The sequence below is a fragment of the Siniperca chuatsi genome, linkage group LG17 (assembly GCF_020085105.1).
Source record: "Siniperca chuatsi isolate FFG_IHB_CAS linkage group LG17, ASM2008510v1, whole genome shotgun sequence".
NCBI classification, from domain to species: domain Eukaryota; kingdom Metazoa; phylum Chordata; class Actinopteri; order Centrarchiformes; family Sinipercidae; genus Siniperca; species Siniperca chuatsi.
In genome coordinates this window covers 8790414-9031469 of record NC_058058.1, presented here as the reverse complement: position 1 = coordinate 9031469, position 241056 = coordinate 8790414, and the positions used below count along the sequence as shown (strand labels likewise).

Below are 241056 nucleotides of genomic sequence, written 5' to 3'. Positions count from 1 at the left end.
CTGGCTCCTCGTGGCGAAATCTGTTCACAAGCACAACCCACCTCCAACAACTCTGTTCATTTTTCAGCCAAGTCTCCGTCAATGGTAAACCCATAATGACGATCAACACATCGGAATCAAACTTGTTGGAAGAGCTTGAGTCAGTCAATCCAGGCGTGATTTTAGTGCACCAGTATCTAAATCACTATTTTCTTGTATTTCTTTAATGTACTTCATAAGTTCTCCTTTCAGAATCTTTTCCAGTGATTCACTGTAACTTCAATGGTCACTACTATCTTGAGTATGTAATACTGTAAAGACTACCAACATTGATACAAGGCACTAATTCCTACAAAATGCTACTTTTCGTTCATATTATTACAAGTAATTGGCAGCTCACAGTGCCTTGTTTGGCCCATATTTTACAATGGAGAGAAGTCTAGCTAGTGTTAGCTCTCTTTATGGGTCCAGTTGTGATGATAGTAAATGACCAGACTTTTAAAACTCACAGCAGCGAGTTTAGGGGTACCTGTATGCATTACGCCTTTTTACATTACCCCTTGTTATGAACCACAGCACAGAGTGATTGAATGAACAGATGGGACTACGCAAAGGCTAACATCAGCCACCAAGCTGGTTAAGTGCCTGTGTGGCCATTGGAATTGAGGTGATAATACAAACTATTTTTAGTGCCTTCCCACACCAATATTGCACTAATCAAATAACTAGTACTGACAGGTAAGTCGGTACAGAAAATTCAGTGCAGACAATGAAATAAAACTTAAATATCTAAGAAGTAAATATGTATAATAAAACAAACACCAATAATACATATAATGATTTCTTAGCATACATTACTTTTAATTTAAGGTTGACTTCAGTCAACTACAGTTTCAACAAAATCCAGCTAGAGACCAATATGTAAAAGACAATATTATCATTCAAATGCCTTATTTCAACCCCCCCTGCCTTCCAAAGGTTTAGGAATCCACAAAACCAAGGTAGTAAAGTAAATATTTTAAAGTTAAAATTGGTAGACATATGCATGCCATCTCGAATATGGACACATACTGAACAGCTCACTTGATAAATATATCATTCAAAATGGCCACAGCCTAAAAATATGACTCTGTGAATCATTTATGGGTTAACAATCAAAGTTGTTCTCCAGGCATGAGGCAGCACGACGGGACTCAAAACCTCAGACAACTGCCTCGGTGAGCAGCTGATAGAGAAGAGAGGGAACATAAAAAGAAAAGCTTTACAAAATATCTTTTGCTTCAGCCAGACTGAAGAAAGTTTTTTACTCCCTGTGACCTGGTGTCTCATGATCCGAGACATCTGAAGTACCAGTTACACAAATCATAGCCAAATATCACCTCAAATTGATGTCATTTTATATATAACAGAGTAGAGTATATAATGAGTATATAATGTCAAGTAGAAAGAGCTTTAATACTGTAGTAGTTATACTGTATTTTTCTGTAGAAAGCAAAACTGTTTTTTATTGGTTTGATTTGAGTATTGGGTTGCAAAAGTTTGACTAAGTATATGTGCAAAATTCCATGTCAAATGCAGGATTAGCTTCACATTAAGTAGCAAGACCTGGAGCGTTTGTGATTAAGACATCCTCAAAGATCTTCACACTGAACTCAGTGTAAAAGGGAGAGCAAGAGAGCGGAGAAAAGGGTGAAGGCGGCATGCTCAAGCAGGCAGAAGCAGAGAGGTGAGCGTGAACCATAGCGCTGTGCTAATATTTTCTTTCAACCCATTAATCTCTTGCTGGCCAAGCTGCAAAAACAGGGCCTGGACGAGAAGGGGGCTGTAATCACACAGACTAAGCTTGCCAGTGGCTGACTGATCGTCCCTGGCCTCCTATCCGCTCCATGAAATCCAGAGTTAAATTCACGCATGCCAGCCTCAGCCCCAACAAACACAACAGCACATGACGGCAAAGACACAAATGCTTACCTTCAATGTTTCCAGTGGTCGAACGGAACGGAATACATTTACTCAAGTACTTGTACTTTACTTGAGTATTTCCATTTTATGCTACTTTATACTTCTACTGCACTACATTTTAGAGGGAAATATTGTACTTTTTACTTAAAGTCCTGCCTACAGTACGCACATATTAACACATCAATAATAACGACCCAAAAATATAATAATACAACACTGACAGAGGTCATTCGGCACAACAAGTATTTTTACTTTTGATACTTTAAGTACATTTTGCTGATAATACTTAAGTAACATTTTCAATGCAGAAGTAATGGAATATTTTTATAGTGTGGTATTGCCAATTTTATGAAAGGAAATAATTTGAATACTCCTTCCACCACTGATGGTTTCCACCACTGTTTCCACCACTGTTTCTCACCAAAGCACATTCTTAAGGTCTAACAAGCATCTTAAAGCATCATGAAACAATTGTTACATCATATTACTGCCTCCAGCTGTCAGTCAGTGAAATAGCTTGAAACATTTGGCAGAAATATGTATCACATTGCCACATCCTCGTGTGTGCATATACGTCCAAAGGGGACCCACTCATAAAAACATTGCTCCATTGCGCTACTAGTGGTCAAAAACTCCACAGTGTACCTTTATTTATAGGATCGTGCCAGTGTGTTTACAAGTTTTTGCTCCTTAAAACGTACAGCCCCTGAAAATGTTGTTTTTGCTGACCTCCAGTGGTTTAATATCTCACCTTGCTGCAGTTATGTACAGGTGTACTCCAGGACCTCATGATATCACAGTTGGGTATGGTTAAAGGTGTAACAGGTGAAACAGGATTGAAGCTTTCAACCAGAGAGGGCAGCAAAATTTTGCTCTTCAGCCTGGTGTTAAGTTACTCTTTAACTACAAATCATATAATCTTTAGATTTTTTCTGACCATTTTCAAATGCATGTCAGATATTTTTACATTTTTGGATATATAAAGTATCTGGTATGGTATGGACATTGCAACTTGTTTAAATTGTGCAATCAATCCACCACAGTGAACATTAAGTATGCATTAATTTTTGTCAGTGTTTCTTTATCATTGGTTGGTAATGCAGTTTAAGTTCAAATCGATTTAAAAGGTTCCCACTGCATTACCATGCAATGATAATGAGACTGACAAATATTAATGCAGATTTTTATTGTGATAGATTACACAACTCAAACAAGTTTCACAGTCGTGCTAATAGATTTTTGTACGATACAAAGATGAATGGAAACCAATGACTGTCTACACTACATAGCTAAAAGTATGTGGACACACAAACAAAATGTTGTGAACCATAAGCATTAAATATGCTGCTACTTTCCACTATTCTGGGAAAGCTAACCCTTTCCACAAGACTTTGGGACCTGGCTGCAGGGATTTGCTTCAATTCAGCCGCAAGAGCATTAGTGAGGTCAGTCACTGATGTTGGGCGATAAGGCCAAACACACCACACTCAAAAAACAATTGCTTTATGGATACTTTGCACACAGGTGTATTGTCATGTTGAAACAGGAAAAAGCCCAGCACACTGTTGTCTAAAATATAATTGTTTGCTGTGGCATTACAATTTCCCTTAATTGTAGCTATGGGGGCAATCCCAAACAGTGAAAAACAGCCCAAGATAAAAAGCATGAAGACAGGGTTTTCCACATACTATTGTCCATATAGTTTGTGTTACCTGTATATTTTCCTTGGAGTACATGGGCTAAAACTTGCCAAACCTCTACAATGGTCCTTTAAATGACTGCTATACACATACTAATAGTTACATCACACTCAGAAAGTATTGCAATCTGAGGTTCACTTCCCCTCAGTTCAAATGCTAACCATGTGCACACACAGTATATGTTCCTTTTGATAACCCATAACGCCTTAATAGATTGCTTCAGGCAGGACTGTATATGGCATAGACTGTATATGGCAGGAGCCCACCACTGTGGATTATAGATCAATTAGCGGGGGGAGGAGTAAATGGAAAGGCACTGCAAAAAGCAAAAGAAGAGGATGACCTGCAGAAAGAAGAGGAGGAAGAGGAAGAGCGTAGGAGGGTTGGATTGATGGGTGGACAGTGGTGAAATCGCCCACGGAGCCACTTTGTTGAGATAACAGAGTAGTATCAGTACAGGGGTATGATGGGAGGGGAATCACTATCTCTTCCTGAATGCTGGGGGCATGCATGTGTGTTTCTGAATGTGTGTGCGTATAGATACACGTACCTTGGAAACCACAGCGAAACACATGCAAGCACCACTGACACGACACACAATAATTTCTTCTTTCCATACCCCTCCCCCCCAACACACACATCCACCAGTCATGGGCTTCAAAGTCCTGAAGCTAACAGGATAGGACTACCACGGTTAGTTAAGTAGAGACATGATCCATGTCCTGATCACAGAGGAGGACAGGAGGTGAAGGGGGTTGGTGAAAGGTGGAGGTGAGGGGGGTTGTGGTAAAAGGAGGCAGTTGCAGGAGAGAGGAGAAAGAGGAGGTGAAGATTTCACATGGAATTGACAGAGACAAAAGGAAGGAAATCAAGAGGGAGAGATGGAAAACGGGAAGGGAGAGGAAACGACAGCATGTCTTTGGAGAGGTGCTGGTCCCTTTTGAAGAGGACGAGGGTGCTGCTCAATCACAGCAAACTTCAAAGGCTCTTCATTAAAGCCTTGCCTGGAGACGGGAGTGGGAGCCCTCTCTCCCCTCCATCCTCATCCTTCCTTTCTTCACCGTCTGTCTCACTCACTCTCTCTTTCTTCCTTGTCTCCACTCAGCCATTAAAAACAGCAGGTAGAAAAGCGAGTGAAAGAGAAGAAGAGCAAGGAGGAGACAAAAGGGCACAAAGGGAGAAAGATCAACCATGCAGGCAACAGAAAGCCACGTCTGTTGAGTCGAACGAGCAATGTCTTTTCTTAGAATCTATCTTCTTTTGTTGTTGCTCAAGCTCAATCAGCGATGTTGTCTTGCTCTTCTTCTTTATGGCTTGAATGGTTGAGTCAGAGACGGATGAAAAGGTGTGCACAGGCTTGAGTGAAGAATCAGAATAGAAATGAGAGTCGAATGCTTCACAGTGTTTGGAGCCCGCCGCAGCAGGGTGATGTGTCACATAACTTATCAGCTGTCACATGAAAATGTGGTGTTCCAAAAAAGTCAATCTCAAAAGTCTCTCCCAAATTCTGACTCTGTGGTAAATTAATAATCACCTGTTTTGGATTTGATTTTGCATACATGACCAGCTTGAAATGATAATATGAAATGTGTTTGGTGCTGCTGATACATTTGATCACTACTTTCAGATGTGCACTGAACACATCAGGTCCAATCAATGTCACGATGTAATATACACCATGCTGAGGAAAAATTCAGGGAGCAGCACAGCTGATCATTAGCAGGATGAAGACTACACATACAGTGCAGGAAGTGAATCAAAGAAAAAAGAAAGTGTCATTTTGCTCTGATTTGACGTGCAAACGTGGACATCTGTCAGGCGGAATAACAAAAAAACAAGTTTCCTTTGCAGACAGAGACCCTGTCTGTCACAAATGATGAAAATGCATCCATAACCATGATGGAAGCAGTGACAGAGAGATGTAAAAGCACAGACAAAATCTAATGAGAGAATGATATAGCTGAATTGCCAGGAGCCAATTTGTGCATCACTGCTTGAATGTTTGATCAGATTCAAGCGCTTGTTGTCAGCTCCACTAATCAGAAGTACAGTAAAGCTGGCATCAAAGCTGTTGTCAACATATAATATTGATGTAATGCATTACAGTTGCTTCAGGTAAGAATTTTGATTAAAAGATATTATCAGCTTTATATACAGAACTTTTCAGTAGTTCAGGCAGGCACAGAAGTTGTTTTATAGTCACATCCTTCGTTTACCATCTAATCAAATATGAGTTCAACATACAGTATCTCTAATATTAGGTAGTCCATATAAAAACAAATATTTCGCAATAATTCTGTCTGCATATTCCAGTGCTGAGCACTGCATCATTGCTGCTACAACACTACCTTGATTTAGCAAATTTAACTGCCTCCACCACCTATTAGCATTCAGATGTGAATGTGAATTTTGAGTGTTTCTTTCAATATGTCATCATTTTCATCAGATGTTGTGTATCTCAGGCTCTGCCAAGGAGTTTGTGAGCTCAGGGCCTTGTTGTACCTTGGCACAGCGGTACTTTGAGCTAAATGCTAATGTCAGCATGCTAACATTCTCACCATGAGAATGTTAACGTGCTAATGGTTAGCACGATTCATGTTCACCAAATGAAAATTTTGACCCGATGATGGCACTAGATGAAATGCCAAGGGATCACCAAAGTTCTAAAAAGTTTTTTGAGCTGGAGGGCATGAATGTCTGTACTAAATTTCCTGAAAATCCATCCAATTGTTGTCAAGACATTTCAGTCAAAACCACAAATGTGAGCCTTATGGTGGCGCTAGAGGGAAAGTCAGGGGAATGCCAAGTCAGTGGGGTTCATCCTCTAGCCAAAAACTAAATTTCATGGCAATAGACTAAAGTAATGGACAGAAGGTGGTAGATAGAAAGATTGCCATCCCTAGAACTATGCTAGAGTGTCACAGGTTTGCAAGTGTTTGGCTTATGATGTGTGTGACATGGGAGGGTCATCAACTGATTAAGCTCACCTGGGCCCTTAGGCTATAAAAGGTTACATCCACTCTGCATCACTGTCTTTTGTTTTGCACCTTCAACAACTCCCCAGCTCATTAACCACACATCCATGCCCTGCTTTCATTGCTAACAGGGCTGACACACTCCATTGTTTGATTTGTGTTAACCTTAAGTTTTAATAAATTACTCTTGTTTTAAGTAAATTTCCTATGTGTACTCCCTCCTTATCACATTCCCAGAGCCAGTTTGTGACAAGTGCGAAAGCAAAAAGACACTTTTTGGGCCATAGCATATTCTGAACGAGTCCACTAACAAGGGTTGGTTGCTGTGCTGGCTGACGGAGAAGCAGAGAGTGCAGTGAACACTCTGGTGCGAAGAAAACCACTCCACTTCCACAGACTGAACTAAACCCAAATCTAGCTGATGCAGCTGCCGCTCATCAGGTGGTAGTCCATATCTGAACGTGACGTCAGATGCTGTGATTTGAATGCCTGAGATATGAAAGACCTTTAGAGAGCACAGCATCTCTGAGGACCGGCAGCACCACAGGTTCTCTGCTGCTTTTAAGCACAGGAAGGACTGGACACATCATTAACAGTTGGGGGAGCCCCAGCTGTTAATGATCTGTCCAGTCTGTCCTCACTGAAAACATCCTTGCCTCACAGAAGTGGCTTTAGCAGATTAATGTGACGGGACTTCTCCCGAGCCCAGCTGCCACCAACTGCTGTCGTCAGGACGGTTTCTCCACATCACTACAAATAAGTGATTTACATAGTTATTTAAGCATTAGCAAATATTAAGTGTGGCTACTACACTAGCGTACATCATCCCCTGCATTTCTCCGTTCAGATTTGACTTCAAAGACACATCCCCTTCCTTGCCCCCTGGTTTTAACATCCTGGAAAGATGATTTATTTGAAGATATGAGGCTTTCATCATACAGTGCTGCAATGATTATGAGAACAAAGGCAGCAGTGCAAAGCCAGGTCTTCGAAAAGGTCTGCCGGAGTTCAGCAGCTGAAAAGTATCCCTTTTCTGTGATGAATATATAATCAAACAATAAAAAAGATGGGATCAACATGTTGTGACTTTGCTGAACATTCTCATTGACATGTATGTGTTTTATTATAAGTGAATCATGCATCTTCCAACATCAAAACTTAACTTTTCCTCTTAAGCCTTGATCTTTACGGGAACAGTATGGATGTGTCTGAAATCATTCAGTATTCACTGTACTGCATACTACACAGAATACTCAATGTAGTGAAAAGTGAATGAGTGCAGATGCAGTCTATGTTACAGGGCATTAACACTACTAAAAACCATAATTCAAACCATCACCAAAATAAGTATTCCAGTCCCAGAAAATGGAGAGTTCCCACGGGCTCTGAGCACAAATCCATATGACTTTTCCTCCCCGTAGCTTCAGATCTAATTAGTCTATAATGGTTATAAATGTTCCCATCACAGGCACTCTAATCAAAAACAAAACTTCCATTTTCCCTCAATGGACCTCCAATGAGCAGGCTGTATTTAAATGAAACAATATCATGTTGCAGGCTATAGCGGTGAAGTCTAGCAATGAGAAGTGTATGTGTGTGTGTGTTGGTGTGTGTTCATATGAGGGTGCAAGGGGAATGAAATGATTTCCACATCCTATCAAGAGGAAGCAAGGTGGCACATTGACATTCATTATCAGACTGCGTTTAATCAAGAAACTCTGTGATTAAGTGGCAAAGTGAGCAGCTTGTCATTTCTCTAAATTGAGTTTGTCATGTAAGTGGAAGGTTATATTAGCCATTTCTAAATTGTACCAGTCACTGTTTTGTAACATGCATTATCCCACCAGCACCAATTCTAGAGTTGTACAGCAATCACCTTTTGTTTCTGGTGGTTTCTTAGAGTGCATACTTTTAGCCGTGCTAGCAGCGTGACTCTAGGGATGGAAGTGTTGGTCTGTTGGTTGGTCCACCACTTTAGTCCAGAGTGAAATATCTCAACAACTATTCAATTGATTACCATGTAATTTGGTACAGACATTCATGGTCCCCAGAGAATGGAGCCTACTCATTTTGGTGATCCCCTGACTTTTCCTCTAGCGCCACCATGAGGTTGACATTTTTGGGTTTTAATGAACTATCTCAACAACTATTGGATGGTAGAAGATAAATCCTACAGACGTTTGTGATCCCCTAACTTTTCATCTAGTGCTTCCAGCATGTAAAAACTTTCACTTATCCAGTGACATATATCAATATCTATTGGTACAAAATGTGTACAGACATTCATGTATTACTATAGTCATATCTCAATGACTTGGTGATGACCTGGCTTTTCCTAAATGCCACCATGACGATGATCTTTGTGGTTTTGAGTGAAATGTCTCGACAGGTACTGGATGGATTGCCATGACATTAAAGAAACATTAATTAGCAAATGTTAGCATGCTTCCACGCTAAACTAAGATGGTGAATACGATAAACAGTATGCCTGCTATACATCAGCATGTTAGCTTTGTCATTGTGAGCATGTTAGCATGCTGACATTAGCATTTAGCTCAAAGCACTGCTGTGCCTAAATGCAGCCTCACAGAGCTGTTAGCATGGCTGTTCATTTTGATTTGCAGTGTCTTAGATATTTGAGATGATTAGAGATTATATGTCCTCATTTGTATGCTCTGTAAGTTTGTGGTAAATGGTCCAAGAGCTCAGTATTTGTTGGGAGCTTTCCCACATTCAACAACGTAGGCGTAGAAATTGTTGAAAATGATACTTCTGCTTTGATTGAATAACCAAGTAGAACATGTTTTGTCAGAGCTAGCGAGTGGCCATCCTTTGGAGTGAAACATACTATTATGTGCTCTAATATGCTCTGTATGCTCACCTTGATAAATTAAATAAACTCATTACTTCTAACCAAAAGGCTGATTCAATGTCTGGAGTCAACTAAATATGAGGTTATCAAAATAAATCAGTGCAATAATGAATTTTTGTGTGTTATGGGTGAAATCAGCTTTAAAAAAACTTTAATACATAAAAAGAGGGCATGAGGCCAATTTTGAGAGCTCACATACCATCCTGTTCCTTCAATCCTTTATCTGTCCTGTTAAATTACACTGACCTACATAAAAGTGGACCAAAAATTGGATGAAACTGAATCAAGATGTAATTCTGCTCTTTGAAAAGTGTGCTTATTAAAGAAGATTAAGGTGTCTGTGTTCTAGTACAAATAGAGAGAATAGAGAGAGACATCTATTATTAGTAGTCTGTCTTGTGTAAAGACCTTTAACAGAGGCCTGAATTCATCACCACATATACAGTTTTTATAAACAAAAGTAAGGGAGGAGTCTCAAACACAGTTGTTTCATGGCTTTTGATTAATTTCTGCATTATGTTAGCTTTTGTTTTGCTAATAGAGTGCTGGAAAACAACTTTCCTTATCATCAGTATGTGTTAGTAGTAGTCATTACATTCTTCTTCCATCCCAAGTGGGCTGTTCTTTATGCAGCAGTGATGGCTTACTTGCTTAATGTTTGAAACAAACTCGACAACCAACTTACAATAGCAGCCAGGCGTTGCACTCCTAACCTGGACCAGCTCTGTTTCACTTTCAACTTTCAACCAAGGAATTAAAATTGTTCAAATTCCCCGGTGGATCATCCAAAGTAAGCAAAATTGTTGCATAATTAGTTTATGCTTCCCTGCCTAATGTAAAAAGCATCATTAAGCTTTAAAACCTCAAGACCCAAATTACCTTTTTTATATATGACTCAGAGCTTTTAAAATGTGGAATGATAATAAAGTAGATGGAGATTAAGCCCACACAAAATTGGTACAAATTCAACACATTGTAGCAGTTTTCTTCACAACATTTAGACATGATTTACCTCCTAAGCATCTTTGAGCACTAAAACCTCTGATCCTAAGAACTACTCAGCTGAGCTCACCTCCCTCACAGGGGTGAATTACACTACACTCTGAGACTGCTCAGCTCTTAGGAAAGCTGAGGAAATACTATTCATGCAGTTATCTCCTCTGTCCTCTTTGACCAGTCAAACCGTAAATCCAGTAGGGCATTCAACAGAACGGTTAGTTTGACACACGGCAGGACAGAGACAGGGGTTGCTAATGCCAAGTGTCTTTACAGCAGAGACAACCAAATATTAAATATATTAATATATAACCAATATTGTTTTGTCTGATCAATTTTGTCCTGTCCCATGTGGATTCCTTCACTCACTTCTGATCCCATCTGTCCCAAGTAATTATTTTCCATGCTAAATAGGCCTTCTGTCCAAAAAAACCTGTGTTAAGTTTTACATTCATTCGCCAGCTTTGAAATGTTAACGTGATAATTGGACCTCCCTAACCTGTACCAGTCAAATTTGTGGAAACAGACCTATTTACAGTAACTGTTTTGACAGTAACTGTTTGAGGCACTGTGCTGAAATGGCTACAACATATAAAATAACTGTCAGATCATACAAATTCCCCTCGACCTTCTCCACTCCAGAGGTTTGGTTTTCTCCTCTGGTTCCAGTGACACAATAAAATGGCACTCCTGCTTCTATACAGTGTCAGCATGTGCTGCACAAACATTGAATATTATCTATGTTTGAAATAGACCTGCATTCATGTGAATTTATGCTTCTGGTCTTATCTAGCTTTTGTAGTTTTAGCAAGCTAGCAGCAGAGCCAGCTCTATGGATGGCAATGTCGGTCCACCACTTTTGTTTCAGACGGATATGTCTCAACAGCTGTTGGATGGATTGCCATGAAATTTTGTACAGACATTCCTGGTTCCCAGAGGACGAATCCTACTGACTTTGGTGATCCCCTGACTTTTCCTCTAGTGCCAGCATGAGATTGACATTTGATTTGTCTAATACTTTATGACCAAATACCTGCAAAACTAATGACATTTCCATCATCCTCAGCTGTACTTTGTGTTTAGTGCTAGTTAGCAAATTTTAGCATGCTAGCACACTAAACTAAGATGGTTAACATGGTTGACATTATATCTGCCAAACCTCAGCATGTTAGCGTTGTCATTGTGAACATGTTAGCATGTGAATGCGAGCATTTAGCTCAAAGCCCTGATGTGCCTAAGTATGGCCACACAGAGCTGCTAGCATGGCTGCAGACTTTTTATTAATTTCTTCGTCAGGGAATTATTGGGTTTTACACACATTATACTGTGGTGTGTGATGTTCCCTCTCCACCACTAGATGCAGATACATATAGCTTACTGTGACTCATACAGGAACTTAAATTTTAGGTTTTTTGTTTCCAGTCTACTTTTAATGTGCCTGGTGTCTGTTTTGATACATATAGATATCAGTTTATTACACTTCAATACTTCAGTTAGTGCAATAAGAGTCAGAGAAATTGCTTAGTTTGAAGCTGAAAAGCACCGTCCAGAAGTGGCTGCAGCTGGTAGAGTTGAGACTGAGGTTTGTGGCAACGACAACTATGACCAACGCCAGGCAAGAATATAGACTTGAGGTTGGAGCTTGGACTAAGACTTGAGCTTCATCATACTATAATTATCACAGTTTTATTTGCTTGGGCATGCGCATTGGCCTGATGCAGTGCAGTGTTGTGTCTGCTTGCTATGCTGCTGTACTCTGTGTTTGGGTCAGTGAGGTGCTACGTGTCCACCCTAGTCAGGCCCAGGCTTAGTCTCCAGCCATGAGCTCTTATGAGGCCTGACAGCCTGTTTACCTTGGACGTCATTTCCTTGACGTTTCTGCATGGTTTGGCACTGACTGCCAGTTGATGGCCGGCAGCTTTATTGAATTAGCTCTGCAGCTACAAAGGCAGAAAACGGGGGAAAAAAAGAGCCAAAGGGAAAGACAGAAAATGAGCAAAAGAGTGAAAGAAGGTTATAAAGTAGTCTAAAAGCCATCCACCTTTATCTTTGACTAAGTGTTGTTTACATTTATGTCCTCTCTCCTGACATAAACACATACTGACCACATTAACCTAAACCAAACACAAACAGCATATAAATCCTGGTTGCACTTTGACACAAACTGGAAGCTAAAAGGGCAAACACATGCAACATAGCTGCACAGAGTGGAACAGACGGATTGGGAAATGTTGGTTACTGCATCAGCTTCAATATACTGTAAATGGCTTCTCCTATTGGTTCCCTGCTGCACCACCCCCCTGAATGGGTCCTATCCTGGTGGGATGTCTTGTACAAACTGCCTCTGGGCAAATATCACATACCATATTAGAACATACTGACCCGATTCCTTAGAAAAGAGCAGAAAGAGGAGTATTCACTTAAAACAACATATCGAGGACCAGAGGTAACTTTATTCTGTCCCCAATGATCCACTTTCCTCAGGTTAAATGCAAGAGGAGACAAAATGCATGCACATGGACAGCATCAGTTTGACACGCTAACACACTCATGTAGACACACACACTTTTAGAATATGCACTGAGTTCCTCTCCTCCTTTCTCATCTTCAAAAAGAACATCACAAGGTGGTTTTTGCACACATAAAGGCTTTTTTGAGTATGAATAACCCCATTGTGATGAAGTAGCCTGTAAGATCACGAGTCAGTATGGATCAAATATCAAAAAAGAGCAGATATTTTATGCGTTACCTTTTCTTAACAAGCAGCACTGTAACTCTTGAGAGGCAAACACATTGACTTTATCAGCGCATTAGGGTACAAGCCCTGATGTGTTTTATGTGATAACTCTGAATAAATAAACCAGTTAATGGGAATTAACATGCCCCCTTGAGACTTTTGTCAGAGCTTCATGTCAGCCTCACTGGTTTCACATTCCAGTCATAGCACCACTCAAGATGTGCAATCCTGTGCGAGATTAATCCCCACCGTTACTCTAATCTCCCTCTGTAACAGGGTGAGATTAGGGCACTAAAATGATATGGTGGAGCACATTACCACATAAAGATTACTCATCTGCACACTGATAATCCCCTTAGACTTTAAGTAATGTTAAGAGAGTGAATGTGCTGCAGAGTATTAAAGGCAGCTCTATATTTGAAATATTCTGTCTTCTATTTATAGACGCAGAGATACCCTTTTTTGAGGGCAGCTTTGCTAAGGGGTATTTTTGGCTTTAGGGTAATCATAGTAAGAAAGGCTTACCTTTGAATAATTAGCCAAATGAGCACTTTGTTGGAGACGTTTTTAAAGTAGTTAATGAGCTGTAAAGCAAGGCTTCTGCTCTCAACTTTTTAGACAAAAAAACTTGGTAATAGATCCTAGTAGAAATCTTTGCTCAAATTTAATTTATAATTAAATAGAAAACAAATGAACATAAAGCCACAAACCCTCTACAGGGAACTACAGGGGGAACCTACTAGCACCTCTAAATCTTCCAAATTAACTAATGTTGTATCTTGTTTGTTTAATCCGTTTTTTTTTTTTTTTTTACTTTGGACAGAGCCAAGCTAGCTGTTTAACCCTGTTTCCAGTCTGTATGCTAAGCTAAGCTAAACCTGGCTTCAGCTATATTTAACTCACACACGAGAGTGATATCGATCCTCTCATCTCTCAGCAAGAATAATGTGAAGTGAATAAGTGAATAAGCGTATTTCCCAAAATGTTTAACTGTTTCAAGTATTTTCCAGATAGTGAAGAACCGATTACAGAAATGCTTGAAGGGTACATCTACTCTGAATCACATTAGAGTGTAAAACTACTGAGTTGAAATTTTGCTACTGCCAATTTCAATTCAGATTAATCTGTTGATCCATTTATCATTAAAGTAAGTTAATTTAAGAAAATAGTCAAAAAAGCTGATCACAATTTCCTAGAGCCCATGGTGACATCTTAAAAATGCTTGTTTTGTCTAACCAACAGTTCAAAATCCAAAGACATTAAGTTTACAATTATCTAAGACAGACAAAAGCAGCAAACCCTCATATTTGAGAAGCTGCTTCGAATGAATGTGTAGCATTTTTCCTTGATAAATGACTTAATCCACTGTGCAAAGTGTTAATTTTTAATGAATTTTCACCCGGATTTCAGTGATTGCCACAATCAACAGATCAGGGAGGAAAAAACAAGTGTGATTTTAAAACAAGACGGCAGAAGCAGTTAGATATTAGGCCACAATGTTTATTCAGTAGTGTTGTTTCTACTTATAGGTACAATACTGTCAGCTTTTGTAAGACTAAAAAAAAGTTACCATTACAGTCATCCATGCTCACAGAATGCCAGTCAAGTCGTTTACACCCCTCCTTTGTGTACACCCGCCACATGCTCACCTTGAGCAAGTACATTTCCAAATGGTAGGCACTTTGAAGGTTTAAAACATTTGTGAATATACATTTATATATATTTATATATCTTTTCATATACTAATAAGCAATTGGACTCAAAGGTCAGGTCTCTAATAGAGTGAGAGAAAAAAAACTAAAAGTGAAGAAAAAGCGAATGAGAAAACAACATGATGTGGCCATGGTGGAGGGTGTGGGTATGAGAGGATGGTGGGAGTGGAAATACTGTGAGTCTTTGGGTTTTTCAGTATAGTTCAGTACCTTAAGTCTATGACAAGAACGGACAAGAGAGATGGGGAATAGAGGATGGAAGTGGACAACAAAAGGATCACAGACAGATTAAAAGATGGGGAACATGAGGGATGGAGAGGTAGAGGGCTGAACAGCTTCATGTGGGTGGTGGTAGGAGTTTAGACGATGTGACAGCATCTACTTCACACTACTGTACAGCTGAAAAAGGCAACTTCACAAACCTGCCGGACAAAACACACGTGTCTCTTTAGAGCAAGTTAATGTAGACGTAATGCTAAAAAAAAAAAAAAAAAAAAAAAAAGGAGAGAGACAATAACTTGTTGTTGTCATGTGACCGTAACCTATGTTTTCCTTTGATGTAGCTACGTGGCTATTTTTCATCAGCCATTTTGTGGCCTTTTAAACTCATTTGGGGATGCAAAATGGCATCAAAACAAACACCGTGGGTAGGTTTTAAACCTGGTAAACAACCTCATCTCTCAACAGAAGCTCTTTTGAAATGCCTGTGCTGACCACTAAAAAAACATGAATAGCCCTCAACGTGAGTGTCTTGTCAAAGCCTATTCAGACATAACACTGAAGTCTTACATTTTCTTGCAGCCTTATTTATCAGTCCCTCTGAGAGAAACTAGGTTTCTAGAGGGGGGTTCTGGTGGTTTTTGCTGCCGAGGTATGTGCTCTGCATGTGGGGATTCGGCCCTGACCTCGTGTGTTTGTGACCAAACAGTAGCAGGCCTTCAGTGAGCAGATCTTTGGACCTAAAGCGTCAACACTGGGACATGGACAATAACTACCCGGGTGGCTCCATACAGCTGAAAAGAGTGTGTGTGTGTGTGTGTGTGTGTGTGTGTGTGTGTGTGTGTGTGTGTCGGGGGAGTGAGGGAGGAGATGTAAGGGTGAAAGGATGCTAGCAGACTTTGGGTGCAGTCAGTAAACTCAAGGGAGACATTGGGGAAGAAGGTGGCTATGGGCCAAAAACACCACAAGCCACAGAGAAGAAACTTCACCCCAAAATACTCTACATACATGCAAACCTGCATGATAGCCGTGGGAAGCAAAAGCAGTGAATGTGCAATGTGAACAAGAATGCATTAAAATAGAAAAGAAGTTCAGCGAGACATAAAACAGAAGTGAGATTTGTGATCTTTCTTAAGCCCTGACACACTTATTTTTATCTTTTAAAGACCTGGTATGAAAATAAAACGCTGTCGAAAAGAAAAAAGAAGGCTACACTGAGAAGAGAACAAACAAATAAACAAGACATAATGAAGCGCTCACTTTTGACTAAAAAACAGATGTGAGAGCAAATAATAAACATTGTAACCTGAAGGGAGAACATTTACATTGACCGTTAACAGCGTTAATATGAAGACCAAAGAGCTTCATCAAAACTACGAAGGCATTTTTTTTAACATCAGAGAAAAGATAAATTAATGTAATACACTTTTAGAGATCAACATCAGACATGCTAGGACAAAATAAAAAGAAAAAAATGAAAGTAGGATTGATACAGAATAATTATATTCAATTATTTCCACTTTTAAATTTTTTTCCTTTACAAATAACATACCGCTACAGTTAAAAGTAGTCAGCGACTAAAAACAGCTCCTTTGACAGAAGACAGATGCGATTAGTTTCCTCACCTTTACAGACTTTTTTTTCATCTTTTTCAAATAATACACAAAATGTTTAAATACACTGAGATTTGCCATAAAATGAGAAATGCTCGGTTTTCATTTTTTTAAAAAAAGAAGAAAGAAAAGGTCTTAATTACAATACACTATGCAAAAGCTTTCCTTTATGCTATTTTTCCTTAATCAACTTGAAAACATTTTGTTGTTGTTTCATGTTGTGTTTGAACAGGTTTTGCTGTTGTCATGGACTGTGTTTTTGACAGTCACTCAAAATTTGTCGTTCTGATGATGGGAGGGAGGGGTTTTATGCATAAAACTCCTTGGTTGGGGCCTTCTGATAGGCTGCACTGGAGGGTTTCCTCTCTCCCAGGTCATAGCTGCCCTCATCCTTCTTCCTCATGCGGTAGACCAGGAGGAGGATGAGGAAGATGGCGAACAGGAAGCCAATCACGCCACCTGCGATAACAGCTGAGAGAGGCAGAGATAGAAGGGGAAGGTAACTATCAATGCTCAGAAAGTCAAATCAATGTCTACTGTGTGTCCTCATGGAGAATGAGACCTTAAACTTGTCCCAAAGAAAGCACTTCTCCTGAACTGAGCCGCCTCCTTTTAGTATAAGATGAATTGTCTTCTGTCTTGTGCAATCAATTATGACACATTTAATTTTAGCAACTGCATCTGCTATTGTTGCAACAAATTTCAATACTACTGCAATTCCCCAGCAAATGATCAAAAATGAGGGCTTACATGTGGTGAAACCAAGTGGCAACCATAACAGCTCAATGTTGAAACCAATGCAGTTACTTCATGTCAATGGGAAAACCCTCAAATTTGTCGTCTCAAGAGATACAAAGTCAATCATTTTCTGTGGTTCATTTCACATCTGTGTCTTGTTGGTGAGTTTAAAAGTTAGTGTTCCATTTAGGGAATATTAAGGCTCTGATGGTTGATTGGTACACAGAGCCGTGTTGTCCCAAGCGTGGTTGATTCGACATGGTCTGTATTCCAATCAGTGTCTGCCGACTGGGGCTTAAGAGGAAGAAGCTGATGGTATTGGTTCCATAGCTTAACAGTCCAATGGGGACAAACAAACAACAACCAGTCCAGCATGGCTTGAATTAAATCCTATTTCTATTCCTGAACTGGCTGATAAATCTAATCGCAACATTTAATTATTGACAGCGACACAGACAAACCCCCAGCCAAAATGTCCTGCATTTCTGATGAGTTCTTCTGGTTGGATGATTATAAAAAAAACTTTTGGGAATGGAATCAATTTTGTAGTTGATTTTATTTATAGAGTTTGTGCTAAAAGGATAAAGTTAGCATTGTAATGTTGGCCAAAGCCATTAGGTGGGCATGTTTTCAAGTTTTTCCTGCAGTAGCCTAACATTTCGCCACCTAACGATATGCCATCTGTCCTCCACGTTCTTTTGTTGTTGTTTGATTGCTACATATTGTGTCAAATGTGTTATAGAGGACATAATAAGGCAGAAGAAAGTACATCAAGATAGACCCTAGCCCTGATTCAGGATTGTATACTATCACGGCCCTGTATGGCTATCACCAGGAACATTGACATCTTAGTCACAGATTCGCTCATAAAATATGTCAAGGGAAGATTTTTGAAAATATAAACTCACTCGATGGAAGGAAATCTTTGTTAGAATTTTCAGCATTCTTCTTTTTGCAAATTTTATGAGTGGATCTGCGACTAAAATGTCCAGGAGATATCCATGCCGGACTGTATACTACATATCACAGTCCTGAATAAGGGCTAGACCGACCCCAGTGAGACAGAGGCAGACATATTGAAGGTTAAACTTTATGTTAAGGACACATTGTAAACCAATAGGCCAACAGTGGTGTAACATCAAGGGAATTCTGAATAAAATCCGCCCAGGCTTTATTAAGAAATGCCCCCCCTCCAGCTTTGACCCTGACTCTCCTCACTAATGCTCCTAACTCGCCACATGGGCTTATTTCACTCTCCCTCCCAATTATGCCTGTATGAGGTTCTTTATAGCTTCCTAATCTGTTTAAGGTCTCTACTGGTGCTACAATCTGCCCTCTGCTCCACTTTAGATTTCCACATGTTGACTGGCACCATGGCCCCACGGGTAAAGATCATGGCACACACCCAGATGCCAAGCTCCAAGAAGCTGTAACACAATGCAGAGCGAATAAATGAAAATTTGATTATGGGCAATTATTTTTATAGAAGTCAATGTGACCCAGGTGTAGCATATATATATATTTACATTATTTATTTTCTATCCTTATTCAAAGACTTTTTACTGGCAATACAATGTTTTTCTATCACAATCCTAGAACAATATCTAAAAGATGAAATGAGACTATCAATCGGTGAGAGATGTTAGCTGAGTTCTTGTCTAAGTGAGGCTGTCCTGATTTGTCCTTGCTGATGTTGTTTCTGCATATTGCCAATACCAGATGGATATCACAACAAAGTAAACGTGAGATGCCAATCAATGTTTGCCTCAGACACGCGGGGAAAAAGAGACGGCATTAGAGAGTGCAGTGATTTCGAGTCCGATAATTTCCTTTCCACCCTCTTTCATGTATTCAAAGCGAGCAACACACACTTGAAACACCCACAATGCTGTGAACTCTACAAGGTCCCACAGAGAGACGCAGATGGAGTTTGTTAAAAGTCATTATTTTGAGAAGTGGATCAGGGAAAATATTTCCAAGATTTGCAAGACTTAGCTGTTTACCAGAAATATGCTGACATGTTGTAACATATAAGAATTTTAAAAACATTATACAGCAAATTAAATAAACATTTATTGGTGGAGGATCAAACTGAAAGGCTACTGTCATCACGGGCTGAAATTTTATCAGAATAGTTCCACATTTTGGGAAATACGCTTTCTTGTTGAGAGTTAGATGAGAAGACTGATACCACTCTCTGTATGATAAATACGAAGCTGAGAACATTAGCTTAGCTTAGCATAAAGACTGGAAACAGGGGAAACAACAAGCCTTTCTCTGTCCAAAGGTAATAAAATTTGCCTAGCAGCACCTCTAAAGCTCACTAATTAACATGGTATACCTCGGTTGTTTAATCTGTACATAAACCAAAGTTGTAGTTTTACAGGGGGTTTTGTGCTGGATGGCCCAGGTGCAGTGACTTCCTGGAGTCTTGTCAGCACATGATCCCTGGTAAAACCACAACATATTTTACACTGTACGGATTAAACAACCGAGATATAATGTGTTAATTACTGAGTTTTAGAGGTGCTGGTAGGCAGATTTTGTTACCTTCAGATAGAGCCAGGCTAACTGTTTCCCCCTGTTTCCAGTCTTTTTTGTAATCCAAGCTAACTGACTGCTGGCTGTAGCTTCATGTGTACCACACAGACAGAGTGGTATCAATCTTCTCATTTAACTCTTGGAAAGAGAGCCAATAAGCGCATTTCCCAAAATGTGGAACTATTCCTTTAAGATAGCCCTCATCATATTTGCGCTCAGCTTTACAGAAAACAGATCTGAGCATTGTCTCGATCAATCTCCAAATATAAAAAAATACCTAATTTAGAACACAAACTGCAGTCAAAATAATAGGAGATACTGTATATGTTTCTCTGTCTATTTAAATAATGTGGTATGATATCTATTGCAGCATATGACACACACCTGCCAACACCTCTGTCCTCTGAAATAGGTTTTCAGTGCGGACTTCAATGGCCTCCTGGGGTGAGCCGGGGGCACTAGTCGTACTGGTCATCTGGTTCCTCTGCATGTCCTCTGTAACTGGCACTGGTGCCTGCATGAGGAGAAGAAAGACAGGAGGGGGAAGAGAAGAGATTAAGGTCACTTTACTGACAGCTGACTTTCACATTCTGCCCTCCAATATTCCTTGTCTGCGTATTTAGAGGACTTGGGTTCATTTGGTTGTTCTGGCATAATCCTTAAATTCCTCCCTGGTGCAATCATGACTGTTAATATTTAAGAAATAGCTTGACATTTTTGGAAATACACTTACTTTCTTGCCAAGCGTTAAATGAGAAGATTGATACCACTCTCATATCTGTCTGTCTAATAGGAAATTACAGCCAGCAGCCGGTTAGTTTAGCTTAGTATAAAGACTGGAAATGGGCAAACAGCTAGCCTGGCTCTGTCCAAAGGTAACAAAATCTGCATACCAGTACCTCTAAAGCTCACTAATTAACACGTTACATATTGTTTGTTTAATCTGTACAAAAACTGATTAAAAATTTACAATTTGTGGTTTTACAGGGGGACTACTTGGCCGGGTGCATTGATTTCCTGGAGTCTTCATCACTGTGAGGTTATCAGGCAACCAGCTGAGACCTCAGGAAGTCACTGCACCAGGAAATAGCCCCACAACAAACAAGTTATAAACAACCGAGATATAATGTGTTAATTAGTGAGCTTTAGAGGTGCTAGTAGGTGGATTTTGTTACCTTTTGACAGAGCCAGGCTAGCTGTTTCCAGTCTTTATGCTCAACTAAGCTAACCAGCAGCTGGCTATAGCTTCATATTACATTTGTTTATTACAGACATGCGACGGGTATCAATCTACTAATCTAACTCTTGGCAAGAAAGTAAATAAGTATATTTCCAAAAATGCTTAACTATTCCTTCAACGAAAAAGTGAGGATTTTACTGGTCCACTTAGCAAGAAGGTCTAGTCAAAGGAGCAGGATGGGGACCAAAATGGAACCTGGCCAGTGAAACCTATAGAGGCAGGCCAGAGAAGAAAATGGAACAAATCCAGATTGCCCAAAAAGATTAGTGCAAGGCTAAAGAAAAGTAGGCAATAAAAACAGAGCCAGTGACCCCAAGGTTTTTCCGGGAGTCTAGGACAAGAAGCAAAGTATCTGGAATGGATCCAGACCCATATAGCCTATGCTTTTTCCGATAACACTAGAGAAGGGTGCAAAGGACCAAAATGGAACTCAGCCAGTGCATTTGGCTAAGGGAGTAGTGAAAGAGGCAAGAGGGAAAAAAATGGAATAGGGCCAGGTAGGGTTGGCTTAGGGGGTTGAGACCTTGACGACTAATCCTAAACAGATGTAGTATCCAGTACAATACAGTAACAGTGCAACACAGAAGTGAGATCTAGGATGGTTCCAGAATATGTGATTATATCCCGGAGAGATGTAATCCTCCATAATTTGCAATGGAGCGAAAACATTGAGAATTGACGTGAGCACTTGATCTTTATCCTGAAAGCAACCTCACGGCTCCTGGTATTACAGGGGATGATGACATTCTGGGTCAGCTAAAGACATACTGAGGTACTGTGTCACTCTCTGTTGAGTCAGGATAGTTACAAATGAGTCACCATGATTATAAATGACATTAAGGTGCATGATATCATAATATAACATACCTGGTGACACTAAAGCACATGGAAAGAGTTTTACACTAGAAGAAATGTAGAAAATGTTTTTGGATGTGATATATTAATAGTTTCATATACTTTTAGTAGTTAAATATACTTTAACAATTGTGATTGTGTGCTTTTAAGATAAAGACAATTTTATTTTTCAACTGTAAAATGTCCTGCCCAGTAAATTTCTTGGTCACAACAACACACAACTCTTCTACTACTATAGCTAACATCACAACAGCATATCTTGGCAAACTAGAAAGTAAGCTGACTGTCCCATGGGCAAGTAATTTAACGTTACCTGACACACAAATCATGGCTGGAATAGTGTTGTGTGTTGAGTTTATTTCCCATTTACAGAGCCAGGTCTGTGTACAAACACCAGATTTATTTTCAGCGCACACACTGAACGGACAGCTAGCGGACCGTGAGGAGATATTCACTGGATTTGACAAAAAGTCGTGATGTGGATTAGAATCGCATACCCCTTTAAGTGAACTTAATCAAAAATGTCTGTTATGGGTTATGCAAAGAAAATTAATATTTGCTGTTTTATCATAATCAGACTTTTTAAACTCTTAAATATCAAAATTAGCCTAAAAAAAATCCTGTATTGGTCGGGCTATACTTCTTACCTCGGTTCTGAGTGGTTTCCTGGGTGTGCTGTCCCTGGCCTTTTCTCTGACCGTGGCTGTCTCCACCCTGGGGGTGAAATCTTTGGTGGAGTCCTGGGTGGGTTCTGCTGCATTGGGCTCAATATAAACCATACTGACAGTCACTGTTTCCTCCAACACTTCTTCACCTCCACCTGGGGGAAAGAGAGTGACAGATGAATAATGTCTCTCCATTAAAGGGGCAAATGTTTGCTCGGTAAATCTAGAAGTATAGCACATGTATAGGGACAATACTTCACTAAATGTAAAAATGCAGTAAAAATATAAAGATTATGTTGTGTGTATGTGCAAATAGTTTGTATGGGCATGCATGTTATCAATATTTTATGTCCACAGTCATATAGTTTGTCTTACTTAACTTCACACTCTGTGGATTTAATTGTAATGTATTATTTACAGCCTGAATCTCATATAGAATAAAGAGTGCTAGAGCAGAGTAATAGGGCATACATACAGTATTGGAAGGGCTATTGATCATAGTCCTGTCTCCTTTCACCTAACATGACCTTCTCTCACTGCAGTTATACAACTCTCTCAGTTACTTTTGACAAAGGTATGAGCATTGTAAAGGTGCTTAAAGCAAGTAGAGCAGAGGAGCTAATAAAAAAAAAGACATGTAAAATTTGCACAGATGCCTACGGCAGTCTGGGTGACATAGCAATCTCAATTAAAATCGAGTGAGAGAAGCAGTGAAAGAAAGAATAGACAAAGACAGGAAGAGAAAAGAGAGAAAAAGAGAGAGGAGGGAGGAAGCGATGGCACAACTTTAGTCTGCCAGTGTTCTTAAAATTTACCTGCAGCAAACTTAAAAATGAATGTCATCACACCTCTGGGTAATTGTCTGCTGAGCTTGCAAGTGTGTGTGTGTGTGTGTTTTTACCCAAGCCTGTGATTGTATGTGTGTGTAAATGTGTCTTACCTGAGCCAGACCCTGAGTTAAAGTCATCATCATCTTCAGGGTAGTAACCTCCTGAGCCTGTGTCATCTAGGTACAAGTCATCAGCCTCAGAGGAAGTCTTTGCTGCTTCTGCTATCTGCAAAACAGCAAGATAACAAGTTGTTGAGGACTTATGTCAGTTTTATTACACATCTCTATTTAGAGAAGTCCATGTAAAAGTTTTCATTCTGCACCACACCACTGTTTCCACACACCATTCCACATTCACAGTTTTAGTACTCTACCATCGTCAGCTAAATAATGAATCAGAAAGTCTAGTGGCTAAGTTTTTATTTGAGCCTTTAAATCATTAATCACAACCTCTTTGCTTTGAGACGACCACTTCAGTTGGTGATTATTTCTTTAATTGGCAAACATAAAATCCTCTTGGGTAGCAAATCATATCATTAGTACATTTTAAATAGCACAAATCTTTGCTAAATTTGCCATTCTGAAACCTCTATGTGCAGTCAAGACAGTCTAAATAACAATCTGTCTCTAGTATCTGCTATAAAGTAAGAATTAGTGCACAGTGCAGACACAAACCTTCAGCTGAGTGTATGCCTAAGAGATAGCTAGTATCAACAGATCACCCTGTGTTTTACATCTGAGCTATTATTTCAAACAAGATTAAGAGTCGGTTCTGTGAGGGTGTACTTAGGCACAGCGGTGCTTGGAGCTAAGGTAGGAGGTAGGAAGGTTTAATGTTTACCATGTTCACCATGTTAGTTTAGCATGATCATGTTGGTAATTAGCAATAAACCAAAGTACAGGTGAGGCTGATGGGAATTAGTTTGTAGGTATTTGGTCATGAACGACATACAATTTTTCTGCAGAAAATGTAATGGCAATCCATTCTGTAGTTGTTGAGATGTTTCACTTAAAAACACAAATGTCAACCAGCTGGTGGCACTAAAGAAAAAGTCACCAAATTCATTAGAAAACATTGTGTGGGAAACATGAATGTCTGTACAAACATTTGTGTCAATCTATCCAGTAGAGGTTGAGATATTTCACTGGATAAATGTAAACTTTGACCTGCTGGTGGCACTAGATGAAAAAGCCACCAAAGTCATTAGCATTCAAACTCTGGGGACCATGAATGACTGTATTTGACTGAATTTTCATGTCAATAATTGTTGAGATATTTCAGTCTGGACCAAAGCTGTGGACAACTGCCATCCCTAGAGCCACACTACTAGAGTAGCTAAAAAGAAGCCCCCATTTTATGACTTAAATAAAGCACAGGTGACTGTCAAATAAGAATGCAAAGCCCCTCCCACAGCATCGCTGTCTAGACAACAAGCCTGAGTGGTGGGAGTGGTGGGAATGGTTGTGATCCGGCTTAATGGAGTAACTGGCTGAAAAGACCACAGTTTAACAGTGCCAGTAACAGTTTGTTTAAAAAGCACCTCCTCACATGGTGTATATGTTGAGATTTTAATGAGATATAAGATAAGAAAATTTAATTTTTGCTCTAAGTGGCTTGCAAGTGTGTTTGGTAAATGTCACAATTTATGTGTTGTGTGTGACTGGAATAGCTATAAACGAATCCATGGCAACATTCATTCAACTCCTTTTCACCAATCTGTGGTCAGCTGTACTGCCCCTTCTATACTGATAGTCCTGCTTTAGAAAAAAAAAAGAGAGTACAAAAGAGAGAATCCACAATATATCATCCCTGTGTGCGTTTGTGTCTATTGCACCCATTAAGCTGGTTGCTACAGTTCCAGGTCTGCTCTGAGGATGTTGTACTGATAAACCCGGAGCTGAATGAAGTTGAATTAGAGGGAATAATCAATTGGCTTGGCAGAAAATAAGTCTTTTTGTTAATGGCAAAGAATAGGGATGCTGCGAGGAAGCTAAGAACATGGGCAAAGAGAAATGATCTCATTACCTCATTAAATAATGTAAACTGTTTTATGTGGGTCAACATATGTTTTATATTATTTATTTTATTTAAAAGGGAGCATGTACAGTTTAAAACATAAATGTCACCATTTGATGCAAACAAATAAATATCACAATAACATATTAGTTATATTAGCTATATAAAGTTATACAAAAAGGAACACACAAGACACGCAATACAATGCTATACACAATAGCACATCGCAAATGTATGCTTGTTAAATAAAAGCAAGCCATGAAGACCATAAGACAGAATTCAAGGTCAGTGAGTACAGAGCAGAGCAGCTTTTAACAGACTTGATAAGTTGGTTTTGAAAGCGCTGATAGAGCTGCAGCTCTTCACATCGTCAGCCATAGCTTTTGTATTTTATCACGTTTTATGTATCTTATGTCTTAAGTGTGTGTCTTCTGTGTTTCACCTGTCTACAATTTCCCCTGGGCCCAATAAAGTTTAAAGGTTTAAGTTAAAAAAAGGTCAGAAAATCTAATAAAATTCCCATCACAATTTCCCAGAGATCAAACTAGCATCTTCAGGGTGCAAATCCTCACATTTGTGAAGCTGGAACAAGTACGTTTTTTGCTAATTTTGCTTGATAAATGACTTCAATAATGAATTGATTATCCAAGTTGGTGCAGATTAATTTTCTGTTCAATTAATCCATGAACTAACAAATCATTTTAGCACTAAAAGCAAGAATAGAGAAAATGTCTTTTTTCAGTTACATCCCTGCTGCATCTCAGCATTTCATTTTACACTCAGTATTCTGATGTGAGTGTGTTCAGTATAGTGCTTTTTTAAGTCATTGTATATGCGTATGTGTGTTTGTGTGGAGTCATGAAAGAGAGGCCTGGCACTTTCCATAACAAAGAAACAGGGAGTACACACAGCTTACAACAGTGTGAAAGAGAAATAAGACAGACAGAGGCGAGATGAAACAGAACAATACGTATCTCCATCTCTCCTCTCTCAACTGGCTCTGACTTTTGGAAGAAAGGCCTTTCACCGCTTAGCCGCCTGATCAAAGAGAGAATTTGTTCAAAGCAACTTTATCTTAACCTTTCTTGCCTTCTTCTGCTCCAAACACAACCCCCCTCTACTGCAACAGCCTGGCAAACCAATTAATCGGTCTTTATGCATTGTCAATATGAGCACAATGAACCAAAAGGAGGAAGGCCACAGATCAAATGGTGACAAAGGGCACTAATGAGATAGAGGCCACACACACATGCATGCATGAGTGGACATGTTTTACAAATGTATGCAAGCATTCATTGATTAGGCTATACATACACACAAGCAATTGAGCATATAAAATGACACCCCAAAGACATGCATGGAATGTGTGAAGCACAAGAGCTAAAGTATAAACAATGAAGCTTAAACTCCCCTTATTAAACATAGGTTTCAAAGACATTGTAATTATAATGTAACACTTACACCTGACTTGTTGAATGAATAAATGGATGAATAATATGCATAGTGATGCACAAGCAGGTAGCTAATTAAAGTTTTATTTTTTCTTTCTTTAACCAGGGAGCCATTAAGATACAATATAAGGGCTACAACTAACAATTTCATTATCGATTAATGTAGTGATTATTTTCTCTACATTATTTGGTGTATAGAATGAAATAATGAAAAATGGCCATCACAAGCTCCCAGAGTGATAAGCTCTTAAAATGTCTTCAACCTATAGTTCAAAACCCAAAGATATTCAGTTTACTATCACAGAAGATTAAGAAAACCAGAAAATATTCACATTATATGAGTTTTTGTATACAAAAGATGATTCATCAATAAAAGTAGTTCCTTATTAATTAGCTCCGTACAATATCTCTTTTTGCTTTTGATGCAAAGTCAATTTGAAACATTTCAAATGCAAAATCCATTCAAGTGCATTGTATTTATGTTTATACAGGGTTTACTGCATTTGTTGTCTTAGTACCAGTACACTCAATGACAATAAAATTGAATCTAAAAATTACAATCAGCCTACATCAAATTCTGATGAAAAGCACAACTCTCTGAGGCAGGCAAGAAAACCTCTTGACTTTCGAAAACATCACCAAAAAATACCTTGTATCTATTGGGCAGCAAGACAAAAAAGCAGGACAGTATTAAACATAGAAAATATAAATGTTATTTGCTGTCTTGCTGAGAATTAGATAAATATGAAGGTGCAGCTATCAGCTGGTTAGCTTAAGTTAGCATAAAGACTGAAAACATTATTATTTCCTTTAACAATGATAATAAGGCCAAAAATCCAACCAAGAGTTATGGTACCTTTCAGATGAGCACTCAGGTAAACAAGTGTACAGAGGCCCTGTTTTTTTCAGACTTGGAGGTACACAAGTCAGATGACTCATCCGTAATCTTCATGTTTCAACAGTTTAAACAAAGTGTTTATGGATTAGAGAGGTTCAACTGTACAAGCTACGCTGCAACACCAAATCTGTACAGATCTGAGAGGAGGAAATGGTTTGTTTGACCTTGATAAACTTCACTGACTTTATCTGATACACAGTGACAAGAACAAACTAGCAAGCATGTGTACACAATATAAACTTGATAAAGCTGGCTTTCTCTATCACTAACACACACATGCGTGGGCATGACACAGTACCCCGATAAACTTTGCTCTCTTTATCACTCCAGTGACATTTACAGGTAGTCTCTGCTTCCAGCCCTTATCACAGACTCTGAGCTGGACCAGACATCAATCCGCCGACAAGTAAGGCAAAGTGGACGGCGAAAACCAGCAGAAGTCCCATTTTTAATACAGTTGCTTCACTATGGCATGGCTGCTCTAGTCTAAGGAGCAATTATCTGAAAAAATCCTGCAGTGTTACTGAATAGATTCAGGGCAGGAAAGGCTTGTAAAACGGATCCAGTTGGAAATATCTAATTTAGCAACTTATCATTTCTTTTTGGCTATGAATGTTAGGTCTCCCATGACGGAGAACAATTTCTGAGTCCCATTTATTATAGAGCAAAAGTCTACTGACTCATCTCTCCAACACCAACTCTGTGCTCTTTTCCTCCCTATCTATGTCCTCATTCACTAAATGTGAAAGCTAATGTGATATTAAAGTTTTGTGAACCCCTGAAAATAAAAACTTTAAGACCTGCAGTAATTTAGTATTGAATTTTAAGTAGTAAACCATTTTTATAGAAGCCACCAATAAATGTAATATAACTACTGTAGTGAAGGGATCCTTAAAGTTTTCTGAAGGCTTACGGAGTTGATAGTAAGCATTGTTGTATTTAGTTGGTGAGGAGGGTATGCTGTTGAGTCTGGGGGCACACATTCTCAAGGAGACATGTCGCCTTCGTGTGCAGCAACACAGAAAAAAATAAGTAAGAAAGAAAACCAAGGGTCACAAATAAGACACCACATAGAAATCTACCTCATGCATACTCATAAACAAACACTTGTGTGCTTTCTTCATCACACACACAAGCCTAAACACACACAGAGAACTTTTTAAGACTTATTAACTCCACTTGGTGTAAATAGTAATATCCGTCAAGGTGCTGCAGTGTCCAGCAAAACTGGTAGATCAGTTTGTAATGAGAACGCCATATTTCTACCTTTTACCTGGCAATCATCACAACAAAAAATAAAATGATTATCACCGGGATAACTTTCCAGAGTTGCAAAATCTGGTTTCATAGTATTAAAAACAGTTTGGCGTCTGATGAACATTCAAATTCATGGATCTACTAATTAAACTGGACTTTTTGGATCATATTTCATCGTGTCATCAGTACTTGACACAACAGGCCTGCACTAATGCAGCTCTCAGCACCTTTTTTTTTAACGCAGTGCTTTTTATAGGCTTCAATGCCCAGCTTAAACGGTCACATCACTGATTTTTTAACCTTTAAAGCAAGACAATGTAACTTATGACAAATGAAGGAAGAGTAATTCATACAAAATAAAACAAACCCTTACTTGTTTCAATACACTCAGTGGTTTTGCTGCTACAGCCTTACTTGGTCTGGTATGACCAGAAGCTTATGGTGGATAATGTTAGCAAACTTTAGATTTGATACTGCTGTTTTACTGACATAACTAAGTCAGTTCTCTGACTTCTCTTCTTGTGCAACTGTTACACTATGTCTTAGCATTTCCTTTATTATTCTGTAATTGTCACTTGTGGCCACAGAGGCAGCTGTTCAGCAAAAGTTACATAGACTCGATTTTTAACAGACTAATCGATTTTTCGATATTCAATTTGACCCCCTACATCATCAAAACATCTTTTGGAGATCAAACGTGGAGTTCCTGACTCTTAGACTTTATTTAAAATTTTTACTCTAGTTGCAGTCGGCTTGTTGGAACTATCCAAGTCTTTTCATCATTAGGGTGAACAACTGGTAAAACCTTCCCATGCACAGTCACACTCAAGGACACATATGGGTATTTGCATACACACAGATACACAAAGACTCATTTGGACACCTTAACAAGCAGACCCTATGTAGTCTGACCAAGCTTAGAGACAGTGAAAGGGAAAGAGATAGAGGGGCCGACACAGAGAGACCAAGTGAAAGTAAGCAAGAAGCAGGGCGAGCTGCCATAATGAGCTAGTAGCTAGCGATGTAGCTCGGCCTGCTAATAAACTAATAAGCCATCGGGAGGGCAGCTTCCACGCTGTCTGTCTGTGTCTCCCTGTCACTCTGTCTGTCTGTTTGACCTGTAGACCCGGAGAAGACATGAAGAGCTGCAGACCAAGACAGGACAAAACATACATGACAGAGAAGAGGCAGAGAAGGAGGGACTGAGGAGAGGAGAGTGTGAGATAAAAGAGAGAGTGGGGGTGGACAAAAAGGGGGAGAGGATGAGAAAAGAGAGAGGGAAGGAGGGGGAAATAACCCACTGCTGCAGACAATCCTGTAGCCTGGAGGTTACTCTGCTAAAAGCCCGTCAAAATCACCATGTCCATGCCTAGCGGGGCTTGAAAGGCACTGGGTCTGTATGTGCTTACAGTATGTGTGTAATATTTGATATTTGCAGTTCTCCCTCCATTCTATAAGAGATGGGTGGAGGGGATGAGGGGATACATATGGAGGTCATCTGAACTAACCCTCGGCTCCTGACTTCCTACTGTTGACACACCGCTCTCACTCCTAACACAACACATATTTGCTCAACTCCAAGTCAGGCCAGGGGAAATAGTGTTCCTCAAAGGAATGCAGACACACACACTTGAACATCTGTGTGTCTACGAAAGCACCCATGGGACACACATATGTGCCAACACAGACACACACACAAACCCCTTATCCAGCTCTCACATCTCAGAAGGCGTGAGACGAATACACAGACACACATCAACACCAACTTCAGAGAGAGGAAAAAGGGGAAAACAAGTGCACGGGGGCTGGCAGACAGACAGCGTCTCAGATCCTCCTTCATTGGTCTGCTGCTGTCTCTGGTTCTTAACTATTTCCTTAAGTCCACCTCAGAACTGCAAGGAGCTTAGAAAGAGCCACAAAAGAGAAAAACAACATCCCTCTCTATTTTCAAAGGATGTTACTTACTGTATATAAGGCATTGTGTTTTACAACTTTTTGGTAGATACGCTTATTCGCCTCCCTGTCGAGAGTTAGATGAGAAGATGGATATACCACTCTCATATCTGTGCGTTAAATATGAAGCTACAGCCAGGAGATGCTTAGCTTAGCATGGTGATTGAAAGCAGGGGAAAACAGCTAGCGTATCTAATCAGCACTTATAAAACTAATTTATTAACACATTATACAGTATCTCAATCCGTACAAAAACCGAAGTGTAAAAACGACAAGTTGCAGTTTTATAGCGGGTTATGCGCTGGACTTTCAGTCTTTATGCTGAGTTAAGCTAACCGTCTCCAGACTGCAGCTTCACATTCAAAGGAAAAGTTTGACATTTAGGAAATACGCCTATTTGCTTTCTTGTCAAGAGTTAGATAAGAAGATTAATACCACTCTCATATTTGTCCGTTAAATATGATGCCAGTTAGCTTAGCTTAGCTTAGCATGGGGAGACAGCTATCCTGGCTCTGTCTAAGGGTTAAAAAATCCACCTACCAACACCTCCAAAGCTTATTAACACATTACATCTCGTTTGTTGGAAACACTTTAAGTCCCCCTATCTAGCATTTATAAGCAGTACATAAACATTTAGTAAATGGTTTATAACACATAATGTAGTTATAAGCAGCCATAAGTGTTTATTAATTTGTTAACAACTACAACTCCTCCTGTGGGCACCCATAAGTGGAGGCTGGTGGATAAACAGATAATGAATGATAATATACTGTAGTAAAACACAGTAATGGTATAAAATTTGTATATAAGTTATGATTGTTGACAAATACTGTACATTATTAAACACTTAAAATGCCCATAGGGTATACCTGCCTACAGCTACATTATAATGTGTTATAAATCAATTATAAAATGTTTACATAGAGCTTATAAATGCTAAATACGGGGGCTTAAAGTAAAGTGTTACCTGTTTGTTTAATCTGTACAAAAATCAAAGTGTAAAAATGAGAAGTTGCGGTTCTATGGGAGGTTATGTGCCGAACTGTTTCTTTGCCCCTGCTCCCAGTCTGTATGCTACGCTAAGCTATCCATCTCTAAAAGCCAGTAAAAATATTGTGACATAACTAAATGTGTTTCTGTTTTATATCACTGTAAATTTAATATATTTGGGTTTTTGACGGTTCATCAGACAAAACAAGCAATTTGAAGATGTTACTAAATAATGAATTGATACTCAACACGAAACATGTTAGGCCCTAGTTTACTACAGTCATTTCTGGTGGCACGCTTGAGGCTCTCTTTGCCTCTTAATTTTTTCAGGTGTATTAACTTTCATAATGTCAAGGTTTTTCATATGCATACTGTGATAGCCTTACTCTGTGGAGTGTATTGTCTGCTTTGTTCTGTCCTGAGAAAGAAATCAGTTCTCATTATCACAACAAGGCAAACAAGTATCTGCATCTAGGGGAGAACTCAATAATATGTGAAAGGGAGGGAAGAGACAGAGACAGAGAAAGAGCCTGTTAATCTCTAATTAACAAAGTAAAAGGTGGCAGATTGGCCTGCTAGCTTTCACTTTATCTGTTCTACTTGACCTGCCACAGATCCATCCCCAAGGTCAATGCAGCGACACAGTCTAGCATGCAGAAACTGTGCTCTGCCCTGTTTCACTCTGCTGTCGACAAACCAAACTCCCTCCACAAGCCCACTTCCTTCTTCCTCCCACTGCCTCCTTCTTGACCTGTACAACAGACAGGACACTCAAAAACAGCAGAAAAGAGGAGGGGATATGGGCTGGGAGGGGCATTAGGGCTGTCCTCCAACTCCACTGGAGGGACAAGAAAGAAAGAAATTGGACAGAGAGAGGCATAGTGTAGCAAAGTGGGGATATACTGTAGAGTTGCAAAGTGGGCTGGTTCTGAATATATTTGTCCCCACTCTGAATTTGTATTAAATTTTTTCTCTTAATAATATCACGTTCCTCAACAGAGAAAAACAGGAGTCTCTAAGATAATGTACTGATCCTATAGGTTTATGTTATTGCGACCAGTTTTAATTGTTTTAACTTCTCCTTGTCCGTTTTTATATATACAGGCTTGTACCTTGTTTTTTTGTCAGAGAGCCAGATATTTTCGAATGCAGTTGTTCACCTTTTGTGATGATGATTCAACTGGGAGAGTATCACGCCCATTCAAGCAGTCGAAATGTTCCAACTGTGAGTCACGTTACATTGCCTACGTGACAAATGACTTTAAAGTCTTGTTAATTTTCTGCATTGACAATATCAGATGACTTGCAGTTGGAGCACTTTCAAGGCGTGGAAGAAAATATCTTGTCCTTTGATAAAAAAAGACAGAAGACTGTGTACCTAAAAATGTAAAGTAAGTCAACTACAGTACAACTACCATTTAGAATAAGAAATATTTTGCCACCAGCAGCTGGTTTCAGTTGAACATTCTGTTGCTAGTAGAAACCACTACTGGCACAGTTCCACAACAGTTAAACAGACATTGTTACATCCATTTTTATCTACTCCCATTATCTGCAGGTACTCTTTTTATAATAGCTGTAATTGTTTATTTGAGACGTGTTAATTTAGTTTTTCTGCGTTCAGTTTAATGCTTACCAAGCTAGCCATTATACTAACTGTCTGAGGCTAATGTGTTGCAAATAAAAGTAAATTACTGTTGGGCTAACTGTACTGTATGTATTTTACTCTTTTTTTCCACAGCTTCACAAATCCTTCCAGCAAAAACTTCGACCATTATTATACTGTAAGTGTGTTTAGCTCGCTGCAGAAGAAGAACCGTTCCAATCAACAAGGAAAAATTTCTGTGTGCACAACATCAATGGTAGGCTGAAACTAAAGATTGAGGCTCATTAGTGTAACATTTAGAGCGATCTACCATACCAAACAGACAAAAAACACATTTTCTCAGGAGCAAAGTTGAAATAATAAAAATTGATGGGCATAATATAAAAATGTAGTGTTATTAAATTATCTTGCTCACTCCTGTGTTTTTATGTTGAGGATATCATTTAGGGAAAACCCTGAAATGGGATTTTAAAGTGGTTAAAAAAAAAAACTTCCTCCCACTTTGCTACTCTACTGTGATCGGGGGAGGAGAGGAAGGGAACAAGAGCCTCTTAATGTTTGGAGAAGTGGACAGTAGGAGAGGAGTGACAGAAGAAGATGAGTCTGGGAGGGTTTGATGGCTATACAGGGCGACAAATTGGCTTCCCTGAATTCATGATGCATCACCCATCAACAGAGCAGACAGCTGCTGCCTTCATGGAAGAAGTATGAATAACAGCTGGATCCGCGATGGTGTTGTTATTAGAGACAGAAAAAAACAGGACAGGACATCCAAACATTCAATTTGTCCCACCATCACCTGCTGATAACTGAAGAAACTGGCAGCAAAATAGACAGAAAAAAGGTCTCTGTGTGTCATGTATGTGGGCGATGAGCATTGTTTGGACAATGTAAATAGGAAGAACAGGACGTAACACCCACCTACAGGACTGTAGGAGAAGATGTCCAAACTGTAACTCTAACAGGCCAAAAAGGTTAGGGTGTGTGTATGTGTGTGTGTGTGTGTGTGTGTGTGTGTGTGTGTGTGTGTCTGCCTTTGTGCTCTTTGAACCCACTCTAACTTTTATTGCCCTCCCAGGGATCATAATAAGGAACTAATTGATAGTCTTTGAGCCGCGGGCTGAGGAGAGGGGGAGTTCCTGCAGGAAGTGAACACAAATCAAACTCTCTCTGAGCCCTTAAGGTCTGGAGCTACTCCAGCTGAGTTGTGGTGGGTAACAGTTGCTGTGTGCATGTGTGTGTGCGTGTGCATGTGTGTGTGTGGGTGGGAGAGAGAGACAGACAAAGAGCGGAGAGAGGAAATGCGAACGAGAGATAAAGAGAGAGATTCTCTGGATGTCGCCTCCTCACTTAACCACATGAACTTCCATTTTTGACCCAATAACTGAAGAAAGTTCAAATAATGCATTTCAGCTATATATGATAAGAGACATGTCAATATCCTACCTATCTTAAACCTGTAAATAACTTGCAGTTATTCCTCTTGGGAGTGTAAAAAACGTTTAATGACTCACAGATTTACAAAAACTAAATCTAAGACAACACGTAAAGTCAACACAACAGCTTTACATAAATTTGTGACAAGATGATATCTCCGAGATATATTTATTTCAGAGGCTCAACACTGTACAATACGCTATGGAAATTTCATTCCACCCTCTCGACTCTTCATTTTCTCCCTGCTCCTAAAGGGTTAGATCACGTTGCCTCGGTAGGTGAAAGGCCCCCCTTCAACAACCTGAGCACAAGCTGAGCATGTGGGTGCGTTCGGCTCAGATTCATATCGTCTCCTATTCCAAAACAAACGGCCGTCTGACATAGAAAGGCATACGCCACATTCCACAGGGTTTAAGCCCCTCCATAAGGGGGTTGGCAGGAGCAGGAGAGGTTTCCAGCTCAAACATCCAGGGGTATCTGCACAATACTCTGCTGTGTGCAACTTGTGGCCTTCTTAAAACTGAAGGTGGACCACTATTAGAGATGTGCACAATTAAAAAGACAAGTCTAGTAAAAGCCTGATAGCCTGATATAGCTTATTCCTCTGTACCAGAGCTCCATTGTTGACCAAAAACTATTACAAACATATAAGTGAACCACACAGTTGCACTGGGTGACTTGTTCTTTCATTACAATAAACATGTAGTTTATTTTGAGCCAGTCCCATATACACCATCCTGCTACCATAAATACTCACAAGCGCACCACATGTGTTTTTATCCGCAGCTGAAAACAGTCCCCAACAAAAACACTGTTTACTTCTTTTTGAGTAATGTTTGCTAAAACCTACAGTGCCCAGCTGGAAAGCCTTTTTTAAGAAAAAAATTATATATTCTTGAGCAGTTTTTAAAAGGTTTAAACATCTCAGGTCACTGATAAACACAGACAAGAGGAAGTCAGAAAGTATTGAGAGACAGACTAACACATTTCTGGTTTTGGTCAGAAAAAAGTCAACTCTCAGTAATAGATCAGCTTATTAACTTCTTTTGGCTAAAATGTTCCCAAACACTTGCTCAGCGTTACTCATTCATCAGAAACAGAGCAGTGTGGGCTTCCCGTAGGAATCTTTTCTTTTACTTCCTGTCAAATGCAAGTCCAATAATAACTTGTGTTTTTTGCCAACTCCTGAGAAAAATCATCTGGGTCTCTTGACTTGCTAGATGTTTGAATGTCTTCACCAGCAACTAAGTTACTTGGGATCCCTACTGTTTTGCACCAAGCAGGTGACGTGCGGTCAGCTTGCATGCTGGAAGCTGCAGTTTTATATCATGGGTCAGTGAGTGCTGCTGTGAATGCAAATGACCTCATAATCAATTGAATTAACTACATAAAATAGGAATTCTCAGCCACAACACTTCTCTTTTTCAATTTTACAAATATCAAGATAGCTATTCGAGATAAATTCTGAGTATTAAACTTTAGGCTAGAAGACTTTCACATGGGCTCGAGAATGCAGGTGAAAAGATGAGTTCCTCTGACACTGCCCTGCACAGTTATTAAGAAGATGAGACCAGCCTTTTACAGGTGCATTAGCACAACTTTATGTCCCCATAAAGATTTCAGTAAACAGTCTAAGACTGCAGAGCTTTTTGCGAATGTTGCTGCTCAACGGACGTGTCGGCTGACTGGCTCAGGCCTGTTACTGCTGAGCAAATACATCTACTTTGTAAAATACATGACAGATCAGCTACCTCTTCACTGCACAACTAGAGCATTTTCTGCCCACAGAGAGAGCATCAAGAACTAAAACTGGTGGCTGTTGGAGGGGTTTTTGGTTGATGGACGGGGTAGGAACTAAAATGATGAACCATCCACATAATTTTTTTAATCCATGCTAGCATCATGGGTCCAAGCTAACAAACATGGGTAAAAACAGAGAGCTTGAGAGGGGCTTAAGGAGTCATCTCTACCTATATATTACTGTAACTCATCCCATGTAAACAGTGCATATGGGTAGAATCGTAGCCCTACATACCATAACGTGCTGCTTTTGAACCAGCACCACATGCTACTCTGTTTTTTCCTTCCAACAGACCAGTATGACACAGCATGGAGTGGCTATGATTTCCTCCCTTGCATTATTGCTTCCCAACAGGAAGAAAGTCAATTTCATGGTTTCCAAGAAAAACAGACACATGCTGACAGACCACTGACAGGCAAGAGTGAACAATGGTACCAGCCTCACTTTCACCCCTACCTGTCCAGTTGTTTAGAGGCTAATGTAGATAACAATGGAATATGCAACCACCACCAACATTGAGAAAATTAATAAAAAAACAAAACAAACGGTCTAACATTCTTATTTCATTGCAACTTTCTATTTAGATGTCTCTGAGTGCGGCAGTGTAAGAATATGGATTTTCTCACATGCTGCAACACATTACAACTGATTTACTTCATTTTAGACCACTAAATATTTCACCACTCTAATTAAAGGCTGTCTGATCCTGTCAAGTGGCTCTCTGGAGGCCCTGATCACATTTAATGTAAAGTTAATGTAAACCTTCTCACTGTGAAATTTCTCCTTCAGCGCTGCCAGAACTCATAAAGACGGGAACAATGTGGAGCTCATGTGGCTTCAACATGGCCCTATTTAGAGAATACCTCAGTGCTGTGGTATCCAGCCTCATGGACCGTAACTGGCTTTCTTTCTGCCTTCTGCACAAGGAGCTCTGCAGATTCCCAGGCCTAGCGAGCTCTGCTGCTCCCTTTGACGAATCCCGCCCTCTTTCTCGCCTCCCTGCTTGCCTGTCCACCGGTTGGGAATTGGGGAAATTCCTCAGCTCCGTTAAACGGCTTCTGATACGGACGGGAAAGCCTAGATTCTTTGTCAGCTGTGAAACTCTAGACACTGGGAAATGGGCTTCACCTTCCAGTCATCTCTGGTGCTGAGGAGGGGGGAAACAGAAAGATTTGCTGCAGCAAGGCAACTTTTTTCCCCCTCCAGACAAGAAAGAAATATGAAGCTTAAGAGAAAAGCTCAGCAGTGTAGAGAAGTGTAGAGAGATTTAAGTGTGTTATATAAAACAGGTTTCATATTCTGTATCTCAAAGACTCAAATAACCCGAAAGCACTAAGGCGCAGCATGGGAACAATCTGGAGTTTCTCCATTTAGCTGGAAGTGATAGCACGGCTGATATCATGAATACCACATATCAAAGGCTCAAACCACTCGCAGGGACTCAAAATGGAGTTAAGCAATGTACACAGAAATGTGAGCAGCTGTATGAATAAGAGACAGCGCTTGTTTAACACTAGAACCGCCAGGAGTCGCTGTATACCTAAAACCGCCTACGGGTCAAATTTATCCGCTATTAGAATGCATTGATTATTGATTATTTCTGCTACACGTTGCTCAAACACACTTTGCGCAGACATTCAGATTAACCATTTAGTCAATATAAAGTCAAAACATGGTAATGGTAATGCTCATCACAATTTCCTAAAGCCCAAGTTGACGTCTTCAAATTGTACATTTTGTCTGTTCAAAACTGAATAACAATCAGTTTCAGGCTGCAACTAAAGAATATTTTTAGCATTGATTAAATCGACAGATTATTTTTTCGATTTAATTGATTAATCATGTAATTTATGAAATGTCAAAAAATGTGAGAAAATCACAAATTCCCAGAGCCAAAGATGACATCATGTCTTTGTTTTATGTCATTGGACAAAACAGAGAACAACACCAAATCTTCGTATTCGAGAAGCATGAACCAGATAATTTGTCTTTTTCACTATTTTTGTTTGCAAAATGACTGAGATGATGAATCAATTATCACATTAGTCGCTGATTATTTTTCTGTCAATCGACTAATTGCTTCAGCTGGAATATAGGTTACTTTCACATGAGGCAGCTGTGGCTTAGAGGTAGAGCGGAAGATCCTCTAATCGGAAGATCAGCGGTTCGATCCCGGCTTTCCTCAGTCCACATGTGGAAGTGTGGACGAATGAGTTAATTTCTTTGTACTGTCGAGCAGTTGACACCTGCCAATGGAGTGAGTGACATGAAAACTAGAAAGGTGCTATTTCAAGTATAGTCCATTTATGACAAATAAAAACTATAACTAGGTAATGTTTTCATGGAACATATTTGAAAAAAATGTTTCCTATATTTTAATTAGAAATAATAACTTTTATGGCCATCCATTTAAGTTTACAATGACTTTAATGGCCCAAGGGAACCTGTGTTGGTATGATGGTGATTCTTCAAAGCAGCTCACAGACTGAGGGATGAAGAAAAACAAGCTAACAACAAAAAGAGAGGACGTTTGAAAGCCCCAGGTAAAGGCAATTACAGCTGACACACTGAGACAGAATTTCCATAGACATCATCAGTTTCAGCCTTTAATTAATAGACACCTCAGGCTCTCATGACAACCTTTAGCTGGACTAAAGAGGTCCTCTGTTTCTTTCTCTCTCATATTCCACCAAATCATGGCTGAAAATGACTAAGCCTGCAGTGCCCACTTAACCTGGAGAGAACATTAGCATTGTGAGAGAGGCTTATTCTCTCAGAAAGGTCTGTGACCCTCCTCCATTCACTCACTCTTAATATAACATGAAACTGATCGGGCATCTGGCCCTCTATCGGTGCAGAATTCTCATTTCCCTCTTGGCCCCAAAACAGCAGATTTTCAGTCCTTCACCTGCATCACATTAATACTCACATAGTTTAACTTTTAGCCCACAGGTGCACACTATACGAGACCCTGGCCTTTCGTCTATGCAAGAGCAGGAAATTAATAGTTATGCTGCTAACTTAGCAGGTATTCTCCAAGGAGCTGCAGTGTACAGTATATTAGAGAAAGGAGAATATAGAGCCTGTACAACAGCCCCCGTCGCTGCCTGTGCAAGAGTTCTCAACTTTCAATCCTATGTAATACTCAGCTCAGGAATGTGTGCATTTACATCCACCTTTATTTAAATGCATGTGTTATCTACCTCTCTGCGCCAACAGGCTTCCTGCTCCCTTGATGCAAGCGAATGGGGTTTGGTTGTGCAGCGTGTGGCCCAGAACTGAAGCTCTGCTGTGTTCAGCTGGTGTCAGCAGCTGCCAGACAGACAGACAGACCAACAGAGTCTGGTTTAAAAGCTGGGAAGGAGGAATACTTACAGAGGGTGCCAAGACCATCTGTAAGGGAGTGCAGGAGAAAAAACAGGTCTCTCTTTATCTCATGTCCTTGGACCAGTCTGCTAAGAGGACAGGGGGTGGGTGGATGGATGGAAAATCTTTGTACAATTATTTGTGGAAGCTTGACCTCAAGCTTATGGTACAGTATACTGTGTATACTGTTGGAGTCATGTTAGATTTTCTTTATCAGGGAAAATAGTACAATAACAAGTAGTCAATTAATGGATTAGTCAATTGACAGATAATTAAATCGGCAACCATTTTAATAATTGAGTGATCATTTAAGACATTTATCCATCTCCATCTCCTCAAATGTGGAGATTTTCTGCTTTTTTTTTGCTGTTTTATATCGTAAATTAAATACCTTTCAGTTTTGGACTGTTGGTCAGAAAAAAAACTAGCAATTTAAAGACGTCACATTGAACTCTGGGAAGTTGTAAGGGACATTTTTCACAATTTTCAGACATTTTATTGACTAAACGATTAGTCAGTTAATCAAAAAACAATTGACAGATTGATCAATAACAAATATGTCCATTAGTTGCCGCCCTCGTTCAGGAGTATTTTAATAACCTTGCTGATTTTTGCTTTGGCTTTGGCTAACATTTGAGTGCAACACCTTGCAGTAAATGTTAGGATGCAGAAATACCAGGAGCGTCATTTATATACATTGTGTTTGCACCAGACAGTCATTTCTCCTGCAAAAATTGGAATATATTCAAAGAAAGTTGACAAGTAAACGTGCATACCTCTACAGTAAGTTTGACCCATGTATACAAACACTTCAGACACAGTGGGAGTATTTAAATAAAGAAAGCCATATTCAAAAGTTCACAAATTTCAGTCCATATCAAATTTCACAGCATAAAAAGCCAATGAAATCTGTCTAAAAGAAATATTGCAGCACTGTAGTCACTGCAATCTGCTGCAGATTGGGGGGACTGCTATCTGTGTCTGATGAGGAAGTCTCCAATTATAGAAGCCAGACGCTTGTGTCCTTGGAGCCCCACCTGTGACACTGATGCTTTGCTGGTACACAAATCTGTACTTGGCATTTGACTTTGATACCTGACCACTTCCTCTTCATTTCTGGAAATGTTCAGCTCTCCAAGCTGGCAACTACTGCTGCTGTAACATGCTGCAAAAATTATCCACCAGAACCATCAACACCAAATATAATGCATTCTGCCTCAACCTCTGAAACAACTGTCTTTGTTTCACACTCAGTTTATTTTTTTGGATTTGTGGTCTGACTATTTACCACAAGACTTTTTTTTGCCAACAAACAACTGAATGATTTATATTTATATTCGTGTATCATATATTAAAAATGGCTGTTTTATTAACCATTTCTAGGTAACTGTGGGGAGGTAAAAAGGCTGGAAACCAGGCTCCTGTATATGCGGAACATTCCAAGTTCAGTGATCACGTGGATTGACAGATGAATGGAATTATATTTTATCTGCATTAGAAAACACATTCCTAAATAAATACAGTCACCATTATTCAGCAACAGTAAAGACTTCAAAAGCTTCATGGGGCTCCCAGCTGAGCTCTATCATGCTGTTTGTTATATAAACCTCTGCTGTGCATGCATACACCTGTGCCACAGGCAAACACACATTCTCAGTACAGTGCCTTGGGTACATAAACACACACAACTCAAATATTATCTATCTCTCTCTCTCTCTCTCTCTCTCTCAATGTAAGTGTTAACACATGAGCTGCCACATGTTCATGAACACACAAACTATAGACTATGTTGCTTTGACCTGTGCATCAACCTGTCTTCATACAGTATGCACATACACAGCCATCTCTCTTTCTCTCTCTCTCTCTCTCTCACACACACACACACACACAGTTCCTCCATCAGGTTGTCAGTGTGTCAGTCAGTGCTCTGGAAAGGGATGAATGCAGTCTTTCAAGCCACTGCAAGCCTGCAATATCAACCATTCCTGCACTAACACAGGTGCTGCTGCTGCTGGACAAGTCAATTGACATGAATATTTGTTTGTGTGCACATGCAAATATAGTAGATATATGAGTGTGTGTGTGTGTGTGTGGTAATCTTTCTATACTCTATACTATACAATCACCTGAGAGGCAGATGGATTCAGTCAGAGCCCCATGTTCTGCACCGCTGACTGCACTTTGTCAACAAAGTACACACACTACTGGAATGTGTTTTGTTTGAACCCTATTACTATAATTAGGCTTTGCATGTGTGTGTGATGCCTGTGCATGCTTTGTACTTGCACTCTGTTCTTGAACTGAACAGTTGTTCAAGTATTGCTAAATGTCATGTACATTACATGCTGAATACTGCATACACCAAATGTCTTTGTGCTCTTGAGTTCAATCTGATGAAATATACACCGTGGTACATCAGACATTCTGTCCTCAGTCTCCTATTAGCGGTTCTACCTCTGGCATGCACATAATGTCTAACATAAAGGGGGACTGCTAAGTGTTTTAAACTCAGTGCCCTTAATCTTTGAAACAATGGCATGCACATAGTTTCTAGCTCAAGCAGGGGTCAATGTAATTAATCACTGATCATGTGCTCCAGACTAAGAGCTAAGCTAATCAACTTGTCTTATAACAATCAAGGTGCAGGGTCAATTCACTTTCAGCTCAGTCAAATGAAAATGTAAATTAAAAACAATTCATTCCATACAAGAGAGGCCAATTAGTCAATCATTTGTCAGGAAATTGAACTTTTTTTCCAGTTAAATAAAGATAACTTTTTTTTTCTAACAGTAGATTGGTTGTCTGTGGTTTCTGTTACTGTATTAGTGGTTGCAGCCAGCTACACAATCCTCAGTGCTCCGTGTCACAAAACACATCTCTTACACCTCACACAGTCTGGTTCTCTGTCACTTTGTCAATGGAAGGGCATGGTTTCCATCAACCCTGCCTTTTAAAAGCTTGTGTGTTTCACTGGTGTTATAAATATCCACAAGGGTGTGATTGTGTGTTTAGCATTTGTGCACGCATGTGTCTGTGCTCACATACTGCATTTACATGCACAAGAAAGTGTTTGTGTGCATGCGTTTGCTTGATGGATTAACTACGTAACTAGTTTAAAATTTTATAGTCCGGCTTTTCCCCCCATTTTTGCGTCTCTTGGTCCATGTATGTGTGTCTCTAACCAATCTGTTGCCAAAAAAAGAAAAGAAAAACCCTGAGCTCTTCATTGCCAGACCATTAACACCCAAACATGAAAGCTCACTCGAGGACTGTAGGGGTCAATGTTTGCCCCATGTCTTCCTTACCACATAAAATACAACAGATTTAGAGGATAGATTGGAGAAGGAGGAGGAAGTATGGTGGCCCTGAAAGCTCAACGCACTGCAACTTGAGAAAACACAAACAAATGAAGAAAACATCTTTATCAATTTGACAACACACACACACACACAGAGCATTTAAAGGAAAAAAAGAGAAAGAAAAGACAACCAAATACAGAAACATGCAGCTAGCCACACAGAAGACAACGGAAATGAGTTACAAAACCAGGAGACACTAAAAAGTGATGAACCTGGACACACATTCAATTTAATTTTATTTATATAGCACCAATTCATAACAGAAGTTATCTCATTACACTTTTCCTATAGAGCAGGTCTAGACTGTACTCTTTATAATATTATTTACAGAGACCCAACAAATCCCACCATGAGCAAACATTTGGCGACAGTGGCAAGAAAAAAGGGAGAAGAACATGGGACACGATATTTGTTGCCATGGTTTGTGGCTAAGGAAGTTACTGAAGTCGACTATCCGTCAGAGGTGTTGGAAAATGAGAAAACGATGTAGATATTTTTTTAGTTTTAAGATTCTGATTGCACAACTCATATTATTGCAGATATTTGCTGTTAACCTAGCCATCCAATTCAAATAATGGTACATATCTGAATCATGCAACCAATTATTGTTACCTCATTTCCATCAAGTGAACTGAATTGTTCTGTAACTGATTTCTGTTGAGTATGTGCAACTTGCAGCAGTTCTGTATTTGGAAGTGTTTTCTCACATTCCTGCGTTTTTTTCTAAATGCATGTGTTGTCAAATCGATGATGTTTTCTTCATTTGCTTGTGTGTTGTCTATTTGTATGTGTTACAATGAGTTGATCTCTCAGAGCCACTATAGGAAGGAGAATGTGAAAGACAAGCCGAGAGTCCGAAGTCTTAGTTAAATTTGGTTATTTTATTTAACTTGAATTTTTTTGCCTGTTTCCAGTTACAATCTGGTCTTGTCCATTTAACTAATGCATTTTAGATGACATGAATAGATGGTTGGATTATAAACATGTAACTAGAAGAGTGGAAATCCAGATAACCAAAGTGTACGATCAAATACACCATATTTTCATACCTGTTAATACATACGGCCATTAATGAACTTATCAGTGTGCAGAAAAAAATATGATGTGCCACATTCCTCCATTTACAACGCCAATGTCTCACTGCTGCCAGCTCTGACAAATAGGCCTTTATCACCTGAGATGAAAGCCAGAGGGGAGAGAGAAGCAGATGGGGCAGAGGCATGCGAGGAGGCGAAAGGGGGGGGGGGATTTCACTGCTTTGTTGGCTGATCTGGTTCAATCCTTGTGGTGCAGCAATTGAATTCCCATCCAAGCCTTTTCCTTAAGAGGATTTGGATTCAAGGGAGTCAGCAGGCCACACGACTACTGTGTGAGGGGAGGAACCCGTGATGGGATGATGGGAGTGATGGAGGAGAAAGTCATAGGTGCAGAAAAAAAAGAAAGAGGAGGATTGGGAAATTGCAGAAAAATAAATAAGCAATGTATATCAACCAGGATGGTAAAAAAAAAAGCAAAGGTCAAGGATAAATTCTGCTCGAGTCGAGTCGAGGCAAACATGTTATCACTTTGAGCAGGGGCAATGTGTTAGCTATCTAAAGACAGAAGGAAGGCAAAGATGGTGAGAAGGGTTAATGATAGACGTCACACACATTTTATCTCAGATAAAAGAGAGGTAACAGTTTAAGGACTGAATAAACAGAAGGAATAAATAGGCATAGGAAGGATGAGATGATAGGAGAGGAGTGGCAGGTGGTGATCTCTGATCCCATTATTCAGGGCTAATCCTGACAAGCAGTGAGCGTGTTTGTATGTGTGGTGGTGTACATCTGTGTGTGTGTGTGTGTGTGTGGGGGGGGGGTTTTGTTGTTCACTGATGCATCAGGTCTACCTGTGGCCAGATTTGAGGAAAAAGGGAGTGTGAGATCTGTTCAAATGGGGCAAGAGTTCATTAACAAAATGTGTTAAACAGCACGTGCAGAAATTGTACATATTTTAATTTAATTTAGAACAAAGCTGTGTAGCACTTTAAAGACAATTCACGTGCATATAATACAACGAAAAGAGAAGGATCTCAATTAAATAAGCGCATGAAAATTGAACAAGAAAATTAACAGTTATGACAGGCCAATGTGGTGATTGTATAATTAAATGTTAAAACCTTCATTATAGCCATCTATTCAGTGAGACAAATTAGCGATTTAATCAAACAAATACTGTGAATCTTGACAAGTTTGGCTATCATTTTTGTACAGTATACAGTTTTCTTATGTTTTAACAAGCTATTTATTTGTCATTGCTTACTACTTTTTTCTCTTGTGTCTGTCTGCTCTCCATCTCACCCTTACTCACAAAACAACAGACTTCTGACAGCTCGCTACTTGTCAGATGAAACAGTGCCTGTCTCAGCTTGCATACACAAAATAATAAAACTCAGGTGTAAACTTCTCAGAGTTTGAGAAACAGCAGGTACAGTGTGATTGGGTGGGTCTGACGCTCAGTTCAGAGAGTTGGCAGGCCTCAGTGCGAGTCCTGTCATCTACAGTACAGTATGCACAGGGTGTATTAATAGCCAGCTAGCCAGTATGTCTGGGACACAATGTGTTTGTGTAACAAAATGTACAAAGAATGATTCATAAACACACTGGTGAAATTAGAGCTCTTGCATTTTTATGTTTATATGAATAATAATCACAGAATTACGGTCTTAATTAAGCCCCAGACCATCGCAGGTCAAACATCACTAGATAAAGAGGCAAGGCCATGGGTGAGTCGAGTATTTTTATCAGCTGGTATGCTAACAAAGTAATCGTTGTTTAACTTGGTTAAAATCATAAAGGTTTCAATGCCTAATAGTGAGTGCTGTAGTGGATGCCAATTTATCTTAGAATATGGAAAGTAAACCATAGGAGCCTTTTTTCAGAAAGACTGATGACAGAATTGCTGAATGAGAGATTGCGTTGATTAACAGAAGCTAGTGGAACCGGGGCTAGCCCAGACGTGACGTCAGGACTTCGGCTCTCTGTACAATGAGACCTAAATGAAAAGCAGGTCGTAGATCAACTCAGTTTAATACTGGCTCATAACTTAAGCACAACACAAAAGCAAAGTGTGTATTATTGCTTTAATGATCAAATGAGAACTTCTGTCATCAGTGCATTGTTATGTTTGAAGAGGGTTTTATCTTCTGGCTCTAATCCAGTCTGGGCCACCATGTCACATGATAATGTCGGATGACTGCAGATGTAGATGTGCAGGTCTTCATTAGTGTCATTCTAAGATGTTGAGCCTTAGACACTGTAATCCCCTTTATTTAAACCAAAGCCAAAATGTGATGTCAACCACTGACACATTATCACAAACATTTAAAAATCTTAGGTATTCTCTAAAGTGCTGCTATTAAAAGTCAGGAGCTAACTTTGTTCATTTTCAAGTTTACATGTCAGACAACAGACTATGAACTCTTTATTTATTGATGTGTTAAAAACAGGCTGTGAGTCCAGTGGGGTGACACTCTGAATATAAGCAGTGTTGTAATGTCTTGACACATGCTACAATAATAGTGCAATGGCCTTAAAATTGTTTGGTTACTCTCTATAATCCTGAAACAACAGGCATGCAGACCTCAAGACTCAAGCTATGATTATCTTATTTAATGGTCTCATTAACCATTTTAGCCTTTAGAAATTTAGCCTCCGATATGATTTTTGAAGTCAGAGTTAGGGGTGCTTATAATTGAGCTTTTCCATGGCAGGACATCTCTCTCCAAAGATGGGCAAGTTGAAAATCACGACAAATGAAAGGGCATGTCTCGGTGGGCTCCGGTGTGAACAGTGACTAGATACAACGTGGGCTAAGCATGACTCATGTAATTGCACATTAATGACACTGTCTAATTATGGGTGCGTGAGCTGAGCTGCGTGCCAGACTCAGCGTAGGGTCCACAACCACACAGGTTTTTTAATCTCTCGTCTCCATCAGTACGAAAACTTAAAGCTAAAATATCTTCAAAATGTTTTCTTGGCACTATTACTGGTGTATAGGTTTAATTCCTGCAGTAAATTTTAAGTACTGTAAGGCCCACCAACATAGAACTTATGAACAAATACAGAAGTTGATTATTGCACTAACAATGTGCACGTATACACCTGCTGAACCTTGTAAAACCAGGATTAGCTTAAACAATATAGTCATAGACACTGAATTTGTAGCTAAAGCACTGATGGTATAGTCATACTAATGAAGCTCTAGCAGTCAGGAAGACTAGACTTCTGCATGCTTAGGCGTAGTAATTCTCATACCATTCTGCCATTCACTCCTCTGCATGCTCACTTATATTTCCTGCTGTCATTATCTGGGGCTGTCAAATCGGGACATCAGCTGTTCCATCAGCTGGTTTCATCTATCCAATAGCACAGTGACACAGCTTCATCTTCAACCTATTCCTACTACCGTCTGTTTAAAGATGATTCTCTCTCTGCTTTCAGCATGTTCATGCAACGGCTGCGCGCCCCTTCACCTCCCCATTTCCGCCCCCGCCTTCGCAGATCCATCAGCTCATCATGCCATCTACCTCTTCAGCCATCAGCCTCAGCAGAATCATCAGCCACCACCACCAGTGTCTGGACTCCACGGGGGGATTTATTCTGCCGCTGTTCAGGGCAGACGCCCTCCACCACCAAAATCTCCCTGTGGAGTCTAAGTGCCAAAGACTCAAGATTAACATCTCACATCATCTGTTTAAATAAACACCATCTTTACTTTATACACTCCTCTCCTGATTGAAATGTACCTATATGTATATCCTGATGTCCCACTTTGGAGAAGAACTTCAGATTTCAGACAGAGTGGAAAGCATGAAGCCACAGACCACTTCTCCACTGTAACACGGTTACCTGTGTGGATTAACAGTGTTGAAGAGTCACCTAAGGTTCACATGGCAGGTGCTGAAGATTAGCCTGCTGTGGCTAGAGAACATTTCAGACCTCGTAGCAGTGTAGTCCAAACTAAATCGAACTTGGCGTGCAAACACCAGAATACTCACTGCAACACAAGGTCTGTTAATTTAATGGTGTCAATACCAGTTTAACTTGCTTGCGGGTTACAGTAGGAGCAGACACGATTAGCTGATTAATCAAGTAGTCGTTCTACAGAAAAATTATGTGTAACAATTTTGATAATTGATTTCATTTTACAAGCAAAAATGCCAAACGTTTGCTGACTCCAGCTCCTCAAATGTGATGATTTTCTGCTTTTCTTTGTCCTATTGTAGGAAAGTCTATTGTGTTCTGTTTTCAATGTTCTTATTGTTGTCAAGCCCCCTTTACAATTGTGAGTTTTCTGATTTTGGTCCTAGCGCACTTGCCTCCATAAGGCAGGATCCGTTGCCAGTCCGTGCATTTTGTAGAGTAGTGCAAAGTCAGACTCCTTTACCTATTAAAATAAGGTAGGGCAGGCTTTGGGATTCCATTTGAGGTAGTGATTAGGAGCTCCATCATGTTGTTGTATCCTGCAGCGTAAATCGTGGGTCAGGTCAAGTTTGACTGGGTTACACATATGGTCTAGGCAGAGGAACTTGCTGAGACAGAGTCCGGTCAAGAGCATTTTGTTGTCTATCAGACGGAGCAGTGTAGCGCTCTGGTGTTGGAGGTTGAGCCTGAGGCAGGTTGGTGGCAGCAGGATGTACACACATTGTAAATTGAATATCCTTTTGGTTTGGACCTTTAAATTGGAAAAAAACTAGATGTCCCCTTGGATGAGCAGCCCTCATTTCAAGTTTTTCAAGAGAAGAAATGAACACACACTAAAAATAGTACAACTCGTGTTGACCAGTTAAAGGTTGTGGTGTTACTGGGGTTGGTGAATAAGAAGTTCGACTGCACATGCTGCAGCGATCCAGGCAAAACCGTAGCACTTCCTTTAGTTCATAAACTAAACTGGTGACATTTCACCAGTGTGAAATAACAAATGTGATTTTGTTTGGAGAATACAGTCTTAGGGATCAAATATCAATCACACAAAGAGGAAGCCATTGTAATGTGTGTCTCTCGGTGTATGAGTGATGTTTGACAGAAACACCACAGCTCCGTCCGCTCAGTTCCTGTGCTTGTTGAAACAAACTGCTCCGCAACAAAAAGAAAAATGCTTCCATGTTTTACATATGCAGGCCAGCTGCTTAATGCTAGATGCATTCTTCTCTTATCAACCAAACAACAAAGAGCCCACAAGTATGCAAAAAAATATGAGTAAACAACTCCCATCATTCTGGACGTTATCCCCCAGGGCGCATTACATGTTACAGTTCAGCTTTGATTAGGCCCTAACTGGAAGGACTCTTCTGATGATTGTCTGCTTTTTAATATTCTGTTAAATAAAATTGAAGCAAAATTGCAGCAAAATCATTTTGTCTTGGTTTATTTTGGATATTTTGTGTGACTATTAAAAAAAAAAAAAGTGTTATAGCCTCTGGCTCATATTTGGAAACGATGAGGCGAAATTCTTATTCATGTTCCATCCTATGTAAATAATTGAATTCTGGCAACCAAAATAGGTCCAGTACTTGAACCACAGCTAGGGTGTATTTTCAAACTTTAATGACTTTGTAGAAGAATAAGCTGGGACTTTGAAAGAGTGCCAATTTATCAAGACAGAAAAAACACTTTCAGCTGAGAACACGCAATTAGCAAGAGCCCAATCTTCCCCATCCTTTGGATGCAGGACAGAGATCACTAACAAAACTCTTGCAGCTAAAAATGGCTTTTAATGTGTCTGCCAAACCTCTGCTCCCTCCCTCACTACATAGCCTTTCCCAATTATTTCCCTGTGCTGTAATTCTGCAAGAATGTGTGGTTTCTAAAGACTGCAGTCTGGCTTTCCTGAAAGGTCCAGAAACAACACATGATGCGGGATGGCTGGCGCTCCACCCTGGGCTCCAGGTTTTACTTTACTGATGGGCTGAGGATGCTGGGGTCTCAAGAGAGGCATAGTATTTGTAAGAAAATCAAAAGACAAGTTAAGAGACAGCATTTGCTCAGCTCTTACGGGAACCTTTGAAAACAATAAGAGATGAAGCAGTACGCTCATATCGATGTTATACACATGCGAAAAACAAAAGATATGCTGTGAAAGCTGGGGGACAGAGGTTGTGGTGGTACATCCCACACTAAAGAGGAGCCACTATCAAAAACCCACCAGGCAACAGATGTTCCCAGCTGCTTTTGCACTGCAGGTCTAACAAAACTTGCCATAAAGCCTCCTGTGGTCACCAACTCACACATAGCGAAGTGTAACCACACTAAACAAAAGCAGAGGCTGCAACAGTAAGCAATCATCTTCAAAAAGGCATCTTTAATCAACTCTTCAGAGCTGTGTGTTGATGCAGTGAATGTGAAGGCAGCTCTGTCTGCCACACAGATGTCACGAGTGTCACTGTAAAAGCGGGACGCCACAATGTCACTCCAAACTGACTATAAAAAATGAGTCTCTAAAGCAGGAGAGAGCTGAAGTAACCACGGTTACGTACGAGAAAATTCAGCAAATTGTATATTGCTATCATCTTATGACAAAACTACATCTTATAACTGTCATTTTGGCTCTTCAAGCTTTGGTCCTGGCGTGTAAAACAGACCTTTTTCTCATTGACAATGAAACTACAGTGATCAGAACATTTAGACCTTAAGTTAAATAAGTATTCCAGCAATTTATTATTCCACTACCAAAAAGTTGGAAGGACTCACAAGACAAAGATTTAAAAAAGAACAGTCAAGTCGAATCAACTGAGGCAGAGATATTTTGGGTTGTCTTCCCATAATGCAACTAAATAGCATTCTTTTGTTAGACTTGCCCTGCCTGCAAACCCCCATTTCTTTCTCCATGCCCCTAGTTTGTAGCACAGACTTTCCAAGCCCAAACCGAGATATTTTTTCAGGCTCGACAAAGCTCCTCCAGAGCCACAGCAGACATTATACAACTATTTTCTCTTCTGATAAATTCTCTCCATGAGTAATACACTGATTTTGATGTAATAAGTCAGTGGAAGTTTGGCTGGATTTAACACTGTGACAAGAAACTTCACTAAAACTGATAGAATCACAGAAAACTATTTTGATAAATGTTCCATCGTTTAAGTCATTTTTCAAGCAAAAATTCCAAACATTACCTAGTTTCAGCCCCTCAATCATGTGAATTTGCTGGTTTCTTGTGACTGTCTCTGTGACAGTAATTTTTGTGATAGTTGTTTAGGTTTTTGGACTGTTAGTTGGACAAATAAGCTGGACTAGCAGGCAACGTAAAAATGTCACCTTGGACTTGAGGTCCAACAAACATGTTGGATGGATTTCCTTGCTCATAAAACATTTGGAAAGCAGAAACACCACGTCCTGTGTGTTCTTCCATTTTCGCATTTAAGTTAGCTAAACAGGGATGCACTCATAAAAACATTGCTCCATAGTGCTACTAGTGGTAAAAACTCCAACCTTTAAGTTTGGCTGAGTTCAACAATGACACTGAGAAAACGAAGAAAGTTGTTCCTGTATTTGCGTAAAAACTGTTTCAAGGGTTAATTGAGCAGAACTACTGGTTATAAGAGACGATTGCTTAAGTTAGCCAAAATGTTATGATGTTATGTTCTGAGAATCCTTAATTCTCTTTACATCCACTACTTAATTATTTGTGATGAATCTGAAAAGCTCTACAGAGACTGCTGGAAAGCCAGGAGGTTCCAGCGTCTGCTGGCTGCCTGGACAGAAAGGATGTCCTGCTGAGTCTGGAGGGTAGCAGCAGTCATGCAGCCATCCCACTCACCCACCCATCACTTGATTAAACAAATTATCGTCATCAAAGTAATCAAGCTTTGCACCCTGCCTGCCCGCTTCCATTATACCATGAAAACTGGTTTAAGCATAGCATGGAAACGATACAGATTATAAGTGAGTGAAGCTATGACCTTGGCTGATGTCACTGTCAAAAGGGCTTATTTTTTGGGGGGTGGAAGTAAAATGGAGAGAGCTGGAGAGAAAGGGTGAAAGCAAGAAACAGACCAAGAGAGACACAGAGCGTCAATGAGGACAGCGTAAAAGCTGGTTTACGTCCTCAAATTTCCGTATGTTTTTTATTTGACACAATTAATGTGTTTAAAATCTTTGAGAATATTCAGTTTCAAATTTCCAAACCCAGAGCACGGTAAAGCCTGCAACCTAAACAGTCAACCATGCAAAAACAGATTTTACAGTAAAGAGATGAAAGGGTCAACCATGTACCTGACTGTGTACGTGACGCATTCTGACTGGCAGCCTCTGTTTGTTTAGGGACCTCTCCCTGAAATTTTCCACCCATCAAGAGGGCTATGTGGTCGCGCCCGAAAGGAGAGCGCCAGCAATGAGCGTGTCAGTGGTATTTGCATTTAAAATCAAAATGGATTCCATCTGACACGGTTTCTCTGGTCTAAAGCCTCTCTGGGCTGAATAATAAACCCAATCCCTCAGTGTAATAGAGGAGTGACTGCTGGGGTGCTGAATGTAACATGGTGCTCTGCTGAAAGGGTTTACAGTCACTGTTGAGAACACAGATGGCTGTTAACAGAATGCATTAGTAAAGATTAACTCGCCTGGTAGAATCACCACATTAGTGCCTCTGATCATGTTAACAACCACGGCAGTGAGACAGAGTGTGGTATGATAAAGCTTGCAACTTGACTTAGGGCTGCGCAGTTAATTATGTATGTCAAGTTTACTTTCAGAAAAAAAATTTCTGAGAATATTGGAAATATCAAAATGTCATACAATGTAGAATATCCACTGGAGTTGCTCTAAAACAATCGATTAATCAAGAAAATAATTGGCAGATTAATTGATAACGAAAATAATCATTAGTTGCAGCCCTAAAGACAACCTGTAAGAAAAATAACCAAGACTGATAATCATCATTCCATGAAAAGCTGGGGAATCTTTGCTTATATACATGCCACTCTGTTTTGTTTAGTTGTCCTAACTTTTTTTTGTGTGTGCAGAGGATGAGGTTAAAGGACTGTTGAAAACCTCCATAATATTTATATCCGGAGGAAAAAAAGAGCCAGAGCAGAAGAGAACAAAAGGAATAGAAACAACATTAAGGCTATAGAGTTTCTGGCTCCATTCATAGAGCACAGGAGGAGCTATGTTCACTGGTTTTACTTTTTTACACTGCAAATCATTTTAGGGGGAAAATGAATGTACATTTTTTCAGATTACAGACTATAAATTAGTTTCAGACTTGCTGTAAAAAGGCCCCCAGTTTGATCCTCAGTAGCAAATGAAACTCCACTCCAAGTATTTTTTTCTTTTAATTTCGTGACCATGTCCGTTTATATATTTGCCCCCCTTTTTCACCACTGTTAGCTCATTCAGTCTTACAGTGTGAGTCACTGTCTGGACTGGTTTGATGATGTGGTCACAGTTTAGACTTTCAAACATCGGATGTCTGCCACAACTGTACACAGGAACATCTGGATACAGATCTAGGGTCTTGACATCACGGCTCCTCCAAATCAAAATAAGGAAATTAAGCAAACCTCAGCAAAGTCAGCACTCACCATTGCCTTTGAAAGTGGGATTAAAAATTAGGATATGAAAATATTACTGAATATGGAGTGTTGGAGACAGATGCACAGTTTTCTAAGCTTGGAAAAAACTAGCTTATTATTAAATTACAGGTTATGTCCTCATAAGGAAATTTATAAAAACTGGAAGCATTCAGGAGTTTACTGAGACTACCCACGTGGAGACAGATGGAAAGACATCTACTTCCTGTTTTTTTTTTGTGAGCCATTACAATGACGAACACATCTCAATAATGAATATTCATGAGCGCTCAATTGGAGCCTTTAAAGTCACTGCTTTTCACTAAAATGAGATGAGTTTACACACCAGCGTGCATTTAGAGGAAGAAGTGCTATGAGCTATGTGGGGGGTTCACTAATGAATTCCCCTCTCCAGCTCATCAGCTTCCCAAATACCCTCTGGAGTCTCAAAGGTTTCTCGTGAAAACAGTTCTAAATTAAGTGTCTGCATGGAGTATAATTTGCAGTTGGTGATACACCCTGCATAGAAAGCATGATTTACACGCTTTAGCTCACTTAGTGCTGTTTTGACTCAAGATGGAGGAAATAATGGAAACACCAGACAAGAAGTACATTTTTTCTGCTTGGAGGATTGCCAGTGCAGATATCAATTTGGCGCCTTTTAGAGACAATAACGGGCGCTCGTAAATATGAGTGAGCACAGATGTGTTAAATGTGCTGTGCAGATTTCCACAGCAATGTTGGGAGTTAGATGGAAAAATCTAGCTGACGTCATGGCTTCAAATATCTGCCATTTTTTTGGATAGTATACAGATGGAACATATTTGGCCCTAAGATCATTGTCTGTTCAGCAGAACAAAGTCAACCAAGAAAGTTTCACAAGCAGCATTTAATTTCACTTTATCCTTTAACAAGCCGCCCAACAAAACCTGAACTGGCCACAATCTACACTAATGATATTTAATACAGCTTTAAAAAGGGAAAATGTGTTTGTTCTTAGTAAATTAATCTGCAACCGTTTTGAGAACCAATAAATTGTTTTAGTAATTTTTCCAGCAATACCAAACATCTGCTTCTCAAATGTGAGGATTTGCTGTTTTTGTCTTATATAAGACAAAAAAAGAAATTCAAAAATCTCAAATTATGTGCATTTTTCATTATTTTCTGGCATTTTACAGACCACACAATCGACTAATTAAGAAAATGATCTGTTAATTAATTGAGCTGCAACCCTACTTTACATAACATGACTGACAAAAGAAAAGAAATCCTATAAAAGTTACACCAGATTGTCCACATTGTGTTGAACCAGTTTAGTGGGATTTTTATGATTAAAAGTGATGTGTGTAAGTCAAAGCTATTCTTTTCCATGAGTACAGACACTTTTGAGTATAGACTTGTATTCAAATCATAATAATTTTCACCTCTCAACACACTCATTTTGGCATTAGTGTATTCTCAAAATTGCCAAATAGAAAAGGCGATAACAGTTCTTTTTAAAATCACATTAAGAAAAAAGTGAAAGCACAAAGTTACTTTCACAGTAACTAGAAAGTGAACAGTATGGGCAGATTCCTTAAACTCTCACAAACAGTTACCAAAGCATACCAGTCCAGTTGTCACATACCAAATACCATTAGTAGCACTACGTTTACCACATGGGTTTGTCTCTGTCATTTCACCCCCTGCCAAGTTAGACTCTTTTCACACCTCATACAGCAAAGATCTAGACAGGTCCTGCCTGGCTTGGGAAAATCTGAACACCAAAAGGGAGGCAGGGCTCACACTCTTCCCCCACTCCCTTTTCCTCATCTTCCTCTTCTTTTCCTCCTACCGACTGAAACTGGAAGGCAGGAGGCAGTAAAAAAAAAAAAAAAAAAAAAAAAAAAAACCACACACAAGAGAAAGAAAGGAAGAAAACAGACGTCCTGACACAGGGTTTTCCCCATTTCTCTTTGTCACAACCCCAATCCCCTCCACCACAAGTCCTGCCAAGGAAGTTTCCATTTGCTAAGCTAATTAAATAGAAGAAAAGGGGGAAGAAAGAGAGAGAGAGAGAGTACAGTTCCAGGTCTACTATGTCTAAATATTTTCATCCAGATTGCCATAAGCACATGCAGAGGCTTTTGTTGTCCACTGTTGCAGCCTCTGATAGTCTGCAAGCTCAGGTGGCTGTGGCCCAACATAAACCAGTGCTGCTGTTGCCGGTTTTGCTGCAGCCACATCTCCCTAATGTGTTTTGCCTATGCCTTGGTGGCTGTGATGACAGTGTATTTTAAACATGTGGCTATAAACTCGCACACACATATCCAGAGGGACATAAAAAGGCACGGATGTCCAAACCAGCACACACAAACACATGCACAGTCAACAGAGTTTGACTATTTGTGAGTCTTTACTAGTATGCCCAAGTCCCTGCCAAAGTAAGAGCCTTATCCAACTCGTCAACAACAGAGAGGAGGAGAGAGGAAAGCAGCTCCTTTCAAACAGGCATACGTCCTGCAGATGTTAGCAAAGCACTCACATCTTAAGGGTAGGGAAAGAAAAAAAAAGTGGTGTAAAAAAAAAAAAGAAATATATTCTTTCCCTTCAGTCCTTCAGCTGTCTGAGAGGGAAATATAATGCCACTGTTCTCAGTCTAATCCAAGACACTGTGGTAATGACAGGCAGCATCTTGACCATGCTGGCAGAGTGATGTGGCAAGAGGGGGGCAATGTAGAGGGGGATAGAGAAAAACAACACGGGGAGGCAAAAGACCATGTGTGCGAATGTGTGTTTATCTTCTTCTGTGTGTGTGCCTGCATGGTGACAAAACAGGAGTTCATGCGTGGACACAGATGATTCAAGGGAAAAAAGGGGGGGTGGTGGTTGCTGTTGTGCTTTCAGTGGTCCAGCAGCCCCTGCCTCCTGCCTTCTGTAGAGTCCATTAGTGATTGCATAATGCTTGGCAGACATAGACTGAGTGAATGCACCCCCTGAAGGGTCGGACACCAGCAAGGAGGTAGGTTGCTCTGCAGAGCAAGAGACTCTCTCTGTTCCCATGTGTGTCAGTGGCGGATTCATTAGAAAAATAAAAATAAAACGGTGGCTTTTTCACTGTCAGACAAAACACAAGCAGTTGCATGCAGGGGGGCGGCTTGTGTCTTCAGTTTGAGGAATTCTAGGTTAATGCAAAATAAAAGAGCATCATTAAATATACAGCAGGAGAAGCCGCAGTCACAGCATCTGGCCTCTGCTTCTATGTGGCACTACATCCTTTCATTGCTCTGCTCCAGCATTACCTTTTATACCTTAATTTTTATTACATTCTTTATTTGGTCATTTTCCTTGCATATCATTCCTTACTGCCCTTCTCCCTTTATATTTCCTCCTCTTGCATACAGAAAGATGGAAAAGAGTGTAAATATTTTGTCCATCAACTGCAGACAGACATTTTACTTATTCATCATGAAGTACATTGGAAATGAAGTGCTTAAGATGAAGCATATCGCTTTTACCATTGGAGAATGAAGAGAAAATTTCCAATGAACACACCTCATTCAGGCTCTGAAAGCCTTGTGCTGTGCAACAAAACGAGTGAAGCGTTGCATTCATTTCAGTAGCCTTGGAGAGGGTGTGAGAAGGATTAACAAACATTAAAAGCAGTTGAAAATAAAATGCTTTTGGATTTATATAGACTTCATATTAATCTACACAAAAGGAAATAGTAGTGGGTTATTTGTTCTCGGTGCATCTAGGAGTAAATTATGCGTTTGTGTGTGTTTTATAAGTATTTGTCTGGTAAAATGCAGTAGACAACTGAAGTTGAGAGGAAGGTCAGCTTTTGCGTCTGTGCTGTTCATTTCATTACCATCAAATCAGCAGATATAAAACAAGCCATAAAATTAAACTTGAAAACCAATGTGGGACCTAGATAATACATCCATCACAATACACAGCCTGCACCTTTTCCCATCACTTGAAAAGCCATCAAAGGCTTCAAGTTGAAGTCTTTTATTTGGTGTCTTGGCCTTTTTACTCTTGAAATAATATAAGGGATTTTATTTATTTATTTATTTATTTTGGACTATTTGAGGGTAGTTTATCATAGCGATCCTACCTCACTTGCCCTTTTGAGAAAAGACTAAGACAGTTTTCACCCTGCATCATCTTCATGAATGCCCAGAAAGAAAATAAACAGATATGTGAAATCTTCCTTTTGTTAGCTCCAAAATGCCTTGAACTTGAAGAGAGACATTCCATGTCATAATGAGTCTCTCCTCCTCTCTGCCTCACTCTTCTGCCACACTCCAGTTTTCCTCTGAAGTGATTCTTTTGAGTCCAGCATCAGAGTGCGAGACAGCACTCAGAACCCCCCTGTAAATCACAGATGTAAAGGGAGGTGAACAACACCCACGCTTCCCACCAAAACATGACATAAATTACAGACCACAACATCTGGTGAGTGGCGTGCACCGAAAAACACAACGGGGCAGGCTTAGCATATACAGCCTAGCTCAGCCCAGCCAAACTCTTCCTGCTCATTCACAAACATTCTTGGAAGCAGAGGAGTTGAAAACATGAAAAAACAGTTTGAGAGAAGAGTTTCAGAGGAGAGCAGACCATTACAGTTCCACATTCACTATGTTGACCTCATCTAATGAGAGATTCCTTTAACTGGAGGCATCAACGTGCAGAAAGACCTCACATGTTGCATTACTGCCAAAGCATTACTAGCTAAGTAAGCTGGTAAGCAGGCAAGCCAACAAAAAATAGCAGTACGGAACATAAACAGTCTCTAGACAAAAGCACAACCATTTAATATGACTGTATAGGACTGTGAGTGACAAAAATAATTTGTTTTTCAAAGCCAGAGGCGGTGATTTTTATCTTAAAGTTTTCAAAAGCCGCTGAGAGTTATACTGTACCTCTGTGATGTGATGGGGTAATTAAAACGCAGACAGATGTGCCTAAAGCAAGTTAGCAACTGCTTGTCAACACCAGTGCCAATACTGAGAATCAATGTCATGTGTCAAATTCCAGTGAGGCCTTCAGGGGACGCAGATATAGGGGAAGCAGATATTGATCAGGTTAAAGTGTGTGTGTGTATGATTTGTCTGTGTAAAGTCATCTGGATGATGATAGTCAAGCATGCCAATCTTTCCATATTCTTGTAATATATTTTGCTAAAATAAGGTGGATTTAAGACCATGGGACATTATTCTCCAAGTGACCAGGAAAATATCATATACACTGCAACCCAAACGTAATAAATGCTACCTTGGTGGAACTTTTTAAATTGTTGTGGACACTGTGTCATAAAAGTGTTTGTTCCGCTCTAATGGCAAGTTTTAGGGCGTAATTTGTGGTAGTGTAGTACTGTACTCTTGGTGTATATCGAGCTATTGTATATACAGCATTAAGTTAAAGTTCAATAAAAAAAACCAAAGTATTGTGTACAGATACACAGCCCTGGTGTAAAAAAAAAAAAAAAAAAAGAGATCATAGAAAACATGTAAAAAATGTACTCTGAGGGTGATCTCATGCAAAACAATGAGTCATTAAAACAACAGTGTCTGAATCAGCTAATTGGACAAGCGGCTCTAACAGAGGAGGAGGCACTGTGCCAAGCGACAAGTCACAACCCACAGAGAAACAACAGGAGGGGACAATAATGACAGGGGCTGCACATGAAAGTGCCAAAATCTGTCATTCCTACAACCCGGCTAATTTGCAGGGCGATGCACACTCAGTCAGGAGGCACGATGCTGACTTGAACCTGCAACTGGATCAAGGAAACAACAGGGATGAACAACAATATATGGGTTTAAAACTTGACCGTTACTGATGATAAAAAGGGGAAAAAGAAAATTGAGAATTAAAGTTAGGATATTGCTCAGGTTATTCATTTAAATGTCACAACCATTAAATGATTGTCACCAAAAGGAAGAACACAGAGATTTATCTGTCTAGTAAGCTGGATGGCTACAATAACGATGGCATTTACTCAATAATGCATCTATTTCAGTGAGCATGGACCTGCACAGCTGTCATAGGGATACACATTATAACAACAAAACGCTGTAATACAGCTCAAATACTGGAATAGAGGCAATCTGTGTTCCTGTGTTATGATAATATCCTTCATTTCAGATGTCATATAGTCTGTAACATTCCCATTCCATGTGATATTTCTAAAGCATTCCTCTAAAGTGTGTCTTTACTGGTTATGCAATTACTTCATAGCTTTGAAAGAGATATTTACGCAACAAATACAAGCATGCTGAATAAACTTCATCCATATAGGTCCCTTTTAAGTATTACTGTTACAAAAAAAAAAAAAATGAAGCTCAAGCACATTGACATCTGCAGGCTCTATATGAGCTTGCCATGCATATTTCAGTATCTTATTATATATGAAGAAATTTGCTGTGGGCTAAGTCTTGTGCAAAGTGGCAGCAATAGGCCTGCCTGCTTAGTTGTCAGACAGAGATTCAATGGACGAACAGTCTGCCTCTTTGGCAAACTACAAATGAAACGTTTCTCATCTCATTTCCCATCATATTACCGCAGTGTTTTGCACGAAATCAGAAAAAAAACACACACACGTGGAGATCAGCAAATGCTCCGAAGATTTTCACAAACAAACTGCAAAAAAGCAGCGAGTGGTCTCGCACAGCTATCACCGCGTTCTAAGTTTGCTTTGCAAAAACTTACCGTTTCCCCGGAGAGGAAGACGGTCAGCCCGAGGGTCAAAATTATCCACACGTTCCTCATTATTCCTCTTTATTAATTAAAAACGCGTTGTTACGAGCGCAATGTTAAATCTTTCCACCCTTCTTCGTCTTCCTCCCACTCGCTTTCCTTGCACCCTTCGCTCCAACTCCTGCCGCTTCTCTCTCACAGGAGTGGGATCCCACCGGATACGTGTTGCGTTTTGGTTTATCCTCCCCCCCTCTCTTTCCAGACACTTCTTTTTTTTCTTTTTTCTCTATGTAAATCTGACAAAATATATACAAATAAGTACGGTTTCACTGCAAAATCCTTCGCGCGCCTTGTGTCAGTGAAATCCGCACGAGACACCTAGTTCGCTCTCCTCTCTCCCTCAGCGCTCACTTGAAATAACGAGGACAAAGTAGGCACGAGCACGACCGACGCTCTGCTGAGTGCGTGCGCTCCTTTCGGCCATGTCACCGCGAGACAGAGAGAGAACTTGCGACAAAGTAGCCGAAAAGGAAGCCAAAAATAACACAGCAATCATAACAAATCAATTATGTTGTCTATTGACGCACAGCAACTCCTTATAGGAGTTATAATTGATTATTCTTTTTTCCCCCTACTAGATTGGTCGGATAACAGACTGCGAGGAAAAGTCTCCGCTAATTGAGCCATTTATCTCCACGTCTAGATAATGATCATTATTTGCACCCTAATGAGGATTCCACAATTTCATTCACTGGCTTTCACTAACAATCAAGTCTCATGTTTATTATGCAGCGATGATATTGTGAACACGTCTGATTAGTTGTTCATTGCTGCTGTATTTTAGCATGTACTTAGATAAATGCACTACTCTTTATATATGAATAAAGCACATAATATCTGCTTGAACCTGTTTGAAATACACTAAAGATTGAATATAAAAACTGAAAGGAGTTACATCAGTTTTATGACTAGAAAGCCCCCAGTCACACTGACTTCAGTCATTTATGGGCAAAGTCTCCCCCTGCTGGTATAAATGAATAACTCTCCCCATAATCTACAGACTATCACCTCATTAAAAAAGGTGCTTTATATTCAGGCCTGTGCTTACAGGATTAATTTTTTTCTGAACATTTTGTTTTCTGTCTGTAAACCCTGATTTGCGAGTTTGTGCCTTCAGTCAAATGTTTGCACATTTCCACCATAGGTGTCATTGACAATGGGGACGCTGGGGACATGTCCCCACCACTTTTGAAATTATCAATTTTGTCCCCATCCCTCTATAAAAGCCCCCCCCCAAAAAAAGACATATTTTGGTTAATCAGAATCAAAATTTCTGATATAAAACAAATCCTAATACTGCCTTTATACTGACCTGCTACACTTACTTGCTGGGACAATTCCTATAGGAGATGAACCCAACACACATTTTATTTACTTGCCATACTGATCTGTAGAGATAATATCAAGAAAATCCTTACTTGTCCCACTTTCTGCGGAATAAAGTCCTGGGTAAATTTGTTTTCCCCCCCACACACCATAATTACTCTGACCTCATACCGATGCCCCCATTACATTGCCTAAAATTGAAGACTGTTTAAAAAAAATGTTTTCATCTGAGCCCTTATGTCCCCACCGCTTTTAAACACAAAGTGACGCCCTTGGTTTCCACCCTCTGCACACCTTAAATCGCTGTTCCAGGGTTTCTACAGAATCATAGGTTAGATGTTGAAGTGTTTTAAGTAAATGATTAGGTCATTTTAACTGGTTCTGTAAAACCATTAGCAAGCTAGAATCTCTATCAGCCCCAAAGAAACGATTAGTCAGAAGTTAAATGTCCTACCCTCCCTCTTGCGAATCCCCTGTTTTCTTTTTAAATTTCTGTGTACAAAATTACTAAAAGTCTGTTAGGGTGCACACACAGACCCCTTCATGCTTAACAGTTTGTAAAATAAACCTGCAAGCACAGACCTGAATGTACAAACTTTCAAGTTTACAGGTACAAACTTAAATGTACAAATGAACAAAACTAAGATTACAGGTACAAAACTCCATTTTCAAGCATGATCACTTTACTTAACCTTTACCATTAGATATAAATAAGCTTGCAGTGCACTTTAATTAGCTTTAAAACATGTGCAACCAATGCATGATTTGAGAGGCAATTTTGTAATTATTCAATTAATTTAAAAAAAGGTGTTTTTTTTCCCCACATAGCAGCCTTCAAATGGTCCACTGATGACAAGCTTGCCAGCACAATCTTCCACCTTGCTGTCAAATTTCCACGTCACTAAAATCCATTCAGAACAGCATTTTCCCAGAACCTTTAAAAAACCACTAATCCCACCCGATAACAGTCTGCCCTTTGTGCACAGTAAACCCTACAACTCTCCTGATCACAAGTACTGCCAAGCTAAATTCCTTAGGCACTATTTTAGCCAGATATATTGCAAATCAGTTCTGCAGATACAAGGTGACTTCCTTCAAATACAGAGGCCAAAAACCTTTCGATGTGTGTAACACAGACTGAGGTATAGAGGTACTTGTGCATTGGTGGTGCTATTGAAAAATCTTACATCTATCCATAATGATTTGGCTGAAATGTGAATATACTCTACTTGCCTTGGTGCTAGACATAAGTATATGTTGTAATATATGCAAACGCTAATTAAATTGCTGAATTCGACCACACGATATCACACCCTTGACTTGGTTTAACCAATCAACCTTTAACACTGGGATGGGAAGAGATGTTATTCACAGCCAAATTATAAAGCTTTACTAATTAGTGCCACTGCTGGATCTCTCATTTAGAAAAAGAAAAACTTTCAGGAATTTTGAAATCATTAAATCATTCTGACAACTGATTAACAAGAATACTTCTGTGCAGTGAATCATTATTGTGCAGCTTTTATGTGGAGATTTCGCTGGTATTCACTGTTCATTAACTTTAATTTAAAAGAAAAATAATTCCAGCTTTTTAAACGGTACTTTAAATAACTTTAAAACACAGTTTGGCTTGTGCTTTTTCACAGCAAAGAGGGAGTGCAAACAATGGATAATGACACTCACTGATTTTGTTACTTTCCTCACAGCTCACTATTCTAATGTTCTGAAATCCAGCATTTATGTTTCAGGGACAAAATCAGGTGGTAACATCGGGTAAAAGAATGGTCTACTGAGAGTGTACTGGAATTATATCCTAATGTATTTACTGATGAAGAGAAGAGTAATATATTTTCTTTTCGACAGGTAACTCTTCCACCTCCGATGATTGGAGACAATCCAACTAGAAGTCACACAATTTTAAATACACAAAGATATCCATAAGAAGTCTGGCTCTGCCCAAAGGTAACACAATCCACCTACTAGCACTTCTAAAGCTCACTACACACGTTATATCTTGTTTGTTAAATCCATACAAAAATCGAATGGGGATTACGTGCAGGAGTTTTCTTAGCCCTGACCAGTAACTGGAGTTTCCGCTGGTCACCTGGCAACTGGTCCTGGCCAAGAGGTAGTCTGGCACAAAGGCCCCCGTAAAACAGCAAATTGTCATTTTTACACTTTGGTTTTTGTACTGATTAAATAAACAAGATATAATGTGATAATTATTGAGCTGTAGAGGTGTTGGTAGGCAGATTTTGTTACCTTTGGAGAGAGCCAGGCTAACTGTTGTCAGTCTTTATGCTAAGCTAAGCTAACTGGATTTTCACCTAATTCTCGGCAAGAAAGGGAATAAGAGTATTTCCAAAAACATTGAACTGTGTCTTTAAGGCGGTAGTTAACATTATGGGCAGCCTTTTCCGGTAATTTACACTGACTACAGATGTTGTCTTCCACAGCCAGTGTAGCACCTCTTTGATTATTCAGTCAGGCCAGCGAAAAGGACCTGTTAACTGATAAGGCAGGTTTCACTGTCAAGTATCTGACTGCTTGCCTGGTACAAGGGAGGAGACAAAGAAGTGAAAGTAGCCATCAGGGGACGAAGACAAGACAGCAGAAGAAGAGGGGAGAAAGTAACAGGTCCCATTGGATCTGGACAATACTCTTTGTCCTCATCAAAGTGTTCATCCTCTGTGACCTTAATGGAAACAAACAGCAGAAAAACTAAGTGATACCAGCCAGATTTGGACAAAACAGGGGAGTGCTTGACTTAATCGTTTTGGGTGTGGATTGGGTGTAAATTTAAACCAAGAGCACTTAAAAAATTTTAAACTAATTTTAAATATATCCTGTGACCCATCCCCCATCCTAATGCACAAGCTTCCCAGGACTCCTCCTTCTTCTCCTCCTCAGAGGGCTTAACTCTACTCCTGGTGTCCCAGATTACGCAGCCAATTAGGGCGAAGGCAAAGCCCCTTCTGCTACCAATCCTGGCTAGAGAGTGGTGTGTGTGTGTGTGTGTGTGTGTGTGTGTGTGTCAGCCTGTTGTGAGACAGCACAAGGACACAAAATGATTCAGTGGTCTTCATGATTTAAATAAAAAAAAAAAAAAGGTGAACACTGATCGGGATGACAAACTCTGTGTGAAGACTGTATAATTTGATTTCCCAAATACATATTATCCAATGTGAATTATGCATGCAGTGTGCTAGACTTCCTTCATTTTCATATGTGAATTGAATACCTTTCAGACACTATAGAAAGTGCAGACCTTCAAAATTGTTATTATTATATTTTATTCAACAGCACCACCAGCTGGTAAATAAGACACTGATTTAAATTCAGAAGCAATACAGTATAATGTGTGTGATGACCGTCCAGGGAGGTGCTTTTGAAAATGAGCCACACATGAGCAAAGAAGAACAAAAATCTGTTGTCTTTCCTCTCTGTTTTTGACCCTGTTGGCTGTGCTGAGGAATGCATTTGTAAATCATGCGATATCTGTGTTACGCCAATGAAAATGCACACTCACACTCAAAACATTCTGCCACTTTCACACATACAAGTCATTCAGTGTTTGAGGTCACTGCCTCTATGGTGGCTGCAGAGTTTCTAGTGTTTATGTGGGTGGTGCTGCCATATCTGGCAAGGCCTGTCGACTTAGGACCCATGAAGGATGACCTGCTACCTCGAACGTGGACGACAGGATGCTCCTCACTGTTGTTATTAACATCACTCCCTGGTTCATGGTCGCTATCCTCATCTCTGTTGTTTTTCTGTTCTCCACACGGTATCAGGGTACTGCGGCTGAACTGTCTCAATGGCTTGCCAAGAATCCCAAAGCTGATGTAATAAATAAATTAAGAGAGAGAGAACGTGGGGTAAGATGGATTAATTTTTGTTTGTTTTTCACAACCCAAGTCCTTTTTTCTATGCTATCTTGGTACAAAAACACACGTGAAATAAAAGTGTAAGTCTATGAATCATTTTATCCTTTCAGTTGATTAAAGATCTGGTTAGATGGCAATAAAGATTCCCATTACATATGAAATCTGAGATTATTCAGTTAAAACCAGACAGAGCGTTCTTTAATACAATATGACCACTGGGGACACTGATAAAAGAGAGTGGGTGTAGAGTGTAGAGTGGGTATTACTGCCCAGCATAATCACAATAATGTTCAGTTTTTCCATTCTAGTTACCAATTTCTAAGAGGTTGAAACAAAAAAGGCAGGAGAAACCAGAAAAAAAAACAAAAACAAAAGCACCCCAGTTTAATACAGCTAAATGTACTTTAAACTAATTATTAGCAACATTCAAATATATCATTAAAGCTTCACTATATTTTTACATTAACACAGCATCAAATGACTTCCTGTAATGCAACAAGGGTCACTGTAGTACCCGACCCACTGAAAATTACCACCTCACTCTGCAGTTCAATGGAGCTTTAAGCTTATGGTTTTGGTTTTTCAACCACACATAGATGGTAGATGGCATGGCATTCTTATGGCTCTTACCAACCCCCCTTACCTATATAATAAAACCATAGGCAACCCTTTCCACCAATCAAGTCCTGACCAGCAAGTGGCTGGTGAAGAAAGTCAACCATCTTAGGAGTTAGTGGACCTAACCAGAACTAAAATGCCAAAATCATGACACCAACAAGGTGCTCATGTGACTCCGTGCCTGCTGGATGACTAAATGGAGAACTAACAAGTTAGCCATAAGCACTTGAGAAGCTAACAGTTTATCCGTGGTATATTAAGGGAGTTTGTTTTGGAATATGTCTGCCCCCCTAGTGGTCACAAGTCACTTTAAGTCCATGACAATTTGTCTGACATCATCATACACATAGCAGTAACTGTTATTTTGGGTATGGCAGTAGTGAAACAGATACATCATACCCTTGATCAAAACAAATTCCACCCTCCTGAGTGTTGATTTACACCACCTGACACTGGCCAGCTGCTGGTTGAGCTCCTCCATCAGGGCCTTGGTGTCACAGTGCTCGACCTGCAGTGGGCTCTGCCTCCTGGCCCGGCTGCTGAGGAACAGATGGGGTGACCGTTCTCTGGGTGTGGGCAGCAGACACACCATCAGTGGGGATCGCTGATTAACTATACTGCTGAGGGCCGGATGCCTGTGGGACGTTCTGGGGAAAAAGTCAGATCAAGGAGCAGGGACAAAGAATTTAATGAATTTGTTGTGTACAAACACCCTAGGGAAAGATGACGGGGGACAAATGAAAGGAAAAACCTGAATAAAAGAGCGGAGAAACATATCAAATGCAGATGCTTCCGTGCACCAGGGCTCACTGAATGGTTTGGTAAGTTTGAAAATGATGTGAATAAAATGCTACAGCCTTTACAGTCACCAGATCTCAACCCAGTTTCATACCAATTCACTTCAAATCTATTTAGTGATGTCTGTGACTGTCTCTGCTATATGTCCTTTTGTTATGTCTGGATATGTTTGTTTTTCTTTCTTTCTTTCTTTCTTTCTTTCTTTCTTTCTTTCTTTCTTTCTTCTGCTGTACTCAGGTCTCTCTTGCAAAAGAGATCTTGATCTCAATGAGATTACCTGATTAAATAAAGGTTGTATATATAAATGAGGGAATATCTTGTGGAGGAATGGTGTTCATCTCTCCAATAGAATTCCACAGACTTGGCGAGGAGCACTGAAGCTGTTCTGGAGACTTGTGGTGACCTGGTGGTTTTTCCTTTAATTTATCACCCATCTGTATATTGGAGGAAACACAGCGGGCAACAAATGTGTACAAAATTTTCTCCAATACATTATACTTATTATACTTTTAGGAATTAAGAGAACAAACGTATGAACTTTCACTGCACACATCTTTTACACCATTAATTAAACCAAATATGATAATACTAAAGGTCTGTCTATACCGTATAGCAGTTCATTCACGCACAGACAACAGCTGTATAAGCATTTTGAAAAGGAGACATTCCTCACATATTCCATTTTGTCATACATACCTATAGTACCCATGGTGGAAACTTAAACAAATATCCAGAACTAATTAATCAGGAAAGATTCTACGGTAGCCAACTTCTCAAGATCCAGGTGCTATTCCAGAACAAATAACAAAAAATATATAGTCTGATAGATTTTTTTTTATCACAGTGTTTTGCACAACAGCTGGAAGTGGTGCTAAAGCTAGTCCAAATCATGTTGTGTACATCCACCCTCAGGAAGAGAGCAAGCTTCTAGCCCAGCATTTGATTGTTTGCTCTCAACCTGACAGCAGGATAGAGCACTGGGCCTCTTGACAGCTTATACAACTGTCAATCTTGTGTCAGACACAGCAACACAACATAAAACAGGCTGTCAGACAGACCCCTCCTATCGGACAAAGCTATGAATCTGTCGACATCAATCATATTCCAGTTAGAGGTCCGACATGACATCCATCAAACACAGACAACTTTATTGCTGGAGCTATTAAGTTATTTACTCTATAATACATCAATCAGGGCCAGACTGGTTAAACATATTGATGGTTAAACAACAGCTATTAGTTAAAGTGGCTATAATCAAGATTTCTAAATTAACAATGGATCACACAACTACTTCCACATTAAAGTCGTCGCTGGTAGTGATGAACCCTGTACTGTATGAAATAGTATGGCAGGGTAACAGAATCACAGAAAGCAGTGTTTCTGTTGGTTAATGCCTGGTTTATCAACTCAGAATTAGATTTTTTGAATTTGTTATTGAATTAAGTTTTTAATGATAATAAATGAGAGGCAAAGCAAATATTCACAAAAGTTGATGAAAATGTGACTGCCTCCAAAGGCTGACCAATGCTGAAACTTTACTATCTCCAGAGGGCCATTATACTGTATATTGTAGCTTACCCTCTCGAACTGGCCTGTGGGGGCAATCAAAAATGTATAGGATAAGTTCACAGAGATATGAACCTAAACAGTAGTGAAATACGAGGCATAACATGCTGTTACTTTTCGTCAATCAAAAATGATTCTACTCTAAATACATGTACAGTGATAGTGATGGTATCACATGCCACCTCAACCAAACCTTTACTTCACTTTAACGTACCTGTGCTTGAATGTGCTAATACATCCCGTCTCCTGGAGGTCAGCTTCTCCCGTCTTTGCTAAACCATTAACAGAAGCGAAGGTGATTCCTGAGTCTCTGTCAGTCCTGTTCTTCACTGCCGTGTTGAAGGTGTCAGAGTACAAAAGACGCCCCACCTCCTCTTGGATGTCCCTCAGGTCCTTCCTGCCAAACGTCACCCAGGACACATAGCAGAAGAAGCTGTACAAGCACTAGAAACGGAGGGTGAGGGGGAAAAAGGGAGAGAAGTGAGTGAAGAGTGTCACCTGGGGTTCTTTACACACAAATCCATTATTTCCTTAATTCATTTGATTCGTCTGTGTTTTTAAAAGGTCATAACAGCTATTTCTGTCCAAAAAAGGTCACATACAGAGCAGAAAAATAAGCTGCTGCTGTTAGCGTGATATTTCACCCCCTGTCCACCCACCTGGCTGAAAACTGGAGGGAGCCTGTCAAAGCAAAGCACCTGTGTTGAATCAACATCTCCTACCATTAACTAATTCATTAAGGCCACCAGGCATAACCAGCACTCAATGTCGTTCTGTTCTGCTCACTACCGTCTGTATTCACAGATGGTGAACTGGCCTTCACTCTGTGCAGATGAGGCAATACAGTTTTGAATGTTTCAACATGCTTTGCAAGGAAAGACATTTCATGTCAGTTACAAATCAAATTGATCAAATTTTAAAAAATGGGGGGATTTGTGAGGGGACAGATTAGCATCATTAACCAGTTCCTAAGATTCATAATAACCTTAAAAACATTTTAATTGGAGCGGTCCATTTGCAGTTAAGTTGATTAGTACGTCTGTCGCACATTGTAGGATTCTTATTGCACCTACCGCATGTAGCAGCCATTCTGTACTGTTTGACGACATCTGGCCCCTGGAAAAACACATAAAAGCTTGGTCTTTCTTCAAGAGGGACTTGAGAACAAAGAGCAACATTTAAAGTCAGATCTGAGATACAAACACACAACCAGTGTACATGAAACCATGCCTATATTTGATCAAATATAGGTCAGAAAATTTAAGAAACAAAGGCAATCATAGAAAGAATTGCAGGAGTCATAAAAACATCCAGTAATAAAGCTTTAAAATAAAATAAAAATAAAGTAGATAAAGTAGAAACTAGTGTGAGACCTTGTTTGCAGTTCAATTCAATCAAAAAGGTGCATAGTACCTGAATCCAGTCCTAGTGCTTACATATAGGTATCTAAGGTTACGGAAAGGATAGGTTCACATTTCTTCAAGTCTGTTTTAAAGCAATACTCAAATGCACATATGTACATTGAAATTTTGGTTGCTGTAGTTTTTCGTCCTGTCCATACTGACCCTAAAGATATTCCTCCTTAATGTGATTCCAATGGATGTGATGGGGAACAAAATCCACAGTCCTCGTTTGGTATAGCATAGTATGGTATAATATGAGGCTTCAGCAGTCTGAGTTAGCCAAATAAAGCGTGTATCTATAAAACTCTCTTTAATACCAAAGTCCTTCTTTTTGTTACTGTCCCTCCACTGCATCATGACAAGGAAACACTTCACGGGGAAGCACAAAGCAGAATTTTGGTACTAAAAAGACTTACTTCGGACGATACCTACTTGATTTGTCTACCTCAGGCTGCTGAAGCCTCCTATTAGCTTCAACTAAACTTTAGAATGCATTTTTGCACAGAAAAAAGGCTTTTTTATTTTGTCCCCCATTTCTTACATTGGATAATGACGGGATCTCTTCATAGTCAGTATGGACAGGAGGAACAATTACAACAGCCAAAAACACTATGAATGTCATTATGGATGTGTCGTATCAAGATAATTTTTTTTTTTAAATGTGAACCTATCCTGTAAGTGATTATTGTATCACTTACAACTGTGTACTATAATGACAACATTTAACATTTAATGTAAGACATGTGACAGCAGAGCTTATTATGTGAATATCAGTTAATAAGAAAGTTCATACAACTTTGCAAAACAGAGAGCAATGATGCACAATGAATATTTGTTCAACTAGTAAAAATGTGAGTGTTTGTGCCTTACCCCATTCAGATGATCATAAAACTTCAAAGCATACATATCATAAAAATTTCCCTGAATTCCCAAAATGAACCTAATATATATATATATTTTTTAAATCCTGCCCTTATTTAGGATTTCCTACATAAATGTAATGTTTTTCAGTGGCTTTCTCAGAGTCTCTTGGGAAGACATTCACTACTGCTATCCAATGGTACCCAGGAGGTATTTTGAAAAGGTATGATGAGTGATGCATCCTGGTAACTATACAACTGAGTGAAAATATTGTAGGAGGAATAGCACATTCTCTGTCTGCCACCTGTTCTGAATCTGAACAAATACTCACTTGTGATATGACGTGTGTTGATGCTGTTCTATCTCCAGGTCCATGATTAGGCTGAAGTAGCAGACAGCCAGCTTCTTTTGAGCCATCTCCTTTTTGGCCAAAGCCTCCGCCATCATCTGGTGCTCTGTGATGATGTCTACACTGGCAGGTTTGTTAGAAAGGGAGTGAGGGTGTAGAAATACAGGACAGAGAAGAGAGAAAAGGGGATCGAAAAAGACAAAAATGTAAAGAAATAGAGTCACAGACATTGGTAGATAAAGAAAGGGGAAGAAACACAGAAAATAACTGAGATAAAAAATACCACAACATTAAAATAAAGGCAAAAATCCCCAGTCTGTAAGATACATGATAGCAATATATAGTATAATAGACAACACTCTTCCATTCTTAGCATACTTACGCCATTAAAGGCTTAGGTTTATTCTCCAGAGACTTGTATTCAAAGAAACAAGACAGGTACAGGAGAAGCGTAGTCAGGACTTCATCAAGCTCTTTACTCCTGGACAACGACAAGCAATTGGTATCAGTGTATGACTTATCTTGTCATACAATGTACAACAATGGGAACTGTATGTATGTATAAAGATGTTGTATTCCTTACTTCAATACAGCCAAGAAACAGAATGGAATGGGAAGTGAATAATTCTCCTGTAGCAAACTGACAGCCACCTCTAAAACACAGAGAGCTTTGTAAGAACAGGGTCAAAGGTCATCTAGCACTCACTACGTATAGAAATATCATTCAATCATTCTCTGGCTAAATGCTATCACCATTACCAAAGACCAATGTTTAGTTTATTTTCTCTTTCATATGAAGATCTATCATTCATGGACTGATCTTAATTTTGGAAAAGCAATCACTAGGAAATGGTGTGCATAGTGGGATAAGCCGTGAAGACAAATCTAGAAATGTATTAATTTGGTTGCCCAAAAACCTCAATCTTTGTCCGGTCACTCTAGGGATACCAATGCAAGTAAGTAATGGAGCAAATAATCACAAATGCAAATCTGAGCAATCCCTGATTCCTGTATATTCACACATAGCAAACTCCTATCTGTTCAGCAATTACCAATGCTACAGGAAACAGAGAGGAGCAGCTGACTTAAGTCATGCGGCATTATTGTTATGAGTTCAACAACATATTGACACTTGCGTTTAACATCATCAGTGGTGATGCGGTCCCCTCGCCTCTTCATCACTGAGGACCTGTAAGCATTTAGATGAGCAGGGCTCAGGCTCTTTCTAATGCTTTGGTGCCCTCTATGGTTCAACGTACAGATCTCAGCCAACCTGGAGAAACAGCAATGATCAACATATGCAGGTTAGTTGTGTGTATGTGTAGTTCAGAACATCATGTGCAATTACAAAAAGAGGTGATTATAGGGCTACATTTACTCTGCCCTTCGACTAATCATAAACACGGTTGAATAACGTGAACAGAACTTTTGAAAGCTGCTTGGTGACCCAGGCCTACCACTCTGACCGCTGCTGAAGATCGTTGAAATTGACATTGGTTTGCCTCCTTTTCCTTAAAACACCCTCCTCTGCTGGACTAGAACTAGAGAAAAGGGAATATGTTTACAATATTATAGTTTAACAACGTCTCACGACTGCTAGCAGATGCAGTATGCTAGTAATTTGGCCCAGCTAGCCTCACCTGACAAACTCCACTGTTCGAGCTTCTTCATTCCACACCCAGCTACCTGAAGGCGGTACACTGACCTGAAAGGTATTCCTTTAATGTCAGCCAGACCATTTAAATGTGTAATTTGGGGAAAAAATGTAAATATGTATTATTATCGTAACTTAAAAGATACTTTTTAAACGGTTAAGTTAAAATTGCAGCACAAATACCGGTAATAATAGTTATTGGTAAAATTGTAACGATATCGAACGTTTTTATCGTCACATAACGTCTTCAAAACTTATAAAATTCATCTGTCTCAATGTGGAAACGTACGTTTCTCGGCTCCTCGGGATATTTCTGCATTTCTGTGAACAAAACTTGTTAAAAACTTTACAGGTTAGCTCTTGCTCCTTCCTCCTTGCCGTTTGCTAATGTTAGGCACTGTATCCAGGCAACAGCCAATGGGAAAGAAGCTGGCTCCATGACGCATTAGTACATGACGCTTTTAAATTGCATCTGCATACAAGCGTCGTTCTATTAAATCTTCTGTTTGGGTTCCTGGAGACCCCAGGTCCTCTTTGTCTATAACTATACTTAGACATTATGTGTGCTTTTTGTAGAAGGTTTCGTGAAACTTTTGTTCATGTTTTGGGACTGCACCTGCGATTAAATATTTTCTATATAGACTGATAACATTCTTCAAAGTAAAGTACATCTGTTGACTTTTGAGATTAACTTGTATGGTTTGGAGTAGGCAAGGGTGAATTCAAAATGTCTTTTATATATCTGCTTTTGATTTTTAGAAAGTACACCATATCCATACCAGCATATTCTCAAAACAAAAAACCAAATTGGATTCAATTAATGTCACTTTTAGTATTTCTTAAAAACCTAAAACTGTATTGTAAGGCCATAAAAATTGTGTGTGTGTGTGTGTGTGTGTGTGTAAAAAGATAGTTACTTTCCTCTTTTTTTAAAAGATTTCCTTACTTTTATGTCTGATTTTATAACTTACATCCTGTTTTATGTGTGTCTTTGTTGTAAATTCCATTTTCTCAATTAAGTATTATTTAAAGAAATTGTTATATTAATATATAAAAAGTGCCTATTTGCAATTGTTAATATTGCCAGTAATACACAACAGCCACAATAAAGCCACAGACATCTTGTTACAAAACATGTTTTATGTTGACAAGCATTCAAAACTTTATATGTTACAGTTCTTGACATTTTAATTCCATGCACCTTCACTTCCCACCAAAATAGAACTTTATCAAAAAGATTGCCTAGGACTAGTGTTTGCAGTAAAATGCCCAATATCTGCTTTTCTAAGCTCTCTAAACTTACAAGTTAGTTTTTAAATGCTCTTTTGAGTGATGAGGTGTACATTTTCAGTCAGGTAGTCCAGCCCCCAGCCTCGTTGTCTGTCTGTCAGGGCATCCACCGACTGCAGCAGCTCAATATCACAGCTGTTACCTGAGGAAAAGAAATGCACCATAAAAACCTCAAATGAATCTCAGCCTCCATAGTCCATATCTAACAGGTATCCAAGTATCACTTCCTACAGTATCATAGTGCTGTTCATATTTTGGTTAATTTATAGGCCTACGGTTTATAATTAAGTACAGAAACACACTCAACCATGATTGTTCTTAACAGCACTCACCAAACAGGCTGTGTACTTGTTCATTAGGCACAAAAAAGGGAGGACCTGAAACACAAATACAGTCACAATTATCTGTTGTTGTGTATGACTCTCTATGCAGTGCCTGGTGTTTTATACACAATATGGACAGTTACCTGTATATAATTCAGGATTGTACAACAAAGTGTCCAAGAGGTATCTGCAGTCTTTGGCCATGAGAGATGTTATGAGAGCAGCATACCTGTGGTATTGTGAGAGAGAATATAGTAAGACAACATGGAGCATATGTATGGTTTTATTCCAAAATGTTAACAAACTGTGATATCTAATAAATGACCTGATGTTCATTTCTTAGAATGATTAAAATGATACATTACAATTGTGGAGGAAAGAGGATTTAATTTAATTTTAGGAAAGAGGATTTAATTTAATTTTAGGAAGATTATGTGTCGTGTATTTCAAATGATAAACTTTTTTTTTTTTAATAAAACATCTGCTATGTTGAGTCTAAACAAAGAATATCAAATCTCAATGGAGTGTTCAGTCTCATCTTACTTTTCTCTGTCTCTTGGGTTGATGGCCACTAGAGATCCTCTGTCCCAAATTGCCCCAAACTGACCATCAATGGAACTGTGAAATGGAAAAACAGAGTTTCTGGTAAACATTTACCTGTGCAAGTAATTAAACATCTTTAATAGGATAAAAAGATATACATTTTACTTACCTGGAGAAGTTATACAGGTCACATTGATATAGGGAGATATTTCTCTTTGAGCCCTGTGGAACAAAGACAATGTGGATTAACTGTTTTGTCCATATCTGTGTAAATAATGTTTTTCTTTAACTGTCTTTACCTGTCAGGGCAATGCTACTGTTCATACATGTGGGTCCCATCTAATTCCTGCATTAACTGGACCAAAACCTCCTGTATGCTTTTATTTTTGTCAAAGTTACATTATCGTTGTGTTGTAATGCAGTGCAGACTTTTGTCAATCTATCAGAATCAGAAATACTTTATTGATCCCAGAGGGGAAACTCTTTCTGCTCTTCGAACTCATTTCCCATGCAATGATAATGTAACTTTGACAACAATAAAAGAAGATATGATGTACAGCGTGATGACGTTTTAAGACAAGGGACTAGGATCCTCACAGGATGCTTTGCAGAGCTGTAATGAAGTCCATTCCTCCCTTACAATGTTTCATAGTAATACTGTTTTTCTTTAAACCTTTGAACCAAATTGATTAGTTAATTAAATGTATTTAATTATTAATTTATTCTCTTGACATTTGTTTTAGTTTTAACTAATGTAAGGCATACAGGATTTGTATATACATTTTATTTGTAAATACATTTGTGATACATAGGCTAAAACATGAAAAAACACTGGTATGGTCCTTTGTGTAGCTAGGCAGACAGAAATATGACAAAGCATTGTTTTTGTTCAATTGGCTGTTCATTTTTGATGAACGATCACAGTTAGCAGTACTCTGATAAATACATTGCTTTTCCTGTGATGGTTTCACAATAAAAGCCACCCCCCATGTTTCATCATTTGCATGCTTTTAATGTGAAGCTGTGGCAGTAGCAAACGTTTGGTTTGCATTAGCAGTAACTTAATACAGCTCTGATACGGCTGTAGAAGGGTGAACAGAAAACAGTGAGGCTGAATGCTGGATTCCATGCTGCATCATTTCCCGTGAATCCCTTGTGTGTATCTGAATCCAGCACAGGAATGGCGGACTCCGCCAATAACAATAAAAACGAATATACAGAGAGGTATATACAGAATGTAAATACATTAAACTGCTATTTTTGAAAATTGCCAACCATAAATAGTATAACTTTAAGGCTTAACAAATATGTACAATGCATTTGCTACACATAAAACATTTGCATAACTTGAATGTGTTTCAGTGGTCTTTTGAATAAATGTAAAGCATAGGTATGACATTCATCCAGATGTTATGAGTAAAAATATGAAAAGCAAGTTGATTCCTCACTGTTTACACACACATGTATAGTTCACTTACCTTGTAAACCTTTGCTCCAGGTATTGCAGGAACAGGCTCCACACTGTAGGTCATGCTGTTCTCCTCAAAGAACTGTTTTATAGCCTTTTCAGATATCTCCACCCCAACCACTGAATGGCCCATGTCTGCTAGCCTGGGATTCACACAGGAAGTAGAAAGAATTTAGGAGCACCCCATAATATAGGGTGTCCATACATTTTAATAGGAACTGTCATTTTTTAGCAGAAACGATAACTGAAAATGTCAACACCAAACTTGATCTTCCTTATTGGAAATAGTAGGCTTTTTCATACCACTTCATATCTACAGCTTTCCCACAGAGAGGGAAGAAGAAGCGAACTCCTGTCCGTCCGGCAACAACTTTATCAATATTGTTCTCCAGCATCCTGTCCAAAAAAACAAAACACTATTAATGGCAAAACATCAGACGTTCCTGCATATGCATTTTTAATAGTTAGGATTACATCATCACTCACTTTAAACTTCTTAACTCTATGAAAACACTTAAAAACATGTAATCTCTGAATGAGGCGCCGATGTTATGACTGAATTAGCCTAGTAGATAGTCTTTATGTGCCTTGTAAACAAGTAATTTGTATGGGATCACAGGAGCGATAATGCGCATTTACAGTCAACGTAATCTTGTTAAATCAAACATGCATTTTCAAGACTTTTGTTTTTCCTTTTTCACCCCAAGGAGGTAGATACAAGTGGGGCTTTTACTTGTGTACATGAGGCTGATGGAAGCCAGTTCTGTCCTCCTGCCAGCGTTCCTCCCATTCTCCGAGTGCCATGACCCGATCCGCCTGCAGTGCCAGCATGCTGGTTATGTTTGCCTGACCCCAACTACTGGGAGGATAACAAAGAGCAGAGAGAAAACAAATAATGGAGAAAATAGCATTCATATCAGTGTCTGGAGACACATGTGAAACAGCTGCACAGTGAATGTATGTGAGAGAGCTATGATGTGATTACAAAACCATGATTCTTATTTACCCAAGAGCATTTGACTCTATTGGTAAATAATTACAGAATAACCAGCTGTAGCCAGAACAGACGGCACTGAGGTTAAAGGTTGTGTACGTGTATACAGAGTATGCCCTTTAATGTGCACATACATTGCAAAAGTGGAAAATTGCAGCTTTTAGCCCGCATGATTTTTTATTCAGGAATAACTGATCCAGCTTCTTGAAATAAAAGCATTGTTTGTCACTTGAGTAACCAAACTCTGACGTCAGGGGGAAATGACGAAACTGCTTCCATAACATGAGAAGCCGTTTCTAATGTAAATAATTTAGATCTTACCAATAAATAATTAAATCAATTAAATATTTCAGACTATGACCAGAAGCAGTATATTTGTAATACATAACAATTTCTTAACAAAGTCCACGCTTACCTAGCAGCAGCCTGCCATAAAACCAAACATAGTACTTTTAAGAGAAAATCTGAATCCCGCATGTTTGCCAATTCACTTCTAACCAATTCTAACCAAGAGCGTACCTTTCCTGAATGAAGACTGCTAATATTTGTTCAGCAACACACCAGCGACAGCGTTGATCGTGCAACCGTTTCAATCTATCAATACGCGTCAATGCTAAGGAGATGTATTGGCCTGAGTTCAGTCTGTCAGGTTATACATTTGTCTCACTACTAGTGGTTGGTGTGACAACCGTGGCGAAAGTGGCAGGACGTTTAAGAAAGCATCGCCTGACAGGTGTAACCCGGGGATTAAAAGTAACCATCACCCGGTTTTACTTCTGGTTTGGGAGGAGCCTGATGCTGCATTCATTTACGTGGGAAATACCAGTATCCTCCTTAACAACATTACCTTAACTTTTAAATGGTTCCCTATGGGCCTAAATATGATTGTAAGCATACTGATCACCAGTAAAGAAAAAAACGTTCCCTACTGCTAAATAGGATAAATAACCATGTCTTTTATTTGCTATGTTCTTCACTGTGGGGACTACCAATGATCCGTGAAGGGGTTTTATGGGTTTCCGAGCCAAATTACTGGGCTAATTTGATTTCAGACTCTACAGAACAGTGCATTATCTTTTCCACACAAGGCTGTTGTTGTCACCACACATTGCCACTTGTTACCTTGGCTGCATTATTTAAATTTACTTGGTTAGTTAGCCTATAACTAGGCCTATATCTCTTCATATTAGGCTACTGGTAACATAATTCCTAGTCAAATCTTGTTAAAGATGCATAATGTGCTATAGACCTAAGAATCATCTAGTGTGAGTTATGATCATGTCCAAATTAAACTGGACTTCCAAACTAAATTCTGGAGGATAGTAACCTTGTTAGAGCTTGAGAGTTCATTCTTGAGCTTGGGAACAGTAGTGTTATTAAAAAGAAAATCTTAACTCAAGGTCCATTTACTGGATTTTATTTTTTTTGGGAGCTTTCCACCGCACCTCACGGTCTTCCTTGATAGGTATGGTTACCTTATGGGTAATGGTATCTCTGTTGTAGTGCTGTAATTTGAAACACTCAACAATGAATAGACTGATTGATAGTCAATTAGCAGAAAATTAATCATCAACTATTTTGATTATCGATTGAAGTTTTTTTTCCTAGAAAAAAATGCCAAACATTCATTGATTCCAGCCTGTTAAATGTGAAAGCTCTATTTTGACAATCTTATCCTTAGCTTTAATAATAATAATAACAATATTAGCCTAATAATAATAATGTATATATCCCTAATTTCAGTTGTCATTCAAAACGTTTTATTTATTTATTTTTATTTTTTACAATTATGGCATTTCGATTCTTAATACGTTTTTCCCCCTTTCCGTTTTCTGTAAAAACATGCTGAAACCACATTCAGACTGTGACAGCTGTCTAATCCTCAGAAAGCCTCTGCACTGTTGCTCAGTGATTAGTCTCGCTTGCCCAGCCTGCCTCTCTCCACACTTGATTCGGTTTAGCGCTGCGCTGGGGCCAGGAGACAGATCCAGAGATAAGATATTCTTCCAAAGCAAGACAAAGGAGTTGTCCCGACACAGAGCGGCGCAAGAGTCTCAGAAATGCCGGTTTCACTGTTGGAATAAGGCGCCCTGTCACTCTCAGCTCTGTTTCCCGTGATATTATCATGTTGTACGCCATTAAACGTGCAAAGGCATGGTAATTAGGCACTGATGTAGCATTTAGAAGACACTCGCTGCATCAACACAATATATAAAGTAGCCTAAGTATAAAAATACCGCTGCTAGTGGTGTATTTCAAAACAACCTACCATTCTTAACTTCTAATTGGCTCTTTGGGCCTCCCCATGCAGATACTTACTACAGGAAGCGCGTTTGTGTTTGTCTGTTGTCAAAACAATGAAGCCTATTACTTAATTGTACTTTAATTTTGAATAATAATGCGTTACATAGCCCACTGTCATCACTATCGGCCTATAGCCGACAACTCTTGTCTTACAGAATTCAACTGCTAAAACATCAAAATCCTCCTATGGTGTCCCTCATACGAAATCAGCATCATAATGGTGGCCCAGTGTTTACAGTGATGTAGGCTATTTGAAACCACACTTTCCACAAAGGTGACAAGATTGTTATCTGCATCCACAATAACCAGTAGACTACATATAAAGGAGCCTTGAGAAATGTGACGCCCCTCCATGTCGGTTTAATTCCTGTGCGTAATTTGGTGTTTCCAAAGCGCCCCATTTGCGCGGGGTCGCATCCAGATGTGTGTGTTTTTCTTTACGGTGAGACGAAGACGTCGAGGAGCCTCTGAACCAATCACTACCGCCCGGGGGCGGGTCGTGTGTGGACTGTTGTGGATATGGAAAATGGACAATTTAACACGCAAATTCATCATTCATATCCCGACTGGGAGACCTGCTTGCACGCTGAATTGACTCGCAAATGCCCGGCCGTGGTGTGAAAAGGAAAATTACCAGAGAGGGGAAGAGCGCGGTTCGTCACCCGGTAAGGGCGAGCTCTCTGTCGGGGAGAAGTCGGAGCGCAGCGGGGATTGTAGGCTACTGGGTGATTCCTGCTGTCTATGTTTAGAGGATGTGTTCATCATAGATGCATTTGAGTAATAACGTATAAACTGATGTTTCTGCTGAGATTACAGGTTACATTTTCTGTATTCAGAGTTAGAGAGCATCCCTCAATTGGCTCATATGGATCTTATTCTCTGGTCTAAAGGAATCAATCACCATTGCAAGCTCGTGCTTATAACAATACAACAAAACGCGTAATTGTGCCCTGACATATGGTAGCGGCACAGACTGCGATTGTACAATTAGGAATATGTTTCTGTGAGTGCGTTTTTCCACCTTTAGACAGCCTTAACCTACTGTCGGGTCCTGATGTATTGTTTGCACGGCGCTCAGCAGCGCACCTTTGTCACGCTGCTCAGATGTTGAGATTAGAATCACAAGTGTTGGAAGCAGCCCTCACGATCATACAAAGAAGCAAAACTAGAAGATCTTTTGTTATATTGTAGCTATTGTATAGAGATAAAATAATACCAGAAGGTCACTATAACCTAAACTCACTAAGTGCAACAGGGGCACTTTAGTTCACCACTTGATTAGCATGAGACTACCAGCATTTAGCGTATTTGACAGACGCAGCCTGTTTCAGTGGCTAAATCTGGGTGTTGGAGCAGCAGGCAGTGATGATGTGCGGTCCATGGTGCTCTTACTGAGAGAGGTGCATGCTGGATAATAAAGGAGAACCCGACATAACAGCGAGTGAGAAATCTGGGAAATCTGGAGGACAGACACGAGGGGGCGGCGGGACACTCCGCCTCAGATTATTTTTCCGGACGCACCCGGACGGTGCGTATGTTTGCGCCTTGTCAGTCTTGTAACTTACTCATATTGTAGGGCACGTAAATCGAGAGCGGGGTCGCCCCGTGAGGAGAAGTTGGTGTTTTGAGCCTATACAGCTGGTGTCATCGGCGTACTGAGCTGTAGCAGCGCCGCTAGAACAGGACGCTCAACAGTTCAGTGCGCAACTGTACTGATTCTGCTTCAGGGGGACTGGAGAGTCTGAGCCTCCCAGCTCAGAACTGGATGAACTGCTGCCACCTGGAACGGATCTCAGTATCATTCTGTGACAGGTAGGCTGAATAGGTGGCATGTTTTGACAGTGAGACTGCCGCGTGTTAGACTAAGTAGCGTTCAAATACAGTAGCTGTGTCACAGAGTGACTGATGCATGTATGGACTTAAAAGATTAATTGTAATTACAATGCTATTGTAGATGATTATGTTTTCTCTGGGTCCTTTCTAAGCTTTACGTCAACTATCTGAGCTTTGACAAAATCTTCAGCACACGTTTAGATCTTTTGGCAGATGATCTGCTTCTCCCACTGGACAGATGGGCTGTGGGTTGCACATTACTCTGCCACTATCCAAGAATATTAAATAATGTTGCCACTAGTTCTGCTGTCATACTGTTTCTGAGTGCAAAATAATGGGAAGTAACATCAGAATCATATTAATCTTAAAGTACACTGAATGTAAAGTCTTAATATGCTTTGCAGACATATTTACTGATGAATATAGTGGCAGAAGTGACAGTAAAGGCATTTGGGGAACAGTAGACTATGCATATCATACACTATGACATGACCTCCCTTTAAAGTCAGGCAGCCCAACAAAATTAGATTCAATTCTGAAAATATAAAGTATTTATTGAGAGCTGTAGGGAATTTCCATTTACTTGAATGCTATTTTGAAACACCTTAGTTTCACACTTAAAAGAAATACCCCACAGGGCTGTATCTTCTTAATGCAGTCCAAATAAAAATGCTTTGTTCTGGCTTCTGTTTGTCTTTGATGCTTCCCTTGCATTTAAGATACAGTGGCTAATAGCTGAGGAAAGAGCAGAAAATTACCTGCTTAGTACTAAGTGCTCCATGTATTAATGAATCCCAAAGAAACAAACAAGACTGTCCAAGTTCATTGCAGCAATTAATTACAACTCACTTTTTGATGAAAAAGACGGCGACTTCAATGAGCCCAAATAAAGAGCTGTCATTATCATGGATGCGCAGAAAAGGCCCTCTGGGGAGGGTGGATCCTGACGACAAGCTGTACAGGGATTTCATCTGATTTATGAAATGACTTTATTGTAATGGCAACCCCCTTGCCTTAATGGGATTTTGCATTCATGATGGTTCTGTAATACCCTCCCTGGTGATTAAGAGAAGTGCAAATCATGTCTTGTCGAAGCAGTGGCCAATAAAGACAAAATATTTATATTCCAGAGGTGGTGGGCATTTCCATAATCAAGGCATTCATTAGAGGGGTTGTGAATATCAGTGTGCAACCTTTAAAAGCTATTAACCCTGATGGGTCACTGTGCATAGTGATCACCTATTCCCATGCACTATTTTACTTTGCTTGTGTAAAAATATGTAATATTAATAACATTGGAGAGTAAAAGGATGGCATTAAAAATAAAAGAGGAACAGCTTTAAAATCAATTTATTTTCCTCACATAGATCCTTAATCTTTTCTGCAAAAAACTATTATACACTCTACTAATTAAACTCCGTCTGGAATGTTCCTTATGCCAGGGTCAGATCGTATATATCTTCCCTGCGTTGTCAAGGTCAGATTGTTTATAGGCCGTTCTGATCTGAGTTCTGCTATAGGAATGCCTCGAGGCCGAAGCTGCAGAGATAAGATGAGTTGCAGGTAGGATGCACTGTGAGCAGGACCAGTTAATAAGGCAGATGGATTTCATTACATGCCGTTTCTGCTGTGTTTCAGGTGCACAGCCAGGCACCCTGAACACAGAACAGTGCACTTGCTGTGTCAGTGTCCTCAGTAGGCGTTTCCACTCTATATGCTGGGAGCTGTGTGCCAGTGTTACCTATGATCTTGGTCTCTGTGTGATACAGCCTGATCCACACCTTTTCTGTCCGTTTTCTGGGACTGTAAACAGCTTTACTAAATTCAGAGTGCGAGCTTGAACCTCCTAATAACTGTTCCTACCCATGTTGTTCATTCTGTTAATTAGCCCTTGTGGCGTTGGAGTGCAGCATATTGTTGAGACATAATTAATCAACTCGGCTTGTAATTATGCTGGGTTTGGAATGTGAGCGCGGTTGGGAGGCTGGTTGCGTTGCAGGCCGTTCAGCTTGAGGTAAACATCTTATTAGCTGTGTCAGAGTCCCTCAGCCCACACGGCGCAAGTACGGTTTTATTAAGGTGGAGAAGAACGTCCTGTTATCCATATTATGAAAATAGCCTTGTAAAAGAACCAGCGCTTGATTAAGTTTATGGCCATTATGGTTCAGAGGTGGTCGAGCTAATGGAAAAATACTCCGGTAGCTGCGCGTAGACAGCAAGAGAGACAATTTTTTTTACAGTAAAAAGCCATTTGTTCAGCAAAGACCAAAATGCACATATGCGTGTGTGTGTGTGTGTGCTTATATTTGCATATGGTGTGTGGGAGTGTAAAGAGCACCTCAATTTCAAAGGGCAACTAGTAGGTGAGGACAGAAAATAGAACATGGATCACAAACTGGTTGTAAGCCTTTAATGCAGGTCAGTCAGGGGAGACAGCACGATTATTTTTCACCGCAGCAGGTTTTTCTTGGGCTCGCCACAGACTGGCTGGTACGACTACAGACAAACAGACAAACCTCACACACTCCGTGACTCCTGCTCAGGTTGTACACAGTCAGAAAGAGATAGAAATGCAACCCCACTATTATGCAGCCATTCACATTCACGACAATAAAAACAAACAGAGTTATTGAGCACATACACAAATTCCTGGCTAGACCAGCCCCTCTGGTCACTAAAACAGGTAGGTTTATTTTTTCCTAATATTTGCTTTTTTCTTGTGATATAGATCATTTTATATCTTCAGGCCCTTAAAGTTATTATCCTTAATATCTTCATGAAATCATACCCCATTTTTGATACTATTTCTATATAATAGATTTCTTTGTAAGTGGCGGAGTCCGCCATTACCACACTGGATTCAAGTAGCCTTCATATGCATGAGGGATTCACAGGAAACAATGCAGCATGTAATCCAGCGTAATTTTATCTCATTGATAACAGCTACATTATTTACTGTTCACTCTCTTTACACCGAATCAGAGTTGTATTCATTTACTGGTAATGCAAACCCAACAAACTACTTTCCAGATGGGTATGATGGGAAAAGGCAGATTATTGCATGACTTCTTTATTAAAACAATGTGAGTTTGTTTGGCTGCACTGTAAACAGATACACCAGTTAATCTTCTTTTGTATTTCTGACAATGTAGCAGCTCAATGTGTGTTTACTGCTTCCATAATTCTGGGACCTGTAGTATTAAAGTGCACTTGGTGTTACCATGGTAACCACTAGTGTTGCCAAATCAACCAGGACTGAAAGCTTAGGGATTACAACTTTAAACCATTCCCAAATATAACAATCTGAGAAGGAAAAACTACTCTTTGGTCAAACTGGCCTCCATTCGGTGACATATGAAACCTGTATTGAGGGGTCACAAGTAGACGGAGCTCCATTTTAAGGGGTCACAAGTGAAAAAGATTTGGAACCACTGCAATAACACAAACAACGTAGTGCGGCTATCTTGTGGTCCCCGGTCACGCTGTCACATCTCTCAGGCCCGTAATGACAGAGTCCGGGGTTTAATTTTAGCTCGACCGAGTGTTTCACCTCACCACAAGATTTGTGTTTTCTTCAGAACACTTTATTTTGCTGAACTAATATGTCGCCAGCTTTAGGTCAGCAAAAACACACATGCCAGATGTGTGTTTAAGTATAGTTTAGACACACAGGCACATACAGCCGCAAAAAGTCACTAAAAGTCACTAAAAGGCCTGCTGTCACTAAACACTGGCATTTGTACAGTGCAATCACCCAGTCAGTGTCAATGTATGGTAGGCTTCCATCAATCAGGTGGATTGTCTTTACAAGCTAACCATATCATTTGGGAAGGAATGGAAATCTCATTTTACCAGGCATTTGGCCCATCCAGTGTCAATTTACAACCTGCTCTATGTCACTATCCAAATCATTTCAGACATAATAATGCTGCTGCTGCTTCTCTTACAGTGGCAATGACTCCGCTACCCAGAGAATGACTGTTATGGTAGTGGATTTCATTTTGAGCGTTTACAGTGTCAGTTGTGCTTAGCAATGGTGCTGTGGCCAGAAAACAGCAAATTGAACAAATAAGGGAAAAGCCAATCTGTTCTCTAAAAGGCAGAAATCTCTTTATAAAAAATATCCCATTTGGTGGAAGAAAAACACAAATTGACAACTACTGAATTTTCTGCAGAAGGCCATCATCGGTGACATCCATTTCAGAGTATGTCAGTTTTCATTTTCTATCAAAGCCTGCATAACCACAGTTGAATAAGCTGCGGTGTAGACACAATTCAAGGGAGACAGATGGGAAGAAAAAAATCAATTCCATTTCCCTGAATGACTTAATAGTGTAGTTCTGTGGAAAACCGCAGCAGGTAGAAACAGTTGAAGGAAGTCCTGAGGCCTCAGTAGGAGAGTACCTCAAAACTGTAGCATTTTAGAGAGTTAAGGTAAGGTGAGCAAACAACTTGAGAGGTACTTTCATTGCAGTAAGGATATGGAACATTGTGAAGAAAAGCTGGTTTGTGCTGCTCTGATGTTACATGATCCATCTGACACTTTATATTAGCTGGTTTTAATGCAGTGTGCATTATTACATTTTCTTCACTTTGCAGTGTTGACACAATTTCATTGCTTACTCAGTACACTCTAAATGAACCTTCCTAGAAGTTTCTTTGCACTCAAGGCGAGTGAATGATCAAAGAACTGTTGGCATTGCAGAGTGTATTCCTCATGTTTGTGATTAAGTGTTTTGTGCCCCTTGCTTCATCCCACCTCCCCCAGCCCCTTTTTGAGGATGAAGCAGGAATAATTGAAAAAGGAAAGCCATGCAAAAATGGTATTGTTTCTACGTGAAACCCTCCAGTCAGCTTAGATAGGATAGGAAAAGGAGGTGAAAGGAGAGGAGAAAATAGAAGGAAGGAAGGCAGGACTAGTAGGAATTGAGGGAAGAAGGTGTAGATGGCAAACAAATGACGAGGGGTGGAACTGTAGGGCTCTGAATTCTGCTCTCACCTTTCCTTGAACCCTGTCCTTCCACCTTCAGGCCCCTCTATTCAATGAGCCTTGTGGCTTTTTCCAGTGCAAGTCACCCAACCATGATGATCCATCATTGATCCATGACAGAGAGACTTCTCTCACCACTTAAAGCCACTTACGTGTGTACGTGTTCATCCATACGTGTGTGTCTTCTTGCTGATTTGCAGCTCTAAGGATGTTGTCAGCCCCAGTCAGGTCCAGCCATGCCCCACTGGCTTACATTCGTCACTATTGCTCCTAGTTAGTGGCCACACACTTGCTGTTTGTCCTTGCACACAAAAGTAGGATGGTAGGGATGAACATAACAGTGTTCAACAGAGGCTTTGACACACCTAGAGCTGTCAGGCAGTAAGACGAGGGAATGTTTTTTTTTGTTGTTAGTTATTTAAATATGGGTAGTTTGATGCCCTAATATCCTGTAATATTATCTTTAATTATTATGTTTAATTAACATATTATCCTTCATCCTTCTCTAAACCTGTAATACCCCATTACCTCAGATATTTCTCCTCATATTGTAGTTTTGAAATCAGTTCAAATTTGAGCTTTGAGCTGGTATTATTTGATAAGTTAAACTGAATAAAGAGTGTCAAGTGAAGGCTTTTTTAAATAATCGTGTCTTACTGTGAAATGGCAGTTTAAGCATGGGAACGGAAACTCCTATTGTTGATCCAACAGTAATAGAGAGACCTCAGTGCACTTAAATCAATGTAAATATCCTCAGTAGACTGGTATTTTTGCAAAGCAATGGTTGTCCAATGGCATTAGATTAGATAAGGCAACGGAATAAATTATTCATGCCCATCATCATTACCATTATCATAATGATACCCTCCATCACTTTTCTATTACACCTTCTTGCCATCACTATCAATTATCCCCACAACCACAAATCACTGGGACAGAGCTCAAACAGATCTCTGCTTTGGTGGCAGGGGATGTAAAGCACGAAAAAAAATAAAGAAAGGAAAATCAATGCCTTAACTAAAGGAGCAAGTGAATTATTGATGAGGAGTATGTAATGGGATCCCAAGTGTCTATTTCTCCCCAACTTGGACTGCTTGCTGCCCAGGCTGCTACAGTTGTAGCCAGAGAAGTAGAAACAAGGAAGGTGCCAAAAACCATCCATGAACATCTCCACAGGCAGATTAGCTAACCTGAATTATATGGTGCAGTTTCGATGATACTACTGGCTGTGGTGTTCACACACTGTGCCCATGATGCTTCTGCTACAGTCAAGCTAGTCAAGTTCAATGTCTGTCACCTTTTCAAAAAATCAAAACAAAACATGTATTCGAAAGCCACCCACGTAGCCTAACCCTAAACACTGTAGAGTTAACGTTGCTCCATTCATTTGTGGTTCCTCCGCTGCCTCATGTGAGTAACAAGCTAACGTTACTATAAGGCAGTTGCATTTTATGAAGTCATCAAACAGTCCTACCTTTATTCATGATTTTTCCATCTATGGTTTCAAATCCAAAATGCTTCCTCACATTACTTCTCAAATGATTTGGTTTCAGGGTTATTCGTACAGCACAGCTCGCTATTTTTCTCCGCTTTGCATTAGCAAAGAGAACAACAATAAATCATAGTGACCCCCAGTTGGAGAGCACACAGACACAGCACAAAAAGTGACAGCCCTATTAAGTACATGCATGTAGTGCTGCAAGCTTTTCTTTGCTGATTAGTCTGTGTATTCTTTTTTGATTAACCTGGATTGCTATCGATTCATCAAACAAAAAGTGAAAATGACATGAAGGTAAAGGTGATAGATTTCTTGTTTTGTCCGACCAACAGTCGATAACGCAAATATATATCATTTGCAACCATTTAAACACAGAAAATCCTCATATTTGAGGAGCTGAAATGTCAAACTTCAATTCAACACAGTACACACTTTTTGTGTTTCCATACGCATACAGACACTGCCATTATACAAAGCTCTTAGCATATCTATAGACACACACCAATGTATATGTAACACAGGTAGAGCACAAATCTGTTGCTGCTGTGTCATAACTCTGCATTTTAACTTAGTTGTAGGTTTTAATTCTGATTTGTGGATTGAGAAAATTGTAGGAAGCTCAAGTTTACGAATCCCATTGAAAAACAGTTATAGTAGATAAACTGAGAATGCACGGTTGGTCAAGCTAAAACAACACTGTTTTTTCACATTTCTCCAAAGCTAAGGTTTTCACACATAAATCCTTATTCCTTCTATCCTTTGGAGGTGGAGAAATCAGAGGATGTATTGTTTACCCACATCACCGGTGTGCTGTTTGTTTTATTGCAAGCAGAGAAGGCAGGCATCACTTCTGCTTGGCTGGAGAAGAGGCAGAAATCGGGAATGTGAATGAGAGGTAGAGAGAGAGCGGCCAGGTGAGACCTGAAAGCTGCCTTTGTGTGGCAGCTGGCAGTATGAACACTGCCTTTCACTGTGAGGTGTTCTCCACACGCACACACACAAGTATACTGTACATGTTGGGGAATTATGGGGGATGTTTGGCAAAAATATGAGGCTGAAAAACCGTTGCAAGTTTGCAAATGTAACAAAAAAGCCTTCACTCAGTCTGTCCAAGGTGAACGGACGTTTCAGAACCATAAAGTTGCTCTGTTTTCCAGATGCTAAACGCTCTCTCATTTTCTCCTCCACTGCACCTCAACTGTATCTGACTCAGTTTAACTGGAGCTTGAAGAGCATGATAATATCTGCTCCAGGTTTAACATGCTATCGCAAAAGAGGTTCCAGGAGTCAGTACACACACATCACAGCACATATGACCCTGTAAAGATCCATCTTTTTCGCAAGAATGAGGAAACCAGACATGGATGGAGACAGAGAGAGGGTGGACTTCATGAAGAGACAGTTTTGATTTGTGGCTAATCAGGGATGGATGCCTTTTTGAGAGTGCACTGAGTTGTACTTTTCTCAATTTTCTCTTCATGAGCTCGAGCAGAAGAGGGATTTTAACAGTTTAAAATCCTCTGATGCCTGTGAAACATTACCCAGCTGTGCTACTTTATTGCTATTTGATTATATGTGTATTAAATGTGATTGGCATTGCAGATTACATATGTCTGTCCAAAATGAAAAGGAAATTAAAGCTTATACCCACTGGACTATCAATGGTGTTAGTTATGGCACCTCTTGAGACAGCAGTTTCACGACTAATCCCAGAGTATGTCTCCGTGTTGGTTGCAGAATGGCAACCCTGTCTGTGTACTGATCTGTATTCTTGTTTGTTTACTTCTCCCCAGGAGGGGCCCTGCAGACAGCAGTCGCGCCAGGAACCATGAGGCAGCAAGCTTGGCCTGAGAGAGCGGAGAAATCACCCTTTATCACTCTCAACCAGGCTGGGCAATGGAAGAAATGCACACAGAAGCAGCAGCAGCACATGCCACAGCAGAGACAGGCTAACACACACATCTGAGAGTACAGTGGAGAGCAAATGGGGATGGCAAAAAGAGACTGAGAGAAGGCAGTCAGTTACTCAGATTGTGTCATTCTAAATGGCAAAGTGGACTGGGCCACACACAGAGGCAGTGATGTCCTTGTTAACACATTGTCCTCCGTTAGAAGCTCCTTGTTAGAAATCACAAATCAGTCCCCCGCCCCTGTGAGGCTACAGAGCTGAGGGGCAGAGGAGAAGAAAAACAGAGAGCGAGAGAGAGACAGAGCGGAAAAAAGAGACTGTGACAGGCCCCCATGCAGGCGCGTAAGAAGTATGTTCTGCTGGGCTTGTGTGCGTGCTGCTGGCTGGTCCTCTTTTACTGTGGTGGAGGAGTCCAGCTACGTCTGCTCCGGCTGCTGACACGGCAGCGGGGTGAAGTGGTGCGCCCCTGGCCCAACTGGACTGACCGGGCCTTTCTGCCCCGCTATGCCCATCTGGATGAGCTCCAGACGGACCCCGGGACGGCTGAGTCGCCCCGCCAGCGCCGTCAGGCATGGTCCGCCATTTATAAGGACAGTCGCTGCCGCATGGAGACCTGTTTTGACTTCTCGCGGTGTCGCCGCAGAGGAAGGGAAGGGTTCAGGGTGTATATATATCCATCAGAGAAAAATGATCGTGTGTCAGAGAGCTACAGGAAGATCCTGACGTCTATAGGTGAGTCACGGTACTACACATCAGACCCCCGTGAAGCATGTCTGTTCGTGCTTGGGATAGACACCTTAGATAGGGACCAGCTATCAGGACAGTTTGTGCCCAATGTGGATGAACGTATCCGTGGTTACCCGCTGTGGAATGACGGGCGGAACCACCTGATCTTCAACCTGTACTCAGGCACCTGGCCTAACTACACAGAGGACCTGGGCTTCAACATCGGCCAGGCCATCTTAGCCAAAGCCAGCCTCAACACAGAACATTTCAGGCCAGGATTTGATGTCTCCATCCCGCTGTTCTCAAAGGATCACCCGCAAAAGGGTGGAGAGCGGGGCTGGCTGGTGAGGAACACCATACCGCCACGAAGAAAGTACCTGCTGATGTTCAAAGGGAAGCGTTATCTGACGGGCATCGGCTCAGACACCAGAAACGCTCTTCATCACATCCACAATGGAAAGGACATTGTGTCGCTGACGACGTGCCGCCACGGGAAGGACTGGGAGAAGCACAAAGACGCCCGCTGTGACCACGACAACCTGGAATATGAGAGGTAAGACAGGGGTCACATGGCCAGTGGGGAGGGCAGTAATGAGGTGATGTTAAAATGAGAAGTGAGGTGTGAGTCAGTGTGGTGCTACAGGGATTTATTGGAAACAGTGTCAAGTATCATTTTTTTATTAGGAAATACACAGTGGTATTGTTCCGTTTGCCTTCTTATTTGAACTTTACATGCTGTTTTATTGGTCTTTTTAGATGTCACTGATTTTCTACAAGCAGTGTCAGTGGTAGCTTTTTGGTCCCACTGGTTAGTTTTATTCTCTTTTATGGCTGCACAATTTTTTGACTGTTTAGGTTTATGATGTTTGGCAGTTGCTTTCAAGATCAAAGATTTTAGACACAGACTCAAGTCTCTCACTATTTACAGCAATTCTCTTATTCGTATTAGTACTGTTAAAAGTACATTTAAACAGTGGTTGTAATGTGCTTGTGATAACTGGCCTTGAGCTCCTCTATTAGTCAGAGTGTAAATGAATCTTACTGTATGATAGGCAAACAAATTAGAGCATTCAACAAAAAGTGTGAAAAAATAAGTGCACATGCAGTTTTTTCCATTTTGTATTTGGGTGTTTAGACAAAGAAATAAGCATTGCTACAGCTAATTAATTATAACTGAAACCACACTGTGTAATGAGCCAAAGCAAAGGTCACCACAAAGAGTGGGTTTGTGAAATCTGTCTGATTACCTCAGTGAAAAAAACACTGCTGGGTGAAAGGTGTAAATGATTATTATTATTATTTTTAATCAGTCTGTCCATTTTTTATAAAGGTTTTTTTCGCTGTTGTTGTTGCATGGTAGATAAGCTTCCCATTTCCACTTTAATTTGAATTATAGTTTGGAGTTTACTGATTAGATGGTGGGTGGAGTGGATAAAAGACATTGGGAAATGAGATTCCAGCAACATCCGCAATACTTAAAGTAATGATTTATTATTTAAACCAATTAATTTCAGCATATGACGTTTGCCGGGGTTTGAAAACAGTTTGTACAAAGCCATGATACTATTATGCAATATATATTTCCACTTCAGCCCTATGTGCTGTACAGGCCTTTTCACAGAGTGGTTTTCAAGTATGTGAGCAGTATTAATAATGAAAAGCTTTAGGAAACACACCCATCTGCCAACAATACACGTTGCAGCAGCAGCTTGATAAACAGGTCTCATCGCACGAGTACTCTTCTCCTACTGGCTTATTGGAGCTCAGACAGTGATTTAAAAACAGATGGAAATAGATGCATGTACTCAAAACACACCATAGGAACTTTTTGTAAAATTGTCATTCATATGCTCTGGGAATTAATATAAGAGGTAAAAAGGGCATCTATTGTTATCTAATTGCAATAGTATACATTTTTTATTTGTTTTGTAAAAGTGGTGTGGTGTAAACTCTGACACTGCCTCAAATGTTTTGGATTTAGCAGCCGAGTGTTGTTGTCTGTGAGCTGATAAACTTGAAGATAGGCAGACCCTGAATGTTGAGGGTCGAGGTCCTGTACGCTTGGTGGGGTGGAGAAGGATGAAGGAGAAGGACTACCGCAGTTTAGTTTTATGCAAAGTCATTATCTTCTATTATTCTACACAGTAGCAATTACATAGTTGATATAGAGGAACCATACCGCTCTATAACACAGCCCCTCTGTTTCACTTCTACTTGCTTAACTTACACTTTGCAATAAAAGTCTCTGAAGCTGAAGTGCTGACAGAGCTCCTCATTATAAAGTCTGTGCCTGTCCATTCATACACAGATACCAAGAGCAGGACAGTCTGATGGTGCAGAACATTCGTTGACAGGAGAAGATGAATTTCAGTGAAAGAAAGAACATAGAAAGAATGTGAATGAGGAGTTAGAGCCACACCAAACTGTCTATTAAATTTTGCCTAACATGGTAGACTCCTCTGCAGTGTATGGAGACTAGAACAAAACCACAAAGCAAAATTCACAAGAACTATCAATACTGTCATTATTCCATTATTAGACAATGAATAGACAAAGGTAATTTAAGTGTTCAGAATTTTGGGGGAACTAATCCCTTGTCTGATTCATACTTTGACAAACAGAAACAGAATAAACTTAAGTCAAAAGCAGACCACCAGAACACCAGAACATGGCACAGCTAAGTTCGATAAGTTCCATATGTCCTTGTGAATAAGGTGGTGTTGAAAGCTTGGTGATGTCGTAACTTCTCTCAGGTCTAGTTAGTGAACTACTCAAACTGTTGACATACTAGCCAACCAAGAACATGGTAGTGCTACTCAATCACAAAAAAACTCTTTTGTGGAGTACACTCCAGGAGAGGAGGTTTAAATTAAAACATTTACACCGCCCCTGCAAGCTAACTAAAATGTAAGTATCTTAATTTAATCAATTAAGTGAACACTCAGCAGTAGGGCTGTAGCTCAGAATTATTTTCATTATCAGTTCATTTGCGGATTATTTTGTCAATTAATTGTTAAGTCCATTAAAGGTCAGAATATAATGAAAAATATCCATCTCGAGGTGATGACTTCAAACAGCTTTTTCTGTTGTTTTTTTCCTTTTGTCTGACCAACAATCCAAAAACCCATAGATATTAGTTTAGTATAATGTACAAGGGAAAACAGCAAAAGCTGAAAACATCAAATGTCTTGCATTTTTGCTTGAAAAGTGACTTAAACGATTAATGGATACATAAACTAATTGATTAATTGTCATCATTTCATGTCACAGGCATCAAAAGAACTTGTGTTTATAATTGAAATGAAAACTAGAAATTTTGTTAAATTTACTTTAAATTAAAGAAAGTAAAGAAAGTCCTGTTCAATGTTTTACAGTGTACTATTTTTTAACTGCATCATTCTGCATCACTGAAGTGTTTCTCCTTAAGTTGGACTGACTGAACGTTTCTGTCATAAGAGAAGCCAACTGCTAAACCCCAATTTAAATCTAAGCCCCTGGGAGGTGAAGGTTGTTTTCAGGTGCTATCAAATGAATGCTCAAAGCAAATCTTTTAAACTATACAGTATGACTTTTCAAATATCATTTACCCCGGGATCAGCAGTTAGGTGGTAATTCTGATCCAAGCACACTCCTAGCTGCTGTTGCCTATAACTAGGCTTGTTTACATTGGGCCAAGCAGCAAAGGGATGGAGCTGCTCAGCAGTCTATGAATGAGCTCATTTATTCCACACAGCCCACTACTCAGACACCTGGGTGGGCAGGGTGTGTGTGGGGAGGGGAGGATAGTGGGGGAGGTCCCATGTGGTAATTTGTGGTAGATTTGGATATGGCAACGGCTCTGAGGGTGTCAGGGTGTGAATGGGGGAGGCAATGTGAGAGACAGCTGCCGTTTGTAAGAAAAATACAAAAAGCTGGATTCCCCCTTTTTGTATGAAGTCTCTTTTTCTGGAAACAGCCTTGGAGAGAGAGGTGTAAAAGAGGGATGTAGGGCAAAAGGAAGGGAGGGAAGGTGAGGGATCCATCTCTCTTTTTGCATCCTTTGAATCTTCCTTTGAGGAGAGAAGAAGGAGATTTCAGAGGGGATAGCATGATAACCGTGGATCCAAATGAACGAAAGGAAAAAGAAAAGTGGACAATAAGCAAACTGCATGAGCAAAGTTTCTGTCTGAAAACCAAGTTCAAGCCAGTTAGAGACACACCCTCGTCTCTCCATCTGTCTGCTCTTCTGTCATATTCTCCTTCTTGATTATGTCTTTCCTTCAATGTCTCTATGCTTTTTCTTTCACTCTTCTCTCTTCCATTTTTGCCAAAAATCCTGCACCTGAAAAGTGTTACATACGAAATAATAGCCCATGACACCAAGCGAGCATGTGTCTTTGTGTGTGAGACTTTCACTGTTATATATGCATGAGACTGTGTGTGTGTGTGTGTGTCTGTGTGTCTGTGTGTCATGCACAATGAGACTCTTAGAAGGTGGCACCAGGTTAATGAGCACATGCATCTGTTACACCAGCAGATTAGCCCGGAGGGACCTGGACAGCAACCAATGGACAAAGGGCACGAAGAGGAGGAGGAAGTAGGGGGAGTGGGATGCAGACGGACAGATCAATAGACCATCATAACATAATTTTTCTGCACAAATTAACAACAGAACATCCTACCCCCCTTCTTGAACGAATCACAAAATTAATCGGACTATAATGCGGTTGCCTCCAAGGATAACTGTTTTTATTGTTTTTTACACTGAACATAATAATATTAATAATTTAGTTTGATTGCGTTTATAATAATAGAGTTAGGGTCATCGCAAACTCGTTCTTCTACACCCCTTTTACAGGAGACACTGTAACGTTGCAGCATTGTGTGAAAATACACAGCTCCCTCAGTCATTTTCGGCCTGCAACTAATAATTATTAATTATTATCAATTAATCTGTTGATAATTTCTCCAATTAATCAATTAATTTATTAAACGGCATATTGGGTTTTAGACTTAATTAATTAAGTCCAAAACCCAATATGCCAGTTACAATGATATCGAACAGAAAAAAGCAGCAAATCCTCACTTTGGAGAAGGATTTTAACTAAGAAATTACTTAAACAATTAATCTACAGTCAAAATAGATTCCGAATCATTTTCTGAAGGTCGACTAAGCGTTTCAGCATTAATTCATTTCAATGAGGCTGCTGAGTTGATGCATTAGGGGTGCTAATGCAGAAGACTCTGGCAAGAAAAACGCCGGCAAAAAAGTTTTTGCTTTTGCCGCAACACAATGCAACGTCGTCCAGCAAGTATTCGGCAATGTTCAACCCAGGATGGTAGGAAGACACGCATTTACCCATTTAGACTGGCCGCGAGTGCAGGTGTAAACCGCATCACTGTGAATGTCATTGCTAAAGACAGCAGTGTAAAGCTGTCCTACTCTCTTAAACTATTTATGTGACATATGTTTTTGTGCTGGACTGCTGAATAGTGGCATAATACACATTCTTTTGGCTTTATGAAATACCTCCATGGTTGTTAGCAAAATAGTTTTAAAAACGGATTAAGTTTAAATACCTTTGTCCCCACCATTTCTATTAACATAATTTTACTCTTTTAAAGTATGCAATGATTGGTAAATGGTACCCAAAAATTCCATTAAAATCTGCCATAGGGAAAAGAAATCTGAATAGGAACAGAAGGTGCCTGGAAATACTTTTCTGGTCTACTGAATTGGTGTGTAAGTCTGAGTGTGTGTGTGTGCATGGATTATGGATGATAGGAGAGAAAACCGAACGAAGTAGCAAAGAGACAAGTTGGAGGTAGGACACAGTGATACCCAAGGCAATAAGAGCAGCAAGACAGAAAAGAAGGAAAGGAGAATGTCATGTGATAGAGATTACAAAAAATGGGAATAAAGACCAAGGGATACCGCAGGCAACTTAAGGAAAAGGCGAGAATGAGACGGGGCAGGAGGGAGGGTGACAAAGTGAGAGAGAAAGACAGAGCAGAGAAAAGGGGAATTGGAAGAGAGGGGATACTTGAAGCGAGGGAGAAGCTGTGCTGCAGCCTAATGGCCTAGTTTCCCTTGCTTTAGAGAATTCTCTAAGAAAGGGAAGAGAAACGTGCATTGTATAGTGAATGTAAATGAGCAAGAGTGTTAAAAACAGAGAGGGGAGGAAGAAAGAGAGGGATATTTAGGAGATACAAAGGTATGCCAGAAAACAAAGTTCTCAGGTTTCTTTCAGTCTAACCAAGAACCAAATGTTGGTGTTTGTGAAGGGGAACCGGGGTTGAACAGAGACAGACAGGATGGGAGGGAGAGATTGAGGTGACGGGGAGGATGTGTCATGGCAAAACGCCCCACCTCTCTTTTTATCTTAAATGGCTTTGGCCTCAGGGTATAAGGGCTGGTGTTGGAAACCGATGGGTCATTATTCATGACCCTCCTTGAACGAACTCAAGGTTGTTGAAAGAGAAAGAGTGAGCAATCAGACTTTAAAACCTGGGTAACAGTTCAGGATTGGTGCAGCATACTAATCAGACAAAACACAACTGAAGGACTGCATGAGAGAACGATTTAATAGTATGTATTTGCTACAGTGAAAGTTGGAAGGAAATACTTTAGAAATGCTCTCATGAATATGTAATTTGAACAGGACTTTTATGCTGTAAATGCTGTCCTATGAAGGATTTCAATGTGGTACGTGAAAACTCAATCAGCATTGGGAAGGAAAGCAGTGTCATTGTTATCAGCTGGGAGACATAAAAAGGCCTCCCATTGTTTTGCAGTTACTACTTCTGTACATGCACTATTTGAAATAATATGTGGGTGTGTACATGCACAGTTGTGCATGTGTTTGTCTGGATCTGTAAACGCTGTATGAGAGTGTGTGCGATTTGAGATTTTGGCAGACCAAATAAGAGGTGCCGCAGCCCACTGTAATTAGGGCCTGTGAAATTGTACCTCTGAAGATGCTGTGGTCTGAGTGTGTGTACGGTGTGTGTGTGTGTGTGTGTGGTTTGTGTGGCCCGTCTCTGCTGTCTCTGTTTAGAATACTTGGAAATGAGAAGCAGCCTTGCGATTCTCTGGCACTTGTATACTTTATCCTCCGTTCTTTTCCTCCTCTCCAGCTCGCATCTTTCTAATCCCATACATCAGTCTTCCTCCCTCACTGTGCTTTTGTGAAGTCTGGTCAAATGTATTTCATATATAAGTCACAGTGTGCAACAAAGATTGTACTGAAGGCTTGAAATTAACTTGCTTTCTCACTTTGGTTTTTCTTTAAAGCTGCTATAATCAATATTTTTATATTAACATTGGGTCAAATGACAGCGTGTAACGTGAAAGTTGTTGCTCATGGTGATGAATTCACAGAGAATTATCACCCAACTCTGCAGTTCCCCTCAGCTCTATGTAAAATTTTAGCATCTTTCAGCTCATTGTTTTGGTTTTTACGGCCTGCAACTTTAATGTTTTGGTTTACTCTCACCGCTCTCATAAGTGTTGTATTCAGTCGCAGCATGGGGTTCTTTTCAACCAAAAAAATCTGGTTTAAAATTTTAAAAAGGTTATTTTTCTGGTCATGTTTTGTCGTCTACCATGCCTATCACCTGGTAACTTATAAGAGAAAACGTATCATTGATTGTTAATTGAATCTGCTACTTACTCACTAGTTGAAAGTGCATTTAAAAACAATTAATTTTCATCGGTTGAAACCAATACATATTTGATGTCAGTCACAGTGGATCTCAAAGGGTTAAATATTGTCACAGGAGTTAAGGGAATATAACTGAATCTTTATTAATGGCAATGAGCTTGATTTCTGAGTAAATTTGTATCAGTTTATTACATCTAGACATCAGTTTTATGTTGCTAAGCAATTTTATGTTTATTTCTGCAAGATATCATAACATATACTTCTGTTTGATTTTCATGAATTCTGGTGGACAGATAATACTTGGGCCAAGGAATCATTTGTTCGGTTTTGGGTCTGACCTAATCTGAAATTCCAGAGTTTGCATGATTATTTTTTTTAGCCGCAACTATGAGAGAGGGAGACACTCTATCTCAAATCCAAAAGGCATGTTTTCAAGGTCACAAAATCAGTTTAACTTCACTTCAACTGATGGGAATGATGTCTTTGGCTGCAACATTGACTTGGAAGGGTGCTCACTGTTGGCGGGGTTTGCGCTCTCTGAGTCTTCTACTGCAGCTCCCCAGAGTGCTCATCTGAAAGGCAGAAAAAACACAGCTTTCATTCCTTAGTCTTACGAAAATGAAATGTATTCTTGGTCAAACACAAGCCAGTCACAATCTGCTCGTCATTTCACATTAAATGTTTGCGGTCAAGTCTTCACCCCCTCATTGTTCTCTCAACCGCTGCTCACTGTTTGAAAATGTGAGTCATATTGGTAGCCTCCCACTTCCTAAATATTCTATTTCAGTTTGAGATTCTCGTCAGTCTAAAAGTCACAAAATATGATATAATTTATCTGTCTAGTCTGAGGGCATTCCATGTGACAAAAGCTTGTTGTTTACAAGTCACTGGCAAACCAGTGGCACTGGAACCACACCACCACATAAGGCAATCAAGGTCTCAAAAGCTTTGTGCTGAAAACGTCAACAATGTTTTTCATACAGTAACAAGGTCAGAAAATGTAACATGACAAAATGCCTGGTAGACATATCTGCCACAACCAGGTTTTACCTACATTAACTTTAGTCCCTGCATTAAAAACAACTGCAAACATAACTGCTGCGATAGACACAATGTGGCATGGGTGCACGCATACATGCACATGTAAGGATTTTGCAGCGTACAATAATAATTCGTTCTCTGTCTCTAACTCACATTTCTTAGCATGTATCCTCTGCACAACCCCATAACTTTTTCTTCCAGCAACGTGTCCTCCTCCTCTTTCACTTTTTTTATACTTTACTGTACAAAGTCCTCCTACAGTTGACTGCAAGCCTCCTACCATATTTCTGAGCTCCGGTATGCATAATTTATCAGCAGACCCTGCTTCTCCATGAAGGTGAACTTTTTTGACAGCACAGCTGTCTGTAGTGTTACACACAATTGTCTCGCACGCCATTGTGTTAGTTTCATGCACATGAATGCGCATATGCATGCTCCCAAACACTGACGAACAGTCTCTTTGCTCTCACTTGCTAATCTATGCATTCCTGCTCTGACACCATGTTTCCCCCCCACCGCTCACCCTTCATGCATGTTTTGATGAGCCGGACAGAATGCGAAAGGTTAGGAGAGTAAAGGTCTTACAGTATATGAGCCTTAGAGTGTCAAACAAGGTTTCATCTAATCCACTCCGTAAGAGGTTACAAATCTGGAGTCTTGACCACCGGCTGCGCTCAAGCATGTTGTCCTCTATAAGCAACCCTTATAGCTGTTCACCTGCACTTCTGATTCAGTCCCTACACTGTGTATTGATGGATTGATTTCTTAACCATGAAATTGTAACAATTTCCAATAAGGCACCTTTTATAAAGGATTTATTAATGTTACATAAATCATTTTCAAAAGCTTTCTAGATCGGTTATTAGCTATTAATAATAACAATGTTTTAGGTTTCCAGTTTGTGAAAATGCCTTTGACTGATTAGACCATTCCACCCTTTACAGAGAATCTGGGAAAAAAATATGTTTATTAACAACATTTATAAATGCATTATTACCAAATGGAACAGATAAACACCGGCCAAAAGGATTTTGTTGGTGTTGTTGGCAATCCATTAATAAATGCTTAATGCAATAGTTTGACATTTTGGGAATACCAAACTACTTCTTGGCTTTGAGCAGTTGCCGGACTACCAGTGGAGACTCCAGGAAGTTACCGGCACATAACCCCCCCGTAAAACAGCAAAGTGTTTTTTTTACACTTCGTTTTTTGTACAGATTAAAAAAACAAGATCTAACATGTTAATTAGTGAGCTTTAGAAGTGATGGTAGGTGGATTTCGTTACTGTTGGACAGAGCCAGGCTAGCTGTTTCCAGTTGTTGTACTAAGCTAAGCTAACCTGCTGCTGCATAGTTCCCAAAATGTAGAACTATTCCTTTAAAAGAACATGATTGTGAACAATCTGCCTAACCCACTTTTCTCTTTTTAATTGCTCATAACTGACCTATAAATCATTAATAAATTATTTATTTAACATTAACAAAAAGCCATTAGTTATAACTTATAAGCCCTTTATAAAGGGTGCCTTATTAGATTGTGGTACCCATATAATCAAACAAAAATGCTATCCTCTATTCTACCTCTGTGAAAAAACTAGACCCAACAATTTCTACAACTAATGCTTACATGCTAGTCATCATTTTGTAAGAATGCATACCATTTGTTAATGCATGGTATTTAATTCTGGGATGAAACATTTGATTTGTCAGTAGAGGCCACAGACCAGCCTTTATTTCTGAGGTCTTTCTATTGTAAAAATCATAAAATGTAGTCATATTGTGCAGCTGATACAGTCCAGCTGCTTCAAAGGAGATCACCTTACCTGTAATCCTCTGTCTGTTTGACCTTGCTGTGTTCACTTATTACAGACATATGTGAAAACAGTGATCATTTTCAAATACATCTATTTTGGACTTATCGTCTCAGGGAATTTGGAAGCAATTGTAGTTCACAGGTCACACAGGTACAAACCATGGCTAGTGAAAAATCCTGTCAGGCATAACCTCAATTTATTTCAAAGGATTTCAAGTTCAATTTAATCCAGGTAGACTATATAAGTGGTGCTGTGTGGTCACAGTAGGGGCTCTGCGTCTCACTGATAATGTGGGAGATTAGGCTCAAAGTTATGACAGTAGTTATGGCAGTATGTGTGAGTATTACGTTTTTCACTAGAAGTAGTGCAGAGTGGAAGGCTAACCAAAGCCAAATGTAATAACATGCAGGACAAGGCATTGATGATAGCTTGGAGATTGAAACATTTGCCTGTTTGCAAATTATAGCTGCATTTTTGCACAATTGATCATTTTGGGGATCAAATAAAATACAGAAACCATCTTAACATATGTAAATATAACTTTTGTGTTCAGAGTTTTTGCAGAAAAGAATAACCAGTCTAAAACCCTGTGAGCCTAAATCTGTTTCTTCTCTAGATAGTGCTTGATTCTGACTGATTAGTGCATACAGTAGTTGTTGCGATAGTTCGAATCTGGTTTGTGAGGTTATGAGGGAGCAAATTCCGAAATGATGTCTGCAACCTGACCCAGCCTGAGGGGCTTGACATATTTGGGTCGGATATGTTTTTAATATGCCATCAACCTGCCAGGGACTGCAGATGAAAATTAGCCTGTATGGCTAAATCTGATGGACCCAAGTGCTCATGGTAATTAATGTGCATTTCCCCTTTTAAAATTAAATAAACAAACATAAACATTTGAGTACATTTCCACAGGAATACTGTGGGTTTATGGAGAAAACAGATAAAGGAGTACTTTTAATAGTTGTCAGTTTATCGGGGTCTGGATGTTCTGTTTTTTTCTGGAAGATTTAGAGAACATTTTGCAAACCTGGTTTTTGTCATTGTGTTCTTGTCAAGTCAATTTTGATGGTTGATTGTTATGATTGTTTTTTGATGTAAACAATATTGGCTTCAGGCTTCTGGCTGGCTTTCAGCTTGAACAATTTGTTAGCAGTTAGTTGGGCCAGACTCAAGGCCCCACCCTCTGGTGTTGAAATCGGGGGGACTGCATATGACAGTTTTTGTAACTTTCCAAAACTGACCGACTCCCACCGACTGCGATTGGCCAGGTGTGCAGAAGATGCCAATTTCTCTCTCTCTAATTTCTCAACAATTGTTCAGCCATTCTGTCTGCCTGACTGGGTGTCTGAGGTTTGGATAAGGTTCCACTGTACTATTTGCAGACTGCAAGGGAATAACCAAGCCTGAGATCATTTGCCGATGCTGCCACTGCTTAGTGAGTAACATGAGTTTCACTCTGGTAAAGCATGCGTTTTTCACTCGCAGCTCCTCATTTTTCAATAACCTCAGCTCATGCTTTGTTTTCTCTTTTAAACTCCAGTATGTATATCGAGTGGGCGGCTACAGTCTGTCAGGTGAATATCAGGTTTCTTAAGGAAAGCCGTTTAGCCCTGGAGGTCCCTCACTAGTGTGGGTGTCCACTTAATGGGTGCCCATTCAGCACCCTAATGGGCCCTTTATCAACCCCGGCTAACACCACAGCGATCATAGTAGGAAAAGCCTCTGGCGACCTTGCTTGCTTTTGTCCAGGCCAACTGGAGCGTTAAAGCTTTGACAATGACAATGCAGTTGGGAGAGAGAAAGAGAGAGACATGGAGGGAGACATTTCTCATTCCTTATGCAGCTAAGGAGCTTAACCTCCGCTGAGTGGCCTGGATTTCACTTGTTTACTGGTTTTTGATCGCATCTATTTGACCTTTGACCTCACCACCACATGCTGTGAGAGTCTATGGTTTAGTGATCACAGAGGCGAAGAAGATGACAGATTAGTGATAAATTTGTATATTGGTTTCCTGATGTTTGAGGAATTCTGTGATATCAAGGGAGAAACAATAATGAATTTAGGGGAAAAGCGGAAGGCACATTTGTTTATGGCTAATTAACTTTTAAAAATATGCTTTAAAAGAGCGCTCAACCTTACCAGAAAGAAAGATATGCAGAAACTGTTAGGATTTAGAAGTTCAAACCATTAATGTGGAGAAGAAGCCAGCAGCCAAATCATTACTTACATACACACAGCATTCAAACCAGATTTTGCCTCAATTAGGCTGTCCCAAACACATTCTAAAGATTTTTTTCAAGCACTTCCTCACAGGACCTCTAAATTAATAGAGATATATGGCGTAAAATTAGGTCAGAAAATATTGTGTAGTGTGAGTTTGCAATAAGATGAAAAGGCATTTTAATAACGGCTTCTTTTTCTCTCTCTTTGATGTAGAGTGAAGCGCTCCTATTGGCCAGTCTTGAGATGAATGACTGATACATAGTGATAATCCCAACTGCTGGAGGGTTCAAATGACTCGCTAATATATGCTGCACTATCAGCATTAAAATTATCTATGTATCCCATTTTTTAATCACGCTGTGGGGTATTGAGGTTAAACTGGGATTTAACTGAGAGTGCGTCTAAGCAACCACTAGTATTTGTAATGCAAACTATTTCATAGCCATCCATGTATATTGCTTAAATATTTCACTCACACATCATCCTTTATTGGAGTATTTGTAGCACATAAATGTGTGTGTGGTCCTTATCTATATTTCTATTAGGAATGTCCCAATCTATTTTGTCTAGTTCATAGTGTACTTCTTCAGAATCTGTTTGAACTGAAAGCTCACGTACAGGCTGTCCTCTGCTTTCTCACATTTGAGCAAATAGTTCAGTTCCACTTCATTGTCACTTTAGGTGTTTGAAATGGCATTAGTCGTGGATAACAGATTGTTCAGAGATGTTGTTGGAACCTGACCTGTCTTTGCTCCCATTTTCTGAGGAGTACTTATCGTACTTCTTATTCTGGCATTAAAGGAGTACACTGGGTACTTTAAATTAATAAGTAAGCAGCCTGGAAAGGGCACCTGTTGTGGAGCACACAGTTTCTCTTAACCTTTTCACTTGTGCAATGTCAGAGAGGTTTTGAAATCTGACCTACTGTACTCCTGCTGTTGTGCTGTTTAGCCAATACCTCTTTGTTCAACACTGTTGTTTAGAGAAAGGGTGAAAACCACTGCCTAAACTGAACAGCTTGAGCCTGCCTCACCTGTTTTCTTATTTTGCAATGTAGTACACTCATCACGAGTTGGAAAGTGCGTACATGAGTATGTGTTTGTGTGCGTTACTGGTGCCAAGCCCAACAGAAGACAATACAGTATGTGTGCCCCAGATAAGGGCTTTTATTCAGCTACCTAGCAAATGAAGAATATGTATAAGATCATGAATTACTCATGAGTTCTGGTGTTGAACTCTTATTTAATGATAGCCGTGCTGGGACCGCTCTGTACCTCTCGCCTGTCTCCCCCCCTCGTCACCTTTGATGAATGAGAAACAAGTGGAGAGAGAAAGAGAGTGAGAGTGAAAACTTCTCCTTAGTTGCTCTCAAAATGTCTTTAGCGCTGTAGTCGGAAACTGCACCATAGACACAAACCCTAAAAGCCACAGTTGCACTTCAGAGTGTATGATGTATGGCCACTTCCTTGTCAGATGGCCTACTACACTGAACACTCACCTACAGCACACTACAAAGCAGCCTTCCTCCAAATGGCACTGTGCCGAATATACACACTTTGTCAGGTCTGCGTGCCATGTGAAAAATGGGCTTTATGTTGCCTCCGCCGGCTCAACCTAAGTCTCCTCTCTAGATTAAAACCTCGGCACACTGAGCTCCTTCACACTACAACAGGCCCTGGCTCATTGCAATCTGCCGCTCATTTCAGTCCTCATTTCCTTTACATTATACACACCATTAAGCATATTAAGTTTAATGCCTGCCACTGCGCTGCCCCATGCTCTTAATGATATAGCCATCTGTGTGCATCTCCATTCCTCAGCACGCAGGTGCGTCAGGGCAGGTTAGAGAAAAAAATGCATAGTCAAATGCAGGGATCTGTCTAAAATATAACATCATTTAAAAGATTCAATTAAATGAACAAAGCCATGCTAGCGGCCTTGTGAGGTACAGCAGTGCTTTGAGCTAAATGCTAACATCAGTTAACATGCTCAAAATGACAATGCTAACACACTGATGTTTAGCAGGAATAATGTTTAACATGCTTGCCATCTTAGTTTAGTATGTGAGCATGCTAACATTTGTTAATTAACACTAAACACAAAGTACAGTCAAGGCTGATGGGAAGGTCATTCGTTTTGCAGATTTTGATCAAATTAAAATTGCGGTTGCGCTAGTTAAGGATCATCAAATTTTTTACAAGTCCTGTGGTGACCCGCTGAGTGGTTTGGTGTATATCATATAACCACAATGTCTGTGGTTTGACTCAGGGCAGGGACCTTTGTTGCATGCCATTCCCCTTCTCTCTCCCTCCCTGCATTTCCAGTATCTCTACTGTCACTATCAAATAAAGGCTAAAGGTCTGAACCAAATTTCACGGCAATCCATTCAATAATTGACAAGACATTTCACTGGTGTTGCTAGATAAATGTCAGGTTATCAACAAAGTCATTAGGATACATCGTCTGGGAACCATGAATGTTGGTACCAAAGTTTGTTCTAATCCATCCAGTAGATGTTGAGATATTTCACTGGCTAAATGGAAACTTTGACCTACCAGTGGCACAAGATAAAAAGTCAGGGGATCATCAAAGCCACTAGGATTCATCCTCTGAATGTCTGAATTTCATGGCTATCTATAGAGCTTTTGAGCTATTTCTGTCTAGACCAAAGTTGTGGACCGACCGACCGACAGACCAAAATTGCTGTTCCTAGAGCCACACCGCTAAAAGTGAAACCTAATTAAAATTCTATATTATCAAAGTCAAAGCGTTTTATTGTCATATGCACAGTTAAAAACAGGTTTCCCTGTAAAATGAAATTATTCCTTTGCCTTCCACTCTGAGTGTGGTTTACAAGGGAAACACAAGATATAAAGAAATAAATATAATAAATAAACAAGGAACACTATGTACAGTATACAGTATGCACCATACAGGAAGCTCACCATACAGCTTCCTATATGGTGAGGTGGGTTAGGGTGGTGGCAGTGGATTAGATCTGTTGATCCGTCTGATGGCCTGAGGATAAAAGCTGTCCCTCATCCTTGAGGTCCTGCATTTCCACTTCTGTACTTCCTGCCAGAGGGCATAAGTGTATGTATTCCTCCTTACACTCCACCACTTTTCTTGGAGTTGGTCATCTTTAGCCTGGTGTATTTATTGCCCGCTGTGATATATTTATACCATCACTACTATTAGCTTGCTGTTGGCATCTACTATAATGACCTCTAACAGTCCGGTAGTGGCATATAGTGTCACTCCCAACCCAGTGCCAAGCACCAGATTACACACATACATACCCCTCATATGCTGTTACACACTCTTTCTCTCTTTCCTTTCTTCGCTGCTGCTCTTTCTTCCACTTGGTCGTTCTCTCAACACAAGATGCATGTAGTCTCACACGCCCCTGCTCATGTTTCTCACTGTGTGCCCAGCCAGCAGTGCCCTGCTCGCTTAGCCCTGCTTCTGTGTTTCCAGCTGTCCCCTGGTTATCACTCTCTCTGTCCCTCTGTCCACTGGCTGCCAGTAACCAAAGCACTCTGTCTCTGTCTCTGTGTAGTGACCTTCCCTCTCTTACTGTAAGAGGAGTCTACACATACTTCCCTCCTTTCTATCTCTTCGTTGTCTTGCCTTCCGCTCTGTCTTTCTGTTTTATATCCTTTAGGAAAAGGGATTTACTATTTCTGCCTCTTTTACTTTTATTCTAGAATTTATTCTTTTGCTCTACTGCTGTCTGTCATTCTGCTGCTCCCCGTCCCCCTTGCCTGCCCGTAAGGGTGTAATGTGATCAGGTGCAGTGTGTGTGAACCATCGTGGTTATATTCACTTCAAAAAGTAGATTATGTCTGTGTCCTCTCCCTTTTTCTTCTCTTTTCCTCATGTAATTTCCTCTCCTCAATCCCTCCATTGCTGGAGGAATAGCAGGGGTCAAGTGGTGAAAGCAGTATTCAGATCTTTTACCTAAGTAAAAGTACCAATACCACAAAGTATTAGTAAAGTAAAAGTTCTGCATTCAAAATCCTACTTAGTAAAAGTACAGCAGAATCATCATCAGAATAATCACTTGTTCTGCAGAAAAATGTCCATTGTAACTGATATGCTATTATGTATGACATTTTTAGATTATTAACACTGATACATTAATGCAGAAGTTGCCTTTTACTGTTGTAGCTGGTCGAGGTTGAGCAGACACTTAGGTAGTTTAGTTCAGTGATTCCCACCCTAGTGGTCAGTGCCTCTCCAGAGGGTCATAAGAGTGTTTTGAGTGTCGTGGTTTTGGGTTTGTGTTTAGTTGATTTCCCTTTTTATTTTGAAATACTCTCCTTCCCTCATGCGTCTGGTAGCATTGCTTCCTGTCGTTGATTGCGTAGATTGTTTTCACCTGTGTGTGTGTGTGTGTGTGTGTGTGTGTGTGTGTGTGTGTGTGTGTGTGTGTGCGTGCGCATGTACCCCCCAATGTTCTGTGTGTTATCATCACGCCTGGATTTTATTTTGTTGGGCTCCTATAATTTTTTTGTCTTGGTCTTTTTTGGATTACTTACCTGGGTTTCTTAGCTGCTCTAAGTTATGTTGCCTTTTAAGTAAGTACTAAACTCATCTTTTGTTTCTTCAACCTGCCTGCCTAGAGTCTTGCATTTGGGTCCTCTTGTGAACTGAACATGACAGTGAGATGATTAATGGGAGAGGAAAGACAAAAATAAAGTTCTGCTACACACCACATTTATATTCATTTTTTTGGACTTCTCTCTAATCTTTACTTTCTGTGAAATATTGAATAATTTTACTTCTTGGTGCCTTGAATAGTTCGTTAATGAAACCTCCTGATGGGACTTCACTCTTTGGATCTGAAAAAACTCTGATATCTGAAATGTGATAAGGGGCCCTAACTAGACTGCTTTTTTTTTATTTATTTTTTTTAAATAAAGGGTCACAAGCCAAATAGGTTGGAAACCACTGGTTTAATCTTTAACAGTATATTGTATTTTATAATCATAGTACATGCTATGTAAAATCTTAATCTGTAAAGTACCTCAGAATTTTACTGAAGTACAATACTTGATTAAATGTATTTAGTTATTAGTAGTTTTGGGGTCATACAAACCTTGTTCACCAAACCAACCAGCTATACATACACATGTAATTGACAAACACGTGCAGTCGCAAATCCAAGTATTATCCACTCTTCTCTTTCATGATTGAAAGGGGGGAATTTAGGAAAAACGTTATATATATATATATATATAAAATGTGGATGATATAAAAGCATTTCAGACAGTTTAGCTACACAAAAGCGGTTGCTGCAAGATGTTTTCTCATATTTTTTATGTCCAGTGCATTACGCTCCCTTTACCCATACCCACCCAGCCTCTGCTCACTTACTATGCGTGCATGCACACACACACACACACACACACACACACACACACACAACACACACACACACACAACACACACACTCTCTGTCACACTCCATCATGGCCTCTAATAGGGTAAAGGCTGATGGAGCAGCCAGGCCTGTTCAGTAGACAGTGGTAGAGTGAATCTATATTCAGTCTCTGCACTTCTTCCTCCTCCTCTGGAGCCTGATGAACTCAAGGGAATCCATGGAGCCAATAAATGTACTGTGATCTATTGAGGCACCCTCCTTTGAATGCAATCCATACTCCACGGGGCATGGACTGTTTTCTGCATAGGCTGAGTGTCTGTATGTGGTCATTTTTTTTTATTTCCGTGTCTTTGTGTGTCCGGTGGTGAACAAGGTCTAGTGTTTTAGTGCACGTGTGCATGCATTAGCAGCCCTGTGTGTAACAGAGAGCCACTAAGTGAAAGCGACAGAGAGAAAAGGAGAGAATGGATTAGGTTTTCTCAATGTTGGAGCTATCTGGTTACTACAGTGTGACTGCAACAGATGAGCAAGATGGAGTAACAACGTTAGTGTCCCATAAAATGCAACTTCCCATGAGAGTGCCTTCACTGCCACATCGCCTCTTAGGTTAATGCAATGATTAAACATGTGGGACTTTATTGATCCCTGTAGAGAAATTCTCCTCAATCAGGTCAGGAAGAGCTACAGGACAGGTGTCGAATCTGGTTGGATTCAGTGTCTTACTGAGTGACACTTCAGCATGGGGACAGCAGTGATCACTACATCACTCTTAAATTTATCCAAAACTGCATTTAGTAAGCATTACTGCTTGTGGTTTGGAACTATTACTATTATTATTCTCCTGTTTTTTTTTCTCCTTTAAGTATAAAATACTTTGCAAAGCACATGATCAAAGACAGCTTCTACAGGTGGGTGGTGTAGATGTGTTTTAATTGGACACTTTAATTTCCTTATTAAGTTCAAAAACACAGTATCCACCTTATGATCCCCAACAACAAGGAAAGACCCTGCTGCAATATTTTGTCTTAACTTCCTGTCTACACTGGAACTGAGAATGTATCATGTTGTGTAGTTGGCATCTGATGCTTGTGACCACCTTCTGCCAGCATTTTAGAAAATATTTGACCTATTTCACAATACAGAAGTTATGAGTGGCCATTCAAAACGTGCTAATACAATATGACCTTAATTTTTGTGATCCAAGTTTTTGTGACGCAACCGAACCTTTTCCACACCTCTCTGTATAAGGTTTAATAAATCAAAACACAAGAAGTCCAGTTTTCCATGACATGTACTTATTGTGTAGCAAGAGGATTATTGCGGATTATGTTATGACTGAAAAACTACACAATGCATATATAGTTGGGTGAAACTAGACCAAGCAAAACTTTTCTAATTTAGTGATTGTTTGTGAAGATGACAAATGACATAACTAAAAACATGCATTGTTGTTCAGTTCAGCATCAGTGCTCTTGTAATGTATCATTAGAGAAACATCAAGCTACTACTATGACACACAGTAAGTTAACGCCCAAGGTAACTTTGCACCAAAGATTGCATTTTTAATCAGATACCTGTGGTAGATGTGGTAGTCAGGCCATATGATCTCATAAATTTAGACGTGTTTTAGCAAGTTTGACAAATTTGTAGTAGGTTATGGGAACTGTAGCTGGAGATAGCGACTGAAAGTTAAGAGACAAAAGCAGAAGTGGAACAAACTTAAAATTGGCGAGCTGCATAAGGTCAATACAGATAGGTGACAAATTAATGAAAAAAAAAACAACAAAGTGTCTTAAGGTGTTGGCCACAGCAAGCCCCCAGAACAGCTTTGATTGTCTTCAGGAACTCTAATGGAGTGATGAACAGCATTCTTCCAAAACATATTCCCTCATTTGGTGTCTCGATGATGGTGATGGAGAGCCCTGTCTAACATGTCGGTACAAAATTTCCCAAAGCTGTTCAACTAGGCTGAGATGTGATGACTGTGAACGCCATAGCATATGATACACATCTTTTTTTATACTCAACAAACCGTTCAATGATTTAATCCAGAATTAAAGGCTTACAATGGTTATCAGGCAGGCAGTAGTCAACACCAGGGAAGCAGTCCAACTCAGGCAAACAAGTCAGATGGAACAGGCAACAAACAGAATCCGAAAAGACGAACTGGCACTGATCAAAAGAAACACAGACTTAAATACACTCAACTTAAAGGCAAGGTAAGCAATCAAAGACAGGAAGCAAAACTACAAGACACATGAGGGAAGGAGAATATTTCAAAATAAAACAGGAAACATCGATAGAAAACATGAAACTAAGGAAAACCAAAACTAAGAAGCAGAGCAGGACATGACAACAATGGCATTCTTTTTTCCCCACCATTTTCCCCATTCATTTGTCACCTGTTAACAGACTGAGTTGTACAGTAACCTTTTTGAGGTGTTATTTCCTGGTTTCATGGAGTTCCCCTTGTGGCTGTGAGGTGAGAGACAGTGAGTAGTGAGTGCAATGTCAACTCTCACCCCAGTTGCAATGGAATAACAATTAAAATAGAAATTATACCAAGACTAAATTTAAATCCTGTGTAGTAGATTATCTAGCTTGAGCAATTTTAATGTCTGTGGAAGTCAGCCGAGGACTTCTTATTCTGAAACGATGACAAGAAAAACTGTAACGCTTGTTTAAGACAAATTGGAAACTAGAAAGGAGATGAGCCTGCTTGGCACAAACCTAAAGATAAGTTGTCTCTGGTGATGTCCAAACCATTGAGGGCACATTCTTGTGTATTTCAAGATGTTATACTTTATTAAACTGCAGGCCAGTACAGTGGTGTGCTGGCAGCTCAGCCAAAAAATAGCAATATCATCCTGAGAGGCTTTTGGTCACAGTTATGACCAAAATGGCAGGATTTCAAAGGAATTTAGGCTGCAATTGAAAATTGCATTTGATTTAGTGTGCGTGTGGGCTACTTGACCGTGGGTGTACAATGGTGCTATTAGCCACTGGTAGCCTCTTAATTCATTAAGCCTATAATCAGGCCTTCATTTGTATTGAAGTGGTTTTGCTCAGTGATTATCGGCTGGAAACCTGCCATCCTGGTTTGTGATCACCCTATTTGATTGGAGATATCACTGGTGGGATTTGAAAGTGAAAGAGAGAACCACAGAGAGAAAGCATGCCCGAGGCAAAGACAAACTATTAGTTTGTTACTGTCTCTCTCTCTTTGTCTTTTCCTTCCCTCTGTTCCTTCATCCCTCCCTCTTTCCATTTCTCCTTCTTTCTTTTACGGTAATGCTCCATTGATCTATGCTGGGAAAAGATATTGCTAATTCACTGAACCCTGCAGAGCCTCTGCTCTGCCTTGGGCTGATTACACTAGTTCATCCCTAATGTTCCCTTTCTCTCTGCTTCCCTCAGCTCTAACCAGCGTCCCAACCGGACATGTTTAACCCTTCAGCCTTCTAGTGCTGCAGGGTGGCTGCCGGCTAATGGTGAGGCAGACTCGTCTCTGCAGCAAGTGGTGCTAATGATGACAGCGCCAGAGTACAAGTGCCAAGTGAACTGAGTTGGTAAAAGTGATTTGATGAGCAGCACTTTTAGCAGTGTGTGTGCATTGTGAAAGTTGTAGGGAAAACTTCTGCAGCACTTTCAAAAAACTCTCAGAAATGATAAAGTACAGACAAATTTAACGATGACTCCGAACTTCTGCTTTTTTCCCCCCTCCTCATTCTTTGAAGCTTTCATCCAGGGAATCATATAAGTGTATAAATATCAAATGAGGTCTGGGTTCAATCATGAAGCTGCTCATTAAATCATAGGTAGCTCTTGATTAGAATCTGTTAGCTGCAACAAAGCTGTGATTGATGCAGCAAATCGTAAAAATGCACAGAAATGGAGAATGGAGGTTATTATTGCCAAGTCAATCCGATGCTAGCAGCTCACAGGCAAATGGAAAAAGAGCCAACTAGACAACAACTAGAGGTGAGAGGAACAGTAACAACAAAAAAGTAATATACTGCATAGATAAAATAAAGGATATAATGAATGTCCAGGGGGAAAAAAACATAATTTTGAAGTCAAATATTAGTTTTCTGGTCTGTCTGTATGTGTATGTATTTTTCTGCAATGAGTTCTCTTTATCTCTGTCTGTCACAAACACACACACCGACACACACACAGCCCTTAGATCCATGAAGCTCCCTCACCCTCTCAGATGTCTCCTGTCCCTTGGTCTCTCACTGCAACATAATGTTGGAACCACTGGCACTCCACCATTAAAATTCATTCATTTGTGGGATTTTAACTGAACTTTTATTAGGAGACTGCATAGTCTTTTGTTCTGTAAACAAAGAAGCACCATTGAACTCAGTATCCCAGAATCCCCAGAGGCATGAACTCCTCCCATGGGGCCAGCTTTCAGTTACCATTGGTCTGACCTGTGACCTGGGATGTCACCAATAAAGGGGATCAGCAGTCATTGTTCTTAATCTTTCTCCTGGAATCCTTGACTGCAGCAGACAGCTGTGGCTGTCTCCCTCTCAGTGTATGACCTGCTAACAGCAGACACACAGCAGTATTGAAAACTCTTTCTTACAGCTGCGATGCGAGGACCTGCGTAAGATTTCTGCAACAGTAGTTAGCTCCAACGGCAACTACACAAAGTCTGCCAGCTAACATTAAGAAGCAACTAAGGAAGTTAGCGCCGAGCTAACTGTAAGGAGAACAACTTCCTCCTTCTGCACAGACAGACTGCACAGCATGGACTTTCCTTCAATCGGGACCAACATTCTTCTCTGCCTTCCTGCCATTATGAATTTCCTTTCTTTGTCTAGTCATGCTCAACCCAGCTGCCATTATGAGTTAGATTTCTTTTGCTTGATCCCATCTTGGACCCAAGTAGCTATTTTGGACACACATACACACACACACACACACCCTTTGTGCTATAGTTTAGTGCATTAGTGATAGTTTAGTGTATTACATGAGACTCAATCAATTGTTCAATCATTTCTCTTCCTTAAGAAGAGTGGTGTCCAAGGACTTTATTAATTAAAGTTATTGTTTATGATTATCTTTGATAATTTAATTGCACCTACACAGTTTGGTGCCCCCTCCTATTGTAAATCCCAACAATAAGGATGCTCATTTCTACGTTCATTCATCATCTGAATCCCAGGTGGGGCAACCTCTGAAGCACAGTGGCTACAGATAAACTAAACCCATTAGAATTGTGCTTGTGGTAACGTTGCTAAGGGCAAAGACTGGACAGAGAAAAAAAGTAGTTGAATGCTGGTTTTCAGCTATTTATTGAAAAAGCTTTTTTAAAAATCAAAAAATAAAGGAAGCGATTCTGTAGACCTTAAAGCCGTGGGTACCATCTGTTTGGTTTGTATTGATATTTGCTTTGAAGAAAAATGAAAAATTGTGCACACAAAGTAGTGGGGGTAGAAATAAATCAAAATTGAGGAAATTATATATTTTCTGCCAGAATTGTTCAATGTAAGGCACAAGGTCTATCTTGTGTGCATCATTGTTGTAAATTATGGCCTGAAAATTCTCCAGCTACCCTCATGCTCTGTAAAACATCTTATTTCACAAACTCCAAAGAGAAATAAAAACTACTTTGGCAGTTTAAGATGTTTGAGAAATAGTTCAACATTTTGGGAAATAGACGTCTGTGGGCATCTTAGCACAAAGACAGGGGAAACAGCTAGGTAACAAAGGTAAAGTAACAAAATCCACCTACCAGCACTTCTAAAGCTCACTAATTAACACGTTATAACTTGTTTGTTTAATCCGTACAAAAATTTAAGTGTAACGCCAGATTTTGTTACCTTTGGGCAGAGGCAGGCTGTTTCCCCCTGTGTCTATGTTTTATGCCATGCTAACCTGTTGCTGGAGGTATCTTTATATTTAACGTACAGACATGAAAGTGGTATCAATCTCCTAATCTAACTCAAGAAAGTACATAAGCATATTTCCCAAAATGTCCAAAACATATTCCTAAAACAAAAACTTTGATTTAACATAAAACATCAGAATATTTCATTGTTTTCACAATATACAACATAAGTAGACCAAACAGAGCAATTGGCAAACTATTTCATCGTCATGACCTTGCTCCAAGTAAACCTCCAACTCGCCAATGCTTTTGATGTGAGTTCCTGTTTGATGTTGTTGAAGAGATATTTACATGTCTTTCAAAAGCAGGAAATTCTCTTTGATGGAGCTATTAAAGGGAAAAGCTGTAGTGTTCTGTGAAGTGGTCGGTGTGTGGTTGGACCTTGTCTTTCTCTGTCCCCCTCCAGAGAAATATTTAGGTGTGTGTGTAGCTGGGTGGCGAGGTCGGAGAATGGTGTTTATGGTCCTACTGAGGCATGACATTTTAAAAATGCTCCATGCAAATCTCTTTTCCTCTCTGTCTGTCTTTCCTCTTCTCTTTCATTCAGTATTCTCAAGTGTCACATACTGTATCTTTCTCTCCTCCCCTCTCCTCTCATCCTCTTTTTTGCATCATCCTGCACCTGAAAATGTTAATTTACATGGCTTTAAATATGCACATAGCGAGCTAGGTGTCAATCACCATTTTGTTTTCATTACATGTTCCTTATCTAGCCTCTCCAGATGTGCGAGAGGGATGAGAAACTGGGGAGTCAGGAAGTAATCGTGCTGCTTTTGGCTACAGTCTAGTGTCTTCCAGTGAGCGCTCCGCAGAGGCTGCGGTAGTTCTGCTCTTGTTTTCCGACCAAATGAAAACTCTGATTGGCTCGAGGGCTGTTCCCCGCATGCCAGTCGCCTGACTTAATTAACCACTAATCTCTCAGCTGTCAGCTTCTGAGGTGGGAGCTGGAGTGACTTCAATCTCCCGCTCTTCTCTGTACTTTTTCCCAAGAGCTTTAGGGTCCCTGTAGAGAGCACCCCAACCCAGCCCGCCCTGCTCAAACCAGACAACGCTGACATCAAATACCCAGCGTCATCCCGCTTCGACAGCCAGCAGACGTCAGCCACCCACAGGAAATTGAAAGCTGGGTTTGGAGAGAGTGAAAAGGCACTGTAATTTTTCGCTAACGTAAAAAAAATATAATAATGCAAGACAAGTCACCCCTGCCAGGAGGGAGTGGTTGATGGACAGCTGGAGAAGAATGTAATGAATTTCTCTCCGATGGAATGATGGAGGGGGGAGGAGGGACATTGATGTCAGCGTTTGTTACAGAGTCAAGATAGTTAGTCTACATGTCACCCAAAATCTGAATCCTTGACTTTCTGGTTTCTCTACTTCATGTCGCAGATGTGTAACAGATATGTGTTTTTTTCCGGAAAGGTTTCTGTTTTTTTAGATTTTCCACTAACTAAAAAATGAATAATGCTTTTTGCTAGCTAAATGGAGGCACACCACTATGTATACATGTTGCTATCAGGCAAAAACAATGTTGGTCGAGATTCTGTTCTACTATGTTTGCCTTCAAAATGACAATGGATGCACTCAACATTCTTTGGTCTCCACTTCAACCTCAACTTTCAACTTTAACTTCTTTGTCCCTGAAGGGAAATTTGTGAAACAGAGAACACAAACACAGACTTAAACATAAGATGCTGTACATAAAACATACTAAAATACATAAAACATGTAATAGAAATATGTTAAACATTTGTTAAAAACCACCTACTCAAGCTGACATAAAACAATGTACTTCAAGTGACAGCGTAACATAAAACCTGAAGCACATCCAGCCATCATCATCTAACTCATCAGTGGTTTAAATGACTTTGCCATCACCACCCACTGATTTTATATGAAAGAAAAATCATGAGCATTTAACAGTTTGATGGTGTGAGAGATAAAAGAATTTCTCACAGTGTCAGACCAAGCCTTTGGTAGTCTGAGTCTCTGTTCAGAGGGGAAGAACTCAAACAGTCCATACAGATGATGGAAAGGACACTCTGTGTTGTGAATGAGCAGGGAAATTTTTCTTCTTTCTACTATGGAGTTTAAAAGAATCAGTCAGACTTGGTTGAATTGGGCGTTAACAAATCCCTGCCTGTCATTTAAAAAAGTTAAAGAATAATTCCACATTACAATTTAGGTCTTGTTTTTGTCATGCTTGTCAATTCAATCGGTTATGATAGAATTGTGCTCCCCAAAGTGATTGCTGAGATCAAGACCCAAATAGCTTAAACTGGAATTAATCCTTCAAACTTTGTATGGGCTTGAATTGACCGAATCCTTGGCTGTATCAGTATTGCTTAGAACTTCTATTCCTGTGTGCACTGACATGATTGAGCAGCTGTAACAAAAGAGTTTCCCCTCGGGGATCAATAAAGTATTTCTGATTCTGATTCTGATGGGGGTTTGCCCTGTATATGACTGAATCACTGACGTATAAGGCTAGTTTGAATATAATGCGTCAGAATTTCACTCAAAATGATAATTAAAGCAGTATTAATAAAAAAATGTTGCCGCTTGGGGCAGCAGAATAAGCTGCAAGCACAACGTGGACGTATTCTCACCTTTTATAAAGTTGTCATGGGTAATGTGTTAGCAAACAGTTGCCTATTTACATATGCAGCCGACATGGAGCAACATTAGCATAAATTTGGAGTCGTGTTTCTGGCTACCTGACGAATGTAAGTCCATTACTCTTCCTTTTAGCTCTGTTTTTGGTCTCTACCAACTCCTGAGGGAAATATCTGGCTCTTTAGCTGCTAAATGCTCCACTATGTTCTCCAGCTAGTTGCTTTGACTCTCAACCATTTGGTGCTGGGTAGATAGCGTTCAGTGCGTTTGGTAATGCATTTTCAGCTGAAAACAGCAGCCTGCTACTGCTTGAAATGATGCTGATGAGAGCAGTGAGATTAGACCTAAATGTTTAAATTGCGGGCTTGTAAAATCAAAACAATGAATGGAAAGATGGTAAAACGCTCTGTGGATCTGAGGGAAACTGCAGAGTTGGGTGATACTTCTTTGTAGATTTCACATTACACATTATTTAATCCATTGTTAATATGAAAAATATTGATTAAGTGCAGCTTTAATGTCTTTTCCAGTCACATCTTTTCCTCGTTAAGACTTAGGTCTAAACGAGGAAAAGACTGCATTTCAAAATGTCATGTTTCAGTTACAGTCACAATCCAGGCTAAAACAGTAATAAGGTGCTGCTGTGCTTGTTTCAGTTGCTACAGCATGTAAACTAATTATTCGCTTACATGGCCTGTTTGAAACTGGGGTCACTGTGACAGGAGGACGCCTTTCAGATTATACCGCAGACTGGCGGTCATCAGCACTTGCACTGATTTGAGGAGGTCACATTGAGAGTAAAACATTCCCACGACTTTTATTTATTGTACACAGCAATGACTTGCTTTGTTTCCAGTGCAAACTTTATCTGCATCAGTTAATTACATGCGATTGCTTCCTTTTTAAAATTCCTTGGTTGACTTTTTTGTGTACATTTCATCACCAACTTTGATCTTAGCATTCATATCAGTCATCTAGCTTCAGGCAAATTCACTAGGAATGCACTGAAACATATTTGCATATTTGTTGGATATGCCCTTTTATGTATGCTTGTACATTACTTCTGCACCTCTATGAGCCCATTAGACAAGTTCAGGAAGAATGTTAGCTCCAATATGTTGCTCTAATTAGATGCAATGTGTCATTTTGAATGTGCTCGGCGGGGATCAGTATAAGGACTTTTGTAGTGCGGCCACACATGCTGTACAAGTCTTGTTGTTATAATTACTAGATACCACTCTCCCCAAGGGCCCACTGCCACTGCTTTAATTCCTCACTCCGCCTCCTTTATCCCCTCTTCCTCAGTCCTATCCTTGATATTCTCTCCTCATAGCCAAACACCTTCACATGCTTCCTCCTTCTTTACTTCCTCTATCTATTCTACTTTTAAACCCCCACCAATGCTCCTCATTTCTCCTTTATTCCCTATCTCCTTCCCTTCCTTCATGCTCGTCTCCTCCTTCCTTCTGGATACTCTGTTATCTGAGATGGCCGCTGGCTCATCTGTGGCCCAATTAGGCATAAACAAACATTTGGACGTGTCCCTTCTGAGCCCCTCCCCTGTTGCTCTATTCTTTTCCTTCCATTTTTCTCCTCACACAAGGACAACACAGAAAGTGTTTCTTTCTCCATTATAATCTGTGTTCTCAGTGACCCTGACTGACTGACAAAAAAAGCACTATAGAAATAAAATTAGACAGTTGAAAGAGTCAACAAAAAACATGCTGTTTTACATAGGAGGAGAGTTTTGGCAGAGAAGGAATAAAGTAGGAGACAGAGGGATTAAAGGGGTGAGAGAGATTTATCAGCAGAAACTGTGTCTCAGGAGCAGATGGAAACTGATGCCTCATAGGTCTTTCTTTTTTTCTTCTTCTGGGGTGTTTTATACACTATAGTTATATAAACCACTTCTTTTGTCTTCAGTAAGATAACTCTGGAAGTTATGTGTGTTTGTGTAATTTGTGTTCTTATGTCCCGGTGGGGACTTTAACCTGATTGCTCACTAACCCTTGTCGACTTGTGTCTCTACCCATGGGGACAAAAGTTTTTGGTTAAGACTTGGTTTTAAGGTACAGGTTACAATTAAGTTAAGGTCAGGGTGATGGTAAAGGTTAAGGTTAGGCACTTAATTGTGATGGTTAAGGTTAGGGTAATGGGCTAGGGAAAGCATTATGTCATTGACTGTCCCCCACGGAGATAGTGAAACAAGCATGTTTGTGTGTGTTTGTGCTTACCTGTGCTACATTTATTGTATATTTGTCAGACGCCTTTAAAATTTAAATGAGACTAGTGTTATTCTATATTTTTCTTATTATCAGCAAGTCCCATGAAAAGACCAAAACCAACAATGTGTTAGTCTGTGTCTCAATACTTGCCCAGCCTGTTTGTGCTACTCAGCCCCAAGCCTATTCAGTCCTACTGAAGCAAAGATCTTAAAAGTAATTTGCTTAAACAGCTGGGCACTGTAGTTTTTAGCAAACATTACTCAAACAGGAAAGCAAATAGTGCAGTTTGGGGGACTATTTTCAGCTGCAGATTAATACACATTTGGTGCTCTAGTGAGTTTTATGGCAGCAAAACAATGTATGTGGGATTCAAAGGATTCAAATGTTCATTTACAGAAGTAAAATGTGTAGTGAAATACAAAGTGGTGTGTTAAAAGACTATTGTGAAATATAAGAATTTGAACAAAGAAAAATAAATGATAAAAGTTTTTTAAAAGCATGAATATATGCATATATATAACCAGTGGCTGTACAACAATGTAGGTCTATGGCACAGAGACATCATTGCTTATTGACAATAAGTAAAAATACAAATTCTAACATTATAACATTATAAAGAGACATGTTAACAAACATGTCTCCAGAGGAGATCAGGCAAGCCACTTTTTTCATTTTCATTTTCATTTCGTTTTTTTCATTTAAATCTTTCTTTAAAATGCATTATTTTAGAAATGCATTCTCTTGAATTGTTTTTTTCTGTGTTTTAGAGCAATTAAGTTTTAACCTTATTTGTTACTGTATTATTTTAAATTATTTAAATTTTTTTATTCAGCATTGATCTGGTATTTCTTTGTTTTTATGTCTTTGTAAAGCACTTTATAACTTGTTTTTGCAAAGTGCTAAATATTTTTATATTATTATTATTATTATTATTATTATTATCATTATCATTATCATTATCATTATTATTATCTCTATGTAATGTCTTAAACCCAAATTACAAAAAAGATTTCTCACTTTCCTCTATGGTGGTATCTATTCATGCGTTCCATTACATTGAAAAATCATTTAAATATTCAACAGCAACTTCAATTTCCAGAAACAATGCCCTTGTTAATTTGTTAATTCACAGAACTCACTGTTAATTTCTTAATTTAAAGTTAACAGTGAGGGACTATTTAGGGACTATTTCTTTGGTAAAATGTATTTCCACTGAAAACGAATTACATTGAGGACTGTGTGTTATCCTGAGTAACCAGAAGATTGTTTCTGGAAAGATATGTCGCTGTTGAATTTTTTAAATGTAACTTTCCAAAGCTTTGTGCAGCACAAATGAAAGTCTTTTCACCTACACCGTATTGGGGTGGAGGAAGAAATCTCTGAAACGAACTTCAAACCACCCTTTTTTCTGTCTTACTCTTTGACAATGAGGATAGCAGGGTAAACAGAGGAAGATCACTAGATAACACTTCTGATGAACTGTGTGTGTGTTCGTGCTTAGATATAACCAGGAAGTTGTTGGACAAGCCTGCTGTGGTCTCACTTCACCTTGATCCAGAGATAGTCAGAACAGGTTGGAGAGAAAGAGGTAGAGAAAGTCAGCAGAGTTAGTCGGTGGAATATCCTCACTGCAATGTTTATATATCACCTGAGAGCAGTTTATGAAGTCTGATAATGATTCAACTCTGTGTGTTGCTGTAATTTAGGTAGTTTCACCGCAGTGAACTGAGACTGAGACACTGAATCACTGTGTTTTGTCTGTGTGTGTGTGTTTGTTTATCTCTGAGTGTATTCTGATTTATATTTGCTGCTTCTGCATGCATTTATATGTGTGTTTAGATGTATATAAGCTTGTGTGGGGGTGTATTTATGTGTATATTAAGGCACAAACACACACACACACACACACTCCCAACCCCTCGCTCCCCTAGAGGTGCAGTGTAGATGATTGTGTCACAGCAGGAACAGGCTCTCTCTCAGCTCCATGTCTAATTAACTTTACGCCTCATTTTGTGTGTGTTTGTGTAGCGCCGTGTGTGTGGGCTCGGCTGCGCATTGTGGCTTTTGCCAGTGCTAAAAATGAGAGCGAATTATTTAAAATGAATGTGAAATATTTAAAAGGAGATTGGCCGGCTATTGCCGCAGAAGGTGGGAGGCAGAGGATTCAGCAGAAAAGGAGCGACTGTGAGTGTGGACCACTCTTTCTTGGCTATACCAGATGTGTGCCTTGTTTTTAAAGAATAATTCAGGCTTATTACAACCCTAACCCTTATTTTAGTAGTGATGGCCATCATTCCTATTGATAATGGTAACATTGTATTTAAAAAGAACACAAGGTTCAAGGACCGAATATTGTCCAAAACAGATGTGGACGCTTACGCTGTTCTGTTACTACGTTGGTTGCTATCACATGTCCAAAATCTGGTACTTCATTGATGTGATGAAAACTGTGCAAGTTACATTCACTGACAAAGACCTTGGGATATAGTTAAAAGCTCAGGAAACAGCTATGAACCTTGCATTCACAATATTTTATTGGTGTGATCTAGGAACGTGGTGACATTTCTAAAATAAAGTCAGACGGTGAAAGAGCAGACAGGCAATCAGACAGATTGGGGAAAAAAGATGACAGATTATCTAATCTATGGTAGGTCAAAGTTGAACCAGAAACTGTGATGTCTGGTAATTTTTCTTACTCCACCAGACTTCTCAGCAATTTACTTGGTGAGTACAATGTTACTAAGACCAATAGAATCATTGGCCAAACTACAAAAATAAGGTCCAAGTTGTAATAAACTGGAATGATCCTTTAATACCTGACTGTGTGTGTGTATGTCAAGACTGCACTAAATGTGATCTTAAGGTCACAGCTAAACTGTCAGACAGGGACAGATGTTTGAGGGACGACGACGATAACGAGAAGGGCGTGTCAATGTGTTAATTGCGGTGAGTGTGTGTATCTGTGAGTGTGTGCACATTTGTGGTAGTACAAGTGGGAGGTCTGTCGATAGAGGGATCACGCTGAGTGGGATTATATCCTCACTATTACTTACTGAGACACACACACACACAAACATACACAGGCTTTATATTAACAACAGCAAACTTGGTGGGGTTCAGTCATTCTATAGGGCCTCCTGGTGTCACTGGTGTATTTACTCATTAATCACGTGTCACGTGACAAATCCTGTGTCTGCAACACAACACCCCGTTCAGGAATACACACACAGCTTGCTCGTCCTGATAAGACACACACACTCATGGACACACAGAAGTAACAGACAGATACATAGAAATACACATTTAGGAAGACAAACACATGATTGTACACACACAAATAGATACACATTAGATTATAAATAGAGACAGACACACTCACCTGCATGCACTTGTACACACACATACACAAATATATGCATTATGCAATACATTCAGTTCAATTTTATTTATATAGCGCCAAATCATAACAGTTAGCTTCAAAATAAACACAAAAAAGAAACAGACAGAAAAACACATGATTTTTTAATTATTTTAGTATGCATACTATGCTCACAAGCTCACACAGACGCCTGCGTATTCATATGCACCGCACTCCTCTTGCTCAAGGGCTGTTGGATCAATAAAAGCAAGATTCAATCACTTTTAACTTCTAGTCGATGCTTAATCTTTCTGTTTTCTGCATCAGATGTCTGTTGCTGCGGCAGCTGTGCGGCAGCGTTACAGCTCGACGTGCTCGCTGTACACTGATGTCCTTTAGCTTCGTCTCAGGAAAATAACACATTAAGACAGAGTCAGTCATAGCTGAATGCATTCTCATCCACCCACACTGCGCAGTTTAGTGTTTACCAGCGCTTTATGTGTATTATCATTATTAATATTGTTTTAATTGCATGTGTTTCTGAAATAACAAAGTGTGTTGCAAACATAAATTGATTATATAGAGGGTAAAACAGCTAGCCTGGCTCTGTCCAAACAAAACAAAATCTGCCTACCAGCACTTCTATAGCTCACTAACTAACTAACTCACTCACGAACCCCATTTCCCATAAGTCCTTAGGCTTTTGTATGGATTAAACAAACAAGATATAACATGTTAACTGCTTTAGAGGTGCTGGTATGCAGCTTGTTTGTAACCTTTGGACAGAGCCAGGCAAGCTGTATCCCCCTGTTTCCAGTCTTTATGCTAAGCTACGCCGCTGGCTGTAGCCTCTCTGACATGAGAGTGGTGGCAAGAAAGCAAAACAGTTCGTTTGCCAAATTTTCAAAATGATTCCTTCAATAAAAATACATAAGTCTTAGAAACCACATATTATCTTGTTTACCTATTATGTAACTTCATCACCCCCTTGCTAATCTTGTCCTTAACAATACCTATAAAGTAAACCCATGTGGTCTTAATAAACAATAATCAAGTCAACATAAAATAGATTTTTCTGTTGTGGAAACCAAAGTGTTACTTACCTGCGTGTTACTAAAGTGCACAGCTATTTAGCCACATTATTTTTCCAGGTTGAAATGACTGTCGGCACTCTCCACCCACTCTGTGCTGTTTCAGCTTATAATGACATGACTGATGTGTGTGGACTAGCAGGCATGGGGCTCCAGCCAGTCAGATGCTGTCAATTGTGCAGAAATCAGCTAAACTAGAAATGAATGCGGGCGTCTTCGTCTCTTAGGGTTATCTGGTTTACTGATTAGTTTAATCTGTCGAGATTTTGAGAAAATCTGCTGACTACACAGCAATAACATGCCATTACTTACATGGAGCAAGTCATTTTTTGAAGTAAATGAATTGTTTGTATGTACTGTTATGCTCATTAGTTCTTTTTAATGCTGTATGAACCTGCATTTGTCACAAAAGCTGTCACTGCTGCCACTATTACAGACTGCTGTGAACCCTGCTAAGTCAGAGCCCCCCACATAACAAATTCTCATTTAACCCCTGCTGTTATATCATCAAGTTGTCAAACATTGCATTGAAAACAAAAACTTACTATTAAAGAAGAAGCTGACTGGAAAGAAATCAGATGCTGTCTGGTTGACAGCTGGCGCTTGTGGAAAACACTGATAATTTATTCTGTTAGTGGCTGCATTTCACAGGCCTTTTCTGACAGGAATACAGCTGTACGACAAATTCTGCAGTATTCTGCCGCTAAAGTGAAAATCCAACCTAAAATAGAGGAGTTTTAACAATAAAACAAGCATATGATTCATTACAATGATCATGGCTGGGAAACGTAAAATGAGCCCTTATTCCTGTACAATGGTCCCAAATAATGTAATAGAATCAGCAGAGCAGCTCTCCACTGATAGCATAATCAAGCCTTTTTTGTGTTTATAAATTGAGGCAGAATTGTCAGAGATCACAGGAATAATATGACAGGGGTTAATCCCCTGTCAGAATGGATTTTTTTTTTCTCTGTAGGAATTATGTAGAGCCGGTGTTGTTGTTTGTTGTTTAGCTTGTTTACCAGCAACCATCCAGCCTGCCAGCCAGCGGTCTCTCAATGGAATGTTCTGGAGAGTTACTGGAGCGAGGCCAGTCTCTCCACACTGCACCCACTGTCTCCTCATCTCATTGCACTGAGAGCTACACAAGCTGAGGATGGCATGGCCAATAAGGAAGCCTGAGAGAGTGTGTGTGTGTGTGAATATGTGTGTGAGAGTGTGTTGGACTCCTGAAGTGTCCGCGCTTGTTTAACCGTAGCTGTTTCAGAACCACTAGTCATAAGATTGCGATTGCTTTGCATGCGTGTAATTGTGTTCACCAGGGGAGAAAGAGGTACTGGGGTTTTTAAGTAAAAGCAGCAATTCTCCACTGTAAAAATACTCTATTACAAGTCCTGCATTGAAATTGCCACTTGAGTAACGAACACGACTCCAAATGAATGATAATGTGAATGCTTTGTAACTGCTGGAAGTTCACCATATCAATTTGTAAAGTGATATGTCAATGTTGTGTTCACAACTTGTTTCTGCTGCCCTCAAGTGGCAAAAAAAAAAGTTATTGCAGGTTTAAAGTATCAAAAGTAAAAGTACTCAAGGCAAAGGTTCCCAGCTGGACTTGAAATGGGGACGTTGTGGTTCATGGTCTGTGCCTTAAAAGGAAAAATCACTCTTTGGTATAATCCATGTCCACACTAAAGCCATAAACTGTGATCAGGCGTCACAGGTAGACATCACTTTGTTTTAAGGGGTCACGTGTTAAAAATGTTCGCAGCCACTGCCTTCAAAAGTAGTTGAAGTGAAATGTTAAAATATTTATGAATCCATAGAAGAGAAATTGTTTGTCAGAGGTAACTAGATAAGCAGTGAGTGTTGTTGTTTTTGGCAAAATGTGAATTCCTGAGTATCTGGCGAGGACTGGCTGACACTGTCTGAGCCTGCAGTGGCAGAGTGCTGATGTTTTGTATGAAGAGAGGCTTTGAGTGCAGGTGAAAATGATGCCCTGCAGTTTGGGAGCACAAATTGTTGCAGTGTGACATGAGAAAATACTTCTTTTTTTCCCCAAATCAGCTCTTGTGTTTGACCGCTAGTGAAAAATACCATTTATTTTACAACTACACAGCTTATCCATGTCAGGGATGAGCCATATGAGCCTTCAGCAAGATGAAACAGAAATATATACAAACCCAAAAGGCAGAAAAGGGTTAATTTCCTAAATGCTATGCACAAAATATATTTAGATCCAAAATCGACTGCTTGACATCAATGTTCATTTTAAAATTTTTGCTGTTGTTTTTTTTATCAAATCTCATTTTGAAATGTATTATTTATTTATTCAAATTTATCAAAGTCAAACTCAACTTTTCTGAAAAAGTATGTGTTTGAAAAAAGTTTGTGTAAGTTTATATGTGACATTATAAAAATCATTTTCTGAAGGTAATAAGTGCATCCTATTGCACTTATTCAGAAATTATACACCTGTGTTGTTGCTATTCTCAGAGGTCCTGAGGTGGAAATGGCAGCATATGGTTGTGTTAGCACCAGGCTCAGTGTATGTCCAGGGAACTGACCTTTTGCTGTCCTCCAGGAGACAACATGCTCGGACAAAACTTCAAAGGCTGAGTGAGTTGTGTCGCACCAGGGAGCTGGTTAACATTTGCTAACCTTTGCTGTTTCTCATGGAGTGTGCTGATGCTAAAACTGTTTCTTGAGGAGAAAATCTACTATTAAACAAAATTTACATTACTCCTGTAATCACATTGTAGCTCTATTCAGGAGAGGTTTTGCTCTCTATACAGGGACAGACACACACAGAAGGCTGAAGCTAGACCCTGGAGCAAAGGTTCAGTCAGGTGGCAGAAGGTGACCCTAACTTGAAAGTGATATGACTGGAAATAGTATACATATCAAACCTTTCATGCGTTATCTGTGTGGACACATTTGGGACTGTATGAAAATGACTGGGGGTAGGTGAAAGCAGAAAGGGTATTACTTAGAGCAGTGGTTCCCAACTTTTTTGGCTTTTGATGCATTCAAATAAAGCAACGTCTACTTGAGACCCATCATCAATGGTTATGATTAAATCAGCCAAAAAGTAATTATCTAGATAGTTTTCAAGACCTAAAGAGGAAACATTTGAGGTAATAAATCCAGTAATTAAGAAGAAAAAAGCAAAGATTAGATGAATTTAAAATGACTATGGTTCCCCTCCTGGGTTTCCTATGCTGTTACTTGTCTTGTGATCCCTCAGATTTATCCTTATCTCTTTGGGGGCCCCGACCTCCAGATAGGGATCCACTAACTTAGGGGTAGGACTTAATTTTTCATATCCACCAAGATGTATATTTGATTTCAGCCAGGAGTTAGCTTAGCTTAGCATAAAGACTGGAAACAGGGGAAAACAGTCAGCCTGCACCCTACCAGCACCTCTAAAGCTCACTAATTAACATGTTCATGTATCTTATTTGTTAAATCTGTACAAAAACCAAAGTGTAAATATGACAAATTGAGATATGTGCAGGAGTGTTTTTTTATTTAAATGTTTTTTAACCTCATAAAAACTGTAACTTGGACTGAGCCAGACTAGCTGTTCCCCCTTCTTCCAGACTTTATGCTAAGCTAAGCTAACTATCTCTGGCTCCAGCTTCAAATTTATTGCACAGACATGAGAGTGGTATTGATCTTCTCATCTAACTCTTGGAAAGCAATAAGCATATTTCTCAAAATGTCTAATGTCTCACTATTCCTTTAAAATATCTGCGGTTGTCATTAGAATCTCTCTCAGTGGAAGAAACACACACATGCACAAATTACACATGCACATACACAGGGAAGACAATACATCTAAAGCACATTCACAAAGATGTGATAGGAATTCCAGACGAATGCTCGACATTCCATAAATGCCTTCCATGGAATGTGTGTGTGTGTGTGTGTGTGTGTGTGTGTGTGTGTGTGTGTGTGTGTGTGTTTGTTTGTGGGGAGGCTGGTGATATATGGTTGGGTCATTGCAAAACAAGTGAGGTCACAGAGTTGGACTGTGTGTCCAGCTCAATTGAGGTCATATGCTTCTTAGTTTACTTTATAACGTGTGTGTGTATTGTGTGGTCAGGCTGTTTTGAGCTTGTGTGTTTTGTTGCGATCTAGATAAGCTGGTGACTCCGTATGAGTCAGAAGTCGATAGGGATTGTGCCTGGAAGCAGTAAAACTGTCTGAGTGGGCATGAATGCCATTGGACACGTGCACATACCTGTCACTGTTGCCTTCCAGCACACACACACACACACACACACACACACACACACAAAAAGCAACTGGCTCCACTGACATGACCTCTTGTGTCTGTTATTTATCTGAGCAATCTGTGTTTATGCAGATGTCACACACACAGTCACACAGACTCCACATGTCCATGCTCACATGCACATGTACACACACACTTATACACACACACACACACACACACACACACACACACACACACACACACACACACACACACACACACACACACACAGGGATTTCAGCGCTTCTTGCCCTCTCTCCAGGAATGCCTAAATTTCATTGAATGTATGAAGATAAACCGTAACCTTTCCAGATTAAATGCATCACTGAATTTACTGCATTTACTGACAATAATCTTCTTCAGTGGTTCTCAACCTGGGGTCGCGACCCCCACAATGGGTCACAAGATAAATCAGTAGGGTCACGATACACATACCAGGATAGGAAAGCAGAAAAAAAATGTAATCCTACTAAAAAAATTTCACACCGTTCCTCTAATCTTTGCTTTTCTATCTTGTGAATTACTGCTTATTTCACCTCTTCAGGCCTCTAAAACTTATACCAACAATACAGAGGGGAAAATCAGTCTTTGATTGACAAATGCATGCGAAGACAGAACAATGTGCATCATTAGATGGCTTCTACACTGTGTGAACCACATACACTCAAATACACACATCCACAATACCAATCAGAGTAATCAAAAAGCTTGCTGGTCAGCGAGCTCTCCTCACCTCACAGTGAGCCACTCCTTAAAGGCCATGGCCTCCTTCATCCCCTGAAGACCGCAGGTAATCACCTCCTAACCTGCTGTGTGGGTCTGAAAACACACACATGGACCCATGTTCATGCTCACATAAGCTCTATTTTTAATTTGTACTCTTCTTAACATTGCAAGAGTCTCATATAAACTGAACACGATCACGGGCAAATGTTAAAGAAAGAGCCGGCGGATGGCTGTCACAATTCAGGTACGTGGCAAAAGGCAAGAAGATCCAAATGCAGAAACTTATGCAGAGCAGGTTGAATTAAAGACTTTATTTCACTGGAATATATGGTCAATGAACAGGCTTATAGTTGACTACTTGGTGTCTGTCAGAATTAGGGAAATTATTCCAGAAGGGGAAAGCAGGAAGGCAGGTGATGAGAATACAGGTTTCAGGATTAAGGATTCAGGAGTCAGGATAGAACGCTATGGCACCGAAGCAACATAGAAGATCTGGCCAGTGGAAGTAGGAAAGTGGCTGGTATACAGTATATACACTGGAGCTAAATGAGGGGCAGATGTGCAGGGAGGGACAAAGTCAGTTGATGGGCTGAGGCTGGTGGACAAATAAGGTAATGCCACGTTCATGTCAAATCAGAGTTATCATTATTACCTGTTTCCGACTTGTGAATTGCATTCACACGGATTTTTATGAAAGTTCTGATATGTCTAACTTGCCGCTTAATAATACAAAGTGTCAGAAAAACCAAACAAATATGTAAGTGAATATATAGGTGTTAAATCTTTTATAATTGCCAGTGTCGTTCCAGTGTTTGTTGTTTATGTGCCTGTTTATACAAAATGGTGGAATACAGAGATTTTTTTGTATATTAATTGCAACAACAGTATACAGTGACAATTAATATAAACTACATACTGTATATTATTAGTTAGTTAGTATGGAATTAGGGCACAGCAGTGATCTGGAAAGTTAAATAATAAATAAAGGGATCAGGGGGAAAGAGAAAGTCTGAGGCTGAAGAGGGAGAAAGTGTCGTTACAACACTTTAAATGTTGGCCTTCATATCAATTGAATTTTTGTGTTTGTTTCTATGGATATAGAGCAAATACAGCAGCTTGCAGGAGTTGGCCTTTTTTAGATCTATATTTTATGATGTTTCTGCATCATTATGCTTGTTGGCAAGTTTCTGGACCAATAAGAGAGAGTGGAGCAATGTGTGGTATGTGTAGTTTTTAGTCTTGTAACCAAAACATACTGTAATTTTGCATTCTGAATGCAAAACAAACATGCGCATGAAAAATATAAAAGAGATTATTTTCTGGCAACAGGAGTTATCACCACTGTTGTTACAAAGAATTAAAAGTTGCCACATTTGGTCTTTACACACACCTACACAATACAAAAGGAATTTTCTTTTAAACTGTAGCACTGCAGTGTTGTAACTGCTGAACATATTCCTTCCACATGTATTTGTGACCTAAATAAACACCCATGGATTTTCTTTGGGAAATATTGCCGCTGTCCTTAGAGCATGAAGAATTAGTGTTTGAAATACAAACTGCTAGGAGCTGCAAGGGCTGCGCCACAAAGAAAAATATAATCCACCACACTAGAAAAAAAGAATTCCACTGTTGCCTCACACTGAGGTTCTTATGTAGATTACTTGCGTATTTTAAGGATTTAATCAGGGGCCGACAACGCTGCAGTGTCTTGTTTTTTTCCGTCCACAGTAGCGTCTAGCTCACTAATCTGTAAAATCAGTCACTACACTGGAATATACAGGTAGAGACAAAACAAGTGTGAACTCAAACACACACACACACAAGCACAAACACAGATATGCAGATGCACCAATCTCTTTGCCCACACGTATTCCTGTTCATGTGCGACTCCCCAGGGTGGTGTCAGGGTCCTGACTGATGAAAACACCGCAGCGGTGGCAGTGTCAATGCCATAAAACAAAAGCTGCAGTGTAGATGAGCTGCCAGCCGTACCTCCAGTGATGGATTTCACCGCGAGCACATTTGCTGCTGAAAACAGATCATTTAGTCTCCCTACCGCTCTTTCTTCCTCCCTCCATGCTCTCTTAATTCTTCCACTTCTACCTTGTTCTATTACTTCCTCTATCACAAAGTGCTTTATTTGTCTTTTGTATTTGCCATCCTCCTGTTGCTGAACTGTGATTTTTCCCTATACCTCCTGTCTTCACACTTTTTGTTAAATTCTCTGTGCCCTTCAGCCATCTTCAAAGTTGAATGACTCATGTTTATGACCCTAACCAAGGAACACATCTGTTCTCTGCCTATCCCATGCTGTGTGTTTCACTGTTGTTGGTCTTCTCTCCTCTCTGCTCCACTTGTCTGCACACGTCTGCAGCGGACCCGCCTCAGACTGTCTTTTGTCCATTCAATATCCTTCGCAGGTGAAAGGGTCACCGCAAGCTCCAATATCCTCTAAACCCTTTCTGAAATGAGGGCTGTGTGTATCTAGCGAATATCTTCCACAGGTGAAAACTGTCAGGCAGAAAATTGTCAGATTTGTGATTCATTTGAAATATGTTTCTTGTGTGGCTTTAATATCAATTTTAGCTGGGGAAGGTCATTTAAAGTTTTCACAATCCTAGAATAGTTACAGACTGTGTTGTTATTTTACGCTTTTATATCCAAACTTCATGCTTGTGCATTAGTCAGACAGATTGCTTAATAATAACAGTGCACATCGACAGATCGGTGTTAAGCCAGGCTTGATCATGACTCAAAGTTTTTCGATGGTCTTCGGTGCAGAATGCAGCTCTCTGAAATATGCAAAACCCTCTAAACCGTGTGACTATTAATAGAAGATGAAATATCAGGGAGACAGATTATGTTCACAGCAGGGAGTCTCAGCAGAGAATTTTCCTCAACTATCTTTAGTAGTCCCACTCAACAATGCATAGCATACCCCCCCCCCACACACACACACACACATACACACACAACAATCTGGGTTAATATCATGCAATTACAGTGCATATGTTTCATTTTGGTGTTTTGCAAGCAGGCGATAATGGAAAATGAATACGAAAGACATGTGTAGTTAGGTGTCCATCCATGCTAAATCCTCCATATACTGTATGTACAAACAAATGTATAACATTCTTCCTTTTAATGAGAAATATCTTTACAGTCCTACAGAGTGCCTTCATAGCAGTGCAAAATAAAACAATTATAAAATGAGGAAACAAAAATATAAAAAATAAAGAAAACAAATAAATGTGATTAAAGAAGATTGCTTCGACCTTAAAGCTATAGTTCGACATTTTGGTAGTTATGCTTATTTGCTTTCATGCCATGTATTTGATTAACAGGTTGATACCACTCTCATGTCTGTAAGATAAATATAAAGCTATAGCGAGCTGTGTCCAAAGGTTACAAAACCTGCCCACCGCACCTCTCAAGCTTAGTAATGCGGAGCATTATGTGCATGACTCCAAGAAATAGCCCCACACATAACCCTCCGTAAAACCACCAGTGTGTTACAACATCTCTTTGTGCTAAGCTAAGCTAACCAGCTGCTGGTTGTAGCTTTTTATTTATCCTAAAGACATGAGAGTGGTATCGATCTTCTCATATAACTCTTGGCAAGAAAGCAAATGAGCGTAGTGTTGTTTTGGCCAGCGCAACAGGCTATGAACACAACACTGACATATTATCACCAGTTTATATGGTGAACATGTTAGCTTATTTACACATTCAGTGTTTCTGGCCATCTGATGAATGTAAGTTCAATATTCACTCTTCTTTTAGCTGTCTCTTTTAGCTTCATTCAGGAGTTGCTGGCTCTTTAGCTGCTAAATGCTCCACTGTGTTCACCAGCTATTAGTTCGCTTTGCCTGTCTGTCATTGTGTGCTGTGCAGGTAGCATATAGTGGCATAGAGAGTAAACCAAAACAGTAGCTGAAAGATGCTCTAGTGCTCCATAGAGCATAGTGCTCTCTGTGGGTTCATCACTAAGAGTGATCCCTTTCACATAGTCATTTGATCCACTTTTAATATCAAAAATTTGATTAGAGCAGCTTTAAACATGTTTTTTTACAGTGTATTTGCAATGGATTTAAATAATCATCTCACATTTCTAGTTTGCAGGAGGAAAGTTCCTGAACAAAACACACAGCCCTGTGGAAAATGAAAACTCACCTACCAGTGAAAGACATTCAATCATAAGTTTAGTCAAGCCACTTGGAAGAGTCAGTCCCACTTATTTGACCATGGAGGTTTATGATAAATGGGCAGACTTTATGAATAGCGGCTCTATTTAGAGATGGCTCCATAAAACAAGCAGCCGTCCACTGTTTTATGTTTCATCATAAAACCTAAGGTCAGTGCCGTTTGAAGTCCCAAAATGAGATTCATTCTCTAGTTTTGCAGGGTGGCAGTTAATCTCTTGTGACATAATGTTCATTAAGGTAGAAAATAAGTAGGACTAGTGTTTAACCTGAGTCTGGAAACTTTTGTGGTTGAGTTGGTTGTTTTAACATTACATATGTACTTTACATGGCCTATATGTTAACAGAAGAGCTATTGTGGGCTCTGTGAGGACATGAAAGGAGACTTTTATATATATGACTGATGCCCCCCCACACTAATGATCCTATAGTCTCTGCAAACTTTCCCTCTCACTTTTTCTCTCGTTTGACTTCAAAAGGAGCCACAACATGACAGCCATACCTATTGTAGCCCCACCTGTGTATGGGCGTTTCAGCCACAGCTATTAGTACAGCTGCTCGTCTATATGTGGCAATATTTGTTCAGAACTAATATAGCTTTAATGATACCATGTTCTCAAAAGCAGCCCTATTGTCACTGATGCAATGTCTGTTGTTGTCGGTTTGACTTAAAGGCCCATAGATGGTCCAGAAATGACAGTGGCGCAATTGATGGGATTTGTCTACCTCTGTGTGTGCGTGTGTGTGTGTGTCTCTGTGTGTGTGTCACTGAATGTGTGTGTTTTGTTGTTAATAGACTACCCAGTGAGCTGCCAGTTGGCTTGTCTCATCACAAGGACCGAAATCTGGCCATTCTCAGTCAGGCAAGAAATAAACAAAACATTTGTTGGCACTTTCCTGCGGTTAAACAATTAAAGGCAGACAATGACACATGAACACACACTCTGTTCATCTCTCTCTCTCTCTCTCTCTCTCTCATATATACATACACATGTGCAGGCTCACAAATGCAGCATTTTCGACCATCCGTACGCGTTATTTTCTGCAGTAGACAAATCATAAGGGGGAGAAAACTGTCATTGATGTGTAAATTCACTATAAATAATTCCTCTCTCGTCTCACCCAAAAGACCGTCTTGACGCATTTGCTGCTCCTGCTTTCAGCTTATGCCCATCTCTCTTTCCCTCCCTCCTGTATCCATCCCTCCCAGCATCATTACTTATGATGCACAGTAATGAAATACTCTCATTTTGAGTGTTTTCTGAGACCCTCCATCATCCATCCTACCTCCCTCACTCCGCAATGGCATATTGGATAAAGTATTCCGCCATAATGGAAAATGAAAGCAGGGTTGTGGCCTACGCACTTGCGCGGTGTGAAAAACAGGAGAAGTGGAAGAGTCCTCGCCTTGCTTGGCTCTATATTTATAGGCAGAAAACCTGATTTCAGATCAGTCACGCTAGACTTGCAACAGACACCTACTTCACGCCGGGGGAGGCGGGCAGGCAGACAGACAGTGAGCTTTTTCTAGTTCTTTCTTTCAATTCTCTCTTGCAAAAAGTGCATGCTGTGTTTCATTTTTTGTCTCTATATACCTTTCTCTCTCTGTTTCTGTGTTCTTATTTACCTCTTACTCTATTGATATTCCCCACCAAACACGGAGAGTGTGCACTTTCTTCACACTGCAAAAATGTTATCAAGTCATTTTGTCTACTGTCTATTATTTTCTTGAGACAAATGAAAAACAAAAATCTGTCAGTGTGATGAAACCATTTGACCCTGAGAATTTTGTAGAATCACGAGTAATTTTTTGATCGTAGTGCAGCAATTTCCCTTAGTTTGTCTTCTTTTATGATACTGACGCTCATTTTTATTTCATTTATGAAATAAGATTGCTTCATACTCAACATTCACTTTTCGGGCGACTCCTACAACGGCAAAAACAAAAGTAAGTGAGCGACAACTTATTTTTGTACCATTCTCATATATGTCCATTAAATAAGAAGCTACAGCCAGTAGCCTGTTAGCTTAGCTTAGCATAAAGACTGGAAACAGCCCTCTAAAGCTCACTAATTAACATGTTATATCTTGCTTGATTAATCCATAAAAAAAGCACCAAGCTAAACTAACCGGCTTCTAGCTGTAGCTTCATATATACTGTACAGATATGATTTGTGGTATCAATTTTCTCATCTAACTCTCTGCATGGAAGCAAATAAGTATATTTCCCTAAATGTCTAAAATGTTTAAAACTATATTTTGACACAGGGTCCCTCTTCAAAATTCTAGATTAAATAATAATACAGGACTGGCCTTAATTCATATTGTACTTAAAGGTGTAATGTCTCCAAGAAATGTGCAATTAATAAAATTACCAAGAATCAGTTGACATGCAGTGAGACTGTGGCTTTTGGGGCCTTAGGGATCTGGGCCCCGAGGCAGTTGCACTTTGCCCAACTGCTAATCCATGCGGGTTTTTTTGCAGTGCATCACGTTGAGTCAGCTACGGCTACTGTCTTGGCAAACATGAAAAGATAATTTACCGAAACACTTGATGAAGAATCAAGTTGTACAACCTCTTTTGATCCTTTCCAGTCAGTCTAATCTTTATTTGTTACATGTTACACAGATGCCCACAATCCTTCAAATCAAACCCAGCTCTATCCGCTGTCCCTTTTCCAAGTTCTCAGCTCTCTCAGCAGCTATGTTGAGATCTTTTTTCCATCTTTCTCCTCCTCGTTTCCGTCTTGTCATACGGAGGCAAGAGGGCCGCTGACTTCATGGTTGTGTTTCTGTGCTGCTGTGCTTTTAGCCTAATGGACAGACAGCTGTGCTCCCATTTCTATATATAACTAAGAACTCCACATGATGAAGTCTGTCACACCCTCTCTCTGGCTACTACATGTAGCTGACCCCTGTGTTAATACCCAAGGAATATTGTATGAATGACTATGTGTGCTCATATGGGTTTGTAGTGATAATGCCTAAATACCCACATTTAATCTGCAGTCTTTTTTACTCATGTTTCAGGGGCTTTTTGTTAATGACCTGCACTTTTTTGCTGTTTTTTATTTAATCGTTTTTAGCCAAACATGAAAAATGTGGTTTTATGTAGAAATAAAGCTACATTAAATAGATTTAGTGAAAAGCACTTTGATAAGCCTAGCTGGAACTACTTAAAATACGGTATTTAATGTAGCTTTAATCTCTGTAAAACCACAATTTTGTTTAAATGGATGCAAGACACACAAAAACCCTTTTTAATCTCTGAATTTTCAGCAGATTGTCCTTTACTGTCAAGGAAAAATGGCAGAAAACTGTGACATAGTTATCTCTTCTCTGAAACATTTATAGTATCCTTCGATTCAGTGTCATATACAGGCAGTGAAGTGGAAGTGGAAGTGAAGAAACACACAATCTGAATCTTGTTATGGCACTTTCACTCTTTCTGCCCCTCATTTTGTGTAATGATATGAACACAATTAAGGATACAAATCCCCCTTTTATTTTTCTTATATTTACATGCTCTGTATTTGTGTGTATTTGTGTTTGTGTGTGCGAGTGCTGGATTGAGGTATAAGTAACAGCGTTAAGGGATCAGCTGGTGGTGGGGTCATATCCTTTCAGATTAGAGAGCTTAGTCCTCCCGTCTCTGTGTAATTAACGAGAGACGGAGGGAAAGAAACAGATAAAGACAAAGAGGCAAAGAGGAGAGTAAGTATGCATGGAGAGTGGTATTAAAAGAAACCAGCGCCTGCACACACACAGGAACACACTCAGCAGAGGAGGGATTGTGTGTAATGACAGGGTGCCTGGTGGTCAGTATATTTGTGTGCATGATGAGCGTGTGTGCATCAGAGCACTGAGTCCAGAACCAACAACAGATAGGATATAAAAGGCTTGGACTGGATATGTGGTTTGTCTAGCAGAGTTCAGGACCTCAGTAATGTCAACAGGGATAATAACTGCAGGATGGCAGTTATGCAGCCGCATGAAGCCTTAAATGCAGCACAGACACAAAAATCTATCCCAAAAATGCTAAACTATATTAGTTTTAGAAATATACATACGTTTTTTTTAGCAAAATATGGCAAACTTTTTACTTAATCAGCATTTAATGTTGTCTTAACACAAACAGTTGTACAATATAGTAGCGTATAACTTGTTTTAACAACACACAAACACATTGTGTTATAATGAGAAAAGTTTCTTGCTTTTATGACTGATTTTGTGTAATAATGAGAAAATTTTGTGATATAACAAAATAAAGCGATATGAGATTATAACGAGGAAAAGTTTCTCTTTAAAACAGAATAACTATGTAAGTCAAGGCAAGTGCATTTGTAAAGCACCATTCAACAACAAGGAAATTGAGTGCTTTACATAAGACATAAAAGACCTTAGGACAAGATATAACAGAAACATGAGGAAATATATAAAGACACATAAATAGGATTTAAGAGGGAAAAAATGGAAGATAAAAATAAGAAAATATAATAAGTCAAGTCAGTTTTATTTATATAGCCCAATATCACAGATCACAATTTTCCTCAAGGGCCTTTACAATCTGTACAGCATACAGCACCCTAATAAAACAGGAGAATAACAATTACAGCACAGCTACAGTACAGTGCACGGGTACAGTACAGATATGGATGAACAGTCCCAAATTGAATCTACTAAAAGCCTGTGGCAAACAGAAAAGTCTTAAGGCTCGATTATCTTATATCCAGTAATCATGAGAAAAATATGCCATCATAACATTAAAAGGATCTTTTGGAAACAAGACATTTTTCTCGCTGAAACGAGAAACTGAGTCGCATGCTGGGGCAGCAGGTTGAGGGTAGCGGACGCTAACAGACTCAACAAACTGATCTGTAAGGCCAGTGACATTGTGAGGGTGGAGCTGGACTCTCCGGCGGTGGTGTCAGAGAGGAGGATGCTGGCCAAACTAGATGCCATCTTGGACAGTGTCTCCCACCCACTCCATGACATGCTGGTCAAACAAAGGAGTACCTTCAGCAAAAGACTCCTCCCCCAAAAAGCACCACAGAGCGCCACAGGAAGTCATTCCTGCATTTTATACTTATATCCACTTTGTATTTAATTTATCTTACCTGTATTATAGTGTATTATATTTTGGTTTGCTTAGTACTTCTATTCCTTCTATTCTCAAGTGTGCATTGACGTGATAGTGAGCAGCTGTAACAAAAGAGTTTCCCCGGGGGGATCAATAAAGTATTTCTGATTCTCATTTTCTTTGTCATGATGGCAGCAATACCCTGCCATGGTACAAGAACTTGATTTAGTTAGATGATAGCACAGCATGTAGACCTGGTTGGTAAATTGTGAAAGTAAAACATTTCAAGTGTATTGTGACAAAAGATGAGCCTCAGCTCTGGTAGCACGTGTGCATCAGGTGATTCTGGTGCTGTTTATGCTGTGAAGGGTGTTGATTAGTGTTAATTTAAAAGGTGAAAATGTGAGTTGACGCCAGTGTAAACAACACTATTAACTGATTGATGCTATACCAGAGAGTCACACTGGGAGGGAGGTTGCTGCATTAACGTAGTCCTGTCTGCTTACTAAAAGCCACATGCCATGTGCAATTGCATTTTCTTTGCTGATGAATGATTTTCCCTCAATGATAGATTTATAGGTTATAAAACAAACCAAAAAAATGTAAGTGTTTTTATGGCACAGGGGTCAAATAACTTAGAAATCAGGATGTCATTCTTTAAAATAGGTTATAAAAGGAAAATATAAACAGATTTATTATTATAACAGAAGAGGTTAATTGTCACTCCTGAAGAAACAGTGACTCATCAGTGTCACATAGGGAAAACAATTGCATTCAAATGCAAAAGGAGAAAAAAAAATCACTTCTTTTTAGCTCAGCACTCAAGCCCTCAACAGTAATGACTCTTGGTAACTGAGGAAGACAACGCTACGTGGCAGAAAATCCATTAGTGAGTCTGCTGCTAGATAGCAAAGAGACTCAGAGGAATGGTGGCTTTTGATACTGCGAGGCCGACTGCACTGGAGGCATCAGAGAAAACTGGCTTGTCTTTTTTTCTGCGAGAGTTTGAGAAGGCTGGTAAAAGATAGCCCCCATGTCTGCCGAGGTGTGTGTGTGTGTGTGTTTGGGTCATGACTGTAAGTGCGAGGGACAGAGGGAAGAAGGGGGTTGAGATTTGGGGATTGGACCAGTGTCGCCTGTCACGATACCAGAATGTTGGCAGAAATACCAGTAAGTTTCAGTCCCTGGCCAAAAATTGCATTTTTGTACTGCTTCCGTTTATCTGCCTTTTGAAGTCTCCTTTTACCTTCAAATATAAATGTCTAGCATCTTTTATTTTTCAAGATAAGCAGGGATGTTTGAAAATGAAGAAACGTATGATGTGAATCATTGCTGTCATTTTTTTCTAAATTATTTTTGGGTCACATTATATGCCTTAGATATATGAGCATAGACAGTAGAGAGCTGAAAGGAAATTAGGGGAGAGAAAGATTGGGAATCACATGCAACAAAGGTCCCCAACTGGACTCAAAGCAGGGACGTTGTATGGTCAGCACCTTAAAGTAAAGTAAATTATTCAATATTTCTACATAACATTAATTATTCATGACTAAATTAGTAATGATAAAAGTTAAGAAAACATCTTTAGGTATTTTTTATAAAGAGTTTGTCACAAAAAAGCTACACCCAGTTCAAACCAGTCAGACGAGCACAGACAAAAACACAAACACAGAAATCTCTCACAAAAAACCAAACCTCTTCTAAAGTCGGATCCCATCACTCACAACAAGGAGCTCGAAAGTTAAGAGATCATATGTTTTAAGGGCCTTTCAACTTCTAAGCAACCAAGGCACCCCACAATCAAGATTTTTAATAGATATGTATGTGTTGAAATTTATTTAACTTAAAAACTCCAGTTAGAAAATACATATATTAGAATTATGAAGGTGTTTAAAAGTAATAGCTCATTACTGAAGAGTAATCCAACAAATGAAGGCAATATGTAAGGTCTGTAGTGTAACTGACAGCAGTTACAGGCTTACAGCAGCATCAAAACTAATGAAAAACACAAGGTTCTGGTGGGATGGATAGGGTTCAACATTTGATACCATTTCAATTAGACTGCAGACAATCAAATTGAAATGTCTTGCGGTAGTTGTGTTACTTTTCCTGACTGTCAAATCTTTGCTGGATCTGTAAGCAGAATAGCTCCTTGTTTCTTTCTAAATATAAATTCCATTTACCAGTTTAGCTGCACTAGGATTCAGTTCAAGATGTGTGTAACTGTTCAGTATTTCAGAATTTGATGCTGGCTCCTGTGAATACCACACTGCAGCGCTTATAAGTTTACTTTAAATAATAACGTGTAACATTATTCTACACCCTCTTTACATGTTATTTCAGCTTTGTGAAGGAATTTAGTGTGTAATTTTGTGATAGTTACACATAGAGACGAAGAGAGTGAGAGAATAGAAGAAGGATAAGAAGGAGTGATTGAAGGAGATGGTTTATCTGTCCGTCTGCCATTAGGAGAGTCGGTGAGGGTGGGAGGTAACTGTGTGTGTGTGTGTCCTTACACTTACATAAAACTGCTGCAGGATAGGATTTAACATCTGGATACACCTTCTCTTTCTCTTGTTGACTTGTCTCACAAACACACACAAATACAAGCAAAACACCAGTCCATTTTTTTCTTGACATGGAGATTATTCAAATGAGAGGAAAGATGAAGACAGAAGGGATGATGAAAAGGAGAAAGAGGGGGGAAAAGTGAAGATTATGGGCAGTATTGCTTCCATGAGACATCACCGAGACATCCTCCACACAAAAATGAGCATTAACACTCGTCTCTCCCTCCCCCTTTCGGTTTCTCTCTCTCTCTCTGTTCAATGTAAGTGGATACTAGAAGACCTCATTCCTTTGCACACTGAAACCTGAACTGTCTATGTAACCTCCTGCCATTTACTCCGTCTCTCTTTTCTATGTCTCTGCATTTTTTTTTTCCTTTTCCTTTCCATACCCTCTAATCTTTACAATTTGGTGTTCACATTTTTCACTTGTCTCATTCTTTAAATTTTATTTCTTAGTGCCATATTGTCCAAATAATGCCTTTCTTACAATAAATTACAGCAATAATATGTTTTTTTGTCTTTTTGACCCTCCTGCTTCTGCCTTTGTCTGATGACATGTTTAGTGTGAGTTGTAGCCCAGCACCTGACCCATTGCCTGCAGACAGAGCTGTAGTTTTGTGACTTTCTGTCCTCCAACCCTCCCTTCCTCCTGAGTCCCAGAGACTGCAGCAGCTGGCTATACACACATTTCTCTCCCTCAATGTCTTTCTCTTATCCCTTTTCTGTCCTTTTTCTCCCTCCATTTTTCATTCTCTCATCTTCTTCTGCTCTCTTTAATATAATCTCTATAATAATCTCTTTGTCCTCCCTCCACCTCACTCTATGTCACACATCCTGAATCCCTCGCACTGTTTGTTCAGTGGAAACATTCATATCAACAGTGAAACAGTCCTATAGTCAGTTCATATATAGTACAGGTCTTTTATTTTGTAGCTGAGGAGAGACATGAGGTCACAGTATGCACATAATGTTGCCTGTTACAGTAGACATACAGTATCATATTACTAACTCATTGTAAATTGCTCTGGATTACGTTATCAGTCAAATACCAGTAATGCAAAAATGAAAACAATTAAATAGAGCGAAGTAGTCCATAGGCGCCATCATTCCAAAACTATTAGTCAGTGTCATATGAAGCTTTTAGCATAAGAATCACTTTCCCATGTATTATAGTTTTTTCCTGTGTGTGATTATTGGATGAAAAGCATTGACATAAATGAAAACTATGTAATGAAATAATAATACATTTTATTTATACGGTGGTTTAGGTACGTAAAAAAAACAACAACAGAAATCAAAAACACAATACAAGTGCAGAATATTGTGAGACTTTACCAAGATTGGTGCAGTTGTTGTTGTCCAGGGGGATGGGGTGGCTATAGAGAAGGCTGTGTTATCCCAGGTCCGGTGCTTGGTTCTGGGTAGAGGGGATAGGAGGCTGGCATGTAGGAATGGAGCCTGCAGGAAGGACTGTGGCAGTGGAGAACTTTGGTGAGGTAGAAGGGGACCTGGTTATGGAGGGGTGATGCGGTCACCAGAGTGGAAGTGAGTGAGCAGGACGGTGGATAATATATACTACAGTAGTCAAGTCAGGATGCGATGAAGGCCTGGATCAGAGTTTGAGCAGCAGAGAAGGACACAGCAGTTTTTGTGGTGTGGTTTGCATAGTGTTTGAATGACAGATGGCTTTCTTACCACCTGATTTGTTTTTGGCAACTGACAAGGAAACAGCAACAAATATTAATGCTGGTATGGTTTCAGCCAAAAAGAGTTCTCCATGTATTAAAAGAAATGTTACATGAGAGGCCTTTTAATATACAAATGTAACAGCTGTAAAATATGACTATAGCTGAAGTAATACTCTTATATATTTTTTGGGAGCTTTTTTGCCTTTATTCGAAAGTGGCCAGTGGAGAGATGACATGAAATGTGGGGAGAGAAAGGTCCCTGGCCAGAATCAAACTGGGGACATTGCGATCACAGCATTTGGTATGTTTATTGATTACTAGCCCACCAGTTGCCCTCTAATAGTCTTATATGTCTGAACAAAAGAAAAGCTCTATTGATGTTTGGGGTCCATTTAATGGCCTAAATCCATCTTTAAATATCCATTCATTCATTTTTTTCTCAACATGATGAAACTATTCTTAAAGTCAGTCTAACATTTGATCGTGTGGTCAATTATAGTTGACTAATGTATGCAAACTTGCCACCGTAGGAACAGTGGTTACATAACCTTTGAAACGAGCTGTTAAGTTGTGGTTCAAGACTGACTTTAATATGTTCATTGAATAAAGTTATGGTTATGAATACATAATTTGCTGAGAAGCAAATGTTATATGAACAAAGGGATAAAGTTTATTGGTTTGGCCATGATTGCCAGTGTATGGGTGTGTGTGTGCTGACATTACCAAGACAGTCACTTCTGTCAGTCAGGTCACAATGTGCTCGATGAGGTGAACATGAATGAAAAGTATTGACAGTGCTGTGGCGGCAAATCCATAACCTTGGTCAACCACACACTTGTGCTCACGAACAGGGACAACCATGCATACACACAGATACTGAAGCGCACACGCTCTATTGACGCCTGACCTTTACAGGAAGCAGAGTGGAGATCAACTGACCAGAAGCTGCTGTCAATCAAGGAGCATCCACCCTCCCTCCTCCCTGCTGCTTCCCTCCATCCCTCGCCTCTCCGCTTTCACAGTCAGTTTTCATTAAATAGCCAGTGTTTAGTATACATAAGAAATGAGTGTATGTAAGGTGATGAGGCAGAAAGGAATGAGGGAAAGACTGAGTGAAGAGCAGTTTTGTTTATTATAGAAATACATAAAATACACATACAGACTAAATGGAGAGAAAGGGATATGATAGGAGATGATAGGGTTGAGGAGAAGCAGATTTGACAACACAAAGCGCATACACACGTATGTAGTCGGCGACTCAGATACCACTATCCTCAAACACAGCTTTGAGGATAGTGGTATCACACTGAGCCCAATGCCTTGACATGAAGAGAGAAAATGTGTGTGTGTGTGTGTGTGTGTGTGTGTGTGTGTGTGTGTGTGTGTGTGTGGGTGGGGGGTGAGAAACTCTGTGGCCTGTGTCTCTGTATGAGACTGTTGCTATCTGAGACAAACATACAAAAAAGGATAGCAATATGAAGACATCAAGCTTAAATCTGTGTGTGAGTGCGTGTGTGTGTGTGTCCTGACTACAGGATCAACTTCTCTTATCCTTCTACATAGATTGGCTCCATATTGGATGTTTAATATTTAACTATATGTCTCCTGGGAGACCGGGAGACATATAGGTGGGAGGAAGCAGTGTGTGCAAAGACAGAAGCAAACACACACACACACATGCATAGAGCAGTGCTGACTTCTGCAGATATACTGTAAGTGTACACAGAATCAGAGCCTTTCATCAAAAAACAAAAACACTCAATGTGCAATCAAGAGCATATAAAATGAGTTGAAAATGTATTCAGACAACACCTAGTGACGTTAAGTACACCATGTTTCTGCAGATTGCACACACGCCCAAACGCAACTAAATTAGTGCTGAAACAATTAAGTCGATTAATCGAATAGCTGATTGATTGATTGATTGATTGATTTCTTGGCCACTTGGAGGCAGAAGAAACAAGCTGTAAACACAACAGTGGCATAATTGATATGGTGAATTTTTTAGCAAACAGTGGCTTATTTACACATGCAGCAGACATGGAGCAACATTTGCATTAATCTGGAGTCATGTTTGTGTCACTGCCTGATGAATTGAATTGTATTCAATCTTTTTTTTAGCTCAGTTTTGGTCTCAACCAACTCCTGAAGGAAATATCTGGCTCTTTGGCCACTAAATACTCAAAATATGTTCGCTTTGTCTGTCTGCTGTTTGGTGCTGAGCAGGTGTACTTTTTCACTGAAAACAACTGCCTGCTGCGTCTGCAAACAATGCTGATGAGAGCATTGAGAGTGAACCAAAACATTAAGGCTGCAGGGCTGTAAAACCAGAGCAATGAGCTAAAAGATGCTAAAAAGCTCCACAGAGCTGAGGGGAACCGCAGAGAGTGATAATTCTCTGCAGGTTTGTCACTAAGAGCAACCTCTTTCACATACACATAGTCATTTAATTCATTGTTAATATTACAATAGTGATTATAGCAGCTTTAAATGTAAGGATTTGCTGCTTTTTGTATCATTGTTGATTGAATATCATTGGATTTTAGACTGTTGGCTGAACAAAAACAGCCGATTTAAAGATGTCGCTTTTGTCTTTTGGAAATTGTGATGGGCATTTTCACTATTTTCTGTCATTTTATGGACTAAACAATTAATCAAAAAAGAATCTACAGATTAATCAGTAGTGAACTTTAATCATTAGTTGCACAGTATACAGTATTTTGCATTCTTAGTTGCATGCTTACACCATAAATCTACTATATTCATTCAAATATGATACCTAAACACAACAATAATCTACTAGTGGGATTTGTTGGGTCTCTGTAAATAATATTATAAAGAATCCTGCTCTATAGGAAAAGTGCAATGAGATAACTTCTGTTATGAATTGGCAGTATATAAATAAAATAGAATTGGAAAAAAATAGTATATCTGTTCTGTAATGTCATCTAATGTAATCCACATCCAATCATAACAATCATGCAAACTGCCTTCCAGTGCACACGGCATTCATTTAAACCCTCTTTGTTATAGTGTAAGTGCAGGTCCATACATGTACATTACAGAACATATACTGTATGCATGGTTTCCCACATTAACATGCAGTAACACACAATATGAAATGACATGCATGCAGTTACATACACATGAATACACAGTGAGTTATTTAAAGGGTCGGTTCACCCAAATTCCAAAAAAAACATTTTCTCACTAAGCTCTTGTTAGAGGTGGGTGATGTGTCAACATATACTATGAAAATGCATAAATGTGTCAACCATCAGTGGATTTGCAGATTGTACAGAGGTAGCTATACCTTTAATAACTGTGGATGTATTTGTCAGGTATTTGATTCACTGGGGTCGCCAAAATCAGCCATTCATGTGTGGTGATTTTTACAGAAAATGTACTTTATCACAAGATATATATCTTTCTTCTGTCTTACTTCATGCACCTGCAACCTTGTGGCACTTTTTCTAGAAGGTTTCTCCTTGATCAACTGTAGCTTGGATTGTACAGTGCCTGGGACGAAAGTGTCAGCCAAATGAATAAAAATATATGAAAGCGAATAAATATATCGATATTGTGATAAATTACAAATACTACTTTCTCCTGGCGAAACAGTCCTGAAGAAAACTGTTAGAAGCTAGGTCTGTAGAATATCCAGTTCCTGACAGAGATATTGCTGTTGAGTTGATTTTTTTAAACATAATTTTCAAAGCTGTGAGTACCACAAACATTCCATTTACCTGCACTGTATTGACACGGCAGCAGGAATTTCAGAGACAGATATTTCAAAACCTGGGGCAAATAAAACCAAACCTATCTGCATGGCTAGTTACCAATAGATGGAAATTTGTTTAAAAAATTAATATGTGGGTTAGAGCTGCAAAAAACTATTATTTTCCTTATAGATTAATCTGCCAAATACGTTGTTGACGAGGGCAGACGAGACGAAAAGAAGGAGAGAGAGAGAGAGAGAGAGGGAGAGTGAAGGAGAGACACAGCAGGCCTGGTCGTTTTGTTGTTGGAAACAAAGTGCTGTTAAATGATTTACTTGTTCCCTTCATTTAAGTACAGTCCCTCATTAAAGAACAGCAGCAGGCAGACTGGCCGGCTAGACTGCTGGATTGCAGACAGACCAACTCGTGCACAGACATACACATGCACAAGCTGATTCAGTTATGTATCGTCAAACACACACAAATGCATGTGCGCGAACACACACAAACAGCAGGAACAGAGAGAGAAGTGGGTCAGACTAACCAGCTCAGTCTCTACATTTGCAGCATACGAGGGGGTCCCACTGTCTCACATTAGATACTATACATGCAAACACACACATAAACATACACTGCACACACACACACACACAACCAGGAATATATTAATGTAATCTCACACTAACATGCACAAACACAATATTTTACTCTAGGAGAAGTAAATATATTTACTTTTATATGCAACACACACTCTCAGTTACACATTTATTTACTCCCTTTGCTCAAACACATGAATACACAGAGGAGTTGTACATCTTTACAGACGCAATCTACAAATTCATTTACTCATGCATAGCTAAATGAATGTGTTTACCTAAATCCCAAGCTCAGAACAAGATTTGGACACGAAATCCCTCAGAAATACATTGTGTAAATCTCTTTAACAGCCGTGACGGATAGTTTCGCTTGGAGATTCATTCCAAATGTACATCAACGCTGGAGATTTATATTGCTGCAGATGCACACAGATCCATCACACGCCCACGCACACATGTATATGTACAACAGTGGCGATATCAACAGGTGGAGGAATATCAGCGCAGAACCATAGCTAACGCCAAACAAGGCTGCCTTTCAGTAAACTGATGCTAGTGTTTGTGTGTGTGTGTGTGTGTGTGTGTGTGTGTGTGTGTGTGTGTGTGTGTGTGTGTGTGTGTGTGTGTGTGTGTCCATTTGGCATGTTTTGACACATTCATATTGAACACACGCTCACACAGTGACATCCATTCAGATCTTGATGTCCAGGGCTGAGTATAGCAGTGTTAAATGATGCCAACATCAACAATGAAATCCAAATGTTCTCACCCAGGGAGCAAAAGAGGCCTGCATCCCGTCACTCATGGAGGGTTAAATAAATGACTCAGCAAGTGAGAAGATTAATGGCGGGCATATTTTACACTAACGTTACTTCTGCAAATAAACAAGCAGAGAGATGGATGCAGAAAAGAGGGAGGGCGGAGGAGGAAGAGGAGGAGGGAGCAGGATAAGAGAAAGGAGGATGTGGAGTGGGGTGATGAGATGAGGAGGAGCAGAGTGTGGGCAAAGTTGAACTCTCCCATAAGAGCCTGTTTGTTTCCCCATCTGTTTACTCCACTGTGCAGTTCTTTACCAGGAGACCGTTACACCACGCATTCGTTACTGTTCCACTTAGCAGATGAAGGCGAGCATTGATGCAGAGGTTTCCATTTGGCTTCTTTTACATAGCGTGAGTATGAAATATGAGTATGAAGTGGTGGAGCTTACCCGGGTGACGCATGGCAGCAGCCAGTTGGAGTAATGCGCTCAAAATTTCTTACTTTGGCACGAGTTCAGGTCCTCTTGTCTACAACACAAATCAATAGAGAACAGAGATTTGGGCATATTTACTTATGAGCCCAGTGATGGATATATTTTTCAACATACAGTAGCTATGTGTAGTGGTGCCAACATTTCTGTGGAGGGGAAAAAAAAACTTTTTAAGATTTATTTGGAAGATTTATTGCTGCACATAATCGGTGCCATTATGACTAAACATCAGATATGAAAAGCCACAAAAATCCTGGTTTATTTTATGCGTGACAGATATTAAATATCATATATCAAAGGAAGTGTGTGCCACCACACCAGCAGGCTATTTATTAGATCTGTTGGCTATCATTTAGGCCTAGTTATTTCAGTAGTTAGGGGTTGGTGCTTTTCAGTTCCCATCTTCCACAGATCAATATATTGAATTTTGACATCAATAGACATTGATGACATTTTTCTTCTCCTTCTTTCTTCTCTTTGTTTTCATCTCTATAATCACTTTTCAGTTTACAAAAATATGTAATTTGTATAAACATTCATCTGTTTATTAGCATATTACATATACAGTAAAGCATGACTTTAAATTCTTATTTAACTGTATTCAGGCACACCACCTGACTTTTTTTTTTTTTAAAGAAATACAAATTATGTATGTATTTTGATTCTCCTAGAAAACTTTTTTCTATGTCTTTTTACCCATAGTTTTAGCCAACCAGAGGCTCACTGTTGTTAAGAATTCCAAATAACTTGGAGTCTATCTTAACACATTCAGAGACATATGAAAGAGCTGAATAGAAAACTATATCTTTACAGTCAGGTCAGGTTATATCTTACACTTTGTTTCTAATATATATTTTCATGCAGCTTTACTTCATGAAAATATGTTATAAAAGTTCAGTTACAAAATCCAACTATCCTCCAATTTGCACTCTTATAACCACAGAACTTATTGAACCAATTCGTTCGACTCTTCCAGTAGAGCTCGAAAAATTCATCTTAAACTTTCTCCCTTTGTAGTGCTTTCCCAATCTAAAACTTTGAATTTCTATAACTATACAGCTCTTATAGGTATCCTTCTTCCATCTTCATGTTGTACTGTCTTACCAAGACATGGGCGAATAATCAGAGCCATCACACATGAATTTAACCCCATACCTGCTTTTAATGACAACTATGGCTCAAGATCATTTTTCTGTACATATTCATTCATAAGTTTGGAATAAAATCCCATTAGATATTAGAAAAACATTTATACAGGTATTTCCTTTTTCAGAAACAAAATTGTAATAATTAATAGATCCTTTCAGTCTTTCATCTCCGCCCCTGGAATTTGTCTTTTTATTGGGTATTCACTTTTAAAAACAGATTTGTTGTTTCGCCTTGTGCAGTATATGCTCTGCTGTAAGAAATGTGCAAATAAAATGAAGTGAAATATGTAGATTAATGTATTATGATTGTTCTCTTTGTTAGGTTTGATTACCAGGAGCTCCTCCACAACTCCACTTTCTGTTTGGTGCCACGAGGTCGACGCCTGGGCTCCTTTCGTTTCCTAGAGTCGCTACAGGTGAATATATATTATTCAATGCAATATACACCATCAAGAATATTAATTATTGAAGTCTTGTTAGCCATATGATCATGCTGTAGTAGAAGTAGAAGTTTTTTCACAGGAGAGAATGCTCTATTTGTGTTTCTGTATGTGCTCTTATCACTGGTTCGAAGTGGGGGGGGGTTCAATTGGAAAAATGTGATGTCATGTTCTACCAAGCACCAATCAGGATTTAGTGAATTAAAGTGTGATAACATTTGCGAGGTTGTTTGCTTATGTTGCCAGCACTGTCAATCAAATCTGATCAAACCACACCCACACAGTCCTGATGAAGCAGACTAGCTACATTTGTGATGGTTAAACTCTTAATAAATAAAAACTAAGGAGGTTTTTTTACACAACTGAAACTTTGATTGTTGCTTATTTTTCATAAATAGATGAATTGTAGGTGGAAGTAGACGAGCTGGTATTAGCGCAGTAGAACCTCACACCTCCGAAATGTAATGTAATTTTTAGCTTTTTAAGCAATTTTGCCAAGACATCTTTCCAGGAGATCCTGTAGAACTGGTTACTATATATGTTTAGTATAAATTTATCCTATTTTTAACTGACAACTTGACACCTTTTCTGGACGGTACTGTTATCAGCTTCTCCAACAGCAAACTTCAACTTTGGAAAAATGGAAAGTTGAAACCACAAGTCTCTGCCTCTGACTCTCATAAATCTTTATGAAATCCTCATGCTTTGATCACACTGACCGGGGACCACTACAACCCTGCTTGCAAGCTTGGTACCACGTTTCCTGGCTGAATTTCCACTTTTACAGTACCACTTGTTTATACATTTTTCTGATTACAATGCAAAGAATCTGATGATTTAAATCATAAACAACAAGTAACTGCTATGTATTAGCTAACGTTTTCAAGGACTTTAAGTTGCTCCACCCTGACTAGCCCGTCATATAATCTGTACTGTCATTATATACAGTATATAATACTGTATGTGTTAACAAGTATAAATCATTGACTTACACATAGGCATACTTAGTACTTATAGGACAGGTAATGTGGTTCTTTGTATAACTGTCTGTCCTGCATATTATATTGAATACTTTAGGACTCTCCAGTTTCTCTGAGGCCCACATAAATAAACAGCTAAAATCTCTACATACTACATGCCAACACAGCAATCATCAAAACAACATTAGCTGCAGCATTTCCCCTGGCATAACACTGTTAGAATGACCAAATTACACTTCTACAGGAAACAGCTCTGATTCCATGAGATCCAGCTTATGTACAGTTCAGTCAACAAGGAAGTGCACAGGATGTAGAATGTTTATGTTCCAGAGCCGTGGTTTATGTAGTCTTTTGGTTATTGACACCTTAATGGTCACATCTGCAAGTGTTTTCCCCAGACCATTGTGTTGTGTTGAGTGCAGATCTAACCATAAAGGCTTGATTTGCTATTTGCTAGAGCTTTTAAACTAAAATGGGTCCATTAACACACACGGACGCACGCACACACTTATACAAACACTGGTATCGTTCATTTAAGTCCATCAGTAAAATGTGCAAGTACACAAACAATGAAGAAACCGAAGGCAATGGAGTGGAGTGAGAGAATAGTTTAAACCAGTCGGTCTGCTGTAGCTCTCTCTGCCACCCAAGTCGACGGTCTCACACCAGTGCAGGAAGCAGTAGTAGCTGTTTTTAGATTTGCCAAACACTGAACTCTCTGGCTGCTACAATGTTCCCTGGCCGCACTGCTCTCTGGGGCTATGTGTGTGTGTGTGTGTGTGTGCGTGCGTGCGTGCGTGCGTGCATGAATGGTCCGGAAGCATTCACAGGAGTGGCAGCCTGCCCCACCGCTGATGTCTGCTGAATGGACAAATCCACAGACAGCCCACTTGGCTTGGCAGCAGGCAGCAGTCATGGTCCCCTTCTCCTCCTGTCTTCTTTCTTTGTCCTCTCTTTCTCTCTCTTAATCTTTTCCCCCCTGCCAATCTCTCTCTTTTCCATTCCAAGCACTTTTCAAGATTTTTCAGTTGTGTATTTTTTGTAATTTTGGTGCCAGCCAAGCCCACAAAAGAACTGGCAATTACCAGTGTGGTAGGAAACATACTGCCAATATACTTTCCAATATACACACAGACACACATTTGCACACTTCCCCACATACACATCTACTCAAAGCCTCCCCATCATCATCTCCCAATGCAAACAAACCAAAAACAACTACACAGCACATAGGCTTTCATATTACCCTACCTCCAGGCAGGGAGGGCTTAAAATGTTTGAAACTTACCCACAGAGTGCTTCATCTCTCTGGGAGAAGACTCAGGCGAGCCTCGGGCTACATTTCAAATTTAGAGGCCTTGGATTATCACTCTGGGAGTCTTCGTGTGACCTTGTTGTAACCTGGGGCTTATTCTGACACATACACACACACACACAAGTCATCCTGTTTGAGTGTCCTTCAGCAGGTCTATTCTCAGATGAAATGCAGGAGCCTGGAAGCCCCGGTGGGCCGGAGACAGCGTTTGATCTCCACCATTTCAGCTGCTGCTGCTGCTGTTCTCTGGTGGTTTAATTAGAAAAAAGTAAAAAATAAATAAATAAATAACACCCAGACCTATCAACACTCCAGACCACAGTGAGCAGAAAGAGGAGGAGAGCTGTATGGGATGAGAGTGCAGTGGAGAGAAATGGGAAAAAAAGGAGTACAGAGAGAGAAACCGATACACACACACACACACACACACACACACACACACACACACACACAGAGGGGAGACCAAAGGAGGGCTTGGAAAGCAAAAAAAGTGGAACAACATCAAAAACCTGTCAGTGAACGAGGGGATAAGGCAGCATCAAAAATCAACTTCAATAAAGCATGATGCCTCTATGTATCAACCGGTTCCTTCTTATTCTCCTCCCATCCCTTCATCCCTCTCTTTTTTCCTTCAGTTTACCTCCTTCCCTGCATATGTCCCCTCAGTGGTTATACCTAATTAGTACACAAAGAGCCTGCCCTGTCAGCCACATCTGTGTTTGCATGTGTATGAGTGACAGTCATTAACAAACCTCCAGGGATTCCTGGGAAAGGAGAGATACGAGTTATTACTCATTCCTGCCACGCTATAGGGGCCTTACACACACACACACTCAGCTGCACATACATTTACACACAAGAGAATCGATCAAATTATCTGCTCAGCCTGGGATATCGCAGCACCAAGCAGCTGGGACTGAACTAATACAGATTGTATTATATTCATGAAGCTGTGGTGTGTCATGTTATGTTGTTTACTGCCAAAAAGGAGCCAGCAGCAAGGGCGGAACCCAGTCAAACTGCAGCTGATCACAGTTAAAGTGATATATATGGAATTTCTCAGTATGCTCTACATGATATCAGTTGGTTTATCCGTTTCACTGTCTCTAAGACTAAGACTCTCTAAATTCTTATGTGTGTGTGTGTGTGTGTGTGTGTGTCTGCCCAGGCGGCGTGTATCCCAGTGCTGCTGAGTAACGGCTGGGAGCTGCCGTTCTCTGATGTCATACAGTGGAACCAGGCGGTCATTGAGGGAGATGAGAGATTACTACTGCAGGTAACACACAGAGGCATTTGTCCAGGGCCCCAGCATGCCAGTGGGCCATTACTGTACTTAGAAAAATAAAAATCAAGTGGGTCCCATCGCCAGCAGGTGTTGGTACAAAGAGCAACCCAACAATGCAGAACACCCACAGTGAAACACATTTTTATTGGTGTATTTAAAAAAAAGAAAATAAAATCACCAGGATTGGTTTATTGATTGTTTTGGCCCATCGGAACAGCAGGCATCTAGAGGTAAGGCTCAACATTTAGAATTTAAGATTTACTTTTTTTGTTGTTGTAACATCTGTATAACACCTATTAAAAGATTTATTAAGAGCCAGAGTCCAAGGGAAGTCATTAGTTATTGCTGTTAAAGTCAGTGACGAGTTGCCAGTCTGTTACATTTTGGAAATTTTTTTAATCAAATTTTCATGTTTCTTTACATTCAAAATCAAAACACCAAAAGCAAAAATAATAACCCCTACTAATGGTTATTTTATGCAGAATCAAGGTCAGTATTTCCCTCTTTACATCAGTGCTGAGCATATACATGCTTTATCTTGGGTTAAATGTAGGCGTAGTCACTGGGAAACATCCACCATGCAGGGCTACAAAGCAGGTATAGAGAGCCAAAGTGAAACCAGGACTTCCTGGTTCTGTTCCAGAAGTAAGAAAATCTCATTCAAACTCCCACTGACATTTGTAACTATACTATAACATAACCATACTCAACAGAATGTCGTGTGGCTCGCTTCATATGTTTAGATAAGGATCTAATGTTGTTTATTCAATATTTATGTTTTTTTAGCGCCCTGAAACGAACACCATTTTCCATTACCTCTAGACGTTCACAGGCTAAATGTCACGGCTTGGCAGAAGAGGCGAGTCCATGAGCGAGTCTAGTGATCGCAGCTAGCTAAGACATGTCTGTAATAACAGCAGGACAGAGAGGACTGACCACTGTAGAAGCTTTTAGACAGAGATTACAACTAGAAAGTTGAAATATTTTGCTGTAGTGCATGTCTTAGAATATGGAAAGTAAACCCCAGGAAAACACAGGCTAGCCTGGACATGATATAATGACTTTGGCTCTCTATTACCTGTATCAAACGGTGTTGTTACAGGTTGGGGCCCTTTGAGATTAAACACCCATAGAGGCCTTAATCCAGCTTCAATTCAAAGGCACTCCCTCGCTCAGCCTCTGTGTCCGTGTCTTTTCTCACACAGACACAAACATCCACACAAATAAACACAATGAGCAAGCAAAGCCGGCTCACTCTCTGCTACAACCTTTATGTCTCTCCCTCACACAAATTACATCATGTCTCCTCTGCATTGATCTGCTTTGATCTCAATAGTGGACACAAATTGGCATTCATCTAATGAACAGGAACAAGCCCCCGAGAACTCAGACCGGAGACATTTTCAAATTCTGGCAGAATTATATTGAATGAGCTGACCTCATTAGTGGCATTTCTGCACACCTGCAAAACTCTCACAGAAACACACATATAATATACACGCACAAATATTCACACTGTCTATGATCTGAGGTTAAGTAGTGTGAGGCCTTTGTAGAAGAGGCTGAGTGAGGACAAACACTTCACGTAAACTGAAGACGACGCTATAGTGAAGCTGTCCTTTAGATGTACTTAGAGGAAAGAAAAGGAGAAAGTAGGAGGGATAGGGAGAAAGAGAAAGGGGAAGCAAGGTGAAGTAGTGAAATGTAGGGGAAGGGAAGGGAGGTATGTGAAGAGAAAATGAGAGGTTGAAAGAACAAGGACAAGAAAAAAAGAGAGCGAAAGAGATATAGCGGCCTCCTGGCTTCTTTAACTGGCACTCATTAGGAAATGTGTTAGCTGTGTAAAGACAAAAGGGTTTAAAGGAGTCAAGCTCACACTTTTCTCAGTTCAACATGGCTTTCTTCCACTTTGATTGAGCCGCTGAGCTTAACTTTCTAAATGATTAAATCAATTTTGGTGATTCACTCGAAACCCCCAATGTAGTCCTTACTAATTAAGATCTAATTGTCTGAACAACAGACTCCAAATCAGCTCTGTGTCAAATGTTATTTTAAGGGGGCCAAATTATGCAACCACTTGATTCAGTTTACTCAGTTTTGATCACTTAAATGCCATTTCCTCCTTTTTTTTATTGTCCAGTCTATTTTAAGAGACACGACTTGCTTTAAAAACAAGTAAAACTCTTTGTGGATTTGTTTCTTTGCTCTTCTTTTATTTTATTTTTCTGGATCTTTTATTCTTCTCATCTTTTGTCCTCAGGTGCCATCCACGGTGAGAGCAGTGGGGAATGAGAGAGTCCTGGCCCTCAGACAGAGGACCCAGATGTTGTGGGAAGCCTACTTTTCCTCTGTGGACAAGATAGTCCTCACCACACTGGAGGTCAGCCTCAATCTTAACACACTCAGCATAAAGGCCTGGTCACAGGAAGTAGCACAACGAAATTCATCCACACGTCTTTGTGAAATATATAGTTTTAGAAGCTTGGAGTACTCGCAGGGCTAGTTGGTAAACTACTGTAGATGGTGAGCTAACCTCTAACACACTAGCCAGTCGGTAACATGCTGGCGCTAGTCAGTCACAATAGCTTCCCGATCTTTCTATTCTGTGCCTTTTCTTCCCTGCCATTTTTTCTTAGGATTGTACATTATTTCATAAAAAAATGTGTTCTTGAACAGGGGGAAAAAAGCTTTCCGAGCAAACTTGCTGTTATTTTAAGAAGAGCTGTTTGTATCTGGTTTCACATGCTAATGAAACACTTCAAATACGCAAAAGTTGCTAAATTAAGCTATTTAAATTGTGTGAAATTCAAGGCTAGCAGTGGAGGTAACCATCTTGGAATAATGTGTCAACATTTCCAAGTCGGAAAATAAAGGGAGGTTTTTCTGTTCTTCGCATTCTTACATTGTGTGAATGCAGCGTTAGTGACCAGGGCTAATTGTTGAATTGCTGTAGCTGGTGAACTCACTGAAGTCCTACACTGGTATTTCGTTCTCGGGATTGTACATAATTCTATTTAATAGAGTTTTACTGAAGAGGGGAAAAAAGCGAACTGAAAGTTAGCTAGCTCGTTAGCTCTGTTGCTTACAGGACAATAAGTTCACATAGTTTAAAAGACATATTTGTACCAACCACTCCTTTCTGATAACTGTTTAAAAACCATTCCTCTTTTGTGGATCAGTTTATACTAAGACACAGGAGGGTTAAATAGAGGGTTCAATAAAAGCGGATAAGCTACAATAGCTTCCTCCATTTTGGAGTCTCCTGCTCTCCGTTCCCTCAAAGGCAGCACTGTCAAGACGCTTTGCTATAGATCAAAAATCCACCTGTCAAAGTTAACCAAAACTGAACTCAATGGGTGGAATCAATTGATTTTGCTGCAAAATTTTGCGGTTTTAACTGCTGGTCTTAACTCTAGTAATAAGTCAGTACAACTTTGACTGTATCATATCAAATCTTAGCTTTGACCCCTTGTGCCACCAGTAGGACATCTCCCACAAACACTTATGGGTAATGTTGCTTTTGGCTGCTAAGTATTGACTAGAAACCTAATTGAAATGTTTTATAACTCTGAATACTCAGCGTTTCTGCTACCATACAATTCTGGTCAGGAATGTGCAGCAACATCCAGTGAAAACATCCACAAAAAGAAGCCACTGCTGTAAACACAGGGTTTCTGTTGAACACACAGCCGTAGTTGCTACCTCTTTGCGGTTTACTGCCTGTGTGCTATCTTCAGTTCTCTTTCAGAAAGGCTTTCCAACAGAGTTTTCACATTTGAATCAAACCACCCTTCTATCATTATGATTATGGGGTTGGATCTTGGCCCATGCTCCACATTTCTACTCTTTTACTATCTCAGCTGTGTGTTGTACTGTAGGTCTAGGGAACATTTCAAAGCAGTCCACATCCAAAATCTCAGAGAAATCCCCTAATGTATAGAAATAATATATTATTACTGTACATAGCAAATATCAGTCTCAACCTGCTAGTTTCTGCCTCACTGCTCGCTATTATGAGACTGTGAGAAATTTTTATTTTTCAACGCTACAGGTCGGATACAGAAAAAATTTTATCTTTGAAAGAGTTATTGCAATATGCATACGAAAGAGAGAGCTGCTTGGATTATTTTCCATGATTTTCACACTTCTAGCATCCAGTCTTGCTCATACATGTATCTTTCTCTGTCAATCTTCTGTTTTACCGTTCTGTCTTTGAATAAGCTGAGAAGAAATGTACTTCAAAGGTAGTTGCTCCAGCTAATAGAATGTCATTTGAAGGTTAGCCCAAGGGTTGGAGGATGCATGAAAAGAAATAACAACCTCCTCATATGAGCAGTTTTTGCACATGCTGCCAGTGTGAATTTTAGTGTATAAAAATGTGGGGAAACAACAGATTTAACCCTTCTGAAATCTGAAGAAATCACACAGTGAGCGGTAGGCTTCACACTCTGATGTTTATAAAGGCAAGTCTGGCAGCCCCTAGTGAATTTACTGCCGGGGATTTATGCTAGAGATAATAAAGGAGAGGTTCTGGAGGTTGGTGATAAGCTGCTTATATACATACAGCATGCAAAGGGGAACCTCTCCCCATGGGAAACAGCTGTGCAGTCAGCCTGAGGTCAGTGAGGCAGAGGGCTTCAGAGTGGATGCCGGTGTTGTTGCTGCATGGACACCTCCTGTTGGTGTAAAATGGGAAGTACACAGAGGATATCATTAGGGATTGCCATAATATACAAACACAAGTGTGCCAGGTCTCGAATTGCAGTGGAGTTTACATGAAGCTCCAAGACTCATCCACCGGCTTAGAAGGGAAAAAATGAATGTGGTGCATGCTTAAACTAGATGAGCATGAACAGCCACTTCACAACACAAGTGAGCATGTTCTCTCTGCTTCTCACATTACAACCTTCATCCAAACGCATCCTTTTTTCCCCCTCCCCAGATCATTAAGGACCGTGTGTTCTCTCACATATCGAGGAACAAGTACATGTGGAACTCCTTGCCAGGAGGTCTGCTGGTCCTACCAGAGTACTCCACTCACCTCGCACATTTCCCTTTCTACTACCTGGGATTAGGTAAACACATACTTAATTTAAGTGATCTGCACAATATGCAAATCTTGATGAGACAATTATGTCAGAGCTGTGGAGGTAGAGCGTGAGTAATCAACACTCAGCAAGTCATAATCAAATATTTACTAAAGTCCTTGTCTGTATTAGTTTTAATTTTGCAGTAATGCTAAAATATATATTACAAATAAGGTTTGTTATTATTTTAATCTATTTAAAGTCACTATGTGTAAATTTTTATGTGATTATGATAGGACAATCCTGGTGAAATTTGGTGCAGTCTATATGTTGCTTTCAGCAGCATGTATTTCTCTCTACCACAATGTTGATACCATAAATTGTTCTGATAATCCTTGATGGACTAATACAGATCCACTTTTATATGTTTCTTGTATAGAAGAGCAGGCAATACATTCTCACTTACCCTCATATTATTTTTTTGTGACCTTGTTCAGGGGTCAGTCCAGGTCAAGAGTTTACTGCTGTCATCCATGCCGTCTCCCCGTTGGTCTCCCAGTCTCAGCCAATCATGAAGCTGCTTCAGGTGGTCTCCAAGTCAAAATACTGCTCGCAGGTAAATAAGACAAGCTTTGAGAGATTATGCGAAAATTAAATATAATGTAGCCACAAATGGTAACTTTTAAAACAGTTTGAACACATGCCATATACTGTAGCTTTAGAAATGAGCTTACCATATTTTAATGAGGAAGCATACTTTTGCCAACCCTTCTGGTTGATTGATGTCAGCCGCTATTTCTGATCAGTCTAATGCATCTATCTGTGTATGTGTCATGTAAAATTCCCATCCCCTGCTGCTCTAGATTATTATTCTCTGGAACAACGAGAAGCCGCCACCCAATCGGAGCAAATGGCCTCCCATGCCGGTCCCCCTCACTGTGACAGATGGCAGGAGGAAGGTGAGGACCGATGCCACTCACAGCTCATGCTGAAGCCCACTCTGACGTCTGAGTGACAGCATGACAAACTATCAGATGCACAGTCTGTTTATGTATCTTTCTTTCACTCTCTATCTCTGTTACTCTATTTCTCTGGTCCTTCTCCTTGATGTGTATTCTTCTCTGTCTTTCTTCCTATCCATGTATATCTGACATGTCCACCGATCCGTGTGGCATTCGTTTCGTATAAATGTCACTCACTCTCAACCTTTCTTCTCCGTCTCCCTTTCACTGTCTGTATTTTTGACTCCCATTGCAAAATCTATAGTGATTCACTCATCTCAGTCACTCAACATGATTTACTGTAACATGATCATCTCTCACTCATTCTCTTGATCTCTCTAAGTACAGGCCAGGCAACGTATGGCCTACAGTACCAGAACTAAGATTTACTACTGCTTTTCTCTCTCAGACCACCAGTCGGTTCCTACCTCATGTTGCCATAGAGACAGAAGCAGTGCTGAGTCTGGACGAGGATACAGTCCTACTGACCAGTGAGGTGTGTGTACACATGTTAGTAATGAACACTCAGCAGAAGGGCACAAATTTAAAAATCAATATTCCTGAAAAACTTGGGTTTTTTGAAAGTGTTCCATGTCTGTACTTGTAGGTGAACTTTGCCTTCTTGGTGTGGCGGAGCTTCCCTGAGCGGATCGTGGGCTACCCTCCCAGGAGCCACTTCTGGGATCCCCTGAAGCGTGCCTGGGGCTACACCTCTAAATGGACAAATGATTACTCCATCGTCCTGACTGGAGCTGCCTTCTACCACAGGTACACCAACAAACTGTAGCAAGCTTAATAGAAAGTGCCATTTTGAGCTACATGTGCTTTGTTTTTTAAATATTTTTAATATGTTTTCATTATTATCTCAAAACAAGTGTAAACAAGACTAAATGTCTACAGCCATGCTATCTACTCTGTGAGTCTGTACTTAGGGACAGTGCTTTGCTACATGCTAAGGTCAGCATGCTAAAATTCTCACAATACTAACATGCTGATGTTTAGCAGGTATAATGTTTACCATGTTCACCGTCTTAGTTTGGTGTATTAGCATGCTAACATTTGGTAATTAGCACTAAATACAAAGTACAGCTAAGGCTGATGGGAATGTCATTAGTTTTGCAGGTATTTGGTTATAAACCAAATTATTAGACAAAGTGAAATTTTGACCTGATGGTGGCGTTAAAGTAAAACTCAGGAGATGACCAAAGTTATTACCAGTTGAACATGAATGTCTACCAAATTTCACTGCAATCCATCCTCCGCTAGAGGAAAAGTCATTAGGCTTCATAATTCTGGGACTATGAATGTTTGTACAAAATGTTGTGTAAAGTGTTTCAGATATTTCACTGGACAAGTGAGAGGACAAAATGTTTAACTGCTGGTGGTGTCATTAGGATTCATTCTCTGGGAACCATAAATGTTTGTACAATATTTCATAGCAATCCATACTATAGTTGTTGAGATATTTCAGTCTGGACCAAAGTGGTGAACTGACCAATGTTACCATCCCTATAGCCACATCGCTAGCTTAGGCTAAAAACAGGAAATACCATTTAGAGCTACATATGCTTTGTTTTTGAATATTTTTCCTCAGATATGTTTTTATTATTAACTTATTACCAGCATGCTTGCATATACTGTGCACACACTAAAATGTAGACACGCATACAAAATTGACATTGAACATGCAACTGAGATCAAAACAGATTGCCTTTCAGAGAGCTGAAAAACAAGGGACAACTTGATGAATTGCAGCAGCAGCAAGCACGACATGAATCTCAACATGAAAAGCAAAACGGGACAATCAGACAGAAAGAAATAGTATCAAGGATAATTATGTGTATGTGTGAGCGAGATAAAAAGAAAAGGAGAGGGTGAATTACTCAGGGATTACTTCAAGCTGTTTGATTAATTCGAAAAGCCTGAAGTCGATATGTGCAATGGCAGAGGGGTGTGAATTTGTATACAATATGAATGTAATTACTCCACAGACAGGGCACTTTAAAAGCTGTTGAAACCTTGTGACATTTTGAAACAAAGTGGCCTTTTTTTGCCAGCCGTTTCTATAAAAAAACATTTTTGTCATGCTAATTTGACTCTCTATAGCCCATAGGTTAGACTGATATTTGCCAGGCCCATCTGCATTACCTCAAATGCCCATTTCCCCATTTAAACAGAGAAATGACGAGTTTAAAACCTGCTTTTCTCATTGTGAGAACCCTCAATTTAGTCTTTTTTTAACTAATTAACTAATTACTTTATGTATATTGTATTGGCAAAGTGCAGTGCACCAAATGGCTTTTCCACAATAGGGCTGCTTTTCAAAAAAAAACAAAACGTTAAATATGACAAAATCCAATAGAAAAAAGCAGCAATTTCCCAGAATCAATTGCAACAACTTATATAAAGTTATATGTGGTTAAATTTGGTTCCTAAGCACAATTAAAACATAACTTAAAAGAAGACAGTGACAGGTGCTAAGTCTGACAAATGTCATGCAAAATTACCAGCTGCACTACAATCTCCAGCATTGTACCACAGGGCTCTAGTTTGTTGTGCACTATAAATGTCAAATCCCACTGGCGGTGAAATGGTTAACTTGTCCCAGATACATATCATCAACATACATCACACCATCTACTCTTTTCTGTTACCATGCCTGCTACCATACAGGTGCTGGTTGCCTGGCCTCCACCTGTGATAAATTATGTCACCTGTGATAAATTAAGTACCTGATTAGCACCTGACAATCATATGCTAATGCAAAATCATATGCCAATAATAATCTAATGCCAAAAGCCAAGAAATAAAAAAGCCAATCATATGCTAACAAGTGTATTAACACCATGGTCAAGCCAATCATACTTAACAGTGATGAGGGAGGTACAGCCAGAAAACAATAGGCCTGATTACTGGGAACCTGATTACATGGAAACAAAAGAAGGTTAGTTTCAGGTGAAACTAGGCAGGGTAAACAGCAGACACTCAGGAAGACTCCTCCCTGAGGGCAGGGAACTAAGCAACACAGAGTAGCTTAAATTTCGGAGTTCTCAGACCATTTTCACAATTGAGAATGACTTCCGGATGGGAGCCGAAACGTCTTCATTCTGAAAACAGTGTCCAGATGACTACGACTGAAACCTTTTCTACGATGGAACACTCCTGGACGAATGAAGGACTACACCGTCTTAATAACATAATACTCATGCCTGTATAACACTCTGACCTGCCCCACAGGTACTACCACTACCTGTTTTCCCACTTCCTGCCCCAGTCTCTGCGGACTCTTGTGGATCGCACCTCCAACTGTGAGGACATCCTGATGAACTTCCTGGTCTCTGCTGTAACCCACCTGCCGCCAGTCAAAGTGGCTCAAAGGAAGCAGTACAAAGAGTTGCCAAGTCCACAGGTAGGTAGCCATTTGTTTTTCTCACTTGTCTTTAATGCTGTAGTCTGTGGATGCTGTTCTCAAATGTCAGGTCAGTACTGGATGGTATATGACAGCGTCTTGTTGTTCTACCTCCCAGGGTACAAAGACTGTCCCCTGGGCCAATCCGGAGCACTTCAACCAGCGGCAGGAGTGTGTCAACACCTTTGCCAACTGGTTTGGCTATATGCCTCTGGTCCACTCTCAGTTTCGTCTGGACCCCGTGCTCTTCAGAGATCAAGTGTCCGTCCTCCGCAAGAAGTACAAAGACCTGGAGAGAGCATGAAAATGACGGACAAAATGGACTGAAAGGCTGGGAAGCATCGAGGTCTGGTATAGTGGCCTTTTGGACAGACAAATGGACCAATCAGATGTGTATAGTCAAGATGGGATACTCAAGACTGTGTGGGATGTGGACAAAGTGGCAGCGTGGTCTATTTGTGACATGGACAAAGTACAATCATCAGACAGACCCTGGTGGACTGTTCTGGTCTATATACATATAAATATGAAGAGAAAATGGCCTATAAAAGTTTGAAAAGAGCTTCAAATGATTCTCCTACCTCCATGAGTCTGGTGAGACAACAGAGGAGGAAATGTAGGGGCCTTGAAAGAGTCCCTGTGATTGGGCCTCTCTCTCTGAGAAAGGACAATCTCTATTGGACAGCAAAAAAAAGAACGTGTGTGAACGCTTCAGATGTCAGTGCTATTGCTGTGACAATGAGAAAGGAATGGCTATCTCATGCCAGAAGCACCCAAGGGACTGGTATTAGTGCCATGCACTCCAGCTGTCAATGTGTCTTAGCATTACTGTGCAGGGACTGTTGCCGTGGAAACAGATCATTTCACATCAAAATGCTAACTGTAAAACCAATAAAATGATTTGTAAATGCAAACTGATGGTGCTGCATAAAGTTTGAGTTTTTTTTCCTCTACTTGACACACAACCTCTATTCATATATTTTCAGCAGACATGAAGGAACCAGATTGCCTCATGATACATTTTATGATACTTAAGTAGTAAAACATATCAGTGAGGCCAATAGTAACTGGCCACATTTGGATCCTATAACTCTACCTGTACCAGGAAAACAACAGGGAATAAACTGGTTGCATTGCCCAGCATGACATTATTACCGATTTCAATGTGAAAAAGTTGAAATCATATGTTAATTTAGTGAGGAATAGGCAGAAAGAGACTAGACTTCATACCGGTCCTGTATACATATTTGAATGCACTGTATTGATTATCCTTTAACAGGTCCATCAGTCTTAGCTGGTTCTGCAACTAACGAATATTTTAATTTTCATTATCGATTAATCTGACGATTATTCTCTCAATTATTCAATTAATCGTTTGTTCTATAAAATGTCAGAAAATAGTGAAAAATGTGCATTACTAAGATCACATTTTCAAATTGCTTTCGTCCAACCAACAGTTCAAACCCCAAAGTTATTCAATTTGCCATTATAGAATACTGAGAAAACCAGCAAACCACCAAATAAATGGTCACGAGGAACAAGTCAGTTTGTGGCAATTTGCTCAAAAAATTGATATAAGTTACTAAAATGTTTGTGTTCAATGTTTGATTGACTAAATCGTTTTTAAGCATACTCCTACCTTCTATTTCCATTTCTGAGTCCATTTCATATTGTGTAAACATATACAGCTCATATAAACTGAGACAAGCACATTTTCCTATCCGATGGGTACACGGATAATTTTTGGCGTGTAGCGTACCCTTGCTTACACAGTTGAAATCCTGGTATTTTATTTTTCTAGCAACCAATTTCATGGAGAATCCTTTTTGGGCAGATTGAATTAACTGTGAAATTATTCTAAATACAATTACAGCAATCAAAAGTGCTGCTCAATCACATGTCCTATGTTTTTGTGACTCTGGGATGGTCTTTGATGCTTTGTTGTAGTGTAGCACTACACTAATGAGATGTTGGTGTGTAAAGAAAGATGAATACAAAGGGTCAGGGTCAGAATACACATCATTATGTGTTGGTGGATATGCCTTGATGTACTTATATATCATCTCAATTGTGAAGGAGATCATGCATTCCCACATGGGCCCTCAGGGTTGGAATTGACACAATGGACCACTTGCTGCAATGTCTGCAAAGCTGGCCAATCCTGTATTTAGAAGCAAGACTTTAAAGTATATGTTCAGAAATTTTGATTAAAAAATGTTTATTTTATACAAAACAGAAATGACCCAGTAGGCCTACCTTTTGTCTCACAGTTTACAAAAATAAATTCACAGGCAAGCAAGTTGCAACACCCTCAGGGCAAACAGGTGTGTTGTCTAGCACTCAGGAAGCTAATCTCATTAAGCACATGCACACACACACTTATGTACAAAGCACCTGAGATACATGGCTGCCAAGGGGCTAATATGAATTCTGAACCCATAGTGTTTTTACAACTGACAGAGCATAATAAGGGCAATTGTTCCTTTTGTAAACACAGTCGTAAGATCAGCTTTTGTGCTTTCTAGAATTACCTGCAATGAATTTAAGCCTGTCTGGTGTCGAGTCAGCACCTGGGGACAAAACACCATTAATACGGTGTTTTAAGAAAACCTGTTTTTTTGTTTTGTTTTTTTTACCTGAGGCATTACAGGTTTCAACTCATTATTTAAACATCGTGAAAACAGGAGTCAATAACTTATTTGAATAAACACAGAGTGACAAAATAACAGTTGTAGAGCACTTGGCAAACAAAAACTGGGTTGTCAGCTGCCTTGTACAAAAAGAGAACAATTTTTGGAGCTGGAGTGTATCAGGTTGACACAAGCTTATCTTTTTCTTTTTTTTTAGCTTTAATCCTATCTCATTATAATTTCCCCCTCAACAACTTCAATATAATACATAATAGACAGCAGAAGTTCGTAGGTGAACTGTGAGTGAATTGTGATTTTCAGTGATGAAGTGCCAACACAAAGGAGGTGTACCGAAGTGGATGGTCCCATATTCAAAATCCAACAGAAATTCCCTTATTTCCCCTAGTCTTTGCCATTATGCTGTCCTTATGTCTGTGGAGGAATGCATCTCTTACAAAGCGAGTGGATCTAGTGGAAGTATCATTTCCTGAGCGTCAGCATGGCGTTGACATCCCACAGCAGGTTCCTCATCTGATCCATCAGAACCTTCATCTCCTGATTCTTCTGACGTACCTTCTGCAGGTGAACCACAAAACACATGACATCCATTAGTAAAAGTCCTTAAAGCACATGAGCCATAGCTTTAGTATTTGAACCTAGTTTATTTACTATAAACATTCATTAATAACTGATGCTTATTTATGACTATACCTGCTGGAGGATTTTGAGAGTAAAAAAAAAAGATACTTTTAACTGGTTTACTACTAATGTTGCCGATAAAACAAACAAGCTTACCAGCCTCAGGCAAAATTTTCCACTATTTTGCCACTGGCTGCCTGGTGGCAATTTCCAAACCTACCTGGAATATTGGCTCTGATGTTTACAAAAACAACATCCTGATATTGAAAATTTACTTAAGCTGATGCATGATGCATGGTTTCTGCATTTCACCCATAACGCCAAGGGGTATCCTTGGCCTGTGTCAGCACTGCCACCTAGAGCATTTGCTGGGGACTTTTAAACCTAAATATTTTGTGTTTTCAAAGTGTCTTTCAAAGCCTAATGGGAAGCCGACTTTCATTTTTAATAGCAAAAAAACGAAAAACAAATGTCAGCCTAAGCTGCCAGGTAGTACTATTGTGTCACTCAAGTAACAGTATATTGATGTTGATTAAAATGTTGCAGCAATGTTGATCTTTATAGTTTGCTAGGCCAAGTATCACTTAAATATCTGGCAATATAAAGCATATTCCACCATTTGTAATTACTTTGTAATGTATTTTATTTATTATTAGTGCATAGGTTACTGCAGGATAACTGCCAGTCGTATTGCAATCTGACAACAGCATAGGGAGGTGTAACTGTCACTACTTCATACAATACTCCAATGCATTAAATATGTGTAATGTGCTAAATATTACTTGTGAGAAAAAGAAAACAGGAACACACCTCTAGAACCTCTTTTCTCTCCTGGTTGACAGCAGGACTGCAGGGCTCCACTTTGACAGTAACCAGCTCCTCCCCAACATATGGCAGAAGCTGGGGACACAAATGACATACAAAATAGTTTTTCCCCCTCCTGTCTATGAATGCATTGGGTTTTGATACTGAAAGAAGACAGAGTGTAACAAAAAGCAAATAATACACTCACAATTCTGCAAATGCATTCAATCAAGCCCTGATCAAAGGACAGAAAGAGTAAAAGTCCTTTTCAGTGTTGTTCTAGTATGTGAGTTTCAAGCAGTATATATCATTTATTTCCTAAAAAAGTGGAATATTTGAAAATACAAACACATGAAACTAATATCTAAGCAGAAATTTAGAGCTCCTTCCTGACCTCCGTTGGCCCCTCCTGCAGGTCAGAGGTCATCTCCACACAGCGTTCGTACAGGAGCCGAAGCTTTCTGAACAGCAGGGCGAGCTGCCGTAGGTGTTCCTGGAGCTTCCCAAAGCGGTCTTGGTACATCGCCTGGCTCTGGGTCACACCATTAGGAAGCTGCATCAAAGACACACAGCGTCTTTCATCAGTTTAAGTGTAGTTTACATTTTTGGTTCAGATAGCAATGTAATGTGCAGATATCAAGTCTAGTTGTTAGGCAGAAGACATTATTAATATGAAGGCAGTTTTCACTTGTTTTGACAGATGCTGACAAGCATGCCAAGCAGCTACGACAAAGGAGGATGGGACAAATACAGACTGACAGATGACAGAGGAACCCAGATCGTATCAGAATCTGAATCAGAAATACTTTACTGATCCCAGAGGTGAAACTCTTTGGCGAAAAAAATTACCAAAACACTCTCTACTCTCATTTTCATAGAGAGCGTAGTTTAAATTACACTTACACAAATGTTTACTCAAGTTTGAAAAAAAATGAAAGCTAAAAAGTAGTAGACTAAGTGAAGTTTTCTCACAGTAGCTATTACAAGATCTCTCAGAAAACAAATTAAGACATTTTGTAGTTAAACTAAAATTGTGTTCTATGATAGCAGTATTTTTTAAATTGTTGTTTAAACAAAATAAGCAACTGCATAACGACACCGTAGGCTCTAGAATTTGCAACTTGCAGCTGTCTTTATTTTCAAAATGTTTCTTGACTAAATAATTAATTAATTAAGTGTTCAAAAAGGTAATCTTTTAACTTTTGAGGTTTAATTCACAGTCAACATGAATGAGAAGTCATAGAGGTGCTCAGAATCAGAGGTTTGAACTTCTATATTTCTATAGAAACCGTACCAACTAAATCTGCTGATGTGGACCACACGATATGGTCCAAAGCACCAAAACAAGCAAGTGGACCTTGAGCTGAGATTGCTTTGTCAAATAATAATCTCTAGATATATCAATAATGAAATTAAGGATTAGTCTCAGCTCTAGACAAAATATTACAAAATCTTTCAATATAGTGCAACAGCAAGACTAACTACAGCCTAACATGATGTCATTCTAAATATTGGACTGCATTTGACTGTAAAGATGTACCTAATAAACTGGTAACTCTGTGTATTGGACCAATACAGATAAAGAGATTTTTCTCAAATGTATGACTTCAATCACTATATAACAGTGGATCCTGCATATTAAGAGAAGGTCTGTGATGATATTTGCAAAACTAGGCATTCACACCATAACAGCATCTCACACAGAGATGGGGGGATGACACGCATACATTCCTTGTCCATTGAAAACATTATCTTTAGCTAGCTCACAGGCTGATTAGGTAAATTACCTGCGTTGCTCGTGTGATCTGGAAGATCTCCATGGTGCGAGTGACAATGTCCTGGACAGTCTCCTGTCCGATCCGACAGAGGAACACTGGGGAGATCTCTCTCAGGGCTCCCTGAGGAGGCATGGCCTGCTGACCTGGGGCTGAGGCAGCACTGGGAGGCAGGTGGGGCTGCTGCTGAGGGGGCATCCCTGGCTTCTGAGGTAATGAGGCCGCCATCACCACACAAATCTGTGGGAAAGGGATGCGATTGTGATAAGTACATAAAGCCCCTAAACATGTTTGACTTGTGCTGGTGTTACAAATGGGGCTACTCACAAACGTTAACACTAACGTTACTTCATTAGAGTAGTTAACTGAAAAAGTTTAAAAATGATAATACTGCATAAAGTCGAACATTTCCTGAAGATGTAACGTTAATGTTACTATCTGAGTTACTAACATTATACACAAAGTGTTGTTGATAGCAAAACCTACAAGGTCAAAACTTCGATTCTTCTAAGTTACGCACTAAACTAAAGATACAAAAGAAACAGCGTTTTACTGACTGACAAAAGCTAATCTTGGTGGCTAAACAAGCTAGCCTAAACAATCTAATGTAACGTAATACTGATACAGAGGCAAGCTAGTTAGCCACTAACGTTAGCCTGCGAGTGTCGAAAACCGCTTACCTAAACTAACTTGCTTTGGCTAAAAGCTGTCCAGATATCTCCGATTTGCTCTAGTAATTGCGAGAAATAACGTTTGCTTATTTATTATTTTAAATAAGACATAATGAGGCCTTTCCACTGATTTCTATCAGAAAGCTATGCACGTTATTGTTTTCATTGCGTCACTTCCTGGCAGAGAAGGACACATTTCCCGCCACTAGATGGAGACAGTAATTGTTGAGTAAATGTGCTGCAAACACCAACCTTACTACATCCAATCTTGAAAGTATTCAGAAGTATTTAGATCCTTTACATACGCAAAATTATAACCACCACAGTGTATATTACAAGTAAAAGTCATGCATTCACAATTTTACTCGAGTAAAAGTATAGAAGTATTATCAGCAAATGCACTTAAAAGTACTCAGAAGAATGCCCCCTGACAGTGTTTTATTATTACATATTTTATTATTGGATTAACATTACTAATGCATTAATATATAAGCAGCATTTTAATAATTAATTTTTAATTTTAATATTGTAGCTAGTCGAGGTAGAGCTATTTTTAACTACTACAGTAGTGTTGGGCAGTTAAAATCTTAATCTGCAAAGTAACTAGTTACTATAGCCGTCAGAAAAATGTAGTGGAGTAAAAGTTTAAAGTAGCAGAAAATGAAACTACTCATGCAAAGTACAATTACCTTACCTTAAAAGTGCAGTAATTATGTATAGGTACTTAAGTTACAATCCACTGTTGCTTACAACATAATTAAAGATATCATAGCATATAATATACCTGTATATTATATGCATATAAAATGTATAATATATATAGAATATTATTAGAGATGACATGGGAAATAATAACATGGGAAATAATAAGCAACATTGAGTGTGGCTACTATTAGTTAGTGAGACTGGAAGAACTGTTCTACAAATATTCCATTCTGCAAATATTACTGTTTAAGAGCTGTACCTGCTATACCAGGACCTACCAAGGTATCTTTACATAGACCTAAATCCACTGTTTCATAGAATAAAGTGCATAAATGACATAAATCAAGCCTGTAGTAATAGCCCATAAAAATAGACTTTATGTGGTTAAATGAAGGTCAAATGAACGTGACTTGTCTGCCTTGAAGCCCGGCCAGACCAATGAAAATTCATTCACCTGATTTCTTTATTTGTTAAATCAGTGTGGCTGACTTAATCTCTGGTTTACATAAGACAAAAGGTTGCACTCGTGGGCCAGAAAGGAAGTTAGTAAGTTAAGGAAGTACATTTTGTTTTTCATGTGGTGTGATTTATAGTTCAACAGACCCTTTGTTGACCGTAACAAATGTTAACAAGTAAAATGACACATAGGTATCAGTATTTGACACATAGGTATCAGTATTTGATAAAACTAAAAGGTAATGAAGTTTTGGAATACATTATTTCTATGTGTCCAAGAAAAAAAATCTTTATTTGCATATGTTTTCTATTTCCTCCAAGGTCAGAATGGATCAAATTAAGCAGCGTGCAAAGAAGCTGGTAAGAACAGAAAAAAGAAAAGAAAAAATATAATCTTGCAAAATTGATTGTGAAGCTGAAAGCAGAACTATTTTACTTTTCCCTGTTCTGTGTCACCAAATCTTCTGTACCCTGTTTTGACTCTAAACTATTGTGATGTTCTTATTCTGCTGTGTCCTTTTGTCTGTGTACTTCACTATTTTCATAATTGTTGTGTGCGTTCACTGTAGAACTTCAACTTGAACATTATTAGTATCCTGAGGGAGATTTGGTTTGCATGCAGCCATTAAAGACAGAGGTCACAGGAACACATGAAGATAAGAGCAGGGATGGTCAAAGAGCATGTTAGATACATTTGTTATATTTATATATATTTTATTTCATTTGATGGTAATGTTCACAGCACAGCCTCTCCATTAAACCTAATGTCAAAAAAGATAGACTTTTATTATGGATTGTATTTAGTTTAGTTTGTGTTGATAGATTTTCAACAGATACAGATACATACAATTCTACTGATACCTTAGGTAGGGTAGGTAAGTTAGGTAGGTAACTTCAGTATTGCTGTCCAGATTGCATTCTTTGCCTTAATTACTTGTTTGAAAAAAACACCAGAAGAGCAGTTTTTATTGTGGATAAAGTTTTATTGGTCCACCAGTTGGGTCCAGACTGAAATATCTCGACAACTATTAGCTTGCACTGATGACTTGGCTTTTCCTCAAGCACTACCATTAAGTTGACATTTGTGGTTGTGAGTGATGTCACAACAACTACTGGATGAATTGCCATGCAGTTTGTTATAGACATTCATGGTCCCCAGAGAATGAATTGTAATAATTTTGGTGATCCACACCAACGCCATCATCTGATCAAACATTTAATTTGTGCAAATCTTTGGTTTATGACCAAATACCTGCAACACTAATGACATTCCCATCAACCTCAGCTATACTTTGTGTAGTGCTAGTTAGCAACTGTTAACATGCTAACATGCTAAACTAAGATGGTGAATATGGTAAACATTAGACCTGCTGAACATCTGCATGTTAGCGTTGTACTGTGAATGTGTTAGCATGCTGATGTTAGCAGTTAGCTCACTCAGCCTCATAGAGCTGCCAGCTTGGCTTGTTTATTCTAGTTTAATCTTATACCACAGAATGAAAATCAGCAACATTAATGAGGAATTTGGCATGGCAAATTCAGTTTATGTTTTTCTGAGCTTTCATTTGTCTCTTTTATACACCATCCATTGTTCTAGCAATGTACTCCAAAGTGCAATTTTGAGTTTATATGAATGTGATTGTCTTCTTTTTTCAAGAAGACAATCTCCGTCTAGTTGCATTCTCTCATCTTTATGGCTGATTTCCTTTAACCTACTAAGCAATAAAACATTACTTGATGCAATCAGATAAAATGTAGGGGAAAAAACACAATAGGGTCGCAAATAAAATACGCAGTAGTTGCAGTAGTGTCCAGTGATGATATGCGGCATTGGGTTATCTGAAAGACGCATTAAAATGCCTGATAGCAGGAAATACGCAGCACAGTGATAACGTAGCTGATAAAGCATCACAAAGGCTTGACTGTGATCTCATAGCTACCAGAACAATCTGATACAGGAACAAGTTTGTTTCCCTCTTTGTCCTTGAGGTTGTGTGGTGATGACCAGAGAAAAGTGTATTTTAAATGTTTTTGTTTTGAATTGGAATTTACTTAAATTGCTAAAATGGTCCCAGTATATCTGAGTCCATACACATTTCCTTTGATCACCTGTATATATACATGTTAAGTAGTAGTGAATTTGTGGGTTGCATTTGTGGACTACAATATCACTTTTAACCTTGAAATAACATATGCCACACAGAGTCCAAATGAGAATAAAATAACTTGAAGCCTTTCTGTCACACCCTTCACTCTGTCATCTTTGACCTAATAAAATCTAAATGAGAGGGATTGTCTGTTTACTTTTTGGAAGTAAAGTTATATGGGAAGATAAATTGGATTTAACAAAGGTGCAACCTGGTACATATTTCTTTTTTGAAACACTTCTAAACTTAAAACTGGAAACACCTGTATCCATTGTTCTTCCAAATTTGAATATTTTTTGTAATGACAATACTGAGAGGCAGTTGAAACAAAGTACCACACAAAAATATTATTGTTATTTCATGCAGAAGTACAATAAGGCTGTCACATTGTTGCTTTGTTTCTTAGAAAGTAATAAGATGCCAGTTTTACGTCACGTATATGTACAAGCTCCCTATCAAAAACTAAACATCACAGGGACACATTCCTTTCTGCTTGCTTAAGTTATTCCAACAGATCCTTCAGCTGCTAGTCAACAGGGAAGGTGAAATCAAACGTGCCTTATTCCCCAAATTTTCATCAAAATAATCTTCATTGGGGTGGAAAAATGTCAAAATAGAATTCTTGTGTTATCAGAGGAACCCCTGAAAATCTTTGGTGATTGGTTTCTGTGGTTCCATTCCATTTTTTGGTGAATTACCTTATCATATCACGTCAATTTTCCATAGTTGACTTTTCTCCCCTCGAGTTTATCTGAGCTTGGTCGAAAGTGAAAAGTTAAATAGAAAATGTAAACAGATTTGTTTCTGTTTTTATCAAAATTCACTGTACAAATGCCAACCTTCTTTGGCAAAAATAAGGATTACAAATTGTTAGAGCATAGAAATATAAATGATCAGTGTTAAAAGAAACAACTGCAGCTGCACCAACAGACCAAGTTTTTTCTTTTGAACACAAGTCATGATGAGGTATCAGTTAACCTGTGTGCATAGTTGTGGAATGTAGGAAAACCAGCTTTCAGAGTTTGCTCCATGTTTACTTTTTAACAGATTCCTCTACACTGTAAAATCTCATAATCAATAACATTATATTAACTATTCTTTTGTTATGAACTAATGTAATTAGATCAGTTTCAGTTGTTGCCTTGGAAATTTGAGTTTATTTTTACTGTGTGACACAGAAGGAATGTTTTATGTGAGTTACATAAAAAGCATAGTGAAAAGTAACGGTGTACACAGCACACTCAGCCATGTTAACATGAATTTGAAAATAATTACACTGGGATAAAATGTAACTGTAATATGGCACTACTGTATGATGTGGGACTGTCCATGGTGTCCAAATCCCAATAACATTATTTCATTAGCGTGCCCAAGCTTTGGAAAATCAGAATCAGAAATACTTTATTGATCCCCGAGGGGAAACTCTTTAAAGACATGATCTACTTTTGACAGACAGCTTAAGCCTTTCCTCATTCCATAATTCTAATTTACAAATCAGATACTTTTCACTTATCTGCTCTCTCTTAGAGCTCTCTCTTGCATGTTTTTTTTTTCTGCTCAGCTCACTCTGACGACTAACATTTATCAGCATCAGTGTTATGGAGGGCTGGCAGGTATAAAAGGACAGACAGAAAAGGTGGGGACAGCCATAAAGTACGACAGAAACTGCTGAAGACCAAGATGGAGAAAAAAGGGATGCTTGTCCTCTGTGCCTGTTTCACCTTTATGTCACTGTGCTACATTGAGGTAAGGGACACTTTGGATTCCATGTAGTGGGACAAGTGACTTGAGTTTGTGTCCATATTCAGAGGACTGTGATGGACCAGCCTCTCTGATTAGTGGTGGGACAGCTGATTCATCTGGATTTTGAACACAGAGCAAAGCTGCCTTTTGTTTTTCTGGCTTAAGTATGGTTGCAGTCAAACTAGCCAGAGGTAAATCAAACATTTAAATGCATCTCAAAGGCTAGGCAAATGGAGGTAAATAGAAAATGTGGGGTTTTTTTGGTACAACAAGATGGTAGATTTTTCTGTTTGGATTTATTTTTTTACTGAGAACAAAAGATCTCTCTTGCAAAACGTGTACACTTTATAATAAATAAAATAATGAGAATGAAAAAAACAAGTTAATTCATGACCTTGGAAACAGAGGTCACCACAAGGTCCATTTAGTAGCTGTTGCTTTACAGATTGGCTCATTACATGTAAGTTGCTAACTTTATTTTTAAAAAGCATGTCAAATTGCACTTGTTATGAGGGTTAGTCAGTGGATCTAATTAACCTTTTGTACAATTTCTTCTGAAAAAGGAGTGTTACTAGACTTGTAATGTTAAATTTCAACAATCTCACGTGTACGTAATTATGACCAGGACATTTGTTTATAGCTCCTCCGCTGCTATAATTCTGTGAAACTGAATATTTTAGACCTACTTTGTCAGACCTCACTAATCCATTCTTTTGTTGAAGGGAGCTATTTGGTGTCAGCCACAGCAATGCTCCTTTTTCTAGATATTCTAGATATGATCTATCAGGAAAAATAAAGCAACAAAGATTGAAATACAACAAAGAGACAGATATACTATGTGCAGTCGGGACAATTAGTGGAAGGCAGACATGTACTGCAGGCCTCTACTAACCGCAGCAATATGCAAAGTGCGATTAATGTCTTCATGCCTCATGTACTGCGCTGGAGCAGCAGGTGCTTGACCTTTGCGTGATGTGGCTCCAAATGGTTTGTCACCGACAGAGAGACACATTGTACTGCAGCTTTATCTGTGGCATCGACTGACAACATAATACACGCAGGAAATAATGACAGTATAAATTGGTGTGGAGTGAAGAAGTAATAGAATTTAACCCGTTGATAAGTGGTACAGATCTATCTTCTTATTACTGTAATTATAATATTCTAATGTTTGTAGTATCATCTGTTTCTTGAATTCCTTTATTAGTTTTTTATACCATATATATTGTTACATTTTTGCTTCTTAAAGGGTTGGTTCACCCAAGTTATGTTTTCTCGTTTATTTCTTGTGGTATCTAGCCATGCAGACAGTTCTTTTGGGGTTTTTTTGTTTTATTTGACCACGTTTAAATAGATCTATGTCTGGGATTTCTGCCGCTCCTCCAATACAATGGAAGAACCTCATTTGTGGGCTCATGCCACTAAAATACTTTTTAAAAATTCAATAGCACCGTGTATTTTATTGGAATAGTTTAACATTTTGGGAAATATATTTTCTTTCTCTCCAAGACAGAAATGTGAAGGTCGGTATCAATTTCACGTTTGTGCGTCTAAGTTCAGAGCTGCATATATTAGCAGCTAGATAGCACTAGAATGGTTCTATTATAGCGAACTGATCCTTTAATATAGATACTACAAATACTGCATTGGCTACTGATTCTTATTCTAAAATGTGACACTGGACTTAGCACATTTCTTGTGCAATGCAAACTGTTTTTCTCTTTTACAGGTGGAAACAGCTTGTACCTCCTGTACAAATGGAACAAATGCAACAAATGCAACAAATGCAACACCGACCAGCAACAACACAGAGCCAAATGGTACCACCAAACCTACAGCAGCAACCACACCACCGCCCGGCCACACCTCGACTCACGTAACCTCCAACAACCACAGTACTGTAACCACAAGAGCACCTCCCGCCTCCAACACATCAGCTGTCTCCTCGCACTCCACAGCTAACATCACTTCATCACAGCAGTCCACAATGTCCTCTGGAGCAACTCAAAGCTCTGGAGCCACATCACCACTTGGGAGTGGGACTAACACTCACACAACTTCAGCTACAACGTTAAAAGGAGGGTCTGCCTCTTTGTTCGGGTCCTGCAGTCAACTACTGGTGCCTGTGATCTCGGTTCTGATCTACGGTGCATAGGGTTGAGAGTGTAAAACCAAAAAAAGATTCACCAGATTCACCTTTTCTCGTTAGATTTTTGACAGAGCTTCTTATTTAATGGCTCTTACTGTGACTGTCACGCATCTGTCATATTAATGCTATGAAGTGCTTTGTTTGCTCTGAGCTTTTTTCGATTTTTGACCAAGAGTCTTCCACACAATCTCAATAAATTATGTATAATCCCATGCGTCAGATGTATATTTTAATCACAATGAGCAAACATAAACACAGGCTATTTCTCGGATGCTTTGGCAAATAGAATGGTAGTTGAATTGCCATTTGCCTCTAAACACATTTAGAGTCGAATAAAACATATTAGCAACTGGGAGGTAAATGGTGGGAACCTCCTAGTGAAATTGTCAGTGAACTGGATTAATCCTTCAAGAACCTCACTTCTACTAAAACTGCCACCCCATTTGCATTTTGGTTTTGATGTTAAAAATATAAACAACATCACATTCAAATTCAGGCTGTTTGTCTTGAACCACCTTTAATGTTTTGTTTTTCTGACATGACTCTGCTTAAAGGACATGCCAGCAATGTATTTCAGTGTATCTGTATGCAAACTGATGGCTTTTACAGTATGTGGAATATAATGAGCATGTCTTACGCTATGGGTTGAATAGTGTAAGTGCAAGGTTGGGTATGATGTAGATGACAGTGGACCTGGCCCAAAATTGGCAGGTCTTTTTGGGAAAATATAGTTTTCAGGTAGTCAGGCTGCTTTATATTCTTGAAAGAATAAATGGGGAATTTAAAACCAATTCAAGTTGAAATATATATTATATATACAGTTAAATATCTAACAAATGTAAACCAAAAGGGAAATGGTTATGGTGGAAGCAGCCTTTTTACATTGAAGGTAAATGGTGATTTTTAACATTTAAGTTTGATAAATGTGCCTAAACTAGCTGTTTGAGAAGGGTGTGGTTTAAATGCAGTAACAGATGCATGAATCAATGCACAATTACAGATATCAGCTCTGATATCAGCTGCATGTTTGTAGGTTAACTGTATTTCCATTGTTAAAATAAGTGAGTCAGTGAGGGCCCTCTCACTATGCAATTTAAATGAGAAATTATATAACACTTCATTCAACAAGGTGAAGCCATTTAAGATGTTACTAATCTTTAAGTAATAATTAGCACATTTCTTACTAAATTCTACAGTCAGTCACAGCCATAAAAGGATAAAAATAGCTGCAGCTAAGTGGTTGGAGGAACAAATACAGTACTATTTTTCCTGTATCCATATCTGGATTGATTTCAATTGGCTTAGTGGGAGGTTTTGCATATGAGGTCCATAGCTAGGGTGGAGACAGAGGGAAGGCTTCCTGAATGGAAAAAGATATCAGGTGAAAATTCTAAATGCCTTATAAAAGGCCAGCCTCTGGAAACACACATTTTACAAAATTAAGACTCTTGGCAAGGATACACAAGTGTATGCCTGGGCCAGACTCTAAAAAGAAAAAGAGAAACACTGAATAGCTGATAAAAACAGTGAGGTTTTGTCTTGTCTTCAAGAGGAAATCATCTCTCATCCAACATGAAGTACCTTGTCCTGGGGCTGCTTTCACTGGCTCTGCTTGGATTTGTCTATGCACAGGTAAAAATCTTCTTTACTGGCTGTAGAGGGAGATGTACACAAAGTGTGAAAAAAATCTAAATCTAAAAGAAGGAAACTCAGTCTGATTTTATAGATTCTTTTGAGTTAAATGATAAAAATGAATTTCTATCACAAAAAGCTTTATATCGTGAATAAATGGATAAATTCACTCAAATAAGCCATGAGACTTATTCGTCACAGTGAAATGTCAACATTTTTTTAATATCCTGCCCTTGTATTTTTCATTATTAATTTTTGTCATTTAAATCAATGACAAAATTGAAATATGCATTTGTCGAGTATTTTTTACAATATGATATACAATATTATGCTCCATAGCATCAAATACAATATAATTAATTTCTGTTTGTCTCCTCTTCCTTCCAGAATCCATCATCAGGTTCCACAACGATGGCATACAATAACACTTCCAATACAACCTGGCCATCCAATAACAACAACAACAACATCACAGTCAGTAACCAGAGCACCGCTAACACGGGCACCACAATGACGGCGACCAGACCCACAACAATGACAGGCACAGGCGGCATGGCCACCGTGACTACAAAGAATGGACAGAGCCACATCTTCACCTCTGTCTGTCTGCTGTTTGGATCATTTGTTCTTCAAGCACTTTGGCAATGAGCACACGCTTGAGGCTCAGAGATGGAGTGAGTCTTAAACTACAATACTGTTTTAAAAGCTTATATTAGCGATCAACGCCTATGTATCATGAGTTTAAGCATGTTTGTATGCATTTTAAGAGATTACTGCTACCTGATCTGTATTTGAGGGATGCATATTCTAAATCATATTTACCCTTTGTACATTCTGTATTCCTATTTATTGTCCCATATGAGAATATTTATTTAATCATATATATTACACATGTATAATTATAATATAAATTAAAGAATAAATAATGTCTACACATAAAATATATTTTTATGTGTAGACAGTCACACTAATACACACACAGTGTGTGTGTGTGTGTTTGAGTTTGTGTGTGTGTGTGTTTATTAGCATAATCAAGTGTACATTAGTGTAAGTATTTGTTTTTTCTTGGTATGTCCAAAAACCAATAAACATCAGATAAACAGAGGTGAAAATATTACAAATAAAAACATGTCTGTATTGTGTAATATTTGTATTTACAATATCTATCCATCGAAAATAAAAAGAATATTATTTCATTAAATATATTTTAAATATGTGTTTTGAAAATAAGAAGTCAAAACATTTTCTTTTGTTTTGCACAGTGCACATTTTTGAAACCAAAGAGATTTAAAAAAAAGCTTCAAATTAAGACATGATCTGTGATGTCGGGTACGGAAGCACAGAAGGGAAGTGAGGAAAAAAAATGATGGTGATCCATTTCCGAGTCTTATCTAAATTGTTTTCTCTAATGTGTTAATGACTTAAAGGTGGGGTATGAGATTCTAATCCAATATACATCTTTTTGTCAAATTCACCGAATATTTCCTCACGGTCGACTAGCTGTCCGTTCAGTCTGTGCGCTGAAAATCCAGTGTTTCCGAGCCACACAACACTATTCCAGCCATGATTTGTATGTCAGGCAACGTTCAATGACTTGCCCACGGGACAGTCAGCTTACTTTCTATTTTGCCAAGATCTGCTGCTGTTGTGATGTTAGCTGTAGTAGCAGGAGAGTTGTGAGTATCGCTGTCTGGAGCTGCTGTGCTGCTCTGGGAAACCGTCCCATCCTCTCTGGCTGTTAGCTTCGCAGCAGCAACTGTAGCGACAGTTTGCTAACCCACAACCTAGCTAATGTTAGTTACATTACTTGCTGTCGTTGTTTGCTCTATATCATGGTATTTGTCGTGTTATTTCTCCAGAATCGTATACCCCACCTTTAAGGACAGGTGAAAAAAAGGTTTTGCCAGGATCATCTTTCTAAGTTCCTTAAATATTCTTTTTCATCTGTGAAACAGGTGGGAAAAAAGTGAAAATTATTTCTTTTGTCAGGATTTTCCCATTGGAAAGCTTGTCTGACAGCAAGGTAAGGCGGAGAAAATATTCTAAATATAGCCTACACTTAAACTGATATGGATTTTTTTTTCTTAGGTGGGCCGTTTTTAGGTGGCTAAAATACGTTTTGTTGCTGCCCATGTCCTCAGCAGTGCATTGTGTAGCTTCCGTGCTGGTACTCCTCTGCTTCTCCAAACTGGGGGCGTGCCAACTCCGTCTAAAGAGCGTAGATGTGGTTTTTTATAGCTTCGGTACTGAGATTGTATGTTTTAAACACGTGGTATTTAAAAAGTATCAAAGTATTGATACTTTTGACAACCTTAGTTCAGAAAGCCTGCGGCCTCTGCACACTGGGTCATCTTTATTTGGATTTATAGAAGCCTTGTATTTACATTCTTATCTGTGGTGGAGAAATGGAAAATCATGCAAATGTTTTGAACAATGAAAACAAAGGAATTAAATGAATTAAAGAGAAAAGTAATAAAAGAACAAACAACAAATAACTGAATGATCTTGTCTAAGTTACTTCCAAAACATGGTGATATGTTGATCTTTTTTTTTTTTAAATGACACCTACCCACGCACTGTTGCCCTCTGCATCTTCAAAAGGTCCACAGAAACATGTGCAGTTGTTGTGAAAGGTTGTGAGGAAGCCAATGAGCCAAACTCGGGTTACTATTCTTGATTTGTGTAATGTGTGAAAATACAAACAATATGCAGTGTGATGTTTTGAAAATACTTTATTGTCACTGTCTATCAGAACAGGTGCAAACCAAACAGCCAGAAATTGTTGATTCAAGTCTTTCAGTAGCAGAGTTTGGAGATTGTCTCCTACCAAAAACCACACACACTTCTGTGAATAAAGTCCTGTCACCTTTATCTTGTGACTCAAGGTGTAACACATGAGGAAATAATATTGTAATCTGTTTGTATCAGTTTGTCAATTATCCACCAGGAGCAACAATAATTTTCTCTTTATGATTAATCTCCTTCAGTCTTTTAGACATTGCACCCATTGATGTCTAAATAATTTACATGAAGTTAGGTCATTACAGGGAAGTTGGTGAGCGGCCTGTCGTATACATTTATATAGGTTAAAAATTAAACCAGGTGTCAACATCACAGAGAGGGAGGAGAATATTTTTCCATCATTGTTAGCCCCTTAAAGAATAATATAATAATAGTAATAATAATAATAATAATAATAATTAAAATATATTAAATAAATGTTTCCTAAAGTTGCCAGGTGTTCTAAAATGCACAGTAAATATGAATTTGAGTTTGGGTTCAAGGAAGATAAGCAGTCATTGAGGGGTTAGCTAAAGGGGATGGCTATGATATTATAAGAATTCATACTTCCTTATAACTGATCAGTGTCATAAAAATGTAAGAAGTTTGAGTGTTTGATTGTTTTAAGTCATTTTAGTAACAGGAACAAAGTGTCAGCATGACACATATCACTAAGCTTGTCCAATCATGTTTTTATCACCTCAGAAACATTGCAAAAATACGATCTATTTTAAATCTTAGTGATGCAGAAACTGTTGTACATGCTTTAATCTCCTCACGCCTCGATTATTGTAACAGCCTGTTCACTTGTCTTAATCAAAAAACTTTGACACGACTGCAGACTGTACAAAACTCAGCTGCTAGACTATTAACCAGGATCAAGAAGTACGACCACATCACACCTGTTTTAGACCTTGTAATCCCTTATGAACCTTCACGTAGTTTGAGATCTTCGGTAAGGGGTCTCCTGTCTGTTCCTGAGTACAGGATGAAAACAAAGGGGGGCAGAGCTTTTGCTATCAGGACCCCGAGGAACAACTTGCCCGAAGAAATTAGGTTGTGTGAGTCAGTGTCTTTGTTTAAGTCTCGTCTCAAAACACATTTTAATCGGAAAGCATATCCTGGTCTTACCTGAACTGGCTGCTTATTTTACTGCTTTTGTGTATTTTATTTCTTTATATTTCATCATTCACTGCGGTATTTTATTTCTCTTGTTGTGAAGCACTTTGTTTTGATAAGTGCTCTATAAATAAAGTTTTATTATTATTACTGGTGAGTACTTTAATTAATGCAAAGTACAAGCTGATATGGCCAAAGAAATTGTGCAAAGGAGAAGGATGCCTACCACACACACACACACACACACACACACCAACTTCCTGGATCCAGAGCCAGGTTATACTGTACACGTCATAAATTCACACCTACCCCTCCTGAAATGTGATACTGTTGTATAAAAGCAAGAAGAAAAAGGTTCCTCTCAGCTGAAGAAAGTAGAAGTACATCAAATTACAGAGAATTTTCACAGCACTAGAAAACACAGCAGCCTGCCGTCTGTGCAACAGGACAATTTCAGTAACATATCTGGTGCATCTCTGCCTCCTCTTCGCTCTCCATTATGAAGATATTGGCTCTAGGATTTTGCATAATGGCTTTGCTGCTATTAGGAAAGGTAATTGTCTGACAAGGTTTTCATGTCTTTTTTTATTATGGTATAATGGTAATATACTAATGTAATAGTCATAGAAAAATGCTTATTGTAACTGTTGCACAAATTATTAGTTAGTAATTAGGCTTTTATTAGCATTTGGGGAAAAAATCATTTAAAACCGTACTTATTTGTGGAACAAAACTTTTTTTGAGTGCTGATGGAATATATTACAGGTTAGCAAAAGAGCAGAAATGTAATCCATTCCAAAATTACAAGAGCTAATGTATTATCATTTGACTGTAATTATTGGACAAGGCAACAGTAAATTTGAAAACAGGAAAAAACCAAACAGTCTCTAACGCAATGACTCGGGTAAATCATGTTCATAGATGGATGGTTACTACGGAAACATAATTATTGTTGACATACACACTATAACTGATTTAAATGATTTTTCCACTCTCAGGCTCAAGGAAACCCTACTTCCAATGCTACCACCGTTTTTGTTAGTGGAATAACTACTATAACCATGCCTTCGACCACTAGTACAAACACTTCTATGGCTAGCCCTACTACCACCGCTACAACTGTCGCTCCAACCACCAACACAACCATGTCTACGACCACCACTACAACCGTTGCCCCAACTGTTTCTACAAACATTTCTACCACCAGGTCTATGGCAACGACTACAACCAACTCCCCAACCACGTCTACACCTGTCGCTTCAAACACCACCAAAACCATGTCTACGACCACCACTACAACCATTGCCCCAACTGTTTCTGCAAACATTTCTACCACCAGGTCTATGGCAACGACTACAACCAACTCCCCAACCACGTCTACACCTGTCGCTTCAAACACCACCAAAACCATGTCTACGACCACCACTACAACCGTTGCCCCAACTGTTTCTGCAAACATTTCTACCACCAGGTCTATGCCAACGACTACAACCAGCTCCCCAACCACGTCTAAAACTGTCGCTCCAACCACCACCACAACCACCACTACAACCGCCGCCTCAACCATTACTGAAATTGGTACGACCACCCCTGCCACCACGAGTACAACCACCACTCCAACCACCACATCAATTGCAATGACAACCACCCCATACAATGGAGGCTCAGAAGTCAAAGCTTCTCTGCTGTTTTCTGTTGTGCCATTGTTGCTCTACATGCTCTGCCCCTAAGCAGTAACTGGTAAAACTCGCCTAAAGACGCTTGTTCCTCAATGTTTCACTGTTTCTGAGTAAAAGAAGGCTGAGTTGAACTAAATGGAGATGCGTTCCAAAGAAGTAACTTAAGGTAAACAAAATCTGCAGGTTAACGTAAACATGTAATGTAATGGATTTGAACTATATCTGGCATCAGCAATTCATTATTGAGAAAATTACGTGATGACTACTACTGTCGGAGCTGACTCAGAGCTCCCTATTTCAGTGTTTTAAAGTCTAAAGGCTGCATGAGCTTCATGTTAGAGAGTTAGTTAAGACTTAAGTATACATTTTTGAACTGTGATTATTATACTGTATGTATACACCCTCCCTATTTATTCAGATAAACATTAAATCTAAAATTATAACATTAACAAAAAAGACAAACAAGATTGTAATAAAATTTACTATTAAATTGTTAAGTGAAAGGGTGGTATTATTCTCTGTAAGTACAATTTGGAAAAAAAAAAACTGTATGTATATACCACATCAGGAAGAAAGTGTTGTGGCAGATATATTAAGTAATAAAAACAAATAACCAAACTGCACTCATAAAGTATCCAACACAACTTGTTTTTTATATTTCATTGCATGTATTTGTATAAGTCATTAAAACATGCATATGCAAAATAAATGAAATTTCATAAAATATGAAAAGTAGCAATAGAACATAAAAGGTTATTTTTGCACAACCATAGACTTCAGGGGGGAAAAAGAACTATATAAAAAAATAAAAAATGTAGCTAATCAAAATTTGTAGCTTTAATTTAATCTTCAGATCGACAGATGGCCAGCAGAGCCTGTAGATGATCTCCTTTGTACTGTTTCTGTTGGAAAAAGATGAAGTTTACATGTAAAAATGACTATAGGTCCCTTAAAAGAATAAAAACATGATTTGCATTTTAACCTCTCTGATTTAATTGTTTAATTTGGAAGAAAAAAAAACACATTATCATGTCAGTACACATACGCTTGTGCAAGTATTTCAAGGGGTTGTATTTAGCACAGTATTATGTGTGTGACCCACCTGTAAAGCAGTGTAGAGAGAAGTGCCTGTTAATTTAAGGTAGGCAGCTCGGATACACAGCAGATCTTCCTCACAGTGAGACACCATAATCCCCTGCACTATTGGTGTCTGGAAGAGTGAAAAGTTTTGTGTGTGAACTGTTGTGTATTTAACACTAGTCTTAGACACTAGAAGATTTCCTACATGTATAAAATGTCCATTATATGTCATACAGGTTTGCCTTCAATTGGGTTAGTTGGTTTAACCATTCATCTTTCCATATCTGTACAGAAAAGCAAATTTCTGCTTTTCTGTGGTAGGCAGAGGCAAAAGACAAAGGCACATTTATCTATATAGCACAATCCATACATAAAGCAGTTTCAAAGTGCTTTTCAGACATTTAAACTTTAAAAAGGGATTGGAAACAAACTTTAGAGTAACTATTATAATACATATTACATACAGGGCAACAATAACAAACTAATTAATATTTTTATTAATATTTTTATATATTTTAGAAAAAAGCATATCATAAATAAGGTAAATAACAATTTAGGTACCATTGAGTACCATTCCCTAAATTACAGATAAGTGGTATATTAGATATATTAAAACTTGTGAAAAATGAGTACAACACCCAGTTTGCAATTTGAGGGAGAATGAGGTGGGATGCCATCCCGTTTGTTAGCAGAATGAGCAAAATCCATCCCCCTTGTTGACCTGCTCAAAAGATGCTCTGTGCTTTGTGTCTCATAGTGGGGCTTTACATTGCCGCTTTTAATAATCACCATGGTATCGCAACATATGAGACATACTGGTTTTAAACTGCCTGTGGGAAGATTGAACAGTGTCTATTCTTGATTAAAAGCACTCACTGAGTACTACTGACAACACTAATACGACTGAAACCTTTTCTACGATAGAACACTCCTGGACGAATGAGGGACTACACCGTCTTACTGACAACACCTCAATTCAATTTATTTTATTCAATTCAATTTTATTTATATAGTGCCAATTCATAACAGAAGTTATCTCATTGCACTTCCTAAAGAGCAGGTCTAGACCGTCGAGACTTCATCACTTCATCCGTCAATCAGTCACAGTATTGTTTGATCTTAATCTTATCATTAATTACCATAAATAATCAGAATAAAAGAAACAATTGATGATGACAGCATCTTACCTTCATGGTTGTTAGTCTTTTGGCGAGGTAGACATCAGGGTTTTGAATGCACTGTACTATCACGACACAGATATGAAGAAATATCAGTGACTAATAAACATGGACAGTGCATACTAATCTCTCACACATCTCAAACAATATTTACCTAAAACTTTCAAACCCAGTCGAATGTCTCCTGTAAACTGCTTTTCCACAGTCTGATCCACCACCTGTCCGGTCTCCAGCTCCAGTCCCATCAGCACTGGCAATAATGTACAAGGTCAGGGGAATGAACATACTCTATTTAAAACAGTGAAGACTTTCTAACACACAGAAGCAAATACGCAAGGACTATGTAAGAAAAATATATTACAGCCTCACCTTTGTTAAGATGGTCTGAGTCTCTAGAGGTCAGTATGTCGATCCATGGTCCTACATCAGCTTTTTTCCCATTTAGTGACGCAGAGAGAGACTGAAAGAATAAAAACAAAAAAACACAGTCAAAGGGGTGAAATCTCAGACATGTCTGGCTTACAACCACTACATGCGTCATTCAATTGCTTGTATCCGCCTTGTAACTGCCATAATAGTCAAAATGTAGTGCTTTGTGTCTGCTTTATCATATTAAAATATAGTACTGCATGCTGCTCCTCACACCCACCTAGATTACAACATTTGTGTATTAAAGTATCATGGAAAATAATACCTCAATATCTCTCTGAACCACACCAGCAACGTCTTCTTTCTTTTTGGGAGAGCGGAGTGAGAAAACACTTTAAATTGCAATTTCAAGCCAAAGAAAATTGTGTTTCAGAAGAACCTGTCACAGAAACGCTATTTTTACATCCCCACTGTGATGTTGCCCCACTGCTATTTCATATCCAAGATGAATTGTTTTAATAATATGAAAGGTGGGGGATCAATGCCCACTTTTGTAGCTTTACTGACTGTCACCAACAGTTCACTTATGAGGTTAAAGGTGATGGTAAAGGAAATAAATACTCAAATTACATTTAACAAAGCCACAACAAGCTTAGCAAAGTCTCCACTGGTTTCTCCTTTCAGTTCCTTCTCCAGGTCCTTCTTATACACTGAACAGGGAGACAAACAAACAATATGACCAATATCAGGACAAGAGATTATGGATTAGGGGTTTAAATGTCCACAACAATCAATCAAAACATTTTTGGGGAAAGACTAGGAAAGTTATATGACTTACAATGTTGGTATGCAGTACTAATTCCTTGAAGCTGCTTTCCGGATCGCGTGCACAGGATCTCCAGTAGTGTTTCCTCATCTGTGCCTAAACCCTGCACACACACAAGCACACACATGCTGTATGTGCATCCTGTCAGGCAAGGTAAAATCCCCGCCTCCCCACAAGGGATTCACGCATACACACATGACAACACCCACAACAAGCCCCCCAAAATTTGTATACAAACACACAAACACCCACTCACTGCCATGGCCTGTTGCAGGCGAAGAGCCTCATACTGCAGAGGAGGCATCAGCAGTTCCAACAGTAGAATCTCCAGGTCTCCAGCCAGAGCTTTCTTCACTCCAGCTTCCAGGTCCTGGTGCAGAGTCAGAATAAACACTGATGTTTTCACATATCTTAGATATGACTCTCAATGTACCAGATCAGAAACAAACCCAAGAAATAGTTATTTTGATATATATATAACAAGAGGCCCCAGAGTCACAGAGTGACAGTGTGAAAGTTTGTGTCTGCCAGATACTATCACCTCCTTGTGTTAAATAAAATACTTGTAATACAAGGGAAAGAAAAGTCATGTTTTTTTTTGTTGATTTCTCCTTGCAGTTTATATATATAACACTACAGGTTCATATTAATTCTCTGACTCACCCTGTGTCATTATTTTAGTGTATACTGTGTATGCTACTCCCTCTCTAAACAAAGGTGTGTTCAAACCCTTTAAGACCAGTTTAAATAATGTTTGATCAGCAAACACATGGAAGTTAAAGATGAGCAAACATACCTGTTTGCGACATACAGTATTATCATTGCAACTCTACATTCTGTTGTATTGCATAACATGGATTATTTTAGGGAATATTTTTCATTGGGGGGCTGCTGTGGATTTGAACTTTGAAGCTGTTATTCTGAATATCATGTTTTTGTTTCTAAATGCTTTTTAGAGCCTTTTTTATCTTGTAAACTGTTAAATTCAGTAAGAAGTGCTATTTTAAACATATTCTGGTCATGTTTCTTTACCTTTTGAGTGATTTCTTTAAAAGTCTCTGCGATCACTTGTCTCTGGGCGTTGTTCCGATTGGTTAGGATCCTCACCAGAGTCCCCGCATCTGAGCCAGGTACACAATGTTTGGATTTCAATTATGATACAGTACTGAGAGTTTAGCAAAGCGGCGAGGAATGTTAAGAGGCAAAAGAAAAGTAGGATTGTGTACAGCTTTATCCAACACTGCTGGTCAACAACACCAATCTGGCTTTCCAAACCAGTTTTAATCTACTAGCAGAGGTACCTTTCTTCTCTAGTGCTGCCTGGATCTCCATGGCATCCCGGTCAGGGTGGAAATTGGAGAAGGGTCGCACCGTTCCAAGGGTACCCCAACACATCTCCTATTTGACAAATAGGGAGAGTGAGAGAAAGAAACAAAAACATGTAAACAAACCAAACAAATACTGCCAGGACGGGAAGATTAGGCATAAATCCTGCCATTGGACACATATCCTGTCTGTTTTAATCAAAAATGTGATAATTGAGTGACAGGGAACAAGTGGACTGTGTAACAAGAAAGGAAGCAAGATTTAGCAGACATACTTTGGTATTGGTGGAAGTTGAGCAAAGATATGAGTCAGTTTTCATTGTGTTTGAATTTAAAGAATGTCAAGTATTCTATACTCCTGTTGTGACTAGTTAACATCTGAATGGAAACACAAGTTCACATTGCAACATGTCTGGAGGCATCACGTACATAATGACTTTTGTAGATAACGTTAGAAGGTATGCAGAGAACACAAGACAGCAGATTATATTACCTACAAATGTGGTGTCTTGGTAAACAGAGTCATAATGCAATAGCAGAGGGAAGACAAGGCAGAAAAGTTTACTTACATAGGATTTGAAGTACTCAGGGTCCATAACTTTGTTTTAACTGCAAGAAAGAATGTAAAGAAGAGATAAATGGTCCATACACATTCAGAGACATACAGTAAATTACATTAAGCCACACAGGCACGTGGGCACAGCATGAACATAAAATTACACCCAATTTTGTTATGTAAATAGTAGGAATGGGAAACGTTAACCTCATTCTGAATTTGAATTTTTGTTCAATGAATCACTTGATGACAGTTTATTCATGAAACTAGTAGTTATCTCAACAAAACCATTATATTACTTCAAGTGTTTATCTGAGGGACTAAGACACCCAACATGCCAAAACAAACACCTGACAGAATAACACAAGTACATTTTCTTACAAAATCTTTAAAGAATGCTTATTTTTTCCTACCTGTAACAGAATGCTGTGGCAGCTGTGGGAAGATGTGGAGGAGTATTTTTACAATCTCCTCTAATCAGCCCTGTATCTCAGTCCCACCCTTACTATGCCACACCTGCTGCAGTTCACTCTGACTGTCAATCATACAGCTGACCAATTGGTGCTCAGTGTCTTCACAGCTTTGTCAACACTATTGGTCTGTAGAATTAATATGACAACCCACAATACTGACATTCCTTGCACAGGAGGAATCCAGACAGTCAAGTTTGTTTACAGGTGACCCCTCTTGCTACTTGACCATTTAGGCTGTAGATTTTGTGGTTGAGTTTGCCAAAAATAAATCATCAATGACAATTGTTTTGTGTCAGGCTTCACAGTGTATCCCCTCTATTGAAGAATGTGTGGTATTTGTTGATGTTTTCAAGTTATACCTTTGCCATTTTACAGTTTTTCACCAAGATGTAGCAGATATCTGATAAACAAACCCACCAGTCATCTCTGTAAGTAAGTTAGGGGGTAACTCTGGTTTCAGGGTAAAACAGATCTTCCTAAGACTGGTGTACTCATGTATAACCGGATGGTCTTTTGGCTCCAACACCTGAAAACTGAACTGTGTCACGAGAGCTAACAAAAGGCCTTCTCAGCACCTGCATTTATGTCTGCCAGTGATAGCAATCTAAAACTTCAAAACTCTTATCCGCCCTTTTCCTCCAGTCGAGAGAGCGGGGCAGAAAGGAAAGGGAAAACGAGAGAGACACACACACACTGACAGACATATCACATTCACTTTCAAACTCATAGTCAAAATCAAATGATAGGTCCAACAGAAAACACAGTGCTGCCTGAGCATGATGAGACCGGTGAACAAATGTATTCCTCTTATAGTTTTAATCTGTCCAATCCTCTGTGCTGCTCAACTTCTACCTGCTGTTCACCTGCAGAGCACAAAGAAATATGAGACCTGTGTGGTTGTTATAAACAAAGCTGATCTACAGCAAGCTCTTTGGCCTTTTTGGTAGTATTAACTTAAGATATACTCAACCAAAGATTTTTCTGAAGAAATTGTACGTGTGCTTGCAGCTGAACATTGATGTGACCCCTTTGATTACCAGCCGCGAGTGTGAGTGTGTGCCAGGTGACAGATTTAGTCAACGTGATAGCGTCACAACCGCGCAAGACGCAAAATGAAGATGGGTGTGGTCCGAACAAGGGCGCCGGACAGTGTTGTGCAAGTTCATACTTCACAAGAGCTAGTTCAAAGTTCAGTAAAATGAACTAGTTCACGTTCATAGCTCACAATTTTGATTTTTGAACTAAGTTCACAGTACCAAAAACTGAACTAGTTCGCGTTCCATTTTTTTCCTTTACAAAATGCCGTGAGTTTGACTTGGGTGGAGGAACTTTGCGGCTGTTGGCTCATCTTACCCTTTGTTGTTCTTGTGATCATCATTCACTCACAGATATTTCCCTGGTCGGATGCTTCAGCTCCCTGTGTCGTTTCAAAAATCTGTGACCCAAAACACGGGCATGCCGGCTGCCGTAAAACATGGTGCCTCATTAACTCTCGCGGGAGTTAACGACACTCACGTTCATTAGTTTCAAACGGATACATTACGTTCAGTTCACCAGAAACATGAACGCGTTCATGCTCATGACTTTACGCCTCTGGCCACATTCGTTTTAGACATAATTATTACCAATTATTTATAAATTATTATAAACTCACTTCTCTGATGTCATGTGATCCATTGCACCATTCCCAGCGATTTGGTGTCGCGGCTAGTGCATCGCAAGATGGTGTCTAGTCGTTTTTTTTTTTTTTTTTTTTTTTTTAAAAACCTGTCGAGCACAAGGGAGTATGATACCTGTGCAGTTTTTACAAACAAAGCTGATCTACAGCAAGTTATTTTGCCTCATGATAGTATTAACTAAAGATCCTGTCATAAATCTGTGTAAATCAGTAAAAAAAAAAATTAAAAAAAAAACTTACATTTTTAATTAAAAAAACCCAAAGAAGTCAGGATAAATGTTTGTAGTAAATTGGTTTTTAGTGGGTGGATATAGTGTTTTTTTTTAAAACAGTGGATTTACATAATGTTACAAAAATTCTTCAATCTTTTGAAATCAATTAGCTTTGTTTTATTTAACAATTTCTTATTCAATATTTTAAAACCGCTCCCTCTTACATAACCTTTAACATCATATCTTTAGTATCAAATATTAACATACAGCTGATCCAGGTAACATATGTTTTCGTGTAACAATTTGAATTATGACAAAAATATATCAACAATTAGGGTAACTGGACACACACAACCCATGTCATTGCGCTGCACCGTGCAATGTGATATACTGCATACATAACTGCATAATTTCCCACAAAACAAACATTGATACATACAGTAGGCCTACATACAAAAAAAAAACTTTAAAAAAGCATAGCATACATTTCTTGCACACTACGCATTCATTTGTGGCTTCATTCGTCCCCTATCTGTATAAAGCATTGTTAGCTGCTGTTCGCTCCAGGAAAACAATGTCCAAAAGGAATTACTAAGAAAACTTGGTTTGCTCCATTATAAACTAAGTTATGAAAGCATCAACTACAGGTGCCTTTACAATCAGGACATTTGCATGAGCCGGGAATCATACAAAACAAGGAGATTCTAGTTTGAATACTCAAATTGTTGACAAATGATAACATCTGATAAAGGTCAAAGACAAAGACATGGAATAGGTCCAACCATTGAGGTCCAACCCTCAATCACTGAATACAAATGGATAGTTCTTGCCATGCTGGGTTTGTATACAGTAGTTCAGCACTTCCTCAAAAATACATTTATTCTTGCTTTCCAACTCATGTGACCCAGTTGCTGCAGCAAGTGTGAAGGCACTTACAGCTTTTTTTTGTAGTCCTTGCATACATCAAATCATTATCTGACTTGGAGAAAATGCAGTCATTTCATGACATGAGTACAAAACAAAAAAACACACAAAACTTTGCAAAGCACTTAACTGTCTGGATTTTTCAGGGCTTGTATTGCTTAGTTGCATTCTTACTGTTGCAATGTTCATACTTGTTACAGGGATCATGGAGTTTGAAAAACATCATATTGCAGTGGCAGTGTTGGTTCCCAGTATATTTATGGAATATTCTGGAGTTGTAAAGAGAAGCACCGTTGATGCACTGCTGAGGAAAGCCTAGCGAAGAGAAACATGAGGTTTTATAGCAGGCTACAGCAGCTCTATCTCCCACTGTTGGCTTGGCCTCTCTTCACTTTCTGGCATTATCACCACATGGTCCTTGTCGTAAGTTTTGCCACCTGAAGAAAAGGAAAATAATCATGTTTAAAAAGTCAAAGTCATCATGGTAACGCTGTAATGATCAGCTAGAAAAAGCAAAAACTGCCATTTTAGTGGCACAGAGTGGTGGAATGTAACTAAGTACATTTACTCAAGTACTGTTTGACAGCGATAGTTACTAGTTACTTTGCAGTACTTTTACAATGTTGTATTGTTGTTTTTAATTTAAGCAAATAATCTGAATACTTTTTCTACCACTGCTGACACATTTATTTATTAGAGCAGAGGGACTAGCAGGCAATATAAATGTTTAGAAATGTTTTAGGACAATCTGATCACCATCGTTCATCAAGAGACGATATGATGAAACAACAAAGGATTTTCACAAAATTAAGGCTTTCAAAATCCAGCCATTACTTTGAAGAGGGAACTTAAATTACTCTAAACACTTTGCATTAATTTTTTTTTAGCATAGTCAGGGAATCATGCAGTCAAATAAATGTTTATATGCAATCGGGCCAATGCTCATTTTTTCTTCTCATACCTTTGACATCTAGGACCATGCCGGGGAAAGTAAGGCTGGTGATGAGGCCTCTCATCTGGGCAGTCCAGGTCTGGATAGGCTGCCGGGTCTCTGTCCACAAAACCGCCTTGGCTCCCGGCTCTATGTTGCCCATCACCTGAAGGCTCATGGTTGGGGACAACTACAGCACACACATACAGTACATGATTAGACCAGCTCCATGTTAACAGGGTTAGATGACTTCAGGTTTTGATTTGCTGCCAACATTATAACCTTTTAATCATGCATTACTTTGCTCTTGATGAAGCCGCCCTGATAGAACCAGATGTCACTCATTGGCTGTACTACTGGTGTCACCACCACTCGTCCTGATTTCATCTCCTCCACGCCGCCCTGGATAGACATGAAGTGACCTCTCTCTTTGTTCTTGATGCGGAAAAAGTGCCGCTTCTGCAGGAGGGAAAATACCAAAAATGATTGTGGTTCAATTGTGACTGATTAGTGAATCTTGGCTGTTTTCTACTGCATATCAAGGTTTTAAGAAGACCCTTCACAGCTAAACCATGTTCTTAAATGTCAAAGGAATATCACATAAGATTGGTTTAAGTTTGGGTTTTCACAGTTTTACATTATTTCCACCCCTTTAAGGAGGGAGTGTTATGAGAAACAAGCTTTATCTAGTCATGGTGTCAATTTTGATGTTAGTGATGTTAACTAAGTGCTGTAAAAGCATGAAACTGATACTGCTTCACTGTTTTACCAACACTTTAATGTGGTGGAAAAATATATTTTTTTGCCACTGCCTACAAGCCATCCCAAAGCTGGCACTTGGCATTCTTGTTATTCATGCTCTAAATTAGGTTTTTCTACTGCTAGATATAGCCTTTGTGTTTGGTTAACCAGCATAGTAGTTTAGGCTTATGCCCTTTATTTATTTATTCTTTACACAAACATAGGGGAAATCTTACCATTTAAATACATTATCTACAACTTTTTGTTAAAACTTAATATCAGTCCAAAGTGAGAGTCAACTAATGCACTACACACTGTGTTTCACATTGTGTCAAGTAATAAAATGTAACTTGGGATGGCTAGGATGCATAGTTTGCATTTAAAAATGTGCACTTTATGGTTATATTGTTAAAAAGAGGTTGGAAACATGACACGACCTGCCTGACTGGGAACATTGAGCCAATAGTCTGTAGTGAGCTAAACTTCGGCCAGTTGGTGATTTCAATTGGTTCCAGAAAGAACTGGCGCCCCCTGTAGTTGCTGTGTTCACATATCACCCAACTGCAAAGGAAGATGGAAGAATTTGTTACTTAATATCATATGGCATACACAGGGAGACCAAACAGTTGCCACAAACAAAGAGACACAGAGAGACAAACACTTACCAGCCGCTGTTGACTCTGACAGAGAGAATGTGGTTGTTGAAGCCCTCTTCAACCATGCTGAGGATCTCTGTGTCTGTGGTGATCTCTCTGCCCTCCAGACACTCAAGGCCAAACAGAGAGATGGAGGGCACTGAGAATGTCTAGACAGGGAGAGATGGAGGTTCAGAGCAAGACAGAGGAAAGAATACAGAGCATTTTTCATACAAGTGCTTTCTCACCATTGGCACGGCCTTGAAAGAACGGATGGTGCAGCCGGGCGGACATCCCATGCTGGTTAAATTGGGGTATTCTCCATCAGATAAGACATACAAGTTCCCAGAGTACTGTTTATCCTCGTAGAGCACCCAGCTTAAAACACAGAGAAATGAATAATGTGTTTTTTTTTATTCGCTATCAGCCATGTATGTCTGTCACCATCATGTATATTTTGTTGACCCTTGCATTAGTAGCCTTTTTACACATTGTCCTTTACTTGTGTTCTATTTCACAGACTTTTTTTCCCCCCACTTGTAATGCTTAATTACTCACCTTCCCCCTGACACTCGGCAGGACTTGGTCACTAATTTTTCTGGCACTGCTTCCTGGTTGCGGTCAAAGACGTGACACTCACCCTGGAAGTCTGGCTCAGAGTACATCATTAACTGACAGACAGAGATAGATAAAGGTAAGTGAGAGATTAGATTAACACATTTGTAGCCAGAGGCCTTTTATTCTTTTCATCTTTTTTTCCATTGTAGCCTTTTAAGCACTGAATGCAAAACAACTAGTGGAATGTTGCTGTGCCCCAATGAAAGAAATTATGTATCTTGTTTTCAGCTGTCATACAAGCTTTGGCAACTAGTCTTTTGATTATTACAAGTTATTTTTGTAATGGAGTATACTTACTATTTAATATTTCACTAGCAACATTTAAATAGTGGAGGGATAAATTCTGAAGTGTCCTGGCTAAGGGGATTTTCAAATGGTAAATGGACTGTACGTATATAGCAGTTTCCTGGATTGTTCCGTACAAAAAAACAGGGTTTTCCCCACATGGAGCAAAGTGCAGATGAACCAGCTTATGTCACAATGTTGAGTTAAACTTTTGCACTGTGTGCTCAGGGAAAATGATAGTGGATATATCATATTTTATAAGTTACAAAACTCCATCTGCAGCCCCTTGGGCATTAGTGATGAGTGTGCATCTGTTTTAAAACCCTGTCTACTATATTCTTCTCTGTAACCTGAAAATTCTTCAAAAGTCAAGTCACGCTCTCTGAACTGAGTAGCAAGCCCAGCACACCAAATACCCTATCTAAATGAGATAAAACTGCAGATAATACACACTATTTATTAGATGAAAAGTATTATAGACTAATGACTTGACTGAGGTGCAATAAACAACATAAAACTGAGAATGTCAAGACCATATAGTCACCTGATTGCTGATCATTGGGCTGTCACTTGGAGCCTAAAAAAAAAAAATAAAAAAATAAAAATCACAAAAATGTGCGTAACATTAGATCAATACACTCATCAAATCTTGCTGATAGGTTTGTGTCTTCCTCTTCACAGTGGTCCTCACCAGTAGGATGGGCTGCACTGAGCAGATGCGAGTGTCCTGAGAACCCCAGTCAGCACAGTTATTATAGAAACCTTTCTCTAAGATGTACTGGTTCCCAGAGAAGTCTACATGGGAGTAGGCTATCCATCTGGAAGGAAAACGAACAGTTTACTGATTATTGTATTACAGTACCACTTCAATTAGTGATGTCACAACAGTGGTAAATATAGTATTCGTCAACTTACGCCCCACTGAGTACGTGGATGGAGCGTGTGGAAGTTTTGTACTCAAACAGTTCAACGTCAGGGATGGCCTCCGTCACCTCGAAGGTGTTCTCCTCCTGCTTGCCATCCTCCTCTTCTTCTGGCTGTTCAAACATCACCATCAAGGGGTCTGTCAGGTCCTGCAGAAGAGCAAGAAAATGGGTTAACTTACTTAAGTTACACTAAAGGCATGTGTGCTTTTTTGAATATGGTCGCACAGGTATGTTGCAAGTCATTGCTGCTCGGTGCTATTGTCTCTTCATTACTGTTATATGTGTTATTTGTACACCATACCATGTTAACATGGTCTTGAGTGAATAAATCTGAATCTAAATTATAACTCTGATGTCCTGAGTTGCTGTTTCATGCAATTCAACTTGTGGCCCTCACTACACTACATGTCCAATGATTCCTAGAGTCAACAGATTGTTTCATCAGCTGGAGGACTGTTTTTTTACATTACTGATGTTCATGAACAAATTCAAGTTACCAAGCACCCTTACAACAATAATGTCACTGTTGGTGAATGTCACTGTTTCTAATTCAGCCTCCACCCACTCATTACAAAAACAATCTCTAGACCATTTAATCTGCAGTTTGCAAACATTGGGAGCAGCACCTTCCCTTTTGCTTGGATTGAGGATTTAGAAACATTTGAATGTTTACTTATTAACAAATACTAACTGCAGTGAAATATTCCTTGCATCATATAATAATAATAATAATAAAACTTTATTTATAGAGCACTTATCAAGACAAAGTACAAAGTGTTTCACAACAAGAGAAATAAAATACCACAGTGAATGACGAAATATAAAGAAATAAAATACACAAAAGCAATAAAATAAACAGCCAGTTCAGGTAAAATCAAGATATGCTTTCAGATCAAAATGCGTTTTGAGACAATTTTAGAACTTACTGCTCGTATCACCCTAACGGAGCGCAGCTCAGAATCACAGCCTCCCCACACCCTCCAGTCATGGTACTCTCCCTCTTCCAGCAGGTACTGGTGGCCTCGGAAGCCCTCTTTCTCGTAGCCCACCCAGCTGCAGCATCAGAGAGAGGCACAGGGTTAAAAAGGATGCATATCTTATCATACTCCAATGATTTTGGCCTGGGAGCTGTTTGATATTGGCTTTCTGCCTCATGTATTACCCGCCACCTGAATTGTGCGGCAGTACTACTTAACCAAACTCATTCATGATCACTAAGATCTTTTCAAGATTCAGTGAATACAAACACTGCAAAGCAGCACTCACATTCCTCCCAGTACTTTAAGGGAGCCGACATTGTACATAAAGGCTGTCTGCTGCCTGTCTATTCTGGTCATGAAGTCTCTCATGTTGGCGGTTATGGTCCTTGATTTCCCAGTGAAGTACGGCTTGTCGTAGATCACCATCTGGAGACAAAGAGTGTAATATACAATCAGGGCACACTGATAACTTTTTCAGTGTCAGTAATCATAGGTGTCATTCATATCAGTGCTGTCAGATAAGCAGTTCCACAGTCTCAGTAAAAGTGGAAGTATTACTTTGATTTAGCAACAATTTACTAGCAGCAATAGCACTTTCTTACCTTTGGTTCACTCATATTTTCCACTCTTGGTTCACCCTATGAAAAAAAATATATAAATTCATTTACTGCAAACAATCAGGGGATATACTTTTATACAGAATTATACAGAATTAGCAAAGAACAGAGCTTGTAAATACTTCCAACAGTGCCACTTACTACTTTGAGTGGATGTAGTGATGCCACATAGGGCTGTTCTACTCCCCAGGCTGCAGGGTTCGAGTACCCCCCCACCTCCAGGACACGTGGTACACCCTGGAAGAAGGGCTGTGCGTACACAAGCCATCTGAGCCGATGAAAAGATAATATAAGTGATAACAATGAAAGCAACATAAATCTGATTTCCTAAACAACCTGTTGAAACAATCAGATGAAATGAAGTACAAATGGCAAATAATTAATATCAGAAAAATTCTGATTTTACAATGTAATTCCAGTACAACTGTGCATTTTCTCATAATTCATAACTTACAGCCCAGCGTTAATGATGACAGAGTTAGCCTTGATGGGGAAGCCAAAAATCCTGGCATCTTCAGATGTATCTCTGAAGATGACCTTCTTCCCCTCGGCGTTCTCTTCTGGGAAAAGACAGATTTCTGGGACACTGTAGTCCTGAGGGAGGACAGAGAGCATCCATTAATGTCATGTAATGGAGAAAATGACAGATATATATATATATATATATATATATATATATATATATATATATATATATATATATATATATATATATATATATATATATATATATATATATATATATATATATATATATATATATATATATATATATATATATATATATATATATATATATATATATATATATATATATATATATATATATATATATATTTGATTTGCAATTCTTGTTGCTTATCGGCTGACATTTCCGCTGATAGGGCCAATTGATGGGTCTGGATCTAGTTTGTTTACATCAGTAGTGAAACACAACAGTAAACCAAGTCTTTAATTATGATCACCAAAAACACAACAGTGCTTATTTTTTCTACCTAAATCTCACTAAAAGTTTGCTCAAAAACCTCACTAATTGAGCTCTTAGAGATCTGAACACAATTGCATTATACATTCATACTGCATCTAATAAATACATAAACACTGTCAAATTCTGTAAAAAGCTTTGTGTTTGTTGCAGCACTGAAAAGTTGTGAGACTATAAAAAAAAACTGTGACTTCTACAGTGGCCAAGCAGCTACAATGGTGGAGGGCAGAGCTGGAAAAGTCCAGTTAAATATGGTATAAACAATTTCAGAAAAAAAATGAAACATTTAGTCTAACTTGGGCATTTTGAGTTTATTCAATAGATCTTAAAATATTTGACATTAACAGGTGCTCGCTCCTACTTTTGACACTAGATGGTGCTACTGAGTTACTAGTCACATGAACACACAGTGTCACTGAAAAGCTACAGTACAACATCTGTGAGAACTATTCAGTCTTTTAGCGTCAGATAACAATGTTAAGGAGACAATACTTAAAATGAGTTTCCACTGTACTTTATCATAACTGATCATATCATAATCATGAAAGATTTGAATTTTGACTATTTTTGACAAAAATCTAAAACTTGTCTTACCCTGACAGCTCTTCGAACAGATCCAATGATGAACCTCCTGGCTGGCATGGTCTGAGACTGCACATCACTTGTTTCTCCGTTCTGATCTTCACCTTCCTTCTGTCCGTTCTGCAGCTGCTCCTCTGGAGGGTCGAAGGGGTAGGTGAGCTCTATGTCTCCCTCGTCTAGAGCGATCTTGTCCCCTTTGAAGTTAGGTTTCTCATAGAGCACCCATCTTGGGAACAAAAAAGTGCAATGAAAGGACACAAGGTTACAACCTCCTATGTATGTTCTGTGTTGCAGTTCTTCTGGGCATGTGTTTGTATGAAATTCATAGACCCTGTTGATGTATTGTAAATATGTTGTTCTGCTTCGCATTGCTCCATCATTATTCTGAAATCTATCAAAACAGTGTTTCACACACGGGGAACAAATCATCACATTCATCCTCTCACTGATGCCGCTGTCTGATCTGTCATTTCACACAGTTGCTGCTGTGCTACTGAATCAAGGCTTTTAGATGAGAGGAGAGGAGAGGACCCAATTGACCAATTCAATACACTCAGTGCTTTTGCTGCTAAAGCCTCACTTGGTCTGGTATGACCAGTAGCTCATGGTGGCTAATGTTACCAGACTTTAGATAGATATTGCTGTGTAAGTAATGATTCTTCTGCACTCGTGCGACTGTTACTACAGGTTTTAGCATTTAGCATTATCCCATAATTGTCACTTGGCCATTGGTTGCTGTTCAGCAAAACTTAGTCTCATTTTAAATGAAACCATCTATGAAGTTTAAAAGGGAAATCACTGTGGTGTAACTGCTAACAAATCACAGACATCTGAATCATGACAAGGGGCCCCAACTTTTTTTTAAACAGGTCACCAATCAAAAAGGTTGGGGACCACTATTTAATCTTTAATAATACATTATATTTAATAAGCGTATCCAATGTTTTGTATATAAAATAGTAATGTGAAAAGTAGCTAGTAACTAAACTCTTTAATTACAGCATTAGCTGTGGTTTGAGCAGTGGTGCAGTGTGTGATGTGTGAGCTGACATTATAATTATCTCTTTGTAGGAAGCCAAGCCTGAGCGAAGCCAAGCGTTAGCCTCGTGTTAGTAGTACAGGTCAGAGCAGTACCATCAGTGTTACTGCAGGTTAACATTGTTGGCTGTGTTTGATGAAACATTCCACATCTGAGGCAAGTGTGTGTTTAAGCTTGTGTGTGGGTGTGTTAACTATTGAAGGCATGTGCATGTCCATGTCCAAAACAGTGTTTAATTACACACCTCACATTTCAAGAAAAACAAGATATGAAGGTGCTATCTACCTTTGCAATTTTAAAGATCTCAGGAAGCCTCAGATTTAGTGCCAAAGATGTGGTGGTGGCATGAGGAAAAGACACAGATTTATCGGATTTGTTTAATGCTATAATTAGTGAGAGTTACAATCTAGCAAGACCAGATAGGCAAAACAATATGCTGAAAGTGACAAACAAGGAAACATTTTTAGGTTTGATCCTGGTTGCATATATTGGATTGCTATTTCTTGGAGACAGTGGTATTTGTGAGTAATTTTTGACCTTTACATCTGTAGTCATTTTGGACTCAGTTTTGGTAGTAGATCACGTATGAAATGTACTTCGGCAGCTAAGCTAAAATTAATTCTAGACAATAGCTGTGTATCCCATACTACATATATAATTCTAAGCAGATTTTAAGTATGTATTGTATTCACACTAGAAATGTGGCAAAATAAAGTGTACTCAAAACTGTCAGTAGGTATACTTAAAAAAAGGATTTTGAGTGTGCTCTTAATGCACACCATTCTCCCACAATGCAATGCACAAAGGAAATGGAGGAGCTGCTGACAGCAGCAAAAAGTTTAAACTGTAAAGGTAAAACAGTTCCAGCTAAAAAAAAAAAAAAAAATGAAAATGAAAAAGGAGACTGTAACTTTTGAAGGTGTCACTTAACTATGGCCGCAGTGGTCGGTGTTCAGCAAAACTTATATATACAGTCTCCCTTTAAGTCTTTAGAAAAACCCTTTGCTGTCTCTCTGTGAAGTTTAATTAGCAGTAACATCCTGAGGTCGCAATAGGACTGATGTGCATAGACGCAAGTCTTGTGTCATTTCATGTTTGTACAAAATGTAAAAAGTATGCAGATGTCTGTATACTAACTGCAAAAACAGTGTACTATGACAAGTAGAGTATAATATATACATACATTATGCAATTAGTTTGTAGTATTGAATTGGGACACAGCTAAAGTCTCCATACCTGGTTGTTTTTAAGTGGAAATGTAGGGTAGCAAACACATGTAAACTTAACAAAAGTGTGTGCAGTTCAACCGCTCACCCTCCTCTGACGACCCTGATGGAGATGGTCTCCTGCAGCTCCCAGGACGTAGCGTCGATGACATCATTGCATACTTCGATCCTCTGGCCACACATCCCTGGCTGGTCAAAGATATACATCTAGAAAAAACGTGGACAGACGTTAGAACAGAGATGTTTGCCAACACAGGTGTGAAGTCGGGCTGTGTGGCTGAAGGGCGTTTTTTCTGCTCAATATGCAGCTCTGCAGCCTCAATAAGACATTTTGTAAAGTTCTTTAAGCAGAAAGATAATCAGACCTAAAGCTTTGCAAAGGGAGACATTTATCAAATAAAATATGGTGATTAGAAAGACAATTTTAATATTAGAAGCCATTTGGACAGTGCACTTGGACAGTGAGAATGATAAAATGGCAGACCGGATAAAATGACAGTAATGACAAAAATTACTGCAGGCAAGAGATCAACCTGTGCTGCTGAAGAATCCTTTATATGGTTATGAGAAATGAAAGGATGGAGCCAACATTATCCAATGGCATTATCTCCAGTTTCATATGCAATAATGAATCTTAAATTTCATGCTAATCCCCTTAAGACATCTGAAACAAGAATTCTCAAGGTAGAAAGTAACAGCAATAATAAAGCAGAGTGACATTCTGCACAAATAAAAGAAAAAAATAAATATATTTCAAAAATGTATAGATAAGAAAATTATTTTACATAGGAAAAGAAAAGTTGTCTTCCTTTAGGAAGTTCTTTGTTTCTTAAGGCTGAATTCACGTCGTCAGTACTGACATGTTTCATTCATTCAGGTTTTTGGCCCTGCAGCATGGAAGAGCACCCAGAAGATGAACCTAAATGTCAGCTCCACCTCTAGCATTCAGGATCCTTCATGGACAATCTCAGTGAGAAAATGCATGCTCATCAGCTGCATGCAGGAGCAGGCCTGACATTTAAAAGTTAATAACGTACGTGGCCTGGGATAGGCAAAAGTAGGTATGCATCAATCACAGCCTGAAATTCCACATAGGATTTTGTTATCTGGTGAAGAGCCAAGGGTTTAATCAGATAGTCTGCTACTTCTACTGAAAAAAAGGTAATGAAAACGTAGTTATGGGACGAAAAAATTAAACGGGACGTGTTAAAGTCTTGTACCAATTACTATTCCCCCCGAAGGTAAACCAGTTATGTATTCTGTGAATGAACTGGTAATAGCATAACGCCACAACACATGAACAGCACACATTGGGATTCACAGGTGTCACAGTGTTGCTAACAAACATCTTTGCAGTTTGCTTATATCAAACTACTCTACAATTACATTTGTTATGTGCTGACACAGTTTAAAATAGTAGTGACTGAAAATCACCACTAATATATTATTGTATATTGTCTTGCAGAAGAATAATATTACATCACATATTTTTTGTCATTGTTTCTTGTTTTCTTAAAACTAGAAGGACACTCTGAGAGTGCAGACCTCCACCAAGGCCAATAGTCCAGTCTATGATATGCAAATCTGCAAGCACAACCACTATATATGTCTGTATATCCGCCCTGAGATTTGGATCCACTCCAAAATTTAATAGGTTCTTCCCCCTATGCTACACCCTTCCAAGTTTCATGAAAATCGGGCCAGTAGGTTTTCCGTAATCCTGCTGACAGACAAACAAAATGGCACCGAAAACATGACCACGTTGGTGGAGGTAACAAAAGTATTGTCCATATTAAAATTTTGACCTGATGATGGTGTTAGATGAAAGGTCAGGGGATCACTGAAGTCATCAGGATTCATCCTCTGGGGATCATGGATATCTGTACCAAATTCGATGGCAATCTGGACCAAAGTGATGGGCCGACCAACCAACCAACATGCCATGCTACTAACATGGCTAAAAATGCATTTTAGGGCATCATCAGAGACCCACCAGAAGTGCCTGAGAAAATTAAGCTGGGTAAAAGCATGGACACTTCGTATTCTCTATTGTCTCCTTTCTATTCTCCACACCCGCGACTGAATGTGTTCTGTCTGTGCCATTTGTCAGCACGAGAAAAATAGGCAATTGTTTATCTAGCCGGTGTTACAGCAAATTCCACAGAAACACAGCCTTCGCAGTGATGATATTACTTCCTGGTCCCAGTGAAAGCAGCTGTCAGCTTAGAATGTGAAATTCCACATGTATCTCAGCGGCATGTGTTTGAAGTGTACTCAAGAGTGAATTTTGTGTGGAGACTCACCTTTCCAGGACGAGGATTGAGCTTCCCATGTTCCTTCTCTTTAGTGAGCTATGGACAAAGAAAAAAAAATATTTTAGCAAACTTTCTAATATATATATAGTAGTTAATAGTTTTTTTCTTATATCCTGAAGCAATTAATTCATATGATAAAGTGTGAATGCTGAGTACAAATTAAAATCCGATAACTATTTGAGGAATACTGTCACTAATATAATATATACACAAGTGAAAATACAGAATGTACTTTGCACCAATTGATCACCATTGTCAATTTTAATGTTAGATCCCACCCTATTACATTTATTTTAGCTGACTTCAGTTGTCATCTACCAAGGAAGTGCAGACAATAGAGCAACACAAGCCAATATATCATGTAAAATATAATGATGCAACAACCTCCTCAGTCATTTAGATTACACCCAGTTTCTACCTTATGAATTTACATTTGCCAGACAATACAAACATTGTTTATGTTAACGCCCCCCTTTATAACAGGCTCTGGGGGTGTCAGGGAGAAGCGAGAAAGAGGACATTCTTCATGACAGAACAAGCACCTCTTTGACAGGCATCTATGCCTGTTTAACCTGATGCTTACCCCCACTGATAACAACAGTAAAACCTCACCTGAGATTTGCTCTGTTGCACTGGAAAACTGCACTCAGAAAGTGATGAATTAACTGTAATTTGCATATAGATTTACCAGAGAGGTTGGTGTGTGTTTGTGTGTGACCTCGGGTATCATTTGGCCTCTACTCTCTGGAAGCTCTGTAGGAAACAGGTTATCATCTGGATCATGTTACCAACCAAAGAGGGCCGTGTTACCCACCAAAGAGTGCCTACTACAAAAGCTTTTATTTCAACAGTACTTATTAGTGTCTGTCCCTGCCCTAATTTAATTTAGAATACTTTTTAAGTAGATGCATTACAATAATCAATCTCAGCCAAATTTAACTAACCTTATAGGATACAATAGCATTTGTATTTTTCTAGAATGTAACAGAACACCTTTTTATATGTTCAGTGAAAACAAGCAGAGGGGCTGAATGGCCGGCTGGTGCCTTTTCATTACTGACCTAGTAAAAAAAAAGAAGAAAAATTGTTTCTGCTTTGCTTTGACCTTCCTTCCATCTGTCAATTTCCTGCAATAGTTTTTGCATTTTGAGTCAAGAAGCTTTAGTTTTTATTAGATGTAAACCTCTTTTTTGACACAAAAGAAACTGCTAACTGCACTATGGTGCTTGCTATGACAGAAGAAATAAGTGTTTGCAAAAGGGTCACATTGGTCAAACTACAGTAGTTTATGCGAACAATACCCTGAATATTAAAAGGAAGGGCCACAAGAAGCCTTTTTCAACAAATAACATATATATGAAGTCATTTATCCTATAGTCAATTGCTCAGTTTTAGAGACTTTTTTCCCCTTTTTTAAAGTTTCTTATGTATTGTATTTTTGTACTTTGGGTATTCATACTGTCAAGTGTTGTTGTTGTTATGTGATGTGTGCATATGTTTTAATGAACTGCCAAATGGGCAAGACAATTTTTCATCTTGGTTGACAAAAAAGTTGTACTCTATTCTAAAGCTTATTTTGTGTTGTTAATCCAGCTTTCACCTGCAGCATATTACTGCAAATCCACACAGCATGCCTAATGCAACTAATCCCTGTAAATTGTCCCCATGTAGCAAAATCATATGATGTGTTTCTAATTCTGATTGACTGATCTTTACGTCCAAATGCAACCATGAGTGGAACTGGTTTCACTAAACAATATTGTCATAGGACAGGGATGTCATATTGCATAATCAACAAAGACTCAAAGTCAACATTTACGTTCCTCTAGCATGTCATAGTAACATGTATAGTGTACTATATGTTGATGCTGTTGGGCAGAAAAACCTGATCAAAACCGGTGCGTGACAAATGCTGAGACAATGGAGGAGTATTGACATGGTATCATAACTGTCCGATTGTGACACTTGAGTCGGTCGCACAGGTTTTCCTTACAGGTCATTTACAGGACAGTGCTGGTTCTTAGAAGCTCTAAGAACAATAATAATAAGACTGTAGTGCCTTGAAATCATAGTTTCAGTCACATAAAACAATAAATGCAAAAAAATAAATGAAAATGTAAATGACATTCGCTTTCGAGGGCAAAAAACCTACAAGCCGTACTTCATGGTGCATGTTTCACAGTATTGTATATGTCCCCATACCATTATAATGTAATAAGAAGTGAGGTTACTAAGAAAGTAAATTACTAGTCCTCAGATCATCTGAGCACCATTGGACGAGGCCAGCTTGACTGACAGCCTTAGATAGAGCTGAATGATTTTTCTGACTAATATAGCAATTACAATTTAAATTGTGATGATTATCTGTACATGAAACTTCAGACCTGTATTGGTTGTCAAACATAATCACAAATTAACCTTGTGCCTCATTATAAAAGAATGCGGTTAATAATAGAAGATAATAGTAGTATACTTGACATTACCTAACATTCAAATTTAATCATTACATTCAACATTCAAACAGGTCGTTGCATGTATTGATAACAGCTGCATAGTTGGACAGTTATGGTAATAATGCTGGTAAATCATTTCTGACAATGTTTTGATATCTGATTGATGACACCTAATTTTTACAGCTCTGCACTGTAGCTGTTTGAGCTAGCGTTAGCACTACAGCTTGTAAAGGCACTTGCAGCTCTTGCGATTTTAAAATTGGACTCTTTCAAATCACAATTTTGATATAAAAAAAACTTGTTTGTGTTTAGCCCGAGCAAAAAAAAAAAACAATGCACTATTGTCAATGCTTTACCTGCTGAAAGTATTAGTCTGTGGATGTTTTCTACATATATACTTCCTTCTTAACTTCACTCCTTGCCTTCACTATACAGCTCAAAACATGGTCAAACAACTGCATCATTCATGGGGATTGATGTGTTTACTGCTGCCTTCCCTCCCAGCAGCATGAGCACAAGATCTGCTCTCCCATAAAATTACTTAGCGCAGATGGAATGTGTATTTTCAGAAAATCACATAAAAAATGTACGAGCATGTACTGCATCTAGCTGCTGAACAAAGCAAATTAAAACTCATAGAAGGGAACAGATAATCACTTTGTCATCTTCTCTCACCCTCACCCACCTTCAAATTTCTTCCTGTCAACTCCGCTTCATCAAATATCAAGTAAACAAGGGGAGCAATGTGAGGATAAATACAAAAGGTGAGGCGTGGCTGTGTCTCTGCATTGGGAAGAAAAAGATAGCTGGAATGGGTGGGGAGCCCAGTGGAGAGAGAAAGAGAAAAAAACAGAGAGAAGCAGAAAGTGTTCTGCCAGAATTTAATGATTGAGACGCTTCACGCCCACCAGCTGAGAAAGTGTCACTGGTGGTTTAAATGCATGAAGGAGTTTTTCCTACTTCCTACTTTACTTTTCAGTTGACAGGAGCAAAGCAGGATAAAGCTGTAAAATACATCCCTGTTCACACCCATATCATAATAGGACACAGAACACTTTTACTGATAAAAGCCAGTACGTTGTCTGGGTCCCTTTGCACAAGACTGTAGTTTATATAGATACACATGTAATATTAGATCATTCTGTAAAAAAATATCTATGCATTGCATATGTATGTTTACTATCAGTGGCATGTTATTACATACATATATACTGTATACAGTATGTTTAGATGAGACATCTAGTGTGTGAACGTTTCTACACAATGTAAAAATCTACATTATAGTACAATATTCACATTATAACCACTAGTAAAAAGTTAATGAGCCTTTTTAGTTTTACTCCAAGTGACCTCACATTCAGATCAAACAAGGTGCCTAAGTGGCTACCTGTCATCAGCTGCCTCTGTAGAAGTAATCATAGGCAGGAATGCATCTTTATGTATTTGCGACACAAGTGTGATATTACTTGTCTGCATTCTTTCCATACCTTCTTATTTAGCCCTGCTGTACATTCTTGACAGAGAGGATAGTTTACAACTCTAAAAAAAAGTCTGGAAAGCTTGATCTACTAGCCGTTATATTTCCCCCCCATGGATCTTTAGAAGTCCAAACCCATGATCTGAAGTATCAGTCTCAGTTAGTAATATGAGCTGAGGTCATGCTGTGTGCTATGGCCTGGAAAAAGGAGCTGCTGCAGCCACACTACTGAACATTGAAGAGGCAAACCAAGTATTGTTTGAACATGAACAAACATCCTGTGCAAACATTTGTATTAAAACTACACAAGACAGCTGGAGACTAATGAGTAGTTACAGCTCTAGAATCCAGCTGACACTCCTTTTGTATGTACATGGACAGAAATAACACCACTATCATCTGTTATTCACGGAGAAATCCCGGAGAAACCCCCATCAACTAATAATATATTGCAGAGAACAGCATCATTAAAAAGCAGAATGTAAGGATCTGGTTTTCATGCTTGTCACAACATTACAACTTTCCCTCAGAGGGTCAGTTCTGTGATTGCTGCTGGCTTTCCTGCACTGACAATATATAATAGTTAATTTATAACGGCTAACGGTGTGAGTGTGAAATCAATATTTTGTGTTTCCTTGCTGAGGTGTAAAACAGGAAGAACACTTGAGAGTGACAGTGTGGTCCAGAATTAGTTTGCGTGTGTTGACAAAAAGAGACAGACAGGAAAGTGAGAGAGAGGGTGTGTGTGCCACCATGTACGGTATGCAGCACACGTGTGAGTAGATATTCTCTCTCTTGCCAATAAAAGTAATTTTAAGACAGGTCCTAATCAGTTGAGCCCTTCACATGCCCACATGAATGCTTGCATGTAAGAACAAGTGTATGCGTGAACACAAGGCTGGATACACACCCTTTTCTGTGATGATTTTGTGATGCTCAGTTGGAATAGCATGGACCTGACAGGTGGGGGTTAGGGTTTAGATCCCAGTGCCAATACCTGACTACTGAAGGACCTTTTTGACACTACTGATACACTGGGTGTTACTGGAACCATCTGCAGCCACTTCCACTTTTAATGACTGTAGGAGCTCTACAAATATTTTAATTAAGAAGCTCCATAAATGATTCACGTTACAGTGAAGGTATATGGACACAAACAAAAGCCACACAAAGCGGGACATTTTCTGTGTGCACAACAAACCACATATGAAGTCATCTCTCTCACCTATTGTAAGCTGACCTGTTGTCCTTTTTACAACAGCCAGGAGAATAGATCTGAGAGTGAGGTTAAGAGCTGCCTACATAACAAGTAAACACAGATATTGCACAAAGGCAGAAATATATGCAGAGGATTTTCTTTCTTATGTTGTTACCATAGACATAACTACCATTTCAAGCCTCACACAACCTTCCAATGACTGCAAATGTGTCCACGCTGTGCACATTGGACTTGTCTTTTGTTAAACAAAGTGTGAAATATAAAGATAACTGCTTCTTCTACTGCATTCTTCCACTTACCTTTGCGTTGGAGTGCAGAAAAATGCATTATTCATACACTGTGTGCACGTCTCTTCCCTGAACTGAGACCCACTCCTACATAAAGTAGTTCTACAAGCTATTCATCAAAAGATCTGTAGGGGTAAATATTCCTTATAAATTCGAACATCCCCATTTTCTGCAGTGACATCATACTTGTGCACTGTGCATCTCATGTAACTTTATCTGATAATTTCTCACCTGAATTGTTAGATATGTAAACGTCACCTAAGCAATAACAATAATACTTAGTAAGACTAAATACACAATACTAATAATACTCACATAAGCATCAGGGAAGGCTCTGTATTTTAATGCTAAATTCCTCTCAGGCTCAAGTTCGTGGCTCTGGAACTGAGACCCCCCATGTACACTGTTGAACGGTGAAGTTTGGTGGACTCCCATGGTGCCGTCACTACTGAAGCTCTTCTGCAGGAGAGGACTGCCCAGTGCCCCAGTACCTACACCCATCCCCATCCCCTGTGACTGGCCAAACATAGATAGGGGGGGGTCTGTGGTGGTGAACGGCCTGTGAAGGTCTATGGAGCCGGTGGGGCTAAGGAGGTGGGTGGGACTGTTGCCGGAGGTTGGCGAGCTGATGCTCAGTGGTGGAGGCCGACTCATACGAGCGTTAGGGTCTTCAGTCCCGGTCATGGAGCCTGACAAGGAGGATGTGGAGTTCAAAAAGAAGGAGAAGCGATCAAAGCGGGACCCTGCTGGGTCTGTTCCAGTGCCCAGTTCACTAAGCTCCTTCTGTCCTGTCATGCAATCATTTGAAGGCCCTGCTTCAGGTAGCGAGCCGGTGCGGAAGAGGGGGTGATGGGCGTTTCTGTTTTCCAATGTCTGATCTATGGATGCTGATCTGTAGCTTCCAAAGATGACACTGTTGTCTAGGCGAGAGCCAGTGCTGGAAGACGGAAGTACTCCGTTTCCATTAAGCATTGGGGATAGTATGTCCTCATTAGAAGAGTCAGAGGATTTTCTCATTACCAAACTATTGGTAGCAGATGCTCTCAGGGGCAAGTTCAGGCCTCTTGTTCCAGGCTGCTGCCGGTCCTGCAGGTGATTGAGCACATGCAGTAAGTTAAAAGGTTGGTTCACCCAAGTTACAATAAAACCACAAAAAAAAACAAAAAAATAACACACATGTTCCAAGAAAACTCATCTAGTCATGCATATTGTTTTGGTTTTATTTGCATAGGTTACAATCTATATTTGTGGGGCTGACAGCTTTGGAAAAACTTCTTTAAAAATGTTATCAACATCTCTTTTCAGAACCAGTAGCCAACTTTCCAAGTGTAGAGCTTTTTGTGTGATTAACTTTTTTTAAATCTTATTTTCTCATTTAGTTTGGTGTAGCACAATGTAGCGCAAATTTCAACTGAATCTCCAGAAAATCTGCAAAAGAAAATGCGAATTAATGTGTGTTTCCATCCACTACTTCCACTACTGTTATGCAAATATTAGGAGTTGGGTGCTAATTCTCCAGTAAGGTACCAGAAGAAGAGGGGGCAACATATTTAAAAGAGCGCCAGTCAAACCTCAAACATGATGGAAATATTGTATTTATGTTTGTTTCATGTATTAATTTGAGGAACGTTACAGTCTCCCCGTCGGTCCACACAGATCTAATGTTTTTGTCAGTGGATGTTTAAGTCACATGCTTCATGTACTTCATGATTAATTCACTGAGTCTGTTTCCATGGCACTTGCATTTTCTTTTTACCGAGACACCAACTTTTCCACTTCAGCCAAGCATAAAAACATTTTTGTTTATAGATATGAAGGTTTTCACTAAGCAAAGACAATTTACTGAATTTGTGTCTGAATGTACTATACCTGCTGGCTCTGCTTCATCAGTTCCAATGGTGAACGAGTGTCTCTGGTGGAGCTCCTCCTCAGTCCCAGGTCAGCAGGCAGAGTGTAAAGTCCGTTGAGGGACTCGGCAGGGTTGCCTGTTGCTTCCGTCTTTTTTGTGGGACTTGTGAGGGAGGCAGGAATGTCAGAAGTGACAGGGCTGGGAGCATCCTCGACAATTGGTGGCAGGGAGGAGACCAGAACCGGAGGAGGAGCACGTATGCCCATGTTCCTCTGCCTCAGGGAAGGTCCCATGCTCTTCAGGGTATCCACCAGGGTATCCATGTCAAACTGGTTGGAGTCTGTGTCGGGGGAGGCAGGGGGAGTGGAGGGGGAGCTGCGGGGTCAGAGACCAGCTCCACGAGTGTGGCCTGGAACACTCCAGTAAAACGGGATGAGTCGCCGTCCTCTTCTTCGAAACTGTTGATGTTGTTGTAGCTGGTTTGTTGTGGCGAGGAGAAGCCGGACAAAGGGAGCTGTTGCGAGTCCCAGCGTGACTTTATCCTCTCTGCCTCTGCCTCTCCCTCTCTCTGTCCCTCTCTTTCACCTGCAGGTGCAGTAGGCTCCTCCTGCTCCACTAAGCTTCTCCTCCACTCATCTTTCCACTCTCCCGCTGGCTCGCCCTCACAGCTCAGATAAACTTCGGTCCTGTCATTCAGCCTGTTGCCAAGGGTAATATGTTCCTCTGGAGAGGGGGAGGAGGAGAAAAAGGCGTTGCCGAAGTGTTTGTACGCTGTAGCCTCGGGGAGAGCAGAGGAGGAGGAGGAGAAGGAGGAGGTACTGGAGTAGGTGTCAGACATTCTGTAACTCTGAGAATCAGAAAAAGGGGAATCCTCTGTTCTGTATGGTTTATACTGATAAACCCCCTCGAATCTATTTTTCCATTTGAAGTCTGAGCCTGGATCTGTTTCACTGGATTCAGTCACAGTGGTGCTTGTTCTGCTTAAGTCCACCGTATCCTGGCTGCCCTCAGTGGAATCAGCCTCATTGATCAGAGATACTTTACGGAAACGATACTTGGTTTCATCCTCTTTAGGAGGAGATGAATTCTTTATGGACAGTTTGGTGATAAGGCTGCTGTAGCCTGAATTCATCTTGTCAACCAATTCCTTGTCAGCTTTAGTCGGCTGATTTTCTGAAGCAAAGGCTTCTGAGGCTGATGTGGGCATCCTTGAAGCTGTCAGGGACCTGGATAAATACAGACAAAAAGAAAAACAGGCAAAGTTGACAAAAACAGAAAAGATAGAGTCTGATTTAATAATGGTAACTGGTCCACAGTGTATCAAGTGCTGCAGAGGTCATGTAATGCCAACAATGCAAATTATATAAGCAACTTTGAGTATCTTGACTTGCATGCAGTGTCAAATAAAGTTTACATAGGCCTCATAATTGTAACAGCTGTTTGACTAATTAATTCTAATTCTAATTATTTATCTAATTTATTATTTCATTTCTGACATAATGGTTGAAATAATTAGAAATGTCTGGTAGAAATTGAATGAGTTAAGAACAAACATTTCAGCTGGATTCAGTCTATGCATAAACAGTTATAAAACCAACAACGAGTTTGTGCTCGGAGGATTCATGTGCACATAAGCAAAACACTGTCAGCTGACAATTCAAGGTTACTCAAAGTCCTAAAACAATAATAAAACCATAATAGTAATTAATAAAACTTCATCACCGTGAGTATTGTTTGCCGAACGAAAATAAGCATTAAATTGAATGTCAAGAAGCTTTCAGTCAAGCAGTAATTCTGAGTTGATCCTCCATCAGTGAATCATTTGACCTTTAACAGATCATTGGAACTCTGCATAGCAGGTAAGATTATTAACTGTTTACTTGTTTTTGTGCTAACAGACTGTGTGGGCGACTGCCAGTAAAAGGTGAAATGATTGTGTTGACTACACAAACAATTCACATCGTGACTCACTGTCATCAGACTTGACATTAGACCCCAAAACTATTTGACACAGTAGGTGGAATGACTCCTTACTGTTTCATAAAGGGTAACATACATGAGTGTAATGCTTGGGGGGTTTAGTAAAAGGTCATGAGAACATAATTGCCTTAGTGAATTACTTAACGGTATTAGCTGCTACTTTACAAGAAGAAAAAAATAAACTTAAAAAGGTCACAAGTAGACATGGTATATCTTTTTTCTCTTGTCAGATTGTCATTTGAACATAGTACCTATATAATTAAGAAATAAATGCTTATTTCACATGAAAAATGTGCAGAAATAGCTGCAGGTGTTGAGGTATTTTTCCAAGAGACTGTACATAGCAATGCAAAGCCTCATTATGTGTATGGCTGCAAAAAGTTTGAGTATCAGTGGCCCTGAACAGACTCGTCTCCACACACTGACCACACAGAATGAGTCACTCTCAAACTGTTGGTTCTGCAGATGCAGCTGAAAGGTAATGAACAGAGACGGTGTTTACGATAACACTGACATTGTGGTTAATTTTCCCTTGTATTTCAATGACGAGACTGGATCAACCAAACAAAGGGTCACTAAACCACAAACCAGAGTGTAGTTACTCTTTAATTCTAAGGTTAATTTGCTATTTTTAAGCCAAAAGACAGCTACTCTTTGTTGCTGAACTCCCATCTAAAATAAAAACCTAGAATTCACATTGGCAGGTATCTTAATATCTTCTTGTTGAGCATTTTCCCATCACCCACAAAGGAGAAGGTTTGGTTTGTAGAAGTGCGAGAGCCACAATGCAGTAAATATATGGTATTTAGTATAGCAGTTATACAGTATATGTGCTATTAATTATAGCAAATAACAAATTATGATAAAATTGGTTATTGTGCTTTTGATAATAATTAAATGTTATCAGTAATCTTTTATTCAGCCCTGTCTACTTACTCTATTTTATCTCATTTTATTTATTTACTGATTTTATTGTTTTTAATCCCTTTGAAATTCTCGTACAGTAATTTAGAACCCCCCCCCCCTCATCTGGACTATAACGGCTGGACAAAAGAGGGCACCCGCAAATTCTGGCTGTGATCCTAAACCTCCTCTTCGACTTCACTGTAACATGCTAATTATGTCACACCTGGCACAATGAGCCTCAAGGAGACAGGTAGGCAGACAGATAGACAGATAAATAGTAGGCACATTCAGTACATAAGTATAGTAAAGCCTCAACAGGGACCCGAGTCCATATGTAGCCTACTAGTACACTGAGTAACACTCAGTTTGGGGAATGTGAGCATTGCACATGAAAGGAAAATGTCCCAAGCAATTATGTATGAGCATGGTATAATCTGTAGCTCAATGTCTCGCCTGGTTAGGATCAAAGAAACACATATGCCTCCATGTAATTTCTTAGTAAATGTTTAACTCTTCTTAACAGCAAATACTCTTCTTACAGGATTGATTAACTTCCTAAAGATACTCTTCTGTTGATCTTTCCCCTTGGTAAAAAAAAAAAAAACGTGTTGGAATACAGTCACCATACACATTGTAAACCTAGCCTAACATGCAAAACAATAGTGAAAAAGCATTCCTTTTTGTTTTAAATCTCCCCTGTCAAGGCATCTAGGTGTAAGAATGACAACCATGTGCAAACCCAAAGGTACAGCTGGATGCTTAGGATGTTTTTACTCTGTCTAAAAACAACATAGAAACATTGCTGCAAATTCAAAACACAGCAGATACAGAGTGGAAACAGTGCATCTAGGGTGGAGTATTGATTTTGAATGATTGCCAGTTAGAGTTCTGTGCAAATAGATGAACTCAAGCAAGCAGAACACAGGCAGGCTGTAGTTAACTCACATTAGAGGCCACAAGGCAAAATGTGATTCCTTTCATAATTACAGGAAGAACTTTTCAGATCTGGTTGAGTGTCCGTCTAAAAATATATAATTTATATGGAAATCTATGAGTGGGAAAAGAGTGCATGTGTATCCCACTGGCATGTTTTTCTGGTTTAGCCTCCCTTCTCTCTACATATCTGTAAGGGATTAAAAATGGTTTACTGAGTGTACAGTAGTGTGACTTGTGACAGTTTGGATTTCTGCAAGAGCAACCATCTGTCAGGCTGTCAAACACGAGCAAGCCCTGCAGCTTTACTGAGCTCAAGGAGGAGGGTTTAAGTGTAATTTACACATCATCAATCACTGTGTTAAAGGAGACTGTAACCATGAAAACATCACAACCATTCGGTCATGCTGACTGACCATCAAGTGCAGTGCCCTGTGTTTAATATCATTAGTATGACTGCTTGTTAAACATTGTCTTCTTACCATGAAGCTTTAGCATTAAACGCCCTGTCCAGACGATAAAGGGAAACTCGACCAATTTTACAGAGCAAAGTCTGTTTACAGGTCTTGGGGGAGTACTACTACATTAGTTAAAAAACCATGTATAAAGCCTTTTGTGGCTCCAGAGGGAGCTGCGCGAAATTGAATCAATTGCCTCAAGTGAGTCTGCGCTGGTTGGGTGAAGACTACAAGTTTGAAAATGAAAGAAATCTGGGGGTGTGGAGTTAGATAGAAGTGAGCTTACCAGACCTCTGTAGCCTGCCCCTCATCAATGCTTGACGCTAGGGCTTGAGGCAACATTAGCCACTACTAGCATTACACACCCAAATCTCAGACCGAGCTGTCGGTGCTCAAGTTGCACTGTGGGTAGTGTAGGTGCCATGTTTTGTCAAGGAAGAAGAATGCATGGAATATAAAAGATCTGGTTCTGCTGCATCGATTTTGATCTGTCCAATAATGTTATAGGAGTGAAATGCTAAATCGGTGGAGTACTCCTTTAAAGATATAAGTGTAGATAGAGGTGTAATAAAGGTCGGATTTCCTGAAAATTACTTCTGTCAGATATGACAATCCACTTGTGTCTCACGTAAGTTGTCAGACAACAGTTAGTCAGTCACACATGAAAGGAAAACAAAGGACAAAGCTCAGTGGCAGAGTTCTGACTAAAAACCTACAAGTGGCTCAACTGGCTTTAGATGTAATCACAAAGAAAAAACAAAACAAGCCTTAATGATGTGGCAGATGTTACAACCATTTTTATAGTGAAAAAAGAGTAGATTTTAATGGCTGACAAAAATCAGCATTTCTACACCAGTGGGCTCTTGGAGGTGGGTGGGATCCCAAGTCTAAATATATGTTACTCGTCATGACACCACTACCGAGGAAGCCTGTAAGACAGGTGGGGCTGGCTAAAGTCCTCATCTTTCAATAAGCATCAGCATGCCTGTTCACAAGAAACTCTGTTGTTTTAAGTGTAGGAGGCCACAACTTGTTTGTTGGCAGGTTATGGAAATAAAACATCTATAGAAATAATATTACAGAAGCACATGTACACACTGCGTTAAAAGAAAACTGCAGCACTAAAACTCTCTTTGTTGATATTCATTCTTACACTATTTGTCATGAAATAACCGGTATAATTCAACTCCCCATCTTCACTCAACCTGTATATAGTTCCACAAGATTTGTTCTTTCAATTTTTACCAAAGCAGACAACTGTTTTGCATATAAAAAGCATTTTTATGCATGAGTAAAACACTGAATATAAAGTCGTGGCTGAAAAAAAACTACAGTGGGTTCTTTTTTCTGATTTATGGGTTTTTCTTTTGCCTTTTTCCAAATCAGCCTTTTTTGAGCCAATGTTATTATATATACACAGTATATGCACCATACTACATACTGTACTATCTGATGAACCTACACTATTTCCTTTTTTATATCTGTAATATGGCAATCTGCAAGCCAGTGTCTTCCACTCACAGGTAAAAGACATGTCTTTGCTGCCATCTTGTGGTATTAAAAATACAAAAAAACACCTCCGCAACATCTAAGTGATTTAAAGACTAAATGCATCATTATTGTTACACAACCAGTTACACAGCAGTTTATATATTGTACATAGTGGATATTTAGGAATTCATTTGATACATGTATATTCAGTAGAATCCTCCTATGTTGTGAATACACTAATGGAGATTAAAACTTTTCTTTGTGCTGTGCACTACAGTATGTTAAGATCCTGCTGTGTTTACATAATGTAGCTGCACCTGTCACATCATGTGCCATAAATTCCTCATAAAATCTTGTCTTTCTCAGACATCTATCTTCTCCAAGGCAAAAGAATTGGAAGCCATGCTCTTTGCCTGCACCTGTTGACACTTTTGACAAACACCAAACAAACCAGTAGGAAGAGTTGCATAACGAAAACACGTGCCTAATGGGTTGTTATGTTAAAACATAAATGTGTTAATAAGAAAATGAGCATTCTGGCATGAGACCCAGTGCTACAGGTGTCAGGACATGATCAATTCAATTCAATTTTATTTATATCGTGCCAATTCATAACAGAAGTTATCTCATTGCACTTTTCCTATATAGCAGGTCTAGACTGTACTCTTTATAATATTAATTACAGAGACCCAACAAATCCCACCATGAGCAAACATTTGGTGACAGTGGCAAGGAAAAACTTCCGTTAAGAGGCAGAAACCTTGGACAGAGGTTGTGAAGCTAAAGCAGATTTTATGAGTAAGTCTGGTTAAAGTTGTAGGCATTTACTGCAGTGATAACACACATGTGAGTATTGTGTACTACTGCTGTGCTACTCCCGGAAAAAAATTAATCACAAGAATCACACAGACTCTGAGCATGTGAACCCCCTAGTAGATCCTGGGATACAGGATACTTATTGCAAGTGACTGAAGCATTCTGAATTTGTCAACTTAAACGCTAGTGCATGAGGAGGCTGGGGAGATGGAGGCAGAGAGTCTGAGGTGAGAGACACTGACCCACTGCAGCTGTGGTTGGTGAATTCATGTCACTAACAATAGATTAGTACATAGTTTTTAATGACAAAAAATGTTCAAAACATCCAAAAAAAAGTCTCATACATTCCTGCAGCATTATCTATTTCTTTGCTGGCCAACTGTATGTAGCATGTTGCAAACACAATGTCACCAAAATACTGCGAAGCGCACCAGCTGACCATCAGAGGAGGGCAATTAAGCAAAAATGCCAAACATATGCTGGCTCCAGCTTCTCAAATCTGAGGATTTGCTGCTTTTCTCTGTTATATATTATTGTAAAGTGTTCAGCTGGACAGAACAAGGAACCCGAAGACATCACCTTAGGCTCAGGGGACTTGTGATGTGCATTTGTCACTGTCTTCTGATATTTATAACCTGAACGTTTAATTAATTAATTGAAAAATGAATTGATCGATTAAACGACATTGAAAATAATCATTAGTTGAAGCACTAATTGTGACAAGACGTTGAGTGTTTGGAGATGATCTGCTTGTAGAAATCTGATTTATTTATCTTTTCATTTAATCGATTCCTTGGGAAAGATAAGAAAGGAATCATTTACCATCAAGTTTTGTTAAAAACTAGAATTACCGCCCTGCGTTTGTATGCCTCCGCCTACCAGTCAAGTTGTAGTTAACATCCATATCAGTCCAGACTCATATATGTAATGCAATACTTGGGGAGGAATTAAATAAAAAGTATTATATTAAAGTAAAGTGTATTTTTTGACTAAATGGAAGTTATCACTATATTGATGATACATATGTATGATTCCAGTGAATATACATTGTTGAACTGATTAATGAAGGATTATCATAGATGTATTGGATAAACAGGTACACATGCACTTGATTACTATGTAAAGATGAGTATAGCTACACAAAATGTGGTTCTTTTGTTTTCTCCTGGTATTTTTAGATGCAAAGCCTCTCTGAGCTGTAGGTGAAACTCACTCGCTTACTCACAGGATCACGATTAGCTAGGCGTGCTTCAATACGTTGTTTGCGTCACGTGATTCAGGCAGGAAGTGAAAGGCAGAATGGATGACATGGAGGAAAGCCCGTACTGTATTAGTTATTGTTTACTCATTGTGTCGTCCAAGTCAACATGTGTGTGAAATCTAGAATCGCCCAACTCATTCTTAAATTATGGCTAAAAACCTATTTTTAGGTCACTTTTGACCTTTGAGTCAAAAGTATCACCTATTCAGTGTCTGACCAACTGTGAAATATGGTCACAATCCCCCCTTCTGTTCCTGAGTTATGGTGTTTAATAATAGCCAAAAAAGTGTTTCCAGGATGTTATGATGTCACAGTGAAAATGACCTTTGAGCTTTTGGGTAAAAAATGTCATCCCTTCATTGTTGTATCCCATTAAACATCTATGTGAAATTTTGTCATAATTACCGCATCAATTGCATAGCAGTTTTGCAGAGTTTTTCAAGGTCATTTTAAAGTCACAGTGACCTTTAACCTTTGAGTCAAAAGTTTCATCAAGTCACTGTCTGACCAACTGTGAAATATGGTCATCAGTTCTTGAGTTATGGCCAATATATGTTTTTCAAGGTCATAGTGACCTTTGAGAACCAAATTCCAATCAGTCATCCTTGAGTCCAAGTGGACGTTTGTGCCAAATATGAAGAAATTCCTTCCTTAATCAATCAATTAACTGTTAGTGTTCTTCTTGCTAACGTCACACTGTGTGTGGATCATGACATGTGACCTGTGGACTAAAAATGCTGCTTGGACTGGTCAATCTGAGTTAGGTCATGAAGCTGATGGTATGTGACAGTGATCCTGGGTTATATCACTTAACATGTGATTCATTAAAAAGGGTGTGTTCAAAACTACACAGGTATGTAGGCAGCTCTGATGGTAAACAAGGCAGCTCATCCAGTGCTGACCTCTTTATCAGAGGAAAGATTAAGCCTTTACACATGAGGGCTTTATCATATGACCACACGGTTAGGCGAGAAACTTAAGGTTATCTATTTAAAGTCTATCATCTTGACTGCACAACTATATCACTTTACATTAACAAGAAAACAATGCTAATTTATGTGTCTAATATACCCCATAGGCATGTTGTACAGGCCAGCACAGTAGCTACAGAGCTGTAATTTCCTAAATGACAGCATTCACAAATTTGTAAAATAACTCATTTGTTGCACTTTCCCTTAACTCTCCCTAAACTTGAACTTTATGGACAGCAAGCTATCATTTACATACAAAGTTAAGGATTATTTAATGTACCTGTTCATTCACACACTTAATTTATGTTGAGCTTAAAATCCAGTACGTCTGTAGTGATAAGACTTTCCACTTACCCCTGACTCAGGTCGGGTTGGGCTTCTGCCAGATGCTCATGTCTCTCTGAGAGTGTGTCTGCAGCTTCGGTATCAGGACGGTGTGTGTCTTTGTCTGAGACTGGCAGCTCAACTGCCACCTGTTCTTGCACTGTCCTGGTTCTGTCTGTGCTCTGAGTAATTGTATCCACCCACTCACTACTCTGTGGAGCCCTATTGTGTTCAATCTCTGTGGCATCTGATTGCAGCTCAGCGCTGCATGTCAAAGTGCCCGTGACAACCTCTAGTCCACCAGAAGTATGTGTGACTGCACTTATTGTAGCGTTACTATTGGCTTCTGTGCTTTCCTTGCTTGCTTCACCTCTCGTGTCTGCTTTTGTAATAAGTGAATCTTGCTTTTCTTCCTCTCTAAATGTGGGTGTGATCATGTCTTCCTCTCTTGTGTTACTGGAAGCAGCATGTATATATTCAGAACTCCTAATGTCTTTGTAAGCCAGATATTGTATCTCCTGGCTTGGGAGTTGCTTCTCTACATTAGGGTGGTCTTCTGTTTCCAAATGCTCCGTCCGGTTTCCCTCTGACTCCTCCCCCTGCCCATGCGGCTCACTGGAGGGTGGAGAAGAGTCGCATTCCATCACTGTGTTTACCTGCTGAACCGGTGTGGCTGGTAACTCCTCCTTTCTCTCCACCTGCCTCTCTTCTTTCACCTGCGCAAACGCTGTGGTTGCTACTTCTTTCTCCTGAGTCTTTGCATCATTGCCTACAGGAAACTCAGAAGTCCCAGTTTCTGAACTCTGACCTCTTAGTTGCTGCTGCACTTCAGTTCGGCTTCTGACATCCTCTTCAGTGCCTATTTTGCCTCCCTCATTCTGCATTTTAACAATTACCACCCTCAATTCTCCCTCATCTCTCTTGCTTATCCCTGCAGTCTCCCTCTGCAGTGGAGACTCCTCGCACAGCCCGACGACCTCTTTCACCCCATCTACCACGCTAATTTCTTCTCTTTCATCCATCGTGTACATCTCTTCATCCACGCTCTCCTCTGTGTTGTCTTCTTCAGCACTGTAGTAGATCTCCATGACACTGCCATCATCTGATCCTACGCTCAGATATGTTGGACTTAAAGGCCCATCATACCCATCCATCTGTCTAGAAGGAGCAGAAAAACTCTCTGTTGTTTCAATTTTTAGAGCCTTCACTGCACTCATTTTTTCAGGCTCAGGAGAGGGACAGCCAGGATCAGGGCTTGCTTCGTCTGTGACTAACTCTTTGATTAGAATCGCTCTCCGTTTGGAGTCAGTAACCGGAGTATCTGTCCCTTGGGATGTAACATAGTCAGAAACAGGAGGGGCGGAGTTTTGAACCACGGGGACTGACCTGACAGTGTCTTGAATGAAGCGGAAACTGTCTGATTTCACCTCTGAAAGGGTGCTCTTTCTCAGCTCTGAGTAAGCAATGTTTTCCTTGTCAACTGGTTCAGAACCTGAATTGAGAGAGGAAGATATATATCTGTGATATATATCTGGGTCTCTGTGAGGCTCTGAAGCAGTAGAAGTTTGGTAAGAGGTAAATCTGGAGCTCTCACTAGAAGAAATCACCTTTCTCTCGCTGAAGGTGGCATTTATGTTAGTATAATCACTTACATCATCTATTCTGCGAGCAGCAGAGTCAAACTCACGTGAAGTTGACAGGTGAGTGCATATAACATTAGTTTCTGTGTGGCACTCATTAAGGGTTTTCACCATGACCGGTTCTGATTTGGTGTTAAGATGTCTTATCTCTGTATGGATTTGAGGTGGAGGGTTTGACAAGGACGGCATTACCTCAGATGCAAAACTCTGGGGGAAAAGTGAGTCATACAATGCTCCATAAACTGCGTCTTGAATGACAGGACGAGTACTCTTTTCACTGCAAACAGCTGAGGGTGTAGTGACACTCGTGGCAGTTTCAGGAATAGATCTCTTAGTGCGAGAAATTGAGAATTCTTGATGGACAGAAGCAGAATCTGCATTGGGAGCTGAGTTGTCAGTGTGAAGAAGAGAAGTTGTAATAGTGGCGTCAATTTGGGAGTCAACATTTGCCAGGGAGGGTTTACCATTTGGAGTTGTACTGTTAGCTATGTCAGGGGCATCAGGTTGATGATGTGATAATGTAAATCTGGTAGATTCAGTAGGAGAGGCTGTGTGAGCTGAGGTGTCAAGCCCGATTGGAGGCTGGCTAGCTGGATGGATAGGTACAGGCTGGTTATCAACAGCAGAGGTGGTTTCTGTTGTGGGGGCAGATGAATTGGAATCGCTTTTGGATGAGTTATCATGAACAGGAATGTACTCTTTCTCCTTTGATAAGCCTGGATTATCCAGCTGCAGCTCAGGAAATATAGCAATCGGTGCTTTCTGCGGTTCCTTATGTACATCAAATTCTGACTGGTTTGTGGCCACATGGAGAGGAGAAGGGATGTCAAGTGTGTCACTGGTGTCAAGCTCTGGTTGAGACATACTGAACATCGTATTCGTGTTGGCCTGATCCAACTCCATCTGTCTGATATCCAGAGGAGTCTAAAAGAAGATCATTTACAGTTTCACTCATGAAATAATGAAGAATTTACAGTTAAGTACTTTTATGGAAGTAATAATCATTTGTAGATATGGACAAGTTAGCCCCAGTTTGTACCGCTCATGTTATCATTACAATCAAGCCACAGGGGCAAACATTATATCATTCTGAAAAATTGGGGGCGCTGTTGTGCCTTGACATTTTTGACAGTGTGTGGATTGTGTGTGTAGATGTGTTTCATAGATGATCTGGCAACAAACATCCAAAACTTGGATCTGTGTTTTCATAATAAAGTTAGAGGGCCATGCAAATTATGGGAGTTTCCCGGGAGAAACAACAAAACGGGATGGCGCCAGGAGATGGCCTTGAAATACGGGAGAAACCCAGGGAAAACGGGAGTGTTGGCAGGTATGGCGGTGAGAGTGAACCAAAACAGTTTAGTTGCTGGCCGAACAGCTAAACAATGAGCTGAAACTCACTATAAAGCTCCATAAAACCGAGGGTTTTAATTCTCTGTAGGTTCATCACTACAATCGACCCCTTTCACATTGTTACATTGTTTCCCATTATCATTTGATGCATTGTTATTATAAAATTATCGATTACAGCTGCTTTAAAGGCTTGTAACCATCTGGAAAAATATTCCGTCCACTGATTAAAAGAAAAACAGGTTTAAACAGTTTCCCAAGTTGCAACTTTATTACCTAATATATAGAAATTGCTGGTATGGTAGTTTGCAGTTATATTTCTGCGTAAATTTGTTATTAAGTATGAAAATATAAAATAATGGGAAATTATGATAATTATATAATTATATATATATATATATATATATATATATATATAATTTCTGGCTACCATTTTTTTTGAGTCGCAACTTGGGAAACGGATTAAAAATATTTTTAACTGGGAAGCAGATGGACTAATATTTGATCCAGATGGACACAGGGAGTCTTTGAGGACTCTGGAAATACCTTCAAAACTAAGACATGTTAAACAACATTCTGGGTTTTTGAAAGATCGTCCTGGGTGTATCTTTCAGAAAAATAAATGCTTAACCCTGCAATGATAATATAGACAATTACATAAATATAATGATAATACATGAGAGGCACATGCTGGGGCTATGGATAAGTCAGACAAAACAATATGATCAAATAGCTATATAGGCAGTTGGTGCACTAAATGTCCAAAGTTACAAAAAAGTAAGGAAAAATTATTTTTTTAAGACAACACAATGAGGTTACCTCATCTTGCTCTTCAATGCCCGGGCTATGAAGGCCAAATGTGCTCTTAGAGATACTCTCTTCATCTTTCTTCTTCCCTCTTTTAAGACCAAAGGAAAAGGTAGAAAACCTTTTGGGCTTACGAAGGTCCAACTCTGAGTAGCTGAGTTCTTTTCCCTGAGAGACAAGAGAAGGATGGAGGGATGGAAAGTGACACAGAGAGAGTGAGAAAGAAATGCAAAATGCATGACATAGAATTCCAAGGTAAATATTAAGTAAGAAAATAAACACAACATGTTACTAAAACTATCTAGAAATATATTGCCTTAACCAATACTGTACACTGTGATTAATACTTGGGAGTGTAACTTTTATGGCTTGTTGTATATAAAAATTATTTTTTAAACATATGATACTGTAACTCACAAATCCTGCCTTTTATTAAATAGAATATAAACTGAGCATACATACCAAACATACCAAACCATTTTAAGCCCTTGGCAAGGGTTGATTAGAAACCTCTGAACACTGCTTCTTTCAGTGGTAAGAATGAGGATATTGCATAATGATATATTATTCCACCACACAAATAATGAGTCCATAAACTTGTACACACGAAAGAGGAGAGTGAAGGGAGAGGAGGAGTTGTCACCCTAACTTCATTCCAAGCAGTAAAAGCTGCTCCACCCTGAAAAAAAATGAAGAACTAGTAGAACACGATCTACTAAACCTAGCAGCTGGTGACTAAAATGTTGTGGCTTGGAGGACTTGGTAAAAGTTTTAAGAAATTGATGCAACTTCATGTCCTTTTTAATTAATCCAGTATACTGTATATCATGTAGCCTATGGTCTATCATAGATTTACAGCAAATAACATACGTATGTAACCAGTGAGAGTCAGTTTACCCCCAAATAATCTTAAGTGACTGACTGCTTAGTTTGGGTAGATTTGACATACGAATACATACATGAACATAGAAGTCATAACTGAAACGTCAACATCTCTTTACACTGCGTGTCATTATTGTTACAAAAGATTTTATAGGACAAAAGTTTAAAAAGGACATCACAGTATCTTGGGAGAGCACCTAGTATAACCCAGGTGTTCCTCATCAGATATTTTAAAAAAGATACTAAAGCATGCAGACAAAGATTGAATGAAAAGATAGAGGTGATGCTATTCTGGTAATTATGTGTGCATGTTTTGTTGAGTTGTGATGACGGATGGAACATGTGTCTGTCACTGCCGTCTGCCAGGTTTTTAACTGGGTGTGCCTGCTCAAATTCTTTCTCCTGTGATGGATAGTTTCGAAAGTACGAGAAGCAAAGGTCAACAATCAAAGTGAAGTCTTAGTTAAGTCTATAGTGGATGGACAGTGGAACTGCTGTGTTAGACACATCTAAAGTCTAGTATATAAAAACACAATTTTTTAATTTATCACTGTGAATCCAGTAATTCAATTACCAGGTCCTACCATCTTAACATAAAGTTAAGGAGAACTTTTGAAAGAAGAAATAATCTTTTTTATTTGTCTTACACCGGGTTCAGGCAGGAGGCCGAAAGCGCAGGGATATGTCAATTTTCGCGCAAGCAGTGGCCTGGATCTTCACACAAGAAGCGCATTTATCTGTGCCGGTCAACAAGCACTTCTGCTCCTCTGCTCTTTTCTAATAACATGTAGAGATAATTTTTAACCTCATGAATTTATAACGTATCTTTCTCCGTCTGTCTGCTTGTGTGTGTGTGTGTGTGTGTGTGTGTGTGTGTGTATGAGAGTGTGTCTGCTCATCTCTCTCACTCTCTGTTTAGAAGAAACTGACAAATATTTGGTATAAGTATGGAATTTAAAAAAATACAATCACAAACAGCAGTGATACTATTTCTACTAATTACACTGGATGGGTAGATTTTGATATTTCATCGTGTGTGTGTGTGGGGGGGGGGGGATTGAGAAAATTGACCAGATGTCGAAACTATCGCTGCAGGTCACGAGCTGGCCACGGTGCGTCCAGTCTGAACATCCCAACTGGTTAACATGGGCGCCATTTCGCACCGCGTAGAGGCCCTTTCGCCTCCTGTCTGACCACGGCATTACAAATAAAACATTGAATACATAAGCAATAAGTTTAAAACATTGTATCTGCTTTTTTGCATTGTCAATAGCAAGTCCTTCTTTTCATACTTTTTAAGTCTGTAAATATGTCTTTAAAGTATTTTTTTTCTTTAATAAAGAATCTTCCAACATTCCTTGACCATACCTGACCATCATCGGATCATGCAGCCAGTGGGACGCTCTTTTCTACTGATGGTGCATTTGAGTTCATCCCCAAGGTGTTCAATGCCATTGTTGAGGGATTGTAGCAGTGAGGTCAGTGATTCAAATTTCACCTGAATTATCCTTAATCCAATCCCAGATGATTCTTGCACATTGACATACTTTTCTTGTTTAAATGAATGCATCTCCTTGGGTGTGAATGATGACCGTGGACAATACAGGGAAAAGTGCAGTTCATTGCGTGTTCCAAAAACCCACAAGTAAACCTTTTTAATGTGAACAGACAATTACTTTTTATGGCCCAAGTCATCTTAAATGACCCGTGTCCACCAAAGGTTTTGATGTGTTATCTTCATGTCCTGGTCCACTGCTCAAACCCACCTGGCTGCCACGGACCATATAGCTCTTTTTAAAGTCTGTTATATCACGCTTTAAGCCCATTCTGCCTCACTTTCGTTTTGAGACCAGACATGTTCTAAACACATACACAGCATATACTGATCACGCACTGCATTCATACACTCACCTTCTGAATTTCATGCTCACATGCTGTACTGTATGTAGCCAAATGAATTACAATTTAAAAAGTAAAACATATGAGTGGGATTACTTTGTTTTTCCATGCCAGCTACAAAGCAGTCAGATCATAATTGATCATCGCTGGCACCCTCTGCTGGAGGGCATAAAAACTCCAGCAGGTATATTTTGCCTGTTCCTCTGTCTAACTCTGTATTATATTTACTGCAGGCATACATGAGAAACAAAGCCATTGTAATGCAGATGAAATTAAACTGTAGCATTGTGCACATAAAGCATTGTGCACAGTAAGCAACACTCACAAATGACTTCATTTAATTTAAAACAGACTGTGTGTACAGACATACTGTGTTGTGTGTGTTATTTTTTGAGATATGGTGCCCTCTAGAGAGGAGTCCTCTATGTTGGTCACCTGGTTGGTCAATCGTATGTCTCTTTGTAGATGTAACTCAGTTGAGATTATAAGAGTGGTTATTAAGTCTGAGTGTGTTTAAATAATAATTGATAAATATGATTATGCGATTATGTGCTTATATGGATAGTGCATATTAGAGTTATATGGGAGTGTGTGCTTGTGACTGTAAGGTTGTTATAATTATGCAAGCAAGACCCAGAGGGAGATTCTACAAACCATAGGTGCTGCTGTTGAAGTCACCTAATAGGGGGTCATTCTACTCATTTTTCACAGACAAAATATTGCCCCCAAGAATATTCTTCATCAGATAAGTTTCTGATCTGATCTTCAGAGTGCTGAGAGAAAACCTACAGGCCTGTTTTGCGATCTGAGAGCAAAACAGAGATATGAATACACCCACGACTAAAATACAAAAGACATTGCAACAAGCGTATATACATATCAGTTTTAGGGATGATTAAATAAGACTGGGGCTCTACACAAGATTAGTTCACTAGTTTCAACCTCTTTTTTGTTTTCCTCCAAAATAATTAATCTACAATAAATAATGTATATCATCTTAAGTGATTTCTGTTATTCCATGTATATCATTACGTAGAAGCAAATTGATTTTTATTTAAAATTGCTAAATCATGTGCTCTTGTCGCCACAGGGATTAATATCAAGTTTCAACTGAATATCATCTTGTAAGCCTCCCAGGAAGCAGAGAAAGACAAGCTAAAGTTTTAGAGGTTCAAATGCTGTTGCTTCATCTACGTCCAGAGTAAAACATGTATCTTGCTTTAATATCAGAAAGGGTATAGAGTTTAAAACCCAGTCATTCAATATTTTTATCTCAAAGCCTTTCTGGATCAGTCAAATCAGGTGACCATTTTGAGCTAAAGACCTATTTTATTGGCATACAGTGCAGTAATAAATGCTAAAAATAAAGAAATTCTATTTCACAATTGCATACAACAGAAATCATCCAAGCTATGGCCGCAGTATGAACGAAAGTGGTAACACTTCAAGACAAACGGGCAGGGAAAAGCTAAAACTGGTTACCAGTCTGGCAATTGGCCATCAGCTTTTGACTGCCAAGCTTGACGGAACAGCAGACATTATTTGTATTGCTTATAATTGTGATCATAATTGTCTTGTGTAATTAAGGCCCATATTTTATTAATGAATGATGATCCCCAGGATGACTAAAGATATTTTGCATAACACACATTTATTCTGTCTGCATGTCACACACACAGAAAAATTAATTTCAAGTGGCTCAGCTTTATTATCACTTAAATTAAAAGATAACAATGATTTTCTAGTAGTCTAGTCATTTAATAGTCATTTAAACACACTGCATCAGCAAGTTTATGTATAGGGAAAAATACAATATGCAGAACACTGACCTGCTTTAAACCAGATCAGATTGCTGGCTCTGTCAAATAAGAGTCAGCTGGGATTTTGAGAAGCAGTAAACAGCAAACAAAATGTTGCAAGGTGCCTGATTTGCTGGGTTCAAAGAAGCATGGTGCAAACTGAGCTCTCTGACCTTGATTTGTTTAAGCTTCCCTCTCCTGTTTTCAGGAGGTTTTCATGAAAATTGATTTTAATCAGTTTTGATTAATTTCTCTCAGTATCGGTACTACTGTCTATAGAGCTTTTGCACAGAATGTTTAGTGGTAAAGCAGTTGCTTCTGTATGTGCAAATAAATAGTTGATTTATGTTCATATATAATTGTTACAATTTACAATTCTTTTCAGTCTTCATTATTGCCTTTTGTCACCTATGGCTGCACCCAGAGTCATCAGAGAAAGTGGGATCCCTCATGAAACAGCCTCTTCTGAGGTTTCTACCATTTTTTTTTCTTTAAGTAAGGTTTTCTTTAAGGAGTTTATCTTGTTTATATGTTGGGAAGGGTCTGAAACCAATGCTGATGGGAGTCCTATTGGGACATTATAAGTGATCAGGTCGGTCTGTACAAATAAACTTTCTATTTGATTCTGTCAACTAAAATACATACTGTAATCAATGTATTTTGAATCTGAAATACCCAAAATAACATTCTTCACTCAGTTTGTTAATGAAAATAAGACACTTTACTGAGGGACATTCCCTACTTTCACACTATTCACCCAGTACAGTGTGACACACAGACACAGAGTGATGTGTGGCTTCATATCTGCAGCACATTTTCACACTTAAAGTTGCATGCTGAGTGTATATGTGATTGTAAAACACTGTCTGTCTTACTTTTAAAACCTAAAGGCAATCTTTTAAAACAAAGCTATAATTAATCATATCAGGTTCCACTAAACTGGATGATGCTATTTTGAATGCACGAGTATATTACACACACACACACACACACACACACACACACACACACACAGACACACACATCCCTTCCAGTCAAATATCTTTCCTGCTTGACTGCCCTGTCTGAAATACTTACAAGCTGAAAAAAGGTGATTGTTTAATAACTGCCTGTGAAAGGAGGTTAACAACAAAAAACAGCTTGACTGACCTTTGACCTGGGTGCGGTGCCATAGAGAGAAAACCTCTTGTTGTTCGAGACGATGTTGTCAGCCCAGGCTTCTTCATCCTCGGCAGAGTTACTGGGCTCAACAGCACTGTGGGGCACACGGTTCAAAATATGACATTAGTAGAGTCTCTGCTGACTGAATCCACTTGAAAACATGTCAGCTAAAATTATATTTTTGAATGTTTTCCACAACAGAAAAAAAAGTAACTACTCTGAGCTTTGAAGTACTTTCATCTGACATCTAAACATTTTTTTAAGTTATGTGATTAGGGATGACCTTTTGTGATGAATTAATGAGTTAATAAATAGTACAATAAAAATTATGTCAATGGGGATATTAACAATGATAGTTTGGTTGACCTACTGTAGATGAAAAAAAAAAAAAAAGGATTCCTGAGACAAATTAAACACTGATTTCAGAGATTTGTATGGTCCATGTACAGTATAGTATAATGCAGTATATCCTGGTGGCATAATTAGCCTTTGTTCTATATAAAACTTAAACACTTAACATGGAACGCTGTTCTAAGAAACACAAACTCACTCTCTGCTTAGCTGGTTCTGTTCAACATTCCCTAAGCAGTGATTCACTGTTTTAGTTTGCTAAGCAGCATATTTTCTCTCTTTTTAAAACCAATGATCAAAGATGATGAACACAAAAACTTGCTTGGGATCTAGAAGTCAACTAAAACAAGAAATTGGCTACCTACGAGCCAAAACAAGATTATTAATTCAATTATTGTCCACTTTGTTGTGAAACAACAAGCTTTTGGCTTTGTTCAGTCATCAGAATTATTTTAACTCCTCTCCTGGGACGTTGGCATCAGTGTGAGGCTGCAGGGGCTTCAAAGTCAACAGAGAGGCTACATCAATAATCATGAGTTGTCATCACATTAAACAAAGGCCGCTTAAGACACAAAAGCTGTTTTCCTTTACACAACTGGATGAAACAGGAAGCCAAATGACAAGCAAACACTAGTAGCAGCGGCACAATTTATCGACCACTGTGACTTCAAAAACCATGCATATTCACGAGTGTGCAAACAGCAATGCACATCATTTCATCTGCTGTTGTGCAGGTAGGAGCGTCACCTTTTCCTGTAACTATATACTGTAGGTGACAACTGTTCCAAGCTTCAACAGTCTGGAGTTCACAGGCTCATATAGACACATAAAAAAGACAGACAGGCACACTCACATACGTACACTTTTTGTAATTAAACAGCTACCAAATGTTGTGTATTGGTATTTTTTCATGCACATCAATAGCCCACCAACCAGTCAATTAATTAATAACTGCAGTGTGTGAGATAAATAGGCTGTTTTGTGGTCAGAAAAGATGTCCAGAGATGGACAGAGAGAGGATGAGGCATGTCTTTGACTTTGTCTCTATGTCATCTATGTTTACATGTCAACAGCATACCCAGAAACGATCATAGCCTTTCACTCTGTGAACTAACAACACCTGCCATTCTGAAAAAAAAAAAGAATCTTCAGAATGCCTTGATTTGGATGAAGTTCAACAGGATGTAACTGAGAAATGAAAGTGCATTCTGTACTTTCTCTGGCTGTGCAGTAAAATGTGAGAATGTTTATTTGCATAAGAACAAGACAGAGAGACATAGATAGACAGGGAGAGGGAGGGACAAAGGGAACTAAAGTGAGGCCTACTGCAATGAAACTTACACATTTGCATCTGTATCTACAAACTTGCTACAGCCAAACCACATGTTTTCTGTATGCAGATGGACTAAAACAGGTGCCATCTCTGTCACCTTACAGGAATACTAGGAAGCATTTTTGTAAATATACGAGTCAGCACTTGGTTAGCTTAGCATAAAGACTGGAAACATGGGGAAACAGCTAGCCTGGCTCTGTCCAAAGGTAACACAATCCGCCTACCAGCCCCTCTAAAGCTCACATAAACCGAAGTGAATGACAAAAAGAAAAAAAGTCATTTTATGGAGAGTTGAAGAAATGAGATGTAACTAATAAGTGAGCTACAGAGATGCTGGTAGGTGGTACTTGTTACCTTCAGCCAGGCTAGCTGTTTCCCCCTGTTCCCAGTCTTTATGCTAAACTAAGCTAAGCTAACCCGACTGCTAGCCCCAGCTACATATTTACTGTACAAACTAGACGGTGATATTTAATTCTCAGGAAACACATAAATGACTCTTTTCTCTAAAATCCTGTTTGATGGCTTCTAATGTTAATAAATAATAATAATAATAATAATAATAATAATAAATTACTTTTGGAAAGTTTTCTTGCTACTTCCTCTGTCTCCAGAAGTCTTTGTTACCTTTGTGTGCACAGCTATGCGTGTTATCACATTCAAGAGTGTGAGACGTGCATAACCAGCACCTAAGGGTAATGACAGACTACTACAGTATGTAGGTCATTCTACGCTGTTTTATAGTTCCAGTCTGTTAAGGAAAAGTATGTCATGGCTACTTAGCCATGCAACAGCATTTTAATTAGGCTTTAAATGCAACTTCATTCAAAGTTTTCAGTATCACTATGTTGCTGTTAGCTAATGAGAGCCATTCCCACAAGTGCCTGAAAGGGATGTATTAAAGTTAATGTTTAACTATTTTCATTGTCCAGGGCACACAGCTATCACTTTATGAGCAACAACTAACTGATGTTGTGACTCATCATCAGTCATTTGCAAATACGTACACAACAAAAGGCAGCCTGATGCTGCTTTCCCCATCATTCTCTGTAGAGAATCATGCAAGATAATTGATCCTCTCTGACAGATGTAGAAACATCCCTGCAGCAACGGCTGATGAAGGCTAACTGCTCCTGAACTCTGAACTCACAGATAAGTGCATGTCAAAACCCAAAAATCTAATGTTTTTTTCCAAAACCGCTTTTAGTCAGATGATGAAATGCACACTAGGCGAAACATGCAAAATTAGTTAAAGTCAATATTATGTCAATAAATACTAAATACTGTTTGCAGAGACAGAAGTGATCCCTCCACTGAACAATATATTTTGTCTGACTGATACTTAATGATGTAAGTTAGGTATTATTAGGCCATGGTATCATTTGGAATCAATACCCTTATTTAACCAAGAACAATAGACTAAAAGGAACACATAAAATCAACTTGACAGCAGTGTCACCAATGTACTACTTGAAGCCCACCAAGGATTTTACTGACAAAGCTATCTTTAACTGCACTGAATCCATCTCTATGAATTCCTCTACAGCTATTTAACTTGGCCATTCAATTATGGCCAGACAATAATAAAGAAAAGTAAAATGCCACCTGAGAATGAATTTCAGACAAATGGTTCACATAAGATGGCACTATTTTAAAAAAAAAAAAAGGTTAAAAAAGAAAGTTTAAAATTTGTTTAAAAAACAGATGTAAAAGATCTGAAGGAATAAAGCAGAAGCATAAATGAAGTCCTGTAGTATTGCAACACATGAGTTTAATTCTTTGATACCAGCAGGTTGTTTAGACTACAGCACTATCAAAATGTTTCAGTCATTTTAGGGCTGCAACTACTGATTAGTGATTCATTTCTCCTTTATTTTTTATTAACTGACTGATCATTTAGTCTATAAAAACAGAGCTAGACCGATAAATTGGCTAGGCCGATATATCAGCCGATTTTAGCTCGGAGCAGCCTGTGACAGTACAGAAACGTCAAAATGTTTGAGGTAATTTAAAAACAGTCTTGAAATAGAGTTTGTCAATCAGAGAACCCTGACAAGTTTATTTTTCTCCTGTAAAATGTCTCCGTTTATATCCAACTAATTTGCAACAGCAAATCGTTTGAGGGAAACGTAATGCTGGCCGGATTACGTTTTCTATTAACATAATGAGGAAATGGCAAGTCACTAAAATGTTGATAGTGAACGTAACAGTAAAAATATCCACTCGTCGTGACTACAGCATTATTAGACTTTTTTATGAATATGCGTAGGCACTGGTAGCACTTTGTTAAGGTTAGCGAAAGATCATGATCTGGTTAATACAGAATATGTTCGCAGAGAGTTGAATCACGAGACAAAATGTGATTTCACCAAAACCACTATGTTTTCGTAACCTTAACCAAGTTTGGAAGCAAACCCTGGACTCTGGTGTCATAGTCCTGCGTTTTATACGCCCGCCCTCCACCCCGGCGACCTCCCTATGACTCTGGTGGGGTGCATAAATGTAACACTCCAAACTTGTTTCAGCACTATATCCTTTAACATGCTCATGTAACAATAAAACAAATACAGGGTAGACATCATACTTTTAAGGAACAGATATCTGTTTCCATTTACTTCAGCTCACATTCAGTGTAGGCTAGTTCACAATGATGGTTTATTCTGCTTCAGTAAAAAGTTTTCTGTGAGTAGTATTTCTACTGAGAAGTGCACATCAAACTCACCTTGTGTAACCACAGTGTTAACTTGCTTACACTTCCTACACAAAGACAACAGGTTCCACAATACACTGACTCATTTTGAACTCAATTGTTCTGAATAATGTCAGAAATTTATACACAGTTGAGTTGAGACATCTGAACTTCGACTGTGACTAAGATGTTGCCAACCTGTATCCCTAGGCACAATGATGGTGTGTGTGTGTATTTCTGTAATTGATTAGTAGTTTCATGATAATGTAATAGGCATGTGGCATGACAGGTTTCGCTACAGTACCTCTATTAATCCACAACTCCACTCAGTAGCCCAACAAACCTTACCAGATACTAAAACTGTGTTTGACTTGTTTGAAAAGGGAACTTGAGTGTTCTCTCTGTAATTTCATACAGTAGGGGTAAAGTTTCAAATAAGTCCAATATGACTTTGACATCACCTTGTGAAATGCTAAGGATTCAAAACAAACAAAATGACTTGAAGGCATGTTTCTTGGACCCTGAAATCCTCAAATCTTTGCCAGATAAAACCCTGGACAAGGATTAAAACTAAATCCTTAACTAACAACAAAAACAGATTTAGTCTATGTCTGGATTTGACTCTGATTTAGGACATTCATCTACAATGTCAACAGTTAAAGAACACATTCACACACTACAAATAATTTTAATAGAAAACTTATACAATAGCTCATTAACGCTTTGAAGAAGTGATTGTGTTTAACAATCACCGGATGAGAGGCTATCAAGAGAAATGATGTTATTCTTTTCATTCTGTTTTAATGTATTTTACTTTTGTCCTGAAAATGAATATGAACATGAATCTTATTGTTTACTATTTATTATTTTAACTGAATGTGTGTCCTCCGTGCGCTGTTAAGCTTTACCCTTGCGTAACCCCTGTGTATGGCTCTTGTGTGTAAAGGCGGTTCTCGCAGTGTCAGCCCATCTTTTTTTCCTGTGCAAACACAAGCTGTCACTCAGTCTGGTCTACAGCCACATGAATAACATGATTACATTGTCCTAGCATGTGACTTGCATAAACACACTGCCTCACCTGTGTGTTTATGCACAGCAGTAAGTGTTGAACACTTCCAAACTGAATTTTAAAAGCGTTCTATGTGTATTTCTTGCTTGTATGATACTGCTAAATGGAATTAAAAGAATTTTAGCCCATTTATGGTTTTGAAAGCAAAAGATGGATTAAGTATGTATATCGGCTTTATCAGTTTGGTCCACTGACAGACCATTGATGTACTAAAGCAATATGAAGAGTGGGTCTGGACGTGTACATTTGTTTGGACTGTTGGACCTACCTATCTGCCAATATTGGCTAATCAAATATATACTGGCACAATTTGGCAGTGATTCAGAAACACTGATCCTTGTTTAAGGCTCATAATACTGCTTATCTAGCTTGTCCAGGAGTCTGTATTGTTTACAAATGAGCATATCACAGTTTAGCAGATGGTGTTTCTAGCTCTGTTTAGAGTAATGACTTTATTGCCCACAGCCTGCCTCCAGCACATCACATGACTAAAAGTACTGATGGCTACATTTCAGGGATCCACACTTGTATCACGCATCTTTTTCACCTTTCTTGAATCTTTTTTTTATTTATTTTTTTACTACAGATCACTGTATCAGTCCCACAAATCCTGTATCAGACGCCTCTACCTTGTAGTCACTTTGAGTCTTGCTATGTTGTTTACAATTACATTTAAACATAAATTTGCACTTGCAATGATTTTCATTATTGACTCATCTGCAAATTATTTTCTCAAGGAATTAAGTAATCGTTTGGTATTTAAAATGTCTGAAAATAGTGAAAAATATCCAACACAGTTTCCCAAAGCCAAAGTTGACTTATTTAAGTTTGTTTTGCTCAACTAACAGTCCAAAATCCCAAAATATTCTGTTTAATATCACAGAAGACTCAGAAAACCAGAAATATTCATATTAAGAAGCTAGGATCAGAGAATCTTTGGTATTTTTACTTAGAAAATGATTAACTAGATTAACAAAATAGTTGCTGATTAATTTTCTGTTGAACTAATCAATTAATCGACAAATTGTTTCAGCTCGAAGTAACATGATCCCAGAGTTTTTGCTGGTCCACTCAAATGAGGAAATACAATAGATATTCAATCATGTATTTTGTCTTTGAATAAAAAATATCACATGACTAACAGTGCTGTAGCTGCAATATGTTTAACTTAAAAAGAAAACTTTTCTGAAGCTGTTCATAAGCTATTTTACTGCATGTCCCTGCACGCTTTCCTTACTGAAGGACATTTAATGTCTCCATGTTTCATTTGCTCTTTTGCACAGTTACATAATGACTGAGAGAATGAATTCAATTTCAGGGATTTCACAGTCCCCCTTTCAATTGTTCTGTCTAGACAGAAATGTCCTTGTGAGTTATCTAAATCACCATCAACTGAATCATCTACACAGTTATATGGTAAATCTAAGGATATGGTTTTGGCATGGAGCTGGGAATAACCCTTTTCAGCTGTCATTAACTTCATTAAACAGGTGAAATTGCCTGTTTCTGTACAGACAGCTGGACAGCCTTCTGCATTATGAGATCTGATGTACTGATGTCTCATTTAAGTATGTTGAAGGCTCAACTGAGAAAGCATCAACCCAAAAGTCCAAAACTTCACACAGGATACATACAGTTTGTGTAATATTGGTGTAAAACAATAAAGACTGCAACAGCAGGATGGGTTCATTTTAAACTAAAACTGAATCATGTGTCTTTTAACAAAAGGTTTAATATAAAGTGAGCAATACATTTGGAGCAGGCTACATGCAGGCTATCTGCAGCTTTATGGCTCCTGAAAGCGTCAGAAGCTGCTTTATGTTGCTGCCCCCCGACGAGAAGCCATATGACATGCACAGGCTTGAAAAGTGGCTACTCAAAATTCACGGCATTCTGCAAGCATACCTGAGCACCTGCTGGTTCTCATTAGCCGACTTCTCAGAGGCAGAGCCATTTTTCGACTTTTTCTTGAACTTCAAGAAATGAAACCTCTTCCTCTGTCCCTCATTCTTGTCCACATCCTTTTCCACCGATTCGTCCAGGCTGGCTTCGCTCCTGGAGAACAAACTTTTCAGAGACCTTCTGGATGAACTCTTCGCCATCTCTGCTGGGCGATGTCAGCGAGGACTGGCGGGTCTTTACACTCACAACTGCTTCCCCGTTGATGATCCGGTCATTAAAAGCTGATGAAAATAGTCAAGGAGTGGAGAAAACTGCACAGATGGCACTTGTTGACAAGTGACAGCTGCTTCATTTTCTGTGCAGTATGCAGAGCTCAGGTGTGGCGACACGCCCTGAAGAGCAACACCCAGAACCCAGACAGCCTCCCAATGACACTGCCTTTCGATGACTTTTGGCACATACCATATAGTGCAGTTGGGCAAGTGTCCTTGGGCAAGATACTGGACCCCAAATTTCTCCCGAAGGCTCTGCCATCAGTGTGTGAATGTTGACATGCAGTGTAAAGCGCTTTTAGTGGTCGGAAGACTAGAAAGCTAGAGCACTTGCAAGGACACCTAACCTGCAGGATAATTAGTCTACTTCAAATTATACCTTATGTGTCTTATAATAATAATAATAATAATAATAATAATAATGATGATGATGATAATGGTAATTATGGAGCTAAGCAATTGTGAAAATAGGCATTTGCACAGATAAATTTCCAGGTTGGCTGGCTTATCTCCTACATTTATAAAATATCTCCTCATGATGTAGGCTATACCTCCACAGTGTGCAATCTCAGTGGATGAACGGCGACATCTTGTGGTCTCTATGCAGTTTGCAACCTGATCACAGATCTGATGCATGGCCACAGATCTACTCGAGCAGGCCTGTGCATGCGTTTATATGCATGTGGCTTACTCTGCCTCACGGTGGCGCCACCAGCTTGCGCAATCCAACCAACGACTGCAAGCTAGAAGCTAAATGTCAGTTCCAGTGTGTGCTACTTCTTTGATAAGGAAGTAGCACAGATGTGTAAGTTTCACTGCAGTAATAACAGGACCCAAAACAAGCTTTTTTTCTCTATTTTTCCCTCTCAGTGAACTATAGACATTACTGTCAACATGTACTGTACATTCAACATAAAAAACACTTCCCAGATCAATGTATTTACATGCATTTTTGAAAAAAGAGTCATAAATCCACTTAAAAAACACATGAGACTGTAATATGTTATCATTTTGATAATCAAAGACCAAAGTTGCCTTGTAATGCTGTACTGTAACAGTAGCCACCCACATTGGTTGCATTGCTGATGTTGAGGAGATAACGAGAGATAAGACACTGACAACACACATCTTACATGATCTCATTTTTATAGGCAGGATTATTAAAATGAAATCATAGTGTCCCTCATTGTGCTGGGATTCCCCTGCAGGAACATTCAGGGACACAGTATGGGAAGCCCTAAAGTCCTTGATTATTTTACACAGCGCTCAGTTATGTATATAATTAACATTGAAAAAAACATTCAAAACATTTCATTGGAATTGCCATTAGCTCATGTGTACTGATGCAATGAATGGTCAACAAAATAACACAGTAAGGACACAAACCAAAGGAATGTGTTTGTTTACCTTGCATTAAACAAAAACTCAGTATTTTTAATGACAGATCACTGCATATGTTCTGCTTAAGGGCCATGGGGCAAAGATGAGCTGCTGGGCCCCTATTAACACCTGTTCCATTCCCTCTCTGTGCATTGTGTATAGAATTCTTGTGCTGGAACATTGCATGTCCCCAGGTTTGCTGTATGGTGATTTGATTATACACAAGTAAATTAGGAAATATGTGCCATCTAAGTGCAGTATAGGCTGAAAAAGTGTTTTGCATGTTCCCAAACAAAATTACAAATAATCTATTACTGTAATAGTAGCCAAGCATAATATGTTTTAATAGTGCTAGATATATTGTAGAACTAGGTGTCACATTCTTTTGTTAGCCTTTTTTTGGTATTGTTAAAAAAATCCTTTGAATTTTGTAATAAAATATTTTATAAGAAAAGTCCTAATTTATCAGCAGTAGGGTTACTTTTCAAAACATTTCTCTCATCACTCACGTCATTCAGAAAAGTGATCAATATTGTTCAATAGCTTCTTCACTAAAGTGAACTCACTAAAGATGGTGATATAAACCTTTATTTGTTAAACCTTTAGACCCAGTTAGCTGATTGCTACGGCGTCACAACCTTGTTTTATTACTCAGTGCCCCACACCCTTGTATATGGCCTTTACTGCTGACTAAAAAATAACTGCAACTGAAAGTCAAACACTGAGATGAAACTGGAGCTAATTATGTAGAGATGAACAAAAGTGATGAACCCTGATCATGTATGATTTAAAGGTATGCACCTCTGAATAAAAGGCTGTAATCTGTGTTTGAAAAAAGAAAGGTTTATTGTCTTGTTAACATCAATCACTGGCTATCAGTAACTCCTAACTGAAAGGGAACATTGGCAGAGCAAAGTCTGTTTGTCTTTGTCTTTGGCACAGTCACCCGCATAAAACACACACAGACACATGTCTTTTAACATTATCGTCCTTGGAATCTTTCTGTTGAAATAAAACAGAAAGTCACTTGATCCTCAGGAGTTGCTGGAGGTGTTTGTAAGATGAAACACGGTGAAGATATTTGATGATTATCCAACACCAGTTACTTACAAATAAGAGGGCAAGAAGGCTGTGGCTACAGGCAAACACACTGCTTCTATATCACCTGTTTCTTTACTTGATTGACTTCTAGGGAACTATTTACACTATTAAATGGAAATGTTGCCATTTGATAAAAATGTATTTT

General features: G+C 39.3%; 9 protein-coding genes across 23 annotated transcripts; 3 read left to right on the top strand and 6 right to left on the bottom strand.

The window, feature by feature from the left end:
• Positions 1–14705: 14705 nt before the first annotated feature.
• sdc2 (syndecan 2) lies at positions 14706–61465 on the bottom strand. Its single transcript, XM_044170609.1, has 5 exons — positions 61017–61465; positions 23745–23859; positions 22787–22959; positions 20429–20558; positions 14706–17236 (listed from the first exon to the last, which is right to left on the bottom strand). Exons 1-5 carry the CDS (start codon positions 61074–61076, stop codon positions 17073–17075), a joined length of 642 nt encoding a protein of 213 aa, XP_044026544.1. The 5' UTR covers positions 61077–61465; the 3' UTR covers positions 14706–17072.
• Positions 61466–65666: 4201 nt separating this feature from the next.
• Positions 65667–74182, bottom strand: LOC122863826 (protein phosphatase 1 regulatory subunit 36). 4 transcript variants are annotated; one of them, XM_044170600.1, is made up of 11 exons: positions 73816–73974; positions 73513–73577; positions 73330–73413; positions 73009–73145; positions 72456–72525; positions 72255–72353; positions 71855–71995; positions 70333–70375; positions 69474–69703; positions 67342–67542; positions 65667–66230 (listed from the first exon to the last, which is right to left on the bottom strand). In XM_044170600.1, exons 1-11 carry the CDS (start codon positions 73843–73845, stop codon positions 65954–65956), a joined length of 1377 nt encoding a protein of 458 aa, XP_044026535.1. In that variant the 5' UTR covers positions 73846–73974; the 3' UTR covers positions 65667–65953. The 4 variants fall into 4 exon arrangements, with proteins under 4 accessions (XP_044026535.1, XP_044026537.1, XP_044026536.1 ...); XM_044170602.1 differs by having other exon boundaries at positions 73299–73413; positions 73513–73590; positions 73816–73933; XM_044170601.1 differs by having other exon boundaries at positions 73299–73413; positions 73816–73909.
• A 464-nt stretch (positions 74183–74646) lies between these two features.
• On the bottom strand, positions 74647–78836 carry LOC122863827 (probable thiopurine S-methyltransferase). Of its 4 annotated transcripts, none has more exons than XM_044170605.1 (9): positions 78560–78836; positions 77884–78009; positions 77454–77546; positions 77161–77293; positions 75852–75904; positions 75683–75757; positions 75283–75368; positions 75149–75193; positions 74647–74958 (listed from the first exon to the last, which is right to left on the bottom strand). In XM_044170605.1, exons 1-9 carry the CDS (start codon positions 78619–78621, stop codon positions 74840–74842), a joined length of 792 nt encoding a protein of 263 aa, XP_044026540.1. In that variant the 5' UTR covers positions 78622–78836; the 3' UTR covers positions 74647–74839. The 4 variants fall into 4 exon arrangements, with proteins under 4 accessions (XP_044026540.1, XP_044026541.1, XP_044026543.1 ...); XM_044170606.1 differs by having other exon boundaries at positions 77884–78006; XM_044170608.1 differs by having other exon boundaries at positions 78664–78832.
• Positions 78837–80859: 2023 nt separating this feature from the next.
• On the top strand, positions 80860–164341 carry LOC122863823 (exostosin-1c). 3 transcript variants are annotated; one of them, XM_044170593.1, is made up of 13 exons: positions 80860–81113; positions 82176–82260; positions 90563–91957; positions 150289–150382; positions 153870–153977; positions 156247–156366; positions 158929–159061; positions 159511–159629; positions 159877–159972; positions 160424–160510; positions 160622–160782; positions 163252–163423; positions 163542–164341. In XM_044170593.1, the coding sequence occupies exons 3-13, from the start codon at positions 91011–91013 to the stop codon at positions 163725–163727; spliced, it is 2223 nt and encodes a 740-aa protein (XP_044026528.1). In that variant the 5' UTR covers positions 80860–81113; positions 82176–82260; positions 90563–91010; the 3' UTR covers positions 163728–164341. The 3 variants fall into 3 exon arrangements, with proteins under 3 accessions (XP_044026528.1, XP_044026527.1, XP_044026526.1); XM_044170592.1 differs by lacking the exon at positions 82176–82260; XM_044170591.1 differs by lacking the exon at positions 80860–81113 and having other exon boundaries at positions 81172–82260.
• A 1283-nt stretch (positions 164342–165624) lies between these two features.
• zgc:114119 (Mediator of RNA polymerase II transcription subunit 30-like) lies at positions 165625–170144 on the bottom strand. 4 transcript variants are annotated; one of them, XM_044170595.1, is made up of 6 exons: positions 169952–170144; positions 169284–169511; positions 167891–168049; positions 167705–167731; positions 167503–167592; positions 165625–166629 (listed from the first exon to the last, which is right to left on the bottom strand). In XM_044170595.1, the coding sequence occupies exons 2-6, from the start codon at positions 169497–169499 to the stop codon at positions 166534–166536; spliced, it is 588 nt and encodes a 195-aa protein (XP_044026530.1). In that variant the 5' UTR covers positions 169500–169511; positions 169952–170144; the 3' UTR covers positions 165625–166533. The 4 variants fall into 4 exon arrangements, with proteins under 4 accessions (XP_044026530.1, XP_044026532.1, XP_044026531.1 ...); XM_044170597.1 differs by lacking the exon at positions 169952–170144 and adding an exon at positions 169758–169902; XM_044170596.1 differs by lacking the exon at positions 169952–170144 and adding an exon at positions 169599–169737.
• Positions 169353–177356, top strand: LOC122863825 (probable serine/threonine-protein kinase DDB_G0269628). Its single transcript, XM_044170599.1, has 3 exons — positions 169353–169483; positions 171425–171463; positions 176723–177356. The coding sequence occupies exons 2-3, from the start codon at positions 171431–171433 to the stop codon at positions 177146–177148; spliced, it is 459 nt and encodes a 152-aa protein (XP_044026534.1). The 5' UTR covers positions 169353–169483; positions 171425–171430; the 3' UTR covers positions 177149–177356.
• Positions 177357–182816: 5460 nt separating this feature from the next.
• LOC122864091 (integumentary mucin C.1-like) lies at positions 182817–185334 on the top strand. 2 transcript variants are annotated; one of them, XM_044171156.1, is made up of 3 exons: positions 182817–183227; positions 183673–184013; positions 184146–185334. In XM_044171156.1, exons 1-3 carry the CDS (start codon positions 183174–183176, stop codon positions 184402–184404), a joined length of 654 nt encoding a protein of 217 aa, XP_044027091.1. In that variant the 5' UTR covers positions 182817–183173; the 3' UTR covers positions 184405–185334. The 2 variants fall into 2 exon arrangements, with proteins under 2 accessions (XP_044027091.1, XP_044027090.1); XM_044171155.1 differs by having other exon boundaries at positions 182985–183227; positions 183673–185334.
• anxa14 (annexin A14) lies at positions 184986–191896 on the bottom strand. Of its 3 annotated transcripts, none has more exons than XM_044171154.1 (13): positions 191815–191896; positions 189701–189740; positions 189108–189204; positions 188839–188927; positions 188063–188176; positions 187819–187909; positions 187611–187690; positions 187306–187344; positions 186981–187071; positions 186766–186861; positions 186621–186676; positions 185456–185563; positions 184986–185255 (listed from the first exon to the last, which is right to left on the bottom strand). In XM_044171154.1, exons 2-13 carry the CDS (start codon positions 189725–189727, stop codon positions 185196–185198), a joined length of 948 nt encoding a protein of 315 aa, XP_044027089.1. In that variant the 5' UTR covers positions 189728–189740; positions 191815–191896; the 3' UTR covers positions 184986–185195. The 3 variants fall into 3 exon arrangements, with proteins under 3 accessions (XP_044027089.1, XP_044027088.1, XP_044027087.1); XM_044171153.1 differs by lacking the exon at positions 191815–191896 and adding an exon at positions 191514–191624; XM_044171152.1 differs by lacking the exon at positions 191815–191896 and adding an exon at positions 190101–190217.
• Positions 191897–192111: 215 nt separating this feature from the next.
• LOC122864089 (beta/gamma crystallin domain-containing protein 2-like) lies at positions 192112–212609 on the bottom strand. The gene is made up of 20 exons (XM_044171151.1): positions 212160–212609; positions 210606–211376; positions 204843–204890; positions 202628–202746; positions 200287–200500; positions 199162–199301; positions 198849–198975; positions 198693–198728; positions 198377–198516; positions 198037–198163; positions 197100–197257; positions 196876–197002; positions 196729–196761; positions 195840–195952; positions 195530–195659; positions 195312–195451; positions 195084–195207; positions 194206–194364; positions 193936–194095; positions 192112–193411 (listed from the first exon to the last, which is right to left on the bottom strand). Exons 1-20 carry the CDS (start codon positions 212460–212462, stop codon positions 193323–193325), a joined length of 3258 nt encoding a protein of 1085 aa, XP_044027086.1. The 5' UTR covers positions 212463–212609; the 3' UTR covers positions 192112–193322.
• Between the last annotated feature and the right edge of the window lie 28447 nt (positions 212610–241056).

Coding starts and splice junctions, on each gene's coding strand:
- sdc2 (XM_044170609.1), bottom strand. CDS start 61,076: ATGAGGAACGTGTGGATAATTTTGACCCTCGGGCTGACCGTCTTCCTC. Junction 23,860..61,016: donor TCTTCCTCTCCGGGGAAACG/GTAAGTTTTTGC, acceptor GCTGTTTTGCAG/ATAGCAGAAGCAGCAAAGAC. Junction 17,237..20,428: donor GAGGACAGAGGTGTTGGCAG/GTGTGTGTCATA, acceptor TGCCTCTCTCAG/CTGTTATCGCAGGTGGCGTG.
- LOC122863826 (XM_044170600.1), bottom strand. CDS start 73,845: ATGCAGAAATATCCCGAGGAGCCGAGAAAC. Junction 73,578..73,815: donor ATCCCGAGGAGCCGAGAAAC/GTACGTTTCCAC, acceptor AATACCTTTCAG/GTCAGTGTACCGCCTTCAGG. Junction 72,526..73,008: donor CACCACTGATGATGTTAAAC/GCAAGTGTCAAT, acceptor TCTGTGTTTTAG/AGGTGGCTGTCAGTTTGCTA.
- LOC122863827 (XM_044170605.1), bottom strand. CDS start 78,621: ATGCGGGATTCAGATTTTCTCTTAAAAGTACTATGTTTGGTTTTATGG. Junction 77,294..77,453: donor AAAGCTGTAGATATGAAGTG/GTATGAAAAAGC, acceptor TGTGAATCCCAG/GCTAGCAGACATGGGCCATT. Junction 75,905..77,160: donor CTGGAGCAAAGGTTTACAAG/GTAAGTGAACTA, acceptor TTTGTTCCACAG/GGCTCAAAGAGAAATATCTC.
- LOC122863823 (XM_044170592.1), top strand. CDS start 91,011: ATGCAGGCGCGTAAGAAGTATGTTCTGCTGGGCTTGTGTGCGTGCTGC. Junction 159,630..159,876: donor AGTCAAAATACTGCTCGCAG/GTAAATAAGACA, acceptor CTGCTGCTCTAG/ATTATTATTCTCTGGAACAA. Junction 160,783..163,251: donor GGAGCTGCCTTCTACCACAG/GTACACCAACAA, acceptor CCTGCCCCACAG/GTACTACCACTACCTGTTTT.
- zgc:114119 (XM_044170595.1), bottom strand. CDS start 169,499: ATGGCGGCCTCATTACCTCAGAAGCCAGGGATGCCCCCTCAGCAGCAG. Junction 168,050..169,283: donor AGATCACACGAGCAACGCAG/GTAATTTACCTA, acceptor TCTTTGATGCAG/CTTCCTAATGGTGTGACCCA. Junction 167,593..167,704: donor TTGAATGCATTTGCAGAATT/GTGAGTGTATTA, acceptor TTGTGTCCCCAG/CTTCTGCCATATGTTGGGGA.
- LOC122863825 (XM_044170599.1), top strand. CDS start 171,431: ATGGATCAAATTAAGCAGCGTGCAAAGAAGCTG. Junction 171,464..176,722: donor AGCAGCGTGCAAAGAAGCTG/GTAAGAACAGAA, acceptor TCTCTTTTACAG/GTGGAAACAGCTTGTACCTC.
- LOC122864091 (XM_044171155.1), top strand. CDS start 183,174: ATGAAGATATTGGCTCTAGGATTTTGCATAATGGCTTTGCTGCTATTA. Junction 183,228..183,672: donor CTTTGCTGCTATTAGGAAAG/GTAATTGTCTGA, acceptor TTCCACTCTCAG/GCTCAAGGAAACCCTACTTC.
- anxa14 (XM_044171154.1), bottom strand. CDS start 189,727: ATGGACCCTGAGTACTTCAAATCCTAT. Junction 187,910..188,062: donor GCCTGCAACAGGCCATGGCA/GTGAGTGGGTGT, acceptor GTGTGTGTGCAG/GGTTTAGGCACAGATGAGGA. Junction 186,862..186,980: donor CTCAGACCATCTTAACAAAG/GTGAGGCTGTAA, acceptor CATTATTGCCAG/TGCTGATGGGACTGGAGCTG.
- LOC122864089 (XM_044171151.1), bottom strand. CDS start 212,462: ATGGATACCCTGGTGGATACCCTGAAGAGCATGGGACCTTCCCTGAGG. Junction 197,003..197,099: donor ATCCACGTACTCAGTGGGGC/GTAAGTTGACGA, acceptor TTTTCCTTCCAG/ATGGATAGCCTACTCCCATG. Junction 194,096..194,205: donor GCGGCTTCATCAAGAGCAAA/GTAATGCATGAT, acceptor TGTGTGCTGTAG/TTGTCCCCAACCATGAGCCT.